This window comes from Oncorhynchus masou, chromosome 8 (assembly GCF_036934945.1).
Source record: "Oncorhynchus masou masou isolate Uvic2021 chromosome 8, UVic_Omas_1.1, whole genome shotgun sequence".
In the NCBI taxonomy this organism is placed as follows: Eukaryota; Metazoa; Chordata; class Actinopteri; order Salmoniformes; family Salmonidae; genus Oncorhynchus; species Oncorhynchus masou.
The window spans coordinates 39,728,525-39,972,317 of NC_088219.1; the positions used below are offsets into that span (position 1 = coordinate 39,728,525).

The following is a 243,793-nucleotide window of genomic DNA, read 5'->3' on the forward strand; positions in this document are numbered from 1 at the left end:
GTAATTTCACTTTATTACCTTTTAATGTGTTATGACCGCAACCAGTCATGCTTTCATCTGATTGTCAAACAAATAACTTCATAAAGTAGGTTACCTGTGCATGTTCATCTATTCCAAAAAGAATCCACCATCCGAACTATGCATTGTGCTCCTGCCATTTGAATTGTTTATTTTACCTTCAATTAATGAAGCAAGTCATTTAAGAACAAATTTTTATTTACAATGACGGCACGAACCCGAACGATGCTGGGCCAATTGTGGGCTGCCCTATGGGACTCCCAATCATGGCTGGATGTGATACAGCCTGGATTCGAACCAGGGACTGCAGTGACACCTCTTGCACGGAGATGCAGTGCCTAAGAGCGCTGCGCCACTCGGGAGCCCAATGGAAAGGTGCATCTACTACAAACACCATAAGTATAATGACATTCAGCCTACAAAATGGCTTGTATTCATGGAGGATACCAAGAGAAGCCAAGCTCCATGTTTTATAATTAATAATATTATAATATTTTATAATGTTCCTTCAAATTTGCAAGAGGCTGAATCTATTTCACCAGAGAAAGCATCCAAGTGAGACAAACAGCGCCCCTCTGCTTTAGTATCTGTAGCCCATGTCTCTGATGTTGTTTGGCCAAAAAGAATATGACGGCATTAGATACATACACATTCTAAAACAAAGGGGCGCAGTTTCGCTCGCTCGGATGCTTTCTCTGGTGAGATTTGAGGAGTCTTTGTCAAAATTAGGGGGAGGGGGCGTCAATTCAGATTTCAGGGAGGGTTACGTTCTGTGGGTGTCACAGAGTAGGCTGATACCTATGGGTCTTGAGTCCATGAAATGGGGTAAGGCTATACATTGCAATAAGAATGTTCAATACATACAATAGGCTGACTAGATGGAGCTGATTTCCCAGTTAAAAGTCCAGCAATCAGAACTAAGACGCTAATATTTGTGGAAACTCTTCACAGTTGTGTTCAGTGGGTGTTGCGGAGTAGGCTGACACCCCATTTCATGGACCCAAGATGCATATGTAATGCTGTACTTTGCATAAGTATGCCCCCAATGCAATGCTGAAGTCTAATACAGCCACAGAGCAATTTCAACTGATTTGTTTTACTTTGGTGTCAAATGAACTACTTGTCTTCTGTTCAATTTATTTAAAACAGAATTCCAACCTTGTTCAGCATCATCTAGTCCAAATATATTGAAGAAAGGAGAGAACGTCATTCAATGAGAAAAACTATTGTAAAGAGCATTAGTTTATTATTTTCCACAGGTTAACTCAGAAACAGAATTGTTATATACAAAATCTGGAATGTTGAATGAATCAATCATCTTACTGTCGCTGTTTCCAGAGAAACCTTTGAAATAGCTATACATTAAACGGGTTGTGTCTGCGTTGCAATTTATTGCTGGTTTTACAAACTCTGAGTGACTAATGCCATGATTAATTGATTTCTTAACTTTTTAAAAAAGTATTTACATTTTGATTAGTAATGTCTAAAAGGTCACGGGAGACTGAGCTAAATAAATTAAAACAGGGTGGGAGAATGAAGAGAAGACCAGTTTATCTTGGATATGGCAGGCAGGTGACCCCCTAGGTTTTAGTCCCAGATTGTACAAGGTCTAAATATGACATTGACCCAAGAAATCTCATTAGATTGTTCCTATTCCCAGAAAGAAAGTCAAATAACACAGTGCCCACAACAAAACAGCATAATTACAATGTTCTAATTTAAAACATGATGTACAGTAATCTTGCAGGGGGGAAATGCAGGAGAGAACCCTTAAGTCAATATGTTACCTCTCTAGGCTAACATTGACCAATGACAAATATCTGCAGTTATGAGCGTGCCACTGGGTCTGCAGCTGCTAAAAAAAAAAAAACGGTACAGTTTCATTTGGGGGCAAAGTTCAGTTGGAATTCAAAATGGAAAAAAGGGGAGCAAACAATGTTTTCTATTCGAGTCACAAGTTGACAGTAACAGGAGTATAATCTGTAGCTGTACGCAGAAAGTAACAATGAATTACAAACCTTTTGGAATTCGCGAAGGATTTGGATAACGACATTGCCATTAAATGTGTGGGAAAAAAACAAAAACAAATGATCAATCTCTGATAAGTACTTTATATACGCTCGGTCACAATTCAGTGTTTGCATTACAATCGATTTACAAAAAAAGGTTCAGTGGGGTAATAACTTGTAGAGATCTTTGAATTGGATCGTTTGCTTTCTATAGGAAATATTTCTAAAAGGTTTCATGGATTCAATTTTCAAAATAGACAATTCATTGGGTGAATTCATGCAAACAACACATACATCTATAGACTGTTGATTACACCAAGTGGACATAGCGTAAAAGGTTTTAAATGCATTTTTATAACTTGACACTATTCAATTAGAAACATTACAAATGACTTTGCAGCTCGGATTGAGTTTATTTTATATTGGGGTAAAAGTTATTAATGTTTGCACAGATACATGTAACCAGTTGGTTTGAACAGTTTTCGAGCAGTCAAGTTTGGGAAAGCCCGGAACTCACATGTAAGCCTAGGGCTGAGTGACGCAAGATCATTCACTATATTACAATGCAGACTTTCACATTTTACTTTCTTTGCTAACAATGTAACTCCCCATGTTGTTTTTTCATTAGAAAAGATTCTTTACAATATAAAATCCTGTATAACAATCAGCGATCACTAAAAGGGTTTCTTCTTGCGTTTTTTCCCCTTTTATAGGTCTAAAAAAACCGCAATTGGATGTCTTTCTGAATTAAAATAAAGCCACTGACTATTGCTATTAAACCATTGTGTCGAGTCACACGGGGTGTACTCAAGAAGAGAGCGTTTAGTTTGTTGTGAAGAGAAATATGTGAATATTGCTTGGGTCTCAGGATAGTCACTCCCTCCACCCCCTTGTTCAAACAGTTCAAGGTCTATGGCACTTAACAGCTCAATCCCCCCCCAGCGTAGAGCAAAGAGTCCATGCATGAAACACTATCCCAACACAAAAAAGAGTGAAAAGCCTAGATTGATGTCTAAAAAATATGATTTTTATCCACAAAAAGGCAAACTATGGTTGTTTTCCCACACTTAAACAAAAATATGTTAGACAGACATAAACCCCTTTTTAATCTCAAACCGTTTTGTGAGTGTTTTCTAGTCACCAGTGGCTGAGTTGAGGGAGAAGCCCTTTAAAATCTTACCAACATAAGTGGAAGGGGCCCAGAGACCAGGCCTAAACCTGCTCGGAGTCTTGAGTGGAAGGGGCCCAGAGACCAGGCCTAAACCTGCTCGGAGGAGTCTTGAGTGGAAGGGGCGGAGTCTGACAGGCTGCATCTCAAATCACACCCTATATCCTTTGTATATAGTGCACCACTAGTATGTAGCGCACTTTGGGGAATAGGGCGTCACTCCCACCAGCACCTCCCCAAACCCTGACCATGGTCTCAACACATGTTTTGGTGACCTGACATTACCACTCTGCCACCTGACCCACTCTCCCACATCCTGGCTAATTAAGGCCAAGCAAAGACATTCCTATATTGTTACTCCCAGTCAGTTTCCCCACCAAAGAAATATCGTGATCTGTTCCATATCCCAGTCCCAATTCCATTTCACATACGAAGAGTGTTTTACAGCATCCAAGTAGTCAGCAACCGGAGCAGCTGATTCAGTGACGGAGTGAGTGTCCTCGTCTGTCAGCAGTTCAGTGACGGCACAGGCCGGTCTTTTCAGGTGAGGGATATTCCAAGCCAGTGGTTCCACGGAGGCTACTAAAACTGTTCCTAGACTGCGGACAGTATATAATAAATGTATGCAGTGTGTGGCTCACAGGCTTTATGGAGGCAGAAGCAAATTAATTGTCCTTCTCAACTATCCACCATGTACAGGACCTGGTTGAAAACTGTCACAATTGCAAGTAGGCGGGGGGGTAGAATTCTTAAACATTGTTCTGAAAGCGCAACCCAGCACTACATTCATCTCCACAAGAAAGCACATAACATTGTCCCCCAGATCAAATGTCGCCTAGGTCAAATAAGTGGTCTCAGCATCTATTAAATAAAATAAAAAATACATGATTTAAAAAGGAGGGCAGAGAGAGACAGACGGAGCCCTGCCCTCTAGTGGTCAACTACAGCAACTACAACTCCGGAATGATCTAGGAATATTCTTTTCTACAAAAAAACGAAAGTCTAACGATACAGAAAGCACTTTTTGTTGATCTCTGTGTCGTTGGAGCACACGCCGTCTCTGCAGCGACCTCTGTGTAAAAAATAACCGGCTATTCCACAATGACTTCTTCTTTAAGACGATGCTTCCAGATGTTTGTACCCCTCCCCAGGTCCCTCTCCTCCCTCACTAAGTCCACTTGATGCAGTGGTTTGGCCCCAGGTATCCCAAAAGCTCTAGAAGGTTCTCTTCCCCATAAAGCAGTTCAGTTCTTCTATTTATAGACCAGGCTCCTCTGTATATAAAAACAAGAAGGATTGGAGGTCATCGCTCCACAGTCCCGTCTGTCTCTCTCTACGCCGCCAACTCTCGGACGATGATCATATCCACAGTGGTGGGAAATGTCTTCAGCAGGGCCACGGCATTCCCATGGTCAACGTTCACAAAGCTATATCCGTTTGCCTGGGGGGAAACAAAGAGAGATATAGCTCAACACCGAGATGGCAACTTTGGCTCTGATGTGCATGGTATTTTGTAGTAGGTAAACGTGTTCGGCAAATAATCGCTACAGTATAGATTTATAGTGATGGGGAAATAGAGGGAATGGTATTATTGGGTTCACCTGGAGGATCTTGTCTCCAGGCTGGAGTATCTTGGAGGCAGGTCCCTCAGGCTGGACCCTTGTCACAAAGATGCCCTGAGGGAGAAGAGAGACGAATCACGCCCTTCTGGTTAACACTAGTGACGTTTACTCACCGATTGTTGCAATATCCGTACAAATGAAGTAACACGCCGAGTTGCTATACAGTGAACTACTAACATAATGCAATGCTTACCTTGTATTTAGATTACATGTCACATGCAGAAGGCTGGAAAAATAGACAACACTATATTGCTATGGGACAAAAGAGGGCTGACGAGTGAACATACATTATCGTCCGGACGAAAAGGGTTTCCCCGCCCTCCTACCCCTCCTGATATACTGAACCCGAGCTCTGGGTTCTTCTCCACTTTGACCCGGAACTGAAAAACAGCAGACATTACCTTCACAGGGGACGTTACTTTGAATATGAGTCGCATACAGTACGTTCGGAAAGACCCCTTCCCCCTTTCAACTTTGTTACGTTACAGCCTTATTCTAAAATGGATTAAATAAAAAAAATGTTCCTCAATCTACACACAATACCCCATAATGACAAAGCTCTTGACATTTTTGCAAATGCATTTAAATAGAAAACAGAAATACCTTATTTACATAAGCATTCAGACCCTTTGCTATGAGACTTGAAATTGAGCTCAGGTGCATCCTGTTTCCATTGATCATCCTTTAGATTTTCTGCAACTTTATTGGAGTCCACCTGTGGTAATTCCTTTGAATGGACATGATTTGGAAAGGCACACACCTGTCTATATAACGTCCCACAGTTGACAGGGCATGTCAGAGCAAAAACCAAGCCATGAGGTTGAAGGAATTATACGTAGAGCTCAGAAACAGGACTGTGTCTATGCACAGATCTGTGGAAAGGTACCAAAACATTTCTGCAGTATTGAAGATTTCCAAGAACACAGTAGCCTCCATCATTCTTAAATGGAAGAAGTTTGAAACCACAAAGACTCTTCTTAGAACTGGCCGCCCGGCCAAACTGAGCAATTCGGGGGAGAAGGGCCTTGGTCAGGGAGGTGACCAAGAACTCAATGGTCACTCTGACAGACACCCAGGGTTCCTCTGTGGAAATGGGAGTATCTTCCAGAAGGACAACCATCGCTGCCGCACTCCACCAATCAGGCCTTTATGGTAGAGTGGCCAGACGGAAGCCACTCCTCAGTAAAATGCACATGACAGACTGCTTGGAGTTTGCCAAAAGGCACCTAAAGACTCTCAGACCATGAGAAACAAAATTCTCCATCCTTGATGTTTCCGAAATAAGTCTATATGACACACTGCCGTTGATAGAACAGAGAGATCCTTGATGAAAACCTGCTCCAGGGCTCTCAAGACCTGACTGGGGTGACGGTTCACCTTCCAACAGGACAACGACCCATACAGCCGAGACAATGCAGGAGTGGCTTCGGGACAAGTCTCAATGTCCTTGAGTGGCCCAGCTACAGCCCAGACTTGAACCCGATCGAACATCCCTGGAGAGACCTGAAAACAGCTGTGCAGTGACGCTCCCCATCCAACCTGACAGAGCTTGAGAGGATCTGCAGAGAAGAATGGGAGAAACTCCCCAAATACAGGTGTGCCAAGCTTGTAGCGTACCACCCAAGAAGACTCATGGCTGAAATCGATGCAAAAGGTGCTTCAACAAAGTATTGAGTAAAGGGTCTGAATACTTACATAAATGTGTAACTTATATATATATATATATTTTTGTTTTTTAAATAAATGAGCAAAAAAAATCTATAAACCTGTTTTTGCATTGTCATTATGGGGTATTGTGTGTAGATTGAGGAGGAAAAATCTATTTTAGAATAAGGCTGTAATGTTGGGTCTGAATACGTTCAGTCTAGCCAGTTAATTGATGTAACAAACAAACCACCATTAACAATTACTAAGTGCAATGCTATGCATGCTTTAACACAGTGGTCATCAACCCTATTCCTATATGGTGTAGTTCAAGCCCAGCACTAAAACACACACGTGTTTGACCTAATCATCTTAGTTCATCAAGGTTTTGATGATGAATGAGGTTTGTAGCTGCGGGCTAAACACCCTATAGGTCTTCAGGAGTAGGGATAAGGAGCTTCGTTGAACTGTAACTCTCCATCCACCCCCCCACCCTACCTCCTGCTGCAGTGTGTCGTGGTCGGCCCGTGGTGGAGGGGGCCCCTGGGGCTGCTGGCCATGGGAGACCTTCAGCATCAGGTAGTCGATGAGCTGCTCTCTGGAGGGGTGGCGGGCCATGGGCGTCTGGCACGACGTCATCTGGCCACGCATCGGACCGCCCAGCTGACCGTTCAACGAAGGCACCTGGCAAAAACACACACAGTCAGGTGTTGGTATAGAGTTGACGTTCCAACAAAATTGATTTTTTTTTTAAAGAGAAGAAGAAGACATATCTAAAACGCTCACTAGACAATACACTTTAATGTTCAGCAAAACTTAAATAAACTGCAGGCCCGGCATACAGATGAATATGTGACAGAACAAGAGTGCAAATTTCAGCTGATTTACCAGCAGCAAGGTGCTCTGTCTAAAGCAGCAGGCCAGGGGGATTGGATCCACCGACTCATTGCCACTGCACCCAAAGCAACAAAATCATGGTAATAATTGTCCTCTGACTAGTGTGGAGGATGAATTTCAGAGATAAATCAATGAGGTTAGATGGTGGTGGGTTTTTATGGCAGGTTCCACTGATGTAGCTGGGCCGTCAAGGGTGAGGCTTTCTTCACTGTGACTTAGGGCACATCTGAAATGACATCCTATTCACTATATACCATGTAATAGGAACGGCTAGACTAGGGCTCTTGTCTATAGAGGTACACTAAATGTGCAATAGGTTCTTTACGGAGCGACTGAGGAGTCATTATCAATGCCGGGTCTCAAGGACCCCGACAGTCCACTTCACCTTGGTAAACGTCGAGGTAGAATCTTAAAAAGTCAATATATATATATATATATATAACCCCAGTTCAAAAACATTTGTCCTTAGTATTCCTATTCGACAGTGAGATCCATTTTCTCTCCGTATCTACATCCAGGCAGATAGACAGTAAGTCTAAGAACACTGAGTAAATTGAACTCGAACAAAAAAATACATTGCGTTCGTGCGTTTGAATGAGGCATTTATATGAAAGGCCTCATCTAACATCTAACGACTTGCAGTCCGTATAATAAAATGGCTCTCTGTGAGTCACGCTGTTGTTCTCCGTACGACATCTCTCGGAACAGACCATTTCAAATTCTCAGACAGCCGACTGACCTCATTCTGCGGTTCTGTCTGAGCCGGTTACTGAAAAGAGACAGTTGCGGTACCACCGGAGAACCTGCAGGTGGCAGCAGGAACTCCCCAAAATGTCTACGTTTCTCTCAAATTCAATTCTCTCAGTGGAAATGGAATTCTATCTCAGTGGAAATGGAATTCTCTCTCAGTGGAAATGGAATTCTATCTCAGTGGAAATGGAATTCTCTCTCAGTGGAAATGGAATTCTATCTCAGTGGAAATGGAATCGCAAAAAAAATGGGCCTGTTCTTATTATTTCACAGGTCATGGAAAGGGAGAGATTTCTGGGTATCAAATATTTCAAATGAGCCTCTTCACATTCAGTCCTCAACTGAGAAGTTGATATGGAAACACTGTACATACAGTAGAACTCGACTAATAGTCTCACATATTACTCTTTTAAATTGCAATTCCTCAACTAGTCAACGGACACCGTACCATACAGTATCTAGCCTAGCGATGAAGGTCAAGAGCCCACTGGGGACTGGACTGAGGAGCTTTACTACGCTGAGCTTCCCCCACCGTACTCCACCCAGCATAGCTATTAATAATACCAGTATAACAGACGCAGCGCTCCTCCAAACCTCACTGAGGCACCGGGGACCCTGGTGGAGGCAAGAGGGGCCACCGTGAGAATAGATAGGCCTGAACAATAATCTCTTTCAAGGCAGATCTTGTTAATTAGAACTCATTAAATCACTGGTGGGGAGGAGGATGGTGCTTCTAGGTACTGCTACTGGGTCAATATCTTAATTCTCAGCGAGCTAGCTCTACTCAGGGTATTGGGCTGGGGCAGGGCAACGTTCTACTTATAGCGGTAGAGAAAAAGGCGATGGGTCAGGGAATGCATGTGCCGAGATGGGACAGACAGGCACTTCCAGTTATGGTGGGGTTGTATGATCGATTTGTAGAATTATTGCCCTCGTTTTGTTAAACTACTCCAGACTGTATGGGCTTATGACTATTCCATGGGCTTTATGGTCTGCATTTCTAATTTATAGTAGCAAAACAAACCAATTTGAGGAGACCATCTTTTAGGAATGTGAAATTGATCAAACTAGTATTTGCCTCATGTGCCGAATACAGCAAGTATAGACTTGACTGTGAAACGCTTCCTTACAAGCCCTTTAACCAACAGCGCAGTTCAAGAAGAAAACATTCACCAGGCAGGCTAAAATAAAAAAGGACATCATTAAAAGTAACACAACAGGAAAACGGTTGATTGGTTCAGGGGTATCCTCTACTTACTTGTCGGAGGGTGTCCATGGTGTAGCCCTGCTGCCCCTGAGGTGCAAACACATCATCCTGAAGAGGGAACCATGTCACATGATTGGTAACAAAGCCCATGTCCTGTCTGTGACAAACACACCTCTCCTATTTTAGGCAAGTCCCTGAAGCCGTGTACTATTAGGTAATGTTGAGGTCATTCTTCATGTCGAAGCCGAATTAGTCGACCATGTTCTGGTCGAGGCTAATAATGTTTTGTCGCATGTTCGGTTAACAAAAAATCTAATATTTCTCCAGGTAATTCCAACACCCATGAAAGGTACATCTATAGAGAACGTTCTTAACAATGAGGATGGTTATTCCCTACGTCGGGCACTAGAGCCGAAAGTAGTGTCCTTTAGAGAATAAACAGAGGAAAGGAAACGACGATTCATTAAATCGTAAGACTACACGTTGAGTGGAAATCAGTAGGCCGCCATTTGACACCACAAATCAACCTAACACCCCCCGTACTTACCTTGGACAAACACAGTGCTCATCGCCACAGAGAAGTGAAAAGGGTTATGAGGTGATTCTGAAGTGATCAACAGTGGGAGTGAAGAGGAGGCATTAAAGCGAGCTGATGACGATTGAAGAGTCAGTGTGTCGTTAAAAAGGGGAGAATCAATTTGATTGAGGAGGGAGGCACGCTACCTGATTGGAGTGCGTGGGTGGGTCTGGTGGATAAAGCACGGGGATAAGTGAATTATAGGTTGGGAGGGAAACCTTGTTTAAAAAACAGGGGCATTTTGTCCCGTGCAACATGCTAATATTATTATACTACTGCTCATGATCCCAGGTGGCATTTATTTAGAACGTTTCGACCCTTAGGTCTTCATCAGGCATCCATATCCCAGGTGGGGGTGGAAGGTCCTGTATATAGGGGCAGTACAGTGACATCATGCCAATGATCATTTTGAAGGACTAACACAGTTGGAAAGCCTAAAGCCAAAAGTAAAAGCAGAACATCATGCTTCACCCAATACTCACCATTGGGGGAAGGCATTTAAGGACATTAGCAGGAAGCACTAGTACATTATTGATACTGACCCACAATTGAAACCCATTTTGAAATATCCCCCACGTATGGTTTTTAAAAGATCTCCAAACGTGAGAGATAGTGTGGATAAATCTGAGTCCCCAGAGCAAAGGGAGAAAAGGGCAAGGTTCCGGAGGGTAATTACAAATGTGGCCAATGTCCTCAATGCAGCTTTGGCCTGAGTTGGCCTTACAATGAGTTATCCATGAGTTGGCCTTACAATGAGTTATCCATGAGTTGGCCTACAATGAGTCATCCATGAGTTGGCCTACAATGAGTTATCCATGAGTTGGCCTACAATGAGTTATCCATGAGTTGGCCTACAATGAGTTATCCATGAGTTGGCCTACAATGAGTTATCCATGAGTTGGCCTACAATGAGTTATCCATGAGTTGGCCTACAATGAGTTATCCATGAGTTCTTCAGCTTTGTTTTATACTATTAATCTACACATCCAACTGTACTATTCAACATGAATGTTATTTCACATCAGAGATTACACTTGTAGCATATACAACTAATCAAAGGCTTCCGACGCAATGTCGTCACTGGATAAATGGAATTCCTCGACGCCAAGCCAGTGAAATAGCGGTTCGGTATCTCACTGTCAATTGTATCCTACCATATGTCCTATGATGACACAAAGCCACTGCCTGACAGAAAATAGGTTCTTAGAAAGAATATCTTCATAAGGATAACAACACTGCTTCACCCCTACCACTGGTTGGATACTTTTCTGCTGTAAATTGAGAGACTACAAAAAATTTCAACTTATACAACAGTTCAGCCAGGTCTCAATTGCTCTTTGAAAGATGTCCTTCTACAGCGCTAGGACTTTCCTCAACACGAATCCTTGATAGAGATTGTGAGTTTCCCTACAAACAGTTTGTGGTAGAGCGAACTAGTTTATGTGCACAGACAAAGGATGCCCCCTTTCAAACAAGTTAGGTTGCGTCACACTACAGCAAGGAGCTATACAGTTCAAAGCCCCTGTCCCAATAGTTCTAAATGGCATCCTTCCTTGAATCCTTCTGTGAAGTCATCCCAGATCTGAGGGTTGAAGCGATGGAAGCAAACAAGGTGGAGAAAACTTGTTTCCATCCAGCACAGATCAATGGCAACATCAAGGACTGAACATCACAAAAAGGCCACGCAACCAAATTATCAATCTTAACTGAGGAAGTCATTGTATTCTGAATGGAGCAACGAGGGAGCCAAGGATGCCTTTGAAAAGTATTGGAAAAGGGCCCCAAGCTGAAAAGCAGTATGAGGTAAGAATAAGATCTGCCTGGATAGGAGGCAGCTAGGAGCTAGGAGGCTGAACTGTAGTCTAGCTCCAGTCCAGTCCAGTACTCACACAGTGGCCCTGGGCTCCATAAGGCCGTCCGTCTGTGGCAGCACTAAAGACCAGAGAGCCTTGGCTGCCTGAGTGGTGCACGTCCCGAGAGCTGCCGTAGTGGGAGCAGCTCAGCGGGGCGTAATTGGAATTATAGGACCGAGACAAGGCGTTCTGAACAGAGGAGGGCAACACACCACATTACATATACAGTAGGGTTTCCGTTAGCCGGTTATAGCCGGCTTTCGTCCAAAATATATTTTGTTAAACCGATAAATAAATATTGACCCCGCCAATTGTCTGGGAGAAGAAGAATAAATCCCATTGCAAAATGCTTTCCAGCCTATTCATTGATAGAAATACATTTGACTGGTCATTTCTATCAATCTACAGGGCAATTCGCATCATTTTGTGACATTAAGTTGGTTCATCTGTACATGTATATTCGTTAGGCATCTTATTTATCACGTTACAGCATACAGATACAGAGCCCTTGAGTGGAAAAATGTGATTTCTGTCATTCTGAGAACCGTGGGTGGACACCCTAATCAGATTACGAACCCAATCCATATGGGTCTGGTAAATTTCACCAAATTAAAATGTTGTCGGTCAAAATGTCCTGGGCGCCACATTTCCCTAACGGAAACCCTGACATGCAGCCAACACACACATATACAGGCAGCACGCGTACAATTGAGTGGGCATGCATTTCACTTAGTGGTAATGAACGATAAAACAATGGAAATAATATTGTTAATGTTAACATTCCACATGCTCTAACAGCAGGCAAGCATGCAGCGAATCACAAAACATTTGATTTCATACATCGAGTTAGTAGCAGCTTGTTTGCTTGTTACTCCAAACATGGACATGCTGAAGAAACAATATGTGTTATACGTAGACCCTTGATGAGCCCAAACAAACTGTTTCAATTTCAATATGTAGCTTTCCAGTACAACGCCGCTCCATTTATCAGGGGGCCACTGTACTGCCATTGACTACATGTTACAGTCAAACTCAGACCACAGAATCTGTTAACGTGGTTGTGTTCTTTAAGGAGATTCCAGCACGTAGCAAGTTGATGCTCTACAATTTAATTAGGAAGGAAATGGAATAAAATTAGAAGAATCTCGCTTGTGAACAAGTGATTAAATGGCATCTCCCACATCGTGTTTTCCTCTGTCTGTTCTGACGGGCCTCGACTAATTAAGGATCAAGTGAGTAATCTCTCCTTTTCAAATCGAGGCCATTCATTCCACGTTCTAAGTCACATCGCTGATTAAACCAATGCGTCTGCGATAACATCAGGGCGGTCACTTTCATGTCTAAAAAAGGTGCCCACTGTGGTGATGAAGTGGACAAGGAGAATGCAGACTGTAGCCCACCCCTCAACCGGTGGTACCTAGGGACCATAGGGGAGCCACGTCTTCATTACTTGTCCCATTCCTTTGCATAATTCTGAACTGACGTCGAGGAATGGGACAAGTAACGAAGGTAAGAGAGTGAAAACAGAAACGCCACTATGATGTGGGTCGTGAGGTTTCTGAATGGACGGTGTGAGGTCATCTCGGCAATGACGTGATCAAATGGAACGGACCTAATGACAACCTGGGATGATCTTAACACGTTCTCAATCAAAAACACAGGTGACCTCTATTGGAGCCGATAAAGAGATAAGAGGACGATAAACCAAAAATGTCAAAATCGGCACCAACCAAACCGACATTTATCGAGGACATTTCACTGCTTGCGACAATAATGATAAGTAGCCTTTACTAGGAATCAAATAAGTCTGCTAATATGGGCTATTGCTTACAGAACGATTGATAACTACCATATTCAAAGTAACAGTAGTAGTTTTAAAGATAATATAGACAATTAACTGGTGCACTTAATGGTATTCACTTTTTATCGTTGCGATAATTCAGTCAATTTAGAGAGAGATGGATTTTTGTCCACATCACCCATCTTTGACCTCTTATCGTGGCTGTGCGTTTATATCATACTGGATTTCTCTTAGTGGCAATTAAGACTATTATTAAACATACTGAATGAAAAGTACAATCAAATGGATTGCTCATTAAATATTCATCAAATACCTTTTCCATCTTCTTGGCCTCGATGTGGCGCATCACCTGATCTCTCCAGTCCACCGGTACCCTTCCTCCTGCTCCCGGTCCTCCCGGCCCATCCAGCAATGAGTGCTCAGACTTCACCCTGGCGTTGGGCCTCTTGCTGGGGCTGATGTGCTGGTAGTTGAAATCGCTGACTGACATGGTCCTCTCGGGCAGCTCGTGGGGCTGTGGCCTGGAGCTCTGGGGCCTTGGGGTGCTGGGCCCGTCAATGCTGTAGGTACGGGCCGACAGAGGCCTCTGCATGGCCTGAGCCACGGCCAGTGGCCCCCGGCCCAGGGTGTGGATGTCCCTGTACGTCATGTACTCTCCCTCGGGCACCTGCATGCGCCGAGGGTCCCCCATGGAGGAACTGCTGCTGCTTTGCCTCTGAAGGGTGACGCTCCGTGGCTGACCTCCGAGTGGCAGGTGTCTCTCCTTAGCCCACATATCACCGGGCGTGGGCCCCGTGGGCGGGCCTCTCTGCTGGGCCTGGAGGAGGTAGGGAGGAGCCTGGTTGCGGTTGGAGTAGTTGGTGTTGGCCAGAGAATGCTGGGGCGGAGGAAGGAAGCCCTGGTCGGGGAGGACGGGGGTCCTCTGGGTCCACAGGCCGTCTTTGGGCATGGTGCTGCTGGAGTACTGGACGTTGTACTGGGGCGGCGGGCCAATGGCCATGCCAGAGGGGACGGGGTAGCGGCCGGTGCTGACGAGAGGCTTAGAGGAGCTGGAGAGCAGGTCGGAGGAGGAAGCTGAGGAACCGGAGTAGACCTGGAAGGGCTGGTCGTTGAGCAGGGAGGCTGACTTGCTGCGGACGATGCTCTGGCCCTGGGCCCCCGGGCCGGCTCCGGCCATCCTGCCCACAACGCCACCCTCATAAGAGCCCCCCTCAGCGTCCAAGGAGTACAGCTTCATCCCTCCCGCCTCGATGTTGGTGATGCTCTGAGCCTTCGCCACTACAGGAGGGGAGCATCGTTTCTCCGGGGACAGCTCCTCGGTGCTGCGAGACAGAGACATGTTGCTGCTGGCCGTCACGCCAGCAGAAGCCGTCCGCACCATCGACGTGGCAGAGTCCACCCTCATAGGCGACACAGCCAGTCCCTCGCTGGAGTGGCTATTGAAGTGGTCGCCCAGCTGGTTGCCGTTCTTCAAGTGGTCCGTGATGGGCGCCGTAGAGTTGTCATTGTTATAGGGGGGAGGCAAGTGGTTAAAGTCCTCCTTGGCGCTTGAGCCGTTCGGGCGGTCGTCCGGTTGGACCACCATGTTGTCCGGCTGAGGCGGCAGCTTGGCCAAATTCATGTTGATCTGGTCCCACTTGGTGTAGGCGTCACCCATGCCGTTATTGTTGCCCTTCTCGATGAAGGCCAGCCTCTCCATGGACAGGTCGTAGTCAACCAGCATCTTCTCGGGCTTGGACTCGTAGCCCTGCTGGGTCTTCAGGAGGGCCTGCAGGGACGTGGCTGAGCCATTGACGTTCTGGAGGAGAGGAGTGCTCTCCTTCCGCTGGTTCATGTTTACATCCTCTTGCCTGGAACAGGAAGCGCAACATATTGGTTTGTTGTTGTTGAGTATTGTGCCATACAGAGTATAAGGGTGCGGCAAGTAGCCTCGTGGTTAGTGTTGGACTAGTAACCGAAAGGTTGCAAGTTCGAATCCCCGAGCTGACAAGGTACAAACCTGTCTGCCCCTGAACAAGGCAGTTAACCCACTGTTCCTAGGCTGTCATTGAAAATATGAATTTGTTCTTAATTGACTTGCCATGTTCAATAAAAGGTCAAATAAAAAAATAAATACAAAATAAATAAGGAAACAAACAGACTACCACGCAGCTTAGCAGGAACCCCGGCCTACATCCCAATGACTAGGAAATCCCACCGGCTTATTTACATTGAGTGTGAGCACACCTAATAGCAAGGAAATCACCACCTCCATCCTCAAGAAACCTAGAGAGCAACCATACTGCGCCCACCTGCTTTTGGGTAGGAAGGGCATCTTGGCCTCTCTCTCGGGGGTGCACAGGGAGTTGTCCTGGCTGCTGTCCGTGGTCAGAGACACAGAGTCCGACATGCGCGACGGGGACGAACAGTTGCTGTTGTTCTGATTGCTGTTGGCCACCGTCTCGTCCAGCAACGAGTCAGCGTCTTTACCCTCATCTGTCAGACGAAGAGAGGAGAACTCGGTCAGCGTGTACACATTGTTCTGACGGGCTTTACGACAATTTCGGGAGGGTGTACTACCAAGCGGTGTCCCCATGATGTAACAAACGTGTCAATACTATAGAACTCAATAGAACTACTTCACTCAAATTAGGATTTGTCCATAAGTAACAACTTTGTTACATATGGACAAACCCTAACTTGAGTTAAGTACCAGCGTTCGAGCCATGTACTACTTCTAGTGGTGGTGAATCCCGCAAGGAGCCGCTGGTCTGTGTGGTACCTTTTTTGTTCTTACTTAGGGCCACCACTTTGGGCTGGTTGATGGTGATCTCGATCAGAGGAGGTCTCATCTCCGCCATCTTCATCTCCTCCTCCTCAGACGAAAGCTCCTCGGAGTCCTGCAGAGAAAAAGACTTGACACACACACATTTATTTATTATTATTTTTTAAATCACAAATCAGGGTCATAATGTGTATGGCCAACGAGGTGTGTAGCATGTTTCCGTAGTAGCGTACCTCCAGGGTGTCCTCATGGTTCATGGTCCTGGTGTTGTCGGAGGTTCGGAGAGAGGTCTTCTGGGAGTTGTAGGATTCAGAGGTCTCCAGGGGTGCCGTGGAGTCCTGGACACAGACAGGCGCTTTGGGCTCCATCTCCACTGGCTTGCCGTTGGCACAGGGAGCCTCAATCACCTGGTTAAAACCCCATTTAACACACATTCGCCTGTTGATCTCAGGTTTATTACGGCTGATTGTAATTCCACTCATTTCCAATATATTATGTTTAACATATCAAATCAAATGAAAATATTTGCAAATACTTGTGGACATGTGGAGCAGTCTTTATTTTCTCTCATGCAATCGTCCAATACAACACCACAGGGTTCCTCAACTGGAGGCTCGCGGGTGATTTTATTTTTAAAAAATGGTCCCGCAGCTGAATCTAGTTGATCCCTGCAATACACCTTATTCAAGTTGTTTGTTGTATTTACGGAAAGCAGAAGACTAGAAACTAGACTAGACAGCGCGTGTGTGTGTGTGTGTGTACGTGCAGTTTGCATGTCTGCCAGTGTTTCCAGACAACAGAGCTCAGATGGAGGCCAACCTTGACTCCCACGTCCTGCACTCCCACATGGTTACGCTCGCTAGGTCTGGCATCCTTCCCTGACTCGTTGCCTGACCCGTCCTCCTTCAGCCTGTGGGCGACTGACTGGGCCGTCTTCACCATGTTCTTCAGCTCGTCTGGGTATGGTGTCGGGTAGCGCTTCAGGTTGCCCTCCTGGAAACACACACACACATGCGTCACACACACACACGTGCACATAGTGGAGAGAGAGAGCGCGACACGCGCATTAAAACCAGTGATCACAGAAGGTCCCTCAACCACGGGGTAGGAGGTCGGTAGGGAGGGGGAGTTGGGTTAGCCTGCCAAGCGGAGGTGACGCCACCGCTCCTCAGTCAGACTGACCGTTTGAAAGGCGGTGTGCCTCTTCCTGGCAGGCCAGCCCCCTCAGTCTGTTGGAGAGACACTGCAGCCAGGCGGCCATATTGTGCCAGTGGGAGACGGTGTGAGACGGCACAATTGGTGGGAAGGAAATGATTCAGAACCACCGCACCATGAGCTTCAGGCAGCTTCCATTTCACAACGAAACGGTAGACACCAAACTACTAAATGGAAATTCTGTAGAACTTGGGTGCAGGCACACACATCTCTCTTGAATACAAGGGACAAAGGGAAAGGCCAATCTTTTATGGGTTGTAGCTTGAAGCACAAGATGACTAACAAATCTAGGCTGCGTGCCAAATCGCACCCTATTACCCTATGCAGTGCACTACTTTTGACCAGAGCCCTATGGATTCTGGTCAAATACTGTGCACTAAATTGGGAATAGGGTGCCAGTTGGTACACATCCTAGATTTTCCATTATAAGAAGAGGAGATTGAAAAAAAGCTTGCTTTTGTGCCAGAAAGCCCATTTGTAACCCTTGCTCCAGTGTTTTAACAGCCTTAACAACTTAGTAATGAGAACTGTGTAATGTGCAAAAGCAATGAGAGTACAGAGCAGCGTTATTTGACCCTGGCTCTCAACGGGGCCAAATGGACATCGTTTGTCATCTCCTTTCATTAGCTCGCATTTGCATAGTGTCACCCTCAGTTTGACATCCGCGCGAGCTACAATCTATAGCACAGCAAGTTAAGAGAGTTTGTTTTTCTTGGCTGTGTGCGTACACAAGGGTGTGTGCTTGTGTATGTGTTTGTTTGTGTCTATGCATGTGTGTGGGGTACTGACCCGTGGAGGCGTCTCCCTCTCATCCTTGTCCTCGTCACACTCGAAGGCCACCTGGGCCCGCTGCTTCCTCTGCTCCTCCCACAGGGAGGGGTTAAAGCTCTCGCTGTCAGAGCTGGGGATGTCTGGGGAGGAGAAAGAACCAAACGTCAACCTTTATACAGAATTCCAATGACGTGTGTTAAACATACATCTAGAGATAAAATAATTGAATAAAATAAGAAACCTTAGCAGTTATGTACCACTAATTAAAACATTGTCCCTTGCCTAGAGTAGGTTTTCAGTTCCCCCCCCCCGAAACCACATGGTATGCGGTATCAATATCACTTGATAGCCACAAAAATGTGTGTGTGAGGTAAATTCATAGTGTTGACAAAACTGGTGGGAATTCTGTTTGTTTTTGACAGCTTAGCCCAGTCATGTTTCGGGACCAGTTTTCTCTACGCCTGGGCTGCGTTCGAAGCAAAGATTCCACTTCAGACTAGTACAAAAGTAGTGTTGCTAGGAAACAGATTAAGACGTTTTAGTCTCTCTTCCTCCAGAATCTACTTAGTTTCAATTTTGGAGATTTACATCTGTCTAGGCAAACAATGGGAGCTACAAAAAGTAGCGAGTACAGCTCAGTACATCACCGGGGCCAAGCTTCCTGCCATCTAGGACCCATCTAGGAACCAGGCGGTGTCAGAGGAAGGCCCTAAAAATTGTCAAAGACTCCAGCCACCCTAGTCAGAGATGGTTCTCTCTGCTACCGCACGGTAATCGGTACCGGAACGCCAGTTGTAGGTACCAAGAGGATTCTAAACAGCTTTACCCCCCCAAGCCATAAGACTCCTGAACATCTAATCAAATGGCTACCCAGACTTTCTACACTGCTGATACTCTGTTATTATCTATGTATAGTCACTTTAATAACTCATGTACATATTACCTTAATTACCTCAACACCAGTGCCCCCTGTACATAGCCTCGCTATTGTTATTTACTTTTTTTATTTTGGTATTTTCTTAAAACTGCATTGTTGGTTAAGGGCATGTAAGTAAGCATTTCACCGTTGAATACAATATTTCCTTCAGTGGTAGGTTTTTAAATCCAAAAGTAACATAACATGTAGCATATTTTCACGAGATTTAATTTTCCCTGCAACTTCACCAGATAGCCGCTGTGTCAGGCTTCATGTTAATTTGATCCGACTGCTATTTGTGGCGCAGAAAACATGAAATTGCCGCTATTGCGCTTGAAAAGGGCTCGGCTTTCTTATGCGGCTTCCACAACACTTTTGACAACCCCTGGTCATTCCAATTAACGGGCTGAGTAGATCTGGCGGGTGCCACAAAAACAAATTGTAACGCAAAAGCAGTGCACTGATAACGGATTCACTAGTTCCCCTCCAAGGGCAAGCACCTGTGGCTCTCCTGAACACCGATTCGGCTTGTTCACTATAAAAAAAAAGAGTCATAGGTGAGAAAGTCACTATGTTTTTGCTTCTCTTTGCACTTGATCCAGCTTGCATGGCGCAAGGAAACAAATGGAACTGTCCCAAAAGTACAAGCCTCGTTCACCCAGCCCCATTCAAAATGTCAAGCTAAATCAGCTAAAGCTATTTTTTTTTATATCTAACCTGTAGTATCCTCGACCAACAGGAGGTCAGAGAGAGCAGGCTGGCTAACTGATGTAACAGGTAGTGCCCCAGGTAACAGGTAGTGCCCCAGGTAACAGGTGCAGAGAGGGAGGGGTAACGGATAGTGTTTCTACACGGTCCTCCTCCTCCTCCTCAGAGTAGCAGTACACCTAGTGCCCCGGGTAACAGGTAGTGCCCCGGGTAACAGGTAGTGCCCCGGGTAACAGGTAGTGCCCCGGGTAACAGGTAGTGCCCCGGGTAACAGGTAGTGCCCCGGGTAACAGGTAGTGCCCCGGGTAACAGGTAGTGGCCCCAGGTAACAGGTGCAGAGAGGAAGGGGTAACGGATAGTGTTTCTACACGGTCCTCCTCAGAGTAGGCCGTGACTGACATCGATGGTGAACGTATTCGATTGATGAACGTATTCGGAAGGGAAAAGTGGCATTCGTGTATCTAAACACATACTATATAGATCCGTGATTACCTCGAGGAGAGATGCATTGTCGAGATGCTTGAAAAGGACCGAGCCTACAGCAGATCTTTTTAGTATTAGTCTAGGTTGGCAACACGCTGCTCGAGCCGCATGCGCATCAACCACCTTGCAATTCCCTGGCTATTTATAGATTTAATATATACATATATATACACATACACACACACACATACATACATATACACACACTGTACCAGTCAAACATTTGAACACACCTACACATTCAATGGTTTTTCTTATTTTTTACTATTTTATACATTGCAGAATAATAGTGAAGATGACAAACTATGAAATAACACATAAAGAATGATGTTGTAACCAAAAAAAGTGTTTACCAAATCAAAATATATTTGATAATTCTGCAAAGTAGCCACCCTTTGCCTTGATGACAGCTTTGCACACTCTTGGCATTCTCTCAACCAGGTCAGGAACAAAGGGACAATGTATCCAAGACCACTTGATAAAGTTGCTTCGATTCCAAATTTGAGTTGTTGACCAATAGCATTACTGTTGAGTTAACCTTCAGGATGTTACCACACCAGAACCTACCCAGAGGTGTTAGACAATGGAGGATGGCAAGAACAACACAGAGAAGGCTGATTTTCTGAGAAGACAATAAGGAGACAATAACATCTTTTCAATAGAGTGTAAAGAGTCACTTTAGGGGATGGGTTCGTGATTTCTTCGTCGGTAGGTTTATAAATCAAAAAGTAACATCTCTCCTGCAGCATATTTACAATATTTTCACGAGATTCAATTTTCCCTGAAACTTGACGAGACAGCTGCTGTGTCAGATTCTGTGGTGATTTGATCCGACTGATATTCGCGGTGCTGAAAATCAGATATAGCCTCGATCGAGCTTGTAAAGGGGGCTCCCTTAATATTTTTTTTTTTGGGGGGGATGTATTGTAAAAGTGAACAGAGCCTACCCCACAGATAGTAGGCCTTAGTATTAGTCTAAGACTTGGTTGTCTAGTACTCACAGTCCTCTGTCCTGGTCTGCTGGGGGAACATGTAGTTGGTGAGAACTGTCTTGTGGGTTTCTTGATCCTCCTCCTTCTGCAGAGGGATGAGGGGCTTCGACTGTGGGGGGAGGGGAAAGAGACAATATGTAAATGTTGTAAATGTTGAACATCCTTATGGCTTATGAAAACTGTCAGGAAAATGCCATTTCTTGCCAAGTAATAGTTTGTCAAATAAGCAAGGGAGAAGACAGTCATTAGGAATCTTTTCTGAATATGTATTCACTGGGGTTGTCACAAGTTACCACAGCCACAAAGTAAAAACAATCGTTTGCATTTTTGGTCTTCATTTAAGGTTAGGCATACAATTATCAGTGTGGTTAAGGTTAGGTTTAAAATCACAATTTAAGAGAACTTGTTAGAAATAGGCGGAATGTATGATTTTGTGGCTGTGGTAACTAGTAACAAACATTCACTGGTGGAATTCATCCATTTAATTTGGTTTGTTTCCAAACCTACTAAAGCCTTTGGACAGTAACATTAGGAGATGATCAGAGCTGTATTTCTTTCAAGGAGATCTAGTGTGGCAGTAGGAGGGCTGGGCAATATATAACATTTATTTGAATGTATGTTTTTACGTGATTTTCCAAATGCCTGTATCGCAAGAATCAAGTAATCTTTTTGTTTTTATGTGCCTTTGAGTCCGCTAATTCTCGTGTTGTCTTTTTGGTCTTGTCTCCTTCGCTCCTTCTGTGCTGTTTGTGCCTTCCCATTTACACCAGAGATGTGTATCTAATGACGAGACGCTCATGTCTCCGCAGTATGTGAGAGGAGCTGGAGCGGAGCGTTCCCAATTTGACTGGAGCGTGAAGCGAGACTCCCAAAGGCTGGAGTTTCGGCCTTCTCGCCCTCTCCAATTTCGCTCCAGTAGCGCTCCCTTCACGAGCTCAGGGCATGCCCGAACCAGCATGCATTTGTAGTCTACTTGTGTGCTGCTATAGCCCCTTGCTTTAGCTATTGTCATGGAGTTAATAAATATTTTCATAACGAAACTGATTTTAAAAAACACAGGCGCTAAATCAAGGTGACTTGAGGACCAAGAGCAAGAGAGAGTGTGGTGATGTAGTGTCCACAACTAAAGAATCATTGTGGAATCTGAAAGACAAGTATCCCAAAAGCATGATGGTGTACTTTCTAGACGCACATGCAAGGTGGCTAGATAACTAAGTGTGTCATTGCAGCAAAGTATTTAAAAAAACATTTAGTTCAGAATCTAGTTTCTCATGGTCAGAGTCTTCAGGGACCTTTTGGCAAACACCAAGCGGGCTGTCATGTGCCTTTTATTGAGGAGTGGCTTCCATCTGGCCACTGCCATAAATGCCTGATTGGTGGAGTGTTGCAGAGATGGGAGAACCTTCCAGAAGGACAACAAACTCTACAGAGAAACTCTGGAGCTCTGTCAGAATGACCATCGGGTTCTTGGTCACCTCCCTGACCAAGTCCCCTCTCCCCAGATTGCTCAGTTTGGCCGTGGTTCCAAACTTCTTCCATTTAAGAATGATGGAGGCCACTATGTTCTTGGAGAACTTCAATGCTGCAGAAATGTTTTGGTACTCTTCCCCAGATCTGGGCCTCAGCACAATCCTGTCTCGGAGCTCTACAGACAATTCCTTCAACCTCATGGCTTGGTTTTTGCTCTGACATGCATGAGCTGTCAACTGTGGGACCTTACATAGACAGGTGTGTGCCTTTCCAAAACATGTCCAATCAATTTAATTTACCACAGGAGGACTCCAATCAAGTTGTAGAAACATCTCAAGGATGATCAAAGGAAACAGGATGCAGCTGAGCTCAATTTAAAGTCTCATAGCAAAGGGTCTGAAAATTTCGGTAAATAAGTTCTGTTGTGAATTTTTAATACATTTGCAAGAAATCCTAAAAACATGCTTGTTTTGTTTTAGAGAGCGCTTCTCCCTCTCTGGTCAAATGTTCTCAGCACAGCGAACTGTCAGCGGCTTTTAGTTTTCAGCTTTGGAGAAAGGCCCTCTGTGCCATATGGTGTGTCTGCAGGATTAGACGCCATGGAAGTGTTTTATTACGTTTAATCTGAGTTTTTGGCGGGTTGTACTGTGTCCAACGGGATTAGTCCATGGCTGGCTGTCGGGAGCTGTCGGGTTGCACCACTATACTTGGGTCGCTCGTTTTCTTGCCCCAGAAAATGACCACCAATCCCCATGCTTTCCACAATGACCACCATTGTGTGTGAGGTAACAGTGGGTAAAGCTATCGATGCCTCTGTCAGCATTGGCTGATTTTTAGGCGTAAATAGTCACAAGATTAAATATGCCATGGCGTGGTATCTGGAGTTACTGTAGGGGTTTGACATGTTTTATTACGCCGTTTGAGAAGTAGAGCGACATGGAAGTGCACTGGCTCCCACACGTTTCAGAACATCTCAGAGACCACGTGTGTGTGGGTGTCATTCAATTACAGATTACAATTCTCATGACACTGCAGGGAGGCTTTTGAAACAACAGGGTCATACAACAAGCACCTTGACGGTCCATACAAACAATGAACAGAGATTTCCCCACGAGTAAAGAAATAAGCCTATATGGAATACAGTACAAAGCACTGAAAGCCCCTTAGTTGAGGTGAAAGCCAAGAGGCTGTGTACACACCTGGTTCTCAGACAGCCACATAGCAGTCATCTGGTTGAGCTTGGTGAAGCTGTAGGGAAGATTCCTCAACCTGGAGACAATTATTTACAGTTAAAGTCACCCTGCACATTACCGACCTGAGAAAGATGAGACAGATATCAACTGGCAACGAAAAGCACTAGTTAGAGAATAGGCTGTAATATTACGCATCCATAACAACTAACTTAAACCACACTTAATTGTACAGATACTGCTGTCCGATATTAATAATGCCCCAAATCTTTAAGTGCTATTGTCTAACGCCTACAGGATAACTTTTTAAAGTGCACAGAGAATCGGATAGACTATCCTCTTATGTTTGTTGTGTCGCAAAAAAATTCCAGTTAGATTTTTATTTGTTTCTTCCTGTGAAGCACATCGAGTCGCATTCCATGTCTGAAATATGCTGTATAAATAAAGCTTGATTTGATTACATCTTGAACAGGTAGGAAACAGGTGCTGTGTCAAATGTGTCTCCAAGGCCAAAGTGGGAATGAGAAATAAGTGGTCCCGGGGTAATGAACAGATCTCTTTCTCGCTGTAAAAACTGGAGGATAGGAACTCATTTACAGCAGGTTACAGGGTTCCTGCTGAGTCATGGTAAAATCTATTTAGTGCTGCTGGCAGTGAGAGGACTGGAGCGGCTAGTTTGCCTGTGTCCATGCCTGGAAAAACACCTGGAAATAACCCCTATTCCTTCCTGATGGAGGTTTTGTGAGTGTCTGAAATCAATCCACTCAATCTTCCTGGTCCAAACGTTACCTTCCTGGTTCAAGGCTTTAACTCCTGTATCATTATTCACCAATGATTTACTTCCAGGGTCTCCGGGAGTTTGGGTAAGCGTGTGCAAAGTGGGGGAATGCATTCGGATTATTTTTTTTCTCCATTGTTGACACACACACACACACACACACACACACACACACACACACACACACACACACACAGCGCGTGTGTTTCTTCAGCGCCTTATATAATCCACTTTGGTGGCGGACGCAGCAGAGAGAGATTGCTCTGGTGCCAGCGCTGGTTCCAATAAGCTGGATGGACATGTTTTACAAGGCACCATGTGGCAACAGTAGAGTGGCTTTGCACAATAAAGGGAGCAGCTGGTAGACCGGTATCCATTTTAACTACTGCGTTAAACTGGTGTTTCGACTGTTCCGAGTGCTCCAATGAAAACCCTCTGAGAACCCCAGAACCAATGGGAAAAGTTAGAGGAGATCAAATTGATTTGAGTGATGTTCACAGCGAAAGTTGCCGTAATACATTGTGTCGTCAAGTTCCACGGATTAAAGATTGGGTTAACGTGATGCTGTGAAGCTTGGCCTATTGCCATGGTAACACATATGGATGTTCAACTATTTGTTTTATTCATAAACATCTCCATTTCAGCTGCATGTGAACCAGGCTAAGTAAAGTAAATACTGTGTGTGGAAATGTGTGACGCCTCCCTGGGGGAGGGGGGTTTAGAGCATATGCATAGCCTCTCCTGCAGCGTCTGTGACTCTCCATTCAACCCTGATAAATGTGCTGCCTCCTCCCCACTAGTACTACAGATTCATTTGCACTGCAGTCATATTTTCAACAATGCCTATACTCATTTGTAATCCATGTTTTATGTGATTAACGTTCCCCCATCTTAGCTGGGATAAGGAGTGTTGCGGGTTGAGGTGGTGGTGACGAGGGCCCAAACAGGAGTACAGGGGGGATGTGACATGGGAGAGTTGCGCCGAACCTGGATAAGACTGTGTGATGAAGAATGACAGACTTTCTCAATAAAAGAGGCCCCATCAACACTGGTGCTGGCTGCTTTCCAGAATGCATCAACAATCTGACTGGACTGCCACCCGGCTGAGACGGGAGGAGTAGAGACGGGAGGCTAGACTCACTTGTTGTCACTGAGGTTGATGACCTTGAGCTTGGTCATGTCTCCCATCTCCTCGGGCAGAGACTCCAGCTTGTTGGAGTGCAGGAACAACACAGTGGCACTCTTCCAGCTGCCCATCTGAGTGATGTGCAGATAAGAGGGATAGGACAAAGGGATAGGACATCAGCACACAGCTGGGGCCGGACACGATGAGTTGATGTGAAACACACACAATTGATATTTTGTACATAAGCACACAGCACAGCGTGCACATAATAACACAAAACGACACTCGTTAACACACTGAGTGGGACTCCAATGCTCACCTCTGGGGGAAGCTGTGTGAGGAAGTTGTGGTCAGCAGCGAAGGTGCGTATGCTGACACACTGTCCGATGGAGGAGGGCAGAGCCTCAATCTCGTTAAAACTACAGTCCAGCTCATCCAGGGCTGCCAGCCTACCGAGGTGGAACAAGAGGAGGAAGAAGAAACAGAGGGAAAGGAAGAGGACAGGCAGAGGAAGAGGAGAATAGAAAATAGGTGTTTAGTGTGGAGAGGGCTTTGGTTGATTTATTCATTCTAGAGGCATTTTATCATGAGGGACAGGAGACAGCTTTATACCATAGTGAGGGAAGTCCTATAAAACTGTATTTTTCCTGCTCGAACTATCCAACAGTCCTTGGAATCTTTATCCCCCGTCAAATGTTCTATTTCTGACTGACTCAGCTACCATAACTACCTAGGACTGCACTACACGGCATATGACCCTTCATGAAAAAAAGAGTGAACGATTATTCTGTGACTGGAAGACTCGCTGGAGAAGAGGTTACTCTATATCCAAAACTCTTCCATACTGTATCTGGTTTCTCATGCAAGCATACAAGCTAGCACACAAAAAATATATATGGTGCTTTTATTCCAGCATTAATACAAAAAAGACATACTGCGTCTGCAGATAGATGTTTCACGTGAAATTTAAGCTGGAGTTGAGCCAGAGTTGCCTCCGCTGAGGTCCCAACAACCGGATGTTCCGGTTATTGTCTGTGAGTATAACAGAACTGATGTTGCAGGCGAAAGCCTGAGAAAAATCCAATCCGGAAGTGCCTCCTGTTTTGAAAGCGCTGCGTTCCAATGTGTCCCTATTGAGCAGTGAATGGGCTATCAACCAGATTACTCTTTCTCCGTATTCCCCAAGGTGTCTACAGCATTGTGACGTAGTTTTATGCATTTATGTTGAAGAATACCCGTAAGAGGCTACATTGAGCAAGTGGTCACCTGATGTTCCCAGAGAGATTCTCGCGTAAAATACAGAGGTAGCCATTACTCCAATCGGTCCTACTGAAAAACGAATTGTCCCGATGGATATATTATCGAATAGATATTTGAAAATCACCTTGAGGATTGATTATAAACAACGTTTGCCATGTTTCTGTCGATATTATGGAGCTAATTTGGAATATTTTTCGCCGTTTTCGTGACTGCAATTTCCGGGCAATTTCTCAACCAAACCTGAAGAACAAACGGAGCTATTTTGCCTACAAAAATAATATTTTTGGAAAAAAGGAACATTTGCCATCTAACTGAGAGTCTCGTGAGTGAAAACATCCAAAGCTCATCAAAGGTAAACGATTTAATTTGATTGTTTTTCTGATTTCCGTGACCAAGTCACCTGCTGTTAGCTGGACAAAATGCTATGCTAGGCTATCGATAAACTTACACAAATGCTTGTCTAGCCTTGGCTGTAAAGCATATTTTGAAAATCTGAGATGACAGGGTGATTAACAAAAGGCTAAGCTGTGTCTCAATATATTTCATTTGTGATTTTCATGAATAGGAATATTTTTCTAGGGATATTTATGTCCATTGCGCTATGCTAATTAGTGTCAGGCGATGATTACGCTCCCGCATGCGGGATGGGGAGTCACTAGAGGTGGACGTTATCAAGACGACAATCAACCTTAACTCCTCCTCCACATTTACTGGATTGGATGAACAGTGCAGAAGAGAACCCCGAAAGTTTTTGTTTCCTTCTCGTCAAGACCAGTGTGTGTGTGTGTGTGTGTGTGTGTGTGTGTGTGTGTGGGGGGATATCGTTTCAGACGCTTATTATACGCAAGCTACATTAGATAAAGACAGAGTAAGCATATGCGACCAAAAACGTTGCCATGCGACCAGCAGTTTCATTTTGGGAACACTGTGCACCCAGAAGAATATCTCTCAGAAAATAATTGTTGTAATGATACGGCTACACTGTGCCATTGTTTCCGAGTGCCCTAAAGGAAAAAAAAGTGCAGACTCGTTAGCGTCATGGTTGCACCATGACTCCAGCGAAAACAGCTGGCTTCTAGCCCAAACAGGGCAAAGGATCGGATCCATATTAACAAATAAAAACCTTCCTATAAAAACCACATTTTACATTCATAAACCATGTCGTGGGCCATTCTAAAACTACTTGCATGCCGCTAACAAAAATCGTGATTTTACACAAGAAAAAAAAGTAGAAACTTATATTGCACAAATGACTTTGTAAAATGATAAATGACAGGTATTCGCATCAACATTTGAGCTTTTATAATAAACTGAAGTATTTACAGTGTTACATATTAATTTCTAGAGCACAACATGTTCTTCAAAAGTAGCTAGATATCATATATATATATATATATATATATATATATATATATATACATATATCTCAAAACAATTAAAATAAAGATTTGCTACAAACTGCAATTTTGGGAGCACCAGTGATACCAATGAAAAATATTAATTTAGAACCCTGGTCACCTGTAGACCAGAAGGCATTGCAGGGGCGCTGCAATCAAATCAAATAATTGTATTTGTCATATGCTTCGTAAACAACAGGTGTAGACCAACAGTGAAATGCTTACTTAACTTCTCTAGGGTTGGGGGCAGCATTCTCTAGGGTTGGGGGCAGCATTCGGAATTTTGGATGAAAAGCATGCCCAAATTAACAGCCTGCTACTCGGGCCCAGAAGATAGGATATGCATATAACTGGTATATTTGGATAGAAAATACTCTAAAGGTTCCAAAACTGTTAAAATAGTGTCGGAGTATAACAGAACTGATTTGGCAGGCGAAAACCCGAAACACGGGGTACCAGTGCCGAGTCGATGTGCAGGGGTACGAGGTAATTGAGGTAGATATGTACATCCACAGTATCAGTCAAAAGCTTGGACACACCTACTCATTCAAGTTTAAAAATATATATATTTTCTACATTGCAGAATAATAGTGAAGACATCAAAACTGCCAAGAGTGTGCAAAGCTGTCATCAAGGCAAAGGGTGGCTACTTTGAAGAATATAAAATATATTTAGATTTTTCAACACTTTTTTGGTCACTACATGACTCCATGTGTGTTATTTCATTGTAAAACTAACTATGTAGAAAATAGTACAAATGATGAAAAACCCTGGGATGAGTAGGTGTGTCCAAACTTTTGACTGGTACTGTAGCTCGGGGTAAAGTGACAAGGCAACAGGATAGATAAAGAGTAGCAGCAGCGTATGAGTAAAAAAAAAAACGGGTCAATGCAGATACTCCAGGTAGCTATTTGTTTAACTATTTAGTAGTCTTACGGCTTGTGGGTAGAAGCTGTTCAGGGTCTTGTTGGTTCAAGTCTTGCTGTATTTATGCCGCTTCACACGAGGCAGCAGAGAGAACTGTCTGACTTGGGTTGCTGGAGTTCCTGGTACAGAGGTCTGGTATAGAGGTCATGGATTGTTTTACATTGAACCTTAATTTAACTAGGCAAGTCAGATAAAAACAAATTCTCGTTTACAATGACGGCCTAGAAACAGTGGGTTAACTGCCTTGTTCAGGGGCAGAATGCCAGATTTTTACCTTGACAGCTCGGTGATTCGATCTAGCAACCTTTCGGTTACTGGCCCAACGCTCTAACTACAAGGCTAACTGCCGTCCCGATGGCAGGGAACTCAGCCCCAGTGATGTACTCCGCTTTTTCATCATCGATCGGTGATCAGGCTTTTTGAGGATTTACCACCGGCATGTCGTGTCAGGAAACTTAATAATAGTGTTAGGTGAACAGGGAGTACAGTTCCTTTGCCTGGGGGACTAAGCATGCACCCCTGAGCGACCCCCCGTGTTGAGGGTCAGCGTGGCGGATGTGTTTTTGCATACCCTCACCACCTGGGGGCGGCCCATCAGGAAGTCCAGGATCCAGTTGCTGATGGAGGTGTTTAGCCCCAGGGCCCTGAGCTTAGTGATGATCTTGGAGGGCACTATGGTGTTGAACACTGAGCTGTAGTCAATGAATAGCATTCTCACACAGGTGTTCCTCTTGTCTAGGTGGGAGAGGGCAGTGTGGAGTGCAATAGAGATTGCTTCATCTGTGGATCTGTTGGGGCGGTATGCTAATTGGACTGGGTCCAGGGTCTCTGGGATGATGGTGTTGATGTGAGCCATCACCAGCCTTTGCAACCATTTCATGGCTATAGATGTGAGTGCTACGGGGCAATAGTCATTTACACAGGTTACCGTGGCGCTCTTGGGGACTGCTTGAAACATGAACGTATTACAGACTGGGTCAGGGAGAGGTTGAAAATGTCAGTGAACAGCTGGTCAGCGCATGCTTTGAGTACGTGTCCTGCTGCAGCTGACCCTGTGCCTCAGTATGTGTGTGTGTGTACGCATGCATGGGTTGGGAAAAGGCAGAAATCTCCAAATCTCCATTTCGCAGAAAAACAGACAATAAAGTTCTATTGAAAACAGAGAAGCTAGGAGGAAAGGCTGCGTACGCAGCTGGGGATTTCTGCGCTATGAAAAATGTAAATGCATGCTTTTCCAAAGGCAAAGTAAGATGGACTTGCTGCTTGCTGGCCAGTCACCAAAGGCTGTGGGATAAAAATAGCTGATAGAGGAGAACAACTTGTGTTCTAGTACTATCATTCCCTATATTCTCTATGCAGTGGTTCCCAAACTTTTTATAGTCCTGAACTTTAAAACTTTAAATCTCCAGCTGCGTACCCCCACTAGCACCATGGTCACTCTCAAATGTTTTTTTTTTGCCATCATTGTAAGCCTGCCACACACACACACTATACATTTATTAAAACATAAGAATCAGTGTGAGTTTTGGTCACAACCCGGCCTGTGGGAAGTGACAAAGAGCTCTTATAGGACCAGGGCACAAATAATAATAACCAATAATTTTGCACTTTATTTAGCCATTTTACATATAAAACCTTATTTGTTCATCTATAATGGTGAATAACTCCCCACAGGTTAATGAGAAGGATGTGCTTGAAAGGATGCACATAACTCTGCAATGTTGGGTTAAATTGGAGAGAGTCTGTCTTAAATCATTTTCCACACAGTCTGTGCCTGTATTTAGTTTTCATGCTAGTGATGGCTGAGAATCCACTCTCACATAGGTACGTGGTTGCAAAGGGCATCAGTATCTTAACAGCGCGATTTGCCAAGAAACTCAGAGCGCAGCCCCATCCAGAAATCAGGCAGTGACTTCTAATTAAATTCCATTTTCAAAGAACCACTTGTTGCAATTTCGATGAGGCTCTCTTGTTCAGATATCAGTAAGTGGACTGAGGCAGGGCATGAAAGGGATAACGAATCCGGTTGTTTTTGCGTCATCTGTTTTGGGAAATTACCTGCATAGTTGCGCACCCAGCTCACTCAGATGCTTCGCTGTACCACATTTGACATGTCCGTCAGCTTGAGTAACTGCTTGCATGCGCGTTACCACTCCACTATGTCTCTCTGTCATGGCTTTTGCACCATCAGTACAGACAACACATCTTGACCACCAAAGTCCATTTGATGTCACAAAACTGTCCAGTACTTAAAAAATACCCTCTCATGTTGTCCTGGTTTCCAGTGGTTTGCGGAAGAGGTCTTCCTTAATAGACCCCCCATAAACGCAACGGACGTATACCAGGAGCTGTGCCAGGCCCGACACGTCTGTCACCCAGCTGTAATGCATATAATTCACTGGCTTGTATGCGAAGCAGTAATGGTTTCAAAACATCTCCTGCCATGTCACTGATGCGGTTTCACAACACGTTGTTTGATGAAGGCATTGTCTGTATAGTTTTTTGGGCCTTTTCCCCCAGTATTGTCCCAGCCATATCCGCAGCAGCAGGAAGAATGAAGTCCTCCACAATAGTATGGGGCTTGCCTGTCCTAGACACAATAGTATGGGGCTTGCCTGTCCTAGCCACAATAGTATGGGGCTTGCCTGTCCTAGCCACAATAGTATGGGGCTTGCCTGTCCTAGACACAATAGTATGGGGCTTGCCTGTCCTAGACACAATAGTATGGGGCTTGCCTGTCCTAGACACAATAGTATGGGGCTTGCCTGTCCTAGACACAATAGTATGGGGCTTGCCTGTCCTAGACACAATAGTATGGGGCTTGCCTGTCCTAGACACAATAGTATGGGGCTTGCCTGTCCTAGACACAATAGTATGGGGCTTGCCTGTCCTAGACACAATAGTATGGGGCTTGCCTGTCCTAGACACAATAGTATGGGGCTTGCCTGTCCTAGACACAATAGTATGGGGCTTGCCTGTCCTAGACACAATAGTATGGGGCTTGCCTGTCCTATCCGCAGCAGCAGGAAGAATGAAGTCCTCCACAATAGTATGGGGCTTGCCTGTCCTAGCCACTCGGTAGCTCACCATAAAAGACGCTTCTAGTCCCTTCTTAATAATGGTATCTGTTGCTTTTATACATGTCTTACTACTCGAAAGTTGTCTTCATTCTCGCTCAGAAAACCTTGTGGCTTATTTTTTACAAATTGTCATGTTTTGTTTCTGAATGTCTGAGCAAGAGTGAAGGTTTCCCGTGAGAGAGTAACGGTTCATGTGATTGGATGTTAATTATTTGACTAGGCTACCTGTATTTGACATTGTATTGTTACTTCGCTGAACACTAGATGGTTTCATTTTATTTTGGGCAGTGAAACGAGACTACTCAGGCGAGAAAAATAACTCATCCAAATGTATAGCCCCGTTGGAAAAAATAAATATACTGTTTGAAAACGTGAAGGAAAAAAAATGAATAATAATTGTGTGAATCACATTTGTATTTGGCGTACCCCCGACAGCATTGCACATAACTCAGTTTAGGAATACCTGCTCTATAGCAACCGAGTAAAAAGAGGAATCTGATTCCCCTGCTCAGAAGTCAAGACCAGGGACAAACAAGAGTGTAGGACATCGAACACAACTCAAGATCTAAAGCAAATTGAATTAAATACAAGATTAAATGCATTTAATCAGTTTGCTTTACAATCCTGGTTTGGGATTAAACCACGGTTCCCCTTGCAATCACTTATTTATAATCCCGCCAAGAAACTTTTCCTAATCCCGGACCAGGAAATACAAGATAACATACTAATTGGCAATGTTGGGAAACAAAAACAAAAATGGACCAGAAGGAGAAAAAGAGAAAAGAAAAATGTCAAAAATACTGAAAAATTATAAACCAAGTTGCCAAAAACTTTAAATGCAATTTGGCTACCACACATACTATGTTGATGGTTTAAAATTATAATGTAATTTGTCTTTGTTGCTCCATACAGATGATCACGTCTGTAGTCAGAGTTCAAGTCTTACGTTGGTAAATTAGAGTGTGCGGCTTTTCCTTTTCTTCCACAGAGGTCAAATCTAAACTTGGTCAAGTCCCAGCCTGAATTGACTTCCGTGTTACCAGGAAACAGCAGTCGACTGCCAACAACTGGCCCAACCTGTCGTAAGTAGTTGAGTATTGGCAAAGCAGACTTAAACGGTGGCTTTAATCTGTCAATACGGTTTTAGGAGGTTCCTGGGGTCAGGGATTACCATTGTTGCACCCATCCTCAATTGAGCAGTCAGGATTTGTTCAATCACCTAAATCATTGGGCATAACGCCTCAACCTCTACAATCACTGACAACCGTGAATCATCTCATATCTGGCACATGTGGAAAATGAGGTCGATGGGACAAAGGGCTAAGGTCAATTAATCAAACCTAGCCCTATATTGGTGTACTGTACTGCAGCGTTCTGTGATATGATTGGATGATGATCAATGTGAACCAATCAGGATTGGTCTGGTTGTTTTAAAACTATGGCTGTAGTAGTACTCACCCTCCGACAGAGTCGGGAAGATACATGAGCTGGTTCTCATCCACTTTCAGAGCAGTTAGTTTCTTCAGGGAGCCTGAGAGGGAGGGAGGGAGAGATGGAAGGAGGAGGAGGGAGAAGAGGGAGGGAGGGAGGGAGGGAGGGATGGAAGGCGGAGGAGGGAGAAGAGGGAGGGAGGGAGGGTAGAAAGAGAAAAGAGGGGTAAGAGAGTGAATAAGAGGGCGGTAGGACGAGCGAGATGAAGATAAAATAATACATTAGGTAACAACACACTGCTACAGTGCACACACAAATTGATTCTGATTCTCAGCTGGATCACCAAAAGAGTATGCATTACAGTAATGCAACAGATTAATAATTAATACCAGCAACAATACTGTAACTGGCTTTACGGCCATCGCTTGGGGATTAATAAATTGCTTACTGAATCCAGCTGTACGCATTTGCTTCATCTTATTTAATGGAAAAGCAAAGGATCTCCCATCAGAATGAGAGCTGAATGCTTAGACATAAAATTCCAAGAGGGCTGCCATAAACACATATCCCCGTAAAATGTTATCATATATTTAATGCTCAAACCATATCACCGTATAAATTTTAAAAAATGGCGGCTGGAACAGAAAACTGCTTTGGTGAAGAATCATGCTTCTGGAAGTCCACATCCAGGTGAGTCACTCATTCCAGAATGAGATTCAATTAAAGCCAATATTCCTCTTCCCCCCCAGAATAACAACCAATGACGTCCATTAGACACACATCAACAATGGCATGGCAGAGGCCCCATGGTCTGGTCACTAAGCTTCGTCATACAGCCTTTATCGTGAGGTAAAGACATGGGCACTGTTTGGGTATTCATGCCGGTCTATCTGTTGGTCTTTGTCCATCTTTCGGTCTTTGGGTATATACAGTCTGTGTGTGTAGCCACTCACCTATGGATCCGGGCAGCTGTGTGAGTGCGTTGTTAGAGAGCAGCAGGTCCTGCAGGCTCTCACAGCCACAGATCTGCTCGTCCACCATCTCCAGGTTGTTCTTGGACACGTCCAGGTAGGACAGCTGCTTCAGAGTGCCCAGCCTCTGGAGAACAGAAACATGCGTGAGTACACACACACACACACACACAGCTATGTCTTACAATACTTGGGGACTTTAGGGGACCAAATATTGATTCCCATTATCCCGAACCCTGAAGCCTAAAATAGTAAAATGTCCTCACTTCAAATCATTTTTGTTGGTTTACTATTGTGAGGACTTCTGGTACTCAGAAGTATAGTCAAACGTTTACACACACACACACACACACACACACACACACACACACACACACACACACACACACACACACACACACACACACACACACACACACACACACACACACACACACACACACACACACACACACACACACACACACACACACACACACACACACACACACACACACACGTACAAACAAACAGATCGACAAAAGTACAACCTAATATATGAGCCTGCTTTCATGGAAATGAACGAAAGACAAAAGGAAAGGAGAAAGAATGGTCTGGCTGCCGTGTTTTGATGAGCGTTTGGTTTCTTAATTAAACAGTCATTTCAATGTCATTCTAACAAACACTAGCGCAGTGAAATGCAGTGTACATCACAGCATTCCTAGGCATGGTTTATGAGGCATTCTTTAATCCTAATCCACGGAGAGGCTGTGATTACGGGGTTGCTGTCGAAATGCTTGCGGCGCGCTAATGTTTTAATTATGACCTATTTACCAAACAAGCTGGCCATTTCCATGAGCGAAAAAGAGCGAGAGGCATTACGCAACATGCACTGATGACGACGAACCACAGCAAAACACAACTGTTTGGATCACACAATGACGTCGAACCAACAGATTAATTGGTCTGTGGGTTCGTCATTAGCGACATGAATCTTATGACGTTGGACAGGGAGCAAAAGATCTTTAATAATATGGCTTTAACAGTTTTGAGTTTGTGTCTCTGGGGAATGTTTTACCACCATACTGTAGGTAGGACAGGACAGACGGTGTGAAGGTGCACAGGAAGGATAAGCCTGTGGGGAGTTGAATGGCAGTTTATCACCTTACCCCTGGTAGGAACGTCAGCCTGTTTCCATCCATCCACAGCTCTTTGATTCCAGTGAGCTGCTCCAATACCTCAGGCTGGGGTTAGGGGCAAGAGAGGGAAAGAGAGTCGGGAGAGACAGTGAGACAAAGAGTGGATGGAGAGAAAGAGTGGGGAGAGCGAGAGACAGAGAGAGGGACAGAAAGGGAGAGAAATGAAAGCTCAATTAATTTACAACCATTCAGGAAGCCAATGACTTTAGAGGACTGAGGTTCAGCCGAGGGCAGGACAGAGAGACACTCACCACTTCAGTGAACTCGTTACTCCCCAAGTCCAGCCTCTCCAACTGGGTGAGCTTGTGCATGCTTCTGCAGAAAGAGAGGGAGAGAAAGAGATTGATGTTGAGCTAAGGAACTGGGAATGGTCAACCACAACAGCAGCAGCAAAGGACTACCCTGCCATTCTGCAGGGTTACTTAGAAATCCTTTAAAAAAAATTTGCCGCCATCTCCCTACAGAGATCGAACACAAAACATACATAGAAAATGTATGACGAGTTAATTATGGAGTATTATGTGTGAGTGTGTATGCACAGTACCTATAGAAAGCCTACACACCCTTAAATCTGAAAAGGGATTAAATAAATTTAAAAAAAATCCCTACAGATCTACACAACCTACTCCACATTTTCAAAGTGAAAGAAAGTTACAGAAAATGTTTTTAAAAAATATGACTGACATAATTGGATGAATCAATTCAATTCAATTCAAGGGGCTTTATTGGCATGGGTAACATGTGTTAACATTGACAAAGCAAGTAAGGTAGATAATATATAAAGTGAAATAAACAATAAAAATTAACAGTAGACATCACACATACAGAAGTTTCAAAACAATAAAGACATTACAAATGTCATATTATATATGTATGTATAATATATATACAGTGTTTTTACAATGTACAAATGGTAAAGGACACAAGATAAAATAAATAAGCATAGATATGGGTTGTATTTACAATGGTGCGTGTTCTTCACTGGTTGCCCTTTTCTCGTGGCAACAGGTCACAAATCTTGCTGCTCTGATGGCACACTGTGGAATTTCACCCAGTAGATATGGGAGTTTTTCAAAATTGGATTTGTTTTCGAATTCTTTGTGGATCTGTGTAATCTGAGGGAAATATGTCTCTCTAATATGGTCATACATTGGGCAGGAGGTTAGGAAGTGCAGCTCAGTTTCCACCTCATTTTGTGGGCAGTGAGCCATGTCTGCCTACGGCAGCCTTTCTCAATAGCAAGGCTATGCTCGCTGAGTCTATACATAGTCAAAGCTTTCCTTAATTTTGGGTCAGTCACAGTGGTCAGGTATTCTGCCGCTGTGTACTCTCTGTGTAGGGCCAAATAGCATTCTAGTTTGCTCTGTTTTTTTGTTAATTCTTTCCAATGTGTCAAGTAATTATCTTTTTGTTTTCTCATGATTTGGTTGGGTCTAATTGTGCTGCTGTCATGGGGCTCTGTAGGGTGTGTTCGTGAACAGAGCCCCAGGACCTTGCTTAGGGGACTCTTCTCCAGGTTCATCTCTCTGTAGGTGATGGCTTTGTTGTGGAAGGTTTGGGAATCGCTTCCTTTTAGGTGGTTATAGAATTTAACAGCTCTTTTCTGGATTTTGATAATTAGTGGGTATCGGCCTAATTCTGCTCTGCATGCATTATTTGGTGTTCTACGTTGTACACGGAGGATATTTTTGCAGAATTCTGCGTGCAGAGTCTCAATTTGGTGTTTGTCCCATTTTGTGAATTCTTGGTTGGTGAGCGGACCCCAGACCTCACAACCATAAAGGGCAATGGGCTCTATGACTGATTCAAGTATTTTTAGCCAAATCCTAATTGGTATGTTGAAATTTATGTTCCTTTTGATGGCATAGAATGCCCTTCTTGCCTTGTCTCTCAGATCGTTCACAGCTTTGTGGAAGTTACCTGTGGCGCTGATGTTTAGGCCAAGGTGTGTATAGTTTTTTGTGTGCTCTAAGGCAACAGTGTCTAGATGGAATTTGTATTTGTGGTCCTGGTGACTGGACCTTTTTTGGAACACCATTATTTTGGTCTTACTGAGATTTACTGTCAGGGCCCAGGTCTGACAGTATCTGTGCATAATCTGCAGATCTATCTAAATCTCCATCCCCCTGAGATAATTGGTGGAAGCACCTTTGGCAGCAATTACAGCTGTGAATCATTTGGTTCTACCAACTTTGCACAACTCTTAGGGCAACATACAGCCATTGTTTATGTCAAATTTGCTCAAGCACATTACATTAGGTTGGGAATCATTGACGCACAGCAATATATAAACCTTGTCTCTGATTTTCAATCATATTTAAGTCCGGTTTGAGAGTAGACCACTCAACACCTCTTGGCATGTCTTTGGCATTAAAATGTGTAGAATTGTCTTGCTGAAAAATACAACCACCACAGGATTAGGTTTTCAGAAAACTGAGGCAGGTTTTCCTCAAACTCCTTTCATATTACTTTTGATGACAAACTCCCCAGTCCCTACCGAAGACAAGCATTCCCATAACATGGTGTTGCCAACACAATACTTGAAAATAAAATAAGGTTTCACTCTGTGCTGTTGGATTTGACCCAACCCTGTAGTTTAGGCAAAAACATTAAATTATTTGCTGTGATGTCTTGCAGTATTACTTAACAGCCTTGTTGCAAACAGAATGGATCATTTGGATTGGATTTTAAAAAAACGCAGGCTTCCTTTTCACTTTGTCATAGAGGCCAGTAACGGAGTGAATGCAATGTTGTTGATTCTTGAGTATTTCCAAGTATCATGGTGGCAGCATCATGTTATGGGTATGCGAGGTCAGTACAGGTGCATCAAAGCTGGGAACGAGACTGAAAAACAGCTTCTAACTCAAGGCCATCAGACTGTTAAAAAGCCATCACTAGCACAGAGGCTGTTGCCCTATATACATAGACTTGAAATGACTGGCCACTTTAATAATTGGAACACTAGAGACTTTAATAATCTTCACATATTTTGCATTACTCATCTCATATGTATATAGTGTATTCTATACTATTCTACTGTATCTTAGTCTATGTCACTCTGAAATTGCTCATCTAAACAGTTATATATTCTTATATTTTAGATATTACTTGTTTAATATTACTGCACTGTTGGAGACAGAAACACAAGCATTTCGCTACACGCGCAATAACATCTGCTAAAACACATGCATGTGACGCATAACATTTGATTTGATGCTCATCATCGGCAAGGACTGGGGATCAAAATAAATATGAAAGGAGCAAAGTCCAGGTAAAGACAAGAGATGTTGAGTGGTCTAGTCTCAGTTTTGACCCAAATCTGCTTTAAAAGAATATTGATGTCAATCAATTATTACCAAGCAAATGTAATGAGCTTGAGCAAATTGACAAAAACAAATGGATATACACAGAGTACACAAAACATTAGGAACACCTGCTGTTTCAATAACAGACTTAACAGGTGAAAGTCATGCCTTACTGATGCCACTTGTTCACTCTACTTCAATCAGTGTAGATGAAGGGGAGAAAACAGGCAAAACAATGATTTTTAAGCCAATTGAGACATGGATTGTGTGTGTGTGTGTGCCATTCAGAGGGTGAATGTGCAAGACAAAAAGTTGAAGAGCCTTTGACCGGTGTGTGGTAGTAGGTGGTAGTAGGTGCCAGGAACACCGGTATGAGCGTGTCAATAACTGCAACGCTGCTTTCAAGCTCAACAGTTTCCTGTGTGTATAAAGAATGGTCCACCACCCAGAGAACATCCTGCCAACTTGACAACTGTGGGAAGCATTGGAGTCAACATGGGCCAGCATCCCTGTGAAACACTGTTGACACCTTGAAGAGTCCATGCCCCAACGAATTGAGGCTGTTCTGAGGGCAAAAAAGGGTGCAACTCAATATTATGAAGGTGTTCCTAATGTTTTATACACTCAGTGTATGTTGCCCTAAAAATTGTGCAAAGTTGGTCAATTCTTATTCCAAATGATTCCCAGCTGCCAAAGGTGCTTCCACCAGGTATCAACTCAGGGGACGGAGACTTCCAATTATGATATTTCATTTTTATTTGTAATTCTTTTGTGGAAAATATTCATTCACTTTGAAAATGTGGAGTAGGTTGTGTAGGGGTAAAAAAATAAATATATATTTTAACTTCTTAGGGCTGGGCTAGGCCCCTTTTGTCTCTACTTCCGGTCTGAATGACATGCCCAAAGTAAACTGCCTATAGCTCAGGCCCTGAAGCCTGGATATGCATATAATTGGTACCGTTGGAAAGAAAACACTTTGAAGTTTGTAGAAACATTAAAATAATGTAGGAGATTGTAACACAATAGATATGAAGAAAATCCAAAGAAAAAAACAATTCAAACTTCTTTTTGGAGATTTTCCTCTTAGAAATGCAAGAGTAAGACAATTAGCTCCCTGGATGCTATTCCTATGGCTTCCACAGGGTGTCAGCAGTCTATGTTCAAGGTTTCAGGCTTGTAACTTCAAAAACAAATAAGAAATATCAGTTTGAGCAGAAGGACAGTCTTGGTAAATCGTGTTTGCGTGCGACTTGAAGACATTACGCACCTGCTAAAATCATCTCCCTATTGAACATAGTTCTTTCCGTTAAGAAATATTATAGTTTGATTACATTTTAGGATATCTGAAGAGAAAATAGAAACATATTTTGACTTGTTGAAACAAAGTTTAGGAGTAGATTTTCAGATTCATTTTTCTCTGCATGTTGAACGAGTGGATGACTCAAATCAATGGCGCCAACTAAATGGACTTTTTGGGATATAAAGAAGGATTTTATCTGACAAAAACAACACTACAGTTGGGACCATTCGGATGACAATTCAGATGAAGATTATCAAAAAGTAAGTGAATATTTAATCGTTATTTGTGAATGCATGAAACATGCATGGACAAATATTTTGATGTGGGGCGCCATCCTCAAACAATCGCATGGCATGTTTTCACAGTAATAGCTACTGTTAATCAAACAGTGCTGTTAGATTAGCAAGAATTTAAGCTTTTAGCCAAAATAAGACACATGTACATAAATGTTTAAAATCCATAATATTTATGATTATTTATTTGAATTGCGCACCCTCCAGTTTCCCCGGAAGTTGTCCCGCTCGCGGCTAACTTTCTATATGCACTGTATGTTAGTGATGTGCGGGTTAACTCATAACCCACAGTCCCTGCGGTTATATCAGCGGGGTGGGCGGGTCTAAGGTAATGAAATATTGTGTTGATTAAGGGTGAGCTGGTTGAATACCATAAAAAAAATTCCAGGCTCCATTGAGGTTCTCTTTCATTTTTTTTTATAGGTTATGTGGCATTAGTGTATAAGCCTAAGCTTTAGGGCCTAACTGTACACGAGCCAAATAGCCTTCACTCCAATCACCAAATGCTTCTGGGAACCAAAGAGGCAAAAAAAGACAATGTCAGAGTTGAATTCAATGAGAGTAAAGCTGTGAAATGAAGAGCTGAAAATAAAGAGAAGGGAGGGCCAGAACAGTAATGTTGAGGAAAGATTTGGTGAAGTGGTAAAAGAGGACGATAGCAGTGCCAGCTACTGTACGTTAAGTGTGATGATTGTGAGGCGCTGTACAAATTCAACTGTCACATGACGGGGAATTCATATTGACCTATGGCACGTCAAGGGACCTGTAGCCTACTGTACCGATGGGTATGTATGGGTTAAATGGAAACGGAAATCTGGACACTGACTGTAGGTCTATAACCTCTTACATAGCCTTAATATGAACTCCTGCAGAATAAAGCATTTACTTGCGGTAAAATGAATGATACACCAAATGTAGGCAAAAATGTTCTCTCTGGAACAAAGAGTGGAGAAATATGATTCTCTTCCAGCATCTTAAGACAAACACAAATGTGCAGTAACATACCGTCTGTAGAGGTGCTGTCTTTATCAGCATCATAAAAGCTGATATTCTATAATAGAATATGCACCCAAGCTGAACTGAAATCTTATCAAAAACATTGGGTCGTTTTCAGAGCTTTCCATTGGGTCGTTTTCAGAGCTTTCTATTGGGTCGTTTTCAGAGCTTTCCATTGGGTCGTTTTCAGAGCTTTCTATTGGGTCGTTTTCAGAGCTTTCCATTTCCTTACAACCTGTCAAACTGATGTTATTTAAACATTTTGCAGTTTTATTTAAAAAAAAGTTTGCTTTTGTATTTTCTCCTGTCCCTAAACGTATTTGCACCACGAAAGAAACAGAGATGACAGAGAACTTTACCGATGTCAACTAGATTGAAGCACTCATTCTATCGATTTATGACGGCCTGGTGAGCAAGGGTTAATTTAGTCTTCCAGGGCAACATACGAGGACAGAAGAGGAGCTGCATGAAATGTAATTATAGATTATACAAATTAGAAGCAGAAACATATCTAAATCAGGCAAAATAAATCCTACACCCCCTGTCAATAAAAACATTCTGCAGTCCCTGACAGTGCATTTTCTATAATAGCGGGTTGGGACTCAGATTATCACATAGTTGGTCGGCTGCGGATTATTAGCCATTCCTGGCGGGTGCAGGTAAACCAACAGCTGACCCGCACACTACTACTGTACGTGCCTGCTCGCTGTGCACTCATCCATTTACGCTGCATTTGGAAAGTATTCACCCGCACACTACTACTGTATGTGCCTGCTCGCTGTGCACTCATCCATTTACGCTGCATTTGGAAAGTATTCACCCGCACACTACTACTGTACGTGCCTGCTCGCTGTGCACTCATCCATTTACACTGCATTTGGAAAGTATTCAGACCCCTTGACTTTTTCCACATGTTGTTACTTTACAGCCTTATTCTAAAATGGATTAAATTGTGTTTTTTTTCTCGTCAATCTACACACAATAGCCCATAATGACAAAACATATACAGATTTTTGAAATTGCAAATTTATATATGTAAATGTGATATATCAGTTTTTTTTATATAAGTCTTCACACCCTTTACTCAGTACTTTGTTGAAGCACCTTTGGCAGTGATTACAGCCTCGAGTCTTCTTGGGTATGACGCTAGAAGCTTGGCACACCTGTAACTTGGGAGTTTCTTCCATTCTTCTCTGCAAATCCTCTCAAGCTCTGTCAGGTTGGATGGGGAGCGTTGCTGCATAGCTATTTTCAGGTCTCTCCAGAGATATTTGATCGGGTTCAAGCCCGGGCTCTGGCTGGGCCACTCAAGGACATTCAGAGACTTGTCCCAAAGCCACTCCTGCATTGTCTTGGCTGTATGCTTAGGGTCATTGTCCTGTTGGAAGGTGAACCATCACACCAGTCAGAGTCCTGAGCACTCTGGAGCAGGTTTTCATCAAGGATCGCTTTGTACTTTGCTCTGTTCATCTTTGCCTCAATCATGACTAGTCTCCCAGTTCCTGCCGCTGAAAAACATCCCCACAAGCATGATGCTGCCACCACCACCCCTGTCATGTGCCTTTTACAGAGGAGTGGCTTTCGTCTGGCCACTCCACCATGAAGGCCTGATTGGTGGAGTGCTGCAGAGATGAGAGAACCTTCAAGAAGGGCCACCATCTCCACAGAGGAACTCTGAAGCTCTGTAAGAGTGACCATAAGAGTGACCACTGGTCATCTCCCCGACCAAGGCCTTTCTCCACTATTGCTCAGTTTGGCTGGGCGGCCAGCTATAGGAATTATCTTGGTGGTTCCAAACTTCTTCAATTTAAGAAGGATGAAGGTCACTGTGTTCTTGGGGACCTTCAATGCTGCAGAAATCGTTTGGTATCCTTCCCCAGATCCATGCCGACACAATCCTGTCTCGGAGCTCTATGGACAATTCCTTCGACATCATGGCTTGGTTTTTGCACTGACATGCACTGTCAACTGTGAGACCTTATATAGGCAGGTGTGTGTCTTTCCAAATCATGTCCAATCAATTGAATTTACCACAGTTGGACTACAATCAAGTTGTAGAAACATCTCAACGATGATCAATGGAAACAGGATGCACCTGAGCTCAATTTCGAGTCTCATAGCAAAAGGGCCTGAATACTGATGTAGATAAGGTATCGTTTTTTAAATTTTGAATACATTTGCAAAAAAAATGTTATATAAACATGTTTTCGTTTTTGTCATTATGGGGTGTGTAGATTGATGAGGAAAAAACAATTGAATACATTTTTGAATAAGGCTGCGACGTAACAAAATGTGGACAAAGTGACGGGGTCTGAATACAAACGTTCACCTCGCGTCCCTGTAGTCTAGTTTCTTAAAATAATAAAACAATAAATACTGCTTTATATCACACAAGGGCCCTGTTATAGCAGGCTCACTCCCAGGTCTCCTTCTCACCCATTTAAGGCCGATTTCGTCACAGGAAAAAGCATCGCAAACATTTGACACAGATATGGTTATGTTACACCAGGGGGCCATGAAAAATGTTGACGCATGCCAAAGACATTTGTTCAAATAACGTCCTGGAATTGATGCTGGTCTAACTTTACTCCATATCCAGGCTTGCTTTTCATTCAGAGTTTTATCGATTTCTAACAAATTGGCAGCAATAGATTTTCAGGTCTGGGGGAATTCATATGCATCTAGTGACAGACTTGTGGCAAGATATTGATGGGCGATTTAACAACCATGAGATCATCTGGTCAACATCCATCCCACTTCACTGACAGGTGCTACAGATCCATGCTGTGTCGATCGACGCATATAGATACAAGAGAACTGGACGCTATACGACATAAGCTAAATTACATGAGTATAACATATAACGTGTTATTGCATGTGTTACTAAGACAAACAAAATCTAAAACACGACCTATAACACGAGACAGAATGTGATAGGCGATGGTTTCTCAGTGAGGATAAACCTCTAGGGTTGCGTCGCAAATGGACCCTATTCCCCTTATAGTGCACTACTTCTGACCAGAGCCCCATGGGGCTCTATGAAGGGATTAAGGTGCCGTTTGGAACACAGCCCTCGTCCTCAAAACACCCGTCAATCCAAACGCAGCTCGGCGCTACCCTTGACAGTTACGCGCTGCCCCCTGTGGAGGCTGTTTTGTCTGCTGCTCAAAACATCCCACTTATAATCCATACCATGTACCTGTCTGTACACTCAAACTACACAACGTGCCGGTTTCATGGCAATCTCTGGGTTTGGTGTCGTAATAAATGTTGAGGTCGATATAAAAATACGGCCTGTGTATTCGGACCGTGATATGGAGAAAGAAGGCTTGATGAAAGCATGCATTCCTGCTCTACCAGGCTGTTTCAGAGCTGCTGTCAGAGACACTAGGTTTGGTACAGGGTCCCAGAGGAATAAATGAGTAAGAAGAGGAACGCGTGACGGTGCGTACGTGCAGTTGTGTGTGTGTGTGTGTGTGTGTGTGTGTGTGTGTGTGTGTGCCTACGCATTTTATGTGTATGTGTTTATTTATATCCAGGGATGCTTGTGCGTCTCTGGCATCCATCCTGCCATTAGGCCTTCTGTTTGTCAGAGCTCCAGCCCCTAACAGGCCTGGCTGCTGTCTCAGACACAGAACACAGAGGACCAGTCAGCTAGGGGACAACAGAAGAACTGGACCTAGATACACCGGATAGGCTTCAATTAGACAGAGATAGGGTAGAGAAAGAGAGTGAGGTAACGAGACCGAGCAGAGGGGAAGAGCGAGACAGAAAGAAAAAGGGAGACTTCAAAACCACCTGCGGCCCTCTGGATCCTCTTAATAATCATTGTTTTTAATGTGAAAGAAGAGGCTTTCAAAAGATGAAACAGATCAGGAGCTACGGTCAGAATTTCATGATTTTTACATGACTTTTCTCCCCGTTTTCTTCCAGGAACTGGCCATTATAGTACAGTCAACTGTATCTTAACTACCTTAGAAGTGTTTTGTGTGCAGGCTGACTAGCATCTACTGAGCTGCAATGTCCCATACATTGGAAGTCCAAATCAACTGGAAGTATTGCTGCCACATAATCCAAAAAAGGCTACATCCAATCATTTAAAAAGAAATTACTGTTCGTGATTCAAAAATTTGACAACGCGATTGAGCAGATTCCCAAGGAACACAATGGCGAAGTGAGTCGTTTGTTTTGTTGGTTAAATTATTAATTTGAATCTTTCCAAAAAGGAAATCAACTTTGTATGGCCTTTCAGTATTTGCGAGTGTCAGTGTAAAGTTTTTGGGGACATGACAAAAAAATGAATACATGCTAAGAATAGCTAAACCGATAACTAGTCAGGCTACAATATACACTAAACAAAATGATAAATGCAACGATTTCAAAGATTATACTGAGTTACAGTTCAAATAAGGAAATCAGCTAATTACAATAAATGCATTTGGCCCTAATCTATGGATTTCACATGACTGGGAATACAGATATGCATCCGTTGGTCACAGATACCTTAAAAACAAAAGTTGGGTTTGGATCAGAAAACCAGTTAGTATCTGGTGTTACCACCATTTGCCTCATGCTGCAGGACACATCTCCTTTGCATAGAGTTGATCAGGCTGTTGATTGTGGCCTGTGGAATGTTGTCCCACTCCTGTTCAATGGATGTGTGAAGTTGCTGGATATTGGCGGGAACTGGGACACGCTGTCGTACACGTCGATCCAGAGCATCCCAAACATGCTCAATGGGTGACATGTCTTGTGAGTATGCAGGCCATGGAAGAACTGGGACAGTTTCAGCTTCTAGGAATAGCGACATGGGGCCGTGCATTATCATGTTGAAACAAGAGGCGATGGCGGCAGACGAATAGCACAACAATGGGCCTCAGAAACTTGGCACGGTTTCTCTGTACATTCAAATTGCCATCGATAAAATGCACTTATGTTAATTTTCCATAGCTTATGGCTGTCTACATCATAACCCCACTGCCACCATGGGGCACTCTGTTCACAGTGTTGACATCAGCAAACCACTTGCCCACACAACGCTATACACACCGTCTGCCATCTGCCGGCCCCAGTAGAAACCGGGACTCATCCATGAAGAGCACACTTCTCCCGCGTGCCAGTGGCCATTGAAGGTGAGCATTTGCCCACTGAAGTCAGTTACAACGCCGAACCGCAGTCCGGTCAAGACCCGGACTGCGGGTATTGTTGTCCTTTAGTAGTGGTTTCTTTGCAGCAATGATTCAATCAGTCTCCTCTGAACAGTTAATCTTGAGATGGGTATGTTAATTTTACTCTGAAGCATTTATTTGGGCTGCAATTTCTGATGCTGCTAACTCTAATGAACTTATCCTCTACAGCAGAGGTAACTCTGGGTCTTCCTTTCCTGTGGTGGTCCTCATGATTGCCAGCTTCATCATAGCGCTTGATGGTTTTGCGACTGCACTTGAAGAAACTGTCAAAGTTGTTGAAATGTTCTGAATTGACTGACCTTCGTGCCTTAAAAGTAATGGACTGTCATTTCTCTTAATATGGACTTGGTCTTTTACCAAATAGGGCTTCTGTATACCACCTCTACCTTGTCACAACACAACTGATTGGCTCAAACGCATTAAGGAAAAAAATTCCACAAATTAACAAGGCACACCCGTTAATGGAAGTGCATTCCAGGTGACTACCTAATGAAGCTGGTTTAGAGAATCACAAAAGTGTGCAAAGCTGTGATCAAGGCAAAGGTGGGCTACTTGAAGAATCTCAAATATAAAAAATATACACTGCTCAAAAAAGTAAAGGGAACACTTAAACGGCACAATTTAACTCCCAAGTCAATCACACTTCTGTGAAATCAAACTGTCCAACTTAGGAAGCAACACTGATTGACAATACATTTCACATGCTGTTGTGCAAATGGAATAGACAACAGGTGGAAATTAGAGGCAATGAGCAAGACACTCCCAATAAAGGAGTGGTTCTGCAGGTGGTGACCACAGACCACTTCTCAGTTCCTTCCTGGCTGATTTTTTGGTCACTTTTGAATGCTGGCGAGGCTTTCACTCTAGTGGTAGCATGAGGCGGAGTCTACAACACACACAAGTGGCTCAGGTAGTGCAGCTCATCCAGGATGGCACATCAATGCGAGCTGTGGCAAGAAGGTTTGCTGTGTCTGTCAGCGTAGTGTCCAGAGCATGGAGGCGCTACCAAGAGACAGGCCAGTACATCAGGAGCCGTGGAGGAGAACGTAGGAGGGCAACAACCCAGCAGCAGGACCGCTACCTCCACCTTTGTGCAAGGAGGAGCAGGAGGAGCACTGCCAGAGCCCTGCAAAATGACCTTCAGCAGGCCACAAATGTGCATGTGTCTGCTCAAACGGTCAGAAACAGACTCCATGAGGGTAGTATGAGGGCCTGATGTCTACAGGTGGGGGTTGTGCTTACAGCCCAACACCGTGCAGGACGTTTGGCATTTGCTAGAGAACACCAAGATTGGCAAATTTGCCACTGGCGCCCTGTGCTCTTCACAGATGAAAGCAGGTTCACACTGAGCACATGTGAGAGACGCCGTGGAGAACGTTCTGCTGCCTGCAACATCCTCCAGCATGACCGGTTTGGAGGTGGGTCAGTCATGGTGTGGGGTGGCATTTCTTTGGGGGGGCCGCACAGCCCTCCATGTGCTCGCCAGAGGTAGCCTGACTGCCATTAGGTACCGAGATGAGATCCTCAGACACCTTGTGAGACCATATGCTGGTGCGGTTGGCCCTGAGTTCTTCCTAATGCAGGACAATGCTAGACCTCATGTGGCTGGAGTGTGTCAGCAGTTCCTGCAAGAGGAAGGCATTGATGCTATGGACTGGCCCGCCCGTTCCCCAGACCTGAGCACATCTGGGACATCATCGCTCGCGCCATCCACCAACGCCACATTTCACCACAGACTGTCCAGGAGTTGGCGGATGCTTTAGTCCAGGTCTGGGAGGAGATCCCTCAGGAGACCATCCGCCACCTCATCAGGAGCATGCCCAGGCGCTGTAGGGAGGTCATACAGGCACGTGGAGGCCACACACACTACTGAGCCTAATTTTGACTTGTTTTAAGGACATTACATTAAAGTTGGATCAGCCTGTAGTGTGGTTTTACACTTTAATCTTGAGTGCGCCTCCAAATCCAGACATCGATGGGTTGATAAATTTGATTTCCATTGATAATTTTTGTGTGATTTTGTTGTCAGCATATTCAACTATGTAAAGAAAAAAGTATTTAATAAGAATATTTAATTCATTCAGATCTAGGATGTGTTATTTTAGTGTTCCCTTTATTTTTTTGAGTAGTGTATTTCGATTTGTTTAACACTTTTTTGGTTACTATATGATTCCGTGTGTTATTCCATAGTTTTGATGTCTTCACTAGTAAAAATAAAGAAAAACCCTTGAACAAGTAGGTGTCCAAACTTTTGACTGGTACTGTACAGTTTATCAACCACCATAGAGAAGCTTCTACTCATTTGTCTGCATTTAAAAAAAAACTGATTTCTTTACGGAGCTGGTCGTTCATTCCATAGTTTGTGCCTTTGAGCGGACTTCCTTTTCTTTGTACCTTGATTTTCTGCTGAAAACAAGCTACTATGGGGCACGGGCCGTGGTGGGATGTGCTTTCTATTCTATGCACTAGTTAAAATGTAATTCATTGTCGCTGGTCTTGTGAAATTGTCAGATTAGTAGATATGAACTCGCGCACAGACGCCTCACGGTTTCTAGATTTAACCTTTTCAGTGCCAGAGAATATTAAGTTATCCCCTCATACTGCGTATCTAGCACGGTCTCTTGAAGGACTCTTGTCACGGTCAACATTGTTTACTTTGATTTCCAATTTGTCAACAGTGCCCCTTAGCGTTTTATTCTCTTTGAGCATATCCTCAAGTTGTTTGTTATTGAAAGCGATGGCAATGTTGAGGTCAGCTGGGTTCTTTCTCAATTCATCTAAAAACAGACAGCTTCTGAGTTATGCAGACCAGAACACTTACTTTGGAAGCGCTGACGTCATTGCCAGTGGAGTTGTTTAAATCCACCGTGTCACTGGATGAGTTCCTAAATCTTTTGGCAGGCTTTATGGCAGAGATCCCGGTATCATGCTTTATTATGGCCAGCCTGAGTTAAGGAATCCCCACAATCCATGTCGCAGTCGGAATGGTAGTATTGGTCAATGAAAGATTCCAGATCCCACAGGCTGTGATTTATCCAGCTTCTCCAGGTTGGGTAAGCTCAAAGTTGTTAATAGCACATTTTCTGGATTTTTTGCACACCGCGAGGTATTGGGAAATGTTCATTAGTAGGGCAGGAGAACAGCCTTTTTGCAATATAAGATATTTATCAGAAATGTTTGTATTTTGGAGTGCCGCTCCCCCACGCTGCTTACCTGCTCCTCCCGTACTGCCAAATTTTCTAAAACGACGTTGGAGTCTGTTTATGGTAGAGAAATTAACATTCAATTCTCTGGCAATAGCTTAGTTGTCAGCATGCCAATTGCGTGCTCCCTCACACCTGTCAGGTGGATGGATTATCTTTGGTAAAGGAGAAATGCTCACTAAAAAAGGATGCAAACTCATTTGTGAACAGAATTTGAGAGAATGAAGCTTTTTGTGGCTATGGAACATTTCTGGGATATTTTATTTCAGCTCATGAAACATGGGACCAACACTTTACATGTTGCTTTTATATTTTTGTTCAGTACAGTTCGGAAAGCAAAAGGCTATTGCTGTAAAGAGAAGACAACTAAAAAAGATGGACTTTTACATTAATCAAAATTCTCAACTTAATTGAGCGAACAGTAGGCCTAAAAGCCAATCTTATTGGCACCAGCTGCGAGCATCGGCCATATCCCCGATGAGCGCTCACTGCGCATATCCACTATCGGTGTTGGGTCAGTGCCACTTAAAGGTTTGTTTTCGGACAATCATTCCTCCTCCAGTTTAGATGAACGTCATTCCACGCATCTCTCTCCTTCTCATTGGCCTCTTATATGGACATTGTTTTTATTGATCTGTTTATCAGTGTCAGCAGAGTAGGCTACCCTGTAATTTGCCATAATAAAAACAGATTCTGCTTATGTCTCCAGTCAGATAAAGTGAACTATAACTGCATGAAATGTGTTTTTCCTGTGCAAAGAAAGAAACTTCTGATATAGCCTATAGCCCAGGTCTCTACACTATACATGCTCAGCCATGCATTGAACAATACTTTTTTTGCCAACAGTGATTGAGTTTTATTATTTGCCTAAAGTATGACTATCCAATCTACTCATCACATATGTCCGCAAATGTGATGACGCATGCAATGCTTTATTATAAAAGGTGAATTTTTTTAATGGTGAAAATGTACTTCCCCAAACTTAACTCGCGCTCCGCCTGCAAAGGCTCGTGATTTAGCTGTTCATTACTCGTCTTGTTGGCTGAGGAAAAGTAAATGTGGACAGTTATTCTAACAGCTTCAAAGTGAGCGGTAAGGACACGCGGCATTGCGTCCTCGACTTGCATGTTCTGTTAAGATGAATTTCCATAATCGAAATGCGAGTTCGGTCATTCTGAGCACCGTGGGTGGGCGCCCTAATCCAGTTACGCACCCAATGCATATGGGTCTGGTAAATTAAAATTCCATACGGTGAAATTCAATGCCACAGAGAAAAAGTGAGAGAGATTGAGAAAGCAAGAGTGTGTAGGGGAGAGAGGGAGAGAAAAGTGAGAGCGAGATAGAGGACAATAGAAAGGCACTTGTCCTTTTTTTTCCCTCCCACAAACATGGTTGCTCACAAAGAGCCACCTCTTGTTCGTCCGTGGACTGTGAGCTGTGAGGTCTGCAAGGGCTTTGATATGGGGAAAGCAACATGTGAAACAGAGACAGAGAACTTACTTTGGCAGCATCTTTAACTGGTTCTCTCTCAGCTCTAGGATCTGCAGTTTAGTCAACCTGAGGGAGAGTGAGAGAGGAAGAGGAGAGCGAGAGATAGAATACAAGTCAATGACATAACACTCACTGTGTATACTCAAAGTGAAATCTATTGACCAGCCTTCAGGGACATGGGATAGTGTTGTTTTACTGGATGGTTTTGTCTAAAAACAAAGGCTTATCCTGGAGCTGGATCACTGGGGCCTGACCAACGATGTGAGCCATACAGATATGTAATTCAAGATTCCACATGACTCCTGCTAGTTTGAAACCCAGCTGTGATTCAGCTGTAAAGTGGGGGAACTGAGCCCAAGAGAAAGCTACATAAGGTCAGTAGCAAGGTTTCCTCCCATGTCATAAACCTATATGATCTAGCCATGATTACATACTATATCTTACAGTAAGTTCGGAAAGTATTCAGACCCCTTCCCCTTTTCCAGATTTTCTTACGTTACAGCCTTATTCTGAAATTGGTTACATAAAACATGTTCCTCAGTCTACACACAATACCCCATAATGACAAAGCGAAAACAGGTTTGTAGATCTTTTGAAAATGTATTACAAAAACAAAAAACTGAAATACCTTATTTACATAAGTATTCAGACCCTTTGCTATGAAACTCAAAATTGAGCTCAGCTGCATCCTGTTCCCATTGATCATCGTTGAGATGTTACTACAACTTGGCGCAGCGGTTTAAGGCACTGCATCTCAGTGCTAGAGGCATCACTACAGACCCTGGTTTGATTCCAGGCTCTATCACAACCGGCCGTGATTGAGAGTCCAAATAGAGCGGGGCCCAATGGGCCTATTGTCGTCCGGGTTTGGACGTCATTTTAAAAGAAAATTTGTTCTTAACCGTCTTGCCTGGTTAAATAAAGGTTAAATAACGTTTTAAAAATACATTCTTAAATGGAAGAAGTTTGGCACCATCAAGACACGCCCGGCCAAACTGAGCCATCAGGGGAGAAGAGCCTTGGTCAGGGAGGTGACCAAGAAGAGAGGTGACCAAGAAGAGTTCTGACAGAGCTCCAGAATTCCTCTGTGGAGATGGGAGAACCTTCCAGAAGAACAACCATCTCTGCAGAACTCCTCAGTAAAATGCACATGACAGCCTTGCTTGTAGTTTGCCAAAGGGCACCTAAAATTCTCTGTTCTGATGAAACCAAAATTGAACTCTTTGGCCTGAATGCCAAGTGTCACGGGACAATGTTGGTGAGTGGCCCAGCCAGAGCCGAGACTTGAACCCATTTCGAACATCTCTGGAGACCTGAAAAAAGCTGTGCAGCGCTGCTCCCCATCCAACCTGACAGAGCTTGAGAGGATCTGCAGAGAATAAATGGGAGAAACTCCACAAATACACGTGTCAAGCTTGTATCATCATGCCCAAGAAGACTCGACGCTGTAATCACTGCCAAAGGTGCTTCAACAAAGTACTGAGTAAAAGGTCTGAATACTTATGTAAATGTGATTTAAGTTGTTTTATGTTTTTTTTATACATTTGCAAAAAAATCTACAAAACTATTTTTGCTTTGTCATTATGGGGTATTGTGTTTAGATTCATGAAAAGAAGAAAAATAACAATTGAAGTAACAACATTTGGAAAACGTAAAGGGGTCTGAAAACTTTCCAAATGCATATATATATGTATATACAGTTGTGATCTTCACCCTGGGAGAGATGAGTTATATGATAAAGAGTTAGTCTCTATAGAGACAGGGGTGTGTGAAAGTTGAAGCAATTGACAACACACACAACTACAACACACACACACGCTACTGCAACCAACGCACGCGCAACTGCAACGCACGCGCAACTGCAACGCACGCGCAACTGCAACGCACGTGCAACTGCAACGCACGCGCAACTGTAACGCAGGCACATTCCCAGTTTAAAACATTTCCATGGGGAGGTTAAGGTCCCCAACTCTGAAGATGAGATAAGAAAACATGGATTCATGCCCATCATTCCAACATCACTATAAGGTAACAGCTTCCTGTCTCGAGGGAATAACCTACAGTACCTTGTCATGCTATTTTTTGTGACTAAACTTTCACCCCTTGAATCCATTTTCAATACCTGCCTGCTTCCTTGCATGTGAGCACTTGTGTACTAAGGTCAACAAATGCAGTGTATTTGCTTTTGGAGGTTTGCTCCCCTTATGCCCTCAGAACAGCCTCAACTTGTCGGGGCAAGGTGTCGAAAGCGTTCCACACGGATTCTGGCCCATGTTGACTCCAACTCCAATGCTTGTCACACTCGTGTCAAGTTGGCTGGATGTCTTTTTGGTGGTGGACCATTCTTGATACAGACGATTAACTGTTTCGGGTTGAAAAATCCAGCAGCGTTGCAGTTCTTGACGCATAACCCATTCAAAAGGCACTTAAATATTTTTGTCTTGCCCATTCACCCTCTGTCTCCTCCCTTCTAAACTGACTGAAGATTTAACAGGTGACAATAGTAAGGAATCATAGCTTTCACCTGGATTCACCTGGTCAGTCTATGTCATGAAAAATTACATGTTCCTAATGTTTTGTACAGTCAGTGTATATGAATTGTGATTGATTGATTGATTGTCTGATGTCTTACCTGCCAAAGCTGGCTGGAAGGAACTCAAGGAAGGCGTCATTCAGGTAGAGCTGTGATAGGCTGAGGAGCTGGGTGAAACCCTCTGGGAGCCTGCAGGGGAGACAGGAGCAACATGATCACGTCACTAACATAAATCACTAACATTGTAAAGACAGAGGAAATAAAACTGGAGACACGCACAGGAGTCGGACGAAACAATACAGGCCATTAGTTGTAGGACAGTGTTATTATTTTATTTTTAAAAGAACCATAAAAAAAAGAGACAAATTACTGTATCTACGCACATCTCGGCTAAATGTGGCATAGGAGTCAGGCAGAAAAATATATCAATAAAACTCAAATCAAAGTTTAATGGTCACGTACACAGTTTGGCACACGTTTTAGCAGGTGCAGCAGAATGCTTGTTACACTAGCTCCTAACAGTACAGAAGAAAAATGCAAAAAAGTACACAAATGTCACGCAAATAAGAGGTTTTATTATTTTACAGAAAAGTATTGTGTGTCCAGTGTCCAAGACAATTTCCCCTTTGGGAAACGTTTATCTTTGTAATGGAAAGTATATGTCTGCCAACTTTTTGCTGTTCCCAAGAAATATCTTTTTTGAACCATCTTGCTATGAATAGGATCTTTACTCATTGTCAGTGGTAGCATTAGCCCAAATGAAAATCACATTTGACAAGAGCAAACATTCACTTAAGTCAGTGAGAACAATGAACACGAGGGGCCTTATTTCGTGACTGGTCTAGCCAAAGGTGTTTACGAAATGAACATTTCAAGGCCGTAGTCATATCCTTCGGCGTGTGTGGGTAAATACACAGGTGTGGCTTTTAAAGTATTTGAACCGAACTTACTTGGAGATGGGATTCACACTCGCTTCAACGATAGCCAGGAATTTGCAGTTCTTGATATTTTCTGGAAACTCCTGGATACCTAGAACACGAAGCAGATGTACAGATACATCATGTCAAAATTTAGGGGGTTTAATTATTTAACCGTGTTACAATTCTTGGGGGATATTTAACAGAGCAGTATCAAAACATCTCCCTATCTCGTAGATCTAAAGAGCAATATCGACCTGATCGTATAACTCCTACAATATTTTCAATATCCCACATTCAACTCCGGCTTGTTTTTCTTTTATAAACAGGAAAATCAACCGCTTCTACAGTAGCCTATACATTGCGTATTCATACCCCTCGACTTATCCCACATTTTGTTGCCTTACAGCCTGAATTCAAAATGGAGTCAATTGATTTTATTCCTCACCCATCTTCACGCAATACCCCATAATGACAAAGTGAAAACATGTTCAAAGAAATGTACTGAAAATGAAATCTCATTTAAGTGTTCACACCCCTGAATCAATACACGTTAGAATCACCTTTGGCAGAGATTACAGCTGTGAGGTGTTCTGGGTAAGCGTAAGAGCTTTGAACACCTGGATTGTACAATATTTGCACACTATTCTTTAAAAAAATTCTTCAAGCTGTATCAAGTTGGTGGTTGATCATTGCTAGACAGCCATTCTCAAGTCTTGCCATAGAGTTTCAAGAAGATTTAAGTCACAACTGTAACTAGGCCACTCAGGAACATTAAATGTCATCTACTACTCCAGTGAGTATTTGGCCTTATGTTTAAGGTTATTGTCCTGCTGAAAGGTGCATTTGTCTCCCAGTTTGTTAGAAAACATTCCTCTAGGACTTTGCCTGTGCTTAGCTCTATTCCATTTATTTGTATCCTACAAAACTCCCTAGTCCTATGACAAGTATATCCATAACATGATGCAGCCACCACCATGATTGAAAATATGAAGAGTGGTACTAAGGACATTGTTACATTTCTTTGCCACACTTTTCGCAGTTTTATTTTAGTGACATATTGCAAACAGTTTTGTAATATGTTTTGTCCTGTACAGGCTTCCTCCTTTTCACTCTGTCATTTAGGTTAGTATTGTGGAGTAACTACAATGTTGTTGATCCATCCTCAGTCTTCAACCATCACAACCATTAAACTGTTAAGTCACCATTGGCCTCATGGTGAAATCCCCGAGCAGTTTCTTTCCTCTCTGGGAACTGACGCCTGTATCTTTGTAGTGATGGGTGCATTGATACACCATCCAAAGTGTAATTAATAACTTCACTATGCTCAAAAGGATATTCAATGTCTGATTTTTCTTTATTTTAATATTTAACTAGCAATAGGTACCCTTCTTTGTGAGGCATTGGAAAACCTCCTTGGTCTTCATGGATGAATCTGTTTGAAATTCACTGCTCGACTGAGAGACCATACAGATAATTGTATGTGTGGGGTAAACAGATGAGGTAAAAAAATCATGTTAAACACTATTATTACCTACAAAACGAGTCCATGCTCCCGAGTGGCGCAGCAGTCTAAGGCACTGCATCTCAGTGCTCGAGGCATTACTACAGACAACCTGGTTCGATTCCACGCTGCATCACAACCAGCAGTGATTGAGAGTCCCATAGGGCAACGCACAATTGCCCCAGCGTCGTCCGGGTTTGGCCGGTGTAGGCAGTCATTGTAAATAAGAATTTGTTCTTAATAAACTGACTTGCCTAGTTAAAAGGTTAAATTACAAAAAAAAATCAAAAATGTAATTTATGTCTTACTCCTGAACTTATTTAATTTATTTTAACAAGGGGTTGAATACTGACTAAAGACATTTCAGCTTTTAATTTTTAACACATTTCTGATAATTACACTGACGTGTGTTGGCCAATGACACAACATGTCAATTTAATACATTTTAAATGCAGGCTGTAACACAAGGGGTATGAATACTTCCTGAAGGCACTATATATGATTGCATGTCAATATTTATCAAAAATAGCAGGCTAACATATTGATCTTGCTTTGTGAATAGCCTATCCCTCAGAACCCACATCTAATGTGTTGACACAAAACATACAGATGTACGCCATCATTTTCCATTTAGACCAGGGATGGGCAACTGGCCCCCACCCCCAAATGTTGCCTATCCCTGATTTAGGCCAACATTAAAAAAAGACACCCTCCAATCTTTGTAAAGCATGTTGACAAATGTTTCAATAAGTGGTGGGCAGAGGATAACATTTTTTTTTTGTTTTGTTATGATGTGTCAAGAAAACATTTAATTATTATGAAAAGGGGATCATGCTAGCATTTCTGTTATCAACAGCAGGAGAGTGGTGTAGACTAGTACCAGCCAGCCAATCAGTCAGTTAGTTCTCTGTGAGAAGTGTCTGGTCATAGCTCTACATTACAGCGCCTGAGCTGCACCTTTACTCTGTAAACAACCACAGGGCTGAGTGCTCGAGGAGTTGACACATTAGCAGAGAGAAGCTGACAGAGTGTCTGGCAGTTCTCACCAAAAACATCCGCTCGACAGTGGTTCAACTCGAGGGGGGGGGTCGTGAGCACGCCTCGAGGTTTATTTCCATATACTTTGGTTCGTGTTCACAACACTTAGCCCTGAGTACTAGGTGAAGGAGGGTAAGCTTCTATTAAGTAAACAGACATGGCCTTAAGTCACTAAAAACACCCCAGATGTTACTTACTCTGTTTGATTAGTCTGGTACGGACTCCACTGTGGTGGATGGACACAAAGTACCAAGTGGAGGTCAAGAAACAATATGCTGCTACTTTACTTTCTTTGCTACTTGTTTATTTAGCTTTCCATCCCTCAGTGCACTGGAGCAGTAGAACAGAAAATGGTGTGCGTATGTAGCAGTGTGTGTTTGAGAATGTCTGTGTGCACCAGTCAACTGAGGCTGGACTCTGATCTTTCAGTTTCGATCAGAGATAATGTAATAACTGTAATAAAGTCCGTACGAGTCATTGTCTCAAAGCACAGCAATCTGAAGGGACTGGCCATTACAGCATTTCTATCAAACTCAACAGTGCTCAAATGAACAGGTGGCAGATTATTTGGGAATAGTGTTCTAGTTGTTTTTCAGATATGATATTTTTCCCCAATCACGACAGCTTGGTGAAGTGAACAAACTGAAAAACTAAATGTCACTCAATAGTACACGTGTGCTGATGCAACTCAGAGAACGTCTGGGAGGCCCGTATTTGGTGTTAATCCCATTTGATCAATCCAGAAGCCATCAACACATACACATGCTTTCTCTCACACTGACAACTAGCAGTGAGCGGCTCCTCCATTAGACTGGATATGAGAGACAGCTCTGGGGAGCTTCATTCACAGTTGGCACCGGTTCAGTCTCAAATGACACCCTACGTAGTGCACCACTATTATATACATGAACGAGGATGTCATTTTCGATTTTAGCCAGTTGTTGTAAGGTAGGTGCTAGGCCTACATATTCTAGTGTACAGAATCATTTACAGGCCTCAGCTTGTCCTGTCATAACTTCCTTGTTTTTTTTACACAAGGGTTTTGTCAGCGGTGTGATCTTCTGTTGGGTGTAAAAAAAAACAATGTGGTGAAACGGCACTTCTGGCATTGAAACTTTTAAGGGTTTTCTTTTGTTTTAACTTCTCAATTTAAAAAATGAGGAATGATGGTTAAACCGACAGAGACACTTTTTACATAATCTAATCCACTTTATGTTTCAGTAATTTTCTTTGACAACAGAGGGACAGAAAGGGGCAATTAGTTAAGTAGACTGAACATCCCACTGCTGAGAAGACACTGACTTGCACACAGACTTAAAACTACGGTAATTCAACGGCAGGGCTTTTTCACTTTCAAGCTGGCCAGTATTGTCTGGTCTCTTCCAGTCTAGCACACGAGTCTAGTCCATTATTATTGAACCATCCATCTCTGACTAGCCATTGTCAACGTCAACATTCTTTAGTCATACTGCACAAATATGGAGAAGCGGGATGGCTCTTCAGTCAAAATCCACTTTTCAGAATGAGTGGCTTGATAAGTGATGGAGAGGCCTAAAATAAAAGTTGAATGGGAGACAGCAGTCATTCTAAACATAAACACCGTACCCAAAGGGGTTAAGGGGTAGGCTGCAACTCCTTAAAAGACCTCAACAAAATTATATTATGTTATTGATCTGGTCATACAGTGCTTTTGTATTGAATGAATGGTCATTCTTGTCATATTATTTTTGAAAGAGTGGTCATTCTGGTCATTGTGCTTACTGTTCTTGCTGACGTCCAGCTCCCTGAGATTGACGAGGTTGGCGATGGCCGCAGGCAGCACCGTGAGGTCATTGTCTGGCATGCTCAGCCGGTGGAGCAACTGGCAGTTGAACAGTTGCTATGGAGGGAGGAAGAGAGAGAACGGGAGAACGAGCGAGAGAACGGGAGAGAGAAGGTGGGGAATAAGACACGTTGACTTCGCAGCATGACTCAAACAGGACTCTGGCTTGTAAAGGAAGCTGCAGCTCATTCACAGCCAACTGGGCCCCAGCAGCCAGCCGATGCTGACTTCGTTACAACACACTTGGAGAATTATAGACTGATTGAGTGTGTGAGGAAAGGGGTAAGCACAGGGCAGTACTGTGGATTGGCTCCGTTCTATCGGCAGGACATTCTCGCCTTACATAACCACTACAATCATCCCTTGGTAATGTACTCCGTGTTGTAAGCAGCAGGAGGAAAAAGGCCCAACTGACATCAGAGGGCGCAACTTGATCAAGTCCTACAGCCTGGTGCCGTCCTTACGGACTGATTTCATTGTGTCACTCTAGTGAGATAGTGTTTGCCACGGAGTGGTCACTGCAATTTGGAAAGGTTCATGTTTCTAAACCATTAAATACACATTACAGGACCACCTTTGTTTATTAAAAAAAAAAAATGATCAGGGTATTTGGGTGTGTATCATTCTGAAATGATTATGAACACATCCCTCTGTGTGTGTCTGCGTCCTACTTTGGGCAGCTCCTCGATCTGGTTGGCGTCCAGGTAGAGCTCCTCCAGGGTCTTCTCCAAGCTGAAGATCTCCTTGGGCACAGTCTCCAGGCTGCAGTGGGAGTAGTCCAGTGACGTCACCGCCTCCTCCTCCCCCCGCAGGCAGCGGCACGGCACCAGACGCACAAACAGGTTCCGCTTGCTCGACATCCTCAGGCACTGCAGAGAGAGGAGAGGAGAGTCAGGTGTCAAGACAGCTCAGTGAACTATTGGTGCATCTTGGGGCTAAAGCTACTACAGCTAACGTCCTAAGGCAAGAGAGAAATGTCAGAGGGAAAGTGTCAGATTGAAGAAATTGAACTAGTGGGCAGGTAAGGCAGTTTTTTTTGTGTGGTTACCTACCAGCTTATGAAACAAAAACTACTAACATTTTGAAAACAGCTACTGCAGAATTTATTTTGCTATAAAATGTCATGCTTCTATTTTTATTCACAAATACAAGTGAAATGCTTGCACTCTGGAGCCCTGACTACATCGCCAGCCTGGGCACTAGATGTTTGAGTGCTCTGGAAAAACGGTCAGGTGGAGATGCTTCATTTCCAAAACTTCCAAGCGATCAAAACCATTCGTCTTTGAGACAGGGGTGTCACCAAATCTGTGTGGTATTCACTAGGTATGTCAAATTTCCTAAAAGATGCATTAGTGGCGCAGCGGTCTGAGGCACTGCATCTCAGTGCTTGCGGCGTCAATACAGACACCGTGGTTCGAACCCAGGCTGTATCACAACCGGCCGTGATTGAGTCCCATAGGACGGCGCACAATTGGCCCAGCGTTGTCCGGGTTTGGCCGGTGTAGGCCATCATTGTAAATAAGAATTTGTTCTTAACTGACTTGCCTAGCCAAATAAAGATTGTTTTCCATTTTACAAACTACAAAAACATCTCACAAAAAAATTACAATATTGACAAAAACCATGGCCATTTGCTTGACAATCGTTACCCACGATTCCATAATCGTCACAACCCTATTACATAGACTAATCGTTTGTTCTCCGAGACCATATTGACACATAAGCAGGATCGGCAACGCATTAGCATTTACATCTGTGTTGTGTTGAAAGTGCCGGAGCAAAGGGCCAGCTATCATCAACACAATGCCCTCTGAGCATTGTTTAGTATGGAAACACATTACAGATAAACGGGCCCCTTTAAAATCTCTTCAGAAAGAGAGCTGTGTACATTTTGGTACAGAACGTCACTAGATAATGAAAGCAAAGCTCTTCAACAGGTTTCACATTACTTTCAATAAAGCTATGGAGCCACAGCACGGTAGTGGCACTCATCTGGCCCAGAGAAGAGACCTAATCTGGACAGGCAAAGCATACCTCATGGATATGCCTCCCCACTCCCCATTATTTTATCGGAGGTATAAACAGTGAGCTGGCACTTGAATTTGCATATAGATTACTCTGTTGCTCGTCAGTGCACTGACAATGCATCTTCATTTAGACACTAAGCCTAAGGCAAACATATGAAAAGGTCAGAGCAGTGTTTTCTACAAGCACATGGAGTCGCCAGCCAGACAGACAAAGTAGCCAGCCAGGCACCCTGTGTTAAGACATTTTTGTCAAAAAAACTCTATTTTGGTTTCCTCTGGTACATTCTAATGCCTAGATTCCGTCCCGAAACACATAGCAACATTTTGGAATACTTCATTGAGTTTACCTCCCAGATTGGAGAAAGGAGTTGTGGTCTTGTGTTTACAACTTAAATTGACAAATTGAGTTTACCTCCCAGATTGGAGAAAGGAGTTGTGGTCTTGTGTTTACAATTTAAATTGACAAATTGAGTTTACCTCCCAGATTGGAGAAAGGAGTTGTGGTCTTGTGTTTACAATTTAAATTGACAAATTGAGTTTACCTCCCAGATTGGAGAAAGGAGTTGTGGTCTTGTGTTTACAATTTAAATTGACAAATTGAGTTTACCTCCCAGATTGGAGAAAGGAGTTGTGGTCTTGTGTTTACAATTTAAATTGACAAATTGAGTTTACCTCCGAGATTGGAGAAAGGAGTTGTGGTCTTGTGTTTACAATTTAAATTGACAAATTGAGTTTACCTCCGAGATTGGAGAAAGGAGTTGTGGTCTTGTGTTTACAATTTAAATTGACAAATTGTGACGCAGTTCTTCAAACGACAAAATGGGAATCCACAATCTAAAATAAACAGAACAGATGTTCAATTAAGTTCTGGGTCAATGCCTGTTAAGGGAAGAGACAAAACCTCAATTAAATTCCTGAAAGAAGTTCAACAAGTGTTTTCAACTCTGTGAATTGCAGTACGTCATTTTGTTTAATTAAAAAGACTTGTTTTGCAACTGACTCACAGATTTCTTATTAAAGAATCCTGTAAGAGTCTGCCAACTTCCACAGGCTTCAAGCTTCCTTTTAAGAGCCATTTTCTCAGTTACCTGCAATACAGGTATGATTGAAGAATGAAGAAGGTGTTAGTCATGGGCTTTGCTACCCAGAAAGCAGCAGTTGATGGCTCCATTGTCAACACTTTGACCACAATCAGTAGATCTATATCAATGTCTTTATAAATGCCATAGGCCTATAAGTATAATTAGCTTTTAAAACAATTCAGTCGGTTTTCTTTGATCATATTTTGGACCAGAGTGAGGCTCTCTCCACTAGCCTACCTATTGTTCCTGGAGTGAGGAGGATAAACCATCTTCATCGAATGTTTTTGTAAAGTATATGCTGATAATAGCCAAAAAGCCTATGCAAAATAGGGATCCAAATGAACAGCTCTCTTACAGGTGCGACTCGGAAGGCCACTGACGAGTCACTCGCTTTAACGTCACAGCCTGACAAGTCCTGATGAAGTTCATATCGAAAATCTTTAGTTTACGTGTCCCAATGCGATACCAAGTACATAACTACGTTGCATGATTTATGAATGGCAAGGATGTGAGATCGACAATATTCAGTTGGCTTGAAACCTTTTACAAGACTTGTATGCCTATGAGCCACCACTCTGTGGATACATATGAAATTAGTGTGCCAGAAAACAACGGGCTAAGTTGATTTTCGACTCATCATTACTCACATTATATGGCAAATCCACCCCGAGACCACGAAAGAGTAGCATGCTTAGAGCTTTGGGCCAGTAACCGAAAGGTTGCTGGATCGAATCCCCGAGCTGACAAGGTAAAAGTCTGTCGTTCTGCCCCTGAACAAGGCAGTTAACCCACTGTTCCCCAGGCGCCAAAGATGTGGATGTCGATCAAGGCAGCCGGCGGCACCTCTCCAATTCAGGTTGGGTTAAACGCTAAAGACACATTTCATTGGAAGGCATTCAGTTGGTCAACTGACTAAATATCCTCCTTTCCCTCTCTCCTCCATGTAGAAATTTGACTGAAATGGCGAGCGCAGCTGCGTACATAACTGAAATGCAATCCAGGTGGCTACCTCATGACGCTGGTTGAGAGAATGTCAAGAGTGTGCAAAGCTGTCATCAAGGCAAAGGGTGGCTACTTAGAAGAATGTAAAATATATTTTGATTTGTTTAACACTTTTTTGGTTACTACACGATTCCATGTGTTATTTCATAGTTTATGTATTCACTATTATTTGACAATGTAGAAAATAGTAAAAATAAAAAAACCCTTGAATGAGGTGTGTCCAAACTTTTGACTGATACTGTATGCTTGACATTTGTATCTAAAAGCATAATTGAGAAATATTTAAAAGTTGGCCTTACCTTGGCCCCCTTTAAGACTCCGTAATGTCGGTGCTACAGAGCAAAGACTGGTGCCTTATGAAGCTTTACCTCTTGTGCTGAAATACTAAAATAAATAAACAATAAATGAAAAGATTTGGCTTTTTTTATATATATATTGTTTAACATAATATATTCCACGGGCATATCAAAGTTCACGAGTTCAAGCTCTCGGCCATATTCTTGCTTTGTAGCACCTACATATACAACATTATGTCGTCTTAAAGATGAACTGTGCAGAAATGGCGCTGTCATTTCTTGGCTGTTAAAAGTCAAATAGTTATCCTAATTTCAGCTTGTGACAAAACAATCGAGTATAGTGTGGAGAATCATGGTACCATCTAAACCGCTGTGAAATGTATTTTCCATAACCCAAAACACAGTATTTTCAGCTGTTTGAAGCCGGTCTACAGAACTGAAAGTAAAAGACAAACACTAAACGGAAAGCATAGACATAGCACACACAGAACAGATCTACCGCTTCTTAGATGAGAATGACAGATCTACAACTCACATTTCCAAAATGTCATAAATATGCCTCCTTTGATTAATTGTTTTTTTTTATTATGCTTTCAGATACAAAATGTTAAATAAATGTCAACAATCCTTCCTCCAAAAGGACAATTCTATGGATTAAATGTTGTGAAAAATCTAAGAAAACACTTGTCATTTTTGTCCTGGTTTTGTGAAGAATCAGGGCCTTGCTCCTTGGAAAATTGCTTAGGCTCAGTTTAACAAAACAGCACTTGAGAACGGACTAAATTGACATCAGCTAACCATCTCGGGGACTGCTCAGAATCATCTCCGGGACCCAGTGCCGTTCCGAGGACCTGAGGATGAGGAACATCGAGCAGGTGAAGGTTGAAAATAGCGTCATCAGCTCATTGTGAGGCCAGAAGGCAAAATCAAAATCTCAGCTATTTCTTCCTCCACTAATGGCTGTATTATTGCAAACTCTGCCATTGTGAAAGCCTCTTGTTCGAAATGTTTTATTATAGAGCAGTTCCTGTTGGAAGGCGTCCAAAGAAACACCACTTTCAGTCAGGCAGAGCAAGCAGCATCTACAGCAGCTCTATACGGCAGAAGGCTGCAGGCTTAATTGTGTTGTATTGAAGGATGAACAGAAACAACGTCGTGACGCAAGTCATCCTCCAGAGAATCCAGTCCTTGACTATCGCACTTTGTCATGAAACAACAGTTGGCCCAGGTATGAACCGGCTGACGCTCGACTCCTCCTCAAATCAGGAAACTAAAAGGAAACGGCTGGGTGGATTGGAAAGAAACACGTGAACGGCTTACGCTTTCTTCCCAATGCGCGCTCTGCACTCGCTTCTTTGAAGGGGCCACAAGATTCACAGTGGATATTATTGGTCTGATGACAGAGTTGGCTATGGCTGGGGGGCTTTATGGCAGTCCAGAGTACAGTATTGCACTATGGAATGTACTCTGGTCAACAGAGGCCTTGTTCACTGGAGTGCGTGGAGAATGTGACTTACTCCCGCTTCATCTTCATCAGCGCACCGCATCGTAGCGCAACATGTCCGACTCAGTCAGTGAGTGAGTGAGTGAGTGATGTAGGGCTAGTGCATGGCCATCTCTAATAGCCTGTAGAGACATGGGGCTGTCACAGCCCACCATGCTCTCCTGGGTTAGAGAAACTGAACAAGACTTCCACCACTCCTCACTGGATTCCCTTTAAATCACACTAATAGACACATAGTTCAGGGGGGAAAAGTGAGCAGAACAAGAGTTAGTGAAATAAAAAGTGTGAGAACGAGGCAAGTTAAGAGAGTTAAGTTGCAAGTGCACAATTTGGGAGAAGGGCGGAAAATCGTAGCCAATGAGTGCGTGAGTGCAAGTAATAGGCTAGTACGCAAGTCTGAGAGGCAGAGACAGAATTGAGTAGCCTATAATAAGCGGGAACGAGAAGGCCTAAATGAGTGAAAGCGGGCCCGTCTCAGGGGGCCTCTCCTAGAGCTGGGCGATACAGACCAAAATCCATATCGCAATGAGTGTAACCATTTTTTAAAAATATAATGATGAAATCAGCCATCAATAATTGTTTGGGGAAGTGCTAGAGCTTGGCGATATGGACCAAAAGTATTATCGTGATAACTACCAATTTTGCACAATAAAAATACACGTGTATTTATTTACATTTTTTTAATAAACATGTTTTAATGGACAGTTACTTTAAAATTAGCAGTAGGGCCCTAGACCGTCCCCCAGTAAGACAACGGAGATGGTAGCCTATGATTCAAAAAGTAAGCTAATTCATCTAACATATTCAGGGAATGCATAATTGACATTTTGATGTGCAGCCTTAGCCTTACAAAATAGGATCCAGATATATTTTTGGCTTTTCAGAGAATTTGCCGACATCGGGTTATATATTACTCACCACTGAGGAAGTGGGAACTCAAAACACTTAGCTAGATTGCTAACTCTTAATATGATATTGTTGCTATATATATATATATATATAAAAATTGATGTTGTTTTATGATGATACCATCCATCTTTTCATATTTGTGCAAATCTTTGTAAAACAGAACTCACCAATCAATCGATAATCAATCAACGAAGAGGTAAGAATATGTAGGCTATACGAATATGTTGAAGGCTGGCTGTATAGCGTGCAGATGACCAAACTGCTCACTTTTGTGTCTGCAGGTATACTTACGAGGCATACAAAAGGTATGTCAATTGGTATGTTATGCAGATCACATGTACCATCCTCCGCCCTTACCTCTTCAAAGAAATTCCCTTAGGCCTCGACATTATGGTATGTGTATGAAAACCATTATCAAAACATTTTTTTTCATTACCACAAAAACCAAGGTATGAATACTGTTGTGTGCATGTTTTGTTAAACATCTGTATAATTACTGTTTGATGAATATAACAGAAAACCTGTTTGATCCCCATGCACTGGAAGATCATTCTGACTATGGATACGGAGAACGTCAACACGCCAGAGGAAAGGGAAAGGGGGATACCCAGTCAGTTGTACAACTGAATGCCTTCAGGATATACCCATTGGACTTGGGGCTCTGCTGGGAGTTTACCTCATATTTGCATGTTTTTATTCTGCTTTGCAACAAAAATCATAATAAAACATTGACAACTAAAATAGTGTTATTGTTGTGTGGCGGGGGTAGTTCAGAAACTAACCCCAAAAGGTTCTTCAAAAAGGTTATCCCGAGGATCCATTGAGGGGTTCTTTGAAGAAGCATTTTAAAGGGTTCTTCCAACCTATAGGGGTTCCCCCCAGTTTCAATTTGAAGAACCCCTAAAAGGATAGACCAGGCACCTTTTCTATTTAGAGTGTAAGAGGTGAGAAATATATGATAGACCTCACAAAAGCTGTGACTCTCCTTTCTCTAACTAGAACTGCATGTTGAGCAACGGTCAAATGCTTGTGCTTCCCAGAATGCTTTTCTCCATCCTCCAGCGACAAAAGGGAGCAAGAGATGCTCGCTCACGCAGCAGCCAACAGCGAAACAGGGACGGGCAGATATTTTCGTAGCATAGGCTATTACCGTTAACCAAATAATCGTTTTAGAACAATCTACAGGAACGTTGTGTAGCAAATTCACAGACATACACAAAACGTGTCGGTAAAAGGAAGGTAAATGTCGGTGTCTGTAATTGTTGGTTTATTGCTCTAGCCTCTCCTTATCAGTCAAAATAACACACACACACGACTCTGACGTCCGCACACACTGAGGGCCAAACAGAGGGAAATGATTGCGTGCCTCAGGGATAAGAGGTCAAACTTAAAATGTATGCATGCATGACCAAGCCTTAGATAAGTGTCTGCTAAATTGCATATATGATTCTAAATTATGAATGCATTTAATTACTACTGTTACCGGGGTTTCCCAGGGAACCCATGCACCAGTCTGTACTATCCAGATACTAATCACCATGCCTCGTTCTACACACTTTCTCCTTCTGTAATCTCTATACTGACTTACTGTTACTGGCATCTAGCCGTATCATCATGGTTGTTATTTACCAGGGGCTTTCCCAGATAAGTCGGCCTGTCAGGACCCAATCATTGGAGGACCGAGGCATATTTACTATTAGACTGTCAGCCATCAGCAGCTGTTGCGTTGATTTCACACACGAGCACACACACAACCCTAAGGGCCTGTCAGCATCCTACATTGTGAGTAATCAGGTATATCAGAGGAGAACAGTGTGTGTGTGTGTGTGTGTGTGTGTGTGTGGACTCCATTCACTTCACAGCATGATGGAGTAGCTGGCTGACTACTTAAAAGGTTATTCGTGACGCAGAGAGCCAGAGAGGGTGTAGGAGGAGAGAGGGTGTAGGAGGAGAGAGGGTGTAGGAGGAGAGAGGGTGTAGGAGGAGAGAGGGTGTAGGAGGAGAGAGGGATAGGTGTTGCAGATGAGGTGTATGAAGGGAAGGGTGAATGTGACCGATGTACCTGAGGAGGAGAGGGCGACGTGAGGAAGAGGGACGCGTGTGAACGGCAGAGAGAAGGAAACGTCGTGTCAAAAGGAAGGCAGCGCGCGAAGAGATGACGAACATACTTCAATCGCAGAGGTGAGACTGGACTTCAGGAGGGGCGGATACAGAATCTAAAGCAGGTGAATGGAGGATTAGGTTACAAACAAGGGGGGAGAGCGAAGTACACTGAAGAAGAGCCGGTGGATTGGGGAAGGGGATAGGCTAAGGCTAAGCTACAGTGTTAGCATAGCGAGAGAGCCTTAAATCAGAGTCAGTGCTAGCTAGCTCCCTGGGGGGATATGCTGCCTGATAGGCTCCTCTCATTAACAAGAAACGTACGCTGCCTGTTGCCTCACCACAGTACAACAGAAGTCTTTTCTATGGTTTAGCTAGCCTCTGGGGGCTGATGCAACCTTCAATACCTGCTCCGGCCCTGGTCCACAAAACCTTCCCCAGGCCTTGCCTTTGGAGAGAGCCTTCATGTTCAGAGCATTTCCAGACATGCTAAGCTCTCGGTATTAACCGATTTTCCCTCTACGTACTCATTTACATGTCTACAGTAGCCCTCATCCTCCACACCTACTACAGCCCTCATTGTCCACATACAAGACCCGTTCTGCCAGCCGCATTCTGTTAAAGGTCCCTAAAGCACACACATGCCGGGGGTCGCTCCTCTTTTCAGCTCGCTGCGGCTAGCGACTTGAAAAGAGCTGCAACAAACACTCAAACCGAACCGTTTTCTCTCAATCTCTTCATTCAAAGACTCAATCATGGACACGCTTACTGACAGTTGTGGCTGCTTCGCGTGATGTATTGTTGTCTATACCTTTTTGCCCATTGCGCTGTTGTCTGTGCCCAATAATGTTTTGTGCTGCTGCCATGTTGTGTTGCTACCATGCTGTGTTGTCATGTGTTGCTGCATTGCTATGTTGTTGTCTTAGGTCTCTCTTTCTGTAGTGGTGTGGTGTCTCTTGTCATGATGTGTGTTTTGGCCTATTTAAAAAAACATTTTTCTTTTTTTTTTAAACGAATCCCAGCCCCCGTCCCCGCAAGAGGCCTTTTGCCTTTTGGTAGGTCGTCATTGTAAATAAGATGTTGTTCTTAAACAGACTTGCCAATTTAAACAAAAACAAATATATAATAAACAAATCTTTTTTTTTTTTTAAGTAGTATGTGTGTCAATAATAACTGCGTTATAAGTAACAGTGGAGTGGCTCAAGTGAGAGGTGTGTCAATGGTCTCTTTTTAAAGCCACAGGCCATAGGCATATAAACTCCTTGCAGGCCTCTGCGTGGTTGGTTGTGTAGGTTTGTGTTTGTCTCTGTATGCGTGTGTGTGTCACAGGTCCAGTGTAATGGTGAATGAACTGGGTCAAAGGGCAGGTCCTTAGTCTCCCCTCCTCTCCTCTCCTCAGAGCAGTAAAAGCTCTTCGCCCTTCAGACGGTAACCCACGTCTTGCAGGTGAGTGGCGTCGTCATGGCAACTGCTGTTAGGGGCAGCTAAAGAGACCCCCCCCCACCCCTTGAGTCACACATACACAGTGTGGTAGAAACCTGCTTTGTGTTGATAGAGTGAGATCCTTCAGTTCACATTCTTCCAACCTTCCCTGGTGATGCTGACTATTTTCGGGGTTAAACACAGTCAATTATTTAAGCTAGGGCACGCACACATACAAAACGCACACACAAAAATTGGCACCTGCTGTAGTTGTCTTATCCAAACATAGCTCAAGTGGCCAATAAAGCTGCTGGTGAATTAGAAAAGGTGGTAGCTAGGTGAGAGGCAGGAGGAGGAGAACAAGCGATTATCTCCCACTGCAGTACTCTGCCATCGGACAGACATGTCCCCGTTGCCAGGGTCAGTGGTCTGGACAAAGGCTGGGGTGATAAAGGAGGCAGGAGGGGCTGCAGCTGACCTGGAACCTAAGCAGATAGAGAGCTTCCTGTCTCCAGGGCTACCATTCATCTCCCCATCTCTCACTGTCTGTGTGTTCATGTTCACACGCACTCTGGGCATGTGCAGATCTCCCAACAGTCTCTGCCGGCCAACTGAGACTCGCTGACCCACTTCAAGTTCATCCACTGAAATACACTGGGAACCAATTACAAAACACTCCAGTTAGCTCGCTCTCACTCCCTCTCTCTCTCTCACCTAACCTTACCCAACCTTAGGGGGAGCTAGGGGTTCATTCGACTGGGTGTCCCTGGCTGGTTCCCGAAATGGCAGCCTATTCCCTTTACAGTGCCATGGTTTTGAACAGGGCCTATCAGGAATAGGCTGCCATTTGGGACCCGTCTGAGCTGTTCAAATGAGAGAAGGGAAGTAGTCGGTGAGTAGCGCGTGTTTGTGTGTAGAGCGGAAATGTGAGGCGCACAGGGTCTGATGTGACAGGATAGCGTTATTTATAGAAGAAGTAGTAGCACTTATCTGGTTAATATGCTAGAATGTGATTAGACTAGAAGTCTTGCAGTCTTATGGATGGAGCTTTATGATTCTGTAGGCTGCTGCAGGAATGCTGCCTGCCTGCTGCTGGGTCAATGACAAAACTCGTCACCCAGAGAATTAGGCCCAAAGAAAAGAGAAAAAGAAAGTAGAAGAAAAAAAAAGAGAAAAAAAAAATCCTACGGTGGGAGGGAGGCTGCTGGAAGAAGAGAGGAAAGAAAAGGTTCCTCAATGTGAAGGCACAGCGGCGGGCCAATGGCTCGGAGGCCTGGCTAGCTGCCATGTAGTTTCATGATTTCACCGCAGACAATGCAGTCTCCTTGATAATGAACTTGTTCACAAACACTGTAGTACGCCTCCATTGAAACGTCTGTCAACGTCTGTCTGAAGTAGAAACAGTATAGCGGCCAGGTTAAAGCCAAGCTGACGTTGAACAAAATCAAAATGCAACTAATGTTAGGTGACATTAGATCAGGCCTACTTGTTGAGGTTGCGATCTCGTCACACAGGTGTGCGTGTCACCTCGGTCGCCCGGTGTGCGTGTCACCTCGGTCGCCCGGTGTGCGTGTCACCTCGGTCGCCCGGTGTGCGTGTCACCTCGGTCGCCCGGTGTGCGTGTCACCTCGGTCGCCCGGTGTGCGTGTCACCTCGGTCGCCCGGTGTGCGTGTCACCTCGGTCGCCCGGTGTGCGTGTGCACTGGATTCACCCCCAGCGGGCACCGCAGGAGAGGTGCAGGCAGCTCCTCAACAATTGGGTTAGGGAGGTCCACACACACACACACACACACAGTAGGCCTACTACTAAACACACGGTACACACACACACATCCAGCCCTTCCTCAGCTTATCACTCTGGCCAAGAACACGACCGCACTCAAGTCTCCACTGAGGCACTTGACAACGTGGGAATGCACTAGAAAGGCCCCAGAGTGGAGAAAATAGAAGTGACTTTCAATGGAAATGGGAGGAAAGATGACACTGGTGTAGGTATCAGTGGCAGCAGCATGGGGCCGAGGGGAACCGGCTCTTCCAGTTTCCAAGGTTTTGGTTCTCACCAGTGTCCTCGATTCTCTGCGGTCTTATGGGACCGGGGAGAACAAAACCATGATTGTTTTTCTTTGAATCTCTGGTGCAATGAGGCTTAGTAATCTGATCTTGGTGACAAACACAAAGGGCGGGGGGGCGAACTGAAATGAAATTGAAACTGCAGAAATGATAATGGACGTATATTCAGAGAGTTTGACTGCTCTAATAATCCCTGTGCACCGTCAACGGATCTACATTCATCATGCTTCTTGATTGTCCAGCACTTTAATAATCACTAGACGGTCAGGGAACATAGAAAAATCCAAAAACGTTGACGATGCGGCCCAGGGGAAAAAATGAGTTTGACACCCCTACTTTAAAAGCCTCTTTCATCCCCCTCTACAGTTCACATACACACTAACCTTCTCACGCCGGTCTAGCTAGATGACTAGATCATCTCTCCCTCACACACACACACACGGACTCTTGATACATGCGCATATCTCTTTATGATTGAGTTCTCCATTGGAATGTTTTCACTAACATCATGTCTTGGTTCTGTCACTCACTGGCACAACCTGTTTACGTATCTCTCATTCGCTCTCCCCCCTTCCTCCCTTCTCCTCCCCCTCGGTCTCTCTCGCTAGAATCTGGCAACGGTCCTTCCTTCGGTATCAGAGAGGTCTTGGAACACTTGGTTTTAACTGAGGATGTAGTCGGCCGGCTACTGCAGGACTGATCATTATGAAAACAAAAACCACAGGCTAATGTTGCAGCACACATCACTATGGGCCATCCTTGATTATGCCATTCCATACGTCCCAACCAACAGCCATCTTCATATAAAACACTACGTAGCCGACCTTACAAGATAATAGTAAAAAACATCTACACAGTTCCATATTGGGATATTATTTTTGACAATAGATCGTATTGTTTTGACAATGTCGCAATATTTCTGCACTAGATTGCTGTACCTGCACCAAAACAAGGCACTTTAATTTCCATGCCTGATCAAAACGTGTGTTGTCATGGCTCACTCGTCCCTCTGCAGCAGACATATGCTCTCTCATCGAATCGTGTATAAAGAAAATATAAAAAATTACTTCACAGTATCGAATCGCAATACATATGCAATCGTGAGAATCGCAATACATATGTAATCGTGAGAATCGCAATACATATCGCATCGGACACCGAAATATCAGGATACAATTTTCATGCGGTCGCTGGGAATTCCAAGCCCTAGAAGATAAGATGTCCAATACTGCCTAATTTGAGCAGCAAATTGACCTAGGTATGTCTTCATTTCAATTCCCTTTGAGATGCCTATCATAATTATTCTGTTCAATAACTCCCAGTACGTTAACGCTCCTTTAGATATGCATGGCCCCGGGCAGAGGAATGCAGCCTTATAGCTTTCACCTTATTGGTTCAAAGCTCTGGGGTCGCCAGGATGTCATAGCAGCCCCAGAGACTGGAAATACACAGGCACAGGTTCGGCTAATCAAACATAAACACTGCATGTTTGATTGACAGCCTGTCAGGCTTTTTTAATAGGCTTAGAATGCCCACAAATACAGATTGAATTCCAATGCTCAAAGCACTTCACATTGCAATGGAGGGAATTCGCCTCATCCACCACAATGCAACACCAACCTGAAGCACGCTAGTCAAGCTACATCTTTATTAGCAACACAGGATGATTTGCCCACTACCCAGTGGGTCCTTTTGACCAACATTTGGGGAACACCAGTGTCAGTCTTAAACCAAGTTAGAGGCAAAATAACAAAACCATGGTAAACAGATGGTCTTGTTATGCTCACTTGGTAAAGAAAATGTGTGTGTGTATTTGCTTTCTAAATGGCAGAAAAATGAGAGCCTTGGCCAATCACACTATGTCCAAAGGCCAAAGACAAAAATATGAGATAAGAGAGCACGTTAAATCGCACTAGATATCATCCACAGATCTAAATGTCAAAGTGGAGTCTCTACTGCACAGACAGCCTACGCTGCACAACACAAACTGAGCCCTTCATTTGTTAGAGCAATGCAATATGAAATGCAGTTTTTAAAAGAGCATTAAAACGCAATTAAAAACAAACAAGTAACTGACAAACAAGTAAATACAAAAGTCATGGAGGCGGCCACCAACCTGTTTCTTTTCCTGAGATGGCAAAATGTTTAGGCCTAGTTTGCATATTAACATGCATAGGACACACCCGGTTTCTTAATAGTGGACCTGGGGACCCAAAAGGGGTGTACACAACCATTCAAACATTTGGGGTCACTTAAAAATGTTTTTGAAAGAAAAGCGCATTTCTTGCCCATTAAAATAACATGAAATAGATCAGAAACACAGTGTAGACATTATTAATGTTGTAAATGACTACTGTAGCTGAAAACGGCTGAATTTTAGTGGAATATCTACATAGGCGTACAGAGGCCCATTATCAGCAACCATCACTCCTGTGTTCCAATGGCACATTGTGTTTTGCAATTATGTTAGCAGAGCTGAAAACTGTTGTCCTGATTAAAGAAGCAATAAAGTTGAGTATCTGGAGCATCAGCATTTGTGGGTTCGTTTACAGGCTCAAAATGGCCAGAAACAAAAGGACTTTCTCTGAAACTCGTCAGTCTATTCTTGTTCTGAGAAATGAAGGCTACTCCATGTGAGAAATTGCCAAGAAACTGAAGATCTCATACAACGCTGTGTACTACTCTCTTCACAGAACAGCGCAAACTGGCTCTAACCTGAATAAAAACAGGAGTGGGAGGCCCCGGTGCACAACTGAGCAAGAGGAAAAGTACATTAGTGACTAGTTTGAGAAACATAGTCCTCAACTGGCAGCTTCATTAAATAGTACCCGCAAAACACCAGTCTCAACATCAACAATGAAGAGGTGACTCCAGGATGCTGGCCTTCTAGGCAGAGTTCCTCTGTCCAGTGTTTGTGTTCTTTTGTCCATCTTAATCTTTTATTGTTATTGGCCAGTCTGAGATATGGCATTTTCTTTGCAACTCTGCCTAGAAGGCCAGCATCCCAGAGTCACCTCTTCACTGTTGACGTTGAGACTGGTGTTTTGCGGATTCAAATTATCAACTCATCAAGCCTTTGGACCTGGGTCTGAGTAGAATCAGGTGTATAACGCTAGGGCAAAAACAAAAATATACATCGCTTTGGGTCCCCAGGAGCTTTATTAAGAAACACTGATGTAAAGTTGAGCGAAGCCACTTGGGTGTATGACTCTGTGACCACTTCCTATGTGAGATGAGCAGACAACGGCGAGAGCATGAGCTCCGGTGAGCAACACTAGGCTGAGCATGCAGCATGGGAGCTCAACCTTAAGACCGGTTTCACTTTTGTTCTCCACCACAAAATACCAGTAACAAATGCCAGTTTCAAAGAAAAACAGGTGTGTACAAGGGATGGGTATTTGGGTACCCATCCCTAGTAATATTGGGTACTCAATATTGAGTACTCAAGTACTCACATGTTAGCGTGAAAGGGGGATGAAGGCTAAAATGCTTGTGAGATGCTATTTGTGGTTTCAATTACTGGTTGTTCAGATACACTAAAAACATAACATTTTCACTGGACTTGACATAGCCTAGCCCAGGGGTAGGCAACTAAGCCGTGGGCCAATTTCTATCAGAGCTGATTGTCCGGGGGGCCTGAACAGAATTAGAATAATTTGTACACTGCAAATTGATCACCACTAAGCCCAAAAATACATTATTTTTTTTCAAATACAATATCTTAATAACATTGAGACATGATCACATCATCTCTCTTTTTTTAGTCATGGGAATATTTGGGAACAGATTTCCTCAAACATTTTTTCTGAATTCCTGGTCATGTTACAGACCATTTTGAACCGAAAACTAAAATAAAAACAATAAAATTTTCACTTTAAAATGTTGAGGCCTGGCTGTTGCCGACCCCCTGGCCTAGCCTAGTCCAAACCAACACATCTTAGAGTTTGAGATTTTGCCATTGCTTAAAGATTAAACTGGTTTACTAATAGCATTTCTATATTTTGAGTAATTCATTATTTAGGGGGAGCGGCTTTCAAAAGTTTGTTTTAGATTCCGTCTCTCACAGTTGAAGTGTACATATGATAAAAATTACAGACCTCTACATGCTTTGTAAGTAGGAAAACCTGCAAAATCAGCAATGTATTAAATACTTGTTCTCCCCACTGTAGGTATTGTTAAAGTGACTATGCATATATGATGAACAGAGAGTAGCAGAAGCGTTAAAAGAGGGGTTGGCGGGTGGTGGGACACAATGCAGATAGCCCAGTCAGCCAATGTGTGGGAGCCCTGGTTGGTCGTGCCAATTTAGGTAGTATGTACGTGAATGTATAGTTAGTGACTATGCATATAAGATAAACAGAGTAGCAGCATCGTAAAAGAAGGGTTGGAAGAGGCACACAATGCAAATAGTCCGGGTAACCATTTGGGGTCTTTGACCATTTTTAGGGCCTTCCTGACACCGCCTGGTATAGAGGTCCTGGATGGCAGGCAGCTTTGCCCCAGTGAAGTACTGGGCTGTACGCACTACCCTCTGAAGTACCTTGCGGTCGGAGGCCGAGCAATTGCCGTACCAGGCAGTGATGCAACCGGTCAGGATGCTCTCGATGTTGCAGCTGTAGAACCTTTTGAGGATCTCAGGACCCATGCCAAATCTTTTTAGTTTCCTGAGGGGGAATAGGCTTTGTCGTGCCTTCTTCACGACTGTCTTGGTGTGTTTGGACCAATCTCGTTTGTTGTTGATGTGGACACCAAGGATTTGAAGCTCTCGACCTGCTCCACTACAGCCCCGTCGACGTGAATGGGGACATGCTCGGTGCTCCTTTTCCTGTAGTCCACAATCATCTCCTTAGTCTTGGTTACGTTGAGGGATAGGTTGTTATTCTGGCACCACCCGGCCAGGTCTCTGACCTCCTCCCTATCAGCTGTCTTGTCGTTGTCGGATCAACCACTGTTGTGTCGTCAGCAAACTTAATGGTGTTGGAGTCGTGCCTGGCCATGCAGTCGTGGGTGAACAGGGAATACAGGATGGGACTGAGCACGCACCCCTGGGGAGCTCCAGTGTTGAGTATCAGCGTGGCAGATGTGTAGCTACCTACCCTCACCACCTGGGGGAGGCCTGTCAGGAAGTCCAGGATCCAGTTGCAGAGGGAGGTGTTGAGTCCCAGGATCCTTAGCTTGGTGATGAGCTTTGAGGGTACTATGGTGTTGACCGCTGCGCTGTAGTCAATGAACAGCATTCTCACATAGGTGTTCCTTTTGTCCACGTGGGAAAGGGCAGTGTGGAGTGCAACAGAGATCACATCATCTGTTGATCTGTTTGGGCGGTATGCAAATTGGAGTGGGTCTAGGGTTTCTGGGATAATGGTGTTGATGTGAGCCATTACCAGCCTTTCAAAGCACTTCATGGCTACGGACGTGAGTGCTACGGGTCTATAGTCATTTAGGCCGTTTGCCTTTGTGTTCTTGGGCACAGGGCTATGGTGGTCTGCCTGAAGCAGATGGTCATACTATGAATAATTTAGCTATTTGGTTTTACATTTTAGGACACTTTTAGGTATCAAAATATGATATACTATTATTTGATAAAATAGAATGTGGCCTTTATTACTACAGCCAGAGAAATGCATTGAATAGCACATTCAAAAATGGCAAAAAAAGACAGTAAAAACATGTATCATAAGAAAAAAGTTTTTGAAGCTTCTGTCCTATATCTAGAAGATATTAAAAAGCTCAGGAAATATATATATTACACATATACTACATGCCCAAAGTATTTTGACACCTGCTTGCTGCTATAACAGCCTCCACTCTTCACGGGAAGGCTTTCCACTAGATGTGGGAACATTTCTGCAGGGACTTGCTTCCATTCAGCCACAAGAGCATTAGTGAGGACAGTCACTGATGTTAGGCGATTAGGCCTGGCTCGCAGTCGACGTTCCAATTCATCCAAAGGTGTTTCGATGGGGTTAAGGTCAAAGCTCTGTGTAGGCCAGTCAAGTTCTTCCACACCAATCTCAAACCATTTCTGTAAGGACCTCGCTTTTTGCACGGGGACATTGTCATGCTGAAACAGGAAAATGCCTTCTCCAAACAGTCGCCACAAAGTTGGAAGCACAGAATTGTCTAGAATGTCATTGTATGCTGTAGCGTTAAGATTTCCCTTCACTGGCACGAAGGGGCTGAACTACTCCACCAACAGTTGGCACCACGCATTGGGGCGTGACACACACGCGAGCACACCCATCTCTCTCTCCCTTACGCCCACCATCTCTTTCTCTGTCACTCTTTTCTCTCTCACCGGCTTCCCTCTGTCTTTTAGACCCAGGCCTGGGCAGAAAAAGAGAGCAAAGCGTGGTGCTGTGCTCTTGTGCTATATTGGTCATAAATAGCAGCCTGTTTAAAAAATCCCTCCTGCCGGGAAGTCTTTAATTAAACATGCAATGAAGTTAAAACGCCAAGCTATGAGCGGGGTTCGTGCAGAAACAAACGCCTACGGGCTCAAGTGAGATACCCATAAACAAGGACCTCAGCTGCTTTCAACAGCAAGGTCATCATAACAAAAAAGGGCAACTAGTACTCAAGTCCATTTTCAGGGGAAGAGCAGTGAAGGAGAAACATCTTTCACCAGCAGCGAGAGGCAGACAGTACGTCAACACGAGACAAAACGGACTACCAGAACACTGCCGATGGCTTGAATGCCAGAACGTTTGTCCTGGCTATGGCTCTTCTTCAGTTAAAAACATATATCATGCATTACAGCAGGGTTCCCCATCTGGCCCAGTTCTCTGAGTATTTTTTATTATTATCGTCAGACATAAAATACTTGAGTTTTTACACCAGCAAATCAGCTCCAAGTGATTTTAATCTTGGAAAGTATTCCCGACACATAAGAGTCATATATGTGATTGTACAAAGGTTTGAAATGATTATGTTTTAGTCAAATATTATATCTGTTTGGGCTTCTTGTGGTCAATTTGTAGTCTACAAATGATTTGTAATTATGGTCCGACCCCTGACCATCTGCTCAAGAAAAAGTTGATGATCCCTGTCCTACATTTTCTCTATTTTTAGAGCAGACCTCCAAAACACTAATATATGGAGTCACATTCATGTAGCCTAGAGTCACAGAGCGAGCTGACATTAATAACCCCGAGATGACCAAACAAACGAGGGTCAAGAGAGAAAGTGACATTTCAAGCAGAGGGACCAGCACCTCGCCTAAGGTCACTGTGTACTCCCTGAGACCTGACCTCCCAACATCCTCCCGGCTTAGATATTACGACTGCCTACACATGATATGACAGTCTCAGACCTTGCCTGGCTGGCTTGTTTTGAATTCCAGCGCAGGAGGGCAGACTGCTGTCAGTGTATGAGTGCCACCAGTCAGGGACATTGAGTGGGAGTGGTCAAGAGCTCAGTGCGGAATATAGGCGGGCAGTGACATCCTCATCATCTGGGTAGTATTATGATGTGGAAGAGTTACCAGCAGTGTGGGAGAGAGGGGCCCACCTTGCCTCAGGCTCATATGTCACTGATTACCTGAGGAGATCTTATCTGATGATTCACTCCTACACAGGGGAGAGAGGGGTGTGTGTGGTGTGTGTGTGTGTGTGTGTGTGTGTGTGTGTGTGTGTGTGTGTGTGTGTGTGTGTGTGTATATATATATATGTGCGTGGATCTCTGCATTTGGGCAAGACTGAATAAGATCTGTAAACCAGACAAAGGAGTCCCTTCCCCACCAATCAAAACATCCCAAAACCCTGTACTGTTGCTCCACCTTGTCAGAGCTAAGGCTGAGGAGAGACTCGACTACCCGGGATGGATTGAGATTTGAAAGCAGCTTCCTTTGTGATGATGTCTTGTAGGTGAGTGAGAGCGAGATGCAGTTCAGAAGTGTGTGAGAGAGTGCGAGAGAGAGACATAGTTCCCCCCAGTCTTTGTAGTTAGGTCAGACACATTCAGGTCAAGCCAACGCTTACAACATCACACAAGAATCCTGCAGAGTAGAAGACCAGAAAATGGCTTATATATCCCCCAATGTCTAGTTTGAAATCGCGTAGGCTACTTTTAAAACGCTTTATGAAGCACCGACACTGTCGTCGTTTTGCCTGATCGTCGACAACACAAAGCTCTACAGTCTCCATAAATAGCCGAGCATCTGTTGGAGCAACAGTGAATATTTAACGACCAATCGAATGAACCGCTCCATGTGAGACACCAAAACATGGCACCAAACGCACAACTCTTCTCCCATCAATGGCTTTATAAAACAAGGATTTTACTGTTGACTGTCAACACACCTACATTGAGACATCTCTCCCAATCAAGGCCATTACACTGAAAAGATAACAAATAACACTCAAAGCTTTAAAAAAGGGCTCTTTGTTTACGGCCATCAAAGCTGTGCAGACAGAGATATACTTTATCCCTCTGTCTCCATTGAAATGCATTCATTATCCAAGTCATTTCTCATTCCAAACTTCAGCCTTCAGGAATTTGCTGCATTTGAAAAGCAGCAAGTGATACGGTCTGTATTCTTAGTGTCCCAGGGTGCATTTGCATGACACGGTTTGTATGGGCGTCAGGTTGCATCGTGACTTCCCTTGGACTCAGCATCTCGCAATACGGATTAGCATGAGGTTTATCATTCCTTTATCATTTGGGTGAAGACGGTAAGTCAAGAAGCCCAAACCAATCCTATGATGAGCATTGCTGTGTAAATGAGGCGGGTTAAGTCCTGTAATTGTCTCCATGTAGCTACAGCCTGTGGCCTGTGTTTGCACAGCTCTGTAATCATGTAATGGCCCTGCTGTGCCACAGGAGTGAAAGGGGCCATTAGACCACGACGAACACTGTACTCAGGAAAAATGGCTGGAATGTACAGACAGAGGGACTCATTTCCCTTTTCAAGGAGGGAATCCCTGTTCTATCCAGAGTCTGAATCTCTCTGCGTCGCGAGGATCGAAATCTAGGCCAAGTCCAGTGGTTCCAAATGAATCAGTTGATTACAGCATGGTGTTTTGCAACAGTTGCCGTGCGTTGGAATCCTACATGGGTCGTACTGAACTCAATACATGTGAAAGTTGCATTGGAAAAAACAACCATAACTCCGCGAATGCTTTGGGGTGGACAGAACATGATGCAGCTACCTTTTCTGTGAACTTGTGTGAGAGATCGAGGAAATCCCTGTGATGTTACAGGGAGAGAGTGACATTACAGGAAATGAGCGATTAGGCTAGGTAATAACCCAGAGCTTTAGAACCAGTTCGCTAAGAACCAAGGATCAAGTTTGAAAGTTTGCTTAGCTACCCAGACTCCTTGCTCTGGCCAAACGCTATGCCACGCCCACAGATGTCAGCTCCTTCTCTGCAATGAGTCAGTATCTGAATACATGTCCGACCCTTCACCAAATGCAAATACATTCAGCAAATACATTCAGGGACGTCTGATTGGTTCAGAACCCGATGGGTTGGGCCTGAGCCCAAACACACGAGGGTAAAGCTTTGACACTGATTCGTTAGACCACCCCTCGTCACCACAGACAACTAAAAGATGGCAATCTCAGACTAAAGTATGTAGCGAACCACAGAGCAGCAGAATTTAATGTGAGGAGTCAGGCTTATGGAAAGCCTAGGAGGTTAGAAAAAGTCACGCAAAAAAAAGAAATAAAAAAAAGAGCCCAGTAATAGGGAATAGGGTGCTATTGCCATTAATAAAAGAGAGAAGTGGGTTTTGTCCAAATCACGAGGGTTAATGGAACATCATTCCGTCTCTGTCATGTACAGTTCAAGTGCTGACGCCTGAGGCTGCTACGTCAACAACTTGGTGGAGAAAAAACAACAACACGTATGCTGCTACCACTAACAGGAAGTGAAGACAGAACAGGTCTTCAGATGTCTCCTGTCTGACTGTAACATGCAAAAGAGTAGCAGAGCCCCATAACCATTAATAACTGGTAAATCAGATATTTCTATTAAAATCTGCCCAATCGTCAAGGCAAGTTTTCCTTAGCAATGGTTTGGGACCCAAAGTGGGCCCTGGGCATGTGATAGGTGGGTTGCATGTAATGAGAATGCATCTATAAAAATCACACTATTCCTTCTTAATGCGAGTTGTTGGAAGAGAATTTGGGTCACAGAAGGACAGTACATTTTCCATTTGGGTATTAATCTAAAAAATAATAAAACTTTAAACTATTGGAGGCTGTGTAATCTGACCCAAGTTCTGTGTTCAGAACCTCTACCGTGAGCAAGTAGTAAATGGTGAAAACATGAGCTTCGGGCCGGAGACCCGATTTGTGGAGGCGCACCAGTCAAGATGCGGAGAGGAGTAGAGCAGGATACTGAGCAGCAGAGAGGAGGCAGAGGTCAAGGAAAGGAAGAGAAGATTAGCTAGAGGAGGAAGCATGAATACATATCTGGTTCTGACAACAGCCATAACACGAGAGAACACATTCTCTGTCTCGGTCTCTCTTTTTCTTTATTTCTTGCAGTCTAACTTTTTCTTCCTGTTCTTGCTCTCCCTCTCTGCCGACACGGGTTTGATGACAACTCTCTCACTATGTTCAGTGACTGGTGTGGGTAGGCTATATGCTACCTGAACTAGTTGTGCAGGGGATCCCAAACTTCAGGCTGTAAACCCCATTTTAAAATGGTTTGTACCCCACCATGTAAAATAATTGATGTAATCAAAAGGCCAATGTAAAAAATGAAAAAAATTGGGGCTATGACAGTCTATTACAAATCAGTCTGGCAGTACCTCAATCTGAAGGAAGTATGGTTTGATGTGACTGAAATGCATCTGAAAACCTATTGGAAAGAAGATCAGCAAGCAATAATTTTGTATTATATTTTGTGCAAAAAAATGATAATGATTGATGTTGCTTTTTTTCCCCCAGTCTGATTTAGTGTGTGGTCTGTCCACTCTGTTCTAATGAGGTCTGCACGGCTTGAGGGAAACAGAAGACAAATACTTGTTCCTGAGAGCCTTATCTTTCAGTGACGGGGCCGTAATATTTTGTAGCTTAAAACCTCTTGAAGCGGGCACTATTTTTATGTTTGGAAAAATAACGTTCCCATAGTAAATGGCCTATTTCTCAGGACCAGATGCTAGAATATACATATAATTGACAGATTAGGATAGAAAACACTTAAGTTTCCAAAACTGTCAAAATATTGTCTGTGAGTAGAACAGAACTGATATTGCAGGCAAAACCCTGAGAAAAATCAAACCAGGAAGTGGCTTCTATTTTGAAAACTCCATGTTCCATAGCCTCCCTTTGCTCCATTTAAAGGGATATCAACCAGATTCATTTTCCTATCGCTTCCTCAAGGTGTCAACAGTCTTCAGACATAGTTTCAGGCTTTTATTTAGAAAAATTAGTCACATGAGTTTTGCTCGCGCAACAGAGTTTGGATAGGTATAGCTTTTCCCCCTCCCACTGTGAAAGACATTTGCGGTTGATATATTATCGATTATATATTTTAAAAACAACCTGAGGATTGATTATAAAAAAACGTTTGACATGTTTAAGTGGACATTACAGATATTATTTGGAATTTGTCTGCGTTGTCGTGACCGCTCTTTCCTGTGGATTTCTGAACATATTGCACCAAACAAACAGAGGTATTTTGGATATAAAAAGAATCTTTATGGAAAAAAAGGAACATTTGTTGTGTTACTGGGAGTCTCGTGAGTGAAAACATCCGAAGATCAAAGGTAAACGATTAATTTGATTGCTTTTGATTTTCCTGACCTGATTTTCCTGACTAATTTGATTGCTTTTGATTTTCCTTTCCTGATAAGTGTACTTAATCTTTTGTCATGTGATCAATAAACTTACACCAACGCTTGGATTGCTGTCACTGTAAAGCATAAATTCTAAATCTGAGACAGATTTTTGCAATATTGCACTTGTGATTTCATGAATATTAATTTTTTTGTAATATTATTTGACTGTGCTATTCAGCGGTTGCTGATGACAATTATCCCGCTTAAGGGATGGGTACCGTCAAGAAGTTATATTACCTAAAATGCATTAAAAACGGTGTGTTTACAGTCACCTAAACAACAATCAGTGTCTCTGCATTGAATTGTCAAATATGTGTTTAATGTTAAAAATCAATTATCCCGCTTAAGGGATGGGTAGGGTCAAGAAGTAAAAACGTTCAAAAGATAGTCACATTTGTAGGAAGAAAACCAAAACTCTGGTTATTACAACCACACCTAGCGGCTACCGGAGGTTCCTACCGTAAACCTGTTTTTTGGGGGTTGTTTTTTTGCACGATCCCATTTGCAAATCAGATCGGGTCACGACACTTAGTTTGGGAAACGCTGTAGAGGGATCATCATTTCCTGGTTGGCCATGAATCAAAAGGAAGAACAATCATCACACAGGGAGTCACTGCCTTGTTTGTCAAAGGGAAGGCTTTCGGTCTGTCAACTTAAAACTAGTGATAAAACAACCTCTGAGGTAAAGCAACATGATGACCACCAAGCTTATATAGAAGCAGCCCAGAGTGGTTTATGGATGATATGAAACTTCAACACTATTCAGAGCAGTAGGAGCAGACAAGGGAAGGCCTAGACAATATCCATGTAGGCACTGCTAAAATATAGAAAGTAGGTAATTGTCCAGCCTAACAAATGGCATCACCACCATATTCTGTCGTGACACATTTCTCTTGTCAATTAGCCTATATGGGGAAAATAACACACACTGACCTAAACCTGAGCTCTGTTGGGAGTCTGGCTTGGACACATACTTACGTAAGGTCCACGGCATATCCCCCCCCACCCCACCCCACCACACACTAGCAAGCACAAGCAAGCAAACACACGCAAGTATCGGCAGAAACCAAATCCGGGGACAGCAGACTTCCAGTGGGAACAGATTCACTGCTTCAAATTCCTTTAGCAGGGTAAGGAAAGACACTTGCCGTTTGCACAGTCAGAATCTATAACCAAAAAGTCTAGAAAGCCCTCACACTAATCCATCAGGCAAAACGGATACAAACTAATTCACCTGAAATGTATCCAGCCTGTCCACCACACGCTGTTGCTAGCCAGTTGGCACATTCAGTTTGGTCATTCATGCATTGATTCAAACATGTAAATATTCAACATACAGATAAGTCTTGGGCCTAGTATAAAATGCAAGGTAAACCAGGTGCCACGTTATTTGCCAGTTCCTTCCAGATAAGCAGCACAGCTCCGTCTGTCGTCTCCCATTGCATGTGGCCTCTGCCTTATCGACCGTGCATACAGTGACAGGGCACAGTTCATTTGTGTATCACCCATGTTCATGCATTCAAACAAGAGGCTTCAATGTTGGATGCAGATTAGGTTACACTACACAAAGGTAACTCAGTGAAAGAGTCAGGCTAAGACATACACAGGCTCGTTCTACCTCCACATTGCTGCTGTGTGTTGCTTGCTGGATGTGATTCAAGCAATTGAAAAGCCGTCTAACAATTACGTCGGCAATTCACACCTGCACACACACTTTATCTTGGCACATTTCTTCCACCCACTGTTTGTCTGGTTAATATCGAACAGTGTTGAGGCCAGGCCAGGCACCCTCCTGCAATGGAAAATGCACTGGAAGGGAGCATAGGGAAGAAGTGTGTTGGGATTAATGTTGTCATCACAGAGGAGCTGCTGCTGTTCTGAAGCTTATAATACACAGGCATTCATCAGCACAGTGCACCCCCAGCATTCAACCTGGATCTCAAACAGCCCTTTCCTCCATTTCTTTCTCCACCACATGTTCGTTGCGTAGGTCTTTTTCGCTCCCCTATTTCCATTTCTCACTCTGCCTTTATTGTCCTTTTCTGGCACTCTTTCATCTCCCGCTTTTTCCCCTCTCTCTCGTGCTTTTCCTCCTTGTCCTTTCTCTGCTCTTTCTGCCTACCTTTCTCTCCCACTATCACTCTCTCTCAGCAGCCCAGCACTTAGCCAACAACGAGGCTACACTTCCCTGTTTGAAGTTAAACAGTGGCTTAAGAGGATTCATTGATCTCTGGAGAAGCCGGCTGCGTTTGATGTTCTGTTCTACACTTGATCCAAGCAACGTAGTGCAGGTATTTGTTGATTAAAAAAAGGGAGCGAGAGCGCCAGGAGTCTAAAATGTGCTATTGAAACACCAACATTGATGAAAGGGACAAGGAACTCATCAACCAATCAACCATCCAAATGTTATTTATTTAGAAATCTTCTCTTGAAGTGCTTCACAGTGACCCGGCCTACATGAGTCTTCCATCCTCATATTGGCCTGAGCCATGAGTCTACTCTTTTGCCAGAGTGTTTGATCTCCCGTACAGCCTCATTCATTAGGGCTGGTGGGGCTCTGGAGAGGGGCCGACTGGCAAGCAGCCCCAGTTCAACTGGGCACTCTGGAACAGGCCTACATGGAGAACCTCTGGCCCGGGCAGACAGGCTAATTTCAGCTGCTGCCCCAGTTGCAACAGTAACATTTCTGTAGTGTAGACTACAGTACCATCTGCCTGGATCACTACAGTACCATCTGCCTGGATCAGACTCCGTGGGCGGCAGGGAGGGAAAGGCAGAGAAATGGTGCATGGCACATAATCCTGTTTTGGTCCAAAAGAGAGTCAGCTGTTTCACTTGGAATGGGTCACAATAATAGAAATAGCCTTTCTCCAGACCTCAGATAAATGAATCAGGCCTGTTACTAGGAAAAAACCTGTTTGGTCAGTAATGAATGACAGGTTTGGACCGGTTCTTGACAAGATGTCAACCAGGCAAGTTATTGACTAAATAGATGTTTTTTTTTACTTAACCATTAATTAACTAGGCAAGTCGGTTAAGAACACATTCTTATTTTCAATGACGGCCTAGGAACAGTGGGTTAACTGCCTTGTTCAGGGGCAGAACGACAGATTTTTATCGTCAGCTCGGGGATTCAATCTCGCAACCTTACAGTTAACTAGTCCAACGCTCTAACCACCTGCCTCTCATGGCACTCCACGAGGAGACTGCCTGTTACGCGAATGCAGCAAGCAGTCAAGGTAAGCAAGGTAAGTTGCTTGCTAGCTAGCATTAAACTTATCTTAGAAAAAACAATCAATCATTATCACTAGTTAACTACACATGGTTAATGATATTACTACTTTATCTAGCGTGTCCTGCGTTGCATATAATCGTTGCGGTGCGTATTCGTGAAAAAGGACTGTCCTTGCTCCAATATGTACCTAACCATAAACATAAACGCCTTTCTTAAAATCAATACACAGAAGTAATTATTTTTAAACCTGCATATTTAGCTAAAAGAAATCCAGGTTAGCAGGCAATATTAACCAGTTGAAATTGTGTCACTTCTCTTGCGTTCATTGCACACAGGCAGTGTATATGCAACAGTTTGGGCTGCCTAATTTGCCAGAATTTTACGTAATTAAAGTTAAAGTTATTAAAGTTATTACATTGAAGGTTGTGTAACGTAACAGGAACATTTAGACTTCCACCCGTTAGATAAAATACAGAACGGTTCCGTATTTCACTGAAAGAATAAACTTATTGTTTTCAAGATAGTTTCCGGATTCGACCATTATTAATGACCTACGGCTCGTATTTGTGTGCGTTATTATGTTATAACTAAGTCTATGATTTGATAGAGCAGTCTGACTGAGCGGTGGTAGGCACCAGCAGGCTCGTAAGCATTCATTCAAATGCCACTTTCGTGCGTTTTGTCAGCAGCTCTCCGCAATGCTTCAAGCATTGCGCTGTTTATGACTTCAAGCCTATCAACTCCCGAGATTAGGCTGGTGCAACCGATGTGAAATGGCTAGATAGTTAGCGGGGTGCGCGCTAATAGCATTTCAAACGTCACTCGCTCTGAGACTTGGAGTGGTTGTTCCCCTTGCTCTGCATGGGTAATGCTGCTGGCTATTGACGATGTGTTTCTGGTTCGAGTCCAGGTCGGAGCGAGGAGAGGGAAGGAAGCTTTACTGTTACACTGGCAATACTAAAGTGCCAATAAGAACATCCAAGAGTCAAAGATATATGAAATAAAAATGGTATAGAGAGAAATAGTCCTATAATTCCTATAATAACTACAACCTAAAACTTCTTAAGCGGGAATATTGAAGACTCATGCTAAAAGGAACAACCAGCTTTCATATGTTCTCATGTTCTGAGCAAGGAACTTAAACGTTAACTTTCTTACATAGCACATATTGCACTTTTACTTTCTTCTCCAACACGGTTTTTGCATTATTTAAATCAAATTGAACATGTTTCATTATTTATTTAAGGCTAAATTGATTTTATTGATGTATTATATTAAGTTAAAATAAGTGTTCATTCAGTATTGTTGTAATTGTCATTATTACAAATAAATATATTTAAAATACATATATATAAAAAAAAAAAATACATATACATACATACATACATACATACACATATATATATTTTTTTTTTCAAAGGGGTATCGGCTTTTTTTGGTCCTCCAATACATCGGTATTAGCGTTAAAATCATAAATCGGTCGACCTCTACACTGAACACTCCGAGAGCGAAACACTGTGCACTTACGAAAAAGCCAATCTGACAACCCTGAATTTACGAACGCCCAGATCGCACTCTGACATTTTTTGTAATGTCAGGTGAGTTGAATCAACAAATCACAGCACATATTGATGGGTACAGCTCCTTCTTTTACTTCCTGCTTTGCTCCTATGGGTACACTCACAATGGCCGCCAGTCCACCCATTATACCATCAAAACCACAGGGTTTTGTGCCATTTGAACAGTTATTATAGAAAGCTGGCAAATTACCATCATCCAAAATTACACGACCATCACAGCCCTAAAGCATCCAATCCAGTGTTTCCCCTATATGCATTCAGCAGCTGTATGTAGATATATAGGTTTGTGTCTGTGTCCTCAGACAAGTTTGCTGTCACTCAGTCAGAACGCGCACCGGCGGTTCATCGTTTTCCTCTACCCACGCCCGCTTGTTAGATATTATGGACATTAATAGCTTGACGATCATCCTATGGTCCTCAGACACTTGCTCTAAAGATGTACCTTACATGAATAGCCAATCACTGCAAACAGTTCATGATATTGCTAACAGGAGGCAACAACAATCTAAATGATCAGATCAAAACATGTGAGAAGTGATAGGGTTAAATCATGACGCAAAGTGAGTAGATGGAGAAATTGTATATCAGGAAAATTGCCCATATCCATTACGATACTTGTCCTACTCCTCGCCATACCTCTAGTAAAGAAGTTGGGTGACCAAGTGTGGATGAGTGCATTGAATGATTGATCTCCATCAATATGACCTTTTTGACTTGGGCTGGCGTCATCGCCTCGCTATTACAGCCGTTATTAACAGCCATTCGACCCACTGACTAATAAGCTACCATCTCACTAACTATACAGAGGCTTATAAATCAAGTTCCTCTTGGGCCGCAGCTATAAACAGTACAGTTCGCAATCATGCAAGGACGGAGAAGGACGACAAGACATGGTCTGCTGTAACCATTTTCTCACAGGGCCTGAGAGGCTACAGTACTGTAGCATGGTACAGTACAGTATATGTACTCCACAAACATAACCATTTCCTACAGGGCTAACTTCAGTTGAACATGAGGCAGGTGCTAGTTAACCTATCAACCACCAAGCAGACTATTGGCCACAGATTACATGTCTACATTTGACTGTTATCAAACACAAAATTACCCCTTGCTGCCGACCAGTGGGGCTTGACACTACACAGAGTCAAGGTGACAGTAATCAATAGGCTTTAGATAGTGAATCGATAAATAGTCATTATGGTGTTTATATACAGAGGCTTACACAGATAGCCTTCCACTTCAAGTCACAGTGACCATTGATTTACCTTTATCCCACAAGTCAAATGATCATACAAATAGACATCCTTATTTCTCAACGGAGAATCTATATTTCAAAGAAACACACCGAATGGTCTACTAGAGGAACACATAATGCAAAAACGTGGGATGGGGTCAGTTTGCAATTAGGTGGTTTGGCTCTTGAAAGCATTTTTAAACCTCCTGCGACACTAGGTTTTCTGAACGAACTCGGCCTACATCGCAAAGATTTTTAGGCGACAGCGGTATAGCATAAGCACAGGTTCTCCTTGCAATATGTCTACCCTGGGCTTGGTTATTAGCAGAGAGCTTAACCACGACACTGTGTGTTGATTGATGAGTGTGTCGGCGTGTATTAAGAGTGTGTAGGTTGGCCCACATTTGCATTCGAGTGGTGACATCCTCTTCCTCTTGGTGATCTTACAGATCCATGACGATCAGTTTTCACTACCTGAGAACAGTAGACATGTTTTGCATGAACACACCAGCAGAAAAATCAGAGTAAAACCTGACAAGCGTCAACAAGAGCAGTATCCCACCCTGTTCTCCTGGCGGCCAAAAGATAGTGCACAATTGACATGTTGGCCGATCAAACACAGGGTAGGAAGCTCTTCTGCATCACTCAAAGCAGCGTCATGTTTCCTCTCAGAGAGGGGAGAGCGTAGTTTTATCTCAGCCCTGATTGTGTTGATCCCCTTTTCAAACAGCTGCACGCATCACAAGCGGTGGCGGAAATGAAAGACTTAGCAACCGGGAGTCTTGAATCAGACCTCTTTAAGTGAGCTATCACAGAAACTAGAAAGTCCCCCTTTCCAGGACTTGTTGCATATTCCACATGCTTGACAAAGCTAAAGTTAGACCAGTAACCAAGCAAGGCTATCTAGGATTATATAATCTTTGCCCGATTCAGTTTAGTCTTTTCCCAAAATCCTTTCTTCCCCCATTTAGTTTTTCTAGGTTTCCGTTTCCCCCATTTTAAATTTTTTTTTGCACTCAAAAATCACACTTATAAATAGAAGAAAAATGAACAACATTGGATGTTCTGAGTCTACAACAATGCTTAAACCACATCAGGAGACAACGTTTGAGTAGGGATGTGACAAATAAAATAAAATGGACCAGTTCTCCATTAAAAAGATAACAACACATCAATTGCATGTCAAATCCTATTGTGTGGTATGACCGCTAGGGGGAATGACGTCATGCCGCAATTATACAGTAGACAACATCTGGAATCTGCATTGGGCAAGCGAAATCTTGTCACAGACATCCGTTGATTCATGTTAACCATAGCATTCCTTCCATTTATTATGTGCATTAGCGACTAAAAAACAATAAATAAACCTAGCCAGGTGATCAGTTATTCTCCCTACATTCACTCTTTCCTCAGTTACTTGTCTCTTAATTTAGATCCAACCACTCATTAATTGAATCAGATGGCTCTTTCATCACAAAATCCACTGATATTGCCAACTACTTTAATTACTTTTTCATTGGCAAGATAAGCAAACTTAGGCAAACTCAGCAACAAACACTGACACTACACATCAAAGTATATCTGAGCAAATTATAAAAGTCAAGAAATGTACTTTTGAATTCCGTAAAAGTCCGTGTGGAAGATGTGAAAAAAGTATTGTAGTCTATCAACAATGACAAGGGGTCTGACAATAGATGGAAATTACTGAGGATAATAGCGGACGATACTGCCACATCTTCAATTTAAGCCTACTAAAAAGTGTGTGCCCTCATGCCTGAATGGAAGCAAAAGTCCTTCCACTACCCAAGACTAGTAAAGCCCCCTTTACTGGCTCAAATAGCTGACCAATCAGCCTGTTACCAAACCTTAGTAAACTTCTGGAAAAACATTGATTGACCAGATACAATGCTATTTTACAGTAAAAAAATTGCCAACAGACTCTCAGCACGATTACAGGGAAGGACACTCAACAAAGCACAACACTTAGCCAATCATCAGTCATTTGTGTAAGAGAAATTGATGATAAAACAATTGTGGGAGCGGTCTTCTTAGACTTTAGTGCAAATTTTGACATTATTGATCATAGTCTGCTGCTGGAAAAACTTGGGTGTAAAGCCATAACACCACCTGCTATAATGTAGATAAAGAGTTACTTGTCTAACAGAACACAGATGGTGTTATTTAATGAAAGCCTCTCAAACATCATCCAGGTAGAATCTGGAATTCCCCAGAGTAGCTGTTTAGGCCCCTTCCTATTTTTACTAATGACATGCCACTCAGCACTATAAACGTCAGCTACTAAAGTGCCTGAAAGATGGGGAGAGGTCTATCCATAACAAAGCGCTGCTCTGCCTTAACAACAACACTACTAACATGGTAGGTCCTACAGGTCCTAGTTTTGTTGCAACTGGACTACTGTTTCGTAGTGTGGTCAGGTGCACATGCATACGCACACATTGTGATATTGTTGAAAAAAAAACGTAATTTGCAAAACATTAACATTATTTCTGATTTGTATTCTCAACTCACCATCATATAATGTGGTGCTATGAAAGTAAATTGCAAATTAGTCTGACAATGTATCTTACTTCACGACCACTAATGAAATGGGTGTGCTTTTTTATTTTATTTATTTTTTAATTCCCCCCTTATAATTTTCCCCTAATCCGACCACCCTCCCCTAACTTGAATAAACTAAATGGACAACAACACTTAGGCTTCTATTTCAAACATATAGATAAATTTGTCCTTTGTTTGTTTTTTGGTCCCATCCTTTAGCTTCCCTCAACCCCTCCCATCTATCTATCTCTGAAGCCCACCCAGTTTTGATTTCTAATTTGCCATAGTTTTATCAACTATGCCGTTTCAAAAGATCTGAACCTATATACATTTCACACACAGTATATTTTTTACATTCGTTATCTTGTTATTTTTAGTCCCACCCTTCAGCTACCCTCAACCCTCCATCTCTGAACACCATGCAGTTTTGATTTCTATTTGCAATATATTTTTCAGAGATGGGTGTAATTGATGCATGATGCGCCAGAGCTTCTCAAAGTCATGGGGTTTGGTCGACAGTGCACATCATCTCTCCTGTCACATACAGCATGGATCGATATTTGTTTTTAATGCAGAAGAGAGCACTGAAATTGCGTACCATGAGTTTTAATGCGCAAAGGGAGATGGCACAGTATTCCCAAAACCCCTCCATAGATACCCATGAATGTGTTGTCTACAGCATTTGGTCACGACAGCTCGATCTGCTTCTCGATGACTGGCATTTCAACAGTCAAGATCACAGTCAAAACGATTTCGCTGATCTAGATTTTTTTTGTAGTTCCCCTGCATGTTTGCGCTCAGTTCATTCAATTCCCAAATATGTCTGTTACATAGGCAAGGAGACACATTTTATTTTAATTACACAGAAAGTCTGTTTTTTTTACTTCCATTGCGAATGACAATAGTCCTGCTCTCAATTTAAACAATCTTACTAACAAACCCCCTCCGAAAACCACCAAGCCTCAGTGTGAAATAGAACATTGTCATGGTCTGATCCCATATCTCCACATAGTTTTGTGAACAGGAGTGCGCAATGTAGTTTGCGATCAAAGTTACCTGCAGCATATTCCAAGATGGCGTAGCAGTGGGATGTCTGTTTTGATTGTCTTGTCCCGTCTGTTTATATATTGTTTTTCTTCGTATATATTTTTTTAGATTTTTAATCCTAATTTCCATTTACAGACTGAACATACTCTCCTGCAACCCGCCAATGTGTTATGGATCTGCTATTTTTTATACTTTAGAACCGGAACCCCCTTCAGAAGCAAGCCAGCTAACTAGCTACTAGTCAATAACCCGGACATCTGCCAGCCACAGCCCGGGCAATTCCTGCCAATCTGCACAGCACGAAATTAACCCAGAGCATATCGGACTGCTTTTCTCTACCACGTCTTTGGATTCCTACCGCAAGCTCTGAACCTTTACTCCGGATCATTGCAGCTAGCTAGCTGCTATCCGACTGGCTACTCCTGGCTAACGTCTCGGTCCTGATGCAAGCACCAGTTAGCCTTGAGCTAGCCTCAAGCCAGGCCCATCTCCCGGCTGGCCAAAGAGATCCATCAGACAATTCCTGGGCTTCAATACCTCTTGACAATCGGCCTGGACCCTTTGCTGCCGACACGGAGCCTCGCCGATCAATCACTACTGGTCTGCCGAAGTAACTGTCCAAGGGAGTTTCTACAGGCTCTCCCGTTGCGACGTCCCCGAGGCCCATCTGCTAGCCGCCTAGCCCCAAGCTGCTAGCAACTCACTGGACCCTATGATCACTCGGCTACACATGCCTCTCCCGAATCTCAATATGCCTTGTCTATTGCTGTTTTGGTTAGTGATTGTCGTCTTATTTCACTGCAGAGCCTCCAGCCCTGCTCAATATGCCTTAGCTAGCCCTTTTGTTCCACCCCTACACATGCGGTGACCTCACCTGGCTTAAATGGTAACTCTAGAGAACAAAAACCTCTCTCCGTCACTAAATGCGTAGGCTTACCTCCACTCTACTCACATCCTACCATACCCTCGTCTCTACATTATGCCTCAAATCTATTGTTCCGTGCCAAGAAATCTGCTCCTTTTACTCTCTGTTCCGAACGTACTAGACGACCAGTTCTTTTAGCCTTGAGCCGTACTCTTATCCTACTCCTCCTTTGTTCCTCTGCTGATGTAGAGGTCAACCCTGGCCCTGCAGCCCCCAGCATTACTCCCGTTCCCCAGGCGCTCTCATTTGTTGACTTCTGTAACTGTAAAAGCATTGGTTTCGTGCATGTTAACATTAGAAGTTTGTTTTATTCACTGCTCCACCAACCCGGATGTCCTAGCCATGTCTGAATTCTAGCTTAGGAAGGCCACCAAAAACCCTGAAGTTTCCATCCCTTACTATAAAATGTTCTAACAAGATAGAATTACTAAAGGGGGTGGAGTTGCAATCTACTGCAGAGATAGTCTGCAGAGTTCTGTCATACTATCCAGGTCTGTGCCCAAACAATTCAAGCTTCTACTTTTAAAAATCCACCTTTCCAGAAACAAGTCTCTCACCTTTGCCGCTTGTTATAGACCCCCTTCAGCCCCCAGCTGTGCCCTGGACACCATATGTAAATCGGTCGCCCCCCATCTATCTTCAGAGTTCGTACTGTTAGGTGACCTAAACTGGGACATGCTTAACACGCCGTCCTACAATCTAAGCTAGGTGCCCTCAATCTCACAAATTGTCAAGGAACCTACCAGGTGCAACCCTAAATCCGCAACCATGGGCACTCTCTTAGATATCAACCTGCCCAACTTGCCCTCTAAATACACCTCTGCTGTCTTCAACCCTGATTTCAGCGATCACTGCTTGCATGTGTAATGGGTCCGTGGTCAAACGACCACCCATCATCACTGTCAAACGCTCCCTAAAACACTTAAGCGAGCAGGCCTTTCTAAATCGACCTGGCCCAGGTATCCTGGAAGGATATTGACCTCATTCCGTCAGTAGAGGATACTTGGTTGCTCTTCAAAAGTGCTTTCCTCTCAATCTTAAATAAGCATGCCCCATTCAAAAAATGTAGAACTAAGAACAGATACGGCCCCTGGTTCACTGCCCTTAACCAGCACAAAAACATCCTGTGGCGTTCTGCATTAGCATCGAACAGCCCCCGCGATATGCAACTTTTCAGGGAGGTCAGGAACCAATACACTCAGCCACTTAGCTTTCCTAAGGCTAGCTTTTTCAAACAGAGATTTAATTCCTGTAGCACTAATTCCAAAAAGTTTTGGGACACTAAAGTCTATGGAGAATAAGAGCACCTCCAGCTGCCCACTGCACTGAGGATAGGAAACACTATCACCACCGATAAATCTACAATAACCGATAATTTCAAAAAGCATTTTTCTATGGCTTGCCATGCTTTCCACCTGGCTACCCCTACCCCGGCCAACATCTTGGCAACCCCTGCAGCAACTTGCCAAAACCCCACCCAGCTTCTCCTTCACCCAAATTCAGACGCTGATGTTCTGAAAGAGCTGCAAAATCTGGATCCCTACAAATCAGCTGGGCTAGACATTCTGGACCCTCACTTTCTAAAATGATCTGCCGAAATTGTTACAAACCCTATTACTAGCCTATTTAACCTCTCTTTTGTACCGTCTGAGATCCCCAAAGATTGAAAAGCTGCCGCAGTCATCTCCCACTTCAAAAGGGGGAGATACTCTAAACCCAAACTGTTATAAACCTATATCCATCCTGCCCTGGCTTTCTAAAATTTTCGAAAGCCAAGATAACAGATCACCGACCATCATCTATAAGTCTTTGCTAGGTAAAGCCCCGCCTTATCTCAGCTCACTGGTCACCATAGCAACACCCACCCATAGCACACGCTCCAGCAGGTATATTTCACTGGTCATCCCCAAAGCCAACACTTCCTTTGGCCACCTTTCCTTCCAGTTCTTTGCTGCCAATGACTGGAACGATTTGCAAAAATCTCTGAAGCTGGAGTCTTACATCTCCCTCTCCAACTTTAAGCAGCAGCTTACCGATCACTGTACACAGCCAATCTGTAAATAGCACACCCAGCTACCTCATCCCCATATTATTTTACATAACCTCTTGCTCTTTTGCACCCCAGTATCTCTACTTGCACATCATCATCTGCACATCACTCCAGTAGTAATGCTAAATTGTAATTATTTAGTCTCTATGGCACATTTATTGCCTACCTCCCTACTCTTCTACATTTGCACACACTGTACATTGATTTTTTTCTATTTTTCTTTTCTATTGCGTTATTGACCATACGTTTGTTTATGTGTAACTCTGTTGTTTTTGTCGCACTGCTTTGCTCTATCTTGGCCAGGTCGCAGTTGTAAATGAGAACTTGTTCAACTGGCCTACCTGGTTAAACAAAGGTGAAATAAAAAATAAAAAAATTAAATCTCAGAGTTCTGCGCTAAGCTCTTTTGCCACCAGCTTCTCTCGGTGTATCCATTATAGCTCAGTGGGTGTATCATAAAATGTATCCATATGGCAGAGGGAGACAAATTCATAACTAGAGTGCAGAGGCCAGCCTTCCGTCCTGCCATAGATGGAGCCCCATCTGTGCAAAAGCTCGCTATTCGATCCCATTGAATCTGTTTTTCGTCAATATAGCTAAGCAGCACATGAACATCACCAGTGCCATTTCATGCACGGTTATCATGAGATGAGAACAATGTGTTCTCGTGAAAAGAATCCCCCGACGTGTAGAGAAAACAAGTCAAAGAATGGGCATTTCGGCCCTCACAGCTAACATCAGGTGGGGAGATTGAGTTGTTCAGTCAGTTTCCTCTTGATTGCTAGCTAGAGCATAAAATCTTAGTTTAACAGTGTTATCTGACAACAGTATTGATGCGAGTTTCTGCTTCTCTGCCTCCCCACACATTGTTTACACCATATTAATTGCAGCCAGTAATATCAGTCTCTGCAATAGTGTGTGGTTTCATAGCGTAGTGGGCTTAGCCAATTACCGTGGGAATGATTCAAGTGAAACGGTCAAGTGCCGTCTTTTCCCCATGATCTAAGAGCGCTCTCTGGTTGAATTTAAAATTTTGGATTTGAATCATTTTTATTTAACTTAAGGTTAACCACATTACAATGACTGAGTCAAAAGACGTTATAATGTTAAACCAGGATTTTGGAAATTCTCCCGCGACCCCATTTTCATATCAGGTGACCCCACATTGGGTCTTGACCCCTAGTTTGAGAAGTGCTGTTCTACCCACACACGTACTGCACACCCAAGCTCCCATAAGCCTACGGAAATGACTGCCTATGCAAACATTTTTTTAATTAATCTACAAAAACTGTAGACAAGCTACATTGCTTGCCAAATCACAACAGCTACAGTGGGGCAAGAAAGTAGTTAGTCAGCCACCAATTGTGCAAGTTCTCCCACTTAAAAAGATGAGAGGCCTGTAATTTTCATCATAGGTACACTTCACCCAAAACAGACAAAATGAGAAAAAAAATCCAGAAAATCACATAAGATTTTTAATGAATTTATTTGCAAATTATCGTGGAAAATAAGTAGTTGGTCACCTACAAACAAGCAAGATTTCTGGCTCTCACAGACCTGTAACTTCTTCTTTATGAGGCTCCTCTGTCCTCCACTCGTTACCTGTATTAATGGCACCTGTTTGAACTTGTTATCAGTATAAAAGACACCTGAATCTGCAATAGGTAAGAAGCTTGGTTTGAAGAAATCAACTGTGGGAGCAATTATTAGGAAATGGAAGACATACAAGACCACTGATAATCTCCCTCGATCTGGGGCTCCACGCAAGATCTCACCCCCTGGGGTCAAAATGATCACAAGAACGGTGAGCAAAAATCTCAGAACCACACGGGGGGACCTCGTGAATGACCTGCAGAAAGCTGGGACCAAAGTAACAAAGCCTACCATCAGTAACACACTACACCGCCAGGGACTCAAATCCTGCAGTGCCAGACGTGTCCCCCTACTTAAGCCAGCACATGTCCAGGCCCGTCTGAAGTTTGCTAGAGAGCATTTGGATGATCCAGAAGAAGATTGGGAGAATGTCATATGGTCAGGTGAAACCAAAATATAACTTTTTGGTAGAAACTCAACTCGTCGTGTTTGGAGGACAAAGGGACCAGGACGACTGATCCGTGTAAAGGAAAGAATGAATGGGGCCATGTATCGTGAGATTTTGAGTGAAAACCTCCTTCCATCAGCAAGTGCATTGAAGATGAAACGTGGCTGGGTCTTTCAGCATGACAATGATCCCAAACACACCGCCCGGGCAACGAAGGAGTGGCTTCGTAAGAAGCATTTCAAGGTCTTGGAGTGGCCTAGCCAGTCTCCAGATCTCAACCCCATAGAAAATCTGGATTTGAAAGTCTGTGTTGCTCAGCAACAGCCCCAAAACATCACTGCTCTAGAGGAGATCGGCATGGAGTAATGGGACAAAATACCAGCAACAGTGTGTGAAAACCTTGTGAAGACTTACAGAAAACATTTGACCTCTGTCATTGCCAACAAAGGGTATATAACAAAGTATTGAGATAAACTTTTGTTATTGAACAAATACTTATTTTCCACCATAATTTGCAAATAAATTCATTAAAAATCCTACAATGTGATTTTCTGGATTTTTTTCTCATTTTGTCTGTTATAGTTGAAGTGTACCTATGATGTAAATTACAGGACTCTCATCTTTTTAAGTGGGAGAACTTGCACAATTGGTGGTTGACTAAATACTTTTTGCCCCACTGTATATCACAAATTCAAAATGGACTGGTTGATTAAAGTAGGGAATATATTTATCTACCTCTGCCACTCCAGTATCCTTGCACATTGTAAATATGGTATTTGCACTCACCCCAGAAGTGTATATATAAAAAATAAAAATATAAAAAACACACACACTTTAACCCTACATATATGTACATGGCCACCTCAATTACCCCATACCCCTGCACATCGACACCGCACTGGTATATTTAGAAAATGAATTCATTTTCTAATAACTTCAATACAATGGATTTCCTACTAAGTTCAACAAATACTTAAATATTGTTGAATTCTGTCTTAATGTCTGGATTCTGTTAACACTGATTTTATGAGGCCCTAGCTAAGCAGACAAGGCTATAGAGAATCCCTGGATTGCATTGTTACAGGAAGGATCTGGGAAAGGTAGGCACTTGGATAACAAATGGAGGTTGTCCAAAAAACGCTTCTTTATCATTCAATGTCACCATTGTTCAGAGTCACGATGTTATCCAGAGTCATGTTGTACAGAGCACGGATCAAGGTCAAGCCCAGTAGGTTGCTTATCATCTCTGTATGACTTATCGTAGCCACACATGGCTTTAACCAGCAAATCGGGAATGTTGACTATAGTATACAGGAAAATATAAACATGGGCGGTCTACACTGCAATGCTTTTCTTACCTTGTCATTTATGACCTAGGCCCCTGGATCCCAGCTGATGGCAGGTGAGAGACCCAACAGCAGCACAGGTGCTTATCTGAAGAAGGGAATAAGCAGATTCGCTGTGTTAAGTGGAGATGCACTTACGGTAAATCTAAGCATTAAGACTAAATGACCTGTTATTGGCCCGTTACCCATATCTTATTAGTAGGGTTTTCACATTTTAGAGGCCCCCCTGTTGGCCGTAGTGACAAAATGTTGCTTTTTTAAAGCTACTTTCATGCAATTCTACAGTTTGTCATGCGGTGGAGAGAAAAATATACCGTTTTAAAGCTAATTTCCTGCAATTCTACAGTGTATGCTATCTGAGTGACTCAAACATTAAAACAAAATCAACGGGGGCCATGAATTTTTGATTCTCCCTGGCTGTCTAGCTTTTCTTTTAGGGATTGCTAGTTCTCAAAGATGGTCTCATAAAAATATATAGGTCCATTATCTTTTCTACATATCTGGTTTTAGTCATTGAAGTATGCAATTGAGTTGTTTTTTCTATGCAGAAAAAACCCCTGATTAGGCAGGATTATCTGAGCCAAGTTATCTTTATCTCCTTAAACCAATATGGAGAAAGATAAGCGAGTCTGATGTAAGGCTTTTGAAAAAGAGCTCATAGTAACACTAGGTGTCCAGGATTTCACCATCCCCCACTCTGTTGCTGGGGCGGCAGGTAGCCTGGTGGTTAGAGTGTTGGGCCAGTAACCGAAAGGTTGCTGGATCGAATCCCCGAGCTGACAAGGTAAAAATATGTCGTTCTGCCCCTGAACAACAACCCACTGTTCCCTGGTAGGCCGTCATTGTAAATAAGAATTTGTTCTTAACTGAAAGCTCTGAGGCAGTGCATACGTCTACATTTCATTTGGTGTCGTTTGCATATTGACTTCTGTGACCCCCCTCATATATTGAAATTCTACAATAAACTTAAAAACATACAAAATAACCTATATCTTGGGCAACAATTACATTTATAAAACAGAAAGGTAAGCTGTGTTTACAATTTGATTCAATAGTCAATGTAACCTAATAAGCTATCTTTAATGCATGCGAGCTAAATAGAAATGTAACTAGCCCATTATTGTATTGTTGTGAGGACATGACTGAATAGAGTATTGGTGAATGAAACATTTGTGAGACGTCAGATGGATGACAATAGCTCTATTATTATTATGACTAAGGCAGGGAGCGGGACGAGAAATATGCATGACATCGCAGGCAAACAACTGGATTGCGGCATTATTTTAACTTGTCGCAAAGAATCCTGTTTCCTGTTTGACAAAGAACCTCGAGTTCAAAACGAGTCAGACAACTTTTATTCTAAATAAAGGATAATCCTCCACTGTTGTTGTGGGCAAATTAAATGATACTATCCCTTTCCATGTTTTGTCAAGATTGGGACTAAAGGATGCTTTATCCTAAACTACATTATGAAAATATATCCAAACACCTCTTGGAAAGCCACAGGAATAAAGTAGCATTAAAATACACAGCCTAGTGTAGACTAGAGTGTAGCCAGTAAGGCCCATACTGTGGATAGACGCTACACAGTGTAGAACATTAACACAGGATGGGGCTCAACAGTACACAGGGATATTTCTGCCATTGAAAGTATATATTTTGGGGGGTGGAAAAACCCTTTCAGTGTAAACTTAAAGCAGATATTAAGTATGTAGAAGATATAGTGGACCTAGATATTTGTAAATAATATAATCGTTAAGAACTAACAATCACCAAAATAAAGAATTTAAAAATTCCCATAACAATTTAGCAGAATTGATTGTTAGAAAAATAACAGCATTAAGCCATTGCAAAATGATTAGAGTTGCAGAAAATTAGCTTTAAAACTGCTCAATTTTCTCAGCTTCATGGATAAGTCTGTAGAATTTTAGGACATTGGCACAACAAAAAACGGGGGGCTTTAAAATGTTCGCTAAAATACAGGTGTGCCAAAGGACCGACCGCGCCCATTGCCACACACCCCCCCCCTACACCCACTACCTAAGCACCTTTTTGATGCAGAAAAAACCCTGGGATGATAATGATCATTCCTCTTGGCCCAGCGTAGCATGCCCTACATCAGGCCAGTATTGTCTGCCTGTTCATGTCATTGGGGCCCGTGGCCTTGCCAGCTGATCTGACACAAACCCAAATCAGCCCTGGGCTCATCCCCACCCCCCGACTGTCCCTGTGCCGATACAGCACAATGGAGCTACAGTGCAGCCCAACGCAGTGTGTGTATGTGTGTGAGGGGTTTTAATTGCACACAGGCCCTGACTCTCACAGTCAGCTGAGCACACTATTGGGCTGCATCATCGCCACTTATTACATTCTGCTCCACTTCCTCCGGAGAGCTTTTATGTCTGTCATGTATTAAGGATTTACTGTGGCCACACACGCGCAGCATCCATTTATAGGCCTACAGAATACACACACAGTGCATATATATGCAAAAACACAAGAACTCACGTATGCACCACTCGTAGGTGCACACTCACAAGTACAATGGGGTTACTGTAGTACTCTCCCTCTGGTGTGCCGTGAAGTGAATAAGAGCCTGTCTGCCTGACCTGCACCTAGCAGACACCATCACATACACAGGGCAGATCATTAGAAAGACTGGAGCAGTGGAGGACACAGTGTGGTGAGGGGAAGAGCAGGAGATAGCCAACCATTACAATGGACGCAGTGTGTACCGCATAGGCCTGTCTGTGTCATTCCTGGCACGTGTTTCGGCTACATGTAATATTGTGGTGTGCTTATGCATAAATATGCTCCTAGATTGTCTCTCTGTGTAGGCACTCCATATAAAATAAGGATGTGGGTTTGTGAATATGTAACAGCCATGCAGTAGTAGTGAAAAGGGGAGGAAGGGAGAAAGAGGGAGTGAGTGAGACAGATGTTCTCTAAAGTGGGTCACAGAGGCAGGCAAATTAGTAGGGAGAGGCATAGTGCACAGATGTGAGTTCAATTTGACAGACTGGCATGTCAAATGTTTCACAAACTGACACCTCCCAACAAATATTAGGGTTATATTATAAAGTCAACAAAATCTTGCGAATCGCCTACCAAGAATGGGTTTTTGGTTGATATTAAATGGGCTACTGGCTACTTTTCAAAATACGCATTGAGGCATAAACGGATGGTGTGGCGAGCGATGGCAAACAAACAACCAGCACATCAAACAGAATATTCAGCACAAGATGCTGAATTCAACATCATTGCACACAGTCTATTGAAAATGAGATCATGCACAGATTCAGAAAGGTGTGAGATGATAAGAGGAGGAATGGAACTAGGAGTCATCACATCAATCTAATGGTTAGTTCTGACGCTGTCATCTATGAGATAATGGTTAATTTAACCCAACACAGCCAAGTGAAGGGGATTTTGTGTTGCCTCTTTCAACAACAACTTGTGTACAGCTACCAAGGCTTTCACCCCTCTAACACACATCATTATCTTCTACAAACAGACGCAAACAAATCTCTCAATGCCTCAATGGCTCATTTCTGTATACAAACAAATCAAACGCTCTTCTCCATTTTTGTCCCAGTATCTGAAATGTCTTACAAAATTCACTTACGGTAAAGCACACCCAAAGGAAGCCCAGAATTGCAAAAAAAAAAAAAATGGGCCGCCATTTAACGTTAGCATCAATATTTCTGAGAACACTATATAGTGCTAAATCGGCCGCTTTTCACTTATCTGCTCAGACATAAGCCTATCAATAAATGTACAGTTTCTACTGTATAGAATCCTGCTGTTGGCCATTTTAATCAAACAACCCAGTCTCCTCAGCAACATACGGGTCAATGTCTGTAGATGAGCTGTCCTGGTCTGACCCAGGGTTTCCGTTGGGTCTGAACGGAGCGATCGGTGTTTAAAACCATCATGTGTCCGAGTACCTACAGAGAACAAGGCTCTATCCTCACTAACCCAACAACCGTTTCCATCCCTGCTGACTTGGCACACAAAATGAAAACCTATTTAAAATGTTGATTGCTCTTTCCTCCTTCGGCAACCCGAACACAACCACCCGCCCACAGCAATGAGAAAATCGCATTCCACAAACTCCAGTGAATAACTGCCCTGGTTTTAAGACACCCTTTGCTCCTGCATGGGGTGGGAGTTAAGTTAGGGAGCTGGAGCTATGAGGTTTCCATTTACACCAGCCAGCCATCAAGTGAAACTGGCCAAATGCCATTCTCCTGACTCAGGGATAATAGCAGTAGGCTACAGTATGTACTTCAAATCGACTTGGGGTTTAATAGGTTGAACACCTTAAAAGGCATTTGTTTACTCAGTGCAGAGTGTACTCTCAACTAGTGATGCACTGATATGACCATTTTTGGCCGATACCCAATATGTTCATTGCAAATGTTTAAAAACGATAACAGATAAAACATTTTAGTGGCCTTTTAAGCATTCTAGTACAGTTAAATAGTTAACACACACGGACACAGCGGTCTAAGGCACTGCATCTCCGTGCAAGAGGCGTCACTACAGTCCCTGGTTCGAATCTAGGCTCTATCACATCTGGCCATGATTGGGAGTCCCATAGGGCAGCGCACAATCGGCCCAGCGTCGTCCGGGTTTGGCCGGGGTAGGCCGTCATTGTAAATAAGAATTTGTTCTTAAGCGACTTGCCTAGTTATATAAAAAGGTTACACACACTAAAAAATTATTTTGTTGGCATTTACGTATGTCCCCATTACCAGTAAAACATTATCAAACCCATTTCTTTCACTTACTTGCTGTGCTGTTTCGTTGTTCATTTCACTCTCAACCAGGATTTCGAGCCTCACTAAAGAACGCCGTTTGGGTCTTTATTTTCGTGTCAAAAAAATAATAATAATATATATTCCAAAATATGCAATTTCTACTGGTCATTGTTTTCAGGCTGGTTGTATTGGTGCTAGCTAGGTACCAAGCTAGCTACCCCAGAAATGGCGGTCAAACAAAAGATGCTTTATTACCAACTCGGAAATTGTAATCACATCGTTCGTGGCGGGTGCTTGCAGACTTTTTTGTAGCTTTGACAGTGCTACTGCATCTTTTTTGACACGCAAAGACCCAAACAGGGTTCCATAGAATGCATGTTGTGAAGCTAATAGCAGTGACTATTACTGTGCAGCTCTGTTAGGGCAACATCGGACTAAACAGTGTACTTGGTAGTGTGTACCGGTGCTCGACTAGGCGGCGAAAGCCCACATCACCCACGACAGAGAAAGGTTGATTGTCAAGGACAATGAATCCCATTATCTTAGATTTAATGGATTTTGCCTTTGGAGTTGTCTCGCTAAAATGTTACTCTTTCAAATGACTGCTTGACTTGTTGACTGCTCGATCCACACAGCAGACATTGTGGGCTAGTTTAGGAATGTTGTGTTGCACATGTAGCGTAACATTTTACGTGGCGTCATTACGTAATGTACCTACGTCATATAGGTGTGCATCAGCTTTGACATCGGTTTTGCACATCGGGCGTTAAACTAGACATCGGGCGATACCGATGTTGGCATTTTCTAGCAATTATGGTATATTCACCGATATATTGTGCATCTCTACTCTCAACCCTGTGAGTGTAGGCAGGCTTTTGTCCACGTCGAGCTTAGCGCTAGCCTATACCACCTGTTTTTACTACTCAACGAATTGTTGAGACCTAGTGCTGGGACAAAATCCCCCAAGGACACTGCAGCCCACCGAGACCGGGAGCAAAAAGTAACTGTCATGGTGTCACACTATGCATATGTATTGGTTTTGTTGACAAAGCCACACAACCCAGTGAACATAGAGATAAAAGCATTCTCTTGGGCCTCCTGATGACTTCCAGTTTGAGAAATGTCAGTTATCTGGCTGTTGATGAGTTGAACAAAGGGCAGATGTAAGGGGAATCAGTGAAAGGGGTGGACAGTGAACTTGACAATGTCAAAGCCAAAATGACTAAAATTAGGCCACATTCCTAGAGAGGAGCCACAGGGGAACAGTCACTGATGTGCTACAGGGGGGACATTTATACATTAGCAGTCAAAAAGGCCAGACCCTACTCCGTATAGATGATGAATGGGGTTTCAATGTCATTTCTAAAGTGATTCAGATTAAAGAGAGAGGGAATGTGGGAGAGAGAGCAGACTTGTGCTTATTCTTAAGGACGCAGATAGAAAAATCCAACGGTTCCAAAGCTGCTGTCACAGGCAACAGATAAATGGGTGATAGATACACTGAATCAAAATGTAATTTGTGCTTGTGCACACAAAATGAGGGAAATAAGGTTTTTGTGAGTATGGATCATTTCTGGGATCTTTTATTTCAGCTCATGAAACATGGGACGAACACTTGATATGTTGCGTTTATATTTAAAATGTTATAGATTGTTATACAGTCAAAAGTTTGGACAGCTACTCATTCAATGGTTTTTCTTTATTTTACTATTTTCCACATTGTAGTATAATAGTAGTTAAGACATCAAAATTATGAAACAACACAAACGGAATACTTCCATTTTTGCAGTAATGCTGCAATTAGTTGGTTGTAATTTTGAGTTAAGCAGACATTACCATATTTTTTTGTTTGCTGCATGTGTGACCTAACTCCACCAGTCCTATTTATGATAGAATTTCCAAAGATACATTTTTATAAAAAATATTTTTACCCATTGGTATATTTGAGTTTAACCACAATATTTGATCTGTTTTTTTTTTCTTGGTGGATTATATTGACATTGCAACTAACTTTCTATGGCTTGTTTTATAAAAAAGCGATATTTGGGAGATGATTTCCTTCCTGAAAGTGTAATCTGAATAAAGGGGAAAAGTCCATTCTTGAACATGGGGTGAGACATTCTTATTCATTTTCTAGAGAACCAGTTCAGATTTAAGTGAGAGGTCTAATGCTTTAATATTTAATAATTTCTGAATTCATATTAATTATGAAAATAGGCCCGTTTAATTTGATATGGCTTGCCGTTGCAAAGAAAATGTAATATGTTTTGCTCATATAATTTAAATAACTGTTTGCTTGGTGTAGGAAAATAAGAAAATAGGTAAAATGGGATATGACTAAATCAGGGCGATTTTTCCAAAAATAAACAGGTATTTTACTTTCCATGGTAGCAAGATCTTATCTATTTTTGCTAACACAAAGTGTCATTGGAACACAGTATTGATGATTGCTGAGAATGGGCTTCTTGAAGCCTATGTCGATATTCCACCCCCCAAAAAATCTGCCGTTTCCAGCTACAATAGTCATTTACAACATTAACAATGTCTACACTATTTCTGATCAATTTGATGTTATTTTAAAAATGGACAAAAAAAGAAGTGTTTTTTCTTTCAAAAACAAGACATTTCTAAGTGACCAAAAACTCTTGAACGGTAGTGTAGAACTTAATGAGCCATATCCGTTTATGGCCCAATAATATATTTAAAATAATCCATCTACCATTCAGATCTGTTTCGACAATTCGCAAATTCTGATCAAAATTCCTGTGAATGAACATCACCCTTTAGAGTTTAATTTGCCCATGGGAGAAATATTTCACCCCCTAGTCCTTTTTCCACACAACTTCATCTAAAATTGTTGAATGAGTTTCCTGTAAACAATAGCTATATTACTTCTTTAAGCCAGGTAAATATTGTTAGTCTTTTCTTACTATCTCTTAAGCAATTACAACTGGCTGTACTTATTTCACCAATTACCATAATGAGATACAAGTTTCAAATCTTTTTTTCTTCATAATATATGTTTGTAAATGTACCATTAAAAAGTACCACACTGTAGTGATTGAGTGTCCATAAAGCTGTACCATATTAGCATTGCTACTAAGTAACACTCCCAATTGTTACCCGCTAAAGCCCCTTGCCATCCCAAGATGGGATGTCCTCCCAGTGACCGGCATTCTACCACCGCCCCCCTCGCCCCATGAAAGGCCAGGACACATCCTTTAAAAAGAGCACACAGTGCCACCCACAGAATAGAAGCAGATCAACCACTAAAAGCCTTTCCAATGCTCTCACCTCAATTTGCTTTATAAATAGTGTTAGGTTATAAATAAAACAGAGTTAAAAACTAACAGACAACTAGAAAAAGCTCAAACAGACAGCTGAACAGAAAGACATATGCGCACAAGCAGTTATTTAAAAACCTTCTTCATATGCAGAGTATCTTTACACATCTGGACAGACAATACATCTCTGATGCTAGACAGGACTTCAGTGATGCATGTTCTTTCTCACTTCATCTGACCTCGGCCCAAATTCATCACTCCTCCCCAACTCATGGCTGTCCTGTTGACTTGTACCAGACTGTGGACCTTCTCCTTTCCATAGGAAACCTGATGTCAAATAATAACATGTTTGGACAGAATGTAAACATTCTGCATTCCCTTCTCTCCCTCAGTCCCACGAACAAGGATTTCAAGTTTAGAAGCCAGAACCCATCAGTAGCGATTAAAACACTACACCCAGATGGTTGAATATCTTAATTTCCATTATTAACAATGAATATGCGTAATAATGTCGACCCGTAGCACTAACATCTGTAGCCATGAAGTGCTTTTAAAAAAAGGCTGGTCATGGCTCACAACACCATTATCCCAGAAACCCTAGACTAACTCCAATTTGCATACCGCCCCAAGAGATCCACAGATGATACAATTTCCATTGCACTCCATACCGCCATTTCCCACCTGGACAAAATGAACACCAACAGTTGAAGTCGGAAGTTAACATAAACCTTAGCCAAATAAAAATTCAAAAAGGAAGATGTTGAATCCTCACTGCAAGAAGGATAGGTCGTGGAGAGCCGCATTCTGGTCCAAAATATGATAAAAGAACAGATTGAAGGTTAGAAACGCAATTGTTATAATACTTTATGGTACTAAATAGTTAGTTTTTCTTGCCTAGCATCATCCGGGTTAGGGAGGGTTTGGCCGGTAGGGATATCCTTGTCTCATCATGCGCTAGTGACTTCTGTGGCGGGCCGGGCGCAGAGCATGCTAACCAGGTCGCCAGGTGCATGGTGTTTCCTCCGACACATTGGTGCGGCTGGATTCCGGGATGGATGCGCGCTGTGTTAAGAAGCAGTGCGGCTTGGTTGTGTTGTGTTTCGGAGGACCTTAGTCTCTCCCGAGCCCGTACGGGAGTTGTAGCGATGAGACAAGATAGTAACTACTAACAATTGGATACCACGAAATTGGGTAGAAAAGGGGATAAAATTCAAAAAATGTAAATAAAAAGTTATACCATTGGGAGCATGACTGGTTGCATCACTGCCTGGTATGGGAACTGCTCAGCCTCCGACCACAAGGCAATGCAGAGGGTAGTGTGTACAGCCTAGTACATCACAGGGGCCAAGCTTCCTGCCATCCAGGACCCGTATGCCAGGCGGTGTCAGAGGAAGGCCCTAAAAATTGCCAAAGACTCCAGCCACCCTAGCCATAGAATGTCTCTATGCTACCACACACCAAGCGGTACCTGAGTGCCAAGTCTAGGCTTCTTAACAGCTTCTACCCCCAAGCAATAAGACTCATGAACAGCTAATCAAATGCCTGTTATTCTTCTTACTTTTTTTTTTAATAGGCATTTTCTTAAAACTGGGTTGTTGGGGGCTTGTCAATAAGCATTTCACTAAGTTTTATTTGGTGGGTGTCCAGGGTATAGGGTTGGGGACCGTTTCATCATGACAACAAATAAATAGAATTAGATGTATCATTTATATAAAAATGTATATCCCTCAGCTGCACAAAATTGTGTTGCCTGTTGTCATAATATTTCAAATCAATACATTTCTCAAACCTTATGATTTGTTTAGTTATCCAGATTGAATGTTACGATTATATGAAGTGCTAATATATAGTCTAACTTACAAATATTGAATATTACGTTTTTATCTTGAGGAAATCTGCACCGCTGTGTTCAGTCCGCCATCTTTTTTCGAGAGCCAAGTCTACCTACGGCCTACCCTAGTACTTTGTGATAATATGCAAACCATAACTCAAAATATGTTGATTGACACCAAAACTTTATTAAATTGACTTAATTGTTCCCTTTTTCACGTCTCTCCCAAAGATGATCCATTGCCAGCAGCGTTTGAAAAGCATACTTCTCACGTCCTCTTCTCGCCTCCTTAAAAAAAGGTCAGAGGGGAGGGAACTCTGGTTTCCTCATCCAATGGATTTTGAGAATGAGGAGGCTGCAAGGAGTATGCAATTGAGATTCTCCCTGTTGGTATGCATGTGAGAGAGAGAGAATAGGTCTCCGATGGGCCACACTCTTGCCATGTTAATGATGTCATTACTGGTTACAGCGCACACTATAATAAAATAATGTACTTCTATACAAAGGTTGTTGATCAGTACATTAAAATAAGTCCCAAATGGAAGAGAAAGAGATTTTCATAGGGTTACAGATGACATCAGCCAAAACAACATCAATAACTCAATGCTATTGAATATACATTCACCTGTATTGTGAATAGGCCTAGGGTACATCTTGATTTACCCAGTTAATCAATAGAGATACCATTATGTTACATTGTATAATGGATTCATTACGCTAATGCATACATCAAAGTCAAAAGTCTGGTATCGTGACAACACTAGTCTCATGTGAGTGAATTTATGTAACAATGAGTTGAAATCCACTTAATTGTTGTGTGGCATATTATTTTCTTCTGTTGTGTTTCATAGGCCTATAGCCAGCCACGAAGTCGCGCTCACAGGCCATTTACTGTTCTTTGATTGATGACAGAAAAGCTCGTGTTTACAAAAAGGTGTCAATCTCCTTCATCCCTTTGATATTCATAAATCATACAGCGTAGTCATATGTCCATGTAAATCGCATTGGGACAAAATAAAACCAAATGATCTTGTTTGCATTTTCCTAGGATTTGAATCCCATGTCAAGACTTTCCAGTGACTCGTCGGTGTAGCCTAGTGATGGATAGTTTTCGAATTAACGTCTCCTTCTGAACAAATCTTTGATGAACTGAACCAAATTGCATTGAGAGAGCCATTGATTTGGCTCCCTAATAATTTATGAAAACAGAAGAAGCAGTGCGGCTTGGCACGGTCGTGTTTCGGAGGACGTATGGCTCTCGACCTTCACCTCTCCCGAGTCCGTACGTGAGTTGCAGTGATGGGAGAAGACTAACTACCAGATGGATTTCACGAAACTGGGAAGGGGTAAAAAAATAATACAAATAAAAAAATTCAAAAAGGAAGATGTTGAATCCTCAATGCAAGAACGATAGGTAGTGGAGAGCCGCATTCTGGTCCAAAATATGATAAAAGAACAGATTGAAGGTTATAAAACACATACTTTATGGTACTAAATACAGTTACTTTTTCTTGCATGTGAACCCTTTGGAATTATCTGGATTTCTGCATAAATTGGTCAAAATGTGATCGGAACTTCCACTAAGTCACAGCAATAGACACAGTGTGCTTAAACTAATAACACAAATTGTATTTGTCTATATTGAATACATCATTTAAACATTCACAGTATAGGTTGGGAATAGTATGTGAACCACTAGGCTAATGACTTCTCCAAAAGCTAATCGGAGTCAGCTAACCAGAAGTCGAATCAATGAGACGAGATTCGAGATGTTGGTTAGAGCTGCACTGCCCCGTAAAAAAAAATTCTTCACAAATTTTGAGTATGCCATTAACAAAAGGCATTGACTGATGTGAACCATGCCTCGAACAAGAGATCTCAGAAGACCTAAGATTAAGAATTGTTGACTTGCATAAAGCTGGCAAGGGTTACAAAAGTATCTCTAAAAGCCTTGATGTTCATCAGTCCACAGTAAGACAAATTGTCTATAAATTGAGAAAGTTCAGCACTGTTGCTACTCTCCCTAGGTGTGGCCGTTGTGCAAAGATGACTGCAAGAGCACAGCACAGGAATGCTCAAAGAGGTTAGAAATAATCCTAGTATCAGCTAAAGAACATGGAACATGCTAACTTCTGGAACATGCTAACTTCTCTGTTGACGAGTCTACAATAGGTAAAAACTAAAGAATGATGTTCATGGGAGGACACCACGGAAGAAGCCACTACTGTCAACAACAAAAAAAGACATCGCTGCATGTCTGAAGTTCGCAAAAGAGCACCTGGATGTTCCACTGCGTTAATGGCAAAATATTCTGTGGACAGACGAACTGTAAAGTATGGTGGAGGAAGCATCATGGTTTGGGCTGCTTTGCTGCCTCAGGGCCTGGACAGCTTGCCATCAGACAGAAAAAAAATATTCCCATGTTTATCAAGACATTTTGAAAGAGAATGTAAGGCTGTCTGTCTGCAAATTGAAGCTCAACTGAAGTTGGGTGATGTAACAGGATGACCCAAAACGCAGAAGTAAATCAACAACAAAATGGCTTTAACATAAGAGTCTTGACCTCAACCCGATTGAGATGCTGTGGCATGACCTCGAGAGTGGTTCACACCATACATTCCAAGAATATTGCTGAAACGAAACAGTTTTGTAAAGAGGAATGGTCCAAATTCCTCCTGACCATTGTGCAGGTCTGATTCGCAACTACAGAAAACATTTGGTTGAGGTTATTGCTGCAAACGGAGGGTCAACCAGTTATTAAATCCAAGGGTTCACATACAATGAAGAAATATACTTGTGTGTGTTTAATTAGATCAAGCAGATTGTCTATTGTTGTGATTTAATTGAAGATCTGATCAAATTATGACCAATTTATGCAGAAATCCAAGTAATTCCAAAGGGTTCACATACTTTTTCTTGCCACTGTATATTGATAGGCCTACTGATTTTATTAAAATTGTCGACAACAGAGTACGTAGTCAACTGCTGCTTTCTTTGTAGCAAAGCACATGTTTAACACCTGCTGAATTTTTCAATGATACATGTAGGTCTATTCATGGGCATCTGACTTTGTATAAAAATGGGGGCGCACAATCTGGCATGAGCAACAAGTCTGACTCTGAAACCCTACCAACTCTGTGACTCAAACATCCTGCCCCATTTTTTTTTCAAAATTAACAATTGTCCCAGAAATGTCACTTAACAGAATGCTAACAAGTACTAAGACATTCTCATAGCGGATGCTAGGTAAATGCTAATGAGCGCATGTAAACATTTACTGTTGGGACAGAACACCCAGCTCATAAAGTTATGCAGGTATCTCAAAAACACACAGTTTGCAGCACACACTCAAAACAAACATTAAGCAGCAGGGATCTTAATCCAGAAGGGGATTGTCTTTGCTGCTGTTACCAAGAAGCTTAAACTGGCATGCTAACAGAAACCAGATGGACAGAATTTATTTGGCACATCTTAGACAGCTAACTTAGTTATAATCTATATAGCTGACAAACAGTCGTGAATTTCATACAAGTGTAAATTGATCACCTCACTTAAGTTCTGCTGCAGGAGTGACTTACCTCACGAAGCACCCATTTTTCCCATTGCGCTCTATTGCAAACAAACACGTGACTGGCTCAAATTGCAGTTTTGGGAAACCATCCCATGTCTTTTTCCAAATACCCTGATATACCGCCCAAGCCCCATTTTTCAGAATTTTTTATTGCAAAGTCATGTCTTTCTAGTCAATATCACAACACATTTTACCAATCAGTGAGGTAAAGTTGTTAAAATATTCAATAATTCAGCAGTGTATTTCAGATGGAATCACCAATATCGAGTTCGTTCTGCAACCCCCCAGTGAATACAAAAACACTCGAGAGAGAGAAAGGGTTCCGTACATCTTAATAGAAACATTCCATTGCACTTACACACTCACTCAGACCCGACACATTGCTCTGTAGTAATGGATGTGGAGGATGCGTCTAAATATTTCCTTTCCAGGGGGAGGAAAGGATCAGGTCATTGCGAAGCAGAAGATGGCTCCATGGAACATGCCATAAATCACTACGGTAAGGTTTGACTGGTGAGAGGGGCCTTAACTTCTATGCATCATTGTTGCCGTGTCAGCTTTTTGCCATGCTGAGGAAGCAATGAATCTAGAACTATTTGTTGAGAGAGAGCGAGTGCTAAAATAGAGGCACAACAACCAATTATGTCCAGAGATAGAAACACTGAGCAAGGCAAAGGAAAAATACATGGGTTGTGTTTACAACAACATTGTCAGGGACATAACATCTTGTTCGGAGTGTCTAGCTTTGTATTGCTCCACCGATATCCTATTTTGTAAATGCCCTTTGATATTCTTCTGTGTTGTTTTGCAACTATTGAGTGACATGCATGGTTGGTTAGAGCAACACGGCCCAACACACGGTCTTGGTCATCAAGCAAGACAATATCAACATCTTCTTGCCAAAAATAGCCACAACGTCTTCCATTGGAGAATAGTGTGTTGGTTTAGTGGAAAATCTGAGGTCTTGGCGAATTCAAGTCAATTTCACATCAAATCTCTCTACATAATCCTCTTACACAGCTGGTTATTTGCACAGGCGAGCCAGTGGAACTGGCATGATCAAAGATGGGCTTACATCCATAGAAATAGAATGAATAGAGTGGGCGTCCCCATTCACGTCAATGATAGCATAATGGTTGGACTGGTGGCCATTGTGAGCAGAGCCATATAAATAGAGAGTTAGGCCAGGTTTTAGAACAGCCGCCATGTTAGAACCCATATAAAACTTTATTCTTGAAATGTTGGCGATGTAACAATACGAGAGCGCCTATGACAGTTCCCTAAGAAATGACCCGCTGTAAACAAGCAAAACAGAGCAGCGAATTTAACTTACATTTGTATTGATGAGCATTCGGGATAATGCATATCCAAGTCTTTACTGTGTTTTAGTGTCAACAAATTGCATAGCTGGGTCTTTCTATAAATAAAAATGGGGCCAACGTGCCAACATTGGGATCAAAATTTCAAAATGGGTTGAAACAACAAAAAATATATATATTTTCCATGCAGTACCACGTGTACTTAGAGGAATACAATGTAATATATGCAAACTGACCCATAACTCCACCTATATACAGTGAATAGTCCTGAGCCTGAATATACAAAACATTAAGAACACTTTCCTAATATTGAGTTGCACAATCCATATCTACATTTTCTCAAGGCTTAAAAGTCTTTATTTAACCTGTTCCTTCATCTTCACTAATTTAAGTGGATTTAACAAGTGATATTAATACGGGATTCACCTGGTCAATCTGTCATGGAAAGAGCATGTGTTCATAAATACATGATCAAGTCAACTTCAAGGACATTTTCAAGCACTTATTTTTAATTTTCAGGGACCTCATGTCATACAATTGTATAATTTATATAATTCTACATAAGGCCTAATATAGACCCCCTCCATCCCCAAAAAAAGCATGAAAAAAAGCATAAAAAGAAAAAGTAGGCCATTACCACTAAGAATAATTCATGTTTTAGACCTTGACAATGCATTGATAATCAAATTATTATTACATTCTAAAATATGTAACAATGATATGGACATTGGCTACAGAAAGATCGCCATGCCTGCATCCAATGTGGCCAACGCAGGCACACATAATAAATCCATGAATAGCGGTAGCATTTATCTCACCATCACTGTTTTCATAATGTGAAAGTGGCCAGAAACCAGGTCCCTTTTTTTAATGGAAGGATGTACGGAAAGCCAAGTTGTAGCCAACATATGTTGTCGTCCTCATAACAACCACACGTGATTTAACCGCAACAGAGTAGCGCAACACCCTTCAATTAAAGTGGTGAGAAACAAACTAAAGCGGCCACATCTCTCACAAAAACTTTTTTTTTTTACATTTTGTTTTAATCGTGGAGCAACAACTTCTAAATTGGCTACAATAATTACAAGGACTTTTCAAGCACCAAATTGAGGAAATGTCTGATTTTAAAGGTAGGCCCATTCCAGTAAACTACTTCAAGCCCTGTATTGTTTATAATTGCGGGTCTAACATGGAAAACAAAATGTCATGTTATTTCATTACCAGATCATGTTGTGAATAAGCCCACTAGGCTACGTAATTTGTAATCATTACATCCAGAATAATTCATAGGAATAGCATTGAGTGTTGCTCAATAGTCTATTTTACACAATTGCGCAGTGTCCAATTCGAGACACAAAAACATGAAATCATTACCTTGATATTTTCTCTGTTAAATCTAATGACAACCTGCTGTAAATCAAGCAGAAAACAGATGATCAACAATTGGCTAGGGATATTATATCCAACGTGGATCCAGCCACAAACCATCTTCACCGGCATAATGAATGAGACACCAATATATTCTGGACATTCCTCGCAAACACTTTTTTCAGAACTTGGACTGTTGTTGCACATGCGCTATCACAACTGCTGTTCATCACTTGACAGTCATTCGGAAAATTCCTTCCTAGATCTGATGATGACGATGTGTGAAAATATCACAACATAACTAATCAGCTGGACACCAGATACGCATCCAACAAGTATTACGCAGAAGTATTGAAAAACCACTTTATTGTTAGTATCAATATAGGTTTTAAATATCAAGGTGACTCGTTCGGTTAGAAGCATTCGATTTTGCAATCTAATATATTATTTTGGATTTGTGTGCCCCATCCCCACAACATACTGCTGCTGTGTCATTGTGGGAACATGATGAGCATGAGGGGTAAGGGAAAATATATAGTATGCATGGAAAACATCCTAATTATCTAATGTAAATGTGCATTATGTAACACTTTCACCTACAATAGCAATTAGCCTAATGTAAGCCCTGCCTGTGGCTTCAAAATCTAAGTGGAAAATGAAATAATCATAGAAACATTTCAATTGTAATAGGTAGGGCCCTAACGAGTTTATTTTCAGACACAAAACGGGCTGAATCACTGAGTCAGCCAGGTGTCGGGACATATCCTCTTTGTTCAACACCATCAGAACAAGACATCTTGTCTCGTGGAACATGAAAGCAGGAATAGTGATACAAATTAGAAATACAATTTAAATCGATAGGTACATATTGGGATATTATTTGACGATACACCCTATCTTTGACAATATTGCAATATTATTTGAGCTCGTTGACTAACTGCACCAAAACTCAGTATTTCCCTTCCTTTCTCCATATTTTTACATTTCGAGCCAATCCGTTGTCAGCACTTTAATTACCATGACTGATCAAAGCCATGAGAAAACAAGTTCTCTCTTGTCCCTCGGGAGAAGACATATGGTGAGCAATATCAAATATCAAAAGACAAAAATCACATTCATGAATTGCAATACATACCATATCGGCACCTAAGTATCGTAATAATACTGTATCGTGAGGTCCCTCGCAATTCCCATCCCTAAGCAGGAAGTAAACAAAAAGGTGAACAAAAAAGTTGAGATGGGGAAAGAGTACTTCCATATTGAGTCAATGTGGAGGTATTGGTTCTATTCGAATAAAAATTAATGAGAGAGACAGATTATTATTTTGTTTTAGGCTACATGTGGCTTTGGCTCTCATCTAGAGCAGTGGTCACCAATCGGTCGATCGCGATCTTCAAGACATTCTTAGTCGTTTACCAAACATTTCTGAAGAAAAGCCAATGATAAAGGCATTAAAGAACTGCGCTGTTGGCAGTAGGTGCACTTGATTCAAAAGCCCTGCACATCAGGTAGACAGTGTTCCCATTTTGAATCATTTCATTTGTCTGAAAAGATGAGAAAAAAAAAAGCCTGACCGGGAGATCTGTGGCTAAATCAAATGGCCCACACAGTAGGCAAAATCAGATAGCTCAAATCACTGTGCCTACAGCTTCCACGACCCCGGCCACAGCAAAGTTTGATACCAGCCTACATGAGATTTCATAGCTTTTAAAACCATGACCAGAGAGCGACTCAAAGAATACAGCAAAGAGCTGCTGTTTCTATGAGTGAGTTCATGTCTAAGTTTTTAATTCAGCACTGTCACTGTTTTTATTCAACACTATTACAAAACATGCCTCTCCCTACTTCCACTGGCGCTGCAATGAATGAGTAGTCAAGTGTATCGATAGCTCTACGTTTTCATAAGGAAGACGGTGTCCCCTCTCTCTGGTCAGCCTCATCGGAAGAAAGGAAGGAGAGAGCAGGGACCATGAGAGGCGGACCCTCCGCTGAGACTTATTCCGTGTTCAAGACAACTGGGAACTAGGAAATATCTGACTTCAGTGCATTCAAGACAACTGGGAACTAGGAAATATCTGACTTCAGTGCATTCAAGACAACTGGGAACTAGGAAATATCTGACTTCAGTACATTCAAGACAACTGGGAACTCCAAAAATAAAAAATAAAAGCGAACCGGTCATCCAATCTAAGTCAGAAACTCTGGCATCTTTCCAGAGCTCAGACTTTCTGACCTGAATCACCGACGTCATGATTTGACCTCTCACTTGACCTCAGTCATTTTCTATTAAAAAAATATCTTTACTTTTACTAAAGAATGACAATTGGGTACTTTTTCCACCACTGATAAAATACAAGTCGCCCACATCCTTATAGCAAGGCTTGGTTGGTCAAATCTGATTATACAATCAAATCACCCTCATACACTTTATCTTATTAAACCTTGCATTGGTAACCGGTATGAACATGCCAGGAAAGGAAATGCTACAGCCTACACTTTGCCTACAAGACAAAACCATGGTCAGTCTCAAACCAAAAGCACAATCAATCTTACCAATGAGCCAAGTCAAAGAACAAATAATTCAACATGGGCCAAACTTGAATTGGCTGTTCTACAGGAATGCAATCTGAGAGGGAGCCGAAGACCATTGTGGGTAATATGCTCACTCACGTCTACTGCTGTACATTGCTATGAAATTCTAAACTACCTGTAAGAGGATGGTGCTGTTACCAAGAAGCTAAAACTTACAGGCTAACAGAAACCAGATGGACAGAATTTATTTGGCACATCTTAGATAGCTAACGTAATAGTTATAATCTATATAGCTGACAAACAGTAGTGAATTTCATACGTAAATTTCAAGTGTAAATTGATCACCTCACTTAAGTTCTGCTGCAGGAGTGACTTACCTCACGAAGCTCCCATTTTGCTTTTTTTGTAAACAAACACGTGACTGGCTCAAATCGCTGTTTTGGGAAACCATCCCATGTCTTTTTCCAAATACCCTGGTATACCACCCAAGCCCCATTTTTCAGCACTCGAGAGAAAGGGTTAAAAACAGACCCTGTTAATGAGAGGACTTGAGCAGGTTACCTGAACTGTTCCTTGTCTCGCATTTTCCCGTTACCAGGATGACAAATCAACAGGATCACCTTTGGACAGTTCTAATAACCTGAGGTGTTAGTTTGGCCTGGGTAAGTGTGTGTGTGCTTATGCTGAGTAGTCAGCCTGATAATCCAGTGAAGATGAGCCTGCCTACCAAGAGCCTACAATCCCCTGAATCAACCTTATCTTGTTAGCTAGATTCATCACCTGCTAAATATCTAAACTCACTAACCACAAAAGCAGCACAAAGTCATTTGTGACCGGGAGATCTGGTTTTACTTGGCATAGACAAAGCATAGGGTGACTCACAGATAAAGCTTGTAATGGCCTACTTATCCAGGGTAAATACAAAATCATAGATGTTTGCATATTAAAAAGAAATTCACAGCTACATGGTTTTATAAAATGTTCACCTCCCATTTTAAAATCCCAGAGTCATTGTAGGGTTTCGGTCTAGCTAGCTAATCATTCTAGAATGACATTGGATAGCTCCATTTTTAACACTAAGGTTACCATATCAGATAAATCCGTCGTGAGATTAGCCTCATTAAAATACATGATCAAAACCAGCAGATCGAAGTTAGTCTGGGATTCTAGCTAATCGTATTAGTAAAGGTGAAAGCTAATGAAAATGCCAAGATGTCGAGTACAGGTCAAGACATCTGTCCTAAAACACGAACTGAAGGTATTCGGCAAATAAAGTGATGAACAACATGCATTTAATCTCGTTATTTACAGTTTTGTCCTCTTATTTCCTTCCGCATTATACTGATTGTCAATAAAGAGGACTCGTGCTTTTATCGGTGTCACGCCTATGGAACGACTGCATTATCCAATACGTTAGCCAGCATGAAACATTGTCAGACAGCAAATAATTGGGTTGTTGGTCGCCTACTAGCTAGTAGGGTTACCTAGTTAACACAAAGTACACGGTATTTTTGACGTTGCAATTTAGGAAAACAAAACAATAGTAATTGTCATATTGTGATATTCCAGTCTGTAAAACTAACAACCTATCTAGTTTGCTATAACAGAATATCGCTAACTTGCCAAAGCCATTCCATAAGTAATTGTGAGCTTGCCAACACTTTCGTAGACAAATCCACCTGTGAAGAGTGTAAGTAAGCGAGAACACACACACACCAACCGCTAGTTTGCTAGCTAGCTAACACGTTACAACAAAGTGGTTATGGTATAACAAGTGTCGTTAACTGACTTCACTTACCGTAAAATGATGTCGATTTAGTTATATAGTCCAGAAATTGCTTAAAAACCACGAAACTTTTAAACTGTATAAATTCGCTGGCCGACTACGTTTTCCCCTTTAAGCATCCACTCAAAGTACACTCAGCGTTAGCTAGCTAGATAACTTGCTAGCTATCCAGTTAGCAAACGCATTCTTTCGCGAGAAACCAATCCCCTCGAAAGTTGTTTTGCATTCCGAGTTTGCGTCTCGCTGAAAAACAGTGTCCAGTGTGTCAGACAATAAACAAAAAGTAATGACTAAAATAAAAACGGGGGACACACAAGTATTCGATTTGATAAGATATTTGGGTTAAAAATATTTAAAAAGGAACATTAAAATGAATCCAAAATGTCCACAACAGCCAATGAAATTGCTACAGGCAACAACAAAAAAATCCACCACCACGAAAGAAGAATCCTTTCCTCTGAAGAACGCCGCGCCGAAATGTTTTCGATCCTAATCTCCCGTTCTTTTTGCCATTCAAAAAATTATACATACATCTTGTTTGTAGCAAGAACACGCTACAATTCACGACGAAACACAGAGTTGGCCACAGACTGTCAAGCCAACACCAGTGTATGCTGCTGTATCGTTGGCCCAGTCAGTAAATCCAGTGGGGGCAACGACAACCCTGCATCTGATGGACATGTTGATGTAACCAATGAAATGGGTGTATCAGTCGTTCGTAAATTATGTTCACCAATACGCTTTGTGGAGAGGTAGCTTGGACATATTTTACAGTATAGTTTTCGCTGTTGTGATACTTACTGCTCACAATTACTTGGAAGGTTATTTTAGATGTTATTTTACAACAGAAAACAATGTACATGTGTTGTTGTGTGAACAAGACTTGCATTAGGTCCATTGAGGGATATGCACATGACAAAGGGGTACAGTCACTCAAACAGAGTAAAGTGATGGAATGTGTCACTGATGCATAATCATAAATTATTTTCCCTCCCTCCCTTTGATGTAATAACCGCTGATACCATTTGAATAGATTAAAGTAATTATCCAATGATCCCCTGTGAAGATAGATTGGGAAATAAGCGTTGTTTTGACATGACATAAATAATTACTCCCAAATACAACAGAGAGGCGGAAGAATATCAATGTAGCTCCAAGTGCAATAGCATATACTGCATTTGAACGAACATGAACTGCATTTGAACGAATATGTTTTAGACATCACCTTGTGGGCAAATTCGATTTCAAATGGTGATTTTTCTACGATGTTCCAGCCTTTAGCCAGAGAGTGGTCTCCCAGACGAGAATTACATCTACCTCTGGACTGAAATGCACGCCCAACTGCGAATCTCCATTGAAATGCTTTTTAGTTAGGGCTTAATCTTGGTCCGGACCCTAGAAACTGACCGTAATGTACAATGGTCAGTGTAATGTGATGATGTATGATGTTTTGTGTCCCCCTTGTGGACATACACACAAAACAGTATTCGCATTAATTAAGGATCCCCATTAGCTGCTGCCAATCTTCCTGGGGTCCAAACACATTTAAAAATAAAAATAAACAGTACATCATATAAAGTCATTACATATCATTACACCACTCCCTGTATACCAAGACTTCGTGACCTCACACAGTTCCCACTTCATAATCATCAAGTTCGCTGACCCCTTACGAAAAAGATTGCCGTTTTGAAACTGTAGTAAAATTGCAGTAACTACAGTTGACTGAGGTATTTTGGATGCAGTAATTGCACTTACGGTGCAGTATTCTGCAGTTACACTGCAAAATTACAGCAGAATCTGTATTTTATTTTGGACGCAGTATTTTCAGCTCTACGACACACTACTGCCGTTAAACTGCAGTTATACTGTACACTGACTGCAATCTTTTTTCATAAGGGACAACACGACAGTAGTAGGCCTGATTACCAGCAACGACGAGAGAGCCTAGGCAATCTGAGGGCATGGTGCCAGGTAAACAACCTTTTCCTCAACGTCAGCAAAACAAAGGAGCTGATTGTGGACATCAGGATGATCCAGGTTGGGCATGCTCCCATCCTCATCGAGACTTCCGTGGAGACGGTTAAAAACTTCAAGTTCCTTAGCATACACATCTCAGAGGAGCAGAAATGGTCAAACCACACAGACACTGAAGAAACTCTGCCTGTCCTCACAGTGTTCTACAGGAGCATCGTTGAGAGCATACTGTCGGGCTGCATCACAGCCTGGTACAGCAACTCCACAATGGCTTTTTTCTGGACACTTTTCCGTACAGCCCAGCTCTGTGGAGTGTACGGCTTGAAGTGGTCCTATGGACAGATACTCCAACCTCCGCTGTGGAGCTTTGCAGCTCCTTCAGGGTTATCTTTGTTGCCTCTCTGATTAATGCCCTCCTTGCCTGGTCTGTGAGTTTTGGTGGGCGGCCCTCTCTTGGCAGGTTTGTTGTGGTGCCATATTCTTTCCATTTTTTAATATTGGATTTAATGGTTCTCCGTGGGATGTTCAAAGTTTCAGATTTTTTTTAATAAACCAACACTAATCTATACTTCTCTACAACTTTGTCCCTGACCTGTTTGGAGAACTCCTTGTTCTTCATGGTGCTGCCTGCTTGGTGGTGCTTCTTGCTTAGTGATGTTGCAGACTCTGGGGCCTTTCAGGACAGGTGTATATATACTGAGAGTATGTGACAGATCATGTGATACTTAAATAAAGTCCACCTGTGTGCAATCTAACTAATTATGTGACTTCTGAAGGTAATTGGTTGCACCAGATCTTATTTCGGGCCTTCATAGCAAAGGGGGTGAATACATATACATGCACCACTTTTCAGTGAAACATTTTGTAGAATGCTTTGAAACAAGTAATATTTTTTCCTTTCACTTCACCAATTTGGACTATTTTGTGTCCATTACATGAAATCTAAATAAAAATGAATTTAAATTACAGGCTGTAATGAAACAAAATAGGAAAAACGACAAGGGAGTGAATACTTTTGCAAGGCACTGTAATATTACACACGTGGTAGCATTCAAAGACGCTTGCCAATCAAAGGGAACTTGCAGGCTTAAATTCTCTTCTTAAAACTATAGATGCATAAAAAAAGGAATATGGTAACTCAAGATGAATGGTGAGTGGAGTGGATTCACTGTGCCATACCTTAGGATTCATTATTTCTCTCTATTTTAAAATGACTGACAAAGATGCCCATGGAGTAGACCTCGCTCCACAGGTTGCCATAGTACTGGCCATCGTAGCCCCCAGCAAAGTGACTGAAACTGGTTGTCATTATTAGTGCCTGGAGGGAAAGTAATACTTTTGTGTTCTTTGAGAACAATACATCCTTACAGGAGGAACATTGCTTTAAATTGTCCATTCATATTCTAATTAAAATGGCATTATATTGTCACTGGTGTGAGACCTGGAGTAGCGGGGATCCCCAGGATGTCTTGGTAGTGCTTGGCGAACACCCTGGCAGTGTCCGCTTGGGACTTGGTGTGCAGAGAATGGTCCACTTTACTGAGCACTACCTGATGCTGGTTCATCAGGTAGTGGGAGTGGGAGTATATTGGATGTCAAGTTATTTTTTGTTTTTTTAACAAATATTTTAGATTTGAAGGAAACAGACATGCATGCTATCTAGTAGATATATACAGTACAATAGACCCAGTAGGATAGATGCACTACTTATTTCTTAGTTACCTTATTACATATGAATGGGTGAATTGGTGGAGAGGTTTCTATATGTGTGACATCTGACCTGTATTGGCGACTCGGGAGGAAATGAGTTTGTTGAGCAGATTGTCAGAGATGGGGCTCCTTCTCCCATACCCAGTTCTCCAGTATCTGAAATGACACCTCCACAAAGTCTGTCTCTCCAAGGGTCCCACTGAACTCTGAGAACGTCATCCAGGGAAGGATTCATGGAGATTAGAAAACACTGTCGATTTTCAGGACCAGGCTGGTGATTATTGCGTCGAGGGTCAGTGTTGAATGTGCACCCAATGTGCCTACCCTGGAGCAGAGCTTGTGCATGATGTGGCCAAACTCACGGAAGAAGGTCTCCAGGGCAAGCATTTCGTAGGCTTGGTTAAGTTGGCCACCACGGCCACTGCCGGCATCCTACGTTTCCCATCAGCCCACCGACAGCCGGGCTGGAGCCCGCAGAAAGGACACAAGATCAACGATTCAAAATCAAGCACGGTGTGAATCATGCTCTGGACCTTATAATTAGCCATAATAGTATGATATCTGCTATGGAAGCTTCGAACAAAGCAACTAGCTCTGCTTCCCTACCAGGAGTGTACAACTATAGCCCCAATAGCCCCATACAGTCCTGCTGATGTTCATTGTTCCGTGGCCTTTCAGCTGGACTATCTGGGATGCAGGTTCAAGTAGAACTGGCCAATCTTCTCCCCGGTGGCCGTGTCCAGTACGGAGTAGAGGCTGACGTTGTCGTATCACACGCGGGCGTTGTTTACCCTCTTGAAGGTGAGCCCCAGCAGATCCTGTTAGATACTGAGCAGCCCCTCCGTCACCACCTCGGGAAGAAAGTACTCGATCAGCTTGTCCTTGTCCGCGGCAAACTTCACCTGCTCCACCTGGTTCATGTAGTAGGGCATGTCCCAGGCATTCATCTGTCCATCAAAAGCTTTTCACCCCATTGCACAGTCCCTGTTCTTCAGGGCCAGGATGTACTTCCTTTCCTTCAAGCACACCAGCTTCAGTTTCTCCTAGAACTCACCTGTAAAGTAGAAGACATGGAAATTATATCAAAATGGAGTGGATGCCACCCCAATTTCAATTAGCTGTTTTATTTTCAAGTTTCTTTCCACAATTTGTGATTATAGTGCTAGAAAAGTTATTGAAGCACAGAGGCTGCTGACTCATAAACATATTTCGGATCTGACTATTGGTAAGACATGACATATTTATTAAATATCTATTGCATTTATATCTGAATATTGTGTAATACAGCTCTACATTGATTTATTGATAGGCCATGAATACAGAAAGCATGCCACGTGTTGGTATTCAAGTACATTCTTGGCGTGGGTACTCATTGCCAGTAGCTGTGCCACCTTTGACCTCAGCTCAATCAGCTGCTCCAAAATGACTGTGTTAAACCTGCAACAAGACGTAAAACATTAAACTTTCAGGAAGTCTGGCACATATGGTCATAAATGCTGCATGTTGACTTCTATGAGAACTCTCTGAACTCTATCAATACATTTTTGAGACTTGAGAACAAGGGTATTCAACAGCATAAACTTGTCGTGGGGATAGAAATAGATGGTCCTGAAATAGATGGATAAACTTTAAAAATAAAAATAAAAATTCTAGGGTGCCTGGATTTCTGAAGGAACTGCACCCCTTGGCACCCTTATAATTCCAAACTTTGTTATAGTAGATGCCAAGTGGCATACCAACATAGCAGATTTAAAAGATCAATCAACCAACCAAACAAGCAATAAATCAATGAAAAAAACAATGCATGAATCTATTATCAATATGATTTGTAGAGCACTTTTTACAAGTACAAGTGGACCAACAACAGGGGGTTACCTCCTTACACCTGCTGTGGAAAGCAGTCTCCATCTTCCTCTTCATTTTTATTTATTTATTTATTTCACCTTTATTAAACCAGGTAGACTAGTTGAGACAAGTTCTCATTTACAACTGCGATCCGGCCAAGAATAAAGCAAAGCAGTTCGACACATACAACAACAGAGTTAAACATGGAATAAACAAACATACAGTCAATAGAGAGGCTTTTATTCTCTATTTTGGTAAGGCCAGGGTGTGACTAGCGTGGGCATTCTAGGTTCTTTATTTCTATGTTTTCTATTTCTTTGTTTTTGACAGAGTGTGGTTCCCAATCAGAGGCAGCTGTTTTTCGTTGTCTCTGAATGGGAACCATACTTAGGCAGTCTTTTTTTTCCCACCTGTGTTTTGTGGGTAGTTAGTTTCTGTTTAGTGTCTGCACCTGACACAACTGTTTCGGTTTTTGACTTTGTTATTTTGTTCTAGTGTTTTTTTTGAGAAATAAAATATCATGAACACTTACCACGCTGCGCTTTGGTCCGATCCTCATTCCGACGAGAGCCGTGACAGTGTGCAAATGAGGTAAGATAAGGGAGGTAAGGCAATAAATAGGCCATGGTGGCAAAGTAATTACAATATACCAATTAAACACTGGAGTGATTGATGTGTAGAAGATGAATGTGCAAGTAGAGATACTGGGGTGCAAAGGAGCAAGATAAATACAGTATGGGGATGAGGTAGTTGGATGGGCTATATTACAGATGGGCTTTGTACAGGTGCAATGATCTGCGAGCTGCTCTGACAGCTGGTGCTTAAAGCTAGTGAGGGAGATATGAGGCTCCAACTTCAGTGATTTTTGCAGTTTGTTCCAGTCATTGGCAGCAGAGAACTGGAGCGTACAGGTCGCAATGATGGGTAGTATATAGGGCTTTGGTGACAAAATGGATGTCACTGTGATAGACTGCATCCAATTTGTTGAGTAGCGTGTTGGAGGCTATTTTTTTAAATGACATCGTCGAAGTCGAGGATCAGTAGGATGGTCAGTTTTACGAAGGGTATGTTTGGCAGCATGAGTGAAGGATGCTTTGTTGCGAAATAGGAAGCCAATTCTAGATTTAATTTTGGATTGGAGATGCTTATTGTGAGTCTGCAAGGAGCGTTTACAGTCTAACCAGACACCTAGGTATTTGTAATTGTCCACAAGTCAGAACCGTCCAGAGTAGTGATGCTTGATGGGCAGGCAGGTGCGGGCAGCGATCGGTTGAAGAGCATGTATTTAGTATTACTTGCATTTAAGAGCAGTTTGAGACAACGGAAGGAGAGTTGTATGGCGTTGAAGCTCGTCTGGAGGTTTGTTAACATTGTGTCCAAAGAATGGCATCAGAGGATAGTGGTGAGGGTATGCCAGTCACCTTGTAATGCCTGTCCTCTGTCTTCTCCAGCCCATTCAGATAGCTATCCGCTAAAAAGCAAGAGTCAAAACCCAAATATTCTGAGAACATGGTAAGGATAAATGAAGAATACATGACAAGGATATGACTACAAGGATATACACAGAGGACAAAACATTAGGAACACCTTCCTAATATTGAGTTGCACCCCCTTTTGCTCTCAGAACAGCCTGAATTCATCAGGGCTTAGACTCTACAAGGTGTCAAAAGCGTTCCACAGGGATGCTAGCCCATTTTGACTCCAGTGCTTCCCACAGTTGTGTCAAATCGGCTCTGGATGTCCTTTGGGTGGTGGAACATTCTTGAAACACACCGGAAGCCCAGATGAATTGAGTCTGTTCTGAGAGCAAAAGGGGGTGCAACTCAATATTAGGAAGGTGTTCCTAATGTGTTGTCCTCTCAGTGTATACAGTGCCTTGCGGAAGTATTCGGCCCCCTTGAACTTTGCGACCTTTTGCCACATTTCAGGCTTCAAACATAAAGATATAAAACTGGATTTTTTTTGTGAAGAATCAACAACAAGTGGGACACAATCATGAAGTGGAACGACATTTATTGGATATTTCAAACTTTTTTAACAAATCAAAAACTGAAAACTTGGGCGTGCAAAATTATTCAGCCCCCTTTAAGTTAATACTTTGTAGCGCCACCTTTTGCTGCGATTACAGCTGTAAGTCGCTTGGGGTATGTCTCTATCAGTATTGCACATTGAAAGACTGAATTTTCTTCCCATTCCTCCTTGCAAAACAGCTCGAGCTCAGTGAGGTTGGATGGAGAGCATTTGTGAACAGCAGTTTTCAGTTCTTTCCACAGATTCTCGATTGGATTCAGGTCTGGACTTTGACTTGGCCATTCTAACACCTGGATATGTTTATTTTTGAACCATTCCATTGTAGATTTTGCTTTATGTTTTGGATCATTGTCTTGTTGGAAGACAAATCTCCGTCCCAGTCTCAGGTCTTTTGCAGACTCCATCAGGTTTTCTTCCAGAATGGTCCTGTATTTGGCTCCATCCATCTTCCCATCCATTTTAACCATCTTCCCTGTCCCTGCTGAAGAAAAGCATTAATTTTAGATTAATCCAAATCATTTGATTGATAATGACATAACGTTCCATTATGTTGATGACTAGTTGAGTATGTATGATATGTGAACATGATAGTCAGTGGAGTAACAGGGGTTTTACCCAGGATCAAGCCACTTGGCATCAGCTGCTGCCAGACCGTAATCAGGTCAAATTACAACTGCAGGCTAAATATAAACCAGTGGTATCAAATGAGGGCACATTTAGAATGAATGAACTCCAGCCGAAGCCAACAGCGCAACACCTCAAAATAAAAATGATTTTACTCCTGATTTTAGTCCTCCTTTTACTCCTGATTTTACTCCTCCTTTTACTCCTGATTTTACTCCTCCTTTTACTCCTCCTTTTTCCCCTGATTTTACTCCTCCTTTTACTCCTGATTTTACTTTTATTTTTTATCAACTTATGTTGGCTATGTGTGTATGTGCATATTGTAGTTAGTTAGTTCATAGGTACTTAAAGGAAGGATTCACCCATTTTGAATGTTATATAATTTTGGGGCATTTCTGAGCAATGTTAGGGGTCATTTCATGTTTTCATGTGTATCTGAGCTATTGCCGTTCAAGCAGGCAGAAATACAGTCGCTATGACGAGCTTTGCATCGTCGGTATGGTGAGTTTTGCATCAAATGATGCCTGCTTGAACAGCAATAGCTCAAATATACATGAAAACAAAATTACCCCAGGAATCGACAGAACATCGCTCAGAGATGCAGAAAAACAATATAACATTCAAAATGGGTTAATCTTTCCTTTAAATATAGACTCAGCGAAATGACGTTGCTACGAACAGCACCGGAGATATTGAGATGAGCGAGATGCGAAAGTCTCACAGTCACACACAGTATGTGCACATGTTCGCTTCACGCTGTTTACAGCATGGTAGGAGGGAACCAAAACAGCAGAGAAGTTGAGCCTTGCTCTTCAACGTTCTTAGTTGTTGCGGAAATTGACTCAATATGCTATTTACTTTCTGCATTACGTCATATCGCTGAGTCTACCATTACCTAGTTAGTACAGTATGTTGTTGGTAAGTTGTAGCTTCTAGGCAACAACTCTCTGAAACACGTCGTCCCTCATACTCGTCTCCACTTCAAAGTCAGACAGCTTCTTGTTGGCCTCTGTGCTCACTGACTGCATCTCCTTACAAGCAGACATGTATTGGGGGACATCCAGAACATGGCGCTGTGCTGTGGAACAAATGCAGGCAAGATAAAGGTGACATATTCAACTGGTCCAGAGAAGACTATATAAATACATTATACATTAGTGGACCAGGGAAGAAACAAAAGGAGGATTATGTTCAAACAACTGGAGCAGAAGTGTTGCCTAAAATGAGTAATTACTGTATAAACATGTGACTTGAGAGACATCTCCATATAAAAACGTTTGTTTTCTCTTTTTTAAATTTTAACATTAAAAACACATTTGTGACCTTTTGATCAACATAGATCAGTGTGGCCAAGGTCAGACAATAATGTCTCTGCATATTCTAATTTGGCACTGGCCAGTACTTTGAAGGTGTTTTCAATGGACACCTGTTCTACATCCAGAGATCCGATGTCGTCGTAGACCTGTTTGATCCTCTGAACCAGGCTCCCTGTCATGTTCTTGATCTGGGGCCAGGTCCCATCTCAGGGTATTCCCGTTGTTGCAGTCTGCCGAGTTACCTGCTGCGGCGACCTGGAAACAGTTTCTGGCAGCAGGTAACACCAGCAGGGTGTATCTCACACTGGGTTTAAAACCAGACATTCTGGAGACAGTACATTTGTGCATGACAGTACATTTGCAACTTTTCGTACATTTCATATAACCTCAATGTGATTTAATTCACTTGAAATACTGTAAATTCTAGGAAATATACTGAAATGCTGGGAAATATTTATCTTAAGCTTTAACAATCACACAAACCCATACTTAAACTTAATAGCACCAGTCTTTTTTAAAGCAAAGATTGTGTTCGGAGATAGACTGTTTAATACTTCATGCCAGATTATATTTGCTTGTATTAATGGCCTTCAAGACTTTCACATGATCGCCACTAACACTCTGATTCATTTACCAAATGACTGACAACTGATCCCACAACATGTATTAGTGAAGCAAGTGGTTACAGGCCTGGTTAACAGTAAGATGATGGCAGGCTATGTCATAAAACGGCTCTGTTTTGCTTTGTAAGAATAAAAAATTGCTATTAAAATGAAATACAAATATATAGAAGCATAACTTTTATAACTCCTGACCCCTCCTGTCTCAGCCTCCAGTATTTATGCTGCAGTAGTTTGTGTCAGGGGGCTAGGGTCAGTTTGTTATATCTGGAGTACTTCTCCTGACCTATCCGGTGTCCTGTGTGAATTTAAGTATGCTCTCTCTAATTCTCTCTTTCTCTCTTTCTTTCTCTCTCTCGGACCATGCCTCAGGACTACCTGGCATGATGACTCCTTGCTGTCCCCAGTCCACCTGGCAGTGCTGCTGCTCCAGTTTGAACTGTTCTGCCTGTGATTATTATTATTTATGAACATTTGAACATCTTGGCCATGTTCTGTTATAATCTCCACCCGGCACAGCCAGAAGAGGACTGGCCACCCCACATCGCCTGGTTCCTCTCTAGGTTTCTTCCTAGGTTTTGGCCTTTCTAGGGAGTTTTTCCTAGCCACCGTGCTTCTACACCTGCATTGCTTGCTGTTTGGGGTTTTAGGCTGGGTTTCTGTACAGCACTTTGAGATATCAGCTGATGTACGAAGGGCTATATAAATACATTTGATTTGATAACTGAAGTTTCCATAGGTTACTGTAGCAGTAATTTCGGGTGAAAAGGGAGCGAAATAGCTGTTGCAGTGTGTTATCTTTCCTAGAAGAGACATTGCCAATATTACTTACAGTACACAGAAAAAACTTTTATTTTTATCTTTATTACCTCAAATGAGGGGTCCGTAAATATTGACACCCTTGATAAAGATGAGCAATAACGACTGTATAAAATAATTCAAATAATGAGTTATATTGTATGCTCCAAATCTTGGGAAATTATATTACTAATACAATTGCTCAGAGAAAGAGATTTTGTAATATTTTTTTTAAACAAAAAAAGGGTAGGGGTCAAAATGATTTACACCCCACAAAAGTTGAGTATTTGGTCTCTAAGCTTAGTACTCTACAAACAAACCCCCACTGTATATAATAAAACACTTCTTTCTGGCCAGTGTTGCAAGTTGTTATTAACTACACTGTAACAACTGTCAATATTTCCCACTACACAGCTGATTCAGATAATGAACTCTTCATAAACCTGTCATTATTTGAATCAGCTGTATAGTGTTAGGGAAAAAAACAAAACGTCCACCCCTTGGGATCCCCAGGACCGAGTTAGGGAAGCGCTGATGTAAGTAGTAGCTCCACAATGTTGGGGGGGATTGCCCCCCCCCTCCAATTCTGAATAAGAGATCTAAAAGTCTAGGTTGGAGAAAATATGTTACTAATTATTGTGAGAAAATGTTTTTTTTATTAAGAAAAAACATTTCTCAGATCTTTTACCTAATGGTGGCGCTCTAAACATGTGCAAATTCCCATTGGAACACAGCCATTTAAAGGTGCAGGGCTTGTGCAACGTGTCATACGTTCATACATTTTTCATCGTACAGTGATGATATACAGTACCAGTCAAAAGTTTGGACAACCACTCAGTCCAGGTGCCATGTAAATGGCTGTAAGGGAGTCAGGTGCAGGAGAGCAGCTATTGGCTAGCCAAAGGAGCCTTTCATTTAGGCGAACCAAAAACATGGCAAAGTGAACACGAAATAACAATACGGGTTAACATAACCCAGCGCAACAGACTAACGTGCGCATAACATGAAACAGAATAAACAATACCACACAAAGACATTGGGGGAAACAGAGGGTGAAATACACAGCACATAATGAGGGAAATGAGAACCAGGTGTGTGGGAAGACAAGACAAGACAAATGGAAAAATTAAAAATGGATCGGCGATGGCAAGAAGACCGTCGACCGCCGAGCACCGCCCGAACAAGGAGAGGCATCGACTTCGGCAGAAGTCGTGACACCAGGTTTAAAAAATAAAAACCTATTTTCTACATTGTAGAATAATAGTGAAGACATCAAAACTATGAAATAACACATGTAGTAACCAAAAAAGATTTAAACAAATCCAAATATATTTTATACTCGAGATTCTTCAAATTAGCTACCCTTTGCCTTGATGACAGCTTTGCACACAGTACCACAGTAGGAGTCACAATACCAAGCAGTCAAACAAGGAAATGGTTCCAATCGTTTTTCCACCAGTCATTCCAAGGATTTCAGAACTCGGTCCACCAGAAAGTGGAAAGCAACACTTTTGCAGTTCTACTACTTGAGGTCTTTCAAAAAAAGCAGCGTTAGAAAGGATTACCTATACATAATGACCAGCTCATGTTATAGACAGAAGCAAGCTACATGGCAAATCAATCCGAACTCATCTCTCGGCATGTCCAGCCCATCCATTATCTCAGCCAATCACGGCTAGCGGGAAGTTTCCTTGGCTAAACCAACTTGGCTCTAATTTAACCATTTTATCTGTATTTACAGATGGCATACAAGTTTGTTATTAAGGCCACATAAGGTTCACAAAAATAGAGTACCACAGTATCATAATACCCATAAAACCTAGCAGTCAAACAAGAAAAGGATACCAATAATTTTTACACCATAAATTTTTCCCATCGGGCATTGTAGAAATGCTTAAAATATGGGTTGTGTTTCGTGTTGGCTTACAATGGAGTGATGTTTTGATAACCGTGTACATCTCTCTAGGTCAAGGTGACTTTTATCAATATATTTGCCTGTATTTACCCCCCCCCCCCAAATGAAATGCTAATTAGCTGCTAATGTGGCAATCATAAAGAACTACAAATTCCATGATGATCTGGACGAGAATCAGGGCAATGTGAAGAATCTCTGTCTGTTTGCTAAATTTAGTGATGAATATATTAGCTAAATTTCTTGAACAGCACAATGCTGTGAACTGTCTTGTGACAATTTTAAATTGACACAATACCTGTTAGCAAAGTTATCAGCTAGAGATGACGTGCAGAAGCTTGCAGGGATTTGTAGTCTTGCATGATGTCTACTTTGATGCTAATTAGCAGTTGCGAATATGAGAGTAAATAGAGCTGAATATATTGATAAAAGTCTCCTTGTCAGAGAGATTTACATGGTTATCAAATTGTCACACCACAATAAGCCTACACGAAACACAGCCTTTATTTTAAGTGTTTCTAATACTCCCAAAGGGAAAAATTAATGGTAGAAAAACGATTGGACCCATTTTCCTGTTTGACAGCTAGGTTTTGTGAGTATTATGACACCTCCACTGTGGGGCTCTATTCATGTGGAATTAACAAACACAACCACAACTTTGACAATAGCCTACTTGCACAGCGTTCGACACACTACAATTCGTATCGAAAACATGATAGCAGCAAGTTCCACAGTCTGGCTTCATGAGGAACAGACATATTTCTAACAATGTCAGACTAGTATTAGACGTACTTGACTACTCAGACCTAATAACTGAGGATAGCTTCATATTATTTTTAGATTTTTATAAAGCATTTGACACAGTAGAGCATCAGTTTCTCTTCCACTCCCTTGAGAGACTTGGCTTTGGGGATTCTTTCTGTAAGGCTATTTAGACTCTCTATGCAAATGGTAACAGCTCTATGAAATTGAAATATGGCACCTCACCTAGATTTGAGTTAAAGAGAGGAATTAGGCAAGGTTGTCCTATCTCTCCGTACCTCTTTTTATTAATCACCCAACTTCTTGCAAATTCTTTAAATAATAGTCCTGTACAGGTTATTTCCATAGCTGGTAAAGAAATTATTATAAGCGATACTACACTTTTTATGAAAGATGCTAACCAAATTCCCATATCGATCAATGTGATACAATCCTTTTCCAAAGCGTCTGGTCTATATCTTAACATTAAGAAATGTGAACTCATGGCTGTCAAAGATTGTGTGACACCTTCATATTATGGTATTCCAGTAAAAGAAGAACTTACATATTTAGGCATAACCATTACAAAGGATCAGAAGTCTAGAGGCTTACAAAATTTTAACCCTTTTATTTAAAAAAAACAGAAGAAACTAAAATCAATGGCTACAGAGAGACTTATCTTTAAAAGGTAGAGTCCTAATAACCAAGGCTGAAGGTATCTCTAGACTAACATATGGTGCTCTGTCTTTATATCTTGACCATAAAATAAGCAAGGAGATAGACCAGATGCTTTTCAACTTTCTTTGGAGAAACCGTACCCATTACATTAGGAAAACTGTTGTAATGAACACTTATGAGAATGGTGGACTGAATTTTCTGGACTTTACTACTTTAAATAATACTTTTAAGATCAATTGGATAAAACAATTAATAATAATAATAATACTAATAATAATAACAATTCCTAAGAAGACCCACTTCTATCTGGAATTTTATTCCTCATCATGTCTCCTCTACTTTTGGTGGCCTTAATTTCATGTTGTTTTGCAATTATAATATTGACAAAGTTCCAGTGAAACTTTCTGCTTTTCATCAGCAGGTTTTCTTGTCATTGTCCTTAATTTATAAACACAATTTTTCTCCACACAGATAATATATATGGAATAATCGGGATATATTGTATAAAAATACCTCTCTGTTTTTAGAATATTGGTGCCGAAATAATATCCTATTGGTGAGCCAACTGGTAAATGCAGAGGGTCTTTTACTCAGTTATAAAGAATTCTTATCACTTTACAAGGTCCCTGTAACACCTAAAGATTTTGCAATTGTTTTAGATGCCATTCCCTCAGGTGTTGCTCTATTATTCAGGAACGTGTCAAGACCTGACCCTCAGAGCCTACCTGCTATTGACCCTGTTGACTCATCAGTAGGAAATATTTGTTTCTCTTTTGGTCCATTCAACAACAGAGCGATACGATCCTTGTTTCAGCAGGATGTTGTATCTATACCTCATGTCATGCCTTATTGGAATGGATTTATTGATAATATCTGTTGGAAAAAAGTTTGGATGTTGCCACACACATACCTACTTGTTAACAAAATTAAGGAAGTTTCCTTTAAAATTATTCATAAATATTATCCTGCCAACCACTATATGAAGAAGTTTGAGGAAAACATCAACTCAAATTGCTCCTTTTGTAATGACCACCCAGAAACAGTTTTGCATCTTTTTGGCATTGTATGCATGTAAGAAAACTGTGGCAAGACATCAGTAGGTTTATAATTGAACACATTTATGAAGATTTTACACTATTGTGGAGAGATGTACTGTTTGGATTCTTTACATACAATAGAAATAAGCGGAATAATTTTTATGTAATTATTTTATGTATTCAATTGGCCAAATTTCATATACACAAATGTAAATTTACAAACAGAAAACCACATTTTCGTACCCTACAAAAAGATATTGAACTGTATTTTAAGACGGTTAAATGCTCTACTAACAAAAAAGCTGTTAGAATTGTAAGTATATGCATGTCCCTTAAGGTCCTTGTGTAATTGTAATGTGATATTGAACCCCCTAGCTCGATTGTCTATTGTTTGTAATCTATGTATGCTTGTGTTCCCTCATGTGCTTTATGTATTGATTTGTTATTTTTTTTAAAGAGAAAAAAGAAAGAAAAAAAAAGAAAAGAAAAAGATAACGTCATGAACTTGCTGCTTTCTTACGCGCAATTCGCAAAACCCTCTCTTATTCAACCCTTCTCCTTCACAGCTCCAGTAGTGAATCGGTTTACTTCCGTAAATGCGCAGGCGCCAGAGATGCGATCAATCAGAGAAGTTCTCATGACGCGATAGCAGGGACAGCTGCAAAATATCTCAGGTAGGTGGGCGCACTGGGCGGGGTCGTCGAATGGCATCCCTTGACTCAATGTTGTTATTTACAATGTTACAGTACTATATTTAGAAGGATAGGAATGAGCAGTGGAGCTGGCTTTGCTTTTCTCCCTTGTATAAGCAGCTTCATGATGATAGCGATGCTCTGCCATTATAGGTTGCAGACTGCACTGCATGGGTAGAGAGACGCATTGTCGGTGATGATCAGGGAAGATAATGTATTTGGACACGCTATGTAAATGAAATAAATGTCTGTCATCAAAGACTGCTATTTACTTTAGATAAGGATGCATTAGGTTGACATGGGATGAAAATCTCAAGTCCCTACTGGCATTAGCAGCTACACCGCATCACCCCATGTCATCACTACATCTTTTGTTATGAGGCTGATGTCAACAGAACAGAGGGCTAGAGTTGCCTTGCTTTGAAATGTCAAACAAGCATGATGATACATTTTAGGGTTTTACAATTATGCATGGTTGCAAAGCTGTCAATGATACAATAGAGGTAATTCATTAAAATGTATGTTTGTATTATGCCATTCCAAACATTGATTGTGTCATAATTTATTTCAGGGCAATGTCAAGAAATATCCCATATTCTCATATCTAATAATATGGGTAAACATGGGTTCCCTGTTGTGTAGGTTATGGATCATTTATAATGGCACACCTGGTTGTGCTTGATGTTTATGCAGTACTACTGTACAGTAATGCAAAATCATCGGTATTAGTATTGTAAATATGTTTCACCATCCCAAATTAAAATGAGTAGACAATAGATATGAAAAGACTACCAAATCCCCGCGCTAAAAATGTGGATCACATTGAAATCTGAATTATGTTGAATAATCTGAAGGAATCATGATTACTGAACTGTAAAACACATTTCAGTTGAAGGCATTCATTGGTACAATTGACTAGGTATCCCCCTTTCCCTTACTCATACAGAATGGCTTATACACACACTCAACTTCCCTCTTGAGTTGCCTTGGAAACAGACCTGCATCTTACCACAGGCAGTATTGTATTATACACATTTGTGACGGTTATTCTAGTTTGAATGAACGCTACAGCCTCTCACTGCGTGGGATTCTATTCTATGTATCCCTAAATGCTGTATTATTTTTTTTTTTGCAGCAAAATGGCAGTGGAGAAGCGCTTGGCATTCTCTATTGTGCAGTTTCTGCGAGATCAAACTCACTGTGGCGCTTTGAATTCCGATGAGCAGGAAAGCCTCGAAGGTAGATCAGCTTAGGATCGCTGTCCGATCACAACGTTTCTTAAAACCGCTTATGAAAATACTGTACCCTGCTCTCTCCAATTCAGGGATTTGTTAACTTTGTTGGTGACTCAGTTGTGGGTGGACTACAATAACATGTGCACTATGTCTTCTTATCAAATAGACCCACAGATAACTGCCAAAATAAAAGAAACACCTACATAAATTGTCATAATAGGGTGTTGGGCCAAGACGAGCCACCAGAACAGCTTCAATATAATGACCACCCAGAACTCTCTTGGAGGGATGCGACAGCATTCTTCCACAAGAAACTCCATCATTTGGTGTTTTGTTGATGGTGGTAGAAAACGCTATCTCAGCCACCACTCCAGAATCTCCCATAAATATTCAATTGGGTTAAGATCTGGTGACTGAGACAAACACACACAACAACGACTTTAAAACACCCTATTCTCCTTTGAGACCACTCTTTCAAAGTCACTGAGATCTCTTCTTCGAGCCATGGTAGCCACAGTAATGGGCAACTGGGCATTTTTATACATGATGCCTAATCATGGGATGGGATGTTAATTGCTTAATTAACTCAAGAACCATACCTGTGTGGAAGCACCTGCTTTCAATATATAATTTGCATCCTTCATTTACGCAAGTGTTTCCTTTATTTTGGCAGTTACCTGTATAACAATAAAATGAACAGCTCAGTGTTGACTATTGTGTTATTACAACACACTTTTTTCCCCTTGTAGTTGCAATACAATGTTTGGAGACCACCTTCAAGATCAACTCCAGTGACTGTCATCTCGCAGCACCACAACCTCTCACTGAAATTTTCCTCAATTCTCTCCTCAAGGTGGGGTTACTCTCTGATTCTCTACCTTATCTCAAACTCTTTTACCTTAACTACAACATTAACGTGTCTGTGTGCAGTTCATCAATCATTCTCAAATCAGTAACCTCACAATCAGTAAACTAAGATGATGTATAATGTATATTAGGCATGATTGATATCTTACTTTATCTGTCAATTGTATTTTCCTCAGAATGACCAGCATAACCCGGTGCCACCAGAGACGTCCCCATCACCAGAAGACACCGAGAGGGCAGAACAACTGAAGAATGAAGGTACCTGGCACTGGTTTAATATGTAGTGTAGACGTATGATGAATACACTTTGGATGAGTGCAAACTCAGTTTAAGTGCACTTCCGTTTTCCTTCCGATTGACATTGTTTTGTAATGTTGTCGTAAAATCTGATATTAGACGTAACCTGATTATCAGGCTGAACATTTTCAGGGAATAATCACATGAAAGAGGAGAACTACAGCTGTGCGGTGGAATGCTACTCAAAAGCCATCAATCTGGACCTCCGAAACGCTGTCTACTACTGTAACAGGTACACACAACCGCTTCTGAAATGGAGAAGTATCAACACTGTATTCAAATGAGAAATATATAACACAACACCTAAATTATGTCTGTATCTATTGTGTTTTTATACCAACTATATTGGTAATTATTGTGTACAACTGTGACAATAACTCATGTTATTCTTGTACTATACATAGATAATGCAGTCACAGTTACAGCACTGTCTGAGCTGAAAGACACAGTGGCATACACATCTGGTGAACCAGACTACTAGACAGGCACACAGCTGCTGCAGCCTTTGCATGTGCCTGCCTTATTGATCTGAGTGCAAATAAATAAATCTGAGCGTCTGGCTGCTGCTGTTGTTGTCATCACCGCAGGGCTGCCGCCCACAGTAGACTGGGTAACTACACAGAAGCAACGGGGGACTGTGAGAGGGCCATAGGGATAGACCCCAGCTACAGTAAAGCCTATGGGAGAATGGGGTGAGTTCGACATGGGAGAGTAGTGGAAATGTTGTTTACAATGTCTAGTCATGTATCATTTGAGGAATATGGTATTGCTTTTTGGAACTTTGTTTACAGAGCAATAGCAGTATCTGATGATAATGCAAGAATTTGGCTTGAAAATAGCTATTGTTTTGCTCTGGAGTTAAATTTACTGCACTTCTCCAATGTCTCTTATTCCCTGTGTGTCTCTAGATTGGCATTTACTGCTATGAATAAGTATCCAGAGGCCATCTCCTACTTTAAGAAAGCTCTGGTGTTAGATCCAGAGAACGACACCTACAAATCCAACCTGAAGATTGCTGAGCAGAAGCAAACAGAGGCAGTCAGTCCTGTAAGTAGTGCTGTTTTACCTCCTTGTGTGATTTCATATCTGAAGGTCAATCTAAAAAAAACACATGTAATAATATATCATTACTCCCCTACAAATACTGTCACTACAGCTCCAATAATGGACACTTTATTTACATGTGAACACAACTCTAGATTTCTTCATGTAATATTAAATGCGTATCTTATATCCCACGGGTATTCAAGTATGTCAAGATATCCCAATTGTGTCAACAGCTTTATCAGACACATGTAATATTCCTGCTTTTAGCAGTGGTACAAAATCATATCATACTGAACCTACAGACAGATTTATCTTGTCCGATTCAGCGCCAAACTGTACTATGAAACAAAGATAAATTATATAAAGAATGATAGTCAAACGCTTTGGAGCACCTTAAATTAAATTTGAAGCAAAAAGTCAAACTTGGCTCCATCATTCATTGAATCAGATGGCTCATTCAACACAAAACGCACAGGTATTGCCAACTTCTTTAATTATTTTTTCATTGGCAAACATAGACACGACAACAACCAATTCTGAACCTAAATGACCAAATTTTGAAAGACAAGCATTGTTATTTTGTTGTCGATCAACAATGACAAGCCACCTGGGTCTGACAACTTGGATGGAAAATGACTGAAGATGATAGCAGATGATATTGCCACTCCTATTTGCCATCTCTTCAATCTACATGAAAGTGTGTGCCCTCAGGCCTGAAGGGAAGCAAAAGTAATTTCGCTACACAAGAATAGCAAAGCACCCTTTACTGGCTCAAACAGCCGACCTATCACCCTGTTACCAAACCTTAGTAAACTTTTTGAAAAAATTGTGTTTGACCAGATACAATGCTATTTCACAGTAAACAAATTAACAACAGATTTTCAGCACGGTTATAGCAAAGGGCATTCAACATGTACAGCCCTTACACAAATTACTGATCAATGGCTGAGAGAAAATTAGATTACAAATATTGTGGAAGCTGTTTTGTTACTCAGTGCAGCCTCTTGACATTATCGATCATAATGACTTTTTTACTTTAGATCCCCTGCTATAATGTGGATGGTAAGTTACCTGTCAAACAGAACACAGAGGGTGTTCTTTATTGGAAGCCTCTCCAACATAATCTAGGTTTAGTGAGGCATTCCCCAGGGCAGCTGTCTAGGCCCCTTCATTTTTCAGTCTTTACTAATGACCTGCCACAGGCTCAGAGTAAAGGTCCTACAGGCACTAGGTTTGTGGCACTTGGACTACTATCAAGTCATGTGGTCAGGTGCCACAAAGAGGGACTTAGGAAAATTACAATTGGCCCAGAAGAGGGCAGCACACCTGGCCTTTAAATGTACATGGAGAGCTATGTGTACACTGGCTCAAAATAGAGGAGAGATTGCCTCCATCACTACTTGTATTTGTGAGAAGTATTGACATATTGAATGCTCCGAGCTGTCTGTTTAAGCTACTAGCACACAGCTCAGAAACCCATGCATACCCCACAAGACGCCAGAGGTCTCTTCACATTCCCCAAGTCCAGAACAGGCTATGGGAGGCGTACAGTACTAAACTACCGGTCAAAAGTTTTAGAACAACTACTCATTCAAGGGTTTTTCTATATTTACTATTTTCTACATTGTAAAATAATAGTGAAGATATCAAAACTATGAAATAACACATATGGAATCATGTAGTAACCAAAAAGTGTTAAATAAATAAAAAATATATTTGAGATTTGAGATTCTTCAAATAGACCCTTAGCCTTGATGACAGCTTTGCACACTCTTGACATTCTCTTTTCCACCTTCATGAGGTAGTCACCTGGAATGCATTTCAATTAACAGGTGCGCCTTCTTAAAAGTTAATTTGTGGAATTTCTTTCCTTCTTAATGCGTTTGAGCCAATCAGTTGTGTGGTGACAAGGTGGGGTGGGGGGTGGGGGGGTATACAGAAGATGGTCTTTTACCAAATAGGGCTAAGTTCAAGAACAGCTCAAATAAGAAAAGAGAAACGACAGTCCATCATTACATTAAGACATGAAGGTCAGTCAATACGGAGCATTTCAAGAACTTTTAAAGTTTCTTCAAGTGCAATCGCTATGATGAAACTGGCTCTCATGAGGACCGCCAGAGTTACCTCTGTTGCAAAGGATAAGTTCATTAGTTACCAGCCCCAGAAATTGCAGCTAAAATAAATGCTTCACGGAGTTCAAGTAACAGACATCGCAACATCAACTGTTTAGAGGAGACTTTGTGAATCAGGCCTTCATGGTCAAATTGTTGCAAATAAACCACTACCAAAGGGCCTCAATAAAAGAGACTTGCTTGGGCCAAGAAACACGAGCAATGGATATTAGACCGGTAGAAATGTGAGATTTTTGGTTCCAACCGCTGTGTGTTTGTGAGACGCGATGTGGGTGAATGGATGATCTCCGTAGTGTATTTCCCACCATAAAGCATGGAGGAGGAGATGTTATGGTGTGGGGGTGCTTTGCTGGTGACACTGTCTGTGATTTATTTAGAATTCTAGGCACACTTAAGCAGCATGGTGACCACAGCATTCTGCAGTGATACTCCTTCCTATCTGGTTTGGGCTTAGTGGGACTATCATTTGTTTTTCAACAGTATAATGACCCAACACACCTCCAGGCTATGTAAGTGCTATTTTACCAAGAAGGGGAGTAATGGAGTGCTGCATCAGATGACCTGCCCTACACTATCCCCCAACCAAATTGAGATGGTCTGGGATGAGTCAGACCGCAGAGTGAAGGAAAAGCAGCCAACAGGCGCTCAGAATTTGTGGGAACTCCTTCAAGACAGTTACAAATGCGTTCCAGGTGAAGCTGGTTGAGAGAATGCCAAGAGTGTGCAAAGCTGTCATCAAGGCAAAGTCTGGCTATTTGAATATTCTCAAATATACAGTTGAAGTTGGAGGTTTACATACACCTTAGCCAAGTACATTTAAACTTAGTTTTTCACAATTCCTGACAATTAATCCAAGTAAAAAATTCCCTGTTTTAGGTCAGTTAGGATCACCACTTTATTGTGTGAAATGTCAGGATAATAGTAGAGAGAATGATTTCTTTCAGCTTTTATTTATTTCATCACATTCCTAGTGGGTCAGAAGTTTACATACACTCAATTAGTATTTGGTAGCATTGCCTTTAAATTGTTTAACTTGGGTCAAACGTTGTGGGTAGCCTTCCACAATTTTCCGACAATAAGTTGGGTGAATTTTGGCCCATTCCTCCTGACAGAGCTGGTGTAACTGAGTCAGGTTTGTAGGCCTCCTTGCTCACACACACTTTTTCAGTTCTGCCCACATATTTTCTATAGGATTGAGGTCAGGGCTTTGTGATGGCCACTCCAATACCTTGGCTTTGTTGTACTTAAGCCATTTTGCCACAACTTTGGAAGTATGCTTGGAACCCATTTTCGACCAAGCTTTAACTTCCTGACTGATGTCTTGAGATGTTGCTCAATATATCCACATAATTTTACTTCGTCATGATGCCATCTCTTTTGTGAAGTGCACCAGTCCCTCCTGCAGCAAAGCACCCCAACAACATGATGCTGCCACCACCGTGCTTCACGGTTGGGATGGTTGGGTTCTTCGGCTTGCAAGCATCCCCTTTTTTTCTCCAAACATAACAATGGTCATTATGGCCAAACAGTTCTATTTTTGTTTCATCAGACCAGAGGACATTTCTCCAAAATGTAGGATCTTTGTCCCCATGTGCAGTTGCAAACCATGCTTGCTTTTTGCTTTTTTATGACGGTTTTGTAACAGTCGCGTCTTCCTTGCTGAGCGACCTTTCAGGTTATGTCGATATAGGACTCGTTTTACTGTGGATATAGATACTTTTGTACCTGTTTCCTCCAGCATCTTCACAAGGTCCTTTGCTGTTGTTCTGGTATTGATTTGTACTTTTTACACCAAAGTACGTTCATCTGTAGGAGACAGAACACGTCTCCTTCCTGAGCGGTATGATGGCTGCATGGTCCCATGGTGATTATACTTGCGTACTGTTGTTTGTACAGATGTACGTGGTACCTTCAGGCATTTGGAAATTGCTCCCAAGGATGAACCAGACTTGTGGAGGTCTACAATTTTTTTCTGAGGTCTTGGCTGATTTCTTTTGATTGCCCCATGATGTCTAGCAAAGAAGCACTGAGTTTTAAGGTGGGCCTTGAAATACATCCACAGGTACACCTCCAATTGACTCAAATTATGTCAATTAGCCTGTCAGAAGCTTCTATAGCCATGCCATTATTTTATGGAATTTTCCAAGCTGTTTAAATGCACAGTCTTAGTGTATGTAAACTTTTGACCCACTGGAATTGTGAAACAGTAAATTATAAGTGAAATAAGCTGTCTGTAAATAATTGTTGGAAAGATTGTCATATGTCATGCACAAAGTAGATGTCCAACCGACTTGCCAAAACTGTAGTTTGTTAACAAGAAATTTGTGGAGTGGTTGAAAAATGAGTTTTAATGACTCCAACCTAAGTGTATGTACATTTCTGACTTCAACTGTGTATTCCACATCAATTAACTCATGCAAGCAGTAAAATCAGATTGAAGAAACGGATAAAAATACACCTTATGGAGTGTGAAGTGATGGGGACTGTGAAGAGACACCCACACACAGGCACAGACACACGTATACACACACACACGATAACAAACGTACTATACACACATGCCTTGCTAGGCAGCAGCTAATAGGGATTCATAATAAATACAAAATGAAGCCTTTGAATGTTTGCTTGTTATAGATAGCCACGGGACTGGGATTTGACATGGCCAGCCTCATCAACAACCCTGCCTTCATCAGCATGGTAAGACTATGATTAGTGCTGGGCTGGAACAAACACCTGCACACAACATGTACAGTGCATTCAGAAAGTATTAAGACCCCTTTCCCACATGTTGTTACGTTACAGCCATATTTTAAAATTGATTAAATAAATACAAATTCTCATCAATCTACACACAATACTCCTTAATGACAGTGAAAACAGGTCTATATGTTTTTTGAGCTCAGGTGCATCCTGTTTCCATTGATCATCTTTGAGATGTTCCTACACAACTTGATTGGCCTCCTGTGGTAAATTCAATTGAGTGGATATGATTTGGAAAGGCACACATCTGTCTATATAAGGTCCCATAGTTGACAGTGCATGTCAGATTAAAAACCAAGCCATGAGGTCGAAGGAATTATCCGTAGAGCTCCGAGAAGGATCGCGTCGAGGTACAGATCTGAGGAAGGATACCAAAAAGTGTCTGCAGCATTGAGGGTCACCAAGAACATGGTGGCATCCATCATTCTTAAATGGAAGAACTTTGGAACCACCAAGACTTTTCCTAGAGCTGGCCAAACTGAGCAATCGGGGGAGAAGGGCCTTGGTCAGGGAGATGACCAAGAACCCAATGGTCCTTCTGACTGAGCTCCAGAGTTTCCCAGTGGAGATGAGAGAACCTTCCAGAAGGACAATCATCTCTGCAGCATCACCAATCAGGCCTTTATGGAAGAGTGGCCAGACATACTCCTCAGTAAAGGGCACATAACAACCAGCTTGGAGTTTGCCAAAAGGCACCTAATAGAGACTCGGACCATGAGAAACAAGATTCTATGGTCTGATGAAACCATGATTCAACTCTTTGGCCTTCATGCTTAGCGTTACGTCTGGAGCAAACCTGGCACCATCCCTACGGTGAAGCATGGTGGTGACAGCATCATGCTGTTGGGATATTTTTCAGCGGCATGGACTGGGAGACTAGTCAGGTTCGAGGGAAAGATGAACCGAGCGATCCTTGATGAAGGCCTGCTCCAGAGCGCGCAGGGCCTCAGACTGGGGCGAAGTTTCACCTTCCAACCGGACAAAGACCCTAAGCGCACAGCCAAGACAACGCAAGAATGGCTTCGTGAGAAGTCTCAGTGTCCTTGAGAGGCCCAGCCAGAGTCTGGACTTGAACCCGATCGAACATCTGGAGAGACCTGGAAATAGCTGTGTAGTGACACTCCCCTTTCAACCTGACAGAGCTTCAGAGGATCTGCAAGGAAGAATGGGGGAAACTCCCCAAATACAGGTGTGCCAAGTTTGTTGCACCAAAGATTGATGTGTGTAGATTGATGAAAAAAACACCAATTTAATCCATTTTAGAATAAGACTCTAACATAACAAAATGTGAAAAAAGTCAAGTGGTCTGAATACTTTCCGAATGCACTGTACCTGGGTGGAAATAGATGTACTTTAGGTGCACTTATATGGTGCACCAGATGCGGGGGGTGGGGGTATGCACTTTTGGGACTATGCCATTGGTTCTATTACATCAGAAAAGTAAATCAGGCTCACCTGCAATATTTGAAAGAAAATAAATACTATATTCGACCCAGGTATGACACACATTGCAGTCTCTCCAGGGCCAAGGCCATCCCTGGTCTAGACAAATCCTAGACGCAGATTCCGCATACTTCTTTTATGAGTGTTTGTGATACAGTTACTAGTGGAGAATGCTTCCTAAAATTAACTGCATACCTTACACAGTTGGCCTGGTCAAGGGGCCTGGGGACAGTCAAGGCGTTGATCATGACTAGTTGATTGAACGGGTGGCTGATGGAATGCCTGACAGGCAGAGAGTGCATGTCATTATAAGCATTTCAATCCTACATGGCAGCAGCTGGGCTGAATCATGAATAGTTTTACTAGACAGCTGTAAATTTGGTACCAGCACTAAGTAGTCACGCCACTTGAGAATGCATCTGGTTCCCCATCAACGCTGTTAATTAATTGTCATTTTCACACATTTAAACGGGTGACATGGTGATTGGCTTTGTGTGTATTTACAGGCCGCCAGTGTGATGCAGAACCAGCAAGTGCAACAGCTGTGAGTGTTCGGCATGTTTCAGCATACCAAGGGCTGGGGCTCAATAGTGTGAGGCATCCTTTCCTCATCTCGGTTCCTTCATCTGCACTGATCTGGATGAATAAATAGGTGAAAGCCACCCCACTGAATCTATCGAGACACAGCCCATCAATATCACCCCTACCTACTGTATATGTACAGTACATAGCTACCTCAATTACCTCATACCCCTGCACATCGACTTGGTACTGGTACTCCCTGTATATAGCCATGTTATTTTCTACTCCCCATATACACTACCGTTCAAAAGTTTGGGGTCACTTAGAAATGTCCTTGCTTTTAAAAGAAAGCACTTTTTTTGTCCGTTAAAATAACATGAAATTGATCAGAAATACAGTGTAGACATTGTTAATGTTGTAAATGACTATTGTAGCTGGAAACTGATGATTTTTAATGGAATATCTACATAGGCGTACAGAGGCCCACTATCAGTAACCATCACTCCTGTGTTCCAATGGCACGTTGTGTTAGCTATTCCAAGCTTATCATTTTCAAAGGCTAATTGATCATTAGAAAACCCTTTTGCAATTATGTTAGCACAGCTGAAAACTGTTGTTCTGATTAACGAAGCAATAAAACTGTCCTTCTTTAGACTAGTTGAGTATCTGGAGCGTCAGCATTTGTGGATTTGATTACAGGCTCAAAATGGCCTCGTCAGTCTATTCTTGTTCTGAGAATATATGGCTATTAATGTGAGAAATTGTCAAGAAACTGAAGATCTCATACAACGCTGTGTACTATTCCCTTCACAGAACAGCACGAACTGGCTCTAACCAGAATAGAAAGAGTGGGAAACCCCGGTGCACAATTGAGCAAGAGGACAAGTACATTAGAGTGTCTAGTTTGAGAAACAGATGCCTCACAAGTCCTCAACTGACAGCTTCATTAAATAGTACCTGCAAAACACCGGTCTCAATGTCAACAGTGAAGAGGCGACTCCGGGATGCTGGCCTTCTAGGCAGATCTTGGCAATTTCTCGCATGGAATAGCCTTCATTTCTCAGAACAAGAATAGACTGACGAGCTTCAGAAGAATGTTCTTTGTTTCTGGCCATTTTGAGCCTGTAATTGAACCCACAAATGCTGATGGTCCAGATACTCAACTAGTCTAAAGAAGAACAGTTTTATTGTTTCGTTAATCAGAACAACAGCTGTGCTAACGTAATTGCAAAAGGGTTTTCTAATGATCAATTTGCCTTTTAAAATGATAGATTTAGATTAGCTAACAACTTGCCATTGGAACAAAAGGTGTGATGGTTGCTGATAATGGGCCTCTGTACGCCTATGTAGATATTCCATTAAAAAGCATCCGTTTCCAGCTACAATCGTCATTTACAGAATTAACAATGTCTTCACTTTATTTCTGATCAATTTCATGTTATTTTAATGGACAGAAAATGTGCTTTTCTTTAAAAAACAAGGACCTTTCTAAGTGACCACAAACGTTTGTGTATATAGCCATGTTATTTTTGCTCTTCATTTGTATTCGTTATTTAGCGTGTATTTATTCCTCGTGTCACAATTTCAATTTTTTATTAAAATGTGTATCTTTATCTTTAACTCTGCATTGTTGGAAAATTACCTGTAAGTAAGCATTTCACTGTTAGTCTCCACCTGTTGTCTACGAAGCATGTGACAAATAAAATTAGATTTATGTTTTACTATACAAAAATAACCTACATCCCACTAACTCATAATCCTGTTTTAATTTCTTGAAGAAAGTCAGAATGTAGGATTTACTGTTCAATTGTACTCAGATTTGTTTCAAGTTTTTGTCATAAAATGGCAAGTGACACATGTTTATAACTCTCTTTTGGGTTCTCTCCCTCTGTGGGCAGTATGTCTGGGATGATGTCCAATGCAGTTGGGGGCCCAGCAGCAGGAGTGGGAGGACTGTTGGACATCTCCAGCCTGATTGAAGCGTACGGCAGCACCATAGTGCTATTACTGTAACATACACAGGGACTCTCTGTTTATGACATTTAAATTACACGTTTAAATAAGCATCAGACACATCAAGAATTAGTGAGGTTTAATTTGGACTAAATGATCATGAATTTCCCTTGACATTTTAAATTATTTTAGAAGATTCTTTTTAAATATTTGATGTAGGATGCTACATCCTAGTTCTTTCACAAGCTGCCTGACACAAGGAGTACATAAGTAAAGCAGAGAAACAGTCAATTCTAACTCCCCTGGTCTCTCTCTGTTTGCAGTGGTCAGCAGTTTGCCCAGCAGATCCAGCATCAGAACCCAGAGTTGATCGAACAGCTGAGGAACCACATCCGCAGCCGCTCCTTCAGTGGCAGCGCTGAGGAGCACTCGTGATCCACACAGGTCTGTGTACTACAACACAGAGGTTAGGGCTCGCTCTTAGAGTGCATCTCCATAGTCTAATAAAGAGGTGTCCTCCCCTTCATGTGCTCTAATGGAATGGTGAGAATTAGCATGGAGATTGTGGTGGATTTGATGCCACCTGTCCAGTTATATCATAGCAGAGACCTGATTGTACATGTGCGCTTTTGTTTTACTGGCAATAGATGGATCAGGATCTGCATATTAATTACTTAAACTGTTATTCCCATGTTGTTACACAAGGTGAAAAGGACATTTGAAGGCATGTAAATGTTTCTTACCTTCAGCATATATGTTTCAATAAAGGAAGGGCAACCATATGATGTGATTACAATCTCTACACCCATTCCTTAAACTCACATCACCGACAGAGCTGGAATGAAGGGGGACAGATGGCACTTCACTGGGACTGGGTCTTCAGAGAGGAAAGGAAACATTTTACACACCCAATCAGGAGACAGAGTATCTAACACATTCAAGACACCCAATTCGTTTCAAATACATTTCCACCAAACATTGTGCACAGTTCTAGAGACCCACAGTAAATAAAGTTTATTTGTCACGTACACAGATTAGCAGATGTTAAAGCAGGTGCAGCGAAATGCTTGGTTTTTAGCTCCAGCAGTAAATGCCTAACAGTATAATACTAATACACAAAAAAGAAGAGACAGAGAAACAAGAAATTAATAAATATCAGAACAAGGATTATTGCTAATGGATTTGTGTTTTTCTATATTGTTTGTATATTGTGCTGTAGTAGCAATATCCTAACCATTGCCCTGTTCCTATACTGAATTACAGATCCTTTGTTCCTCTGAAAGATTTCACTGATCCAACAGAATTGTATGTAGGAGAATGCAGGGGTGTATTCAGTGAGGGGAAACCAGATAGAAATTAAATGAATAGAGCGGATACAATTCCCTATTCTACATGACAGGCAATTGTACCTGGTCTACACAATACAGTTCTATGTTAACATTCTGTAACATTGCACCTGCACGTACTGGCCCCAGGATTTGATTTATTAATATTGCTTGTAGTAATTGCCTTGATGAGGGGAAGGAATTAAGGAAGGGGAGAAATTGAGGAAGGAGATAAGGAATGAGAGTAAAGGGATGAAGAAATTAAGGAGAGAAAGGGAGAAAATAATTAAGAAAGGTGCAAAAAGGGATTAGAGAAAGGAATTAAGGAAGGTGTGAAAGGAGGAAGGAATTAAGGAAGGACTGAAAGGGATCAAGGATGCATGTGTGAAGTATTTGAACAGGGACGTATTCCTTTTCTCATGATTACATGACAGTTAAACACGACAGAAGGGTTACACTGTTTTCTATTCTACCATGTTCAAACTTATTTTTGTACCAAATATTTTGCTATAGTTGCTGTTGGGTCAAACAAATGGCCGAAGCCTTGATCATGTGGAATTCTAGCATTGCTTTCAATAGTAATTATCTGACTGGTAGTTTGACGATAAATGAGTGTCCTTGAAAGTATGTTTGGTGTCTGCAGTCCAACACCCCTGTATATACAATCATAGCAAACACACGTCAATGCCATTTTGATTCGGTTTCATTTCATATAGCTAAAGCAATGTTGATAGCTAGTATAAGACTCATTCAGTCTTGTTGCTTTTGCATGCTCTTCCATCTGATATGTGTCAGACAAGCTAAGCTAATGAATATGCTTGTAAAACAAAGCAGCATAATGTTGTCCAAAAATATGTCTCAATAAAATGTATTACAATTGATAGCTGTTGAAAGTCTTGTTGTGAAATCCTATAATGAAATCGCTTCAGAGGCAGATTTGTACCTTGAGTGTGTAAAGCTGCCACGAGTGTAGAAAGCTGTCAAGGCAAAAGGTGGCTACTTTGAAGAATCTAAAAAATATTTTGATTTGTTTAACACTTTTTTGGTTACTACATGATTCCATATGTGTCATTTCCTAGTGTTGATGTCTTCACTATTATTCTACAATGTAGAAAATAGTAAAATATATTCTACAATGTAGAAAATAGTTTAAAAAAAATGAAACCTTTGAATGAGTAGTTCTGGGAAAGGGCACCAAAACATTTCTGCAGCATTGAAGGTCTCCAAGAACACAGAACACTTCTGAAATGGAAGAAATTTGGTACCACCAAGACTTTTCCTAGAGCTGGCCGCCTTGCCAAACTGAGTAATCAGTGGAGAAGGGCCTTGGTCAGGGAGTTGACCAAGTATCCAATGGTCACTCTAACAGAGCTCTCGAGTTCCTCTGTGGAGATGGGAGAACCTTCCAGAAGGACACCCATCTCTGCAGCACTCCACCAATCAGGCCTTTATGGTAGAGTGGCCAGACAGAAGCTACTCCTCTGTAAAAGGCACATAACAGCCCACTTGGAATTTGCCAGAAGGCACCTAAAGGACTCAGACCATGAGAAACAAGATTATATGGTCTGATGAAACCAAGATTCAACTCTTTAGCCTGAATGCCAACATCACGTCTGGAGGAAACCTGGCACCATCGCTACAGTGAAGCATGGTGATGGCAGCATTATGCTGTTGGGATGTTTTTCTGCTGCAAGGACTGGGAGACTAGTCAGGATCGAGGGAAAGATGAACGGAGCGAAGTACAGAGAGATCCTCAATGAAAACCTGCTCCAGAGCACGCACGACCTCAGACTGGGGGCGAAGGTTCGACCTGAAGCACACAGCTAATACAACGCAGGAGTGGCTTCGGGACAAGTCGCTGAATGTTCCTGAGTGGCCCAGCCAGAGCCTGGACTTGAACCAGATTGAACATCTCTGGAGAGAACAGAAAATAACTGTGCAGCAATGCTCCCCATCCAACCTGACAGAGCTTGAGAGGATCTGCAGAGAAGAATGGGGGAAACTCCCCATACACAGGTGTGCTAAGCTTGTAGCATCATACCCAAGAAGACTCAAGGCTGTAATAGCTGCCAAAAGTGCTTTAAAAAAAGTGCTGAGTAAAAGGTATGAATACTTATGTAAATGTAATATTTGTTTTGAATTTTTGAGTAAGTTAGCAAAAATTCCAAATATCTTTTTTTGCTTTGAGGAGATTGAGGAGGGGAAAAAATACAATTTTAGAATACAGATGTAACCTAATAAAAAGCCAAGGGGTCTGAATACTTTCCAAAAGCACTGTATATCAAATCAAATCAAATTGTATTTGTCACATACACATGGTTAGCAGATGTTAATGCGAGTGTAGTGAAATGCTTGTGCTTCTAGTTCCGACAATGCAGTAATAACCAACAAGTAATCTAACTAACAATTCCTAAACTACTGTCTTATACACAGTGTAAGGGGATAAATAATATGTACATATGGATATATGAATGAGTGATGGAACAGAGCAGCATAGGCAAGATACAGTAGATGTTATTGAGTACAGTATATACATATGAGATGAGTATGTAAACAAAGTGGCAGTTAAATGGCTAGTGATACATGTATTACATACAGATGTAACCATATGAGATAATAAAAAGTAACAAGTAGCATTGTTTAAAGTGGCTAGTGATATATTTACATCATTTCCCATCAATTCCCATTATTAAAGTGGCTGGAGTTGAGTCAGTGTGAGTTGGCAGCAGCCACTCAATGTTAGTGGTGGCTGTTAAGAGTGATGGTTACAGATGTACAGTATATCTGATGGCAGTCGATGATATAGAGTACAGTATATACGTATGCATATGAGATTGAGATAGAAGCTGTTTTTCAGTCAGTGTGTTGGCAGCAGCCACTCAATGTTAGTGGTGGCCCATAGACAGCCTGGTTGACCCCGCCTTCTGGATGATAGCGGGGTGAACAGGCAGTGGCTCGGGTGGTTGATGTCCTTGATGATCTTTATGGCCTTCCTGTAACATCGGGTGGTGTAGGTGTCCTGGAGGGCAAGTTTGCCCCGGTGATGCGTTGTGCAGACCTCACTACCCTCTGACAGGGCGGAGCAGTTTGATACAAGGATCTCGATTGTGCATCTGTAGAAGTTTGTGAGTGCTTTTGGTGACAAGCCGAATTTCTTCAGCCTCCTGAGGTTGAAGAGGCGCTGCTGCGCCTTCTTCAATGCGGTCTGTGTGAGTGGACCAATTCAGTTTGTCTGTGATGTGTATGCCGAGGAACTTAAAACTTGCTATCCACTACTGTTCCATCGATGTGGATAGGGGTGTTCCCTCTGCTGTTTCCTGAAGTCCACAATCATCTCCTTAAGAGTGTGAGGTTATTTTCCTGACACAATACTCCGAGGGCCCTCACCTCCTCCCTGTAGGCCATCTCGTCGTTGTTGGTAATCAATACCACTGTTGTGTCGTCCGCAAACTTGATGATTGAGTTGGAGGCGTGCGTGGCCACGCAGTCGTGGGTGAACAGGGAGTACAGGAGAAGAACGCACCCTTGTGGGGCCCCAGTGTTGAGGATCAGCGGGGAGGAGATGTTGTTACCTACCCTCACCACCTGGGGGCGGCCCGTCAGGAAGTCCAGTACCCAGTTGCACAGTGGGGTCGAGACCCAGGGTCTCGAGCTTGATGACGAGCTTGGAGGGTACTATGGTGTTGAATGCCGAGCTGTAGTCGATGAACAGCATTCTCACATAGGTATTCCTCTTGTCCAGATGGGTTAGGGCAGTGTGCAGTGTAGATTGCATCGTCTGTGGACCTATTTGGGCGGTAAGCAAATTGGAGTGGGTCTAGGGTGTCAGGTAGGGTGGAGGTGATATGGTCCTTGACTAGTCTCTCAAAGCACTTCATGATGACGGAAGTGAAACGGGGCGGTAGTCGTTTACAGTTACCTTAGCTTTCTTGGGAACAGGAACAATGGTGGCCCTCTTGAGGCATGTGGGAACAGCAGACTGGTATAGGGATTGATTAATATGTCCGTAAACACACCAGCCAGCTGGTCTGCGCATGCTCTGAGGGCGCGGCTGGGGATGCAGCCTTGCGAGGGTTAACACATTTAAATGTTTTACTCACCTCGGCTGCAGTGAAGGAGAGACCGCATGTTTCCGTTGCAGGCCGTGTCAGTGGCACTGTATTGTCCTCAAAGCGGGCAAAAAGTTATTTAGTCTGCCTGGGAGCAAGACATCCTGGTCCGTGACTGGGCTGGATTTCTTCCTGATCCGTGATTGACTGTAGACCCTGCCACATGCCTCTTGTGTCTGAGCCGTTGAATTGAGATTCTACTTTGTCTCTGTACTGATAGCTTGTTTGATAGCCTTACGGAGGGAATAGCTGCACTGTTTGTATTCAGTCATGTTACCAGACACCTTGCACCGATTGAAAGCAGTGGTTCGCGCTTTCAGTTTCACGTGAATGCTGCCATCAATCCACGGTTTCTGGTTAGGGAATGTTTTAATCGTTGCTATGGGAACAATATATATAGTATATAGTGCACTATACATGTTTTTAGTGAAAGCACAACCAACCATGGATTAAATTACCGCTTTTATTCACATTTAAAATCCAGATTTTTTTTGCAAAGTAAACATTAAAAACATAACATCTGTTAAAACATGATAACCTTGGGGTGTGTACTGTAAGGTGATAGTAGGTGCAGAGTTTGGAAGTTGGTGCATGGCGATTTGAGATTTATAGTGCTGGGTTCTAGAAGGGTCTGGAAAGGTCTTAGCTCTCCCGGCTCATGTATGGACAGACCACACACACCTGTGCAATGTCATCGTATTCATACGTCCTCTTCAGAAATGTGTCGGTTAGTCTCAGGCCGGATATACTCTGAAATATAAGAAAATGGTAATTAGTTGGGATTATTATGAGTAATATATTTTGAACTATTAACAGTCAAAGTGAGACGGAACATACGAATAAGACATACAGGGTCATATGCTTTGTGGGTAACACTATAAAAGCATCCAGGTATGATGCATTGTGATGCAGTTACAATGCATTGGAAAACTTGTCATGGAGCATGTATGACACCATTTAGGCCAATTGAATGTTTAATGGATTTATTGTCAAGGCGAGCGAGTAAATAAAACATTGAAAAGTGGACCTTCTTGCTAAAATACTATAGCAAACGTAGTTCAACAGCTCGTGACCTAATCAGATTTTAGCCTCTTGGGGAAGATAAGAGTCAAAGTTCAGCCATGAGGAGGTTGTGTCTCTCTCTTTACTGGGGGCTTGAGGACATTCTTTATCTGCTAGAATATTGCAACTTTTTCATTTTTCAGATGCCATTTTTATTTTTGGGGAAAAGTGAAGTGGGGCATTCGTTAAACATGTCATTAAAATGATATGGCCTTATAATATATTTGAATCATCTCACAATGTTGAAAATGTTATGGATCGAGGGACATAACATATTATAAGCCTTGTTAAAAAGACAAAAACAAATATTGTATTACATGCTTGTGACAAGTATTAAAGCTTGATACCTCTCTGCTTTAACCTTTAACCTAGGTTACCAAGTATTATAACTTTAGAAATACCTGCAGTCCCTGGACAGAGGAGAGGAGTTTGAGGGGCAAAGAGAGTGAGGCACTGGGGCTGACTTTGCCAAGCTGTCTCCCTGATACACCACACCAGTGGATGGAGCAGGTGTTACACATCTCCAGCACCAGGTCCATGGTCCTCTCACTGCAACAACACACACAACCAGCCTGGTTACACATCAGTATGTTCTTTAACCAAGCCATCTGACTATCGGTTGTCATTCCTTCTTGTACATGAATGAAATGGCATGACAATGACAGACAGGGGAGAAGACGAAAGCGTATAGAGATCAGTACATGCGTATAGCAGAGAAGAGGTCAATTCCATTTTAATTCATTTTTAATTGAATTCAGTCAAGTGAATTGAAACGCTATATAACCCCACCCCTGGTGTGCAATAATATTTGAGGAGTCTGTTCGACTATACCTGCAGTTGGTGATTTTACAGGTGATGTCGAAGGGTTCCTCTAGGTTGACTGTGTCTGGGATCATCTCCAGCGATAGCCTGACGTCTCCGTAACCTGGAGCCTGGTGGCGACAAGAGGGGAAAAAATAAATACCTTGATGAAGCCAGAAACGTTGGTATGTACATTTTCCCGGATTTACCGCCTACAATTTTGGACCGATTTTCTTCATGTTAGGCATCAAGAAGGGCATCTGGGACCATGGTTGAGGCCACTTTAGATTGCACTGTGTTTTGTACTTTGTTAAATTTTCCGCTTTTTGTGTTTTTGGGTGGTCGTTTGGTTGATACGCAATTTGTGATGCAATTGTAGGCCAATTTGGAAACCGTGTAGAATGACTGCATTTCCCAATTGAGAATATATTCAAATCAAATTTTATTGGTCACATACACATATTTAGCAGATGTTATTGGTCACATACACATATTTAGCAGATGTTATTGGTCACATACACATATTTAGCAGATGTTATTGCGGGTGTAGCGACATGCTTGCTGGAGTTCCTAGCTCCAACAGTGCAATAGTATATAACAATTTACAACAATACACACAAATCTAAATTAAAATAATGAAATTAAGAAATATATAAATATTAGGATGAGCAATGTCAGTAGCATTGACTAAAATATAGTAGGATAGAATACAGTATATGCATATGAAATTAGTAAAACAGTATGTAAACATTATTAAAGTGGCCAGTGATTCCATGTTTAGGGGGTGCCAGGTAGCCTAGTGGTTAGAGCGTTGGGCCAGTAACCAAAAGGTTCCTGGATTGAATCCCCAAGCTGACAAGGTAAAAATCGGTCGTTCTGCCCCTGAACAAGACAGTTAAACCCACTGTTCCCCGGTAGGCCGTCGTTGTAAATAAGAATTTGTTCTTAACTGACTTGCCTAGTTAAATAAAAGGTTAAATGTGTATATAGGGCAGCAACCTCTAAGGTGCAGGGTTGAGTAACCAGGTGGTAGCCAGCTAGTGATGGCTATTTAACAGTCTGATTGCCTTGAGATAGAAGCTGTCTCTCAGTCCCAGCGTTGATGCACCTGTATTGACCTCACCTTCTGGATGGTAGAGGGATGAACAGGCTGTTGCTCGGGTGGTTAATCTCCTTGATGATCTTTTTGGCCTTCCTGTGACATTGGGTGCTGTCGGGCAAGCAATGTGCCCCGGTGATGCGTTGGGCAGACCGTACATCCCTCTGGAAAGCCCTGCGGTTGCAGTTGGCATACCAGGCGGTAATACTCCCCGACAGGATGCTCTCAATTGTGCATCTGTAAAAGTTTGTGAGGGTCTTAGAAGCCAAGCCAAATTTCTTCAGCCTCCTGAGGTTGAAGAGGCGCTGTTGTGCTTTATTCACCAGTGTCTGTGAGGGTGGACCATTTCAGATTGTCAGTGATGTGTACGCCGAGGAACTTGAAGCTTTTCACCTTCTCCACTGAGGTCCCGTTGATGTGGATGGGGGCGTGCTCCCTCTGCCGTTTCCTGTAGTCCACAATCAGCTCCTTCATTTTGATGACGTTGAGGGAGAGGTTATTTTTCTAGCACCACTCCTCCAGGGCCCTCATCTCCTCCCTGTAGCTGTCTCGTCATTATTGGTAATCAGGCCTATTAATGTGTCGTCTGCAAAACTGATGATTGAGTTGGAGGCGTTGCCACGTATGGGTATCAGGGAGTACAGGAGGGGCATAAGCACACACCCATGTGAGACCCCTGTGTTGAGGATCAGCAAAGTGGAGGTGTTGTTTCCTACCTTCAACAACTGGGCGCGGCCCGTCAGAAAGTCCAGTTGCACAGGGCAGGGTTCAGGCCTAGGGGCCCAAGCTTAATGATGAGCTTGGAGGGTACTATGGTGTTGAAGGCTGAGCTTTTGTCAATGCTGCGAATACAATCATCTTGAGCTTTGCTAATTTTCCATTGCAATTCTCCAATGAGTCACATTCGGCAACAGCCCAGGTATGACTGACAAAAAACAATAACAGCATCAACACCACCACTCAACATCATCACCAATACTAAACATCACCACCACTCAACAAATAACCACAAAGACACTATTGAGACGGAGAATGTCCTGTTATGCACCATCACACTGTATACTGTGACTAGGAATCATATACTCTAACTGATAATGTACGGGTACCATTCTCTGTAGCTGGCTTGTCTGCAGCCTTCCTCTTTCTCCTAAGTTGGTCTTCCACACAATGTCCAGTTTGCCGATCACCGTCACGCCCTTGATGCTGCCCGCCTTCTCTGCAAACTCTGGCTTGGGCTTCAGACAGTAGAGATACTGGCGCGTGTCCATGGGCTGCAAGTAAGACATCTTCCCAAATGTAGACGTTCTGGAACACAGTCAGGGTGGAGAAGTCTGAAAACCTATTACCTTTGACATATAGTGGGGGCGTCTCCAGCTACACTGACAAAACCTGGCCAAGTGAATGCTGTATTTTGTAAGCAGCATAGTTTCCAAATCAGAAGTCATACAGCTTTCCCTTTCTAAATGTTGTAACAAAACAAAAAAGCAGTAAAATAAAGTACTGACACTAGAAACTCGGTTCCCCTTTATTTTACTGCACAATCAAAATGTGTGCGTGTCTCCCTTACCCTTCGTCCTCAGTCTCCACGGTGTTGAGCTCGGCGACGTTGTACATCACGGAGGGCTCCAGGGATACTTTCTCCATGAACATGGACGACGTGGTGATGTTCTGGATCTGGGCCTCCAGGAACACCTCGTCTGTCTGGGGTCAGGGGTCGGCGCTAACGTTAGACGCCAATACTAACTAGAGGAACACCTCAAAGGATCTAACTGGGCAGCACTTCGACTTCAATCCCCTTTCAATGTACTTATATTGGCCACTCAAGGGGATATTGTAGATTTAATTTGGGCCTAGTGTGTGTCACATTATTCTGCTCACATGTGATTTATACAGGTAGAATCTGGAAAACACCACAAAGTTCCTGTATAATTTAGACATGTACTGTATGAATGTGCCTGAAATGTTAGACATTAGAACTCCAGTAAGACAGGGTTTTTGTTTCTTTGTCCTATGAAAAATCAACCAGTGGGGCCCAAATGGAAAAGTCTGCTCAGTTTACCTTTGAGGAGTGGATTAGTACTGAACTGAACAGAGGAGTGCTCCGAGATTAGTTCATGCCTTTAATCCAAAGGCTAGTGATTAAGTAGGGACCACAGTCAGTAACATTCTGCCAGACTGACAGATTGGGGTTGTTGTTACAGAGCATAGCACCCCGACTTCCCATCTCGAGGCTGACCAGTCATCCACCCAACCCAAACCCTCAGATCTGACACATCTCAAATAGCACCTTATACCCCATGTAGTGCAGCTATTTTTGGCCATAGCTTTATGTGAACAATGTTACACTTGATCAGATCTATTTGGACTCTTGAGAGTTTCTTTCAGTTAAAAGAGTGAAATAAACATATACATTTACAAATCAGATTTATAAAATCACCAACGCCATAAACATCATTCAAACGTACAGCCCTTTACATAAGAGATATCATTCAAATCTACATTCTGAATCCAATCATTCAAAAGAAGTGTTGAAATGGAAACCACACTACAATCATACAGACCTAGGCTTTGTCTGAAATAGTACCCTATTCACTATAGTGCACTACTTTTGACCAGAGCCCTAAGTAGTGAACTATATAGGGAATAGGGTGCCATTTCACAGCCCTACACCAATTTTGTCTAGGGCTGAGAAAGTCCTGTGAGAGATGAGTTAGCAAGAGGGAAAAATCATCGAAGAGGAAAAATCAGAGCAACGGCAAAACAGTGGAAAAAGCATTTCATGGACTTTTATTAAGGCAGCATGATACCTCTGGTTTCCTTGTGAAAAGTAATATCTCTCTCATCCGGCTGAAACCAAACTTGAAACCTTCCTGACTTCACAGTCTGGAAAGTTTATTTGGATGTTTTCGGCATGATGCGTTGCTATTGAAGGGGCCTGTGCTTTTTTACCGATTGGTTCTCCTCCATGTCTTTCTCGCTCAAACACCCACATGGACAGCCCCACACAGCTCCCAATCGCTGCCCCCTTCCAATACAACTGTTGGATTTTAAAATCCAAACAACGAAGAAGGTCTCAACCCCCCAGATTTGATTTATTTTTGAGAGAGAGAACCAATCAAAGCTCAAGCCAATTTCTGTGCAAATATTGTATCATCAACAGAGCAGTGTCACAGCTCTCCCTCGCATCAGCCAGGCTACTGTACCATTGAGTTTTCTACAGACTTTTATTTCCCACAATAGAGTGTTAACTTCCATGCATGCCTTTTAATTATTTTGCCTTTGCTCTTGCTCATTTCCTACAGAAAGAGACAGACATTGCTGCAACAAAAATGATTAAGAAAGCGAGGGTTAAGAGCAGTGAAAACAGAAAAAACTATTACCACAGAACTGAGGTCACTCTAATGGAGAAAACAAAAACACAAGAGACAATAAACACATGAAGGTTACATGTCAAATGAAAGTGACAATACATCTGATGCTCTAGCGAATGAAACTATGAAACAGTACTATGAGAGAAAATCTGCAAATTTTACTATATGCGTTACCAATGGAAAATGCCTGACCATGGAATGAAACATGACATACAGCAAACCATCAAATTAAAAACCAATTGCTGAATTGATAGTGGAAATGTATGGAGAAAAGATGTGACTATATATGAGTGAAGATAGCTAAAGTATGTTGACAAAGGTGGAAGGTGGAACGTTGAATACGCTGGTAAGATGACTATTTGTCATTGTTATGGTACAGGTAATGAAAAACAGTGAGGTAAGTGCAGCTGGGAGAAAGAGAGAAACAAACATACCTCTGCATTGTAGAACTTGGTTTTGACGTCGAGCGGCTTCAGAACCTGATTGAGAATACATTGCAAGCTAAATGATGCAAATGTCTCAAATGATTTCTCAAACCATTCCTCCATTCAACAGCCATAAAAATAAAAATCTTCCTTCACAACAACAACAAAAATATAGCCATTTATCTCTGGTAACAAAAAAATACTTAAATCCATGAGCCAATAAATTTGATTTAAAACAGTCGGTATATCTTATACAAAAAAGTATTACTGGAGAAGTTAGATTTAGTTTCATTGTAGATCCCGTCTGAGACTGAGGATAGTAGCTAGTGAGATTGTTCGGTAGTCAAAAGCCAAAGCTAGTGTGCTATTGCCTTTTTACATGGACATTTTAGTTACTTAGCAGACGTGGACCAGTGACATTGTTCAGGGTTGAGGTCTGCTCTTCCAATATAACTCAGTGAGGGGGAATGGGAGAGTTCAAATAAAGGATGCTTTGAAACTCACCTGAAATTTGAAGAACTTCCTGAAGTACAGCTTCTCTCCAGCCTGTGTGGTATAACTGACTGCACAAACCAAACTGGAGTAGAGACACAAATTCTTTGCATGTTAGCACTCATCATTTCCTATGCATCTTCGCAGATGTGTTGATGTACATCTGCCCCATAGCTGTGTCTCGAAGTGACACCCTTTCCCCAGAATTATATAGAGCACTGATCAAATGTTGGGTACTATATGGGGAATAGGGTGTCATTCCAGATGGACTCCATGTCAGAAAAGAAAACGTACATGTGAGTCCCAATCTCTTTGACTTCATGGTGGATGACATCATCAACGCAGGACTCAGGCTTCAGCTCTGTGACTGCGTTGTTGGACGCTGATAGGTTTAACCTCTGAGAGCTGGTCTGCAGGTCTGCCTGTAAAGACATGACAAAAAAAAAGAGAGGGATTTCACTTAAAGGAGTGTGAATAGGACAAGTGGAGTCAGAGATGAAAGATGCTTCCATTGGATTGATGTAAATCTGTATTGTACCTTGACGAGTATGTCCTTGACCACCTGGCTGCTGTCATTGTGCACACTAATGTAACTTGAGAAGGTCTCGCCAAGGAAAATATTTCTGTGCAGAGGAAAGTTAGTACGCAAGTGTCACACACAAAGACAAGGGACTACACACAAAAACAATGCCCACTGAAGACCAGAAACAACACTTCTTTTCAGTGAAAATTATTAATGTATGGTATACATCTCCATATACAGTGCATTTGGAAAGTATTGACTTTTTGACCCCTTGACCTTTTTCATATTTTATTAAGTTACAGCCTTATTAATTTGTTTCCTCATCGATCTACACACAATAACCCATAATGACCAAGTGAAAACAGTTTTTGTGTGTGTGTGTGTGTGTGTGTGTGTGTGTGTGTGTGTGGTGTGCAAATGTATTAAAAATTAAAAACAGAAATACCTTATTTACATACATTTTCAGACCCTTTGCTATGAAACTCAAAATTGAGCTCAGGTAAATCCTGTTTCCATTGATCATCATTTAGATGTTTCCACAACTTAATTACAGCATTGAAGGTCCCCAAGAACACAGTGGCCTCCATCATTCTTAAATGGAAGAAGTTTGGAACCACCATGACTCTTCCTAGAGCTGGCCGCCCGGCCAAACTGAGCAATTGGGGGAGAAGGGCCTTGGTCAGGGAGTTGACCAAGAACCCAATTGTCACTGTGACAAAGCTCCAGAGTTCCTCTGTGGAGATGGGAGAACCTTCCAAAAGGACAACCATCTCTACAGAACTCCACCAATCAGGTGTGTCTGGTAGAGTGGCCAGATGGAAGCCACTCCTCAGTAAAAAGGCCCATGACAGCCCGCTTGGAGTTTGCTAAAGGGCACCTAAAGGACTCTTAGACCATGAGAAACAAGATTCTCTGGTCTGATGAAACCAAGATTCAACTCTTTGACCTGAATGCCAAGCGTCATGTCTGGAGGAAGCATGGTGGTGTCAACATCATGCTATGGGGATGTTTTTCAGAGGCAGGGACTGGGAGACTAGTCCGGTTCGATGGAAAGATGAACAGAGCAAAGTAGAGAGATCCTCGATGAAAACCTGCTCCAGAGCACTCAGGACCTCAGACTGGGGCGAAGGTTCACCTTCCAACAGGACAACGACCCTAAGCACACAGCCAAGACAACGCAGGACTGGCTTTGGGACAAGTCTCAATGTCCTCGAGTGGCCCAGCCAGAGCCGGGATTTGAACCTGATCGAACATCTCTGGAGAGAAAACTCAAGGCTGTAATTGTTGGTGCTTCAACAAAGTACTAATTTTGCTTTGTAATTATGGGGTATTGTGTGTAGATTGATACATTTTAGAAATAAGGCTGTAATGTACAAGTGTGTAAAGTAAAAGGGGTCTAAATACTTTCCAAATGCACTGTATACTTCCACTACCAAAAATGGAGAACACCATTGTGTTCATGAGAGTCTCAGCATTCAATCGGTTGGTTTCTAGGCCAAACCGTTTGGACGCTACAGACGTTTTGGTGAAAAGACCGATTTCTGGGATGTCGCATGGTCTGACAAATACCCCTCTAGATCTGCTACCTTTCACCACAGAAGCAGAAGGGTGATGTCAGCGAAAAAGGTCAAGGGGTTACGAATTGCAACGCTGTTGGGTTTTTCACACTCAACAGTTTCCCCATGTGTTTCAAGAATGGTCCACCACCCAAAGGACATCCAGCCAACTTGGCACAACTGTGAGAAGCACTGGAGTCAATATGGGCCAGCATCTCTGTGGAACGCTTTCAACACCTTGTAGAGTCCATTCCCCCGACAAATTGCTGTTCTCAGGGCAATATTAGGAAGAAAGTTCTAAATGTTTTGTACATTTAGTGTAAACTGAATGTTAAAAGCTAGTTGTGGGTGCTTCTCTAGACATTTCATCCTGTTCTATATATGTAAAAGGGTTCAAAGGGCTGTAGTGTTTATTACCCAAAGTTCTGAGGTAGTGTGAGCATCTCTCCCAGCATTAAAGCCTCTGCTCCTTTAATAGTGGATGGATCCTCCTTCATGAGCCGACCCAACAAATCTCCTGTAGAATGCACGCGCACACACAATCGTCAGGTCTCATCAGATTTCCCATCATGTTAGTTTTGTAAATGAAATATTGATGATCAATGTCAATATTCTAAATCTCTGAGTAAAAGGCTTCAGAGGAGCAGTGTGGAAGATATGAGAGCTGGGTGGCATAAAAAACAATCACAATTTATTTTCTGTCTCTGAAATATAGTGTTCTAGTCGTTCATCTTGATTTACGGCTATGCCTTCGTCTAATTTCTCCACCCTGGTATAAATAGCATCCCTACCCAGAAGTGTCACTGTGATTTATGGGTTCCGTGGCGTTGGGTTACCAGCCCAGTGCTCACATTGCAGTAGGCAGGCCTCCAAAATGAAAAACACTAAATTATCATCGCGGGACAATGCATATTTATCTACATCACAACATCCATGCAAATGTGCTGGGGTTAGCCAAAAGCTAATGTGCACCCGTAGTCCCTGGGCAGGTAAGTGCCTTTACACAGCACACTATACCAATACTCACTAAAACAATACAAAATACAATACATCCAATAATATATAGTTATATAATCAGTTTACCTGAATTGCCTTGTGAAAACCTAACACTATAATATCATTTTCTATAAAAAAAACTTAGCTAGTCATGTTGACAATAGAACAAGCTTTCAAATGATGCCCACCTGACGTAGATTGTGATTTATAATGGACCGTTTTTTGGAACAGTAATTGTGTGATGGCTGTGATGCAGGGTTGTGTTCAATACAACTACAAGTGTGCTTGCTGTAGTTCCTCAACAGCACAGCTGGGAGAGCTCAAAACAGCCCCTTATAGTTGAGTCATAAAAGTGCATTGAAATTATTTAAGAAATGTGCACACTTTGGAGAGCTGTGGCCACTTGGAGACACCAGTTAGTCCTTTCACTCAAACACTTGTAATTCTTTTGTCTTATGCTGCACCTACAACACATTCTCCAGGAATATTCTTATCATGCAACTGAATGGATCCAGAGAATTTTCAAATTTCATTAACAAATGCAGTGAAAAGTACATTAAATATAAAATGCACATAAAATCAGTGTAATGTTTGGATTCAGTCTTGTGAACGGTTGTGTCGTCAGCGTCAGTCTAATCAATTTAGCATAATCTCCAAATGGTTCCCTTTCAATTGGTACCATGGTTATGCATATGCGTTTCATATTACTTCTGTAAGAAACAGTCATATCCATATAGGCCAATCGCATGCTTTGGAATATTTTTATTGTGTACAGGCTTCCTTCTTTTCACTCTCATTTAGGTTAGTACCCAGCTAGCATGTAATGTTTTGAGAACCATGTTTCTTAAGAGCTTGGTGAGAGTATGGTTGTGCTATGGTTATTTAGCATACATCCTTCCCACAAATATCTGGGAATGGTGCAGGATAGCTGTTTGGATTTGGAATATTCTCAGCACATTTAAGGAACTTGACAAAACAAAAATTTTCTTTAACAGAATGTTTCCTAAAAGTTCAAACATGGTTGCATCTCATTTAAATTTGGGTAATGTTCTAGGAACGTTCTGCAACTGGTTTGACATTGGGTTCTCCAATAGTGGAAATTTCCGTACTTCAGTATAACATTTTCCTCATGGTTCCATTTAAAGTCATGTTCACAGAACATTAATAAAAAAAAAAAAAAAAAAAAAAACTTTCCATAAAAACCACAAGAAAACATTAGTAACGTTCAAAGAAGGTTATTTTAAAACATACATTCCATTCTCAGCATCAACAAAACTTTTTCTGTCCTCTATATTGTTGCGTGAGTTCAGGTGTGTTGGCCGCACCACTAATTGGCCACACCTATCACAGCCATTAAACTCGGTAACGGTTTTAATTGGCCTCATGGTGAAATCCCTAAGCGATTGTCTTTCTCTCCGGAAGGATGCCGGTATCTTTGTAGTGACTAGGTGTATTGATACACCATCGAAAGCTTAATGAATAACTCCACCAAGCTCAAAGGGATATCCTTTTGTTTTTTTTTACCTATCTACCAAAAGGTGCACTTTTTTGCGATGCATCGGACAACCTTCCTGGTCTTTGTGATTGAATCTATGCTTGAAATTCACTACTCGACTGAGGGACCTTACAGATAATTGTATGTGTGGGGTACAGAGATGGGGTAGTCATTCACAGTCCACGCATCTTTTTATGTGACTTGTTCAGCAAATCTTCACTCCTGAACTTGTTTAGGCTTGCCATAACAAAGGGGTTGAATGCATATTGACTCAAGACTTTTTAGCTTTTCTCTGTTCTATATTGATATGCCGGTCATTTATTTTGAATTACAGCTGCAAAGAAAATTGGATAGGCCTAACAAAGATTATACAACTCCACTACCTGTTGGCAGAAAAAAATAACCAAGATGCTTACCTGGGAGGTCTCTATCTTCACATGTCACTGGCATGTTAGTGAAGAGTGTGGGTTTTGTTAACCGCATCACTGTGAAAGGCAGAGGATAAAAGAGATAAAATAGTTCAGTTAGGGTAAGGCTAGTTTACTTGCTTGCAATTCTAGATCAAAATTCCATGTTAACATGAAATAACATGCTATTTGACACTTCAAAGAGCAACTGCCTTTAAAAAGCAACGAGTGCCTTTGGCATCGATATGAGTCAGAAACTGTTATTCTAGTGTCAAAATGTACTACAAAGTGTAAATAGGATCATTTTGGTCATCAAGTCCATCTCGTCTAAAACGGAGTTTGGAACATCCGTGAGTCAACGGGTAACGCGTCGATCATACTGACAGCGTCATTGCGCAAACGAGCACGCAGCATCATCTGGATATGTATGCAACAACATTCACCTTCTGCTACTATTTCTGTCAAGCCGTCAACGCATACAGTTTGACGCAAACCCAACGTACGCACCACACAGAACGTACTGCAACTGCCTCTGCAACGCTGCAAGGCAAACGCAGCGTTTCATTGGAAATTAATGTAATTCTGGTGTACCAAAATGTGTGTGATCGAAGCGTAAACGAAGGTTGGGTTTTGATTTGATGTCCATTTTCGCACTAACATGGGGTGAACAGATGTGGCTCTCTATCCAATAGCATAGACAGTGAGACAGACACGCCTAGCAGCTCCGACTTTGTTTACATACTGTAAGACAACACAACAAAAAAATTACTTGAAAAATACAGCACCAAACACCTCAGTTAGATGTAAAATTGTGCAACTAAAACATCCTCAGAAAAAACATTAAATTAATTACAGATTTATTGAGTTATCTTAGATTAATTCTGAGGAAGTGAAATAGGCTTCCACATCTAGTGTCTCATGGTGGACAAACATCATTAACCAAATGCGGAATAGGTCAGGAAACACACCTGCAACACTTCTATCTTGTTTCTCTAATCAGCAACAGAAAAACACACGTGCCAATCAATGTATTCAGTGGCTCTTTAATTTAGGTTAAAAATCGCACGTGGTTCATAGGTAGTCGCTAGATGTGGTTGTAATAAACAGACTCTGGCTCCATCTTTTGAACTGTTTAAGCTTTGACCCCATCACTGAAAGATAAGGAACACATATATACAGTACCAGTAAAATGTTTGGACACACCTACTCATTCAAGGGTTTTTCTTTATTTTTACTATTTTCTACATTGTAGAATAATAGTGAAGACATCAAAACTATGAAATAACTAGCCACAGGGTGGGTGTCATTTCAATCATAGATATATAATGAATAGAATGGACCAATCATTCAGACCACTGCAATTTAGCTGGTACACCATTGTCATTTTTACTTTAATTACTACCACAAAGAAAGCCGCCGGTCCACCCAATGTCAAATGTCAACTTAAATGGTTATGCCCATTTTATTATCTATATTTTTATGATTTCAATAGGTTTCCTATGGAGGATTGACAGTATAATTTAAAACAACAGATATTCCCATTCAAGTCAACATTCTCTGATGTGGTACCATTTGAAAGTTAAAATGTTATTTCCATTTTAGTACATTTATCAGCCAAAACATGACACCCACCCTGTATTCAAGAACATGTCGTGTCTCAACCAATGGCAGGGACAACACAAAACACTCAGATGATGTAAAGTGGGGTCTAAGCTACAACATAGCGGCAGTGTAGCCTAGTGGTTAGAGCGTTGGACTAGTAACCAAAAGGTTGCAAGTTCAAATCCCCGAGCTGACAAGGTACAAATCTGTTATTCTGCCCCTGAACAGGCAGTAAACCCACTGTTCCTAGGCCGTCATTGAAAATAAGAATTTGTTCTTAACTGACTTGTCTAGTAAAATAAAAGGTTAAAAAAAAATGTTAATATGAAAAAAATTATAACGTTTTAGATAATTGACATTTAAGGTTATAAAAGTATTTTTTTCTATTAAAAAAATATATATAGTTTGACAACCCTGTTTGTAAACTTTTAGATTTTATCAAATCTCAACCATTTATATTTTCCATTGGTATTGTGGGCAAAATAGGTCAAATTTCAGCACCTTTATCTTTCTGACCACTTCTTCAAAAGGCAAATATGAATGGAAGTTTTGGTTCAAATCAAAAGGAGTGATGTCAAAATGTTTTTTAATTCAAATGGATTTACCCACACAAGGCATGGAACAATGTGTAGAATTGCAGGAAATTAGCTATAACACTGCAACATTTTTTCTCAGCGAACAAAACAGTTTGAAGGCGCATGGGTTTAAGAAGTGAACAGTTTGAAGGTGCATGGATTTAAGAGGTGGGGGTTTGTTACAACACCGATAAATGACAATATCAATCCAGACCTTTGCCACCTAACAAATGTGTGACCGAACCTTCTCAAAAAGTAATTGGGCAGCTACCCCAGCTCTATATGATGCTGCAAATCCTCTTACTTTACAACGGTAATACCAAATGATAACTTCACCTTTCATCTGTGATAATATTAGGGAAACCCTAATACCTGTAACACATACCCTAACAAAGATGGCGGCGTAAACATTCCAGCTATAATTTAATAACGGAGCTTTTTCTAAATTCAAACAAACCACCTGCAACTAGCAATAGAAGTTTAGAAGACACGTGTTGTCTTCCAAGTCGGGAATTGAGAAAGTGTCGTCAAGTAATGGTAGGTGGAAAATTCTCTGTGCTATACTTTACACTACCTAAGTAACAACGGCTATCCTCCATCTAAAACAGTAGTAATGGTAACCAAACTCAGCAAAAAAAAGAAATGTCCCCTTTTCAGGACCTTGTCTTTCAAAGATATTTGGATTTCTATGAATTAACTTCACAGATATTCACTGTAAAGGGTTTAAACACCGTTTCCCCATGCTTGTTCAATTAACCATAAACAATTAATGAACATGCACCTGTGGAACGGTTGTTAAGACACTAACAGCTTACGGTCGGTAGGCAATTAAGGTCATGGTTATGAAAACTTAGGACACTAAAAAAGAGACCCTTCTACTCACTCTGAAAAACACCAAAAGAAAGATGCCCAGGGTCCCTGCTCATCTGATTGAATGTGCCTTAGGCATGCTGCAAGGAGGCATGAGTACTGCAGATGTGGCCAGGGCAATAAATTGCAATGTCCGTACTGTGAGACGCCTAAGACAGCGCTACAGGGAGACAGGACAGACAGCTGATCGTCCTCACATTGGTAGACCACTTGTAACAACACCTGAACAGGATCGGTACATCCGAACATCACACCTGCAGGACAGGTACAGGATGGCAACAACAACTGCCCGAGTTACACCAGGAACGCACAATCCCTCCATCAGTGCTCAGACTGTCCACAACAGGCTGAGAGAGGCTGGACTGAGGGCTTGGAGGCCTGTTGTAAGGCAGGTCCCCACCAGACATCACCGGTAACAACGTCACCTATGGGCACAAACCCACCGTCGCTGGACCAGACAGGACTGGCAAATAGTGCTATTCACTGACGAGTCGCGGTTTTGTCTCACCAGGGGTTGATGGTCGGATTTGCCGTTATCATCGAGGGAATGAGCGTTACACGTTACGATTTCTAGGTGGGGGGGGGTCCATCATGGTCTGGGGCTGTGTGTCACAGCATCATCGGACTGAGCTTGTTGTCATTGCAGGCAATCTCAACACTGTGCGTTACAGGGAAGACATCCTGCAGGTTCATCCTGACAATGCCACCAGCCATACTGCTCGTTCTGTGCATTATTTCCTGCAAGACAGAAATGTCAGTGTTCTGCCATGGCCAGCGAAGAGCCTGGATCTCAATCCCATTGAGCACATCTGGGACCTGTTGGATTGGAGGGTGAGGGCTAGGGCCATTCCCCCAGAAATATCTGGGAACTTGCAGGTGCCTTGGTGGAAGAGTGGGGTAACATCTCACAGCAAGGACTGGCAAATCTGATGCAGTCCATGAGGAGGAGATGCACTGCAGTACAAACTTCTTGTAACTACCCATCCCGGATCCGGGAGCGTTGTCATCAACTACACAATTAGCATAACGCAACGGACAAAAAAAAGGACAAAAAATATTTTCTAGAAAATATTCATATTCATGAAATATAGTGAAACACAGTTTAGCCTTTTGTTAATCACCCTGTCATCTCATATTTTGAAATTATGCTTTACAGCCAAAGCAAGACAAGCATTTGTGTAAGTTTATCGATAGCCTAGCATAGCATTATGCCTCGCTAGCAGCAGGCAACCTGGTCACGAAAATCAGAAAAGCAATCAAATTAAATCGTTTACCTTTGATGAGCTTCGGATGTTTTCACTCACGAGACTCCCAGTTAGATAGCAAATGTTCCTTTTTTCCCAAAAAATATAATTTTTGTAGCCAAAATAGTTCTTCACATTTGGCTGAGAATTTGACCGGAAATTGCAGTCACGACAACTCCGAAAAATATTCCAAATTAGCTCCATAATATCGACAGAAACATGACAAACATTGTTTATAATCAATTCTCAAGGTGTTTTTCAAATATCTATTCGCTAATATATCCACCGGGACAGCTGTATTTTCAGTAAGACCGGGAGGAAAAATAGCTACCTCTGTCTATTACGCAAGAAATACTCTGAGAGCCCTCAGCCGGACACTTACACAATGTAGTCGCTTACGCTCATTCTTCAACATAAAGGCGTGAAACTACGTCAAAATGTTGTAGACACCTTAGGGAATACGTAGAAAAAGGAATCTGGTTGATAGCCCATTCACTGCTCAATAGAGACGCATCGGAACGCAGAGCTTTCAAAACATGAGTCACTTCCTGATTGGATTTCTCTCAGACTTTTGCCTGCAATATCAGTTCTGTTATACTCAGAGACAATATTTTTTACAGTTTTGGAAACTTTAGAGTGTTTTCTATCCTAAGCTGTCAATTATATGCATATTCTAGCATCTTGTCCTGACAAAATAGCCCATTAATTTTGGGAAAGTTATTTTTCCAAAAATGAAAATAGATTCAACATTAATGCAGCTGGTGGCCACACCAGATACTGACTGTTACTTTTGACCTCCCCTTTCTTCGGGACACATTATTCCATTTATATTAGTCACATGTCTGTGGAACTTGCTCAGTTTACGTCTCAGTTGTTGAATCTTATGTTCATACAAATATTTACACATGTTAAGGTTGCTGAAAATAAACGCAGTTGACAGTTTCTTTTTTGCGGAGTTTAGTAGCCAAATATGTATAGCTCGGAAGACATCATCCAATATTAGCTAAATAAGTTATACATAGCTCGGTTACAGTTATCCCAATAATGGACTAAAGGAGCCTAACGTTACTCCTTATTGGCCAAGGACACATGCTCTGTTTAAATGGGCAAATTTGCTCTGGAAGTCAAAACAGCCAAATACTCTAAACATGAATCTATTCTCAATTGCGGTACAGTTCTAGAAACATAAATCCTTCTACTTTTAAATTACATCAAAAATAGTTTCACAAAAGCAAAACACACTTACCGTTCGGTTCTAATTGAAATGTACTGATTCACGTTGCCATACCGTAACTCATTAATTACTTTACATGTATAAGGATATGGATATGTTGGGTCAATGAAGGGTATATGGGAACTAGGCCCCCTTGAACTTTTGCCATTTTGTTCCATGTTTCAGGCTTCAAAACATAAAGATATAAAATTGTGCAGAATTTTTTGTGAAGTATGAACAAAAACAGATGTGCAAAACTGATAGAGACATACCCCAAGTGACTTACAGCTGTAATCGCACACACAAAGGAAGCGTTTTAGTAACAAAGTATTAACTACACCAATGAGGGGCTGAATACTTTTGCTAACAACAGAGATTTTCAGTTTTTGATTTGTTAAAAAAGTTTGAAATATCCAATAAATGTATGTTCCACTTCATGATTGTGTCCCAGCTATTTCTAGTTGTCCGTTTGAGGTTTATTCAGTTTGTTCAGAACATAACAGTTGGCGTTGTCGGCAGGATTCACCACGATTTAGTGTCGAACTGGAGAGTCCGAATCAGTGGAACAGGAGCCGGCACAGCAAATAAGGTAGGCAAGTTCCTACACCTGTTACCACTAATTCTGACATCTTGGGGAGATGGATAGCGACCTAGAAAGCCTGAGATTATTCAGTAGTCCCAATGTGTTACGATCGGTTGTAGATTTAGGGTCGGTCGTAGATTTTAGTCCCGAACAGGCGACGGGTGTGGAACCAATTTTGGGGTTAGATAATCTATGCAAAATGCCATGGGAATGGATTCTAAAAAGATAAGTTCAAATTGGCACCTCCAAACATTCCTTGCAAGCTCAGAAAATCGTGGGGTTTTTTAATCCCATGAGACACTTTATTCCGTCTTATTCTGAATTCTTAATTATAGAATTGACTAAAGGGAGGATGGGTCCTCACGAGGAATTAGAGTGGAGCTAATATTGTGAGTAATTGTTTGTAGCGTTAAAGAAACAATTGTAATTGTAAAATTTAAAAAAGCAATTGTGTCAAGCGCCAGCATTGGGGTTAACAAACCTAAAATAACCTTTAAAAATGTTGTTAATGAGTAGATCTGTCTCGATTTACTGCATATTAAATCTTAAAATAGTATACATTAATGAGTGTGAAACAAATAGTGAATATCCAACAGAGGTTGGTAATAGTACCTACAGTAAACGTTGGGGTTAGGGTTGCAAAGGGTTGGAAACTTTCCGGAAATGTCCATGTGCAACCCTAGTTGAGGTAGATTAAAACACAAACGATTAAAGAATGGAGGGAGGACATTCGATCATGTTTTGTTTTGTATATAGTTCTGTTCTGTTACTGATTAAGACTTGGCAAAGAGAAAAAATGTAAATTTCCTTAGTTTCCCTTTTAGGAGAAGATGGGGTGTCCATATCGCTCCCTTTGAAATGTATCCAGAGGCTGTTCCCTTGGGAGAGTAGTTAGTAATAGTCTGCAGTTATTTTAAGTATAAAAGGTACCCAGCTCCCAATCAAGTAAGGCCTGGCCATGTTTGTTTTTACCCTGTGTTACCACACACATCAGCACACGCACACACAACCCATCTGTTCAGAATATCTGATGGTGATGTTAATACTGAATTTGATTTATGGGGTCTTTTTATTCGGTTTAAGTGGGTTTTTTCACAGGTTAGAAAGGATGCACCTTAAAAGGGAACAAAATTGTCTGAAGTATCTATTTTCTGAATTTTGGTTGCATACATCACTTCTCTTGATAAGAAATGTGCTGAAAAACCCAAAGTAAACCTGGTACACAAAATGTTTGAAATATCTTTAAATAATATCTGAGGTACAAGGGTAGATAAGGGAAAGAAACACTTACTGGGACTGAATGACCTCTGACCTTTGTTCGGACTTTCTGGTGTGGCCTGATTTTACGTAAGTATTCAGACCATTTACTCTACTTTGTTGAAGCACCTTGGGCTGAGATGAATGCTTGGAGTCTTCTTGGGTATGAAGCTATAGGCTTGGCACACCTGTATTTGGAGAGTTTCTCCCATTCTTCTCTGCAGATCCTCTCAAGCTCTGTCAGGTTGAATGGGGAGTGTTGCTGCACAGCTATTTTCAGGTCTGTCCAGAGATGTTCGATCAGGTTCAAGTCCCGGCTCTGCCTGGGCCACTCAAGGACAATCAGAAATTTGTTCCGAAGCCATTCCTGCGTCGTCTTGGCTGTGTGCTTAGGGTCGTTGTCCTGCTGGAAGGTGAACCTTTGCGCCATTCAGGTCCTGAGCGCCCTGGAGCAGGTTTTCATCAAGGATCTCTCTGTACTTTGCTCAGTTCATCTTTCCCTCGATCCTGATTATTCTTCAGGTCACTGCTGCTGAAAAAACATCCCCACAGCATGATGTTGCCACCACCATGCTTCACCGTAGGGATGGTGCCAAGCTTCCTCCAGACATCACGCTTGGCATCCAGGCCAAAGAGTTCAATCTTGGTTTCATCAGACCAGAGAATCTTGTTTCTTGTGGTCTGAGTCTTTAGCTGCCTTTTGGCAAACTCCAAGCAGGCTGTTATGTGCCTTTTACTGAGGAGTGGCTTCCGTCTGGCCACCATAAAGGCCTGATTGGTGGAGTGCTGCAGAGATGCCGTCCTTCAGGAAGGCTCTCCCATCTCCACAGAGGAACTGTGGAGCTCTGTCAGAGTGACCATCCGGTTCTTGGTCACCTTCCTGACCAAGGTCCTTCTCCCCCCCGATTGCTCAGTTTTGCTGGGCAGGTGGAAGATTCTAGGAACGTGTCCGCCCGGTGTCCTCGAAATTTGCAAAAGTGCCAGTATTTTTCCACCAAACATCTTCCATTTAAGAATGATCCAAACAACGTTTGCCATGTTTCGGTCTAGTTAATCCGGAAAAAGTTTCACGTTTAGGTGACTGCCTTAGCCAGGCGCTTCCTACACACAGACGCTTTCAGGAAACACTGCGCATTTGGTATGTGGCTGGGAGTCTCCTCATTGCATCAGAAGCTCTTCAAAGGTAAATGATTTTATTTATTTGGTTATCTGGCTTTTGTGAAAATGTTGCGTGCTACATGCTACACAAAATGCTATGCTAGCTTTGCATACTCTTACACAAATTAGTCAATTTCTATGGTTCAAAAGCATATTTTGAAAATCTGAGATGACAGTGTTGTTAAGAAAAGGCTAAGGAGAGCAAACGCATTATTTTAATTTTATTTGCGATTTTGGTTACCAAACATCTTCCATTTAAGAATGATGGAGGCCACTGTGTTCTTGGGGACCTTCAATGCTGCAGAATTCTTTTTGATACCCTTCCCCAGATCTGTGCCTTGACACACTCCTGTCTCGTAGCTCTACGGACAATTCCTTCGACATCATGACTTGGTTTTTGCTCTGACATGCACTGTCAACTGTGGGACCTTACATAGACAGGTGTATCCCTTTCAAAATAATGTCCAATCAATTGGATTTACCATAGGTGGACTCCAATGAAGTTGTTGAAACATCTCAAGGATGATCAATGGAAGCAGGATGCACCTGGGCTCAATTTCCTGTCTCATAGCAAAAAGTCTGACTACTTATGTAAATAAGGTAATAACATTTATAAAAACCTGTTTTTGCTTTGTCATTGTGGGGTATTGTGTATTGTTTTATTTAATTAATTTAAGAATAAGTCTGTAACATACCATAATGCTATGAGGTGCCTTATCGCTATTATAAACTGATTACCATCGTAATTTGTTCTGTCATACCCATGGTATATGGTCTGATATACCACGGCTGTCAGCCAAATCAGCATTCAGGACTCAAACCACCTAGATATAATTGATTTTATAAAACATTATGTTTCTTTCCCATTATGTATTTATCAGAGTTATTGACCTCTCAATAAGCCAGATTTGAGTAACTTACATTGTGTTTCTGAAACTTGATGCAGCAGCCTGCAGCGCTAGCAATCGGAAATGGACAGCTCGTGGTGCTGAAAGTAGGCAGCTGAACGTATGCAAATTCGAGTAGGCATAATTAATTTAAACTGTCTTCATTGTAATTGGAATTTACTAGCAACAAGAGGGTTTTGTGTTGGTGCCTATTTCTTCCTATTTAATACATAAGAGCTAGGACTACCTGTTTGAAAGAAGAAATTAGGCTATAGGCTGCTACATCCCTACATTTGTCAGTCAATTCCTCCATACACCATGCACCCTTTAAATAGCCTACCTCCATGTAAGTGAAGGATTTATAAGTAAAATCCAAAACTCGAATTGAGGGGGTATGCTATAGGCCTAACTTTAATTAAAGAAAATGTCAAAAAGCACAAGCCTACCCCTTGTTAATTTAAGATTAAGAAAATAAAATGGATTCCGATTACATAAAGTGGACCGAGATGTTTTATGCTAGAAACAAGCTGTAAAATACCCGGGAAAGACATTACTCCCATACTGCATATAGGAATACCATTGTTTCGTTTCTTTTACATTCAGAAGCTGATGCCTCAATCACACTGTCAGCGTCAATGCATTTTGGTACACCAGAAGTATATTTATTTCCAATGGAATGCTGCATTTGCCTAGCAGCATTAGTTTACAGAGGCAGTCGCAGTGCGTTCAGTGTGATGCATACGTTGGATTTATCGAACGTATGCATCAAATTGTATGCGTAGACAGCTTTACAGAAATGGTAGAAGGTGAATGTTGAACTTTTGTTGCATACATACAATATATATATACACAAAAGTATGTGTACACACCTTCAAATTAGTGGATCCGGCTATTTCAGCCACACCTGTTGCTGACAGGTGTATGAAATCAAGCACACAGCTATGCAATCTCCAGAGACAAACATTGGCAGTAGAATGGCCATACTGAAGAGCTCAATGACTTTCCAACAAGTCAGTTCATCAAATTTCTGCCCTGCTAGAGCTGCCAAGGTCAACCGTAAGTGTTGTTTTTGGGAAGTGAAAATTCAGCCGTGATGTGGTAGGCCATGCAAGCTCACCGAGCGGGACCGCCAACTGCTGAAGCACGTAAAAATCATTTGTCCTTGGTTGCAATTCTCACACCAGAGTTCCAAACTGCCTCTGGAAGCAACGTCACAACAATAACTGTTCATCGGAAGCTTCATGAAATGGGTTTCCATGGCTGAGCAGCCGCACACAAGCCGAAGATCACCACGCGCAATGCCAAGTGTCAGCTGGAGTGGTGTAAAGCTGGCTGCCATTGGACTCTGGAGCAGTGGAAACGCATTCTCTGGAGTGATGAATCACGCTTCACCATGTGGCAGTCCAACAGATGAATCTGAGTTTGGCGGATGCCAGGAGAACGCTACCTGCTCAAATGTATAGTGCCAACTGTAAAGTTTGGTGGAGGAGGAATAATATCTGGGGCTGTTTTTCATGGTTTAGGCTAGGCCCCTTAGTTGCAGTGAAAGGACATTTTAACACTATAGCATACAATTACATTCTAGATTATTCGTGGCAACAGTTTTGGAAGGCCCTTTCCTGTTTTAGCATGACAATGCCCCCGTGCACAAAGCGAGGTCCATACAGAAATGGTTTGTTGAGATCCATGTGGAAGAAATTGACTGGCCTTCACACAGCCCAGACCTCAACCCCATTGAACACCTTTGGAATTAATTGGAACGCCAACTGCAAGCCAGGCCTAATCACCCAACAGCAGTGCCCAACCTCACTAATGCTCGTGGCTAAATGGAAGAAAGTCCCCACGGCAATGTTTCAACATCTAGTGGAAAGCCTTCACAGAAAAGTCAGGGCTGTTACAGCAGCAGCTCCATAACTTCATATTAATGCCCATGATTTTGGAATGAGATGTTCAACGAGCAGGTTTCCACATACTTTTGGTAATGTAGTTTATCTCGATGATGCTGCATACCATTTTGCACAATGACAGTCAGTGTGATTGAGGCGTGAGCTACAACCTTCTATAGCTGAGGAGACAAAAAAATGGACTAAGCAATGTAATTCTGTCATTATCAATTGATTAAGCTATTCACTTTCTGTACAATAGACAATGTTTAAACTCAGACAGCTTTTAGGGAAATACTTGTGGCCTTCTCTCATTGGGTTAAACTACAGAAGAAGAATAGCCAGCGGTTAAAGTTTACATTTTTCTGCATTGATAGGCCTCTGTCTGGGGTGGAAAGGTAGGCCTAACTTTTGAAAGTATCACGCCCAGATTCCTAATGATGTCTCAGATTTAATTATTTGCAAACAGGGAACGTTTTGTTGCAAACAAGACACAATTATTTGGCATTTGGGAAATATGACAAAATGAACATATGTCTATCTCTATGTCCATTCTAATCCTGCAATGTCGGTAACTTGTGTGGTATTAAAGCATTCTGCTAACGTGTAAAATTACATGAAATGTTTATAAAATGCTTTTTTTTTTATTGGACCTGAAAATACGATAATAGATCAAGGCCTTTTACTATAAACAAGATCTTTCCACCCCAACTCTTGTCCACGGTGGTTCGCGAACCCACAACCTTCTGTCCTGTGCGCTATCAACATTGTGATGTAAGGCTTACAAGACCAAGACCAGTTTCTAAAACTGCATATCTAAGGCTCTAGACATAGTTTGCAATTTGTGCATGATATGGCAAATTATGTGACAGAATATTGGTAACGTTAACATTAGCTAGCTACTATCAAAGGTTGGCTCTTGGAAGAAGAAAGAAATACAACTAAAACAGTTTGCTGTTGATTGGGGGTTACTCGATACTAGCTACGCATTTAGCTAGTTTGTTCATCATATTCTTATTTGACGTTTACTTGGCATCTATGTTAGCCACGCATTAGCAAGTAAGTTAATTGTCAGTCTCAGATGTAAACAACCTCTTCTTTTCAGATATCAACATAACGGACAAATCAAACGCAACCCAAATGAGTATATTGCTTAAGTACATTGTTTAAAACAATGTTATGATATATTTAAGTCAGTAAAATACCTTTCAATGCAAGTAGATGCTCTTGTTTTGCCTGATTTACTTCCATTATGTCTGGAGTTCGGTTGAACTTTCACCTGGTCGTTACAACAGCCACAAATCGCTAAACCCCGCCTATTTCTACAATTGATCTTCTTAAAATCAGATTTTAAATTTAGCCACACTGCTAACCTTATGCCTAATCCTAACCTTAAATTAAGACCAAAAATATATTTTTAGTTTTCATACATTTTTACGATATAGCCACAAAGTTTCTGTACTGTCTTTGATATAGCCAGAGAGGAAGAGGCGAAGCGAAAGGGACAACAGGGACCAAAATCTGTCTTCTCCAGCTGGTGGCGTTTATTTTGCTCACCAAGCGAGGAGTTTTTGCCAATTTCGATTTTGTGGCTGTTGTAACTAGTGACAACCCTTTCATCTCGCAATATCAGTCCCCGTGATAGCATTGTGGTACACAGGTGTCACGTCAAATTTCACGTCCCTACCTTAAACTAGTGATGGGTCTTTCGCGAATAAGTCTAAGAGCCGGATCGCATATCAGAAGACCCGAATCTATTTATAAAAATATATACAAATTAAGATATGAATAATTAAAATATTTAAATGAATATAATTAATTAATTCAAAGAACGAAAAAATAAAAATAATAATATAGGCCTAAATGCTCAAGCGCACACACATTCGTTCTGACTGTCTGCTCAGACTAACAGCCTCACCTGTTGTTCTTGTCAATCAGACACGCAGTGTCAACCAATGAACCAACAGTGCGTGAGGGACGGCCGAGCCAACTCACTCACAGTCACACACTTAGCAGCCGAGGAGAGAGAGGAAGGACAGCTGTGAAAACAACAGCTGGAAAATGAATCAGAAGCACAGTAGCATTTGGATACATTTTAATAATGTAGACAATGTTAGAGCACAGTGTAGAATTTGCCCCCGCAAAATCTTATATAAAGCCGGTTCTATGCACAACCTACACCAGCAGCTTCAATGCCTTACAACAATCGTTCGGTGGCCTGCAACTGCTCTCAAACGCTAGTAAAACTTAATGCATACTCTTCAACGCACCCGACCGCTCGACAAGCATCACTACTCTGGACGGTTCTGACTTAGAATATGTAGACAACAATTAATACCTACAGTTGAATTCGGAAGTTTACATACACCTCGGTTGTAGTCATTAAAACTCCTTTTTCAACCACTCAAGTCGGTTAGGACATCTACTTTGTGCATGACACAAGTAATTTTCACAACAATTGTTTACAGACAGATTATTAAAGCTTGGTCGCAAATGGGTCTTCCAAATGGACAATGACCCTAAACATGCTTCAAAAGTTGTGGCAAAATGCCTTAAGGACAACAAAGTCAAGGTATTGGATTGGCCATCACAAAGCCCTGACCTCAATCCCATGGAAAATGTGTGGGCAGAACTGAAAAAGTGTGTGCGAGCAAGGCCTACAAACCTGACTCAGTTACACCAGCTCTTTCAGGAGGAATGGGGCAAAATTCACCCAACTTATTGTGGGAAGCTTGTGGAAGAATACCCAAAATGTTTGACCCAAGTTAAACACTTTAAATGCAATGCTACCAAATACTAATTGAGTGTATGTAAACTTTTGACCCACTGGGAACGTTATGAAATAAATAAAAGCTGAAATAAATCATTCTCTCTACTATTATTCTGTCATTTCACATTTTTAAAATAAAGTGGTGATCCTAACTGACCTAAAACAGGGAATTTTTACTAGGATTAAATGTGAATTGTGAAACTGAGTTTAAATGTATTTGGCTAAGTTGTATGTAAACTTCCGACATCAACTGTAGGTGTCTGGTTAGACTGTAAACTCTCCTTCCAGACTCATATTAAGCATCTCCAATCCAAAATGAATTCTTGAATTGGTTTCCTATTTTGCAACAAAGCCTCCTTCCCTCACGCTGCCAAACATACCCTAGTAAAACTGACTATCCTACCGATCCCGACTTCGGCGATGTCATTTACAAAATAGCCTCCAACAGTCTACTCAGCAAACTGGATGCAGTCTATCACAGTCCTGTCCATTTTGTCACCATATACCACCCACCACTGCGACTTGTATGCTCTCGTCGACTGGCCCTCGCTACATATACGTCGCCAGACCCACTGGCTCCAGGTCATCTATACGTCTTTGCTAGGTAAAGTCCCCCCTTATCTCAGCTCACTGGTCACCATAACAATACCCATCCATAGCACGTGCTCCAGCAGGTATACCTCACTGGTCATCTCCAAACCCAACACCTACTTTGGCCCCCTTTCCTTCCAGTTCTCTGCTGCCAATGACTGGAACGAATTGCAAAAATCGCTGAAGTTGGAGACTTATATCTCCCTCACTAACTTTAAGCATCAGCCATCTGAGCAGCTTACAGATCGCTGCAGCTGTAAATAGCCCATATGTAAATAGCCCATCCAACTACCTACCTCATCCCCATATTTGTTTTTATTTACTTTGTTGCTCTTTTGCACACCAGTATTTCTACTTGTACATCATCATCTGCACATCTATCACTCCAGTGTTAATTTGATAAATTGTAATTACTTCGCTACTATTGGCCTATTTATTGCCTTACCTCCTTACTCTACTTGCACACACTGTATATATATTTTTCTATAGTGTTATTGACTGTACTTTTGTTTATCCCATGTGTAACTCTGTGTTGTTGTTTTTTGTCGCACTGCTTTGCTTCATCTTGGCCAGGTCGCAGTGGAGAATGAGAACTTGTTCTTAACTGGCCTACCTGGTTAAATAAATAAATATATATAAATAAATATAATATAAATAAATATATATATATGCAAACTGTGCACCCAACTGTGGCGGAGCTTTGAGAAACTAGCGGGCCTGCTAGTGATAGTGGTGGAGCCAGGACATCCACACGTGGAGATGTATCCACTCAGTCAAGTAGGCCTACTCCGCGGCCCACAGCAACGCAGTCTTCTATGGACCAGTTTATGCCAAATTCTATGTCTGTAGCAAAACAAGGACAAATTGATTTAGCATTGGCTAAAATGATTGCCACCGATTTCCAGCCATTTTCAATCATGGAGGACAGAGGTTTTAGAAATTATAGCAATAGTCTAAATCCAATGTACACATTTCAAAGCAGGAAAACCCTTTCAAAATCACTTATTCCACAACAGTACGAGAGCACACATTCTTCAATGTGGGAAAGAGTCCAAAAAGCTACTGCAGTTTGTCTTACCACTGACTGCTGGACATCAAGGGTAACCACTTCTTACATGTCGGTTACATGTCACTTCATTGAAGATTTCTCGATGTTTAGCTGTCTTCTGGACTGCTTTGAGTTCAGCGACAGACGCACCTCAGAGGTACTTTTGAGAGTGGCCAGAGAATGGCAAGTAGATGGAAAAGTGGTCGGTTGTGTTAGCGACAATGCAACTAACATAACCAAAGCCATGAACATTTTAAAATGGACCCATCATTCACGTCTTGCCCAAACAATCAACCTGATTGTAAGAGATGCTCTGAAGCACAGTAGGTGCTGAAGAACTAAAGTCTACCCACGGCTCACTAAAGTCAAGACAGGGAGACTGCATAGTGGCTGCATCCGTTCCCTCTGAGGGTCTTCTCAAAAGCGGGACAAATAATTACTGAGAGAAGAAACCGCATGAGCCCCTCAAGTGAGGCAGCTTGCATTTCTGAATGCAAATCTCTCATAAAAGCAAAATATGGTCAGCATTTCTGTGTGCTGCTGGTTATAACATGGCGATAAAGAAGAGAGAGAAAAGTGGGACCAGTTTAATGTTTTTTTTATTTTACCTTTATTTAACCAGGTAGGCTAGTTGAGAACAAGTTCTCGTTTACAACTGCGACCTGTCCAAGATATAGCACAGCAGTTCCACACATACAACAACACAGAGTTACACATGGAATAAACAAACATACAGTCAATAATACAGTAGGAAAAGAAATCTATATACAATGAGTGAAAATGAGTTAAGATAAGGGAGGTAAAGGCAATAAATAGGCCATGGTGGCGAAGTAATTACAATATAGCAATTAGACACTGGAATGGTAGATGTGCAGAAGATTAATGTGCAAGTAGAGATACTGGGGAGCAAAGGAGCAAGATAAATAAATACATACAGTTTGGGGATGAGGGAGTTGGATGGGCTGTTTACAGATGGGCTATGTACAGGTGCAGTGATCTGTGAGCTGCTCTGACAGCTGGAATGTAGTTGGTGAGGGAGATATGGGTCTCCAGCTTCAGTGATTTTTGCATTCGTTCCAGTCATTGGCAGCAGAGAACTGGAAGGAAAGGCGGCCAAAGGAGGAATTGGCTTTGGGAGTGACCAGTGCAATATACTTGCTGGAGCGCGTGCTACTGGTGGGTGCTGCTATGGTGACCAGTGAGATGAGATAAGGCGGGGCTTTACCTAGCAGAGACTTGTAGATGACCTGGAGCCAGTGGGTTTGGCGTCGAGTATGAAGCGATGGCCAACCAACGAGAGAGTACAGGTCGCAGTGGTGGGTAATATATGGGGCTTTGGTGGCAAAATGGATGGCACTTTGATAGACTGCATCCAATTTGTTGAGTAGAGTGTTGGAGGCTATTTTTTAGATCGGTAGGATGGTCAGTTTTACGAGGGTATGTTTGGCAGCATGAGTGAAGGATACTTTGTTGCGAAATAGGAAAGGGATTCTAGATTTAATTTGGGATTGGAGATGCTTAATGTGTTAAGTGGGATGCAGATTTTCACATTTATTTGTCTTTGATATGGTGCTATATTATATTATGCTGTTCAGATTGCATTCGTTTTGAATGGTTCGATTTATGTACTTTGTTCATATACATTCAAAGGTTATACTTTAAATGCAAATGTTTAATAGCATTCTTCTTCATAACAAACCAATGTATTTTTAAATACATTGTGGTTAAGGTAGAGTATGATTTCATTTAATAATTAAATTATAATTGTTTTAACGCCAATCATAGTCAAACTAACGCAAACGGTTTGACTTAAAAAAAATATATAAACATATTTTTTTTAAAGAGCCGTTTGGGAGCCAAAAGAGCCGGCTCACTGAAGAAGAGCCGGAATGCCCATTGCTACCTTAAACCCTTAACTGTTTTACATTTCAACTTCAATGGGGTGATATCAGAGTTGTGACTTTGCAAGGATCCCATTTCCTTTTCTTTATTCAGCAACTATAAGTTCATGCAAAGGGAATGCTTTTCATTTGTCACAACCACCAAGGCATGTCTTCAACTTTTGGGATGCAAAAAAATAAATGCATGAATACTGGTAAGCAGAAAACTACATAGTAGCTTTGTTTAGTAGTTTTCTCATACAAGGAAAATACATAGGCATGAAATGGATGGTTGTAGCAGTATTGATTTGTATGCTATGTACGGTCTACATTTTATGCAAGTTAACAAGCAACATATTGTATAACAACAAACTACAATTGCATAGTGTGTGTGACATGACTGTCTCGTCAAGACAGATGATGGTTAGTTAGTTTCCGCCAGTCTGTAAATACAATGTTTATTAGAACAATTGAACAAACAAGCTTTTTGAAAACATTGGAACAGTCAGAACAAAAAATAACATGGTTATTTTCTTTGACTAGGTATGTTTAATAAATTCACTGTAGACCTTCATGAATCTTCTAAAAACAGAGCTCAAGTACAGAGCAGGCTGGTAAACAGTAAGTCATTAGGTTTAGCGTTACATGCAAGTACAGCTCTCAAACATCTGGGAGTGAAGGATGCTTCGACTTTCACAGCCACATTAGGGACTGTGGTTTCAGTTGAGTTATTCCCACACTGCTGCACTTTGCCTGGCTCAGTCTGGACAGCCTTATAGAACACCTCGTGGGAAAGGTACCCTCCTATAAAGAAACTCCCAAGTACTGTCATGAAAAGACTAGAGAGAGAGAGAGAGAGAGAAAGGCAGATAGATGAGACCTGGCCGTGTGGTGCCAGGACAACAACCTCGCCCTCAACGTGATCAAGACAAAGGAGATGATTGTGGACTACAGGAAAAGGAGGACCGAGCACGCACCCATTCTCATCGACAGGGCTGTAGTGGAGTAGGTTGAGAGCTTCAAGTTCCTTGGTGTCCACATCACCAACAAACTAACATGTTCCAAGCACACCAAGACAGTCGTGAAGAGGGCACGACAAAACCTATTCCCCCTCGGGAGACTGAAAACATTTGGCATGGGTCCTCAGATCCTCAAACGGTTCTACAGCTGCACCATTGAGAGCATCCTTACGGGTTGAATCACTGCCTGGTATGGCAACTGCTCGGCCTCCGACCGCAAGACACTACAGAGGGTAGTTAGTACGAACGGCCCAATACATCACTGGGGCCAAGCTTCCTGCCATCCAGGACCTCTATACCAGGCGGAGTCAGAGGAAGGCCCTAAAAATTGTCGAAGACTCCAGCTACCCTAGTCATAGACTCTTCCCTCTGCTACTGCATGGCAAGCGGTACCGGAGTGCCAAGTCTTGGTCCAAGAGGCTTCTAAACAGCTTCTACCCCTAAGCCATAAGACTCCTGAACATCTAATCAAATGATAACCCAGACTATTTGCATTGCCCCCCGCCTATCTCTTTTACGCTGCTGCTACTCTCTATCTATGCAGTCACTTTAACAACTCTACCTACATGTACATATTACCTCAATTACCTCGACTAACCGTTGCCCTAGCACACTGACTCTGTACAGGTACCCCCTGTATATAGCCTCGCTATTGTTATTTTACTGTTACTCTTTAATTATTTGTTACTTTCATAAAAATGTTTTAGGTATTTTCCTGTAAACTGCATTGTTGGTTAAGTGCTTCTAAGTACTCGCTACATGTGACAAAAACATTTTGATTTGAACAAAGAGCACAGTTTCAACAGATGCACTGGAGTTTGGCTTCGCGCTCTCCCCCTGGTTCCTCTTTGGGTCAGTGTTTCTTTGACAAAGATGGCTCCTCCCCCTCTTTGTCTTCAAGGCCTTCAGTAGAATTCTGGAAGCCCTCTGCCCCAGAGTCAACACTGTACAGCTTCGGACCCGATGATTCCGCCTCCTGCCCAGCCACCAAACATACATCACCCGATATTGATACCAAGTCCCTTGGGTCAGGGCCCATCTGAACAACCACCATGGTCAATACTCCTCCCTCCCCCTCTACTCTTGTTTCACTTGGTTCCTCCTTCAAGAGAGTCATCTCCCCAGGGCCGGTGGCCTCCTCACCGATGAGGCTGACGGTGAGCTCTGAGTGGCCGTTGATGGGTACTGCGGTTCCTGCCAGGCGCAGAAGCTCTGTCCTCAGGGAGGCGAGCTGGGTGTGGATGAGAATGCGGTGTTCTCCAAACTCTTCACCTGAGAGACCGACAGGAAACATCAGCTGTCAAAGACTCTCTTATATCATCCAATGAGCCTCAATGATGTGTGATGTTCAGTGGGTTTACAAAAGGATGGCTCCTTTTAAACGAGAAACCACTTTGCTTCAGTGGGCAATAAAGCCCTGTGACATTCCAGCTCGTGAATACTATTAAAGCTCATGCATTTTAACTAATCACACAGAATGCATAGCTCTTCTAAGAGGCTTTACATATCCTACATAGCCTTGAGAGTATTCAACAAACACTTAGGATCATCACTACAGTAGCAGTTAAAATCTTCCACTCACCAGCTGATCGATTCTCTGCTTGCTGTTTTCTGCAGAGCGGTACAGCTTCAGCTCCTCAAACTTCTTGACGTTGGACTGCACCACACTGGCCAGCTGGGGGGCGCCACATCACAGGGGAGGGGACACATCAACATGGCCACGTCAGAAGTACAGAAAGAAGTTGGAATGGACACATTAAATAGTCTATTTTCCGTACAGCCAAACATGTTAAAGAAAGAATGGGTGGGGGTTCAGGCCGACCCCCTCAGATACCAAAAAGAGAACGTTAGTGCTTTAAACATGTTAAAATGAACAATAACATGTTGAAATAGATTACTATTAATTTATCTTTCACACATTCTAATTATGAGAAATTATCCTCCACAAAATGAGCAATCATGTTATTTTAACCATCTCTTTGCTGCTGTGCTGGTCAGTGTACCTGGTTTCTGAGTCTCTGTGGCTCTTCCCACTTTGCTTCACCGACTAACCTGGCCACTTTGTTCCTGTATAGCATGTTTCACATCGAGAAAATTGTAAAACACCTGAATAGTTAGTCTTTTATTGTTTTATTTTCCAGTCACAGCCTTTGATTTCCAGATATTTTGGGGTATTTAAGCCCTCTGTCACACACACACACGTCAGTGCAATGCCAGGAAAGTGGTAGGGTGGAAGCTCTCTCACATCAGACAGCGCAACTACTCTGTCTGCAGTGGTTGAGGGACCAGGGAAAAGCACCACACAGGGATGCCACCTGACATAAGGACAATGGTCTTTAAGTATCTCAGCCTTCACGTCTCCTGTCAATGTACCTGTTCTTTAAGTCTCTGGATCTCGGCCCTCAGCCTCTTCTCCATGGCGTCCTTCACCAGCCGCAGGGTCTCGTTCTGCCGGTGGAGCTCCAGCAGATGCTTCTCCATCTGCAGGGTCTGCTCCACGCCCTCTCTGCCCTGCAGTAGACAACCATAGGTACAATCTGGGCTCAAAATTAAATAATGTTAATTGGTAGCACTGGTGCTCCCAACTTTAAAGAAAAAGTTAGCACATCACACAATTTAGGAGCCCCGGAAAAGCAGACTTTTAACTTGATTGAGATAAAGCTCATATTGTAGGAATGGGCGGGTTGACTCAACACCGCAGTCTCCGCGGTTACGTCCGCGGGGATGGGCGGGTTTAGTGTTGTGTATATGAATAGCGGGTGGGTGACTGTCATGTTGGAAAAAAAATACATAAATGTATAGTTCTTGTGCAATTTACACTCAGTGGCTACCCGGTCCACACAATTGTTCGCTCCTACAGACAGCGAGTCACTTTGCCGTGGCTTGCTATATAAAGCAGGCAGACAAGCATTGAGGCATTCAGTTAATTGACTGAACGTTAGAATGGGAAGAACAAGTGACCTAAGCTACTTTGAGTGTGGTATGACCGTCGGTGCCAGGCGCGCCGGTTCCAGTATCTCAGAAACCGCCGGCCTCCTGGGCTATTCCTGCACAACAGTTACTAGGGTTTACCGAGAATGGTGCGACAAACAAAAAACATCCAGTCAGCAGCAGTCCTGTGGGCGAAAACAGCTGGTTGATGAGAGGTCGAAGGAAAATGGCAAGAATCGTGCAAGCTAACAGGCAGGCCACAAACAGGCAAATAATGGCATAGTACAACAACGGTGTGCAGAACGGCATTTCGGAATGCACAACTCATCGGTCCTGGTCACGAATGGGCTATTGCAGCAGAAGACCAGGCACACCAGGTTCCACTCCTATCTGCTAAAAACAAGCAGCAGCAGCTCCAGTGGGCACGCGATCATCAACACTGGACAACTGGGGAGTGGAAAACCTTTGCCTGGTCCGACGAATCCCGGTTCCCGTTTAGTCATGCTGATGGCAGAGTCAGAATTTGCTGTAAGCAGCATGGCCCCATCCTGCCTGGTGTCAACGGTACAGGCTAGTGGTGGTGGTATAATGGTGTGGGGAATGATACCAATTGGCACACATTGATACCAATTGGATAATGTTTTAATGCCACAAATTATATGAACAATGTTGCTGACCAGGTGCATTCCTTCATGGCTACAGAGGGGTCCAACCCGGAACTAGATGGGTGTACCTAATAAACTGGCCACAGTTTACACTACATCGAGGTTTTTCGTTCATTATCTTTTGGCTATCTGGCATTAGTGCGTAAGCCTAAGCTTTAGCCAACACGGCAATCACGAAACGCTTTTGGGAATGGGCAGAAAGAGTTAAAGGGATACCTCTCGATTTTGGCAATAATGACGTTAAAAGGATACTTCGGATTTCGTCAATGAGGCCCTTTTTCTACTGCGTTAGCATGCTAGCATATACCCATTAACTTTCAGTCATTGCACAAACGCTAGTTAGCATTGGCTTGCAAAACTACCTCTAACTTAGTGGGCATAAAAATGGTATCCAGGAGTTCATTGACATCCACTGCTTTCGAGTAGATTACTCGCTAATGTTCAGCCTCTAGATAATACATAAGACAAGCTCAGGGTGAGAATCTCCTTCCAGAGAGACATCAGGAATTGTAACATACTCTGTTTCAAGGAAACATGGCTCTCCCAGGATATACTGTTGGAGTCGGTCCAGCCATCTGGATTCTCAGTTCATTGCGCCAACAAGAATAAATATCTCTCCGGGTAGAATGGCGGGGGTGTATGTTTCATGATTAACGACTTATGGGGTAATTGTGATAACATACAGAAACTCAAGTCCTTTTGTCACCCGACCTAGAATACCTCACAATCAATTGCCGACCCGATTACATCCCAAGGGAATTCTCTTCGGTTATCGTCACAGCCGTGTATATTCCCCCTCAAGCAGATACTACGACGGCCCTCAAAGAACTTCACCGGACTTTATGCAAACTGGAAACCATATATCCTGAGGTCGCATTTATTGTAGCTGGGGATTTTAACAAAGCAAATTTAAGGAAAACTCTACCGAGGTTCTACTAACACATTGAGTGTAGCACTCAATATGAGAAAACAGACCACTGCTACTTAGCATTTTGGAATGCCTAAAAAAAAAGATTCACCAGATAATAGATTTATCTTCCTACAATCAACTTTTCCATTAATTTACAGAGATTTGATGTAAATGCAATATGTCTATAACAAGCAGGACTGTATGGATCTTTACCAGGCTTCACAAAAGGCAAAACCTCAGCATGTTTCCATCCTGATGGAAGCACTCCTGTCCTCCATATTTTGATAAGTAAACTCAAAAATCTTTCCCAAAACTTATGTGAGCAGATGTATAAACATAATGTAGCATAATTTATCCTCACTTGGAGCAGTGCAACCACACACCTCCAAAGCCCTTGTTAAATTGAACGAACATGATGAATTCAGCATTCAGTGACTTCCCAGAATCAAACTTCTTATTGTATACAGTTGAAGTCGGAAGTTTACATATACCTTTAAATAAATACATTTAAACTCAGTTTTTCACAATTCCTGACAGTTAATCCTGTCTTAAGTCAATTAGGATGTGAAATGTCAGAATAACTGCTGAGAGAATGATTTATTTCAGCTTTTATTTATTTTATCGCATTCCCAGTGGGTCAGACGTTTACATACACTCAATTAGTATTTGGTAACGTTGCCTTTAAATTGTTTAACTTGGGTCAAACAATTCTGGTAGCCTTCCACAAGCTTCCCACAATAAGTTGAGTGAATTTTGGCCCATTCCTCCTGACAGAGCTGGTGTAACTGAGTCAGGTTTGTGGGCCTCCTTGCTCACACACGCTTTTTCAGTTCTGCCCACACATTTTCTATGGGATTGAGGTCAGGGCTTTGTGATAGCCACTCCAATACCTTGACTTTGTTGTCCTTAAGCCATTTTGCCACAACTTTGGAAGTATGCTTGAGGTCATTGTCCATTTGGAAGACCCATTTGCGACCAAGCTTTAACTTCCTGATTGATGTCTGGAGATGTTGATTCAATATATCCACATAATTTTAATTCGTCATGATGTCATGTATTTTGTGAAGTGCACCAGTCCCTCCTGCAGCAAAGCACCCCTACAACATGATGCTGCCACCCCCGTGCTTCACGGTTGGGATGGTGTTGTTCGGCTTGCAAGCCTCCCCCTTTTTCCTTCAAACAGTTCTATTTTTGTTTCATCAGACCAGAGGACATTTCTCCAAAAAGTATGATCTTTGTCCCGATGTCCAGTTGCAAACCGTAGTGTGGCTTTTTTATGCCGGTTTTGGAACACCTAATCAAATGGCTACTCAGACTATTTGCATTGCCCCCTTTTACCCCGCTGCTACTCTCTGTTGTTATCATCTATGCATAGTCACTTTAATAACTGTACCTACATGTACATATTACCTCAACTAACCGGTGCCCCCGCACATTGACTCTGTACCGGTACCCCCATGTATATCGTCTTGCTATTGTTATTTTACTGCTGCTCTTTAGTTATTTGTTACTTGTATTTCTTATTCTTATCAGTGTTTTTTTAAACTGCATTTTTGGTTAGGGGCTCGTAAGTTAGCATTTCACTGTTGTATTCAGCGCTTGTGACCTAATAAAATGTGTTTTGATTTGATTCAACCAACCTTGAAGTGTCTGTCATATTTCCTCTTCTCTGTTTTGATCCTGTTTCAGTGCCTGAAAAATGTTAAAGGGTCAGTGACTGACACACACACACACACACACACACACACACACACACACACACACACACACACACACACACACACACACACACACACACACACACACACACACACACACACACACACACACACACACACACACACACACACACACACACACACACACACACACACACACACACACACACACACACACACACACACACGCAGAGAGAGAGAGAAATAAGTACCATGGCCAGCCACATGATAATTAGCTTACGTTGATTGACTAAATTGTTTTGGGAATCATTTTGTCACTATATTAGACTAAGCATAGGTTTGATGATGTTGAAATGCTGAAGTTGAAATGGTGCTTGAATAGTGTTTCCTTTGCAACTTGCAGAAACTCTCCGGTGTTTGTTTAGTAATCCGAAAATGTCTGAAACATTAACTTGCTTGACCGTGCTGTAGGTCATGTAGCTGTTTGTTACAAGCAATATGCTTTGTGGACTCCACCGGACAGGTTTGTGATGAAAGAAAGGCTAAATGTATTCTGCCACTGTGTCTTCTTATTATCTGGGCCTTTAGGCCTATATATCACGATGGCAAGGCAGGTTATAGAGCAAACAACGCAATTATCACAAAAAATACAGGTTGTACTATGGCTTTTTTCCCCTGTTTGAAGTGTTAGCGTCTTATAGTCCGGAAATTACGGTAGATTCCGTAACAGCCTGCACAGAACCCTGACCTTAACCCCATTGAATCCCTTTAGGATGAATTGGAACGCCAACTGCAAGCCAGGCCTAATTGCAAAACATCAGTGCCCTACCTCACTAATGCTCTTGTGGCTGAATGGAAACATACTTTTGGAAACATATAACGCTCCGGTGAAAGCAGTGTAAGTTTTATGATTGGAAAGAAATCCTTTGAATTCATGATCCTATTTTAAACTACAGTAACTAAACTTAATGAAGCCTTCATAAATCCTTTATAACACCCATATAAAAAAAAAGCAAATGTCTATATGGTGTGCATTGTTGCGTTTTGAGTTTGCAAGAAAGGCATTTCAATGTACTTGTGCATGTGACATTGAAACTTAAAATGGTAAATAGGTGGTTATAGGTGCTTTGGCTGCTTTGTGTGATGTATGGTTTTTTCTATCTTCTGGCCCTTTGTGCTGTTGTCTGTGCCCAATAATGTTTGTACCATGTTTTGTGCTGCTGCCATGTTGTGTTGCTACCACGCTGTGTTGTCATGTGTTGCTGCCTTGCTATGTTGTTGTCTTATGTCTCTCTTTATTGTTTGTTGTGTTGTCTCTCTTGTTGTGATGTGTGTTTTGTCCTATATTTATACAGTATTGTATTGATTTTTTATTTTGAATCCCAGGCCCCGTCCCCACAGGAGGCCTTTTGCCTTTTGGTAGGCCATCATGATAAATAAGATTGTGTTCTTATCTGACTTGCCTCGTTAAATAAAAAAAAATATATATAAATGTTTGGCAAAGCACCAGATCACCTATAATATACAGTATATCATCCATCCTTAGTATGACTTTGCTTATAAATCACTTAGTGATTATGCAAATAGGCTAGTCTTCATGTAGACTAATATATCTGCACCTTGTGTTATCTCCTTCATGGTGAATGGTTCACCAGTGAAGTCCATTTCTGCTGACCGTTTGGTTGGGCCTAAACACTGCCTGATCTTGTGTTTTACAAGAAGTATAAACCAAGCAGTAAGCATATGTAAAAGAGGATTCTTCATGAAATGATATCTAGTCGTAAATACTCATTTCTTGGAGTATTTGGACTGTTTAGAGCAGCAAAATATTTGAATACCTCTTGCAGCAGACGGTTCCTCGTGACCTTCAATGTCACCCGTGCACGTTCTAGAACTCAGCAAAGCATTTGCCGCCTGATTGATGTGATGTAAAACTGGTCAACTCGGTAACGTATAGCTTCTACATTATAATCAAAGAAACCTTTCCCACCTTCTACAATACGTTTTTGTTATATATAATCAGAGAGGAAGAGGAGAAAAATAGTTTGATTTAACCAGAAAGATTTGATAACACCGATATCCAATCTCTGGTGATATAAAATATCTGGTGAAATCAAGCTTTGAGGTTGTTTTATGTAACGTTCGTATGGAGAAAACGGCCTTACTGCCATCTTGTGGAGAAGGTTGTGGAAAATTGCCGTTTTCGTCCGTAGGTAACTAACTATATCTGGGAGGGGTGTGGGGGGGAATAGCAACTAAAAAGCGATACAGTTTGAATGATTATTGGATATTTTTATCGGTCTTTCAGTGTACCTATTTGTGGGCTTGTATTTCTAAAGCCTTATTTCTCCTGGATTTGCGTGGAAGGGGATGTAGCTCAGTGGTAGAGCGCATGCTTTGCATGTATGAGGCCCCGGGTTCAATCCCCGGCATCTCCATAAAATTTTTCCCCCTAATATAAGGTTCCTTTTGTTTATATTTTTGCAAATAATATTTCGATTGTGCATTTAATATTTGTTTTATTTTTTATTTAACCTTTATTTAACTAGGCAAGTCAGTTAAGTGGTTAAGAACAAATTCATATTTACAATGACGGCCTTGGAACTGCCTTGTTCAGGGGAAGAACGACAAATGTTTTCCTTGGCAGTTCGTGGATTCGATCTGGCAACCGCTCTAACCACAAGGTTACCTGCCGCCCCCAGCATTAGCATTGATACGTTTTATTAGCCAACCAGATATGTAAACAACCCGCACAGCTTTGTTTATTTACTTGTGCATTGTCCAATTGTGACCACCAGGGGCTCCCTCTCTGCATAAACAAAGACCACTGAGATTGATGAAGGCACATGGGCTATCCTTATATGGCAACTAAACTTAATTAAACGTTTCACAAAACGCAACCAATTTCCATAGCGAAGAGAGTAATAGTGTATAGTAGGCTACATTATCATGATACAGTTTTAACAGAGGGAGCAGGAGCAGGCATGGATGCTATCTTGCACTGACTCTATGCACAGTCATAAGACTATACACTCAGAAAAAAATGTGCTAAGTAGAACCTTATAGGGCTCTTCTGTTTGTCCCCATAGGGGAAACCTTTTTGGTGCTAGGTAGAACCCCTTGCAGAGGTTTCTACCTATAGCTCTCTGTGTAGGGTTCTTCATAGAATCACGTGTGAATGGTTCTAGAACCCTCTATGAAGGAGTAAACTTTTCTACTAATAACTATTTTATCCTCTTTATCCTACAACACTCCATGATGGGTTCTACCGAGAACCCTTTTATCTTAGACTTTAAAATTAAACTCTTTATGACACAATATTGCATATTATAAGGTATTTCTTTGAGGGCCTAGATATCACCTAACACAGCGGTGTTAGGAAACTCCTGGTTTTACAGGTGACATCAGGCCTGCGAATCACATTACGCTGGATGCAAGGTAATGCGTATTTCCTATTGGAATCCAGACAGATTGAGGATAGCCAACAATTAGCATTTTTAATCACCCACAACCTGCATTCAGAATGACTACTAGGGTAGGGAAATTGACTAATGGGATGATCTAAATCAACTGGAACAACTATTTCAGTAACAGGTGCAATACGTCTCACTACTAACAGATTTGATTTGTTTAGAAAAATGTATGTTATTCATCTTTGTGTAGCATAAGTTTAATCAACCAATGATTACATGCAAAAAATACAGATATTGAAACAATTTTGAAAATCAACCTGCAATAGAGCATGCTGGGAAATATGCTAATGATGGCATGGTTTTGAGCGTTATACTGGACAGGTTACATAGGCTGGCAGTTACATGGGCTGGCAGTTACATGGGCTGGCAGTTACATGGGCTGGCAGTTACATGGGCTGGCAATTACATGGGCTCATGTCTGGAAGTGACCAGGGTGAGAGATCTTAATAAATTGAGAAAGTGATGATGATGATGGTGACGATGATGGTGATAACGACGACAGTGATGACGACAATGAGTATGGTTTGTTATGAGCAACAGTATGTTGATGAGATCTTGGCGTTGATAAGACCATTAGCCACAGGTGTCTCACACTTTGCCTCCAAATTGCTGCAATTGTGTCAGCAGTGGGATGACCTCATATGGAAGCCTGGGTGAGCGTGTGAAGGAGCTTGAAAGAAGTTCAGTCATCGTTATCAAACTGCCGTTGATAAGACTGTTGATCACTTCCCCAAGGGGGACATCTTTCTTGAAGCATTTGTTTCCTACTGCCTTTGGGTCATGGCGCCCTGTGTTCGAATATCACCCAGGCATCTCTCACACTCCTGCAGAATCGCTGCAATATTCATTGTGAATTACCCATAATTCACAGTGCATCAATTGGTATTTTAGTACGAGGCTGGAAAAAAAATCAATTTAGCACATTAAACTCCACCCACTTTTACCAAATTATATGACATTTTGATACATAATGTTAGTCATTTCCAAGACATTTTCACCTCTCCAACATTTGAAAAAGGGTATTTTGCGCCAAAGTTAGGTGTTTGAATGTTCCACACAGGAAAATTATCTGAGGTCTTCCTATGAGTCTCAATCAAGTTGGTGAACACTACATAGGACCAATTGTACCGAAGTTGGATCTAGTGGTAACGCTGTCGACAAACAGAGATTGTGCATCACTCACTCTCCAAGGTCTTGGTCAGGAAAAGTGTTGGTCTGCTGTTCATAACGTGTCGTACTCAACATGAGAGCAGGCTACCCTCTGATGATGTTCTTTACCATCGACCCGCTTTATGTTCTAAGATACGTTTGTCTCTTCACAGATGGACCTAGAGGCTGTGCTCTGGCATATTGCAGGCAGGGTGTTAAAGGATCAATTAGTGATTTAGGATGAATGGATTCCTCTGACTGAGACTCATCTTCTCAATCCATGGCGACCCCTAATCAGACCTATACTGGCTATTAAAAATGTTATCCAATTTGCTCACACAAAAAAAATCACTTAAACCACAAATAGAGAGGCCATCATAGCACACATCCTATTCTGGTTAACTACCACAGGTATGTATCCCCTCTAATTAATGTCCCTCTCTGGAGTTCCCTCTCTGGTTCCCTCTCTGCAAGCTGGTGCCATTCCTCCAGGTGACTGCCATAGCAACCAGCATCCTGACCACGACCTGCATTGCCAGGGAGGTCGTGGTTATCAAACACATGGGTTATCACATTGCTTAAAAACCTCTTCAGGTTACGCCCCTTTTTTCAATTTTCACAATGAAAATAATGATATCAAATAACATGAATGTATACAGTCGTGGCCAGAAGTTTTGAGAATGACACAAATATTCATTTTCACAAAGTCTGCTGCCTCAGTTTGTATGATGGCAATATGCATATACTCCAGAATGTTATGAAGAGTGATCAGATGAATTGCAAATAATTGCAAAGTCCCTCTTTGCCATGCAAATTAACTGAATCCCAAGAAAACATTTCCACTGCATTTCAGCCCTGCCACAAAAGGATCAGCTGACATCATGTCAGTGATTCTCTCGTTAACACAGGTGTGAGTGTTGATGGGGACAAGGCTGGAGATCACTCTGTCATGCTGATTGAGTTCGAATAACAGACTGGAAGCTTCAAAAGGAGGGTGGTGCTTGAAATCATTGTTCTTCCTCTGTCAACCATGGTTACCTGCATCATTGCTTTGCACAAAAAGGGCTTCACAGGCAAGGATATTCTGCCAGTAAGATTGTACCTAAATCAACCATTTATCGGACCATCAAGAACTTCAAGGAGAGCGGTTCAATTGTTGTGAAGAAGGCTTCAGGGCGCCCAAGAAAGTCCAGCAAGCGCCAGGACCGTCTCCTAAAGTTGATTCAGCTGCGGGATCGGGGCACCACCAGTACAGAGCTTGCTCAGGAATGGCAGCAGGCAGGTGTGAGTGCATCTGCACACACAGTGAGGCGAAGACTTTTGGAGGATGGCCTGGTGTCAAGAATGGCAGCAAAGAAGCCACTTGTCTCTAGGAAAACCATCAGGGACAGACTAATATTCTGCAAAAGGTACAGGGATTGGACTGCTGAGGACCTTGGGTAAAGTCATTTTCTCTGATGAATCCCTTTCTGATTGTTTGAGGCATCCGGAAAAAAGCTTGTCCAGAGAAGACAAGGTGAGCGCGACCATCAGTCCTGTGTCATGCCAACAGTAAAACATCCTGAGACTATTCATGTGTGGGGTTGCTTCTCAGCCAAGGGAGTGGGCTCACTCACAATTTTGCCTAAGAACACAGCCATGAATAGAGAATGGTACCAACACATCCTCCGAGAGCAACTTCTCCCAACAATCCAGGAACAGTTTGGTGACCAGTTTGATGTCCAGGTTTCTGGACGTCAAAGGATTGGTGAGTGATGTAGTATGTCTTGGAATCAGAACAGTAGGCTGATTGAGAACATGATTTTGTGTTGGTCATGAAGTTGAGTTGATCCACTTTGTTTTAGGTGAATCAGGACCTTTTGCTGATGTTCGACGATGAAACATCCTCTAAGCTCCTTGAAAACTGGGACACTGTATTGAAGCCCAAAGTCATCAAACTGACAAAATCCTGACGACGACCACCAATTTGCGTCGCCTCCTGAAGTCTGCAGAAAAACTGCCAGAGAATGACAGGGAAACCAGTAAGTGGATTATCTCGTGAGTAGCACAACATTTCAAACTCAGTGATATTGTTTTGTGATTTGGGGTGTTTTGCCTTTTCTTGCCCTCAGACTGGAACAAGGATATGTCCTTCCTGCTGCTGCTGCTTCATCTCCTCCCACCACCAGCAGGAGGGAAGAGGACCAAGATCAGTGACAGTGATGCTGTGGGCAGCCTAGTGCACTTTCATAAGGTAAGATGATACAGTAATTGGTGTGTAATTCATTCTTTTGGGTTGTCTCTTTGTCTTAACATGTGGAGAGTGACTTAAAAAAAAACCTTTGTGTTGCAGTCATGCTGCAGCATTGTAGACCATCTTGATGGGAGCCATGGTCGACAGACATAGCTCCTTGCCGTCGGAAGAAGACGGAGCAAGATTGTAAAACTACTACATTGTGGTGGACAAAAGGCTTGTTCCCTGCCAGGCAACTAGTGGTCTGTGTGCATTTGATGAACTGTTCCGTTTGATTGAAGAGGCTAATGCTCAGACGGTTTACAGTGAGGATGACCCTGTCTTGTGTGGTAAAGATACATTTGAAATGCATTTTAATCCGTTGCAATCAGACCCACAGCTCCCATCTGTGTATGGTGTAAAGAATTCTAAACTAAACTGTTTGCAGCACTTCCATGTTTTGTAATAAGGGGTGGCTCACTTTGAGTTAAAACTGTTTGAATATGTCTCTGAAAATGTCATTTTGAAACATGCGCTGCGCTCTAGAATCTGCTCATTTGACTATGGGTACCAGGAGTGCAAAAACTGTCCAACTAAAGTCAACCTAGAGAACAGTGGAAATAGCCTTGCACTGAATTCTATTCAAACTCTATCACTGCAAATTATCATTGTTTTTCCCCCGTTTCTTAGCCAGGGCATGACTGTGGATCTAAATCATTTTATAATTGAACGTCACACACTTTTTAAACAGTTGTACCCGCATAACAACGTGTTACCCAAACATATCTTTATGATACATTACCCAGCATGCATAAGACAAATCGGTTCTTCATTAAATATGTAGATCATGAGGTTTGAGGCGACGCACAAACTCTTTAAGAACACCCTCAAACTTACTCAGTCCCTTGCCAAAAAACACCAATTTGCTGTAGCCCATCACTGGGAGACATCACCATTGCGACATACTGAATATGGACCGATGAAAGCATTTTCCCTGAGTGATTTTACTGGTGGTGATGAGCTGTCAGCGTCACTTCAGTTAATTATGCAGTAAGCCATTTACTCTACCAGCTAGGTTAAGATGGATAGCCCGGAGTACAGAGAGGGACTGTTAGTTTGCAGTAAGAGATGAGATCATTGTGGTTGACAATATTGTATACCTATTGCTGGACAAGTTGCATACGGATAATGTCAGTGAACATTACCATGCATTCACTGTGTTTGATGGTGTTGATGACAAAGTTGTTGTCAATGTTGATGATCTGTTATAAGCCTTTTGGCCTTCAAAGTGCTTATGGTGCTGATGAGAGCCTTTATGTTGTTCCTTTGTTTGACATGATAGAGCAGTAGTCAGATTATTGGCAACTTTGTCAAGAAAATTGCATACCTAGTCTTAGGAGAACTTCGACTTGTGTTAAATAGCAACTCTCCAAATGCTCTTGTTCTCATATAGTACATGTACTGAAGCGCCTGTGATGCACTGTTTTCATTTTAACGCGGCTGTGATGCATTGTTTTCACTGTGATTAGCGCCTCGGTACGTGTACTATATGTGATGCACTGTTTTCATTTTAACGCGGCTGTGATGCATTGTTTTCACTGTGATGAGCGCCTCGGTACGTGTACTATATGTGATGCACTGTTTTCATTTTAACGCGGCTGTGATGCATTGTTTTCACTGTGATGAGCGCCTCGGTACGTGTACTATATGTGATGCACTGTTTTCATTTTAACGCGGCTGTGATGCATTGTTTTCACTGTGATGAGCGCCTCGGTACGTGTACTATATGTGATGCACTGTTTTCATTTTAACGCGGCTGTGATGCACTGTTTTCACTGTGATGAGCGCCTCGGTACGTGTACTATATGTGATGCACTGTTTTCATTTTAACGCGGCTGTGATGCATTGTTTTCACTGTGATGAGCGCCTCGGTACGTGTACTATATGTGATGCACTGTTTTCATTTTAACGCTGCTGTGATGCATTGTTTTCACTGTGATGAGCGCCTCGGTACGTGTACTATATGTGATGCACTGTTTTCATTTTAACGCGGCTGTGATGCATTGTTTTCACTGTGATGAGCGCCTCGGTACGTGTACTATATGTGATGCACTGTTTTCATTTTAACGCGGCTGTGATGCATTGTTTTCACTGTGATGAGCGCCATTGTTTTCACTGTGATGACGCCTGTACGTGTACTATATGTGATGCACTGTTTTCATTTTAACGCGGCTGTGATGCATTGTTTTCACTGTGATGAGCGCCTCGGTACGTGTACTATATGTGATGCACTGTTTTCATTTTAACGCGGCTGTGATGCATTGTTTTCACTGTGATGAGCGCCTCGGTACGTGTACTATATGTGATGCACTGTTTTCATTCTGATGTGCCTGTGATGCACCACTTTCATTTTAATGTGCCTGTGATATTGTTTTCACTTTGGCCTAAATAAAGAAGCAAAGCAGAGTTACTACTCTTGTAAGGACTCCTTTATTGCTCATGTTTAAGTCACTTACAACATGCAGGCTTGATTTATGAGCGGGAGAGAACCAGACAACAAACATGTTATTTTCTAGTGTGAATATTGAGCACTTCCTGGTATCAATTCAACTACCGGATTCATTCCTTAAAGTTGATCCTGAACACTGAAAGGTGTTGATGCTTAATACTGAGGGTGTTGAAAAAACACTTCCATGGGTCATTTGAACAACATCTGACGTGTTATATTTTAATAACACTCCAAGTGTTTCAATATGAAAACTAACAAAAGTGTTAAATTAACACTGAGTGGCCCTATAAAAACACCGGACGACTACTCTGCGTCTCACAAAGACACTCCCACACCATCACACCTCCCCCTCCATGCTTCAAGGTGGGAACGCCACATGCAGAGATCATCCGTTCACCTACTCTGCGTCTCACAAAGACACAGTGGTTGGAACCAAAAATCTCAAATTTGGACTCATCAGACCAAAGGACAGATTTACACTGGTCTAATGTCCATTGCTCGTGTTTCTTGGCCCAAGCAAGTCTCTTCTTATTATTGGTGTCCTTTAGTAGTGGTTTCTTTGCAGCAATTCAACCATGTAGGCCTGATTCACACAGTCTCTGCTGAACAGGCTCCTGAATGGTGCAGCGGTCCAAGGCACAGCTTCTCAGTGCAAGAGGTGGCACTACTAGCCCTGGGTCAAATCCAGGCTGTATCACATCTGGCTGTGATTGGGAGTCCCATAAGATGGTGTGCAATTGGCCCAGCGTTGTCCTGGGTAGGCCGTCATTGTAAATAAGAATCTGTTCTCAACTGACTTGCCTAATTAAATTAAATAAAAAAACAGTTGAGATATGTATGTTACTTGAACTCTGTGAAGCATTTATTTGGGCTGGTTTTTGCAACTGCACTTGAAGAAACTTTCAAAGTTCTTGACATTTTCCGGATTGACTGACCATGTCTTAAAGTACAGCAGTAAGGTATTTGCTTTTTGGGGGGGAGGGGTCACACACACACACACACACACACACACACACACACACACACACACACACACACACACACACACACACACACACACACACACACACACACACACACACAAAAAATATATATATTAGTCTAGGGAGAATCTTATCTGCCCTCCATCTCAATGCACTCTTTGGCACACAAGCTCTGGTCCAGGACATTATGTTAACCAGTGTTGCTTGTGCCCCCAGCTAGTACACAATAGCAAGCTAGTTTATTGAAATTATGAAACAAATAGTTCATCAATTCTCAGTATATAACAATATTCTTAAATACTTAATAATATGCCATTCTTTCACACATTGTTGTATAATATACAAAACCACTGAGTGCAGTATTAAAATTATTCAGTTATTCAGTTTTGAAATACAAAATATGCAAATTAGGAAATTACATATTGGTTTCCTTACCCTGTACGCAGTCTACGGACAAGTTATGACAGCAATCCATGTCTTGGTTTAGCATCCCTGTCACTGTCTCCACATGCTAATGTTTTAGCATTTGTGGCACAAATCCCATTGAAGTGATATTAACATTTTTCGCACATCGTGTTCAAATTATCTCCTGTATAAGTGACTTTGTGGAGCTTCACAATACATTTGAGATACTTTTAGATTATTTGGACATGATGCAACAAAAAAAACTGCTAATATCAGTGCAATGACTTGAATGGGATTTGTGCCACAAATGCTAAAATGTTAGCATGCGGAAATATTGCCAGGGAAACTAAACCAAAGCATGAATTGCTGTTATACCTTATGCTTATAGGGTAAGGAAACCAATGTGTCATTTTATAATTTCGGTAAACTATCCCTTTAATACAAGATTCAATACTTAAGGCAAAGATGGGATATTTGTACAAAATGTTTATTTCAAACGGACATTAAACAAGCACAATGGCTTTGACACATTCTTATCTGAAATCCAGACACTAGCAAACAATTGTCAAACGGAGAAAATGACTTTAATAAGAAAGTTTTTGAGCTATGCAACTAAATAAACAGAAGTGAGGTGTGAGACCGCACAGAGCAAACATGATATGAACGCCAATGTATAATCCTAACTCCTAAAAGTTCATGAAAAAAAGAGCCAAAAGCCGTCTCAAAGTTAATATTATAATGGAAGAGGTGTGTTAAAAATGTTGGTAGAAAAGCATTAAGAAGAATTAGAAAAAAATAAAGGTCCATAGAAATTGATGCAGGCTGTTTTTTTCATTGTCCGTCTGTAGCTTCAAATCTGTCAGCTTTAAAAAAAGAAGAATTCTTCGCTCTTTTACATAAGTGTAGCCACTAGACTAGAGGGTAAAAGGGGCTACACCAAGTTTAATGTGCTCATACTTAGTAATCATATACTAGTATTCCTTCAGCTTTAAAGCTTTTCTTTTTTGTTAATAAAACTCTCTCTATATATATATATAATGTGAAGCACATAAAACCACTCTTGGTAATATATATACAAAGGATGCTACAGGAAATAAACTTGGACATTTCAAAAAAGAAAAAAGAACTTGGACTTAAATATCCAGAAAAGCTTTCCTTCATCTTCTTGACAGAGCCAAACAATGAGAAACAACGTGCTTTGCGTACCTGTATATTCATGTCTTTGTTAACATGTATAAAGGAGTCCAACTTTTTATCAATACATTATTACCCTTTTCACACTACTGAGCCAAACCCGAGCAGAGCTATAATGGACAATGTGAAAAGTACAGTGTGAATCAGGCAGAGAAAAACGTGTTTCAATAGTCCACAAATGTTGAGTTAAGCAGAATTACAAAAGCCCCAACACAAAAGTGACCTTATGATGACCACCTTGACTGAATAAGAAACTCTATGTACAGAAATGGCATATATACTGCAACTATGAACTTCTTTGACAGTATGTGCACTGACTGAACATAGTCTTTGATCAGTGGGGCGCCATCGAGCAGGACAGGATTAACCCCAAATGCAGGTCAGCCACTCCTGTCTGTCTATTTGATCTCAGTCATGTTGCCCTCTAGATAAATGTAGTCATGATAACGTAGCAACACAGTAGTGCCCTATTTAGTTTTCCAGGGTTGCTGTGTTGGTAATTGAATAAATAATGAAACGTAATTATCATCCGTTTAAAATAAATATGTCAATAAATAAAACAGCTATGAAACCTTGAGGGCTCTGAGTGTTTGTGGGAAATGTTTGAGAAACATTTGACTAACAAAAGAAATAGTTACGGAAACTCCTTCCAACAAGTGCTGTGTGAGAACGCATCAACGCATCAACACTGAAAAACGAAATAACTAACAACGCAGTCTATAAAACATTCAGTTTAGTCACTTATTCATTAAAAAAAAAAATCTTCGTTCTTGCCTGCACTTATACACTTTAACTGAGCCTATGGCACGTTTTAAATCATAAACAAATTCAGAAACTTCAAAAAACAAAACAGTAACAGTAATGGACTACCGTATAACACATATTTACACACAAATATGCAAATATTAAAATGGACCATATCTAACTTTGGCTAAAATTCTTCTAATATGGTCATGACTCATACCAACTTGCATTTTAAACTAACATAGTACAATATGGTCTGTATTTTACTGTAATTTTTAACAGCATTATACTTAAATGGCCTATCTCTACCTGTACTTCAAACATATAACCTTCTGCCTAATATGGGCATTTGTTACCTGTATCTCTAAACCCTACACGTGCCAGAGGCAAGTGCATCAAGTAGACGCAGTATCAGTGACATAGTGGTTGCGTTCCCTTGCTCAGACGTTACATGCACCAACCAATGGTTGCGTGCCACGCCATCAACTGTGTCATCGACTGACAGATTGGTATAACATATGTTGTGATTTGCTGATACTTCAAATACCTATCCAGACATTGTAATATCTGGCAGGCGTCAGCAACGCCTGGGCATAGGAAGCTAATGCCACTCCTACAAACCAGTGTATGTCCCTGTCCCAGGGTTCGGTATTGTCCTATAAGCCATGTCAGTTGCTCAGAGAGAAGGGGTGGGACGTAAAATCATGGAGGTCAAAGCTGAGCTCCAGACCCACCCACTGGAAAACATCAACATCCATCAACAACATCGAACTCTTCTACCATTTTATGTTTTTGTTTTAGAACACCATGAAGACCGGACACACCAGGCCGATAATGCTATCTTCAAAAGAAAACAAGGTTTATCCCCAAATCCTCCATTTTGTTTTTTATATTTTGTTTTTTTATATTTTGTTTTAGAAAGCACGGGCCTTTAGGCCAAATACACCAGACCGACCATATTGGCAGATATTCAAAAGAAAACAAGGTTTATCCCCAAATCCTCCATTGGTGTTGTTTTAGAGGCACAGGCATATAGGCAGAATACATCAGGCCAATTAGGCCGATAAGAGTTGTCTTTCATCAATGTTTTTTGATTTAATCTCAATCCACACATGTCTCTGAGGCAGCGCCCCCCAGTGGGCTGGGGGTATCAGGGCATGTCTGCATGTTTGTAGTAGCCCTTCTGGATGGCAGCGAAGGCAATGCTCTCAGCGGAGCGCCTCTGGTCCAGACTTAGAAGGGCCTGGAGCAGGGAGTTGATGTCCGCTTTCAGGCCCTCCTTCTGCATCCAGTTCTTCAGCAGGTCATACACCTTGTCGCCAGGGGGGGCACTCTCCGCCATCTTGATGTGGTTGTCATGGACGCCGATGTAGCGAAAAAACTTGTTGTGGATCCGCACGTCCAGGCACTCATCGAAGAGGTCGAAGCTCTTCTTCAGGGACGTCTCATCCCCTGGGGAGAGAAAGGAGAAATGGTACCTTGGTTCATTGTTGCTGATATCAGAAATAGGAGAGTTTTTCCACCAAGAAAATATGGGCTTGAGTTATAGACACTAACTAAGGTTCAAACTTTTTTTCTGAACCAGTCATCAGGAAAAAAACTCCCACCCATTGTCTTAGAAAACACAACTCTTTATCATATTTCCTTTTAATTATTATTGCACCTTAAATAATACATTTAAAAAAAGGTAAGCAGCAAAAACAACAATAAGAGAGCTTTCTATAGACAAACATGTACAGTCCTGCACTGATTTAATGGTGCTCCGCATCAACTATGATCTATTTAAGAATCTGTGGCAGTCAATAATGTTTGTTGAAATGAATGTAAATTGGTGGTTTTGTCTTCATTCGTCCTTTTTCTTTATGTTGAAGTTTGGTCCCAGCCAATGTCATGTCTAGTTTTGGGTCTATGTTTGTGGAATTTAAGTTGTCCTTTTTATCTGTACATTTGTGTATTAGGGTCCTGAGTGGCACAGTGGTCTAAGACACTGCATTTTAGCGCTAGAGGCGTCACTACAGACACACTTGTTCAAATCCAGGCTGTATCATAACCAGCTGTGATTGGTAGTCCCATAGGGCGGTGCACAATTGGCCCAGCGTTGTCTGGGTTTGGCCAGTGTAGGCTGTCATTGTAAATAAGAATTTGTTCTTAACTAACTTGCCTAGTTAAATAAAATAAAAAACTTATTTTTTTTTCTTAATCTGTAGGGGTCTGTTCAGGCAGTGTGCTTCCCCCGTCACATTTTGTCCATTTTCTCAGCCTTACAATAGAGCTCCTTGTTAGGGTCCAAATTGTAAATTGTTGCTAACCTTATAGTGCCGGAGAGTTAACTCATAAAGCAATCAACCACTGAACACAAGGTAACGAGGTTTAAACGTGGAGCCGTTAGTAAATAAGCGCTAGACACACAGAATTTACTTCAGGGAGAGAAACAAACAAAGCCAAGCTACATTGACTACATACTAATATAGTTCAGTAGCACACACTCTACTAGTTAAATACCTTATAGGAGTCTCTATTCATCAAATTAAAATCGTAGGATGAAAGGACCACATATAAAATCCATAATTAAATAATGGATCAAATTCATGATTGTTTTGATTTTCTGAGGCCTGACTTTAACTCAACGGTATTCCATCTCTATGGGGTGTATTCAGTGAGGTGAAACGCTCCAAACCTTGCATATAGAAATGTAACTAGTACACCCTATTTACCTGACAATCACACAGTATTTGTTCTACCCAATAGATTTCTATCTGACCATTCAGTAAAAATTCTCTCTTCTAAACAGACCCCAGTCAGGACTGGATGAATGTGTTGTTTATGGTGTGTGTGGAACGCCTCCCTGCTAGGACCCGGCCCACCCTCCAGCTCTGTGTGGGGTCTCTTACCTATCAGGGACACAAGTCTCTTCTGCAGAGGATCATCCTGAAACGCGACAGAAGGAACAACAAGAGTTAACCGCAGCCCTTCTCAGACCACCAGGGGCCACCAGGAACAAATCTGTTATCCGTTTAGAAATATGTCAAACAGTATTAGCGTTATGAAGGTCTGTCTTGGTTAAAATACTGAAAACTTTGATAATGTTATTCCACTTCTTAGGACGTGTCTGTTGCAGGAATGCACAACTCCGGTCTCTGCCCTCTCGAACTGAAGTTGTGCTCACATGATCTGGTGCACGTAGGGTTTGTGTGGTTTTGTGTCTTAGGCCAAACCTAGCCCCAGGGTCCCTGCCCTCTGTCCCCCCCTCCTGCTATAACTGTATCCCCTACATTCCCCCCTCTCTGGCTCTGGTCCTCGTCTAACCTCCTCTGCCCCCATATCCCTCAAGCTCTCCTACATCACAACCCCCAACCATCACCCCTGCCTCACTCACCCTGGCTGTGGGCTGCAGTCTCTGGGCGGAGGGGCTGTGTCGGGGGGAGCTGCCCGACGAGGCGGCCCCGGCGGTGGGCAGGGCCGACAGGCTGGTCTGGGAGGAGCTGGTGGTGTTGGGTAGGCTGTCACCCAGGCCCCGGTCCTCGTCCTCCCCCAATCCCAGGGGAGGGGAGGCCTTAATCAGGCCGCCCTGGGTCTCCTGCAGCAGGGGACGTGACTCGGGACGGACCTCCTCCCCCTCCTCCCCCTCCAGGCCAGCATTCTGGCTGTTCTGTCTCTCCTCTGCTGTGGGTCCACTCTCACCCTGAGGGAGAGATAAATAAAGAGAGGGAGTAAGAGAGAGAGAGAGAGATAGAGCACACGAGAGAGAGAAAGAGAGGACGAGACAGAGAGAGAGAGAGAGAGAGAAAGAGAGGACGAGACAGAGAGAGAGAGAGAGAGAGGTGGTGAGGGAGATAAGAAGACGGCATGGAGAGCGAGTGTGAAGCATGGAAGTTCACTTAGCAGATCAAAGTACACTCTGAGACGACAAATTAAAAATTCACCACCAGAGATTCATATCAATCCAACAGACATATATTGATCTACACTGACGATATATAACATAACCCCAATAACATAAAGGGATAGAGATGGGAAAACTTACAATGGCAATCTTCACAATGTCACTGGAGTCACAGCGACTGTCTGAACCTGAGAGACAAACTAAAACACAAAGAGAACTATTAGAGAACCAATCTAAAATATTTTGAATCAATATGTATTTCAATACACAGGAGTGGCAAGGGACATTTATTTTGGTTACTCACCTGGCCGAAATGTACATGGCCTCTTGATCCAAAGCCACACACCAATCCCGATGAAGAGGAGGAAGAGCAAGAGCAGAATGACCAATGGCGTAACTTTTGGGAAGGGGAAATGAGGAAAAAAGCATTTAGAACATTGGTATTCAAACATTTTCAGCGGGGACCCCATTTTTTCCGCCAGAATTCTGGGGACCCACATTTTTCCGACAAGAATTTCTTGCGACCCCACCCCAAATCTAATGACACAACTTTAAATCTGTACATTCAGATTTTTAAATCAACAAATGACCTTCAATTCATTGCATTTTTATCTCTTATCAAAATGAAAAGAAAACAAATACATTGACTCAATATAATTGGATTTTTCAAATTATCTTTCTCAAAAACGTTTGCATATTATCCCATACAATAATCTGTACTCTTCATTTGGTGTACATAAAATAATACAAATATGTTTGGGGTGACCCCACTGCAATTCCCCCGAGACTCCACTAGTGGTCGCAACCCCGAGTTTGAATACCACCGATTTAGAATCATGTCTCATCATGATGAGCATATGACATCAATTGTATGCTGTTCATTTTCTTTATCATAAAAATGATTCAGAGCCTATAAAACAGAGCGATAAAGACTTATGTACAGTGGAGTAAACTACTTACGTAAAAATACTTTAAAGTACTACTTAAGTAGTTTTTTGGGGTGTCTGTAGTTTACTTAACTATTTATATTTTTGACAACATTTACTTTTACTTCAATACATTAATAAAGAAAATAATGTACTTTTTACTGCATATATTTTCCCTAACACCCAAAAGTACTTGTTACATTTTGACAGGAAAACGGTCCAATTCATCCACTTATCAAGAGAACATACCTGGTCATCCCTACTGCCTCTGATCTGGCGGACTCACTAAACACAAATGCTTCATTTGTAAATTAATTTCTTAGTGTTGGAGTGTGCCCCTGGCTATCCGTAAATAAGAAATAAAATACAATTTGTGCTGCCTGGTTTGCATAATATAAGGAATTTGAAATGATTCATTACTTTTACATTTGATACTTAAGTATATTTAAAACCAAATACTTTAGTATTTCATTTTCTATTAAGGTATCTTTACTTCAAACTCAAGTATGGCTTTGGGTCCTTTTTCCACCCCTGCTTTTGTAGACTTATGTAGACCTACCTATGGTCTCTGCAGAGATGGGGGCGGGGGTGGGGATGGCAATCGGGTGGCGGGTAGTGGAGATGTCTCGTTTCCTACACGCAGTGTTGGAGATGGGGGTGCATTTCTTCACCTCCTCCTCCCCCGCTTTACACCTGGGAAGACAAGAAAAGAGATAGAGGAATTAGTATTTTATTCTTTGATGGGGCTTGTGTTACTTCAGTAGAGAATTAGTTCAAATAGGATAGTGCTGATCTCAGATCTGTTTGTATGGGCTTGCCAACTCCTATGGTCATGCCAATGACCATAGGAGTTGGCTATACAGCACAAACAGATCTGGGACCAGACTACTGTTAAGTATGCCTAGTGGTGTGATCTCTGGACTTGGGTCTGGAGGTGTAAACAGGGCTCTAAATTGTGACACTTGTGGTTGTATATGCTCCTAAATATTTTTCTGTGTGATCTAGAATTTTTATTTGTTGCTGTACCATTATTTCCAAGTGCCCGAGAGAACAAAGCGAGTGCAGATTCGTGACTGTCATGATTGAACCATTACTATACTGCAGAGAAAATATGTCTGGGCGATATGGCCAGATATCAGATCACTATGTTGTTCTCATTTTTTACGGGGTGATGCTATTTGACAGTATTTTATGTTTTTGAATAATACAAGCTCTAAATATGCTTAATGAGTAGTGCATGATCCTAGGGTGGACAACAAATACATTGTAAGTGGTTTTAATAGGATATTCTCTCTGTGTTTTATACTGTTCAATCAAACTTCAACCCAAAATAACTTTTTACATTTCTGGATTTCCTTCATTCATTTGTTATAATTCCCACACTGTACCACATCTGTTTTGTCTTTGTATGCCTCTATTTGTATGCCTCTATTAGTCACTTTTTTTTCTTCCTTTTTATTATTTATTATAAATATTATTATTTATTATTATTTATTATTCTCATCTATAACCATGTATTTTCAATGGATTCAATGGCAGTTCCTACTTTAGCCACAAGGGACTGATTTCTAGTGTGCCAGCGCTGCCTCAGTAATTGCAATTACACAGTAATTGCAGAATAACTGAAGTAAAGGTTGACCGATTAATTTGCATGGCTGATTAATCTGGGCCGATTTCAAGTTTTCATAACAATCGGGAATCAGCCTTTTTGGACGCCGATTATGGACGATTACATTGCAATCCACGAGGAGACTGCGTGGCAGGCTGACCACCTGTTACGCGAGCGCAGCATCAAAAGGACCTTGTGGCTGCAAGGAGCCATGGTAAGTTGCTAGCTAGCAGTAAACATATCTTATACAAAACAATCAATCTTAACATAATCATTAGTTAAGTACACATGGTTGATGATATTACTAGTTTAACTAGCTTGTCCTGTGTTGCATATAATCAATGCGGTGCCTGTTAATTTATCATCGAATCACAGCCTACTACAACTTCGCCAAACGGGTGAGTATTTACCAAAAGCGCATTCGCGAAAAAAGCACAATCGTTGCACCAATGTACCTAACCATAAACATCAATGCCATTCTTAAAATCAATACACAAGTATATATTTTTAAACCTGCATATTTAGTTAAAAGAAATTCATGTTAGCAGGCAATATTAACTAGGGAAATTGTGTCCCTTCTCTTGTGCTCACTGCAAGCAGAGTCAGGGTATATGCAGCAGTTTGGGCCGCCTGGCTCGTTGCGAACTGTGTGAAGACCATTTCTTCTTAACAAAGACCGAAATTAAGTCACCAGAATTTTACATAATTATGACATAACATTGAAGGTTGTAATGTAAAACAGCAATATTTAGACTTAGGGTTGCCACCCATTGGATGAAATACGGAGCGGTTCCGTATTTCACTGAAAGAATAAACGTTTTGTTTTCAAAATTATAGTTTCCAGATTTGACCATATTAAATGACCTAAGGCTTGTATTACCATGTGTTTATTATATTATAATTAAGTCTATGATTTGATATTTGATAGAGCAGTCTGACTGAGAGGTGGTAGGCAGCAGCAGGCTCGTAAGCATTCATTCAAACAGCACTTTCTTGCATTTGTCAGCAGCTCTTAGCAATGCTTGATGCACAGCGCTGTTTATGACTTCAAGCCTATAAACTCCCAAGATTAGGCTAGCAATAATATAGTAATAATATAATATAATAACTACAACCTAAAACGTATTAATTAACTGGGAATATTGAAGACTCATGTTAAAAGGAACCACCAGCTTTCATATGTTCTCATGTTCTGAGCAAGGAACTTAAACTTGAACTTTTTTTTACATGGGACATATTGCACTTTTACTTTCTTCTCCAACACTTTGTTTTTGCATTATTTAAACCAAATTGAACATGTTTTATTATTTATTAAAAACAGAAATACTCATTATAATAATTCATGAAACATACGTGTTATACATCTTTTAAAGATTAACTTCTTATTAATTCAACCATGGTGTCAGATTTCAAAAAGACTTTACGGCGAAAGCAAACCATGCGATTATCTGAGAACAGCGCCCAGCAGACAAATCATTACAAACAGTTACCAGCCAAGTAGACGAGTAACAAAAGTCAGAAATAGCGATACAATTAATCACTTACCTTTGATGATCTTCATATGGTTACTCTCACAAAACTCCCAGTAAATGTTTGTTTTGTTCGATTTAGTCCCTCTTTATATCCAAAAACCTCCGTTTTGTTAGCATGTTTTGTTCAGTAAAACACTGTCAAACAACATCCGGTGAAATTGCAGAGCGTGAAACTCAACAAAACAGAAATTCTCATAATAAACATACATAAAAGATACAAATGTTATACACCAGCTTAAAGATAAACTTCTTGTTGATCCAACCGCTGTGTCAGATTTCAAAAAGGCCTTACGGCGAAAGCAAACCCTGCAATTATCTGAGAATAACGCACAGTAGACAAATCATTACAAACAGTTAGCAGAAATAAGAGTAACAAAAGTCAGAAATAGCATTCAAATTTATCACTTACCTTTGATGATCTTCATATGATTGCACTCCCAAGACTCCATATTACACAATAAATATTTGTTTTGTTCGATCAAGTCCCTCTTTATATTCAAAAACATCCGTTTTGTTGGTGCGTTTTGTTCAGTAACCCATTGGAACAAAGCGCGGTCACAACAGACAGACGAAAATTTTTAAAAAGTACCATAAAGGTTTGTTGAAAGATGTCAAATGATATTTATAATCAATCCTCAGATTGTTTTTGTCATAAATAATCAATCATATTTGAATCGGACAAAAGCTTTGTCAATAGAAAAGAAAAACAAGAAATGTGCGCTCCCGGTCACAATCTGGACTCGTGTCTGGAAATTTCCACTGTCCTTTCATTGAACATGGTGTTTCGCACTCATTTTTCATAGTAAAAGCCTGAAACAATGCCTAAAGACTGGCCACATGTAGAAGAAGCCATAGGGATCGTGAACTGCGTCATAAGTCTTTGTATGATGGATAGGATTTCAATGGAAAAACACAATTTCAAAATAAAAGCACTTCATTGATGGATTTTCCTCAGGTTTTCACCTGCCATATCAGTTCTGTTATATTCACAGGCATTATTTTAACAGTTTTGGAAACTATAGAGTGTTTTCTATCCAAATCTACCAATTATATGCATATCCTAGCTTCTTGGCTTTTCATCCAAAATTCCGAATGCTGCCCCCCACCCTAGTGAGGTTAGGTTAAAATAAAAGTGTTCATTATTCATTCAGTGTTGTAATCGTCATTATCACAACTATATACATCAAATATTGAAATCATCGGTATCGGCATTGAATAATCATAATCGGTCGACCTCTAAACTGAAGTGATACTGCATTGTTTCTGAAGTTACACTGCAAGAAACATGTTATTTTGGACGCAGTATTTTCAGTAGACAGCAGTTACACAGCACTCTAACAGCAATCTTTTTTCGTAAGGGCAATACACTGAGTGTACAAAACACTGCTCTTTCCGTGACATCGACTGACCAAGTGAATCCGGGTGTAAGCTATGATCCCTTATTGCTGTCACCTGTTAAATCCACTTCAGTCAGTGTAGATGAAGGGGAGAAGACAGGTTAACCTGTTGAAACTCTAGGGGCGCAATTTCATTTTTGGATGAAAAACGTTCCCGTTTTAAACAAGATATTTTGTCACAAAAAGATGCTCGACTATGCATATAATTGATAGCTTTCGAAAGAAAACACTCTGACGTGTCCAGAACTGCAAAGATATTTTCTGTGCGTGCCCTAGAACGTGAGCTTCAGGCAAAACCAAGATGAGACGGCATCCAGGAAATGAGCAGGATTTTTGAGGCTCTGTTTTCCATTGTCTCCTTATATGGCTGTGAATGCGAGAGGAGTAAGTCTGCCCTTTCTGTCGTTTCCCCAAGGTGTCTGCAGCATTGTGACATATTTGTAGGCATATCATTGGAAGATTGACCATAAGAGACCACATTTACCAGGTGTCCGCCCGGTGTCCTGCGCCGAAATTGGTGCGCAAAAGTCAGCTGCAAGTATTTTTCCATGGAATTTAGAGAAGAATACAGGCTTCCACGAACGATATATCAATGAAGAGATATGTGAAAAAACACCTTGAGGATTGATTCCAAACAACGTTTGCCATGTTTCGGTCGATATTATGGAGTTAATTCGGAAAAAGTTTGACGTTGTAGGTGACTGAATTTTCGGTTCGTTTCGGTAGCCAAATGTGATGTACAAAACGGAGCGATTTCTCCTACACACAGACGCTTTCAGGAAAAACTGCGCATTTGGTATGTAACTGAGAGTCTCCTCATTGAAAACATCCGAAGCTCTTCAAAGGTAAATTATTTTATTGATTTGGTTATCTGGTTTTTGTGAAAATGTTGCGTGCTAAATGCTACTCAAAATGCTAAGCTAGCTTAGCATACTCTTACACAAATTAGTCAATTGCTATGGTTCAAAAGCATATTTTGAAAATCTGAGATGACAGTGTTGTTAAGAAAAGGCTAAGCTTGAGAGCAGGCGCATTATTTTCATTTTATTTGCGATTTTCAGAAATCGTTAACGTTGCGTTATGCTAATGAGCCTGAGGCTTTAGTCACGATCCCGGATCCGGGATGGGGAGATTCAAGAGGTTAAAGAAGGATGTTTAAGCCTTGAGACAATTGAGACATGGATTGTGTATGTGCGCCATTCAGAAGTTGAATGGGCTAGACAAACGCCTTTGAACGGGGTATGGTAGTAAGTGCCAGGTGCACCAGTTTGAGTGTCTCAAGAACGGCAACGCTGCTGGGTTTTTCACACTCAACAGTTACCTGTGTGTATCAAGAATGATCCACCACCCAGAGGACATCCAACCAACTTGACACAACTGTGGCAAGCATTGGAGCCAGCATCCCTTCCGACAGCTATTCGAGTTCATGCACCGACAAATGAGGCTGTTCTGGGGACAAAAGGGGGTGCAACGCAATAGTAGGAAAGTGTTCCGAATGTTTTGTACACTCAGTGTATAGTAAAATATGATTTCGCCGCCCAGCCTGAGAAAACTTCTTGTTTCCTAGCCCAAACCGTTCAAAAGTTATACCCATATTACCAGCGCTACGACTCTTTTCTTCCATCACGCTTTAGGCGGCCGATATTACATTCATAAACCATGTTATTGCCCGTTCTAAAACTACACGTGGAACATTAACCATTTGTTTGCACCTTGTTCAGTCATGATACCTCATTAGCTAGGTAGCTAACAATCATATCCAAACATTATGGGGCACAGAAAGAAGCTTCTGACAGATCTCTTGCATGTCTTCACTCACTCGCTTGACTATCTTAAAGAAACAGTGTACAATCTCAATAGGAAATAGTGCTTTTTTCACAGTATTCCAAAAATGACATTTCAATGACAGGCATTTGTATCAACAGCTTTACAGGCATATTCATTACATATTCGCTTCTAAAACATGCTTCAAAAGTACCTGGAATTCTTATAGGCCCAATATAACCTGTATCTCAATCAATTTTGGAAAATTTCATGTGGTCCTAAATGTTATGTTGTGTGCCTAACTTTGATTTGTTTTTATTTAGAGGCTTGGGTGTAAATGTTTAAGCTGGCACTCACTTGGCACATCTCTTGCAGACCTCACAGGCCTGCTCTGGCACACAGAAGGTGCCCGCTCGACACTGGCACTGGGTGTCTGCTGTACTGGTACAGGGCACTGTCTGGCTCTGGTCTGTGAAGGGAGAGAGGGAGAGAGTACTAATATATTCTACATTCAATAATACAGGTAGCAGTTTATTGTCAGCTGGTATACAGTGCCTTCGGAAAGTATTCAGACCCCTTGATTAACCACATTTTGTTACGTTACAGCCTTATTTTTAAATGGATTAAATAAAACAATGTCCTCAGCAATGTAAATTCAATACCCCATAATGAAAAAGCAAAAACAGGTTTTTAATTTGTATATAAAAATCAATAAATACCTTATTTACATAAGTATTCAGACCCTTTGCTATGAGACTCGAAATTGAGCTCAGGTGCTTCCTGTTTCTACTAATCTTCCTTGAGATGTTTTTACAACTTTATCGGTTGTAAATTCAATTGATTGGACATGATTTGGAAATGCACACACCTGTCTATATAAGGTCCCACAGTTGACAGTGCACGTCAGAGCAAAAACCAAGCCGTGAGGATGAAGGAATTGTCCATAGAGCTCAGAGACAGGATTGTGTCGAGGTACAGGTCTGGGGAAGGGTACCAAAAAACTTCTGTAGCATTGAAGGTTTCCAAGAACACAGTGGCCTCCATCATTCTTAAATGGAAGAAGTTTGGAACCACCAAGACTCTTCCTAGAGCTGGCCGCCCGGCCAAACTGAGCAATCGGGGGAGAAGGGCCTTGGTCAGGGAGGTGACCAAGAACCCGATGGTCACTCTGACAGAGCTCCAGAGTTCCTCTGTGGAGATGGGAGAACCTTCCAGAATGACAGCCGTCTCTGGTGGACTGCTGCAATCAGGCCTTTATGATAGAGTGGCAAGACGGAAGCCACTCCTCAGTAAAATGCACACAACAGCCTGCATAGAGTGACCATGAGAAACAGGAATCTTCCTCCAGACCATGAGAAACAGGATTCTCTGGCCTGAATGCCAATGCCAAGCGTCAAGTCTGGAGGAAACCTGGCACCATCCCTACGGTGAAGCATGGTGGCAGCATCATGCTGCGGGGATGTTTTTCTGCTGCAAGGACTGGGAGACTAGTCAGGATCGAGGCAAAGATGAACAGAGCAAAGTACAGATAGATCCTTGATGAAAACCTGCTCCAGAGTGCTCAGGACCTCAGACTGGGGTGACGGTTCACCTTCCAACAGGACAACGACCCTAAGCACACAGCCAAGACAACACAGGAGTGGCTTTGGGACAAGTCTCTGAATGTCCTTGAGTGGCCCAGCCAGAGCCCCGACGTGAACCCGATTGAACATCTCTGAAAATATTTGAAAATAGCTATGCAGCAACGCTCCCCATCCAACCTGACAGAGCTTGAGGATCTGCAGACAAGAATGGGAGAAACTCCCCAAATACAGGTATGCCAAGCTTGTCGAGTCATACCCAAGAAAACCCGAGGCCATAATCACTGCCAAAGGTGCTTCAACAAAGTAATGGCCTCCCGAGTGGCAAAGTGGTCTAAGGCACTGCATCGTAGTGCTAGTTGTGCCACTAGAGATTCTGGGTTCGAGTCCAGGCTCTGTTGCAGCCGGGCCGCAACCGGGAGACCCATGGGGTGGGCGCACAATTGGCCCTGCGTCGTCCGGGTTAGGGTAGGGTTTGGCTGGCTTGGATGTCCTTGTCCCATAGCGCACTAGTGGCTCCTGTGGCGGGCCGGGCACAGTGCACGCTGACACAGTTGCCACGTGCATGGTGTTTCCTCCGACACATACAGTTTATGGGTTAAGTGGGCACTGTGTCAAGAAGCAGTGCAGCTTGGTTGGGTTGTGTCTCGGAGGACGCACGGCTCTCTGCCTCCCCCGAGTCCATACCGGAGTTGCAGCGATGAGACAAGACTGTAACTACCAATAAGAAAAAGGGGGTAAAACTAACAATTTAAAAAACATATATTTAAAAACAAAGTACTGAGTAAAGGGTCTGAATACTTATTGATATTTGTGATATTTCAATAACAAAAAACGTATTAGCAAAAATTTCTACAAACCTGTTTTTGCTTTGTCATTATGGGGTATTGTATATAGATGGATGATGGGGAAAAACTATTTAAGGCTATAACCTAGCAAAATGTGGAAAAAGTCAAGGGGTCTGAATACTTTTCGAAGGCACTATATATCACTAAGTTATTCTTATGCAATTACCTTGCAATATCCTTATCAGGCATTTAGAAAAATAAACACCAGGTATTTAGGGTACTGTTTTATATGAGTCGGACCAATAAACTAAACCGATAAACTAAACCGATGCCAAGGTCAAAAATAGCCACTAAATTGACTGCGTTACTCAAAAGATCATAGAGCGCTCATAAAATCTTTTAAAACAATGACCCAACAAGAACCATAAAAAAACATTTCACAACATGTGAATGATAAGAAAATGAATTCTAAGTAATCCTGCAGAAAGTAACTTTGTAATATAGCTGGCTAAAGAAAAAGTCTAACAAGATGATATAGTAGCTGGAGGATACATTTTCTTAGATGCTCTCTCTGTATACGGCGTGAGAGACTATTTGACGAAATCCTTCTGAAACATCCTTTTTTACACCACATAATAATGCTCTTTCTCAACACCTCAGTGACTCGCCACTGGGCACAGACGTTAGTTCACGTCTAGTTTTGATTTACATTTGGCTGAGTTGTCAAGTAACGTGAATTCAACATGAAATCGACAGACAAAACTCCACGTGATTTAGGGATTTAGGTTAAAAGTTGAGTGGAAAAACGACTAAATGCCCTTACGTTGATTACTTTTTGCAAATCCAATTAGTTTTCAACACCATCACATTGATTTTTAACGTTGAAATAACATGGAAACAACGTTGCTTCAACTAGTTTTTGCCCAGCGGGGAAGAACAAAACATGTCAATCTCCTGTAACAGTAGTCACCATAGTCTCTTTTCTTTGGTTCAGGCCTTTCATTTGGCACAAAGACACACGGTGTGGGAGACAATACAACACAACCACATCCAACTGCTGTGCAAGGTAACGCAACCACACACATGACTCTCCTGAGACAGGTAACAAACAATCTGCTTTCAGTGTGTGTGAAACAAAACAACAAAGACCCACCCACATATGCCATGTAATACCACTGGATCATATTACCATACAGGGAGAGAGCCACAATGTAATATTCTGCCCTCTCTGGAACAAAGGTCTATCAAGTTAAACTGTGATTGCCCAATGCTCCATGAAAAGACTTCTGGAATGGTTGTCTACCTTGGTTAATAGTTTATGAATTGGCAACAAACAAAAGAGAGGGTCACTCTGCTTGATTGACCAGAAATAGCTAACTTCATGTGAAAGGGAGAGTCTCTTCTTACAACGACACAATCCTTTAAGGACAGCTAAAGAGGGCAGATAAAAGGTAAAACAACAAACAGTTACAGGACTACAAATAAAAGTCAAGAGGACTCCTTTACCCATGCGACAGTGGGTGCAGGGCAGGCAGCGGTTCATCCCGTTGGAGTGTTCTGTGTAGGACAAGCCATGTTCGCAGGGCATGCACGTCCCTTGCTCCATGTCCCGGTCGCACGCCCTCAGCATGAATGTACCTGTCGACCAATAAACCAATCAATTAATAAAAAATGTACACAAATACAAACACTCTGATATCGCCGTTTTAATTGTTTTATTTATCATTTAACCAAATTTAGGACACATTCAGCCTGTAGCATTTCTTCGAGTAACACAGAGGGTGGTGTGTTTATGTGTGTGTGTGTTGAGATGGTAGTGTGTGTGTGTGTGTGTGTGTGTGTGTGTGTGTTTGCTAACTGGCATGGCATATGTAAACTAAATATTACGGTAGTGGTTTTGTGTCTACTTTCTTGGTTGTAATGTAACATTTGCATTTTTTGTGCTCTGTTCATGCATGCAATGCTTTAGGCACCTTATTATCATGTGTTCAGAGAAAATATACTATCACACCAGAAAGAGAGGGAAAGAGAGTGAAAGAGGGAATGAGGGAGCGTGAGAAATATACAGAGGAAAGCTTGAAAAGGTAATTGGCATTTCTGACTAACTAGCTACAGATAGAGGCAGCGCAGTTAGCGACAAAATGCTATCTTATTGCAGCTAATTTACTAGTGTATATATTTCAACTGTGGGTGTATCTCTACACCTAGGCCTGTCTCTTTCTTTCTCTATCTGTCTGTCTGCCTGTTCTTATCTGACTGACCCAAAAGGTCAAAACAGGTCATCTAATCAGAAAATTATTCGCTAGCTCTCTAATGCTAGCAATAGTAATAGCTTGTTAGCAATAGCTTCCTAGCAATAGCAATAATATAATGTCCTTGGCTCATTCCACAGCGCTGGCAGCAGTAAGGCAGTGGCTCGGTTTTAATGGGACTACTTCCACTTTTAAAACAAACCCTACTCATCGAATGTTTACTACTGGGTTTAGTTAAAAAGCATGGATTGGGTTCCCAGCTGCTAGCTTGGGCATGGGTTCTGCTTTGCTATCCTCACATATTTGGCATTACTCTGACTCTATAAGACCCTGTCCTAAGGCACAGATTCTAATAGGAACCATGTTAAAGAGGCTGTAAACCCAGTCCGAGTTACCTTCTCTCTGGAATGCCTGCTTATAATTTATCATAAGGACCGGTTCTATATTGGGTTCTAGGTTCTGTTCATAAGGGGTGGTTCTAGTTCTGGTTCCGGGCTCAGGTTTTAGAAACTCAGATTCGTCTGGCCTTGACTGATAGCCTGGCAGTGTATAAGACCAACATTCTCACTTGGGTTCTAGATCAGGTTTTGGGACTGGGTTCTCCTTACCAGCCTGGCAGTTGAGACAGCAGAGGCCCTGGTGGAGGTACTGCTGGTTCTCCACACAGTTTTTGTGTTGCAGCGTCCGGTTCCTGTCATCGCCGGACCACTGGGTCGCCACCACGCCATTCAGCTCTGCCCCACAGCACACCAGCCAAGAGCACAGCAGGAACACCACCACCTAGACAAGAGAGAGAGAGAGAAGGGGATTGGGGGAGAAAGAGGTGGATAAGAGATGGAGGGGAGTGACAGGGGAGAATTTAATGTATTTATTTAACCTTTAGTTAACCGGGTAAGTCAATTAAGAACACATTCTTATTTACAATGATGGCCTGGAAAGAGGTGATTGCCATTGCAGCAAGAGAGAGAGAGAAAGTGAGAGAGAGAAAGTGAGAGAGAGAAAGTGAGAGAGAGAAAGTGAGAGAGAGAAAGTGAGAGAGAGAGAAAGAGAGAGAGAACGGGAGGGAGGGAGGGAGGGAGGGAAAGTGAGAGAGAGAGAAAGTGAGAGAGAGAGAGAAAGAGAGAGAGAACGGGAGGGAGGGAGGGAGGGGTTCACATTGCCAGGTTCACACTCACCCACCCACCCACATTCAGAGAGCGGGAGGAGAGAGGACGGTATATGTTCTCGTAAGAAACCTTGTTTGAACTATCTGATCTGAACATCTGTACAGGAAAGCCAATTAGGAGAGCCAGCTGGAGTTAGAAAACAGAGACAGAACAACATAACATGTGTATGTACACAGTAGGGCTGTCCCTGACAACATAACATATGTATGTACACACGTTGTCCTTGACAACAGAAAATCTTGGGCGACCGAAGTCTTCTGTTCTTTCAACCAATCGATTGGTCTACATTTTTAAACTTGTATTTTTCCATATATAGACACACCCTATGTGTTTTAATTAAATCAACTATATGCATTGAGCTTATCTAATGCTTTCAGCTACAGTTTGATGAAATAAGACAAATGCCTCAAGACACCGCCAGAGATCTAGATACCTGACCCAACTACTCCTCCCTCTCCTGCTGGCTTTCGCAGATTCTGCCATTACTCTCCTGAAGTTGGCGGTAATAGGCAACCTTTCTCATGTGGAATGCCAATTTATCTTAACATTTCTACCGATCTGCGTGTCAGTTATGGTTTTCAAATGCACATTTTCGTGAAAGAGTTTAATTTAATTTAGAATATCTCAAAACCATTGTCATGTGGTTAATCAAAATTCTATCCAAATCTAAATGAAAATGATACAAACCGAAAATGTTACTTCTATTGCCATTGCCAACTGTGCAAAAATAGCCTACGTAAAGCCAACAAATAAAAACACTGGCGCCTGCAGGTAGAAAATATCCTGATAATAATAATTATCCTATAAATCCCATTGGCTACACATGGCCTGTCTGCAATGAACTTGAAACATTGTCCCAACTATTATATTGGGTACAGCCAAAGCTTGCCTAGCGAACTTGCAACATTGTATAAAATATTCTGGGCCCTCAAGAGTTTCCCACCCAGTGACCTCGGGACAGACACAGCTGTAGGCTATTTGTGCAAGGAATAAGACTTAGGCAGAAGCTCACTGGAGCTGAGTACCGGCAACTCAAATGTTCTACTTCTTGAGCTCCTGCACCTAAATATTAACAGCACCAGCACCCAAAATGAGTACCGGAACCTATTCATGTCCAAGTCAAGTACCGATAAGAAGTAATCAGGTAGGCCTATTTTATTACGTTTCCACTGGATCGGGACATTTTTCCCTTTCACCCCGAGTGGTTATCGAAAGGAACAGAGCTGGAAAGGTTTTTCAAAAACATTGAGGAGATATTTTAATTCCCAATGAATGTAAAAACAGATATTTTCTTGCAGTTTGAGGTGAAGAAAACCTTATTTTGAGAAGCTCCACAAGTCATTAGTGGTGGTGCGTTAAACCAATCAGAAATACTATCAGATCCCCAAATGGGCACAATTATATACTTACATTTGCACGCAGGCTAGGTAGCCTATAGGTCTACTTCTATACATGCACATCCTTACTCAACATTGACAGGAGTCCTCCAAATAAAAGACAATGGCAAAATTGCCAAAACTCATAAATGAATTACATAAACCAAAACGTATGTCTCACAAGTGTAGCAAAGGTTGTGCACTCTGCAAAACAACATGTCCACTCCGACAATGATAATGGGAAGACTGGAATTATAATACTGAATGTATTAACAGAAATTACCGTAACCAATATAACAAACATCGTAGATTAGAAATTGTGTTTATAAAATTTGGGAGGAGCATGGCGATGCGGTACAGAGCTCGATTTGGCCTCTGTATGCCTCTGCATGCCTCTGCATGCCTCTGTATGCCTCTGTATGCCTCTGCATGTCTCTGCATGTCTCTGTATGCCTCTGTATGCCTCTGTATGCCCCTGCATGCCCCTGTATGCCCCTGTATGCCTCTGTATGCCTCTGTATGCCCCTGCATGCCTCTGCATGTCTCTGCATGTCTCTGTATGCCTCTGCATGTCTCTGCATGTCTCTGCATGCCCCTGTATGCCTCTGTATGCCCCTGCATGCCCCTGTATGCCCCTGTATGCCTCTGTATGCCTCTGTATGCCCCTGCATGCCCCTGTATGCCTCTGCATGCCTCTGCATGCCCTTGCATGCCCCTGCATGCCCCTGTATGCCCCTGTATGCCTCTGTATGCCTCTGTATGCCAATGTATGCCCCTGTATGCCCCTGCATGCCCCTGTATGCCCCTGCATGCCTCTGTATGCCTCTGCATGCCCCTGCATGCCCCTGTATGCCTCTGCATGCCTTTGTATGCTTCTGTATGCCCCTGTATGCCTCTGTATGCCTCTGTATGCCCCTGTATGCCTCTGCATGCCTCCGCATGCCTCCGTATGCCTCTGTATGTCTCTGCATGCCTCTTTATGCCCCTGTATGCCCCTGTATGCCCCTGTATGCCCCTGCATGCCTCTGCATGCCCCTGCATGCCCCTGTATGCCTCTGTATGCCCCTGTATGCCCCTGCATGCCTCTGCATGCCTTTGTATGCCCCTGCATGCCTCTGCATGCCCCTGCATGCCTCTGTATGCCCCTGTATGCCTCTGCATGCCCCTGCATGCCTCTGTATGCCTCTGTATGCCTATGTATGCCCCTGTATGCCTCTGTATGCCCCTGTATGCCTCTGTATGCCTCTGTATGTCTCTGTATTTCTCTGCATGCCTCTGTATGCCTCTGTATGCCCCTGCATGCCCCTGCATGCCTCTGCATGCCTCTGCCTCCTGTCCACATTTTCGGATCAGGCATACAATGGCTTTTAGTCTCAGCCTCCGCAATGGATTAATTTACTGAGATGAGCGCAAATGTGTATATACAGTTGAAGTCAGAAGTTTACATACACCTTAGCCAGTTTTTCACAATTCCTGACAATTAATACTAGTAAAAATTCCCTGTCTCAGGTCAGTTAGGATCACCACTTTATTTTAAGAATGTGAAATGTCAGAATAATAGTAGAGAGAATTATTTATTTCAGCTTTTATTTCTTTCATCACATTCCCAGTGGGTCAGACATTTACATACTCTATTAGTATTTGGTAGCATTGCCTTTAATTGTTTGACTTGGGTCAAACATTTTGGGTAGCCTTCCACAAGCTTCCCACAATAAGTTGGCTGAATTTTGGCCCATTCCTCCTGCCAGAGCTGGTGTAACTGAGTCAGGTTTGTAGGCCTCCTTGCTCGCACACTCTTTTTTCAGTTCTGCCCACACATTTTCTATGGGATTGAGGTCAGGAAGTATGCTTGGGGTCATTGTCCATTTGGAAGACCCATTTGCGAACAAGCTTTAACTTCCAGACTGATGTCTTGAGATGTTGCTTCAATATGTTGCTTCAATATATCCACATAATTTTCCACCCTCATGATGTCATCTATTTTGTGAAGTCCACCAGTCCCTCCTGCAGCAAAGCACCCCCACAACATGATGCTGTCGCCCCCATGCTCCACGGTTGGGATGGTGTTCTTTGGCTTGCAAGCCTCCCCCTTTTCCCTCCAAACATAACGATGGTCATTATGGCCAAACAGTTCTATTTTTGTTTCATCAGACCAGAGGACATTTCTCAAAAAAGTACGATCTTTGTCCCCATGTGCAGTTGCAAACCGTATTCTGGCTTTTTTATGCCGGTTTTGGAGCAGTGGTTTCTTCTTGCTGAGCGGCCTTTCAGGTTATGTCGATATAGGACTCATTTTACTGTGGCTATAGATACTTTTGTACCTGTTTCCTCCAGCATCTTCACAAGGTCCTTTGCTGTTGTTCTGGGATTGATTTGCACTTTTCGCACCAAAGAACATTAATCTCTAGGAGACAGAATGAGTCTCCTTTCTGAGCGGTATGATGGCTGTGCGGTCCCATTGTTTTTATGCTTGCGTACTATTGTTTGTACAGATGAACGTGGTACCTTCAGGAGTTTGGAAATAGCTCCCATGGATGCACCAGACTTGTGGAGGTCTACAATTTTTTTTCTGAGGTTGATTGGCTGATTTCTTTTGATTTTCCCATGATGTCAAGCAAGGAGGCACTGAGTTTGAAGGAAGGCCTTGAAATACAGCCACAGGTACACCCCCAATTGACTCAAATGATGTCAATTAGCCTATCAGAAGCTTCTAAAGCCATGACATAATTTTTAGGAATTTTCCAGTCAACTTCTGACTTCTGGAATTTTGTGAATTATAAGTGGAATAATCTGTCTGTAAACACTTGCCAAAACTATAGTTTGTTAATAACAAGTAATGTGTGGAGTGGTTGAAAATGACTCCAACCTAAGTGTATGTAAACGTCCGACTTCAACTGTATATTTGTTACAGCTCAGTTAAAATAATCTCGGTCGACCAACTGCCTAGCGACCAAACACAGTTGAAGAATTGGGGTCAGCCCTAGTATACAGGTTTACACCCTGTACTGGTTTTAAAGTAAGGTGTGGAGTGCGGAGTGCATGAGTCATTCAGTACAGTTGAAGTAGGATTCTGGCGATGTTGAATGGCCTGGTGGCATCACTGTTCTGGTGTTCAGAGAAGAAAGACATAAAGGGAGTTAAAAACAGATTGCATTTGTCACAATGTTGCTTCCGTCTCCTTGCACCAATATTTTTTCCCCCGCATAGTCATACAGACGCTTATGAGAGTTCAAAGCTCATCCAAACCATTTCAACCTATTCAAAATGTCATATTGGTTAAATCTATTGTCTTGGACGACCATGATCCTCCCTAGTAAGGAGATAAGATATCTTATAGCTAAAGCTAGCACGTTGCTGCCGATAACAGATTGATTCCCATCATCCCAGTAAATCCATTCATGTGCTAGATAACAACAGGGCTTGCATGGATGGAGGGACAGAAAAGAATACGGCAGAGGACTTTAGCGTGTCCCCCCGGGCACGGGTGTTTGTTCACACACCTTTTCATCGTGTCATTGTGAGAAGGCCCTATTCACGGCCGAACAACACGCTTTAGTCCCTGTACTTCAAATGACCCACATTCTTAAAGCCGGGCTCTTTGACTGGGCTGACATGCGACACCACCACGAACCGCCTCGGACGTAACGCGAACCTTCCCATGTAAATGAGCGGCCTAGTTTTGGCTCTCTTGTACCCCGCCTTATCCAACCACCCTCCCTCCGACCCCCATACCTCGCACACAGGGCTCAGTTTAATCGAACCCATCATTTTTACGCAATAGCTCTTATTTTTCCCATGGTCAAATTAAATCACAGATATATGGAAGTCACGGAGCACAGATACAAGCACAGAATAATTGAATTATTGTGGATAGTCAGATTAATCTAATAGTTTGTTTAAAATGTTTACGTGCTTTTTAAGAAGAACAATTTCCCTAATAATCCTGCTTACATGGACATGGTCTGAAATCAAAAACGTTTGTTAATGCAGAAAATCGCCTAATCGAAATAAACATTCTACTACAGTGACCATGTTATTTTTGTGAAGCCTATTTGATTCTGAAATTGGACATATAAAGTTTCTGTGTGAAAACTATTTCTAAGATGCATACTTTCAGTTTTTCTAAACTCACTTAATTTGCGCATAACAGGGAGACTTGTGCTGCCGGTGTGGCACAGGTGCAGATCAAATACACCACTGGAGCGCCATTTAAACTGTTTATATGTCCTAATAATTTGAACGATTGAATTGAACGATTGTTTCGAAAACCAGGAATTTTAATCGACATGAGCTTACTTTGATTTTGACCGTATGCCGATGAAGATAAGCTATGTGAGGTGTTTACATGGCTATTTCCAATCTCGGACTACTGCCATAATCAGTTTAATATTGAATTATCAGTGTGCATGTAAACATACCATTTTGGGTACTATAAAAAAAATTGTATAGTACCAATAGTAGGTAGACTTTCCTCAAAAGGTAGTGTCCATTTTCTGAATAAGTCTGTGTGTGTGCACGGGCAGTAGCTGGTAAACGAAGATGCTGAAGAAACATACACTCTTAGAAAAAAGGGTTCCAAGCGGGTTCTTTGGCTGTCCCCATAGGACAACCCTTTTTGGTTCCATGTAGAACCCTGTGTTCTACATGGAACCCAAAACAGTTCTACTTGGAACCAACAAGGGTTCTTCAAAGGGTTCTCCTATGGGGACAGCTAAAGAACCCTTTTAGGTGACACTTTTTTTCCCCTGTGTGTAGCAACGGTTGCAATGGTATTATAAAAACTCCACTTTGTCTATGACAACCAACAGAAGCTCATCACAACACACCAATTCCTACATGTGTCTCTTGGGGTCAATCTTCTCCGGGTGAACCAGGGGCATTCCTGGAACACTAGTGGGTTTTGACCCCTGACTAACAGACTGGAGTTGACCTCTGACTAACAGACCGGAGTTGCTTCTTGTCAGACTATGGTTGACTCCTGACTGACAGGCTGATGTTGACAACAGAGTTGACTCCTGACTAAGCTCCTGTCGCTCCTCACTTGGTTCTCTGGAAGGTGGTCATGTCTTGTTGTGCACAGGGAGTTTCCTGGCCGGTGCAGCCCTACTGTGCAGCCATCACGCCTCTTGATGGCTCTCTCCTTCTCCCCCCTTTCCACCTCCCCGTTCTATCGGCTCATGTCAGACTTTCCACAGACACAGGCAGGCAGAGCGGAGGGGCCTACGAGCGGCAGAGCACTCACACCATTTAGCTTTATCCAAACACAGAGCCTCTTCACACTTCAACTGCACATATTACTGAAATGTAAACTTGCATACTTGCTAGGCATCGGTCACTACCTCTGGAGTTTGCTTTGGAGCAGGGCACTGCGAACAGAATTGTCTCGTTGAGCCAACACCCCTACAGTATAAATGGTCACAGCAGAGCAATGTGTTTGAAATAGCTGAAATGTTGACATTTTCCTAACATTCAAGACTTGTTTTATTGAGGTTTTACCTGAAATTGTAGTAACAGTCTGTTACATTCTGAAATTGCCACAGTAGCTGCCGGCTACACTGAGCCACGTAAAACTATGGAAGCCCATCCCCACCCAAAAAACATGTCAAATGTAGATCATACAAATAGGATATGTTGTAACAATGTATGATGATTTCAGAGGTGGCACCACAGGTCCCAGAGTGGTGGGGGGAATCCCTTTCATCACTCCACTCCACAGACTCTTCTTCATATCTCGCAGTGGGAATAGGGCTATTGTGAGAGAGAAGAGCCAAAGAGAAGGGCGAGAGAGCGAGAGAGATTGCAGGCACAAACAGAGAACAAGCGAGAGGGGGCGAGAGGATTATAACAGCTTGTAAGATTGTATAGAGGGAGCAAAAGAGTTGGGTGTGTGACTGAGGCCGTGTGAAAAAAGAAAATGACAGTGTGCAAGTATGTGTTCATTTTCTGAAATTTGTGAGAGAGAAAGAAGGAAAAAAGGAGAAAAACAACCAGGGAAGGAGAGAGGAGAGCTTGAGCCATGCATTGGAACCACATCATATACAAATAAGTAGCGAAACCATGGCTATTCCCACAGACAGTAATCAGGCTTGCTTAGAAGGGTAACCATGGTTATGTGCCCAATCAAAAGCCAGGTGGCCTGTCTATACTGGAAAGAACATACACACACACACACACACACACACAGGGCTGCTAAACGGTGACATCATTTCCTGTCTGGGTGCATTCTTGGGCCTGTGGAACACTAGATTCCGCCGTTCAGCAGCCATCCCATCCTCACAGACAAACCTGTTCTTCTCTCAGCAGCTCTGTGTTTGGGGAAAGTTCACTTTATGGGGAGGAGGAATATCGAACAATGGAATTTTCCCATTGAGCCATGGCCATCAGAGAGTGAGAGTTTCTTGTGTGTCTGAGGTGTGCTGCTCAAGTGTTGAATTGGGGAAAAGCAGTGGTGAAAAAGGACCCAATTGTCATACTTGAGTAAAAGTAAAGATACCTTCATAGAAAATGCCATAGGTAAAAGTAAAAGTCACCCAGTAAAATACTAACTGAGTAAAAGTCTATATTTGGTTTAAAATTGACTTAAGTCTCAAAAGTAAAAGTAAAAGTAAAAATCATGATAAATTCAGGTGCATTATATTAAGCTAACCAGACGAAGCCATTTTCTTATTTTCTTAATTTACGGATAGCCAGAGTTACGCTCCAACATTACTTACAAATGAAGCATGTGTGCTTAGTGAGTCTGCCAGATCAGAGGCAGTAGGGATGATCTGTTGATAAGTGCGGGAATTATTTTTTTATGTTACCTTTATTTAACAAGGCAAGTCAGTTAAGAACACATTCTTATTTTCAATGACAGCCTAGCGGGATAACTGCCTTGTTCAGGGGCAGAACGACAGATGTGTACCTTGTCAGCTCAGGGATACGATCTTGCAACTTCTAGGTTACTAGTCCAACGCTCCAACCACTAGGCTACTTGGACCACTTTCATATCCTGCTTAGCATTCCAAATGTAACGAGTACTTTTGGGTGTCAAGGAAAATGGATGGAGTATTCTCTTTATGAATATGTAGTGAAGTAAACATGAAAGTAGTCAGAAATATAAATAGAAAAGTAGAGATACCCCCAAAAACTAAGTAGTACTTTAAAGTATTTTTAAGTACTTTACACCACTGGAAAACATCTGTATTCTGCACAAAATCACTTCTGTACAAGTACAGTAAGCACTTGGTATCAAACTGAGGAGACAGTAGACTGACACATTGTACAGTACATCCTAAATGCAGACATCAAAACCTGATCGACCAACATTACAGCTACAAAGCTATTCTTTCCTACAGGCCTTACCACTTTACACACATCTTTTTGTGTTTTTCATATCACACTGGTTACTTCCTTGTAGTTACAGTACCCTGGTATAATGACTAATAATGCTAAGTGCTGCAGAAGACATTATCCCTCACCATAGACTTATCTAAACACTAGACAGCACACACACCAATGACCCCTCCACCACATTCTCTCTCTCTGTCACACACACACACACACACAATGTGGTATATGTTTCGTAAGGAAGAGGACCAGAGTGACCACCTCAACCTCAGTGTTGAGAGAGAGCCCTCCAAGTCCTACAGCCACACTCCCTTGCCTCTGGCAGCCCACCAATACTAAATACTCTAGTGTTGTACAGTACAGCAGACATACTGCCCTGCACATGGCAGACAGAGCGCGAGAGAGAGAGAGAGAGAGAGAAAATGAATGGACTGTAGCCTATCTGAGCATCATTGAGCCGCACTCTCAACCAGTTCCTGTCACTGCATTCGGGTACTTCCAAATTGCCCTGGCACATTCAACACATGCCACCGTGTACACTGAGATTGTATTTATTGCTGAATGACAGGAACCCCTTTCAGTGGAGCAAGTTATCAATGTGGCATTTACAGGGGTGTAATTTGGTCGTACAGTGAGCCTCATTATCTCAGGGAGAGCAATGGGAAAGACACACACGTACGCACACACACACACACACAAGTGAGCACAGTGTACACACACATGCACACACAGTAGAAGGGCCAAGGGAGAATGTACTTTATTTGATACAGGACAGATGATTTCAATCATCGTCGCATCTGATATAAGGAGCAGCACGCTGTACCTCATTACGCCCCTGGATCCGGAGAGTGGGAGATTTGGGACCCTGACCCTCCTCTGTATCCCAATCATGCCTTTCCCATTAGCCTTGCCTATTCTCTCATCTATTATCTGGGAGGAAAATACGTGACAGCGGGAATACGGAACACCCATCCGCTCAGATTAACTGGACAGGCGGATGGAGGAAACAGGCCCTGTTATGGAGGTTCCGATTAGCCAAGGAAAGAATTGCTAAGAGGAAGGTAGGCTGAGATGAAGAGACACAGAACGTGGAGAGACACTTAAAGGGGAGAGACACTTAAAGGGGAGAGACACTTACAGGGGAGAGACACTTAAAGGGGAGAGACACTTAAAGGGGAGAGACACTTAAAGGGGAGAGACACTTAAAGGGGAGAGACACTTAAAGGGGAGAGACACTTAAAGGGGAGAGACACTTAAAGGGGAGAGACACTTAAAGGGGAGAGACACTTACAGGGGAGAGACACTTAAAGGGGAGAGACACTTAAAGGGGAGAGACACTTACAGGGGAGAGACACTTAAAGGGACACTTCGCGTGGAAATTATTGTTTGACAGATTATTTCGAAATGGCAAAAGTCGATGTCAAATCAAATCAACTTGTATGGGTCACATACACGTGTCTAGCAGATGTTATTGTGGGTGTAGCAAAATGCTTGTGTTTCTGACAAGTAATTTCTAACAATTTCACAACATATACCCAATACACACAAATCTAAGTAAGGAATGGAATTAAGAATGTATAAATATATGGATGAGCAATGTCAGAGCGGCGTAGACTAAGATACAGTAGAATAGTATAGAATACAGTATATACATATAAGATGAGTAATGCAAGATATGTAAACATTATTAAAGTGACTAGTGTTCCATTTATTAAAGTGGCCAGTGATTTCAAGTCTATGTCCAGGGGGGAGAACAAGTATTTGATACACTGCCGATTTTGCAGGTTTTCCAACTCACAAAGTCTGTAATTGTTATCATAGGTACACTTCAACTGTGAGAGACGGAATCTAAAACAAAAATCCAGAAAATCACATTGTATGATTTTTAAGTCATTCATTTGCATGGGCGGTAAACAAATTGAAGTGGGTCTAGGGTGACAGGTAAGGTAGAGGTGTCCTTGACTCGTCTCTCAAAGCACTTCATGTTGACAGAAGTGAGTGCTACGGGGTGATGTCAAGAGGAGTTTGCGTCCCATGCCATATTTTATGTAGATCTAGCTATGTCCTAATAGCAAACCAATAAGAACTGTCTAAATTCCCTCATTTCATTCAGTGTCTATTTTACCCCCATTTATTTAGGGTTGTGATATAGTTGGACAGAAACAGTCCCTTATCCATTGTAAATGTGCCAATAGATAGATGAGGGATGGTGTCTTGTGGGTCAATTGCTTATAATCACTGTATTAGGCCAGTTTTATAACTTCCTGGGGACCTATTATTATAAGTCTTCACATGACACAACGTTCAGCTATTACTCATCCCAGTCACCCCTAAACAAAGTACCTGGCTAAGAACAAGACCCTTCGTGGTTTGTGTCTTGAATTACTGAAAGACCAAAACTAAAAGGCAACAATAAAAAACAAGGTATTTGTTGTGGGTTTTCAGTTTGACAGTTCTTTAGGACACAAACCACATCTTGTTCTTAGTCTGTTCAGACTAGAGGTCGACCAATTAATCGGAATGGCCGATTAATTATGGCCGATTTCAAGTTTTCATAAAAAAATCGGTATTTTTGGGCGCCGATTTGACAATTTTTAAAATTATTTTAATATATATTTTTGTATACCTTTATTTAACTAGGCAAGACAGTTAAGAACACATTCTGATTTTCAATGACGGCCTAGGAATGGTGGGTTAACTGCCTTGTGCAGGGGCAGAACAACAGATTTTCACCTTGTCGGCTCAGGGGATCCAATCTTGCAACCTTACAGTTAACTAGTCCAACACAATAACAACCTGCCTCTCTCTCATTGCAATCCACAAGGAGACTGCCTGTTACGCGAATGCAGTAAGTCAAGGTAAGTTGCTTGGTAGCATTAAACTTATCTTGTAAAAAACAATCATAATCACTAGTTAACTACACATGGTTGATGATATTAGTCCTATAATTCCTATAATAACTACAACCTAAACCTTCTTACCTGGGAATATTGAAGACTCATGTTAAAAGGAACCACCAGCTTTCATATGTTCTCATGTTCTGAGCAAGGAACTGAAACGTTAGCTTTCTTACATGGCACATATTGCACTTTTACGTTCTTCTCCAACACTTGGTTTATGCATTATTTAAACCAAATTGAACATGTTTCATTATTTACTTGAGGCTAAATTTATTTGATTGATATGTATTATATTAAATTAAAATAAGTGTTCATTCAGTATTGTTGTAATTGTCATTTTTACAAATATATATATATATTTTTTAAATCGGCAGATTAATCGGGTATCGGCTTTTTTGGTCCTTCAATAATCAGTATCGGCGTCGAAAAATTCTAATCGGTCGACCTCTAGTTCAGACCCTTGCTCTCTTATTTTTTTCTACCTATAAATCCATGGAAACATTAGGTAACCTTCAACACCATTACAAAACACTGCCTTGTAGCCAAATGTACAATACCGTATATCAATTACACGTTTGACTGAGAACACACGTATACTAGCAACATTTCTCATGGCAGTGTATAATTAAGAAATCCATCCATTCATGTTTTGATAACACACCACTCCTTTACTTTAGTTTCTCTCCTCCTTTAAATCTGGAAATTCCTGAATGTAAGTGTATTTAATTGACTCATGTCACTCTGAGTAAGCTCATACTAAACTACTTTGCCATTCAAACCCACATAGATAACCCTGGCAAGATGCTGAAAGTCAACTGGTCTTCTTCTTGAGAGATAAATCCTGCTTTTCTTTTAAAGCTGGGAGGAGAAGACATGCTCTGGTTATGTCTTTCAGTACTAAACCAGGTGACATTCTGTATGCGTTACGCATACCTCTTCTGTGGTAGTTGTCTGGGGTATGGTACATCACAGCTTGTATCATTAAGAACAAGTTACTCATCCACCACAGCTATTCTTCATCAGACACTTAGAAAACAGGGATCCAAAATGGTTCTTTGACTGTCCCCATAGAAGAACTCGTTTTGGTTCCAGATTGAACTTTTGGGTTCCATGTAGAACCGTCTGTGGTTCCATGTAGAACCGGGTTCTTCAAAGGATTCTCCGATGGGGACAGCCAAAGAACCCTTTTGGGTTCTAGATAGCACCTTTTTTCTAAGAGTGTAACAAAGACATATGGGGGGGAGGGGGGGGGGGGTGAAAGTTTGACTTTGTTTTTTGAGAAACAGCACAGACAAATATGGAGCAGTACATAAAGCTACCAAAAAGACACAACAATAACCACAACACACGCACAGTTGCACACACACACACACACAAAACATTACACGAAGCCGGCAAAATACAATGACACACATTCAGTTTCCCCAGTCACACGCACAGCGTATCAGTAGGGAGCGTGTGAAACGGTGGGGCCCCCTCCTCCCAGGGAGTACAGGAAGGCCCAGACAATGCAGAGGCTTCATGCCGGGCTCAGCTCCTCTCTCTCTCTAGTCCTTCTAGTCAAGGCCGGGCCCAAGAGCCACTGGGTCGTATCCGCTCTGGCAGTTATTTATACTCAGGGAAGACACACACACACACACACACACACACACACACACACACACACACACACACACACACACACACACACACACACACACACACACACACACACACACACACACACACACACACACACACACACACTAAGTTTTCTCATGGGGGTAGGGTTCATTGATTACTGTACCATAGCACATTGTGTTTGTGTGTGCCTGTGTGTGACGCTGGGTGTGTGACGCTGGGTTGCAGTGAGTGACATGTTAGGTTAGTTGGTTAGTTGGCTTTCACCTCAGTGCGAGGTGTAAACAACAACTTTTGTGAAGTTAGTTATGACAAAATTCCTGCTCAAAGCCAAACACTTGTGGTTGGTGACATGACTGACAATGAGACTGAGTGACCACAAGGAGTCTGACTCGATGAAGTGTGAGAAAGAAGTGCACTGTAATGTCTAAGAGTTGTGGTAAGGAGACTCAAACAGGTGTTCCATAGAGTTAACTACTCTTTACGGACAAAGAGTTGGACTTTCTGTGAAACTAGCTTCGCGGTAACACCATACTTAGCCAACTCAACCTATTAGACTGAGTTGACCCTTTTTTGCCTTCATTTTAGAGCAGAGTTATGTTCTTTTTTGCCCGAGTTAGAAAGGAATGACACAGATATAGGTAGGCTGTTGAAAGTGCGGCGCGAGAGAGAGAAAGATGGGAAGACGGAGAGAAAGAGAAGAGTGACTCACTCACAAATCTCTTTAGAGAATCCCGAATCCATTAACTTGTTCCAAAGACAATCACATTAGCTCCTTAACAGGGGTGTCTCCAAGTAAAAAGCTATTTGAAGCCCCTGGACACTTTATAGTCTTCTCCATAAACACATCAGAGGAAAAATTCAGACTATGTGTCTGGGCCAACAGATCTACAGGGCCTAAGTGACTATCTCAACGTGTGATTTATGTCTTTGTAAACAATATCCCAACCTATGAACAAAGGCTGGGTCTCGTTCAACATCCTCTGAACATTTGAGCATTTTTTGGGTCTAAGATCTAGGAGGGAAAAATACATAGAGAACTATGGCAGAGTTGCGAGACACCTTTGAGACAGTTTGAACTCAAATTTTAAACAGAAGTGTGGCCACTGTCAATGATAGCATATGCCCTCCCAGTCACGGTTACGGATGTCTGTGTTCAATTCAGACTGGTGATAATTCTGACATCACAAACTGTCTGAGTTTTCTTGAATTCAGCTCTAGTTGAACTAGTCGGCTACTTTACTAGTTCAGTAGATCTATACTTTACTAATACAGTCAGAGAAATGTGTTATTTACACTGTAAAGCACTGTGATGGTAAATGAATCCCCAAAGAAACAAACCACGTAGTTTCCATTTGACTATGTTATTTATTAATAAATACCTGGTAACTGATGTACCATGAAATAAAGTACAAGGTTCACTAACTACACTCAGTGGCCAGTTTATTAGGGACACCATCCCGTTCTCGAAAATGGTTCGCTACTCGAGACAGTGAGTCACGTGGCCTTGGCTTGCTATATAAAGCAGGCAGACAGGCATTCAGTTACTGTTAGATTGAACGTTAGAATGGGCACAACGAGTGACCTAAGCGACTATGAGCGTGTCATGATTGTCGGTGCCAGGCTTGCAGGGTTCCAGTATCTCAGAAATGGCTGGCATCCTGGGTTTTTCACGCATGACAGTGTCTAAGGTTTACTGAGAATGGCGCGACAAACAAAAAACATCCAGTTAGTGGCAGTCCTCTGGGCAAAAACAGCTCGTTGATGAGAGAGGTAGAGGATGGCAAGACGAATCCTGGTTCCTGTTGCGTCATGCTGATGGCAGAGTCAGGATTTGGAGTAAGCGGCATGAGTCCATGGCCCCATCCTGCCTGGTGTCAATGGTACAGGCTGGTGGCGGCGGTGTAATGGTATGGGGGAACGTTTTCCTGGCACACGTTAGTTACCTTGATTGAGCAATGTTTCCATGCTCCAAATAATTCAGGTTTTTCTGGAGGGAAAGGGGGGTCCGGCCCGGTACTAGATGAGTGTACCTAATAAATTTGGCAGTGTACGTATCCTGAGTAACAAGTCATTGGTGGATGACAACTGCATCAAACAAATCGGTCTACTGTAGTGAAGGCAATTTTAGAATATAAGAGCAACTTCAAACACATCAAACACGTCTTGGCATGTTCCTCAGCTTGAGCGGGTGTCATAAATGCCAGCTGTCTGTCTGTCTGTCTGTCTCTCTCTCTCTTGCTCTATGTGTCTACAGGAGCTACAGTACACAGGAAACTGAGTCATACATAAGGGCAACAGGTGCATTTCCTGATAAATCTTGGTGACCACATGACGTCAATCTAACATTTACAACAGATAAACAAGTCTTTGTCAAAGGCTATTAAGTGGCTGAGATCTTTGACGGCCTGGAACCCGTGGTTGAGTCAATAAAGGAACATGTCACCTTCACTACTCCTTATCAACACTTTGAATTTAGGAATTTTGAGTAACGTAGAATGAATTTCAAAGTACGTAGAATGTCTCTTCAATGGCGTAAATATTAAAGCATCACTTCCTTTGTTCTGATCCTTATAGTGTCAAATTACATTTGACACCGTCACAGCTGTTCCCCACATCCTTCCTCTTACTTTCTGAGGTTTGATATGAACTCTAATTGACAACGGAACAGAGAGACGTGTGAGTGAATGTTGACACCTGCCTTCTTATTACAATGCTTGCACTGGGGTTGCATTGTAATGTAGGCTGTAGTCTGCATGTGACTTCTCTACTTTATCCATGCAGGTGCTTGCAGTGGAATGTAAGAGGTGTCAGCCTGGTACCATTCTATTTCACTATACCAGAGATGGTATTCAAAAATACAATCCTTAAATGCTTTTGTGTTACCTTCAGAAACACAACCAAATGATTATTTTTGCCACAGTATATATGATATTTATTACACTCTTAGAATTTTGGCAGTCAGAATGACTGCTCATTAGATTGAAAGGGGGGTCCCTCTCGGCCCAGCGGTTCTCGTGTTAAAGAGACATATTCTAAAATGCGGTTCTAGTGTTAAAGAGACATATTCTAAAATGCGGTTCTCGTGTTAAAGAGACATATTCTAAAATGCGGTTCCAGTGTTAAAGAGACATATTCTAAAATGCGGTTCTCGTGTTAAAGAGACATATTCTAAAATGCGGTTCTAGTGTTAAAGAGACATATTCTAAAATGCGGTTCTAGTGTTAAAGAGACATATTCTAAAATGCGGTTCTAGTGTTAAAGAGACATATTCTAAAATGCGGTTCTAGTGTTAAAGAGACATATTCTAAAATGCGGTTCTAGTGTTAGAGACATATTCTAAAATGCGGTTTTCGTGTTAAAGAGACATATTCTAAAATGCGGTTCTAGTGTTAAAGAGACATATTCTAAAATGCGGTTCTAGTGTTAAAGAGACATATTCTAAAATGCGGTTCTAGTGTTAAAGAGAAATATTCTAAAATGCGGTTTTAGTGTTAAAGAGACATATTCTAAAATGCGGTTCTCGTGTTAAAGAGACATTCTAAAATGCGGTTCTAGTGTTAAAGAGACATATTCTAAAATGCGGTTCTAGTGTTAAAGAGACATATTCTAAAATGCGGTTCTAGTGTTAGAGACATATTCTAAAATGCGGTTTTCGTGTTAAAGAGACATATTCTAAAATGCGGTTCTCGTGTTAAAGAGACATATTCTAAAATGCGGTTCTAGTGTTAAAGAGACATATTCTAAAATGCGGTTCTAGTGTTAAAGAGAAATATTCTAAAATGCGGTTTTAGTGTTAAAGAGACATATTCTAAAATGCGGTTCTCGTGTTAAAGAGACATTCTAAAATGCGGTTCTAGTGTTAAAGAGACATATTCTAAAATGCGGTTCTAGTGTTAAAGAGACATATTCTAAAATGCTGTTCTAGTGTTAAAGAGACATATTCTAAAATGCTGTTCTAGTGTTAAAGAGACATATTCTAAAATGCGGTTCTAGTGTTAAAGAGACATATTCTAAAATGCGGGTTTCGTGTTAAAGAGACATATTCTAAAATGCGGTTCTAGTGTTAAAGAGACATATTCTAAAATGCGGTTCTAGTGTTAAAGAGACATATTCTAAAATGCGGTTCTAGTGTTAGAGAGACATATTCTAAAATGCGGTTCTAGTGTTGAAGAGACATATTCTAAAATGCGGTTCTAGTGTTAAAGAGACATATTCTAAAATGCGGTTCTAGTGTTAAAGAGAAATATTCTAAAATGCGGTTTTAGTGTTAAAGAGACATATTCTAAAATGCGGTTCTAGTGTTAAAGAGACATTCTAAAATGCGGTTCTAGTGTTAAAGAGACATATTCTAAAATGCGGTTCTAGTGTTAAAGAGACATATTCTAAAATGCGGTTCTCGTGTTAAAGAGACATATTCTAAAATGCGGTTCTAGTGTTAAAGAGACATATTCTGAAATGCGGTTCTCGTGTTAAAGGGACATTCTAAAATGCGGTTCTAGTGTTAAAGATACATATTCTAAAATGCGGTTCTAGTGTTAAAGAGAAATATTCTAAAATGCGGTTTTAGTGTTAAAGAGACATATTCTAAAATGCGGTTCTCGTGTTAAAGAGACATTCTAAAATGCGGTTCTAGTGTTAAAGAGACATATTCTAAAATGCGGTTCTAGTGTTAAAGAGACATATTCTAAAATGCGGTTCTAGTGTTAAAGAGACATATTCTAAAATGTGGGACATATTTTGCTGTTCTAGTGTTAAAGAGACATATATTCATATTCTAAAATGTTCTAGTGTTAAAGAGTTCTAAAAGCGTTTAAAGAGACATATTCTAAAATGCGGTTCTAGTGTTAAAGAGACATATTCTAAAATGCGGTTCTAGTGTTAAAGAGACATATTCTAAAATGCGGTTCTAGTGTTAAAGAGACATATTCTAAAATGCGGTTCTCGTGTTAAAGAGACATATTCTAAAATGCGGTTCTAGTGTTAAAGAGACATATTCTAAAATGCGGTTCTAGTGTTAAAGAGACATATTCTAAAATGCGGTTCCAGAGAATAGGCCTATGTTTTCCACGTGACCAATATCTACCGTGAAGTAGCAGAAACAATCACTCTGTTGACCAATAACCTAAGCAACACTTTTGAACTTGTTCTTCTACTAATATAGAAGTAGTAGGTAGGCCTACAACTCCTTGATGGTTGTCTTCTTTTGTTGTTGACCTCAGAGATGTCCTGTCTGAACCCACACCTAGATAACATGTGTAAAAGAGTGCGGGCTGGGCACGACTAGATTGATGCCATTGATCATCCGTAAATCGGTATTTACTAAAGGGACACGCACATACACTGCAATCATTTGCAATCGAGAGGGGTTAGGGGGTTTGAAAGTCCTCCGCCATAGTCCCCTAGCAACAAGCACTGACTGGTGAGAAGACTCCAGAAGTTTCTGTAGTTTACAGGAAAGATAAACAATGACATCGCCACACCAGAAAGCAAAGTCATTTTGTCTAAGTAGCGGAGCAATGCATGACTTCAAACTTGGATCTGGTGATTAGGCTATTCTGTCCAAAACAACCCCTGGGGCTGACTTGTAGAAATGGAAAAGTGATGTCCTTTTGTGTTGCCTACCCCTACCCAACTGACAATAACCATTAACCAACTGACAATAAAATAGCAAATACCTCCAACCAATGGTTGTGTGGCAATAAATTAATCTGTTTGAATGGTATTTCCATGAACATTTCACACAAATTGGTTGATATTCCAAATCGTCACACATTTAAAAACAATCCCAACGTATTGATGTCTATGAATTTCTCATATTTAGTGTCAAACCCAAATGGTCTTTTATCCAAGGTAAAGTGTTTCAGGTTTTACTGAGGCCATATTTATAGTGTCAGGCTTTGGCACTGCACGGCTGGAAAATACAACAGCACAGCACTGAATGGCCCTTTCTGTGTGGAATAAACTTTACACTGGCAGGACTTACTACAACTCTAAATTAAATATATAGGCATGTGTTGTGTGTGTGTGTGTGTGTGTGTGTGTGCGCGCGCTTCTGTCTGTCTGTGTGCATGTGTGACCTAGGAATCTAGGACAGTTCAAATTCATTTTCCGCAATGTATTCATGAATATTGAAGCTGTGATATTATGCAGACCACATTTCTATGCATACCAAGGGCTCTGTATACTTTGAGACTTCTAATACAGAGGTGCTAAACCATGTTTTGATCAACATGGTGGCTTACATTGAAAGGTAGGCTTCGGCTATACTGTAGTTAGCTGTGTAAGTCGTAAGTAGGCGTACCCCCAGTGACATCAAGGTAATATCTAGCCGCTACATGAATATAAAAAATATAATATACAATCATATAATTCAATCATGACTGCCATTTAGCCAATGTTTCAAACTGTTATAAGACACCAATTTAGAAGATGCCAGCAGGGTCTGGTTTGTTTGACCCAATGTCCAAGACAGTGCTGATGCCTGGGGGCTGAATTAATAGCGTGGGATCATGTTCGGCACCAGATGGTGACTGTTGTCAATGGGGGAAGGGTTCGAAATTATACACATGTACAGTAGAGTCGCCTACAGTATAAACTTCCAATACTGTGTCCCAGTAAACAAACACACACCACTTCAAATGCGCAGCAGTTATCACGCCATGGTGTTCAACTCCACGTGGGCTACAATTTGAGACACTTCCCGAAAGTTATAGTTTAACCAATAAGTATTGAGAAATGTTATCTAATGGATGGCTGAGATTGCAGTAGTCTATTGCTTCTCTTGATCAGCAGGCGCAGCGGCTGCCTGAGCGTGGCCCCTCGCCCGAGAGCAAGTTATACACTTCGGGTAAACTTAAGTCTTCGTTTGTAACAGGTTATATAAAGTATTTAATCTCCATAGCATCCATTGGCTACTATTTCAGCCCGGAGTAAAAAAAAAAGAAAAAAATACTTTGTATCGTTCATACTTCAACTAATCACTTCAGTTCAACCAGTGGTCTTGACAGACTATAGGCTGCAATTATCGGCGACACACATATCGAATAAAGTGATTACACGTCTCACACATTTCGGTGTTATCAAAACATAATAGAACATAGTTTACTATGTGGCACTGTACAATATTTTATTTGCTTACCGAACTTTTGATGAACGTCAGATTGAAGTTCATCTTGGAACCCCCGAACTCAAGCGACTATCATCCGAAATTCAACCTCGTTATGAAATCTAAAACTTCCTCTAAACACGACTACTTACAAAATAAAAACATTGTAAATAAAAAATCCGCTATTAAAACATCCGGTTGTTTCCATGCATTTAGTTATAAATAAATAAAAAAGATACTGAAGAGGTGTCAGCCTTGAGCACTCTCACTTGGGACAGTCCCACGACCAATGGCATTCTTCTTTCAAAGTCAGTACTCTATACTCATTGACGTCATGCCCATACACCAATCACATAACTTCATTTGGAGTGAAAAAAACAAGAATGTCACTCCCAAGAGTTAACTTCGAAGTAGGTTGACATCAATAAATATAATATTTTATGCACGTTGGATAGAGTATTTTTTACGTCTTTACATTTGAGTCATTTGCAGACGCTCTGATCCAGAACTATTTACAGGTGCAATAATGGTTAAGTGCCTGGCTCAAGGGCACATCAACAGATTATTCCCCCAAGTCGGCTCAGGGATTCAAACCGGCTAACGTTTAATTACTGGCCCAACACTCTTAACCACGAGGGTACCTGCCATGTACTTCATTCATTCCAACATTTTGTGTTAAATATATTGCGTATCACAATGTTTGGCGATAATATCAAGTGTACTACATCTGAACCTTCTGTAACGTAGTATACTGCTCTCGGAACACCTGATTCACGAGGCGTAAACAATTGCACCCTGGGTAATTCCAACACTTGATTGCTTCTTTAAAGTAACTGTCCAGTGCTTCCAGATTTCTATGAAATATGATCAATAATTAAGTACAATATGAGTGAAATTGTTTGCCTTCCATATGATTTTTATTAAGTACATGTACGTTAAAAAGCAGCTTTTCTGTTTTGGAATGGTGTGACCGTACCCGTACCCCACCAATGGTGTGGGCGTATACTGGTCATCAAAAATATTCACATGTGTCGACCGCTGATTGACCAGCTCATCCTCGTCAGGAGGACGACATTGTCCTCTATGAGGAAGTAGCAAGCATTTTTGAAATGCTCTGTTTGAGGTGGGATTAAAAAATGATTTTTCTCCAATTCATGCTTTGGCCACAATTACGATTATAGGATGAGTCAACAACATACATTGGGTATGAGTTAACAGATATAAACTTTTGAAAGTGAGATTTTCACTGGATCGTTCCTTTAAATCGTAGGATCCATTCTGCCAGTGCCAGAGAGTGAGGCAACAGTGATATTGTGCAATCAGCAAACCTGTGACTTTACTCAAGTACAGCGTAAATAATTACGAGGTCAGTTCACTGGCTAGCCTACTTCCCTTTCATCTGTCTGTGAAGTATTTTTGACCATAAAATAAAAGAAGTGAAACTTAACTTACAGTAATTTAAATGAATCTGTTTGAACAGTATTTTCATGAGAAAGACTCTCAAAATTGGTTGATATTGCAAATTGTCACATATTTAAAAACAATTCAAACCTATTTATGTCTATGAATTTCTCATATGTAGTGTCAATGTAAAGTGTTTCAGGTTTTCTGAGACCATATTTAAAGTGCCAGGCTTTGGCACTGCACAACTGGAAAAAGAACAACAGCACAGCACTGAATCGCCCTTTCTATGTGAAATTAACTTTACACCGGCAGGACTTACTACGCCTCTCAATTAAATGTAGATCGACAGTCCATCTCCAGAATGGTGCAATTCAATACCATTGGATAAACTCTGGCTTCCATTGGACATGTGTTTTGGGTGTCAAATAAGGTAAAGGCTTAGTCAAGCAACACAAGATGCAAATTAGCTGTAGTTCCACAGGTCATTTTTTATTTATTTATTTTACTAGGCAAGTCAGTTAAGAACAAATTCTTATTTTCAATGATGGCCTAGGAACAGTGGGTTAACTGCCTGTTCAAGGGCAGAACGACAGATTTGTACCTTGTCAGCTCGGGGGTTTGAACTTGCAACCTTGTGGTTACTAGTCCAACGCTCTAACCACTAGGCTAACCTGCCGCACCATGGTGGATGTAATGCCACATCTGTAGGTATGATTAGAACACTGTAGGCTCCAAACTTCACTCCTATGTGAATGACCAGATGCAACAGGTCTACAGAGTTATTATTGGTCACATTGACATCCTCCCTTGCTCGGCTAGGTTCTCTATGATAACTTAACCAGATGGTGAACAAGACTATATTGCAGCTTGATCATCGTATTGTATGTAGCATGCAGTTTTGCCTGAGTTGTGCAGCATATGTATGAGTGTGTCTGGGTCCACGTTCACAACTGGTATGCCAACTATGCTAGGGAAATGCTCCATAGACAAAAGACATGGAGAGAGTGAAGGAATGTCCTGTTACCCACTACACAAACTAAGACCACTTATACGTCTCTGACTAAAACGGTTCTCTTTGGTAAAATATGGCCATCACTGACATTTGCAACCTCTCCCTATCTCAGTCTGTTGTCCCCACTTGCTTCAAGATGTCCAGCATTGTTCACATACCCAAGAAAGCTAAGGAAACTGAACTAAATGACTACTAATGCCCGGAAGCACTCACCTCTGTCATCATGAAGTGCTTTGAGAGTCAAGTATCATATCACCGCCCCAACAGATCCAGGCAATCGCCTTTGCACTGCACACTGCCCTATCCCACCTGGACAAGAGGAATACATATGTGAGAATGCTGTTCATC

The 243,793-nt window shown here is 41.9% G+C and overlaps 4 protein-coding genes, 2 long non-coding RNA genes, 1 other non-coding gene and 1 pseudogene across 12 annotated transcripts; 4 read left to right on the forward strand and 4 right to left on the reverse strand.

Annotated features, from left to right (window-relative positions):
- Positions 1-1,244: 1,244 nt before the first annotated feature.
- LOC135544658 (erbin-like) lies at positions 1,245-121,116 on the reverse strand. 5 transcript variants are annotated; one of them, XM_064972443.1, is made up of 27 exons: positions 120,480-121,116; positions 100,026-100,101; positions 60,466-60,663; positions 59,734-59,851; positions 55,464-55,542; positions 54,613-54,702; positions 51,990-52,046; positions 36,455-36,518; positions 36,174-36,248; positions 35,008-35,152; positions 34,082-34,154; positions 26,279-26,408; positions 25,975-26,090; positions 24,065-24,134; positions 21,405-21,504; positions 18,315-18,436; positions 17,130-17,303; positions 16,544-16,717; positions 16,323-16,440; positions 15,838-16,021; positions 13,860-15,396; positions 11,782-11,934; positions 9,367-9,423; positions 6,960-7,145; positions 5,105-5,197; positions 4,797-4,871; positions 1,245-4,636 (listed from the first exon to the last, which is right to left on the reverse strand). In XM_064972443.1, the coding sequence occupies exons 3-27, from the start codon at positions 60,652-60,654 to the stop codon at positions 4,529-4,531; spliced, it is 4,287 nt and encodes a 1,428-aa protein (XP_064828515.1). In that variant the 5' UTR covers positions 60,655-60,663; positions 100,026-100,101; positions 120,480-121,116; the 3' UTR covers positions 1,245-4,528. The 5 variants fall into 5 exon arrangements, with proteins under 5 accessions (XP_064828515.1, XP_064828513.1, XP_064828514.1 ...); XM_064972441.1 differs by having other exon boundaries at positions 16,308-16,440; XM_064972442.1 differs by lacking the exon at positions 100,026-100,101 and having other exon boundaries at positions 16,308-16,440.
- Positions 60,659-64,825, forward strand: LOC135544659 (uncharacterized). Its single transcript, XR_010456357.1, has 3 exons — positions 60,659-60,815; positions 63,683-63,759; positions 63,851-64,825. It is a non-coding gene; the product is annotated as an uncharacterized LOC135544659 (long non-coding RNA).
- LOC135543950 (uncharacterized) lies at positions 68,710-71,288 on the forward strand. Its single transcript, XR_010456275.1, has 3 exons — positions 68,710-68,795; positions 70,044-70,160; positions 71,200-71,288. It is a non-coding gene; the product is annotated as an uncharacterized LOC135543950 (long non-coding RNA).
- A 2,508-nt stretch (positions 121,117-123,624) lies between the features above and the next one.
- On the reverse strand, positions 123,625-126,074 carry LOC135543819 (neurolysin, mitochondrial-like; annotated as a pseudogene).
- A 10,291-nt stretch (positions 126,075-136,365) lies between these two features.
- On the forward strand, positions 136,366-149,556 carry LOC135544660 (small glutamine-rich tetratricopeptide repeat-containing protein beta-like). Its single transcript, XM_064972447.1, has 11 exons — positions 136,366-136,430; positions 137,584-137,687; positions 138,433-138,536; positions 138,727-138,808; positions 138,980-139,079; positions 139,435-139,539; positions 139,756-139,894; positions 144,661-144,723; positions 146,736-146,773; positions 148,650-148,733; positions 149,028-149,556. The coding sequence occupies exons 2-11, from the start codon at positions 137,588-137,590 to the stop codon at positions 149,137-149,139; spliced, it is 927 nt and encodes a 308-aa protein (XP_064828519.1). The 5' UTR covers positions 136,366-136,430; positions 137,584-137,587; the 3' UTR covers positions 149,140-149,556.
- Positions 149,557-154,587: 5,031 nt separating this feature from the next.
- On the reverse strand, positions 154,588-178,952 carry LOC135544661 (trafficking protein particle complex subunit 13-like). Of its 2 annotated transcripts, XM_064972448.1 has the most exons (13): positions 178,843-178,952; positions 166,375-166,443; positions 163,885-163,984; positions 161,927-162,011; positions 161,683-161,810; positions 161,401-161,473; positions 160,906-160,950; positions 160,481-160,498; positions 158,668-158,801; positions 158,207-158,405; positions 156,032-156,132; positions 155,602-155,749; positions 154,588-154,888 (listed from the first exon to the last, which is right to left on the reverse strand). In XM_064972448.1, exons 1-13 carry the CDS (start codon positions 178,886-178,888, stop codon positions 154,781-154,783), a joined length of 1,254 nt encoding a protein of 417 aa, XP_064828520.1. In that variant the 5' UTR covers positions 178,889-178,952; the 3' UTR covers positions 154,588-154,780. The 2 variants fall into 2 exon arrangements, with proteins under 2 accessions (XP_064828520.1, XP_064828521.1); XM_064972449.1 differs by lacking the exon at positions 160,481-160,498.
- A 14,544-nt stretch (positions 178,953-193,496) lies between these two features.
- On the forward strand, positions 193,497-193,568 carry trnaa-ugc (transfer RNA alanine (anticodon UGC)). Its single transcript has one exon. It is a non-coding gene; the product is annotated as a tRNA-Ala (tRNA).
- Positions 193,569-202,709: 9,141 nt separating this feature from the next.
- Positions 202,710-241,307, reverse strand: LOC135544662 (tumor necrosis factor receptor superfamily member 10A-like). Its single transcript, XM_064972450.1, has 10 exons — positions 241,063-241,307; positions 220,139-220,310; positions 218,785-218,916; positions 215,268-215,379; positions 209,168-209,301; positions 207,987-208,079; positions 207,824-207,882; positions 207,176-207,481; positions 206,691-206,727; positions 202,710-205,251 (listed from the first exon to the last, which is right to left on the reverse strand). Exons 1-10 carry the CDS (start codon positions 241,093-241,095, stop codon positions 204,950-204,952), a joined length of 1,380 nt encoding a protein of 459 aa, XP_064828522.1. The 5' UTR covers positions 241,096-241,307; the 3' UTR covers positions 202,710-204,949.
- Positions 241,308-243,793: the final 2,486 nt, after the last annotated feature.

Excerpts from the sequence above, each read along its gene's own strand:
- LOC135544661 (XM_064972448.1), bottom strand. The coding sequence starts at position 178,888 with ATGGAAGTAAATCAGGCAAAACAAGAGCATCTACTTGCATTGAAAG. Across the intron at positions 163,985-166,374 it reads TGAAGATAGAGACCTCCCAG|GAGATTTGTTGGGTCGGCTC; the intron begins GTAAGCATCTTG and ends TGCATTCTACAG. Across the intron at positions 156,133-158,206 it reads CAAGCCAGCTACAGAGAATG|GCTCCAGGTTACGGAGACGT; the intron begins GTACCCGTACAT and ends TGTCGCCACCAG.
- LOC135544658 (XM_064972442.1), bottom strand. The coding sequence starts at position 60,654 with ATGTCGAGCAAGCGGAACCTGTTTGTGCGTCTGGTGCCGTGCCGCTGC. Across the intron at positions 54,703-55,463 it reads AGTGTGAATCCCATCTCCAA|GCTCCCAGAGGGTTTCACCC; the intron begins GTAAGTTCGGTT and ends TCTCCCCTGCAG. Across the intron at positions 52,047-54,612 it reads CTTCCAGCCAGCTTTGGCAG|GTTGACTAAACTGCAGATCC; the intron begins GTAAGACATCAG and ends ACTCTCCCTCAG.
- LOC135544662 (XM_064972450.1), bottom strand. The coding sequence starts at position 241,095 with ATGAACTTCAATCTGACGTTCATCAAAAGTTCG. Across the intron at positions 218,917-220,138 it reads CTGTCTCAACTGCCAGGCTG|GTACATTCATGCTGAGGGCG; the intron begins GTAAGGAGAACC and ends ATTGGTCGACAG. Across the intron at positions 206,728-207,175 it reads GACTGCAGCCCACAGCCAGG|GATGATCCTCTGCAGAAGAG; the intron begins GTGAGTGAGGCA and ends GTCGCGTTTCAG.
- LOC135544660 (XM_064972447.1), top strand. The coding sequence starts at position 137,588 with ATGGCAGTGGAGAAGCGCTTGGCATTCTCTATTGTGCAGTTTCTGCGA. Across the intron at positions 138,809-138,979 it reads AGAACAACTGAAGAATGAAG|GGAATAATCACATGAAAGAG; the intron begins GTACCTGGCACT and ends GAACATTTTCAG. Across the intron at positions 148,734-149,027 it reads ATCTCCAGCCTGATTGAAGC|TGGTCAGCAGTTTGCCCAGC; the intron begins GTACGGCAGCAC and ends CTCTGTTTGCAG.